The sequence below is a fragment of the Mytilus trossulus genome, chromosome 6, assembly GCF_036588685.1.
Source record: "Mytilus trossulus isolate FHL-02 chromosome 6, PNRI_Mtr1.1.1.hap1, whole genome shotgun sequence".
Classification (NCBI taxonomy): Eukaryota; Metazoa; Mollusca; class Bivalvia; order Mytilida; family Mytilidae; genus Mytilus; species Mytilus trossulus.
Window position 1 is genome coordinate 80,482,610 of NC_086378.1, and position 271,607 is coordinate 80,754,216.

The 271,607-nt window shown below is 31.9% G+C and overlaps 11 protein-coding genes and 1 long non-coding RNA gene across 20 annotated transcripts; 8 read left to right on the plus strand and 4 right to left on the minus strand.

Annotated features, from left to right (window-relative positions):
- The first annotated feature begins 1,213 nt into the window (after positions 1–1,213).
- Positions 1,214–19,105, plus strand: LOC134721977 (MOG interacting and ectopic P-granules protein 1-like). Of its 2 annotated transcripts, none has more exons than XM_063585358.1 (2): positions 1,214–1,340; positions 11,277–19,105. In XM_063585358.1, exon 2 carries the CDS (start codon positions 11,291–11,293, stop codon positions 15,764–15,766), a length of 4,476 nt encoding a protein of 1,491 aa, XP_063441428.1. In that variant the 5' UTR covers positions 1,214–1,340; positions 11,277–11,290; the 3' UTR covers positions 15,767–19,105. The 2 variants fall into 2 exon arrangements, with proteins under 2 accessions (XP_063441428.1, XP_063441427.1); XM_063585357.1 differs by lacking the exon at positions 1,214–1,340 and adding an exon at positions 1,448–1,487.
- Positions 19,106–26,413: 7,308 nt separating this feature from the next.
- LOC134721979 (cilia- and flagella-associated protein 90-like) lies at positions 26,414–32,610 on the minus strand. 2 transcript variants are annotated; one of them, XM_063585363.1, is made up of 4 exons: positions 32,386–32,610; positions 30,243–30,266; positions 27,782–27,901; positions 26,414–27,289 (listed from the first exon to the last, which is right to left on the minus strand). In XM_063585363.1, exons 1-4 carry the CDS (start codon positions 32,524–32,526, stop codon positions 27,146–27,148), a joined length of 429 nt encoding a protein of 142 aa, XP_063441433.1. In that variant the 5' UTR covers positions 32,527–32,610; the 3' UTR covers positions 26,414–27,145. The 2 variants fall into 2 exon arrangements, with proteins under 2 accessions (XP_063441433.1, XP_063441434.1); XM_063585364.1 differs by lacking the exon at positions 30,243–30,266 and having other exon boundaries at positions 32,386–32,607.
- A 343-nt stretch (positions 32,611–32,953) lies between these two features.
- On the plus strand, positions 32,954–79,070 carry LOC134723042 (RING finger and SPRY domain-containing protein 1-like). The gene is made up of 15 exons (XM_063586676.1): positions 32,954–33,003; positions 35,635–35,916; positions 36,226–36,391; positions 36,949–37,078; positions 37,929–37,987; positions 38,636–38,702; positions 39,209–39,349; positions 39,803–39,813; positions 41,412–41,516; positions 42,464–42,607; positions 49,647–49,758; positions 73,220–73,322; positions 73,871–74,026; positions 76,715–76,819; positions 77,206–79,070. The coding sequence occupies exons 2-15, from the start codon at positions 35,723–35,725 to the stop codon at positions 77,345–77,347; spliced, it is 1,635 nt and encodes a 544-aa protein (XP_063442746.1). The 5' UTR covers positions 32,954–33,003; positions 35,635–35,722; the 3' UTR covers positions 77,348–79,070.
- LOC134721978 (uncharacterized) lies at positions 55,775–67,183 on the minus strand. 3 transcript variants are annotated; one of them, XM_063585362.1, is made up of 2 exons: positions 67,042–67,183; positions 55,775–57,913 (listed from the first exon to the last, which is right to left on the minus strand). In XM_063585362.1, the coding sequence occupies exons 1-2, from the start codon at positions 67,082–67,084 to the stop codon at positions 56,364–56,366; spliced, it is 1,593 nt and encodes a 530-aa protein (XP_063441432.1). In that variant the 5' UTR covers positions 67,085–67,183; the 3' UTR covers positions 55,775–56,363. The 3 variants fall into 3 exon arrangements, with proteins under 3 accessions (XP_063441432.1, XP_063441431.1, XP_063441430.1); XM_063585361.1 differs by lacking the exon at positions 67,042–67,183 and adding an exon at positions 63,797–63,886; XM_063585360.1 differs by lacking the exon at positions 67,042–67,183 and adding an exon at positions 58,972–59,227.
- A 13,761-nt stretch (positions 79,071–92,831) lies between the features above and the next one.
- On the plus strand, positions 92,832–120,132 carry LOC134721980 (serine/threonine-protein phosphatase 4 regulatory subunit 1-like). Of its 5 annotated transcripts, none has more exons than XM_063585365.1 (21): positions 92,832–92,900; positions 96,359–96,403; positions 99,797–99,908; positions 100,339–100,445; positions 100,888–101,030; positions 101,535–101,595; positions 101,870–101,955; positions 104,360–104,464; positions 105,036–105,101; positions 106,251–106,409; positions 106,911–107,029; positions 107,761–108,575; positions 109,100–109,236; positions 109,914–110,099; positions 110,722–110,883; positions 115,014–115,114; positions 115,441–115,561; positions 116,044–116,159; positions 116,656–116,816; positions 117,245–117,450; positions 118,173–120,132. In XM_063585365.1, the coding sequence occupies exons 1-20, from the start codon at positions 92,873–92,875 to the stop codon at positions 117,439–117,441; spliced, it is 3,027 nt and encodes a 1,008-aa protein (XP_063441435.1). In that variant the 5' UTR covers positions 92,832–92,872; the 3' UTR covers positions 117,442–117,450; positions 118,173–120,132. The 5 variants fall into 5 exon arrangements, with proteins under 5 accessions (XP_063441435.1, XP_063441437.1, XP_063441436.1 ...); XM_063585367.1 differs by having other exon boundaries at positions 92,833–92,900; positions 109,157–109,236; XM_063585366.1 differs by lacking the exon at positions 92,832–92,900 and adding an exon at positions 96,114–96,271.
- Positions 120,133–126,267: 6,135 nt separating this feature from the next.
- Positions 126,268–143,850, minus strand: LOC134723043 (carboxypeptidase B-like). Its single transcript, XM_063586677.1, has 12 exons — positions 143,754–143,850; positions 139,419–139,495; positions 138,456–138,531; positions 136,525–136,658; positions 135,706–135,805; positions 134,975–135,097; positions 134,214–134,315; positions 133,731–133,862; positions 130,311–130,413; positions 128,488–128,693; positions 127,592–127,676; positions 126,268–126,461 (listed from the first exon to the last, which is right to left on the minus strand). The coding sequence occupies exons 1-12, from the start codon at positions 143,754–143,756 to the stop codon at positions 126,268–126,270; spliced, it is 1,335 nt and encodes a 444-aa protein (XP_063442747.1). The 5' UTR covers positions 143,757–143,850.
- A 4,620-nt stretch (positions 143,851–148,470) lies between these two features.
- On the minus strand, positions 148,471–160,268 carry LOC134721981 (carboxypeptidase B-like). The gene is made up of 12 exons (XM_063585371.1): positions 160,209–160,268; positions 156,882–156,959; positions 155,530–155,605; positions 154,093–154,226; positions 152,995–153,088; positions 152,619–152,741; positions 152,205–152,309; positions 151,520–151,630; positions 151,033–151,126; positions 150,157–150,362; positions 149,124–149,208; positions 148,471–148,709 (listed from the first exon to the last, which is right to left on the minus strand). The coding sequence occupies exons 2-12, from the start codon at positions 156,950–156,952 to the stop codon at positions 148,510–148,512; spliced, it is 1,299 nt and encodes a 432-aa protein (XP_063441441.1). The 5' UTR covers positions 156,953–156,959; positions 160,209–160,268; the 3' UTR covers positions 148,471–148,509.
- A 30,202-nt stretch (positions 160,269–190,470) lies between these two features.
- Positions 190,471–207,069, plus strand: LOC134721982 (dysbindin protein homolog). The gene is made up of 8 exons (XM_063585372.1): positions 190,471–190,568; positions 193,198–193,299; positions 193,935–193,995; positions 194,658–194,790; positions 195,229–195,384; positions 204,706–204,846; positions 205,472–205,603; positions 206,668–207,069. Exons 1-8 carry the CDS (start codon positions 190,540–190,542, stop codon positions 206,973–206,975), a joined length of 1,062 nt encoding a protein of 353 aa, XP_063441442.1. The 5' UTR covers positions 190,471–190,539; the 3' UTR covers positions 206,976–207,069.
- An 8,711-nt stretch (positions 207,070–215,780) lies between these two features.
- LOC134723796 (solute carrier family 23 member 1-like) lies at positions 215,781–236,696 on the plus strand. Its single transcript, XM_063587346.1, has 12 exons — positions 215,781–215,885; positions 224,603–224,764; positions 225,432–225,589; positions 226,522–226,640; positions 227,264–227,337; positions 229,417–229,598; positions 229,937–230,057; positions 230,757–230,913; positions 231,800–232,053; positions 233,583–233,856; positions 234,617–234,712; positions 235,522–236,696. Exons 1-12 carry the CDS (start codon positions 215,787–215,789, stop codon positions 235,743–235,745), a joined length of 1,920 nt encoding a protein of 639 aa, XP_063443416.1. The 5' UTR covers positions 215,781–215,786; the 3' UTR covers positions 235,746–236,696.
- Positions 236,697–245,667: 8,971 nt separating this feature from the next.
- On the plus strand, positions 245,668–257,228 carry LOC134723044 (solute carrier family 23 member 1-like). Its single transcript, XM_063586678.1, has 4 exons — positions 245,668–245,787; positions 255,017–255,217; positions 256,488–256,645; positions 257,225–257,228. The coding sequence occupies exons 1-4, from the start codon at positions 245,686–245,688 to the stop codon at positions 257,226–257,228; spliced, it is 465 nt and encodes a 154-aa protein (XP_063442748.1). The 5' UTR covers positions 245,668–245,685.
- A 145-nt stretch (positions 257,229–257,373) lies between these two features.
- On the plus strand, positions 257,374–259,151 carry LOC134723797 (uncharacterized). Its single transcript, XR_010108180.1, has 3 exons — positions 257,374–257,494; positions 257,911–257,984; positions 258,978–259,151. It is a non-coding gene; the product is annotated as an uncharacterized LOC134723797 (long non-coding RNA).
- Positions 259,152–260,105: 954 nt separating this feature from the next.
- LOC134723045 (solute carrier family 23 member 1-like) lies at positions 260,106–265,111 on the plus strand. The gene is made up of 6 exons (XM_063586679.1): positions 260,106–260,177; positions 261,446–261,602; positions 262,212–262,465; positions 263,100–263,373; positions 263,996–264,091; positions 264,857–265,111. The coding sequence occupies exons 1-6, from the start codon at positions 260,106–260,108 to the stop codon at positions 265,096–265,098; spliced, it is 1,095 nt and encodes a 364-aa protein (XP_063442749.1). The 3' UTR covers positions 265,099–265,111.
- Positions 265,112–271,607: the final 6,496 nt, after the last annotated feature.

Consider the following 271,607-nt stretch of genomic DNA (forward strand, 5'->3'; position numbering starts at 1 on the left):
GGTGAATTAAAAGAACTATCACAAGTGCAGCTTGTTTATACCACATCATAGTCGTCATTTGTCATGGTGATATATCAATAATAGCGGCTGCCCCTTGTATGTCATCATAGCTGACCTTTAATAACAGGACTTTTGGTAATAACGAACTAGGACATTGTTAGCAATTCAAATGTTTAACCACCTAAGTTAAAATACAAAAACATGCAAAAGTTGAAATACCAAAATTATAACACGCTTTCTAACAAAAAAGACATACATCACCTTAATTCCTGGTATATTGTTACGCTGGGAACATTCAATCAATCAAACAAAACAGACTTAGCGAGGTCAAAATGAACACACTGCCTTAATTGATGTTTTCCAGTTCCTTTATAAGCAATGAATCATGAATGCCGGGTTTTGGAGGAATTTAGTATTTTACTTTTTTTGAAACTTTTTTTCGAAACCATATTTTTTTTTATAGAGTTTATAAAGCTCCTCACTGAGTGGGGGTGTCCAAATAATCCCACAATCCGGCACAATCTTATCACATAAACATTAATTAGTGTTTTGAAAAGACAATCAATTAATCAAAAATACAGTCTTAGCTAGATTATTGAATAATCACATAGTCATGAAATATTTTATCTGGTAATCAAATAATCACCCCGGCCAGGGATAATACCGTCAATAAAACGGCGAAGTAATAACATAAACGTCACTCAACAAGGTCCACAAGGAGGCTCATATAATATATGATAGAAATAATATTTATCATCATGACATGCCACATTAATTTAAAACGTATCGAAAATATGCCAAGCTTCTGAGGTAGTACCTCATGTCAAAGCTCTAAGTCAGCAATGCAGTAGTCATGTTCAAACTCAAAATCGTGCTAAATGTAAATAAAAAATAACGAAATGTGTCAGGCTAGAAGAAACAGCTAATAGAGTTCACCTTTCAAAAGTAAAATGACGTTAGGAGATAAAACGAAAATACAATTTATTCAGTCTTTTTTTTCGTTTTACAAACAGTAAAATCCCTTGAGAATGAGGATACCATCAAAAAAAGCAAAAACGTCAACTCTGTTTGACGTCATTTGACCTAATTTGCGCATCACGTGACTTTATTTGACGTCATATAACGATGGATTTATAATGAATGACGTTTCAAATATAAGATAGCTGATTGGTTTCAAGAATAAATTATATACTGCGCATGCTTACGTTGGCAGATCTCAATACATCACGTGACTTGGTTGTCGCCATATTGGAGCACAAGTCGATACCATTGTATGGTGGGAACATACCAGTGCTATATACTTTTAAAATGCGTAAAAAATAAAATTTCATGAAAACATTGTAAGTAACAGGTGGTTCCTTTCAAGCGAACAACGAATTTAATGTTCAATATTTGTACATAAATATTTTGAAGAGGGAAAACGAATTTCCGAACAACATTCATTCATGGGTTGGCGCGGGTTCTGAACAGGAAGATGAACCATAACGGTGGGAACCTGTTAGGATCTTTATTTTTACTTAAAAAGCAATATTGGCATATTATACCCAATGCCCTCTTTCTTAAGCACAGAATGTATAAAATATTATTGCCTACAATTGTTTGGTTCCCAAGAGAACACATGTAAATGCCCAGATGATTACAAAGGGGGATCACTCCGAATTGATTATATTTTTCTTCAAATAATGAATTTCTCGAGCTGATTATGCATATTTGACAAATTATAACGGCAAAGAACAAATATAGAAGAACTTATTTATAAATGCCAAGATCAGAGGGGAGACCTAATTATAAAAGTTGATCAGCTGATTTAGTGCATCAAGAAATTTATTCCAGATTGTCCTTAAATTAATACCAGTTTGGTCTTTCTTTTAACAAACATTTCTATACAAGAAAGAGAAGATATTAATGTGTATAAAATATAAACTTTAATTTCACCGTATGTTCATCCATTCAGCACTGGATATAATGAAGTAGATTGTGTTAAAATGAGTCTGAACCCTCGTTTCAGTAGGTCTTTTCACCACCACATACCACAGAACACCCCAAAAATGATTTTTTTCATCGTTATCAATGTGACCTTAATATAATATTTAAGTTTTGTTCATAAATCATAAGATTAAGAGACTAAATATCTACATCGAACAAAAAAAGGTCTAAATGAACTCTGCAAACCACAATGGACAATATTTTGGATAGCTATAACATGACTAATATCTTCCATTAGTAAGATGTCAAATAATTCTTATACACAATGTGATTCGGAAAAATAGTGATGAATCCAGAGATGTTTTTCTTTATATTGATTATAATAATTTATTTTGATTATCGACTTTTACATAAAAATCTAAAAATTGTGAAATTATATGTGATTTCATTTATTTTATCGCTTTATTGTATGATTTCACTGTTTTTCTTATTAGTTGGTTTTGTTTTGGGGTGCTTTTCAGTGGTGAAAAGACCCACCCTTAGTGTTTTGTGGAGCCAGTTCAGCCTTGGTCGTTTCATCCATGACATGTACCACCTAGGCCATGTAATATTATAATTGTCGTTTCAGTAAAACTTTCATTCTTGATAAAAAAAGATTATTTTGTAGGTATTTATTTACCCTTTATAACTTAAAGTATTTTGAAAGGTGTGAATGTTTATCCAATTCTTGAACCAATGCATGCATAATATCATAGACTTAGTCTTCTGTACACGATTTTATCATTTTTTACGCAAACATATTGTATTATCATAATTTTTTTTCTCTCTCTCTCTTTCTGTTACGACGAGATAATATGACTGCTAATAAATTGCCATGTTTTGAAGCCGTATTTACCCGATTGTCACCTTCCAGTAAACAATCAACAAATAAATGGGATATTGAGGCATGTATAAGGCCACGGTTTTTTTATTTGTTGGTTTACGGATCCGCCGACCCGATTTTGCCGATTTTCAAAATAAAAATAAAATTGACTTTTCACGTTTTTTTATTCCCGCCGACCCTTATAAATGCATTATGTCTGAAAAATAATTAAAATTTTCTTCTATTATGAAATGAAATGCATAAAATCATTAACAAAGTTGATAACACTTTCTGTTGTAAAAAATAAAACTTCCAATACACGTTTCTAAAAATAGACAAATCAATTATAACTGACCTTGAAATGTCTATTGCGCAAATAATTTTGCGGAACGAAACCTGTATTTAAAACCAATTAGGCCAACCTTAAAAATATGTTTGTTTGCAGTTTTCCGACTGTACCTTCAGACTGAAGGGTCGGTAGGTAGGAAAAATATTTTATTTTATCAGCCAAAATACAGTTTAAACAAGCAGTTAAACTAAACCAAGTTTCTTGTGAAGAAAAAAACACATTTTAAAACAACAAACACTGGACATGCTGAAAACCAACATCAAATGAACAGGCATTTTCAGATAAAAAAAACTGTTTAACCAAAACTGAAACTTTAACATAGTGTCATTATCCAATTTATGACATAAAATATGGTATAATTATTAAATACTGGAACACTTATAAACAAGGAATGTCATTATGACTAAAACTGTTTTAAAGAAATATATTCAGACATGTGCATGTATGCTTCTTGACTAGAATGTTTTCACGAGTAGAGTATTTTCATCAGAAAAATGTAGATATTAAAGATTTATAAGACAATGTTTTAAAGAGTGAATTTTTAATAAAAAAAAAATAACCATTGAATCTTCCTCAATTGAAAAAAAGGCAAATTGAAAAAAAAGTATTAAGACATCCAACTGTTTTCATATTTCTAACAATATTTAATTATATGTGATAAGGTTATATTTTTGCCAGGCTTTAATAAAACCAAAGAAATCTAAAGTTTGGGGTGAAATCCATAGCACCCCATTAAAAGTAAATGGTCTGTACTGAAATGTTTTTAATACATACAAAAAATTGGCAGCATAGCTCCTAAGGATGTGTTTTAATTGAATTCACACAGGCCACACAGTTTGGGTATATTTAATATTGTAAGAAAGAGAATAATTGCAATGAGTGGGGCAGCCCCCCTTATCCTAAAGGAGCATACTCATTGCAATGGAAGATAGATTTAATATAGAGAGAGTATATTTATATTTTAAGCTAACCATTCATTTTCTCTACATCTTTGTGTAGATAGGGTTGCTTCTTATATAATCTATATCCATTAACATTTCAAATGAGCCCTTCCTCCGTACAGGCGTGTTTACAGATATCCATGAAGATTTCAGTCACGGAGGTGAAGATTTAAAAGTCACGAATGAGTGGTTTTATCTTTGTCTTCTTCACATCGATTTGTAGAAAATATGCCATACTTCAAGCTGCTGTCATATTATTTAACCACTAAAATTGGTTCCATAAAGTCAGGCTCCACAGATTCTGTACCCGATTTGTTTGAGACAGAATGGTTATCGTGTCAGTTATGAATATCCGCTGCATCATCGTCAATGATATCATCACAAATCATTACATGTGCCTGAATTTGTATAAACAGTTTACTAATAAACTTTTTTGTTTGTTATTTGTTTTAAATTGACAAGAGACGACAGCGTAAAGTACTCCTCCGTGACTTCATGGATACCTGTAAACAATTTTCATGTGCTTTATCATTAAATGGTCACTTGAACGCTTGACGGGAAGCTAAGAAAAACAGAACTTGAAATGCGTAATTGACCCAGACTTTAAATCATTTCCGGAAAGGACCCAAAGTTCCGGATCGCGTCAATAGAAGTATTAAAAAAAATTCTTCAAATTTAAAGCAATAAAATTTTCACAGTCGGAAGGATTTTCAAGGGTCGGTCGGTAAACTGCAAACAAACAATATTTTAATTTAAGCCTTACAAAATAAGTTCGTTTCCCTTATTTGTCATCTGTCCGTAAGATGCATCATCTCAGAGAAATAGACTTGTCCAAATGTGGACAGGTGGAATACCTCAATTAAAGTACTGAATATTAACAAATAATTTGAAATTTTCTTGTTTCATAGATAACAAAAAATATCGATCATTGGGATAAAAACCGGATTGCAGGACAACTGATTAACCCGATATTGTCGTTTTTCAGTGGACGAGTCTATTACGTTTTTCGACACGTGTGTTGAAACTTATTTTTGTATGACGTTTTTAAATTTTTTTTCTTTATCAGTTTTTGTGCTTGAAGTTCATTATTCACCAAGTTTTCTGGAATTGATTGAGAGCTACGCGAATCTGTTTTTCTTGTTTGTGAAATGACGATTTAATTTCGTCTTCGTCCGTGCAACCCCCCTTTTTTACAGGAAATTATTAAACGATGTCATGCGATGTTCATGATCACTGATCAATAATATTTCATCGAACTTAATGTTAAGAAATGATGACAAAACAGCAGATAAGACAAACATTTTGTTAGTAAGGTGAAATATATATTTATTTTGCATATTTTTTCTGTTTTGAAAGATATTTTTTTCTTTTTTTTCCCGACCGACCCGACTTTTTTATGCGAAAAATCTGTAAACCAACAAATTAAAAAAAACGTGGCCTAACATAAACAAGCAGATAAAAGTTTATTTTAAAAACAGATTCATGGAATGCGATCACTGGATTTTTACGAAAAGGGTCACACTAAGGTAACTTGCATATACAAAATATTTTGGGTGAATTGCTTCCTGAAAGCAAGCCAAAAAAAATTTAAACTTCTTCTATATGTGGACAAATTAAATAATTTTCTTCAGAAAAAAGTACATGTGCATAAGTTTTATAATGAAAACTATCTGTTTAGTTATAAAAAACATATGCATAATTTATCTTTAATTTGAGGTTTCATATGACTTTAAAAAAAAACTTTGTTACACTTTTTTTGATGTTTTGTAAAACAATAATGATACTACTTAAATTTTTTTTAATTTAAAAGTTGCACTTCAAGATCACATTTGAATTAAATGTAAAAATATGATTTAGATTACCAATGTGACAACTCTCCATGAAGGACCAAACTACTGTGTTATAGAGGTTAACATCTATAGGTCACTACTGCCATCAACAATGAGCAAAACCAATACCCATAGTTGGCCATAAAAGGCCTTGAAATGTCGACTGTTTTCTTTCCTCAGTCCCTGAAAGTCTAAATCACATATATTTTACTTGCCCTGATGATCCGAATAAATATTGAAGTATTTCTTCTTAGCTGATATATGATTCTTACTAGGCACTGTTGTGCATCACAAAGTAATGAAATCTATTTGTTTATATTTGAAAAAAAATAGGAAAGTAGGAAATTTGTTAACATCAATGGGACAGAAACCTAACAGCAAACCAACCAATGAAATGACATGTTAAGGACAATTTTGCAGAAGTTTTTGAATAAAAATTGTAGCCAGTGGGTACATATACTAAATTTGAGGACAGTGATTGAAGAAATGTTAACTAAATAATAGATAAACTATTGATTTTGTGGTGTTTCTCTCAACTGGCACACTTGTTTTTTGTTGATTATTATTATTGTCGGGATGGGCAATTATAGGGTCCCTTCTATTTTTCACTTTGGCAACAAATAATGTTGACCTTTTATTTATAAATAAAACAAAAACTTAATTTATTTTTTGAATTTCCATAGGTAATCTGATATACACGATGTCTGAAATTCTCACTTCCGTTTTTTTTTTTTTTTAAATACTCATGTGTCCTCCATTTGCATTTAAGGTTTTCTACTAAACTCATGACTCTTTTTGTCTTGCTTGCCCACCTTTTTATTAAGTATTTATCAATCTAATTCTCAATACAAAATTTAAAGAAATGACACTTTCAGTAAATGGTGGATAAAACCTTATCAACGTCAGACGATCCCAGGTCAATGGACAAAGCCAATGCAATATTATTACATTGGTTGCAATGAATTACATTGATTTCCCAGTTAGATAAATCCGATAATTTCACATGTGAAATAAACGTGGTTATTTCACTCTCTGACGTCATACAACAATAGGCGTTGTCAAGACGTCGAAAACGTCGAAACAAAACATGCGTAGGAAAACCATATAGTTCCTTACATTTTCTACATTAATTTCATAAAAAAAAGCAATTTGACAATGTAATAAAAAGTATAACTAATCGCCGTATTTGAATATCAAAAATAAGACAACTTGTGACCGAACGCCGCTATGGATTAAACTCGTGCTGCGCACTCGTTTAATCCATGCGTCGTTCGGTCACGCGTTGTCTTATTTTTGATATTCAAATACGGCGATTAGTTATACTATAATTACACGACTATTGTTGCATACTTATTTTTATTTATTTTGGTAATCGATCTATTTTCGGTATCATGTGTCGTTATGAACAATGATGTTTTTACTTGCTAAACATTGGTTTCTTTTACATGTATTAAACATCTTTATACGTTTTAAAATGAATTTTATGTTTTTGTTTGATTTGAACTTTGTCTTGTACATTTTTTTACTTGTCCACGGGCAACCAAGACAAAAATAATTACTTGCCTGGTTGTTCAAATGTACGAGTCGGGCATCACATTTTCACACACCTCAATCTATTGTTCAAAATTCAGATTTATAGCTGAATATGAAGTCCAGTATATGACCTCATTTACTAATTACTAGCAAGAGCATTACAAAATGTGAATATCTGGACTTTATGGCATGATAACGAAGGAATATGATTTTCTGTCTTCTACTGATCTGACTGTCAGGACACATGATGGGGAGCATTGTCTTAGATATCTCAAGCCACAAGTTTCTCATCTAAAAAAAATTATATAATAATATCTCTCACTGTTTAAGTTTCCTTTAATCACTGTTAGAGTTTCCAGTCCAGAGTATGAAATGGACCCCCCAAAACATTGCAGAAAATATAGCTCTGTAGGTTTCCCCGTTGTTCATTCCATTATATTCTGGCCGTAATATAACAAATCATTCATGAGTTGTATGTCACACTTATATTAAGCTTTGTTGTTTCCAATTTCAACTCTTATTTCTAAAAAAAAAAAAAAATCCAGTTTTCTCGCACTTTCCAATAGTTTTCCAAATCAAAATCTTTTCCGATTTACTGGGGAAATCAGGGTTTCCTTTGTTACTAGGTATCTTTTTAAATTGTTACACTTTTGCTGCCGCCTGACTGTCCTACTAGAAGAAATGGGGTTCAATGTCTGCCCATTGAACGCATTGATGATTATACTTACATGTAGAGTTGGTTGCTGGTTCAAACCTCACTGTTGTTTAAGCTTTTTTTCATCCTTGGGATCATTCTTTTTTTTTTTCTGCCACTTGTCCCATTGCTCTCTAATCCATAGTTGCCAAACCTCTTTAAATTTGATATTAGTTGTCCTATTCCATCCTAGCATTTTCCCTTTATTAAGTCCAGAATACCCTTTTTCTGACAATCCTACAATCATTTCTATACGACCACAAAATTTTTGGTCATATATTGGTACGACTATGGCGTCGTTGTCGTCGTTGTCTCAAGACATTTGGTTTTCGCACTGTAACTTGACTATAAGTAAATAGAAATCTATGAAATTTAAACACAAGGTTTATGACCCTAAAAGGAAGATTGGGATTTATTTTTGGAGTTTTAGTCCCCACAGTTTAGAAGTTTGGGTCCAAAATGGTCCAAAAGTAAATTTTGTTTGATTTCATCAAAAAAAGAATTACTGGTATTGGGGTTCTTTGATATGCCAAATGTAACTGTTTATTTATAATTTAGATTCTTAATTTTTGGTCCTGTTTTCAAATTGTTTTGCATTAACAAGGTTCAAAGGGTTCAAAATTAAACTTAGTTTGATTTTAACAAAAATTGAATACATGTTTTTTTTTAATATGCTGAATCTAACCATGTATTTAGATTTATAATATGTGGGTCTGGTTATCAAATTGGTCCACATTGAGGTATAAAGGGTCTAAAATTAAACATTATTTGAATTCATCATGAATTGAATTCTTGGAGTTCTATGATATGCTGAATCTAACCATGTATTTAGATTTTGGATATTGGACCATAATAGGTAATTGTCCAATTTAAAAATTTTAAGTTTAAGTTCTTAGACCACATTCATTCTGTGTCAGAAACCTATGTTGTGTCGCTTATTTAATCACAATCCAAATTCAGAGCTGTATCAAACTTAAATGTTGTGTCCATACTTGCCCCAACTGTTCAGGGTTCGACCTCTGCAGTCATATAAAGCTGCACCCTGCAGAGCATCTGGTTTACACCTCCGGTGTCCTGTCTTTCCCATGTGGTGCCATTTTGAATTCAGACAACTTATTTGTTTATTTATGTTGGTACAACTTTATTCATGTTGGTAAAACTTTGGTACAACTTAAATGACATATAATCAATCTAATGTCTTGACACTGACAATCAGTAACAACTATTAGTATGTATATTAAAAGTTTACTCTTCTCTAGTACATGTGGATAAAGCATCAGTAAAAACTCAATATTTTTTTTGAAATTTGCCCAACTATGCATAATAACACATCAGACATTTTACGAAAATCAGTTTTGTCCAATAGTGATTTCTCAAAAATTTGAACTGCTTAATAATAAAATAACCATATAGTACTGTTTATCTGAAGGATTGTTTTGCGTCACAATAGTTCTTGAAAAGGGTTACTCGCTACAAATGTTTATGACTTCAAAAGTTATTGAGATCTACCAATTGTTCAAATACAACAAAACTGTTAGATGACATAAGCTTCTTATAGGAATTCATCTCCCCTTCAAAGAAAGTTATAAAAAGAGAAACATAGTGACTTCCTTTCTTGTCATTTCTTTAGCAGAAATTTTAAAATAAAAGATAACTAATTAAATCAAAGTCTCTGAACCATGGCCAAGGCGACAGGGCCTAAAAATTGTTGTCAAACTGAAATATACTAATAGTAAGGTATCTTTATACTAAATATCAATGATCTTTCAAAAGTGGTTCCAATCAAACTAAATCAAGCATTCTTTAAGTATTGCCAATCCTGTAACAGTTAAAAATTCATTGTATTGGAAGTTGGAACAATCTTCCAACAAGATCTATAACTTGTCATGGTGTAAATTAGATAACAAAAATAGTCAATATCTTTAAGCATGACAAAATTAAAGTGTTGAAGACTGAATATAAGTTAAAAAAACAAGTGAAAAACTGGGAAATGAATAGGTAATTTTGACAGTCTGAGATCAGACAACACCATTCTGTTGTTTCATTGAACTGATTCCTCCCATATTAGAGTATGAAAGGTATCTCATCGTTCTCAGATAAATGAAGCAGTTAGGCAGCAACCATTTGATTTTCGGGGGGGGGGGGGGGGGGGGGGGGGGGGGGGGCTATGGATATTTGTGGAAAAAAGTTTGTTTCCAGTTTTTGGAGAAAAAATAATTTGTTTTTGACCCTGAGAGAAAAAAGATTGTCTTACGGCAAAGGCGAAAAAAAAGTTTGTCCAGAAAAAATCCATAGCCCCCCCCCCCCCCCATGAAAATCAAATGGTTACAGCCTTAACCACTTGATTGAAATTGTACAGCTTAAAGTCATAAGAAACCTCAAATCTCAAAAAAAATAATGCATATGTTTTTTATAACTCAATGGATAGTTTTCATTGTAAAACTTATGTACATATACTTTTTCTGAAGAAAATTCTTTAATTTATTCATATTTAGAAGAAGTTTACTTTATTTGAATTGCTTCCTTCCAGCAAGCAATTCCCCCGATATATTTTCTGTACGCAAGGTGACCTCAGTGTGCTCAATTTCCATGCTTTTTTGTTTATTTTTGTTGACAAACAGGTGACAATCGTTAAACTTCGGCTTCAAAACACGAACTTTAAATACCTGCCATATTTTCATAACACTGATCATGACCGATTGAAAAGATTGACGATTATGAGAAAATTACATGAAAAAAATGATAAATTTGAGGACAGAAGACTAAGTTTATGATGTTTGTATGCATTGGTTTAAGAATTGGAAGAACATTATTTTTCACTGGTCACTCGTTTCTTATGACTTTAACACAATAAATTTGAAAATTGAAAAACAATAGCGCCGATATTTGATTTGATAGCGCTGTGGTATGTCCAATACAACAGTGCTGAAATGTAATAGCACTGAATACTGCAGCTCTAAAACAGCCTAAGGAGAACACTGAATTAATTTAGGAAGTAAAAACAGTGTTTTGTCAAGTTAGTTCTTGTTATACTTAAAACTATTATTGAATGCTTGAACTAATAAAATATTATTGAATGCTTGAACTATTAAAATATTATTGAATGCTTGAATTAATTCATACCCATTATTATCTTTTATAGGATGTAAGACCAAGATGGAGGTATCTGAAACTCTGAATGGCAACACAACAGGGGAAACCATCATGAAAGACCCTTCAGCATTAGAGAAAGACAACTTAAATCAAAATGGCTACACAGATGATAAACTGGCAGAGAAAGTCAATGGAAATTCTGACCTGCATAATAAGAACACCTCAAATGACATCAATGCTATGGGTGACATCAATGCTATGGAGACATCAGAAAATGAAACAAATGAACATGACAATGGGCATGATGGGGATGAAAATCTAAACAAAGAAACACTAGAAACTCGACAGAATGAATTGAAAGTAGAAGACAAACTGAAAGTAGAGGAAGAACTGGACAATTCAACTGCTACATCAAATATTTCTGATATTAGTCCATACGAAGATAGTGAACAATCAATGGATGTTGATACAAAAGAAGAACTTGATGATAAAGGGGAAAGCGATCATGATGATGCTGTTAAGGAGAAAGATGATATCCCTACATGTTCTGGTAAAGAAGTTGAAACGGATCAATTTGATGAAATAACAGAGAAATATGATATGTCTACATGTTCTGGTAAAGAAGTTGAAACAAAAAATGGTGAATTTGAAGATGGGTCTGAAAAAGCAAATTTGGATGAAAAGGAAATTAAAAACGCTGAAGAAATAAACAAAGACCAAACAAAATTGCAAGATTCTGAATATCAAGTATCAACCGGTGATGAAAAAATGAAGGACATGAAAGAAGACCATGAAGATTGTGAGAAAGTAGAATCAGAGCAAGAAAGCACAACTCTAGATAAAGATTCGTCTGAAAATGGAGGTCAAGATGAGGATGCAAATAATTCAGCGAACAACTTGCTAACGAAAAAGATAGAAAATGTGTCTGATGAGCTTAAAATGAATGGAGGGGAGAAATCTGGTCAAGAAAATGAAAGTCAGTCTAAATCTATTGAAAAGGTCACTGATATAGATGGATCTGAAATTCTTATAACAATAAATGAAGAAATTGAGGACAGTGAAAGTGAAAATGAAATAAGTGCAAGCACAAGCGATAGTAAGAATAAAGATAAAACTAATGATAAAGCAGAAAAAGAGGAAACAAAACAATTAAAAGATGATTCTAATAAAGACAAAAAAGATTCTAAAGAAATACATGTAGTTGTTATAAATGAGAGTCCAGACAAAAATGAAAAGATGGTAGCTAAAGTTTCAAAACCTGTGATATTGCCACAACCGGCACCCATGTTTAAAAGTAAACAAATTAAACAGCCTCCAATAGTTACTGGAGCATCACAAGTTCGATTTCCTGTTTTACCAGGATCGTCTATTCAGTATTTTGTGCCATCGAGCATTCAGTCAATGCCAAACACACAACAGAAGTATATTAATGTTGGTGGACAGCAGATTTTAATAACTATACCGACATCTAGTATGGGTACAGTTCTGAATTCATCAATAATTGGAAATGCTGGATCATCAGTTTTAGGAATACAATCTAAACCAAGTCCTGCTATGACTATGGGATTTCCACTTCCTAATCATAACAAAAATCCTTTGGATAAAACCATTGATGTTGATATTCCACAAGCTAGTTGGGAACAATTAGAACTGATTAAATATGAAGTGCTCAGTAGAAAACCAGACAATGCATTTTGGGGTGGTTTAGCGAATGTTAGCAAAAAGGCAGATTTAAGTTCAGCATCAAAACTGCTCTTTGATTTAGGAAGTGACCTCGTAAAAGAATTAGCATATGAGCAAATCGTTCAGGTTCAAAGGAAAAAAGATGAGGCAGATTTGTTGAACGCTAGTGAAAAGGAGAGTCTTCTAAGAATGAAGAAAGTAGTTGAGGAGTTGAAAAATAAACTTGAATACCTACATGATATACCAAAGCTAAAATGTAAATGTGGATTTACCACTGAATCTAAGAACGTTATGTATTTGCATAAACAGTATCCACATGTGTCATATAATACACCTGACAAGTCAGCTCTACTAAGCTGCCCTCATTGTAAACAAACTTTCCAAGGAAAAATTGCAGAAGACATGTTCAAAGCTCATATTGAGAAGGAACATAACATTGTTGCAAGATCTAACCACAAATCCAACCTCTGGCCCTGTAATTTATGTTCGTTTGAAGGTGCAAATAGAAACACGATAATGAAACATAAGCTTAAGTGTGAGAAAAACTTTAAAGAGCATATAAATCAGGCACCTCATCATGTCGACATTAATCTTAGCTTGAAAAATATTTTTTACAAATTTCAAGTACATAATAAAAAACTTCAGTTACAACAGCAAGCTCAACAGGCAAGAAAAATTGCTCAAATAGATAGACCAGACACTAGAGGAATACCAATTGCAAAACACCAACCCGCCATAATTAAGCCTAAAACAAACCAATCTCAGGCAAAACCGCCACTTGTAGTTAATCCAAATCGTCCTATTATGACATCTCATTTTCAAGGACCAACTCCTGCATCAACAGCATATGCAATGCAAAGTGCAGGTACAAGATTTGTTACTGCACCAGTACAGAAACAGCCTCAACCTTTGAAACCAGCATCCGCAAATAAACCCACTGTCAACCAGTTACTGCGAACACAACAAAATGTAAATGCAAATACAAATACAAGACCTGGATTTGAGGTATGCGAGATATGTGGGGGTTACGTTAAAGACAGAATGTCACTGAGGATACATTTCTTTTACGCACACAAGATAGAAATGCCAGCTCATGTATTCAGTAAACCATTAGCTCCTCTTTTTTGTAATATTTGTAATGAACGTTTTTGGACATCTCAGGGTTTCACAAAACATAAAACCAGTGCTAAGCATCTTCACACTGTGAAACAAAATGCATCTGCTACCAACCAATGCTGGATTTGTCATCAAAAGCCTGAAAATTTATATTCTCATCTGCATAAATTCCATCGCTTGACAACAGGAGAATGTATGGCATTGAAGCGCTGTATGTTTTGTGGTACATTGTCACAATCTCGTAAAGAATTAGAACTTCATATGGCAGCAACCCATGGTGTTTTAATTAAAGGTGAGGAGAATAAAGCGAGTACCATTGCCCCTGGTAGTTCTGTAATCAAGCCTCAACCACAGTCTAGTGCAGCTACAAAGAATTTATCCACAGTAGTTACTGGAGGATCATCTGGGATGGTCAGAAATAACTTTTGTGTCTTCTGTTCTAGCCAGTTTCAAGACAATACCAAACTGACGTTACATTGTCTAAGTGTACATGCTACCTGTAAGAAATGTGGAATGGTTGTCAATAAAATGGCCGATCTTGCCAGGCATGTTTGTAAAATGGCGAGCAAGACCTGTAATATTTGTGGTCTTAAGAACTTGAAACCAGCTGGTCTGCTCAAGCATCTTGAAAGTCATACCAAACCATGCAGTGTAGCTCTGAAAAGATTGAGTCCATCTCAGATTAATATAGCTACTGGTGGAAAGTTTATGAGACTTGATCCAAGATTGAGAACTAGAAATGCTAGGACAACAGCAAGTATAATCGAAGGAGAAATTAAAATGGAGCAAACAAAGGGTTTGACGGTAGCCATGAATTTTGATAAGCCCAGAAAAGGCAAAGTAATAATTGATTTGTCAGGGAAAACAGATGTCAGAAAGGAAGAAGTTGTTATCGAGAGCGACAATGATTCTGATGTCATCATTCAGGAGGAAGAAAGAACTGAAATTGTCCTAGATAGTGATGATGATGATGATGATGTTAAGTCTGAGAAAAACCAAAGTGAAAGCCAGAAAAATGATTTAGAGAATAAAGATGAAAGAGAGAAAGAAAGAAATATCAAAAAATGTGAAACTACAAAGGATGAAAACCACACTAAAGACCGAGAAAGTGACAACACTGAAATTGGAGGCAAAGGTCATGAAGAAAAAGATGACAAATCTATTGTGAAAGAGGAAAACGATTTAGACAAACCTTCTGTAAATGATGAAAGCGATAAAGACAATCTTAATGTCAAAGAGGAAAACGATGAAGACAAATTTAGTGAAAAAGAGGAAAATGATATAGACAAACCTTCTGTAAAAGAGGAAAACATTGAAGACAAACTTAGTGAAAAAGAGGAAAACATTGAAGACAAACCTAGTGAAAAAGAGGAAAACATTGTAGATCAACCAAAAGAATTAGATGAAAATTATGAAAAATGTGAAAACATGGAAGAAAATAAAACGGACATGACTACAGACAGTAAAATAGGTGATGATTCTGTTGAAATGAATAAAGGAGAACTAACAGAAAAAGAGGAACATAGTAATACTTCAATTGATGATACTAATTCTTCAAAAAATGCATTAGAAAATGAAGACTGTGACTCAGTGCAATCTGAAATTTCAACTGATGAAGCTAAAAATCTTGCAGGTAGCTCGAGAAAGAGATCTCATTCTGACTGTGAGAATAGTGATGACCCTGAGGAGGACTCAAAGAAAAGAAAAACAGATGAAGATTCAGATTCAGATAATAGTTAACGTAGTTTGTGTCATAATACTTAAAACAGTAGTCAGTTTGTATTTAAATGTGTAGCCATATTTTTTAAGATTATCATTTAATGTCAGACCTGTTTGGGTTTTATTTTTTTTGTTATTATTTTTTACAGAATTGTAGAAGAAAGTTTATAAGATATATAGAGTTAATCATGAAATTGGTTCCCTTTTTTTCCTCAGAAAAGTCAAAATTACATATTAACTGATTTTCCTAGGAGTTCATCTTTTGAAAAATTATTTTGAATCTGTTGTCAGGTTTTATTTATTTTCAAGTAATATTTTTGAAAATTTAAGTTTCAAACATTTCGCTCCATTTTTGATAACACTGCATGTCTAATGTAGGCTAAAAATAATTTCATCAAGTATTATATGAACTAACTTTGATAATGTGTGCCGTACATTTTTATTATGAAGTGATTTGACTTTTAAAAAATGCAAAAAAGGTCAATTTGTAAAAATCATAATTTAAGCAAAAAGAATTGTTTAAGCAGTCATGTCAGATTTTCATTAGATGAATAGTTTCGTGTTTGATACAAGCAAAATATTTACACTTTGATATAGAAATTTTTATCATAGTTAAATTGTTCATAAAAATTCCCTGTTACTTTTGATTGACTGAAAACTTGGTAACCAGGCAATTTATTATTCTCAATGGTCAATTATCAGATTTCTTTTTCTCTGATTAGGTTAACTGATAAACTGTGTAATTCTTTAAAAACAAATCTATTGTTGAGTCCTTAGCTGTAAAAAAAAAAAAAGACTGAAATAAAAAGATTGTTAAAACCTTTTTGATTTCCATTTGTAGTCTGCTTTTTGGGGATACATGAAATTAATTTAGATAGCTATAAATTCAAGTTATTTACTTGCGAATAATGTGACAGGTGGAAATCACAATGCTTAGAAGTAGCTTTCTATATTTTATATATTTATCTGAAATCACAATGATTTCTGAATTTACAGTATTGTTTACTTTGAATGGAACAATAAAGGTTCTTGTATACTGCTGTAATTTTATTCAAACAGAACTTTTAATGTTTCATGTAAATGTAATTGTAATTGAATATTTGATTAAAAAAGTTCATTTCATAATGAACAGATTAATTTATGGGTTATATGTATGGAGAATTACAAAATCTAGCTTTTGATATACAATGAAATCCACAAAAATTAGCTTAGTGCAAATAATGAATGCAATTCACTGTTCAAAAAGACGACAGAATAGTTAATAGGAAAATTTTACTTTTGAAAGAAGAATTTAGAATTAGAAAAGTTACCTCCCTTAAATAATGGGAAGTCACAAGGGAGACTACTTTGTTAATAGATTATTTGATAATGGTTTTTCTTTAACAAAAATGTTGTTACATGTAATACTTGTGCTTAAATATCCTGCTGCATTTCCATGTGATCATTATAAATCAAATATGTATGATGCTTTTAATCCTTAGGGCTTTTATATTTGAGAGGGGGAGTACTATTTTCTTAGACATATAGGTGAAGATTTTTTTTATTGATAAAGAATGAAATAAATATATTTTTTTGTTATCAATTTACTTTTCCTTTTCACAAAATTTAATGAAATTTTGAGTGGTAAATTTTTTGGTATTTAAAAGTACAACAATAAAGAATTAGAATTGCACTGAAGGTGTTCTCATACATGATAGTCTTGTAATCATAATATATCTATAAAGAAAATCTAGTTATAGATATTAGGAGAATTCAATTAGATGAATAATTCTCGTTTTAAGTTTTCGAAGGTAATTAAATAATTTTTCAAATTAGGAGCAATTTGCCTGTGTAATCAATCTTAAGAATCTCAAATGTTACATTGTTATCTCATACATGTTTTAAAACATTTGTTATGATGTTGTGGCATGCTTTAGATTGATATATTTTGTCTGGATTTGAGTAATTGTGGTACATATTAAGAATTGGAAACGTCTATTAAATGAGTTTTTATGACTGCATGTTGTCTAGGGCAGTGTCAAGAAAGAAAAAAAACTATTGCTTTAGAAAAGATGAATTATATTAATTTCATATTGCCTGAATTAAATGTTTTCTTAACAACAAAAAGGGATGGATAAAGGAAGATGTGGTGTGAGTGCCAATGAGACAACTCTCCATCCAAACAACAATTCAAAAATTAAACCATTATAGGTAAAAGTACGGCCTTCAACACGGAGCCTTGGCTCACACCGAACAACAAGCTATAAAGGGCCCCAAAATAACTAGTGTAAAACCATTCAAACGGGAAAACCAATTGTATTTCAAGAATTTTCTGAAGTAGAAATTTATAAAACAAAACAATTATTTCCATTTTTTACAAATTAACTCAAACTACTGATAAATATAAATATGATTTTTCTTGCCACAGACTGGTTGACAAATAGCAATTGTAGCATTTGTGTTTTGTTATGGTTATTGTGACATTTTGTGTGAAGATTCTTAATTGTATTGGCACTTTTTTTCTCATTATTATGCCCATGAAGATGCCAATGTATACTTGTGGCCACCATCTGTGCCACTTGCTTTTAAAAATCTCAAATATTTGAACGATTAGCTGTGTAACCTTAAATTCACTGTTGGTGGAAATTTGGGGAACATAACTTTTTAAACCTGGATAGACATCCAGACCCCTTTAGAATATTTTATCATCAATGGATGTCTTGAAAAATATAATTTGCCTTCTAAATAAGCACAATCTAATGGAGAGAAAAAACAATAGTTCCAATTCTGTTTTAAACTTTTTTCTTTTCTTTCTTTCTTACTATCTTTTTCTTTCTTCTTTTTTTGTCACATTTTCAAGAAAGGACCCTGTTTAATGTGTATAATGTTATAAATGTAAATATGAAGGACATTTAGAAATAATTCTTTATAAAATGTATCACAATATTTATTGCATTTTTTCTTATTTACTTTAAGACAAAAGCACCAAAAATATTTTTAGTATATTTTTACACCTTAAGATAATGTTCACATTTAATGATGTCATTATGGTTTGGAAAACTAAAGTCAATTTTTTTGTTATAAAACCTTTTCAAATAATGATGAAGTTTATGAAAACAGTAAGTTATATAATTATTAACAATGTGATTGTTACATGAACAGTAATTATGGTATGAAAAGAATTCATATATAATATAAATTGATGTGTGTATGTGTGCAATTTTCATATTAATGCTTACTCCCTAGTACATTTATACAATGTCTTTGTTGTTGTTAAGAGGTGTGGTGTAAATGTGATAGATAGTGCTCATGTTTGTGTACATATATAAAACTCCTCATTGTAATAAGATAATGGGAGAATAAAATATATATATTATTGAAGTATTGAGTCATTTGTAACTTCTAGAAAGCAAGACATAGGAATACTCGTGTAACAGTGGCATTTCTTTTTATTTCTCTACCGACTAGATTTTAATTCTGTCTGGTATTCTGTGTTTAGATAGAAGAAGATGTGGTACGAGTGCCAATCAGACAACTCTTCATCCATTTCATAATTATACCCCCGCTTTAAAAAAGGGGGGGTATACTGTTTTACCTATGTCTGTCCGTCCGTCAGTCAGTCCGTCCCATGAATATTTTTCGTAGCATTTTTCTCAGGAACTACAATACAAGGATTTATGAAATTTGGTTTCAGGGTTTATCTAAGTCAGCTATACCGTGTGATGCGTTTTTAGATTGATCACTTGAAAACTTCCTGATTACCGAACACTTGTATGATTTTACACATGATAGCCAAGTTGAAAATTCCATCACACTTTTCTCAGGAACTAAAATACTAGGATTTCTGAAATTTGGTTTCAGGATTTATATAAGTCAGCTATACCATGTGATGCGTTTTCAGATTCATCACTCGACAACTTCCTGTTTACCGGCACTTGCATATTTTTACACTTGTGGCGGGGGCATCATCAGTGAGCAGTAGCTTGCAGTTTCACTTGTTTGAAAAGGTAAACCATTATAGATCAAAGTAAGGTCTTCAACATGGAGCCTTGGCTCACACTGACAGCAAGCTGTATGTTTAAGTTTTGTCTGCAATGAAAGTTGCATAATGCGAGACATCAGGATACCTATGCAGTGCAGCATAAGCAATTTTATATTATAAAAGGTTGAAGGCCTGGATGCTTTATACCTAATATGAAAATGCCTAATGTTATAAAGTTTCTGTGTCGTGTCCATTGTCCTTGGCCTTATTTTTTTGTCTCTGCAGGTGCATGAAAACATAAAACATAAAAAAACAATCAGTAGGTCAACTGTATTTGGTATATAAATCTATAATGAAGTTTTCATGTTAGTCTTGCCAGTTTCACTTGACCTCATTTCCCCAGTTAATTGATTTTTTTGGTCTTTAAAATACAAAAGACAATAGATAAACTACATTTGGTGTATGAAAAATAAAATTGGGAATGTATCAAAGCCGACCATAGAGCAGACAACAGCTGAAGGCCACCAATGGGTCTTCAATGTAGCGAGAAACTCCCCGACAATTGTTTGGTGTACATTAAATTGTTAATGCATTGGTCTACAAAAGAGAGTAAAGAGACCTTCTTCAGCGGGTCCCTATACAAAAAGTACTAGTTCAGTGAAAATGGAAGTCCGGAAACTCCGAAACGTGAATAAACCACAATTAAAAACACACAGAGGCTCCTCACATGGGACAGGTGCAACAAGGCAGTGGGGTTTAAATTGTTTTTTGAGACTCTTGCCCTTTAACTCTATTCAATGTAGAATAAAAAAACGCACAGCAATTTGCACAGCTTAACTGGTGTCTTTCTGGCAGAGTTCATTTAAATTTGACATCATTTTCCCAGTTTATATTTCATTGTTAAGTTTTCCCAGTTTAGTCACTTATTAGATATCAAAGCATTTGGGTAAACTATGTTGGATGCATAGAATGATGGTAAGGTCATGTATATTAATGATGGGGAAGGTACATATGGCCTTGACCTCATTTTAATGGTTCATTGTTCAATATTCAGTTTTCATACATGTGTTTATCTGATTCTATAATCAGTAGGTCAGTCTTATTAAGTTGGAATGATTGTAAGTTGTACATATCTATTTGGTTTGGTTTATCTGATTTTGACCTCATTTTTATCTCACCTGGCCCATTTCTTATCACTTTGCGTCCGTCGTCATCCTCCGTCATCATTAACTTTTACAAAAATCTTCTCCTGAAACTACTGGGCCAAATTAAACCAAACTTGGCTACAATCATCATTCAGGTATCTAGTTATAAAAAATGTGTCCAGATGGCCGCCACGGCTAAAAATAGAACATAGGGGTAAAATGCAGTTTTTGGCGTATATCTCAAAAACCAAAGCATTTAGAGAAAATCTGACAAGGGTAAAATTGTTAATCAGGTCAAGATCTATCTGCTAATGAATTTTCAGATGATTCGGACAACCTGATGGTAGGTTGCTGTCCCTGAAATGGTAATTTATTGGAAATTTTGCTGTTTTGAGTTCTTATCTTCAAAATTATTATAGATGGAGATAAACTGTAAACAGCAATAATGTACAGCAAAGTACGACCTAAAAATAAGTCAACATGACCAAAATGGTCAATTGGCCCCCTAAGAAGTTATTGCCCTTTATAGTAAAATTTTAACAATTTTCACAAAATTTGTAAATTTTTACTAACTTTTTTCACTTACACTAACTACCTGGCCAAGTTTATTATAGATAGAGATAATTGTAAGCAGCAAGAATGTCCAGTAAAGTGAGATCTACAAACACATCACCATCACCATAACCCATTTTCATCATGAATCTATCTGTGTCCTTTGTTTAATATTCACACAGACCAAGATGAGCGACACAGGCTCTTTAGAGCCTCTAGTTATGGGTCAATATTAAAAGTTACTGTGATACATGAAGCTAAGCAGGTGAGATTTTACAGTGTGTGCATGTATGGTTGTCATGTAAAATAATTGCTTATGAGTAATGGGAAAATTTTCCTTGTTAATTGGGATAGCAAGTCTATCATGCAGTGTTTACCTGACCTCCATCTTTTTGGATCAGTGGTCAAGTTTTGAGGTCAAATATAAATCTTTAAAGATAAAATTAATTTGTTATACAGAATGATTGTAAGGTGTGCATGTCTGACTGGATTGATTTATCTTAACTTGACATCATTTTCGTGAAGGCTGATAGCTTGACATAAGGATAGTCATTCAACTGGTCAGCACATCAAACTAATGACTCAACAACAGTGGTCTGAAGAACTGGATGCTTCATACTTTGTATATTGATGACTTATGTTATGAAGATTGTGTCTGTAATTTGTCCTTGACCTCATTTTCGTTGTTCAATGACTACTCGAACAAGGTTGAGATTTTTTATAATCTTATTTTTTTTATCATGAGTAAACAGTTAACATATTTAGTATGTGTGCATATTGCCAATAGTTTATATTGCAGTTTGACCTCTTTTCATGGATCAGTGAACAAGGTTATGTTTAATAAGTTCATATATCAGATCCTATAAGCAATGTGTTTTCTATATTTGGTGTAGGTAAGGATTGTAAGGTGTACATGTCCAACTGGCAGGTGTCGTCTGACCTTGGCCTCATTTTCATGGTTCATTGGTCCATAATAAGTCTTAATAGTTAAGTTTGTTTCTTGGATATGATAAGCAATAGGTCAACTATATTTAACTTATAGAATGATTGTTAGGGGTAAATTTCTGTTGGATTATGACCAAATTTTCATGGTTCATTTGTCAAGGTCAGGTTTTCCTGGTAAAATTTTTTCTTAAAAACTATAAACAATTAGTCAACTATATTTGGTTCAAGAAATAATTGAAAAGTGTCCATGTATTTCAGGTTTGATTTATCTGATGTTGATGTCATTTTCTTGCAATATGTTAAGTTTATGTCAAACTTGCAGTAAAGCTTGGTATTTTAGATTATCATCATAAAATCAATGGTCAGTAATTAATATAAAACAGGAATGATTTTTTACATGTCCATTCTTGTCATGGATCTTGATAATGTTAATTTTATTTGATACTTGTAGTAAAGCAGGCAAGACTTTTCAGTGTGTGCACTTATGGTTGGCATGCGTAAAATACTTGCTTATGAGTATAAAGGAGCTACCATTTGATTTTTAGGGGGGGGGGGGGGGGGGGGTCTAGGATGAAAAATTTTGTCCTGCTTTTTGTTTAGTTGTAACCTCTGTCCTGCCTTTTTATTTTTCACTCTATCTGGTCCTGCTTTTTTTTTTTAGTTTATCCTGACTTTTTTTACATAAATTGTCATTCTGACTTTTTTTTTTTGCAAGTGTCTCATCCGGCCTTTTTTTTAAAATAAAAACTCCTGTCCTGCCTATTTTTCAAATTTAATCCTAGCCCCCCCCCCTAAAAATCAAATGGTTGCTCCCTAAATAGGAAAATTTTAATTGGTAGTTCCTTTCAATGTTGGTCTGGCTCATTACTGAAGACCAATGCCTTGATCTAATATCTGGGATCATTTTAGATGACCAATGCCTTACAAGGTTGTTGAGGCTCATTAAGGACTTATGCATTGCAATGTTGGTAGGGCTCATAGTTGGAGACAAATGCCTTACAAGGTTGTTGTGGCTCATCAAGGACTAATGCATTGCAATGTTTGTAGGGCTCATAGTTGGAGACCAATGCCTTACAAGGTTGTTGTGGCTCATTAAGGACTAATGCATTGTAATGTTTGAAGTGTCATAGTTGGAGACCAATGTCTTACAAGGTTGTTGATGCTCATTAAGGACTAATGCATTGCAATGTTGGTAGGGCTCATAGTTGGAGACAAATGCCTTACAAGGTTGTTGTGGCTCATCAAGGACTAATGCATTGCAATGTTTGTAGGGCTCATAGTTGGAGACCAATGCCTTACAAGGTTGTTGTGGCTCATCAAGGACTAATGCATTGCAATGTTAGTAGGGCTCATAGTTGGAGACCAATGCCTTACAAGGTTGTTGTGGCTCATTAAGGACTAATGCATTGTAATGTTTAAAGTGTCATAGTTGGAGACCAATGCCTTAAAAGGTTGTTGATGCTCATTAAGGACAAATGCATTGCATTGTTGGAAGGGCTCATAGATGGAGACCAATGCCTTACCAAGGTTGTTGAGGCTCATTGAGGACTAATGCATTGCAATGTTTGTAGGGCTCATAGTATGAGACCAATGCCTTCCAAGGTTGCTGTGGCTCATAAAGGTCCAATGTATTGCAATGTTTGAAGTGTCATAGTTGGAGACCAATGCCTTACAAGGTTGTTGTGGCTCATTAATGACAAATGTATTGCATTGTTGGAAGGCTCATAGTTGGAGACCAATGCCTTACAAGGTTGTTGATGCTCATTAAGGACTAATGCATTGCAATGTTGGTAGGGCTCATAGTTGGAGATCAATGCCTAACAAGGTTGTTGAGGATCATTAAGGACAAATGCATTGCAATGTTGGAAGGGCTCATAGTTTGAGACCAATGCCTTACAAGGTTGTTGTGGCTCATTAAGGACTAATATTATGCATTGCAATGTTGGAAGGGATCATAGTTGGAGACCAATGCCTTACAAGGTTGTTGTGGCTCCTTAATGACAAATGCATAGCAATGTTGGAAGGGCTCATAGTTGGAGATCAATGCCTTACAAGGTTGTTGAGGATCATTTAGGACAAATGCATTGCAATGTTGGAAGGGCTAATAGTTTGAGACCAATGCCTTACAAGGTTGTTGAGGCTCATCAAGGACCAATGCCTTACAAGGTTGTTGAGGCTCATTAAGGACTTATGCATTGCAATGTTGGTAGGGCTCATAGTTGGAGACAAATGCCTTACAAGGTTGTTGTGGCTCATCAAGGACTAATGCATTGCAATGTTTGTAGGGCTCATAGTTGGAGACCAATGCCTTACAAGGTTGTTGATGCTCATTAAGGACTAATGCATTGCAATGTTGGTAGGGCTCATAGTTGGAGACAAATGCCTTACAAGGTTGTTGTGGCTCATCAAGGACTAATGCATTGCAATGTTTGTAGGGCTCATAGTTGGAGACCAATGCCTTACAAGGTTGTTGTGGCTCATCAAGGACTAATGCATTGCAATGTTAGTAGGGCTCATAGTTGGAGACCAATGCCTTACAAGGTTGTTGTGGCTCATTAAGGACTAATGCATTGTAATGTTTAAAGTGTCATAGTTGGAGACCAATGCCTTAAAAGGTTGTTGATGCTCATTAAGGACAAATGCATTGCATTGTTGGAAGGGCTCATAGATGGAGACCAATGCCTTACCAAGGTTGTTGAGGCTCATTGAGGACCAATGCATTGCAATGTTGGTAGGGCTCATAGTATGAGACCAATGCCTTCCAAGGTTGCTGTGGCTCATAAAGGTCCAATGTATTGCAATGTTTGAAGTGTCATAGTTGGAGACCAATGCCTTACAAGGTTGTTGTGGCTCATTAATGACAAATGTATTGCATTGTTGGAAGGCTCATAGTTGGAGATCAATGCCTTACAAGGTTGTTGATGCTCATTAAGGACAAATGCATTGCATTGTTGGAAGGCTCATAGTTGGAGATCAATGCCTAACAAGGTTGTTGAGGATCATTAAGGACAAATGCATTGCTATGTTGGAAGGGCTAATAGTTTGAGACCAATGCCTTACAAGGTTTTTGTGGCTCATTAAGGACTAATATTATGCATTGCAATGTTGGAAGGGATCATAGTTGGAGACCAATGCCTTACAAGGTTGTTGTGGCTCCTTAATGACAAATGCATAGCAATGTTGGAAGGGCTCATAGTTGGAGATCAATGCCTAACAAGGTTGTTGAGGATCATTTAGGACAAATGCATTGCAATGTTGGAAGGGCTAATAGTTTGAGACCAATGCCTTACAAGGTTGTTGAGGCTCATCAAGGACCAATGCATTGCAATGTTGTTAGGGCTCATAGTTGCAGATCAATGCATTACAAGGTTGTTGTGTTCTATCCCTTATTACAGATTCCATTAGATGTTGGTTTGTCTCAAAGTTGGAAACTGATGCCTTACAAGGATATGTGTTTCAGTATTGAGGATCATTGCCCCATGATGTTGGTATATCACTTAGTTAGAGATAGATGCCGCATGAGGCTGTTATGGATCATTATTTAGGCAAAATTCCTCTAGTTGTATGTCTGGCTCATTGTTGAATGTATATAAACTTTTTTCTCTGTACTTTTGTGTTAAGGCCTGTATTTCAAAAAAGATTAAAAGAAAATTGTAAACTATATACAGTGTATAGAATGATTGTAAAAAGAGTGACACAATACCTAGGGGGTGTATATTTTGAATAAAAGCAGAACCTCATGGCCAAATAGAAAAACAATAAAAAACAACAGACAAGTACACAAAACAGTTCAAGGAATATTAGACTGAGAGACCTGAACACAAATCTTAGCAAACACAAAGTGTGATCTGGTGTAAGATATACATGTCCATATGACAGGGTTCATCTGATCTTCGTCTCATTGGTGTGGTTTGTTAATCATGTAAAGTAAATGTATTAACCATAGCAAGAAACTTCCAATATAAACTTCATTTGACATTTACAGTGTGTAACTATTGATAGACTTGATAACTTCATATGAATATTTTTTTCGTCTTGACTATGTAGTCTATATTGATAAGTTCATTAAACAAAACATATTTGCTTTTATTCACATTAAAACATGTTACATCAACCATCCAACAAACAAATACAGTTGTTTATTTGCATACAATGAAATGTAAATATTAAAATATCACTAAAACAAAGTGGAGGTCTATCACAGTTATTTCTAATCACAGACAGTAATGCTTTTATCGATATTCAGATTATCAGACTGGTGTTTGATAAAAGGTTCTGTCAGTGGGTAAAAGAAGATTTTTTTTAAATTCAAAATTTGTGAAAGAATCTGAAAGTGTATTTTTCAGCAGTTAATCAGGCAAACAACATTCAATTATTTTTTTATAAAAAAAAAAATTATCTCCCCTTATAATAACAAGTAAATAGTCCAGGATATTAATTTGACAATTTCACATTGCTGAAACTTACTATAAAAATTTACAAATAAATACAAAGATTTTTGTTTTTATACACTGGCAGTATCATGATACACATGATTAAACATTCTGTGATAATATAAGACTGAATTTTTCACTTGATTTTTTTTTCAAAAGTGAAAGGTTTCATATAAACAAATTGAATTTCAAAACAATATTTCATACATTCCCTGTGTACACACTAAGTTACATAATATATCAATTCAAAAAGTATATTGATTGCACATTCAACATTGTTCAACAGTCATTCAAATATAACTTCCAATACAGGAAATGCTTTATACTGGGCACAATTTAAAATAAATGTCTAATGTCCCAAAAATCATGAAGTGATTCCGTTTCTCCTGAAGAACTCTGCTTTAACACGAGCTATTCTAACGTGTTTTCTGTCTGGATGGTCAGTAGCCATGTCTATTCTGTGTCCATATTCTGTTGATGAAAGAGTTGGTACATCCTTTGGTTGTTCCTAAAAAGATTAAATTCAATAGTGAGAAGATCACAGATTTCAGCATTTAGTGTGATCTGAACAAAAAAGATCAAAAGGGAATTTAAATATTTTAGTAGTTTACTTTTTTTTTTACACAGATTAAAAAATATCCAGATAAATCATACAATCCTCTATCAAATTTTGTAGATGATGTATACTACTACCTGCTTACTGATTGTGTTACATAACTAGATTTTTTTGGTAAATTGCAGATAGATTCTATTTTATAGCTACATGTATGTCAAATTGTATATTGAAACTCAGATTGTTTTATTAGCTCTATAGATGAGATAAACCCATACTTTTTCTTATATTGTTACACTGCACAGTCTAATTTGTATTATTTGGTAAAACTAAAGCTGAACATGTCATTCCAGATTACTTTTGTGTGTTATTGGGGTTGCTGTATTATTGGTATATAACCTGGATCTCTTTTATTCCTATTATTTTTTAACAATGACATAGCCTTACCTCATCATTCACAACAAGTCCCCTTGACTTTGCATGCTCTCTATCATCTCTGTGAAGTTTGTTATTAAAACCAAATTCTTTTCTGAACAGACGGTCATAGGTACAGTTTGGGTATCTATCCTACAACACATAGTGGAATCAATCAATTGTTAGTAAATTACAGAATATACCAGCACAACACTCAACCACCTGCCTCTGGACATCCTATAACACAAAAGATTAAAAAAACAGACCCTTATATGGTTAAGTTGTTAATTCCATATAATAAACCTCAGAACTCTGTTACAGCAAAAAGTATGAAACATTTTATAAAAGTAAAAAAATAGGTCATCCTCAGACATTATACATGCATAGAAAATTGTCTCATTGGCACTCACACCACATCTTCCTATATCTAAGTATTAAAGAGATACTGAAAAAAATATATGAAATTTATAAAAAAATTATATCACTTAAATTGAAAGTTTCTTTAAAATAAGTTAAAAGAGAGATTTTTAAACATTATTATCTCTGTTTAGTCAGAAAATCTTTATTTTGTATTGATAATATTTAAATATATATAAAAAAAAATTAAAACATTAAAATAAAAAATATATAATCTGAACAATAAATGGGTTTCTCAATATTATGTAAATGAGGGTGCTTGTAAAAAGTAAGTATTTGTGATACATGTATAGCCTTCTATCTAGGGGTGTCCTATACTACCGAAACTCTGTCAAATAAATGTGCTACTGTAACCAGCTTATATAGCACAAGGGTTCTAGTCTATCAAAATATGAACCATGTACATATTATGAAGTTAAACTGCATGTCTTCTGTTGTAAATTCAATATAAACACACTGCAAGAACTGATTAAACTTTTAGTTTAACATACTTGTAAATGACAATTTTGAGAACAAGATCAAGGGCTTTTTTCTCTATTTTTCAATTTATAGTTGGGGAGCAACCATTTAACTTCAAGGGGGTTATGGTTTTTGTCTGAGTAACAATTTTTTTTTGCAAAAAGCATGAACAATTTTTATCCAGTTTTTCAACACTATCAATCAGGTTGTTTTTCCTTCAAAATTTAACACTTAGGTATGTAGAAATAAAAAAAAATGTCATTTGCTTGATCACACTATATTTTCCCCTGAAATTGGAGATCAGAATGTTTTTTTGCCAGTTTATACCAATATGTTAAAAATGATTCAATTATGTTGAGTAACATAAGTAACGCACCATTCCATTCAAGTAATAATTTTATTCCACAGATTTTTTTGTTATGAATATCAGAGTGTTGTGTTATAAAATCCTTTCCATTTTATCTTTTATTCATTATAACATCCATACATGTACATTCTAACTTTTAATATCATTGATAAATCAAATTGGGATGGTGCTGTTGTTTAGTTGCTCATCATATTCTTATAAGATAACTATTTGTTACAGCTGTTGTATATAGGGTCAATAATAAATAATTGGAACTATATAAATATATATCATTCATTAATTTCTTCACTAAAATGGTGTACTATTTTAAGCAAAATAGCATTAGTCAAAAAACAGACTAGTAACTAGCAACAACAATAAAACAACAACGACGCAAAATATGACCAACAAAAATATATCTTAAGGTGGTACCCAACACTTTCACTAAAATTAATTTGGCTCGTTTAATTTTCATAAAATGTTTACCCTTTAACAAAAATATAAAAATTTCAAAAATTTTGAACCAACCATTTTATCAGAAAAATTACACTGGTTATATATAGTAGATTGACAAACACCAATTTTGATCATTGAGAAGCTTAATACTCCCTTAACACCACAAAGTAATTAAAACGTCTAGGTGACTTTACAGAGTTATCTCCCTGTAGTGTTAGGTACCACCTTAATTTGTCCCTTATAGTAGCTTTAATAATAAATATTTTGATTTCACAGTAGAAGACCAGATTATATGACACTGTACTTATTTAATCCAGCTGAAAAGTCTCAATATTTTGATTTATCTTGTACTACATGTAACTACGTTATCTTTTTATTCCTTTTATCAAGTGCGTTTTTTACGCTCTGTCTGCCTCCATCATAATTTTCAAGAGTCTACGCATCTCTTTTACACACTAACAATGATGCTGTTTGGCAGAACATTGTGTCAAAAAGACACTGAATATTAAGATTTTTAGAATAACTGTTTCAGCTGGATTAGATTTTTCATGAATAAATGGTACATTTGTATACATACACAATGTACTGTTAAATTAAATATGTAATTGTATTCCTTTTAAAATGTATATCTTATCATCATCATCAAATTTCCACAAACTCCAAATTTTAGGAAGCTCACAAATTTACAATAGCATTTTTCAAAAAGCACAGGTCTGGTATTAATTAAATTTTGAATTCCATGTTATGCTTGAGCAAATTTATAATAATCATGCACCATGCAAGCAACTGATTCAACACTTGCAATCAAACATTTACCTGATCTTGATGTTCATAATCCATCTGTAAGAAAAACCTAAATAATGACAATTAATCCTCACATATATTAACATGTTGAGTAAGTAATAAGAACCACCTTGTATGTAATACCTTTTGCTAATTACTGAAATTAAAAAGTGATTATACATGTAGTAATGTCCTGTCAAATAGATGATAAAACAGAGATGATAAAAGATGTTTAAGACAGGGACTGACACACTAATCAAATATGTAAAGCAGTATTGGTAACTTATGAATTACTGCTTCTATAATTTAGTATGCATAAAGATGATTAGAATGTCTTATTATTTTTTTTAATTTATATTTGTTTCAATTTTCCATGTCAGATATTTTAGAAATTAAACTTTAAATAATATATTGACTAAGATTCTTCACACAACATAAATTTATATTTCCTGATCATTAAAATTCATTTTAATACCTTGGGTAAATACTAGATGTAATTCCAGTAATAAAGTGTTCTAAAATCATCCTTAAGCAGAGGTTTCAAATAAAGTTCAGACCTTCTTAATTATTAAATGGATATTTCCAGAATGGAGTTCCATAGCAGATACATGTACATGTATATTTAAATTTTAATATATAAGCCTTCAAAAACCCTGTTGAGCATTGCTTTGCCAGATATTCTCTTTTAATGAGTCAAAACTCTAAGGATTTTAAGTCAGTGGTGGCTAGTTATGGCAAAAAAAGTATCGACAAGGTGTATACATGTACATGGTCCTCCTATCGAAAAAACTTGATAATCTCAATGTCCTATGACAACCCCTTCCTACAATACACAGTACACCTTATCACTAAACCCGGCTGACCCGGCCGCTTGAACTTTCCACGCATACAACAATCACTATTCCATTGTAGCGTCAGATATTTTGTTTTATGATGTCAAAATTTTAGGGGATATCCAGTGTGATATCGAGTAACTGTGTGATATCCAGTATCGTCTCGTATTGTGTTTTCGACCGTCTGACGTTTTCGACCTAATTCTACTTTCACTTCCTGTATGCTGTGCATGCCCACATGACGTCATATTCGGCTGCTATACTTAGTAACAATAGCAAATGATACCATGTGTGATAACATTTTTCAAATAAAGTTATTATATTAAGTATTTACGTTTTTTTATTTGATATCACATTTTTGTACCCTTTTCACTAATACTAGTTTAACCTTCCAAAAGTATCGGTCTAACATATACGAATTTTCTAAACTTATGGCAGAGGTCTTTCTGCATGCAAAGTTAACTTCAAGGTCATTAAGTCACATGACTGTCAGGTGGTTAGTTGTAATACTTAAATTTAATTTGAATACCGAAATATGCATGCTCCTTACAGCTTTTTACCGAAAAAATAAAATATTAGTTAAATTTTATTTACAGAAAAAACAGTGTCAGCAGAAATTTCAGACAATACTCACCAACCTCACTTCACAGTGGATTAACCAAAGTATTTAACAAAAACATGAATGTATACAAGACCATACAAATCATACAAGTCTTCCAAAGTGCCTCATTCTGAAATGTGTACAACTTGTCCAAAAAAGACATCAAAATAATATTTTATATCTTATAGTTGTATATTTAACCAAATTTAATTCTTTAAGTCATAAGTTTGATCGCCTCTAAGACTCTAACACTTTGATGTAAACTTTGGTATCAAATTTAAAACCAATTCGGGATATGTACGACATGTTGTTTTCGACTTTTGACCCGTTTTTTTAGATAGGTCGAAAACACAAGACGCTTGTTTTTGTCAACAAAGGTGCCATCGATCTAATAAACTCAAATGAAAAAAAAAATTAAAGATCGAAATATATTTCCGATGCAATTATTTTATGCACAAGTATACTAGCGAATCTCAAATTATTAGGTATGTCTATGTTCAAACATATAACAGGGAATTTCGGAAAAATATGTTAGTAGGTCGAAAATACAATACACGAGGATAATGGCGGAGAAATAGTGATAAGGTGTATAAACACAGGTCAACTGGGGTCAACAAAATGGTGTTATTCTTTACCTGCAAATACATAATATAACAAGTATCAGATACCAATGAGCACATAAACATTAAAAATAAGAGAAAATTATCATGTTACCAATGTAAACAAAGGATGCTCAACTTACATTTTTAGGAGTATTAAAAACTGTTCGTTCTGGTGGTTCATTTCTCTTTGGAGGTACGAATGCAAATGCTGATAACTCACAACTTCTACCCTTCAAGGTAAACTTATCGGTGTCGGTTTTCACTTCAAGTTTTTGTGCCATTTTCTTCTCCTGCAATCTTATCTCAAGAAGTTTAAAAGTGTCAACTTCCGTTACCAGGTGCTCTATGGTAAACCTAAATTATGTATGTTGACTTGTGTGAAAAACGGAATTTACCATCATATTTATATTATGGCCACATATATTAACTATAATCAATAAAAACAATTATGAACTTCTAATATTTGGTCATTGATAAAATAAGTATCACTTGTTATAAAGAAAAACGATCGGATAGTTTACGTTTAATTATTCTCCGGGATGACATATTTATTTTAGGTAATTTTTAATAATTTGCTTGAAAATTACTGATTGTTTCTCCGTAAGGTCAAGAAATTGGATTATTTGATAGATTTTATACACTTCTTGTTCTATACTATACACATGATATATGTAGAGCCCCAAAAGCTGATATTTTGATTATCATTTATTCCACTCCCCCCTTTTTTATTTTGTGTAGGAAAATGGCTGCCAAAAATGGTTTGTTTACAAAATTACACTTCCTCGTGTGTTTAACTCAAATTTAAAACAATGACACGTATGTTGTGTTGAAGCTTTGTATTTCTGGAAAACAGTGAAAAAGGAAATGGTTGATAAAAAGTATTCCAAATTCCTTGAAAAGAATTCTTGAAATGTATCTTTTCTCATGTTTCTTGGACATGGCTTTTTATTCAAATAGTTTGATGTCACTTTAAATTTTATTTTAAGACATGTGCCCGTATTAAGAATTGTATATTTCCATTTAAGATCTGATAAATGTGTGTCAGACTTTTGCAGTAGCAGAGACATATATATGATACATTATTGTATTGTATATCATATATGTCTCTGGCAGTACTTATCTATATGTTCTTGTATTGTAAGGCATTGTCTGTCTGTACCTGCATGCAGGTAATCATAGTCAAATTGCTATTCGTATGCTACCTGTACCCACATCCGGTTTAATAATAAAGTGCTATCAGATTAGGAATGAAACGAGAAATTTAAACAGAAATTATCAATAATATGGTATCAGGTCCGTTCGCGCCCAATATACTTTCGCACCCTACACGTTCGCACCTCGCACATTCACACCCAAAGTCCGTTCGCACTCTACACATTCGCGCCCAATTTTAATTCAAATCAAGTTGAATAATTGGAAAATCATGATTGTTGTTTTTAAATAGTTTCGTGTAAATATACTGAATGTATTTAAAGCTTGGTATGAGTAAAAGATTGAAGATTTTAAATGAAAAACACAAAAGATAATTGTTTTTAACAGCTTGGTCTCTTTGATCTGAAACAATGAAAAAATCAAATAAAGCAAAACACTATTGTAACCAAAACATCAAACATGATAAAACTTATTCAACACACAAACAAAAAACGTAGTGAATTAAACAAAGTTATAGCAATACACTCACCAAAACATGATTAGGAGTTATTCAACACAAAATAAAATGTTGACAGAATCCCACTTTATTAAGAAATACTAATTTTTTTTAACAATACACTGTATAAACATGATTAAGATATTTATTATACACAAAAAAAAATACTGTTTTACTTTATTTTGAGACAATGAAAACAATTATACTTATAAGAATACTACTTGCCAAAACTTGATTACAAAATTATCAAACACGAAACCAATAAAATTGGGCGCGAACACGTAGGGTGCGAACGGACTTTGGGTGCAAACATGTAGGGTGCGAAAGTGAAAGGGGGCGAACATGAGTGGGTGCGAACGTGAATGGGCGCGAACGGACCCAGATTCCAATAATATGGGGATTTCGTGCAGAACGAGTGAAGAGTATGAAAAATAAATATTTTCTAATTGTATTTATTAGATAATAAACATTGCAAATTAAATGCACATTGATGGCAAATGAAACTGTGTAGTCCCTGTTAAAGAAAAACATGGTAAAAATTAATACTAGTAATATATAAATCCTATAAAATATAAATGCAATTTAAAGAATTAAATTTTACTGAATTTGAAAAATACCCATATGAGATTTAAAAATTATCTTTTAGTAAAATGTAAAACAGAAACTGAAACTTAAGTTTCAAGTTTTAAGTAAAAATGACATTCCATTTGGAAAGTACTGAAAGTAGACATATCCTTTAAATCATGAACGGTTTACAATCATGACAATAGAAAAACTAGAAATATAGGACATAAAAAAGACTTGACTAATGAATGAAACGTGGCAAATTCAATTTCAAAATACAAAATAAAACAATTAGCTTGTATTAGGCTTTTTCCTGTTGAATTTGTTTGGAATTTTTTTCCTCTGTGAATAAAGGAACACTTGAGTACAGTTGAACTTTAATTCCGCTTTAATTTTTGTGTTTCCAGTTCTTGTTTTCTCTGCAGCTGCAATAGACCACTTTCGTGTTCATCCGTCACCGGAAAAAAATCGTCAATTATACGCGCCTTTATCACCGTCATTTGTGCGTTTAGGAGCGTCATCACTTCCTTCCATCCAATGTTGAGCGAGTGGTTTGAAAATTATAATTCTATATTGTACGAATTTATTCGGCAAATTGAATTCTCAAAATTGACAATCAACACTGCTGTCATTAGGGAATTGTCAGTAAGTACCTACAGAGCAACCATTATTTCTAGTTTATCCTGCACAAAGACGATCACTAAGACGCTTGATGAACGTAAATAGTGCAGGGATACAGGCGACTCCCTCTATATGGTAAATGCCGTCATAAAGACGTGCATAATTGACGAGTTTTTGACGGTGAAGGATGAACTCGAAAGTGGTCTATTGACTGAGTTTTATTTATACAATTGTATAAAATTAAGCAACTGATAGTTTTGAACAAATTGTTCCAATTCATGATGACTTTGAAATGTCATTTGTTTCACCAGTTCTGATTTGTTTAAGCAATAAAGATCTAATATATGTTCTGATTTTTTTAAGCAATAAAGATCTAATATATATTAGATCTTTATTGCTTAAAAAAATCAGAACTGGTGAAAATTATGCATAAATCTAGGTCCAGAAACTGGGTCTGACAATTATTGCCTTCTCTAAATGAGGTACATTCTAAAGTATCTAAACTGTCTTATGATGTACAGTTATGAATTGATAATTATACTTTCTTATATTTTAGGTTTATACATGTGAATAACTTGAATGATTCAAAATGAGAATGTTTAAAATGGATGCCTCATTAATGTATCACATTACCTCATGATACAATGGGATCTTGTGTATGTAAAGATAAGATAGAAGACAGACATGGGAGTGCACATAGGGTGCCATATAATCGTGGACAACCTTTGCATCAGCGTAATTCTCCCAGTTCCACTTCTCCTGTAAATGAAGCTGCCAACAGTAGAGTACGGCATGCAGTCCTAGAAACTTTACATTTGATAAGGACATTAGTGGATCCGTAAGTAAAATAGAGATCAAGGCCAAGTTGAGAAATTTTAAAAGAAACATCTATGTTCATTGGTCTTCAAATGGACAATTTTCCAATTGACAACCATATCACATGTAATAATTTTAATTTGAAGATTTGAATTTTGGTACATTTTTGTTGAACTCATAATTATAAAAAAAATCTAGAAAATAGCACTTTTTCAGTCTATCTTTGGTGTCGAAGTTAGTTAATCATTTTTTGCAGTAAAGTTATAAAATATATGTAAGATAAGAAAGTTTACAATAACAAATTTCCACTTTTTTTTTACTTTATCATCAGGGAAGGAGAACCTATACAAGCCATGCTGATCTTACAACAGATTGGTGAAACAGAATCTGGCTGGCTAGATGTTGTTATAGGACTTATTGTTCACATACCAATGGATGAACCACTTGGTCCTGCTGTTATAGATCTGCTATTAGATGAATGTCCCTTACCCACAAAGGTTTGTAATTAGATAAATGTCCCTTACCCACAAAGGTTTGTAATAAACAGATTTTTTCAGACAATTACCACAAATGTTTATATGGGTCCTGTTGTGCTGGATGTGACTGTGTGAGGGTTGTTAAATAATCCCATCATCAGTGTGCTGGATCCATCAATAGATTAATAAGCCCTGTAAAAACAAATGTTGTGCTAAATAAAATTTGGTATTCTGTAGTTTAGTCATGGGATAATGCTTTGTGTGTATTTATAAAATGTGTGCCATATTTTTTGGTTTTGACTATACTATAAGAAGAAACATTATGACAGACTTTAGAATTCAAAAACAATGACGCAATGTTTCCATGAATTGCTCAAGAAAATATGTTGCATGTATATGAAATTGAATTATCTTACTAATGCCTGTAATGGAGCTTTTTCAGATCCTTATATAAAGCAAAAGCTTAAGCATTTTCACAGGATTCAGGTATTTTAAAGAATTTTTCAGTTTTATAACAAATTTTAACATCATCAATTTCAATTTTTATGATTTGAATCACTATGATTGGTTAATTCCAGGATGGTATAATGAAATTATACACTAGATTAAAACATGACCCAAGTGGTGGAGACTTCATGAGATTTCATAGTGAATGTCAACAGAGAAATACATGTATCGTACTGGGATGTCTTGCTGCAAAGTTGGCAGGTATGGAAAATTAGTGTTGAGTGTCTTCCAGTATTGTACTACATGTATATATAATTGCTGGTATTTGTTTTGCAGTTTTACCCTTCATGTCCAAAATTCAAAATTATTATAAAGGAGTAGGTCCGGTAAGAACCGATTTTGGCCTCAAATTTCAGGTTCATCTGACGAAAGATTTTGACCACTTTTTAAACAATTAAGCGTCTATTTTATGTCACTTTTCGGAAGGTTTTTGTCAAAAATGAAAGTAGCCGCATCTGTGTTCATCCTCAACCTTTATATATGTTATATATTATCCTAAAATACAACTTACTTTTCAATATCAAGGATGAACATGAATGCGGCCATTTTCGTTTTACACGAAAACCGTCTAAAGTTAACTAAAATGCTAGAATTATGAAGATTTCAGCAATTGAGCATGACTTAGTTGTGCTAGTACCAAATATATGTGCATTGTATCGTCAAAAACAGCCCATATTTATGTAGCAGAAGCATTTTACTATTCAATAAATAACTAAATATTTTCATTTTAACAATTTCGTATATTTTGGGACCAAAAAGGGGTCTTACTGGACCTACTCCTTTTAACAAAAGCAGAGACCCTACAAATTTGAAAATTTTAAACAGCATAAAAATTCTTTTCAATTTCAAATTGACATGAAGTGAAACTAGATTAAAAAAATGTTGTGTGCATATGAAGAAATCATTTTAAAAGATACTAAATGTACTAATGCACCTATATTAAAATCTTTTTTAATTTTGGAAATTATGAGTTAAAAATCCATTAATTTTGTTTTTGGTCAACTACCTTATATAGAATTTGTTGATATCATCTTATTCTTTTTTTTTTCAGGACCTACCAGTGTAGCCATTCTAACTACAGAAGTTCTAAACTATTTGATATCTAGACTGGTAAATATATGATTTCTACAATCAGTATTTTACATTTTGAAAAATACTACTTCATGCAAAGCTACATAAAAAAACCTACAACATCTACAAAATACTTTATAATAAAAAATATTTAAAAAAAAACAAATATATTTATTATTTAAAATTATCACAACTATATTTATTGAAATATGACAAAAAGGAGAATTATCTCCCTTGATACAGGCTTCCAATTTTTTTACAGATCTTTTGGAATACTATTGTATATGCTCAAAAGGAAAATATAAACTTCATTTTTTTAAACTGGATCCTAGAAAGCCTTGAAGTCAATCTGACAGCCATGACATACAATACAATTGATATTGAAGCAAAACAAACATGCAGCTTTTGTTGTCTATGATGTTTTTGCTTAAAAATGAAATGAGGAGCATAAAAGGGAGCGGGTTTTGCAAGGAAGAACACGAAATATAATTGCCATTTCACAATGAACGAAAATTTCTTGTACATTGATCTTATTGCATGAAAAATAACCCTTCACCACCCTCTGAATTTAATCAAAAGAAATGATTTGAATTAGCAGAACTACCCTTTTATGAAAATATTGTTTTGTATAATATGTTGAAATGATATAACTTTTAAATATGCTCATTCAAAATTTTATATTTGTAGTCATTATCCTTTCATCCTGTGATAAATCTTCATGCCTTGATAGCATTGGAAAAGTTTGCACAAACAAGTAAGTTACAGTTGTAAAATGACGTTTCAAAAATAAACATTGTCTCTAGCAAATATTTTAATGTAAATGTAACATATTTTGGAGACAAAAAACTTCCATAGTTTGAAGTGTATAATAAGGTAACTTAATTGTCCATATTCCATCAAACACAACTTACCAGTTCTTGAAAGGAATTCACATACACATCTATTTGAAAGATCATGATATTAATTTTTAAAAATGAAAACAAAGGATTTAATCATTAAAAATGGAAATAAATGTCTAACTCCTTAACAAAGGAATGAAAATGCCCAATTCCTTAAGACCTTAACTAATTCTTTTAGCCCTTTATTTACAACACTTTCAATTTTTTTTTAATAATGTGAATATATTTAGTTCAGATCAATTATTCTTTGAAAACATAAAAAAGTTAAAAGATCTCTGCTTATTTAATTAGGAAGGGAAAATACTAATGTGAAAATAAGTTTGTCAATATCTTGTGTTGATTAGTAAATAACACTTTTTAGGTGAAAACAAAAGAACTATTGAAAATATAATAAAAAGTTTACCTAGAAATCCATTTGAGGTGCTGGAACTGGACACCAAACCAATTACATACCCAAAAATAGAAGTCAGATTCTGTGCTTCATGGTGTCAAGACAATCTATGTAAGTTTTATTCGATGCGTTACATCTGTCAAATCGGAAGTCTGTTATCTTGAAGAATTAAAAAATCAGTGCTGATTTATTTTTATTAAAAGAAATATTGATTTGATGGAAAATAGCAAAGTTCTCTCTCTCATGTCTTAATTCTTGCTAGAATTTTATGAAACTTATATCAGGTTTATATCAGCAATGTCTTTGATACTTTAGAAATTAAGTTCTGATCACATACATATGTAGTTTTGACGAATTATGCCTTTGGAAATGTATATCATAATGCAAATCAAATTGAATTTGCTCTTAAACCTTCATTAAGATGTTTATGCAAAGTTGTAAAAAACAAAAAAAAAGTGCTCCTTTTAGTTATTTACCTTGTACTTTCAATAGATAAAATATGCAGAGGACATTGGAACTTGATAAGATGACAAGATGTTATAATTCTTTTCTTTTATTTTTCAGTTATTCCTGAGGTTTGTATGTTTTAATATATATAATATTAATACAAATCAAATGGTAAATCATAGTAAGTAATAAGTATTTATTCAAAATGGCAGATATATGTCTTTATGCTGGCAGTTAGACAACTCTATTTTTGTCCCATCTAAAATGGTATTATGCCCCATCTACGAAAGTAGAGGGGCATTATGTTTTCTGTTCTGTGCATCTTTTCGTCTGTCCATTGTTTGTTTGTTCATTCGTTCGTATGTTTGTTCGTTCATTCCTCTGTCCATCTGTTTCACTTCAGGTTAAAGTTTTTGGTCAACTTTAAACTTAGTACATGTATATATGTTTCCTATTATATGGTCTTTCAAATTTTAATGCCAAATAAAGAGTTTTTAACCACAATTTCACCGTCCACTGAACATTGAAAATGCTAGTGCTAGTAGGGCATACATGTACTATGGAAACATTCTTCTTTTTTATTGTATTCATTTATAGTTAACTCAATATTATATACCAGCAATGGAATTATTTTGGAAATAGAAGACAAATTTCTTCATTCAAATTTTAGATATCCAGAGATATGTTTTCTTTTATGATAATCAGTAAGTACATCCAGCTGTCAATTTTGTATATCTATATTATATATTAGGAGTATAAATAATAATATGCTTGAATACTTCCTGCCAATGAAAAAAAATCTACTTACCAGAAAAGACTGATACAGATTTAGTTTACTAACTTAAGTTTTGGTCCTTTTTACTGCAATAGTTTTGTTAAAATTGATTGAAACATAAATTTATGTATTAAAGTCCACTTGTTTTAGTTAAAAACAAAAAAAATCAACCAATTACATCATTAATGATGTATTGGCAAAGACATAAACAATTGAATTTTGTTAAAACCTAATTTTTGGCATAATCGTGAATCATGTATGACAGATTGATAAAATAAAAGTGGCACTACCCCTCGTTTTTTTTTTAATGAAATATTTACATACCATATTTTTTGCTTAGCAGTGAAAATTATTAATGGGCGAGGAGTTGTGCCACATAATAAATCTTAAAAAGGTAGAAAAGGTGACATCATTCTAGAAAAAAATAAACGAAAAAGATTTTTTTCCCTATTTAAGTCTTATGGCATATAACTTTATTGCAGATATTCAGCTTTTCTTATGATACAAATGTACTTTCAAAAATGAAAATACACAATTCATTTATGCAAACAATTGAAATGTCAAAAATTTACCTTCACATGGCTATTTCTTAACTCCTTATGGGCAAATGTTTCCCCAGCCCTTTTTAATACATTTAAAAGTTCATTATCAATGTTTACACTTATAAAACTAAATACATATTTTTTTATTTTTTTTTACTTGAAATCACACAAACAAAATGCCCCAATAATGATATGATTGGTAAGTTAGCTATGCTTAGTCATTTTAATGCTTTGCTATACTTAATTAATGTATTGCATGCATCAGAAGCATGAATTCCAATGTGTTAGTCACACTGTAGTTCAGTGTTCTCTTTCTAACAACATATATTTTAAGAACAACTGTCAATATACTTATTGATATATTTTTAAAGAAGAAATAGGTTTAATGCATATTTTGCTTTATTTTCAGGGAAGAAAATTTGCCTATGAGAAAGTGAATCTGAAAAATATAAATGCAATGCTTAACATCAATGATGTGAGTGAATACTTAAAAATATCTGCTGATGGTTTGAGGGTAAGTTATATTGAGTTATCTCCCCTGCTATACTCCCTTCACATGTGTTTTCACTAAGAGTAAGTTATATTGAGTTATGTATTGCTAATTGGGTACCAGCTAGTTGGTTTGAATCGGTTGCATCTATAGAAAGCCAAAAAAAGTGTCTTCTATGGTAAAATGATGAATTGTCTCCCCTTTATTGCATCTACTGCTGATACATAAAAGAAATCATAGTACTAATGATCATCATGAGAAAGAAAAAAAAACCACTTGAATAGTCCATGCACTTTTATTCCTTTAAATTGCATACCCATTTTTTGCACAGTAGAGGTTGCATACCTGCCAACATTTTAAAATGCCCATGGGGAGTTTATTTGAAGATGGCTGTTCTAGTACTACAAACCTTCAAGGGGTACTTCAAATGTTTTTTTCTGCTTCTTCATACTTTTCAAATCATATAGCTGTTGTAAAATACGCTGTTTATTTAAAAATTTTGAAAAAGTGCTCTTTGAAAACTTTGAGCTTTCCTGCAAATAGTGACAGTTAGCAGGTACTGTGGATTCATTATTACTCGTTGGGTACTAATTTTCGTGGGTTTCGTGGGTAAAGGTGAACTACAAATTCAAATGTTCAACGAATATCATATTTTCAAGAGGTTTTGTTTACAAAGATTGGCAAAACCACGAAATCAAATATCCTCGAATATGCAACTTTTTAGGAATCCATGAAAATTGATACCCACGAAAATAAATGAATCCACAGTATGAGCTCAAATTTGTTGTTCATGATTTAAACATAAGTTTTTACTAACAAACATTTTTGGAAACAAAAGAAGATTCTGGCTTTCTGAAAGAATCACTGAAGAGTAGATTTGAAATAATTTTAGTTAATGATAGATTATCAAAAAAGATTTATCTGTGTGTTTATTGCACCAGTAATACCATGCTGTTATATTTATATTATAGTCCAGAAGTGATGCCTCATCATTTGAGAGTGTCCGGTGTACATTCCAAGTTGACTCCGGTGTGTGGTATTATGAGGTTTATATAACTACTGCTGGTGTGATGCAGATTGGATGGGCAACAAAAGACAGCAGTTTTCTTAATCATGTAAGTATATATGTAGGACTTGGAACCGCGATTATACTTGGAACCGCGATTATACTTGGAACCGCTATGGTCATGCTGAAGTGCGTTGGTTTACACACTGAAGTGTAATGGTGACATTGTGACATTAACTTGTTGATAACTACGCTAAAGTGCGATGGTAGTTACCCTGAAGTGAGATGGTCTGCCTGTGACAATGAGTAAAAAACAAAATGTACATGAGCTGTTTAAATAAAATAACATCATTAATATTTTACCAAAGTAGCTTTTAATTTCTGTTTAGTTCAAACCCAAGCATTTGAAATCTTGATTTATTTTAAGCTAGTTTGGAATTTGCAAATACTCTGATTAGTACGCATTTATTTTAGTATGGAGTCAGAAACTTATTCGGTGTGTAGGTCTGAATAAAAGTACTGGTCACATTTTCAACCTTTCAAATTTGCTGATTTGTTGCTGAGGAGAATAAAATAAATTGGGAAGTACACGTACAGACCAGTCATGTTAATTTCGACCTTACATGTTGTAGATAATAAACACTGTTATCTATACTATTAAACGAGAAGACCTCATTTTGGTTGTCACTTCTCTTCCTTCCACAATAAATCAATCATCATGCCTCTGTGTCCTATATGTAACATGCATAGTCGCATTTGTCATCTATTCTTATGATTATTCAGATTGAGTTATTTTGGGAGAAAAACGATAAAAAAGGAGTCTGGATATGATTCCGTCATCAGACTGACTTTTAGTCATAGATAAGACTTCCTGTTTGAAACATGCACAAATACAACCAATCCTATGATAGATAACAAAAATGAAAAAAGATAAGCCTATCAGTGAGAGTGTTCTAGATCTCCATATCATGGTGTTTAGATCGCAAGAACCACAACTATTATAGAGGACAATTATTTTTCGCATTTACCTACATGTAATTTTTAGCGTTTACCTACATGTAAACTACATTTATACTACTTTAATATATAGAGACTCTCTGTATTCTGTCCACTGTTTTTTTTAAATGTTTACTATTTAAGGGGTCATACCAGTTGCATTTATATTAAAAAAAAGTAAAACATGTGACACAAGTACAACCAATCGTAGAGCATTTAGATAGCAAAAATCACAACTATGAAACTTCTTTAGAGAGGACAAAGATTCCTCGCGTTTATCTACATGTAAACTACGATTATACTACTTTAATATATAGAGACTCTGTATTCTGTCAGGGAATTTCTATGTTAGTATAGAAAGTCCCTGATTCTGTTTACTGTTTTCTTTGAAATGGTTACTATTTAAGGGGTCATACCACTTGCAGATATATTAAAATAAATGAAACACTAGAACACACCCGCGAAATCGCAGGCATTCAGAGCGTAGTTTAAAGTATGTAGTGTTGTTTGAAGAATTTTGTAAAATATTGAATGACTGGAGAATTTCAGCAAAAGTATCATAAGTCATAGGTTTTTGGGGACAGGAAAATGCTTTTTTTTCTCTTTTATTTCCAATATTCTAATTTTTTGGTTTTCTATCAATTTCAATATGAACATACATTAAGTATGTTAAGAATTTTCAAGCAAGGAGCCTGTAATTTAGTAGTTGTTGTTTGTTTATGAGTTACATATTTGTTTTTTGTTCATTTTTTTGTACATAAATTAGGGCCGCTATTTTTCTGGTTTGAATTGTTTTACATTGTCAGTTCGGGGCCTTTTAAAGCGGGGTATGCGGTATGGGCTTTGCTCATTGTTAAAGGTCGTACGGTAACCTATAGTTGTTAATATTATTAATTCCTATTATTTAACAAATTTGATTTGTTTAGGCATAGTCACATGTTAAACTATATTTTCAAAGGTAGAGAGAAAACGGCGTATAGCAAAAAGCATATTGACTGGCAAAATGCATATCACACGGTTATTTTTAGAATATCTAAAAACCGATATACTTTGTGACGTCATGTAATGAATTTCAGGATATTGTTTAACGTTTTGAAACACATGATAATTATCTGTGATCAATAATTTCACGGGAAAAATCTTCAAATACATAAGATGTCAAAAAAAAAGTAAATTAAATAACAACTCATATGTTGTTATTGTCAAGGAGACAAATTGATGTAATATTTATAAAATTCCAACAAACCTAAATGACGATTTTGATACAAATATGGTCGGAAATCAATAATATAACAAATATAGCCTTTGTATGGGGTCAATACAGGATATATCGACCCAAAGAAGTATATCGACCTTGGACTTCGTCCTCAGTCAATATACTTCTTTCAGGTCAATATATCCTTGTATCGACCTCATACAAAGGCTATATTTGTATAATATTATTATTTCGTATATTTTAACAAATTTGATTCATTTAGAGATAGTCACATGTTAAACTATATTTTCGGAGGTAGAGAGAAAACGGCGGATAGCAAAAAGCATATTGCACAGAGAAGAATATTTAAAAAAACAATTTACTTTGTGACGTCATGTAATGAATTTCCGGATATCGTTTAAAAACGCTTTGAAACAAATGATCTGTGATCGATTATTTGACGAATAAAATTTCAAACACTTTCAAACAAACAAAAAAATAAAAATAAATTACAACGAATATGTTGTTATTGTCAATGAGGCATTATGATATCTTTCAAATAAATTTAAATGACGATTTTGATTCAAATATGCATAATGGTCTGAAATTTATAATCTAACAAAAATAGCCTTTGTGTGAGGTCAATACAGGATATATCGACCCAAAGAAGTATATCGACTTCAGACTTCGTCCTCAGTCAATATACTTCTTTCAGGTCAATATATCCTTGTATCGACCCAAAGAAGTATATAGACATCGGACTTCGTGCTCAGTCAATATACTTCTTTCAGGTCAATATATCCTTGTATCGACCCAAAGAAGTATATCGACATCGGACTTCGTCCTCAGTCAATATACTTCTTTCAGGTCAATATATCCTTGTATCGACCTCATGCAAAGGCTATATTTGTATAATATCTGTGTCATATTGGTCTCTTGTGGAGAGTTGTCTCAACATGGCAATCATACCACATCTTCTTTTTTTGTAATCAATGAATTTTGTAAAATATTTAATGACTGGAGAATTTCTGAAAAGGTATCAAAAGTACACATGAATATTTTTAGCGCTTATCTGTATATTATGAACATTCATTACTATATAAATATAGTGTATTTACTTTCAATTCTAAGTTTACTAATCGATCAATAGTGGTCATTGATATAGTATACAGACCCTCTCTATTTAATTAACTCTGTGACAGCCGTGAATCGTAAACTTGAAAATGATAGCAGATAGAATTCTGAAATACACTTTATTCTTTGTATACGTATATTCAAAGTATACAGAAAAACGCAAACCGAAAGTCTAATCTGACTTAAAATTTCATCCAATGACGGGACAATATCCGGATGCCTTTTTTCTTGTTTTTCTCCAAAAATAACTCAATCTGAATAATCATATGAATGGATGACAAATGGCACTATGCACTGTACCTATAGGACACAGAGGCGTGTTGATCAATAAATTGTGGAAAGAAGAGAAGCGACACCCAAAATGAGGTCTTCTTGTTTAATAGTATAGATGCTCAACTTCATCTAAAACTACCTCGACCAAAAACCTTTACCTGAAGTGGGAACGACGGACGAGATGGACGGACGACTGAACAAACGAAAACGAACGCAGGGATGCACACACTAGAAAATACCCATAATTGGGGCATACAAATTTATTGTTAGAAGGGAAATTTGTGATTTGGCAAAAATAAAAGGTAGAGATTAGCGGGAGGCAGGACCTTTTTCAGGGTGTCAGGATCAGTGTTTTTAAGCTCGGGATTTGGGGATTGATCCTTACGAGATCTGGGAATATATTTTTCGATTTCAGGATATTGATTTCTTTAAATTCTGCATCTCAGGATTTCATGGTATTAAGCCCGGGATTTCGGGATCAGGAGTCCAGGACCCCTCCGATCGACAACCCCTCAAATTAGCCTTAGTCGGTATTGGTCATTTATATATGATTCAAATCCTACCATTGGCATGTTAATAAGGCTCTCAAAAAAAAAGTACTGATGGATTGACATAGAAGCATACTTTTTAGACTAATAATGGTATATATACAAGCAGTTACATTTAATTCATGTTTTAAACGGTGCAAATTTTAAATTTGATTTGACTTTTACCAAAAGAAGCATTGTTGCAAAAGAGAAGAATTGTGGTCGTAGGCCAGAAACCCGAATATAATTGAATTTAACAGAAAGGAAACAAATATCGGACTTTGGAAAAAGGGAGATACCTTTTTTAGCTCACCTGACCTGAAAGGTCAAGTGAGCTTTTCTCATCACTTGGCGTCCGGCGTCCGTCGTCCGTAAACTTTTACAAAAATCTTCTCCTCTGAAACTACTGGGCCAAATTTAATCAAACTTGGTCACAATCATCCTTGGGGTATCTAGTTAAAAAAATGTGTCTGGTGACCTGGTCATCCAACCAAGATGGCCGCCATGGCTAAAAATAGAACATAGGGGTAAAATACAGTTTTTAGCTTATAACTAAAAAACCAAAGCATTTAGAGCAAATTTGACAGGGTAAAATTGTTGTTCAGGTCAAGATCTATCTGCCCTGAAATTTTCAGATGAATCTGATAACTCGTTGTTAGGTTGCTGCCCCTGAATTGGTTATTTTAAGGAAATTTTGCAGTTTTTGGTTATTATCTTGAATACTTTTATAGATAGAGATAAACTGTAAACAGCAATAATGTACGGCAAAGAAATACCTACAAATATGTCAACATGACCAAAATTGTCAGATTACCCCTTAAGGAGTTATTGCCCTTTATGGTCAATTTTTAACCACTTTTCGTCATTTTTTGTAACTTGTACAAAAATCTTCTTCTCTGAAACTACCTGACCAAATTTAACCAAACTTGGCCACAATTATCATTGTGGTATATAGTTTAAAAAATGTGTCCGATGACCCCGTCTACCAAACAAAATGGCCGACATGGCTAAAATTAGAACATATTGTTAAAATGCAGTTTTTGATTTATTTCTTTGAAACTAAGACATTAAGGGTAAATCTTTCAAGATGTACATGTTCATCAGAATAAGATCTATTCCCTCACAAATTTTCAGATGATTCTGACAACTCATTGTTGGGTTGCTGCCCTTAAATTGGTAATTTTAAGGAAATTTTGCAGTTTTTGGTTATTATCTTGAATACTATTATAGATAGAGATAAACTGTAAACAGCAATAATGTTCATCAAAATAAGATCTACAAATAAGTCAACATGATCAAAATTGTTAGAGACCCCTTAAGGAGTTATTGCCCTTTATAGTCAATATTGAACAACTTTTCGTCATTTTTGTAACTTGTACAAAAAATTCTTTTCTAAAACTATGGGCCATTTTTAACCAAACTTGGCCACAATCATAACTAGGCTATCTATTAATAAAAAGTGTCTAATGACCCAACCTACCAACCAAGGAAACCGACATCAGTAAATACAGTAACAGGTGAGCAACACAGGCTCTTGAGAGCCTCTAGTTTAATTCTCCATACATAATATCTTATACAAAAAATCATCCTACACCAGTTCACAAGCTATATATGCCCGCGATTTTGCGGGTGTGTTCTAGTTACAATATAGTAAGGTTAGAGTTACTTTGTTAATAATCAGGATTTATCAAGTAGGACTAAAATAACATTAAACAAACTTGATATTGCAAAAACATTGCTAATACTAGTAAGTCATTTCATTATTAAATTGTCCACACAAAATCGTATGAAGCTTACTTGAAGAGAAGTCAAAATTAACATTGAGATCAAGACATTTTATTTTTCGTGAAAAGGTTTGGGGCATACTTACGAACACTGGTTAGCTCATCTGGAAACCAAGTTCATCATTTTGCCTCTTTGTTTTCCCATGACTTGCCGCCTGACATAGATTAAAATATTAATGAAAAGCCCATCTGCACTGCTCAAAACTGTTCGGAACTTGAATTGTTTGTTACTTTCTTTTTCCCTTCCTTTCTGAGGCCTCAGTGGCCAAGTGGTTAAAGTAGTTCCACTACTGTAATCACTAGCCAGTCAACACTGATGTTGTGAGTTCGAAACCTGGCTCGTGCAGGTGCACTTGACTCCAATCTTATTTGACTAGGATTGTCAGTTTTTAATTCAAAGGTCTGGTTTTTCCGTGACTCTGGCTTCCTCCACCTATAAAAACTGACTGCCATGAAATAGCCTAAATGCAGCGCTTAAAATTGGCGTTAAAACACAAACAATCAATCAACTAATATTTCCAAATGTCATGCCAAACCATCACACTTCAGCGTCTCCATTGCATTTAGGAGTCCTACATATATATATATATATATATTGTACAAAGAAAGGGGGTCACAGAAGTAGTAAACATAATGATTTATAATTTACCGGTTTTTAGGTAAAAAATTTATATACAAATAATTTTTAGTGAAATTAACAAAGAAGAATCTCACACTACTTTGTATCTTAGGTGAGTAAAAGTCTCTTGAGCTTAAGACTTGCACAAAGATATTGCTGGTTCTTGAAGAAAAATGCATCAGGGAGTATAGCATTCAAGCAACAGTTCAGTTAAAGTAATGCAATGTCAGTCTAGCTTGTAAAACATTATCCCGATTGAGAGCTGATAAGCTTTGATAAATGATGCAAGTGTGACATCAAAGTTATCCTTCCTTTGATACATTTGTCCCAGTTCACAATCATGTAATCTTGCCTTTATATTATCTTTTCTTATCATCCCAAACCTTTTGATTTGTATTTCTAAAGATAGTATATTTATAGGGTGGACTGGTTTGTATTTGTATGCATGGTGTTTTTATAGGACAGACTGATTTATATTTCTATGTATGATATATTTTTAGGTTGGATTTATTTGTATTTGTATGTATGGTATATTTCTAGGAAGGACTGATTTCTATTTGTTTGTGTGGTATATTTATAAGAAGGTCTGTTCCTGTTTCTATATCTATATATATTTCTAGGAAGGACAAGGTATAGGAGATGACGAGTATTCCATGGCATATGATGGCTGTAGACAGTTGATCTGGTTTAAAGCTGAGAGCCGACCAATTCATCAAAAGTGTTGGAGTCCAGGTAAAAATCTCAATTATAGCTTTTGTGAATTCATCTTTTAGCATTATCTTTATATATCCACTCTAACAGATATAATTCCCCTTGTCTGTCTCTACTTCTGTACATCAGTTATTAGAACAAATATTTTTTTCATATTTTCTCCAAACATTTGAATATTTAGTCAGCATCTTGACAATGATGAGTTGTGAAATGTGAGCACTTTACAGATCTGTCACACATACTTCTTATTTTCCAATACACTGAATTTTTTTAAAATGTTGAATTTCAAGAAGCACATTTGGGAACTTAAATTCAAGCAGTTTGTTAGGCCCATAACACTCAAAAATTTGTCAGAGACTTTTGATTTGTTACTTTTAATTCAGAAACTAATACATTTATCTTAACTCATATTTTTCCTGATTAGGTGTAATCATGAAGAAATACTTATGGTAAAACATGGGTTTGATGTTTGGTGTATGTTGTTGCAATAGCAACAATAAATCTTAGTTTAAGATCACTGTATGATGCTGACCCTCCTAATCATACTTTTTTTAATTGGAAATTTAAAACATTATTATAAACAATGCCACAATATCTGCTCCAATCGGAGACAAATATTCTTTATCCTTTATTTCATTAGGAAAAAATAGTGTAATATTTGTTCCAGTGGAAATTATATTATACAAAATTTCATCTTTGGAACTTTTATTATGAAGAAAGTAATGTTTCATGACAGTCAGCCACTTTTGTACTTCAAGAAGTTGAATTATTTCTAATGGTATTTGATAAGGTGAGGTTAGAAGTCCTTTAGAAGTCAAATCTACCACTGGAAACATTATAAGACAATAATAAACTATGGGTTAGTGTGTTAATACATTTTTATTTTTTATTAAAAGATTTGTAGGAAAATAATAATTTATATATGAAATACCAGGAGAAGACAATAAATTCTATATGCTGACAAGGTGATATAGTAAACTGCTTAGTGTGATAAGGAATAGAGTAAACTTCAACAAACCAATGACTTATGTAACATTGATTTGCAAATTATCGAAGTTTTAATATATGCAAGAGGTTTGATATTTTTGTCTAAAACAAATGCCAGACTAATTGAGTGTTAACATTTAGGATCTCATTGGAAACTGTAGAGAACAATGTCAAAGCAAAGTAGAATGAGTATGATAAGTATGTGTAGCTAATTTTATATCAAATTCTAATATGACTTGCTTCTTTTGCTTTGTGAAAAAACCCATGCACTAAATCCAATAAAATTTGTTTGCACATGCGTATATTGACTACTGCAGAATAATGAATTTTAGCAAATTGGTATGCATTTAAAACACTTCCAAACTCCCAAATGATGCATGTTACTAATTCATTTATTGTGACTATAATGTGTTGCTATTAGAAATTGACATATTTGACCTAGATACAACAACTGCTCCATTTGTCTGTCTGTCCAGCTTCAGGTTAAAGTTTTTGGTCAAAGTAGTTTTTGATGAAGCTGAAGTCCAATCAACTTGAAACTTAGTACACATGTTCCCTATGGTATGATCTTTCTAATTTAAATGCCAAACTAGATTTTTTACCCAATTTCACAGTCCATTGAACATGGAAAATGATAGTGCAAGTGGGGTATTGGTGTACTTTGGACACATTCTTGTCCATCCTTTGATATTAAAGATATTTCTGTTTGATTTGATGATTTCAAATAGAAATATGGACAGAATGAAATCATAAATTTATTCTTACTTCTTGGCCATTTGGCTGCCTGTTCCTAAAACATGAAATAAAAGAGATAAGGAGAAAAAATGGGAAGATTTTCTAACATTAAATGACAGACAGTTCAAACAACTAAATCAGCTGTTAGACAATGTACCCACTCCAATGAGTTCCAAATTATGTATTTTATGGACTCATATGAAACAAAAAAGGATTGATTTAAGTTGCTATGCCTTATTCAGATCTGAATTGTTTGAAATAATATACACTTATTCACCTTCTGGTGACCGGTCAATTTATATATGGATTAATGTATCCACCCACTGTAACATTCTGTTAAAACCCACAAACGGATTAACTCCGTTCATACCTTTTAAAGTGCATCTCGACTGATCTAAGAGCTTTGAATATACAGGTGTATTTATCTATCAAAGCTAATTGTAATTACTCCCAAAGATTTAACAATTTAAAAATTGGAAGCTGTTGAAGCGTAAAATTATACAGCTAACCATTAATCCAGTGTAAATCCACCAGTGTAACGAACAATGTTTGATAAAAAAATGTAATAAGATTAATTCTCAAGTATGTCTTTAGGGTTTCAATCTCTCGTTAGGGGATCATTTCTGCAGGAAAACTGTTAACTACATATCAATTGTATAAACTGCATTTAAATGTAAATGATATGATTGTTGATATTAGGTCTTGTACAATTTACCTTGTGGCGCAGATTTACCGAATTTAAAAAAATGAAATAAAATGCAACGACTCAAATGTAACATGATTTGTGTTCTCAAGTATGTTAGAGTTTTTTGTTTTTTTTAATGTTTAAGGATTTTAAAAAATCTAAACTGAATTTCTATTTGTAAACATCAGAAATTAGTTCATCTGTAATATTTTTTCCATTCACTTTAAATAAATAAACTCTCACAGATATCAGGAAGCAAATCAACACATATCACTCTATTTTTATCATTTTTATGCCCCACCTACAATAGTAGAGGCGCATTATGTTTTCTAGTCTGTTCGTCCGTTCGCTCATTCATCTGTCCAGTTTCAGGTTTAAAGGTTTTGGTCGAGGTAGTTTTTGATGAAGTTGAAGTCCAATCAATCTGAAACTTAGTATATATGTTCCTTATGACATGATCTTTCTAATTTTAATGTCAAATTAGAGTTCTGACCCCAATTTCACGGTCCACTGAACATATAAAATGATAGCGCGAGTGGGGCATCCATTCTTGTTGTTTATATCTTTTATAAACCATATATAATCAAAATTGCATGAACTAAATATATTTCTGTCCATCATGGGTTTGAAAGGGACTTTTTGACATGTGGTATAATTAGTCATTCTCATTATCTATCTTTTGTTACTCTTGTAAAACTTTTGAAAAAAATAAATAAATTAAAAGCCGGTAACCAGTTAAAATTATTTGTTTAAAATTTTTTAAAACAATATAGTCCAATGACTTCATACCAATTAAGATATTTAAAATTTTACAGTGATAATTCACGATTATAATGAATTTGGACCTTCCTTATTGTGGTATTGTCAGCTTTTGTTGTTAAGCATTCCAAAGATAGATTTATGGCCAAGTTCCTGAATGCTAAGTAAAACTTGTGAATGATCTTTGTTAGATAATTAATACACACGTTTTGTGTTACCCCCTGTAATGTATGATATAGATATTCATTTATATACTGTATATGAAGTGTGAATGGTGACTAAAATGAATTATGATTAAAACACCATCATACTTGATTTGTCATAATTTATTTCTACAACAGTATAGAAGAATAAGCAAAAGATATTAATACTGTGTACTAGTATACATTATCATTGGTACTAAATTTTGAAAACTGAGGAATGTTCTTTGTTTCAAACTGTCTGGGATTTTTTCATTGTTGAAGGCTTTATGGTTGCCTACTATTGGTAACATCCATTTCATCTTAACTTTGGAGGCTACTTGTCTCATGTTTGCATTGTTTTGATTTTGCATACAAGTCTATAGAATTTTGTATCCCAGGTTGAAATCTTAAATTCCTCCTCCATGAAATCCATGAAAATTAGGAGTGAGAATAGCGACAAGTGAATATAATGTGTAATGCAAATCCTAGTTTTACAGACATTTTTTTTTCAGAAGCGTTTAAATGCATTTCTGTTTTTGTTTTTTTTCGTGTTGATTAAGATTTTTTTTATGCATTACATTGATTCCTGTTATTACAGTAGGAAATGAAGTGGTGTTTTCATTTAAACAGAAATTATGTCATCAATTTTACACGTGAATAGTTCATCTAATTTCCGGCATTCTTTGAAATATAATTTCCTTTCAAATTGTTTCTTATAATTTATATCAAATTAGCCTGTAGAGTTTTGATCATTTTTTTTTTTTCTGTAAGGATTTGTATTTTAAGGAAAACTTGTACTTTTGGATAAAGCAGAAGTTATTTAAAATTTTGTCAAAGACTCATTAGAAAATAAAAATTTTAATAAATGAATTAAATACAAACACAGTATTTCATGAAAGACATACATACATTTCATTTGAAAAAACCGACAAACATTTCATTTGATAAAACAGACAAACATTTCATTTGATAAAACAGATGATAACAACATACAACATACAACCTTTTATTTGATAAAATACATTACATAACTTTCTGAAGAAATGATGAGGAACCCTGGACCTGTTTTTCAATATTTCATTGTATAAAGTTTTATTTTTTGCTTGGAAACAGGTCCAGGAATCCTCGTTGGGACCTCAGGTATTTCATACGATCCGATCCAAATTTATTGGTGTAGAAACCAAGTACCTGGCGATAACTACCAACCTTCTGCAGACAAACTGATAATCCTTGTCAATTAATAAAAGATTAAATAAGTATGAATGACATTTAAATACAGGCTTTGAAACGGAAGTTCAGATTTTTTTTGGTCATGTTGCTAGGTCTTTGATGTCATGATGTTTTAAAGCTTCATATGAAATTAAACAAAATACTACCATTTATCAGTAATATGAATTAAAACGGCTTGTAGTGATAATTTAAAATGCAGAATTAAAAAGGTTTCACAATTTAATGAGAACAGTTACAATTTGTGAAACCTCATTCAATGCAGAAAAGTATTACTGCTGCTTAAAAACTAATTACGAAAATGCAGACATGAAAAACACCTGATTAAATGTTTTAAAACTTGTAGGGTATTAAATGTTCTATGATTTAAATGTTTTTGACCTGGATAATTTTAAAGCACAACCACAAAGTAGAAGGAGCATATACTTTTACCCATGTCTGTCCATCAATCACTACGGTTTATACTTTGTTTTGGAGAAACATTGTCTTAAGTTGTTGTATAGAATTTCAATTATTTTCTCTTGCCACTGGACGTTAAGCAACCAACAATCAATCAAGCAATTATTACTCAGAAACTGAAGGTAGAATACCATACTTTAATTGTTCAACATTTTTGGAACATTTGAGTGACTAAAGTTTTCATTTTTGATGCTTCAAAATGTCTGTGGTTAAGTTACACAAAAAGTCCACATCTTAAGGTACATTGTCATATGTTATTGTTGTATTTTAACACTACAATCGTAGCAGAGATCATTCCTTGTTTCTGGTGAGGTGCTCAATCTTTAGTATTTTTGTGAGTATTTGTGGGGTGTTGTTTGTCATTAAATCTATTTGTTTTTTTCCAATTTATTGTCTGTTTTTCGATTTATGACTGGGGCTTTTCTGTGGCTGGACCTTTTAAGTACTACTGAATCACTAGACTGTGAAATTTGTGAGATTGTGAGCTCTAATCCAGCATGTGGTAGGTGTATTGGAGTAATTGGACTCCAATTTTAATTGACTAACCTAAAAAGGTTAGTGGGTTTCTCCTGACACTCTGTTTCCTCCATCAATAAAAATTGCCCCCCACCCCCTACAAAATATAACCATCTTGCTTGAAGTGGCTTTAAAACACCAATCTAATCATTAGAAAGTAATAGTTGTAAGTATTTCGGGCTCCTGTTTTGTACAATGGTTTTAATAATCCTGACAAGAAATTATTTCATTAGCATGGAAATGTCAATGAAAATCTGCAACTCAATCCTAAATTGCATTAAATTCAATTAATCACAAAACAATTCATTAAAAGTTTCAATGTATGTTTTAATGTAAGTGCTTATAAGAATGAATATGTTGAGTTAATATTTCTTCAGAATAGTTCATTGTTTACCACTTTTAAATATGTTTCAATATTTTATTAAATTGAGCATCTTACCCCGGACTTTAGCATAGTGCATAGAATAAACATTGAACAAAAACACCATTGTATTACAAAATTATTTATGTAGATACATGTTTTTACATCAAATAAATGAATGTGTACATGTATATGAATAAATGGTTTGAGACATTTGAACAATAAAATTTGATTTTGGGGAAACAACTATTTATTTCTTTGATCTCGTCAACACACCACAAAACAGCTATATCAATAGCAATAATCAAAAAAAAAAATATGAAAATTTGGCATTGATTGAAAGTACCTGAACCCATATGTATGATTGATATGACAATGAAATAAATCTGTTTGGATTTAAACCTGATATTTTTCCTTTTTTTTTTTTATTAAAGTACAAAAATGTTAGAAAAATACAACCAGTTGTCCAAACATGATAAGATATTCTTTGAATAACTCTGTTCTCATCTTTCACTCTTAGTCTGTACACAAACGTACAAATGTAAGTCTATTGTTTGTATTTATATAATAAACACTGAATGTTACATGAGTTCCGACTGTTAGAAACATTGAAACTAACCTTAGCACTCACAGCTTTTGTATAATCCAAATTAATGTAAGAATAATAGCACTGAAATTGTTTTACGTTCATTTTAGGAAATTGTATCGAAAACGTTTATGCCATAATTTCTACTCCGTCCATTTGTTCATCCGCCATTTTAGTTTTCTTTTGATCTATTTCAAACTGTTCATATTTTGTTCTGTCTCTTTGCATTTGCTTAACTAATTGTCTCATTTTGAATGTTGGAGTATGTCTGAGTGCCCTATTGGCAGATTTGAGTGGAATATGTTTTTTATCCGAGTTTGTTAAGTCCAGATGTGTCATTTGTTCAATTATAAGTTTACTAGGAGTTTGACAACGTTGAATTTCACCTCTCTGCACTGATGTTTTAATGTACTTCCACAAATCTGAAGGTTTCTTTGGTTCCGTTTTGACGGTATATGGAGATTTACTCCTTTGTGATAAAGAAGACTTTGATCTTTCTGGTTCTGTGATTTTTAATTGATTTACTGTAAGTCTGTCTTTCTCAGATTCCTTCTTCTTATTGGATGAGACAGATTTGGCGAAGATGCTCATTAACATACTTGCCTTTGACATTGGTGGATTAACTTCAGGTTGAAGAATGTCTATTTCATCATCGGATTCAATATCAGATCCATGGGAGTTTAAATGTCCAAAAAAATCATCAATTTTGCGTTGCAGTTGTTGTTGTTGTTTTTTCAAGTCTTCTTCAGTTGGTCTTCTTGATGTATTTGATGACTGAAAGCTTGCTTGTGTTCTAGGTGTATCATAACCATTTTTGACAGGGTTTGGATATTTGTCTCTAAAAATAACTGATCGGAGTTTGTCAATATCTATATACTCCTCCTCGTCATCTTCCTCATATTCATCGCTACTATCCTGCCAAACGGATTGTCTTCGCTGCATTCCAGGATGAAATGTTTTTGCTCTTTGCATTGGTTCGGGAGTTTTAATGTTTAAAGCAAATTTAACTTTTGATTTATCACTTAACGACGGAAGCTTTGTCTTATTGTCTTCAAAATTTAATGATGCCTGTGTTTTCATTGGTGGTGCTGATCTAGAATCTCTTCTTCGCCCCAATAAACTTTTTCTACTTTTAGCAGATGAAACAACAGACGTACCGGGAGTTGATATATCTCCTCTTCGACTTCTTTCTTCTTGCCGACTTTGTACTTGTCGTTGATGATAGATTTGACGAGCTGCTCTGACAACAGCATTAGGATGTAGATCATTGACCGAACGTCCTCTTATAGGAAACTGTTGTCTCTTATCTAAATAGTGTGACTGCGATACAATGCCAAGTCGTTTTGTTTGATTTTTTAACTGCATTTCATCATAACCAAAATCTTTGAAGGGTTCATAACGTTTAGCATTTTCTAGATCAGTTTTCTTCTTATTGATGTCATAGACTTTTGCTTCGTGTCTTAGTTGACTGGCGTTGTTATGAATTTGCTTCAATGTGTGACTGATATCCCTCTGAAGTTTAGAGTTTTTGATTAAGAGATGGTTCTCACACACATTATTTTTTACACTTGTTAATTTTTCTGTCAATGATACTTTTTTGGCATTGTCCATTGCTTCTTCCTTCATGGTCTGAAATGGATTAGACACCAGCTGTTCTGAGTCCATAATGAAGAAGTTACCTGTAAAAAAGAAGAAAAATATATACTAACATTATCTCACCTTTGAATTATTCAAGGATTTTTCATATTTGTTCATAAGTTTTTACATCCAATTGTAGTGTCTTTCAACACAATTCTTAGGCATTTTATAGTTAGTAAAATGTTCACTTTCTTTTACTTTTTTTTTAAACAAACACACATCACTAATACAGTGAGATATTTTTACACACAGCAGTTTTTTACTATCCTGCAACTGTAAACAAGACACAATAATTTAAAGACCATTTCATTAGCTGAAAATCATAAATAGAATACCATAAGCTCAATTTACTGTTAGAAGATTTTAAATTCAGTCATTATTTCATAAACTGTATCTATGTAGTGTATAACAATATTACATAGATTTACATACACCCAATTAGGGAGGGACTAATATTTTGGTTATATTAATTCTTTGTGATAACAAAGGGTTGAATTTTATTATTCTTTTTAAATCTTAAATTTCATTTTATGTTCAGTTGTTGATGTATTAGCTTAGAAAACATAATTGATACCTTTATAGATGGTGTTGATTGTTTACATTTAATTAATATCAGTAAATTAAGTTCTAGACCTGTGAAAAGAAATTCTAATGAAGTAAATGAAGATGAATTTCAGCACTGATTGTCCATATAAAGTGGTTTGGAGATTGCATGTCGATCAAAATATTTTCTTTTACTTGAATATAAAAATTAGATGTGGTATGATTGCCAATATGGACAACTATCCACCAAAGAACAAATGATGAAGTTGTCAGCAACTTTTGGGAATGGTACAGCTTCAAAATTGAGCAAACCACATACCATATATGTGTAGTAAGATTTAAACGGCCTAAACATGAATATAGTAATAAGGAAAAACAAAGATAAAACACAGCAATAAATTTTGAAAAATACAAAAATGGTTTATTGTCATGCTTAAATTAATAGCTCATAATAAATGTGAATAAAAATTTTAGAAAATGAAATCAAAAAGTGTTAATTTCAAATGATATTTGTTTATCAAAGACGGTTTCACATCACAATCAATTTCTGACATACTTGCTTCCTTTTTAGCATCAGAAATTCTCTTTAGATCCTCCTCATCAATCTCTGATGTACCCGTATCCATTTTGATAAATGTCAAATCTGCCATGATTATTTCAAAAATTTAATGTCACTTTAACATGGCAACATATATCTTAGTAAATGACAGATCCCAATAATGACCAGCCAAAGGTTTTGACAGCATGCTATCAGAATATCAAAAATCGTAGCTAGAAACATCCTAGAAAATAAGACCTGAAACACACGGTAGACTTTTAGTTAGATTTGTTTTAATCGGTTTTAATATATTAATGCCTTAAAATTTAGACGACTAAGACTTTTTTTTCAATTTAACAAAGAAACACAATAAGATTAAAAGATTTAACTTGGTTGTTGACGTGAGAATGAATACATTCTGGTTTGTTTTGGTGAGAGAGAGTGTTAAACTCTGTCTGAATAATCATTCGGCTGATATGTGTCATGCTTATTATTTGTGAGATAGTTTTAAGCTTATTTCACATTTGTACATTTATTTTTAGTACTATTTTCTGTGGGACTGGGAAATTTTTGTTAATTTGGGTTTTAGTGGAATGACTACTAGCTTAAGAAATCGTATGACTTACTAACCTAAATATATGGTACTAGACCGTTATGTAAAAAAAGTCTAAACCTTTTGTTGTGGTGTTACTTGTGGAAACAGCTCATAAGTGACCTTGACATTTAGATTTTTGCACAATTTTAATTGGATAGATGCCTTTAAATTCTTAAATAAATGTATAGAGATAAGGGGAGTATATGGAAAGAAGAAGATGTGGTATGATTTCCAATGAGACAACTCTCCACCAGAGACCAAATGATGTAGCAGTAAGCAACTATAGGACAACTTACATCCTTCAGCAATGAGCAAAACCCATTCCACACAGTCAGTTATAAAAAGCATCCAAATAACAAATGTAAAACAAGTCAAAGGAGAAAACTAGCAGTCTGATTTCTGTACAAAACAAATATAATATACAGCAACAAATGACAGCACTGAATTACCTCCTCCTGTGCAATGGACCCTTAAAAATTAATTTAAAGAGATATAGTGTATGCAAGGATCTGGAATTTTTTTTACCTTATTTCGGTCATTTTCATAGGTGCCCCTTTGAAAAAAAATGACCGTTTCCAGACCCTTGATTGTATGGCAATGAATCATTATCCCTTAAAAGAAAAATTAATAGCAGATTTAAAACTTTTTACCTAGTGCATCTAGTTTTGTACAGCAATTGGGTGTGGTTAAGGTCTGATAAAAATGATATTTGACTGAATAGAGAGCCTTATTGATAAAAGTTCTCCAATTTCATTAGAGTTATAGAGCATGGCTAGTTTTTAATTTTATGGGATATAAAATAAATTTATTTTATTAGTAACTTATTATACATTTATTAATGATCTATTTAAACCATGTAAAGTGTAAAAACATTAGAAAAAAGTATATTTGGATTGAGGGGGTAGCACTTTATTTCTTCAAATCATGAAATTATGTATTACTTCAAATGTTTTTGAAGTGGTATCTTCAAAACAAAAGATCAAAAAAGATATATTTCTTACCTATTTGCTTAATATCCAGTTTGTATGAAACTGGTCCACCCATTGTACTTAGATATGCTTTTCCAATGAAACTATATGCTTTTGCCAAGAGTATTTAACCTTAGACTGCAGTGTAAAAATGAGGGTATAATTCTATAACCAGAAAACCCATATAGATAGTTGTAAAACGTTTTACGGGCATTAAGCATACTGAGTTAAGGCATTGGTAACCAGTGACAAAATTATTCTAAATGAGTCAATTTGGAAATGGATATGTTAACTGAAATACAGGTGTTTGCTTGATAGGGTCAAACATGACGATTTAGAAGAAATTGTACCCCTTAATCAAATGTAACCCATCTTTTAAAGATCACAGGTTCTGATTTATATAGAAGTATATCCGTAATTTTAGAGGTAGAAAATGTCTGAATGATACCTGGCACACGATGCCTTAATTGTCATGTTCATGAAAATTAAATTGCTTCTTATAGTAGGATATAAACATGTATGAAACATGACAATTTATATTCTATTGCTTTGATTGTTATCAGTATAAATACCAGATACGAGGGTCTGGATGGAGTTCATAGTAAAGTGAATGAAAGCCTAAATATATTGAAAAATGGTCCGTGAACAGATAATAATAAGGGAAAATATGTCAAATAATTAAGAATACAGAATAATGGGGTGCTTAAGTACAAAGAATAGAGAATAAAAGACAAAACTGAAAATGAAGCTAAAATTTTAAGAATACAGAAACGAAGGACCCCATCCACGCCCTCAGATAGTTATCATGTGATTCTCAATGTAAAGATTTGTATAACTGATAACATAGTTTTAATTTTTCCAAATTAGAGTAATATAATATTCTAAAAATAGACTTAAGATTGCCTTTTATAGAAAACTATGAAATAATGGCTATACATGTATTTACACACTTTTGGAGTTTCAAATATTTCAAATGTACGGAAAAAGATTTCTATTTATTCATGAATATACATGGAAACAAAAATGAAGAAAAGTAGTCAAATAAAATGGGGTAAAAAATCTTTAATGTTTTGAAAATTGAATTAACTGTGTCAATGTTATTGACATTATGATTACAGTGTTTTGGTTACCATGGATACTAACCATCATAATCCATCTCCAGGATTTTATTGGTTTTTAAATCTCCATAAAATGGTGCCTCCATCTGGTTTCTAATTTGATACATTTTGACAGATTAAGTATTGTCTTTACACAAAAATGTCTTTTATTTCCTAAATCTGCAGAAGATGTGCAGGTAGGAGCCCAATGAAATAAATGATTTGTGAATTCTTTGCTCTTTTCAGTCTATAACGATTTTAATTCCAGCTCAATAACTTTTTAAAATTTAAACATCACTAAAATCGTCCCATAGAGATGATGTTTTAATTCGATATTTCATAATTTTCACTAGTCAACCATTTATAAAATCTTTAGTTTTAACATTCTTCCTTTTGAAATCCCAGCAAGTGTCTTTCCTTAATCCAATGTGTCAATTTTTTACGTAAAAATAAGAAGTTTGTGGTATATATTGATCGTTACAACCAGTTATCTAAACAAAATCTTTTAAAACTAAAACTTGTGGACAAAAAGAATTATTTACGTATTTCGTTGTTTGGACAATCATTTAAATTTTCTTCTTAGCATTTACATTAGTTACAAAAATACTTTTACTTTAATGAGTACAAAATAATTAGAAAGTCAAAACTACCGCATTGTTTGTTAAAAATTAGCCTTACAACAATGGATAGCAGTATTTGTTCCAGAGTAAAGTGGAAATTAGCGATAATTAACAGATTAAAAGAACAAAAAGACTGAAATGACACATTTCAATTATATTTATCTTTATGAGTGGAATTTTAATTTTTAGTACCAAAGTACATTAAATCATTTTATGAATAGTTAAATATTCTAGAAAAAAATGTCATAAATGGGTAGCACTTGAGGTTATTTGGAAAAATCTGGAATTTTTTTATAAAAAAAGCAGTGAAGGATTTTTTACAAACAAATTTATATTGCCAGAATTTTTTAGTCAACTCCCTATTGGGGTTATTGCCCTTTATTGATGATTGACTATAATCTTGAAAACTACTGTGGATTCATTATAATTCGTTGGATACCAATTTTCGTGGCTTTTGTTGGTACATGTCAACCACGAAATTAAATGTTCAACGTATTATAAAATTTCTATAGGATTATATGCAGACTTTGGCGAAACCACGAAATTAAATATCCACGAACATGCAAGTTTTTGGTATCCATGAAAATTGGTACCCACGAAAATAAATGAATCCACAGTACTTTTTAGATAGAAATTTAAAAACAAAATATTATCAGCAAAGAATCTTTTATAAGCAAAAATCATCATCAAAAACATTTTATAAAGCAAACTGATCAGCAAAGAAACTTTAAAAAGCAAAACTGAATAACAAAGTAACTTTAGAAATTAGAAATGATCAGCAAGACACCATATGTAAGATGGTCAGCTTAGATGAGATTGTTAGTTGTTTACTTGAAGGAGTTGTTGGCCTTACGTGACGTTTTTTAACCCTTTTAATGTTTTGGGGAAAACTATAGAAGATAGAGAGAAACTGTAAAAAACAAGGGTAAAGCTATGTGGCACTGACAACTTCGTTGCAGGCCATACAAATAATAATCAGCAATGCAAGATTAACAAAAAAGAGATTTTAGTCATGAATTATATTTTAGTTTACAATGTTTGTCAATCTCCATGATTGTAGATGCACATAGAAAGTGAAAAGACACAGGCCCCTAGTTTTCAATGTCTTAACGGGAAATTTTGTGTATGTGTCAGAGTGTACATGTATCTGTTTCATTCATTCAAAACCTGTCAATACATATGTTATTATACCTTGTTTTGTTTGGTTGCTGTCTCTATTATAATTTTGTCAATGAAATAATACGATTGCTTGTCTTTGTATTAAGTCAGATCAAACCTAAGGCAAGGTTTAATGTATTCTTTTATCGCCTTACTAATTAGAAATCACCAAAGTTTAAAAGTGATTGCTCTTTATACAGAAATTTTTCTGACACATTTTGCAAATTTTTCTTTTTTTTAGAAAGAAATATTATTTTCTTTATGAGCATTGAAAAATTGAAATGTAGTCAGAATGGCTTCCCAAATTCTCTAACTATTGTCAACAGTTTTTATTTTGTCTTCCTTTTTTCAAAGGCGGAATAGAAAATTAGAATCTGTTAGAATTCTTAATACATCTGTACTAACCTGACTGCTCTATTGGTGAAATGATTGAGCTTTCAGAAAGCATAAGTTCCGAGTAAGACATTTTGAATAATTTTTTATATCCACAAAATAAAGCAATAAAATTCTATTTCTTTAAACAATCTTTTAAGAGCATTTTCAACAAAAATCCATGTTTCTCGGAGTACATCAAATTGCTTATAGAAAAGTTGTGAATTAGAACGGTAGTTACTCCAGTGCCAGAATTATTGAATGAGTTTTATAAAGAATCACCGTCTAAACTGTTACACAGCAAATTTAATTGTTATGTTGTTAATTAGTATTGTATGAACTGAACTATTTATTACATTAATATGCAAATTAAGTCAATTGTTAACGATGATTTATAAACGATCAGACTATCCGGATGATGATCAATGATAAAGATTGCCACTTTTTAAAATGTTACATGTTGCGTAGCATTTATTAACGTGATGTTATGATATGAAATTGCAGATCTTTAAATACTGTTTGTAATTGGATTGTCGGGGGCATATTTTTGCATGAAATGACACTCTATATTTGTGATAATTTGATAGTTTTCAGAAAGATTGACAAATCCAAACAAGATTTGACAGTTTTAATTCGATACTGTCTATCTTCTTAAACAGGATTTTATTTATTTAGGAATATGATCAGTACATAATTTAGGATGAAAAATTAACACATGTTTCTTTCTTCTTTACCTATATACAAACAAAATAAGTATACCTTGGCACTGTACATGTATAGTACACCTCTTCTAAGTATAGAAAGGAGTATTTTACAACCCCCTGTGGCTGTAATGAGTATTTACAGGAACTTTTTTATTGTGGGTTAAGTCAATAATTTACCTCATTACTTATATAAATTGATATATCATTTATTGTACAAAAAAGTTATTGAAAAACTCAAATTTATATCATGGGGAAATTATCCCTCTTGATTGTACTTTTAATGCTAACTGTTGGATAGAAACTAAGTTTTGTATAAATTGTTTACTTATTTAATAGTTTTCAAACCATGAAATATATTGTCATATAAAGAAACTTTCTCTCCTCACCTAATATTTTCAGTACTTTTCGAGAGGTTGACTTTAGAAAAGTTTTAAGAATATTGATTAGATATGGTCATCAAGTTAAGATTATTTTGTTAGGAATTTATGCTGGTGGGTTGCTGTTTGAACATGATCCAAGCCTGTATTTTGTTTATTGATTGCCACCCTACATTAACAGTAGAGCTTTGATCATTTTGATATACAAAGTCATGTATCTATTGGATCTTAAAGTTAAAGTAAACTTTGAGAACAAACAGCCATACTGTGTTGCTGTTTAAATTTCAGCAGTTGCATTATACTGCTGTAGATTTATTAATATTTGTTGGATACCAATTTTCATAGTTTTCCTGGGTACAAGGGAACCACAAAATTAAATCTTCAACAAATGCCAATTTTCTATAGGCTTGTATGCAGACTTCAGCCAAACAACGAAATTAAATATTCACGAACATGCAAGTTTTTCCTATTCCACGAAATTGATACACACGAAAATAAATGAATCCACAGTATAAAAACTACACTTTAATACCCAAGACATCTTATTTTGGCTACTGTTGATTGGATTTGGGCAAGGTTCTATAAAAGGACTTATGATAAGTCAAAGATATTCATTAATATGTTCATGTGCATCTGAGAAGATTCATTTGACCTTGACCTGCAAAAGGTGTATCTAACAAGATTCATTTGACCTTGACCTTCAAAAGGTGTATCTAACAAGATTCATTTGACCTTGACCTTCAAAAGGTGTATCTAACAAGATTCATTTGACCTTGACTTTTAAAAGGTGTATCTAATAATGAAGCATCAAGAAAATTTTAGTATGTTAGCTCTTGTTTTCACTTGTTTTAAATACTGGTAATTAAATACATGAGATATTATCTATTTCAAAATGGATTAAATATATTTTATTTATTTGGATTTAAAGGTTGTGTAATATTGTCCATTATTTTTTGTGCAAAGCTCATAAGTAGATTATCCTGTCTATAGTTCACTCAACTTTTTAACTTATAAAAGTCTGTTTAAAGTAATAAGTTATAACATTAATATGTTCACTTGCAATTAAGTAAGGGATAATCTTACGTCACATAACTTATTTACTTAAAATAAGTCTTATTAAGTAATAAGCTATAACATTAATTGATCACTCGCAACTAGAACCTTACGTCAAAATCTAGAAAAGCTTAACTATTCCCTACTACAACAATGAAAATAGTTGAACATTCAAGTCACGACAATGTTCAGCACAAGTCATACATTCCTTTTAAAATCTGATAAAGTTAATTAAAAGTGGCAGTAATTAAAATAATGGGATAATTGAGGAGCTAACTGTGAAAATTTCAGGAAGTAAAATAAACATTTTCATTAGTGAAAGGATGAACCAAAAGTGGTCTAAAAAGGGGGCTTTCTATGGGTACATTTGGTGCATGCAAACTTGAATGTTTAATTTTTTTTAAATCAATCAAACAAAATTAGAATTAAAAGTAGTTTGTTTATGATTAATTAGGTTTATAATCATCATTAGTCAATAAGTATTGTTTATAATTAGAATAATAACAATTTGATGTGTTAAAAATGGATTCCATAACTTTAAAACACAAAAGGTGTTTATCACTTAATTGTTCTGTATAGTGGTTAGCAAAATTTGTCAATTTCCATATGGAAATGAAACAAAAGAGAAATGTACATTAATTTTCTTAATTTGTAAATGATTTTTATTCAGTTTTTTATTTCATTTCCCCATTCTGGGAAACATCCAAGGGTACATAAATCTATTTGCTTGCTAATAGGACATGTGAAATATTATTCTAATATTTTCTTCCTCAATTTAGGAAACAATAGTTTTTGAAAAGATATTTATTAAACATCAATATTTTCAAAGTCCAATGTCATGATGACATTTATAACCTTCTGCTAGATTGTTTATCTTTTGTAAGTTATTTTTTGATATCATTATCACTATTATGATAAGTTACCAATTTTGAATCTCTTTTCAAATATTTTATTGAATGTTGCTATTTTAAAATGTAAAATGATACATATTTAAAGAGTTTTGAAACGTTTATTCTGATAACAGAAGTTAAATTTTCTATTTTGAATTCAAAATTGATTTACCTTGCAGATTAATAGATATAAAGAAATCAATCTAAAATTGGCAATTTAATGTAAGGAATAAATTTCAAATAATGGTACTTACCTTTCTGAAGGATTGAAAAGTGTTCTTCCAACATATTATTCATTTTGTTGAACTTATCTATTTGGCCTTCTCGTATACAATTACCAAATATACATCAATTGAACATGATAGCCTTCTCAAACATTGATAGAAAATATTTGACTTTAAAATATAATTTGATATTATGCAACATTAAAAGGGGCTTTTGTATTTACATAAGATTTTCTACCCATTAATTACAACTATTGTTGAAGGAATTACCACCACCCCTCAAAATCCCATATAGAACATGTATTAAAGAATAAAAGAAATCCAAGGTAATTATGGTAATATTCAGTAATACATATTAAATTCTTTTAATTTCAAATTAATTTAAAATTCAAGGATTTAAAATTTTTACCGATTTTTTTTCAGTTTTTATATGGCAAAAGACACTGTTTTTGGTTAAGTTAATTTATTTTTAATTAATTTAGCATATATCTTATATTTCATTGCAATTATTTGAAACATCTTCCTTGAATTAATGTGTAAATAATTTAAATTTTATTATTGAATTTATGCTAATTTGTTACAGGCTCAAACAAATAAGAGAAAGAGTTTTATAGTTTATCAGATTGCTTTAATTTTATTTAAATCCTTTATTTTGTAAATTTGTAAATTATAATTGGTAGAAAACTTTTTTTACATTGATATAAAATTGTTATAGGACATAGCATATTTATACCAACTATTATAGATTGAGCATACAAAGATATGTAACAAAAGATAGGGTCTTCAATCATGAGAGTCCACCAGTCACTCAGTGATTCATAAGTGTAGTTAGTCACACTATATACGTGAAAAGGAAAATAAAAACAAAATACTGAACTCCAAGGAAAATTCAAAAGGAAAGTCCTATATCAAATTACAAAATCAAAAGCTTAAACAAATGAAACAAATGGATAACAAGTGTCATATTTACTGACTTAGTACAAGCATTTCTCTTTGAAGGAATTGATGGATTTATAAACTTGTTTTATAGCTATCTAAACCTTTTACTTTAATGACAATTGCACAAAATTCCATTTTATTGACAACAATATGAACCAGACGAAACAACAAAAAAGTTTAAAATGCCTGAAATAGAGGTACAGCAGTCAAATATATCTAGTGGTTATCATGCATCAACAACAGTAGACAAGTTTTCAAAGTGAAATATAGCTGCCTTTTTAACAGATACAAATGTTAGCTAATGTCATGTTTACAGGGGAGGATCCAGCCATTTTAAAAAGGGGGTTCCTAACCACAGACAAAGGGAGGGTTCCAACTGCATGCCCCATTCAAATGCATTGATCATCCAACCCAAGGACCCGTCACTATGTTTGACATATAATAAAATATATATTCAATGGTGCAAAAAATATATTTAAGGTTGTTCATGGCTTTAACATGGATATGCAGTATTATTCTCATGTTCAACAGCGTCATAAAATTTAAATATTTATTTATATAATTTAAAGGAGTAGGTCTGGTAAGGACTCATTTTGGCCTCAAATTTCAGTTTCATCTGACGAAAGATTTTGACCACTTTTTAAACACTTAAAAGTGTCTATTTCACTTTATTCAATTAGTTTTTGTGAAAGATTTTAACTGATTTAGTCATTAAAAAACGATCCGATTCAAGCCCAAATATGAAAAATCTCTCAAATATGCCAAAAAACGTCACTTTTCAGATGTTTTTTTGTCAAAAATGAAAGTGGCCGCATCCGTGTTCATCCACCTTTATATATGTTATGTATTATTGTAAAATACAACTTACATTTCAATATTAAGGATGAACATGAAAGCGGCCACTTTTGTTTTACACGGAAACTGTCTAAAATTTTACTAAAATGATAGAATTTTGAAGATTTCAGTAATTTAGCATGACTTAATGGTGCTACAACCCGATATATGTGCATTGTATTGTCAAAAACAGCCCATATTTATGTCGCAGAAGCATTTCAACTGTCCAAAAAATAACTATAAGTTTACATTTTAACAATTTTGTAAAACTGTTATATTTTTGGTCCAAAAAGGGCTCTTACCGGACCTACTCCTTTAAATGTCAGTCTACTTGCTGTAGATGCCTATTGTGCATCTCAAATCACTGTATAAACTAGAAAAATCATACATGACGTGCCTATTGTCTTGCATTGATGGAGTCAAAAGCAACACTAAGGTGTGCTGTTTCCGACATATTTCTAGTCTATTGACTAAAAGACAAATTAGGTCAGTTTAAGGAGAATGGCTAATGGTATGATATTTGGTATGTAGTAGTATAAGCATTGGTATATCTCATTTCCATGGAGATTAACTGGTCTATAGACTTGGAAACGTCTGCCTAATTAAAAGTTTTTAATTAGGTCAGTTAAAGTCGAACCATGTATTAGGTATTATAATGGTATTTAGTCTGCATTATCATTGTCATATCATTTATCTCATAAATCATTTTGCCCTATTCATTCAGTAATGGTTCAGTGACTTTGAGTACTCTGGATTCATTTATTTTCGTGGATTGAGGAAAACTTACTTGTTCATGGATATTTGATTTCGTGGATTTGCCGAAGTGTGCATACAAGCCATAGGAATATTTGTCATTCATTGAACATTTAATTTTATGGTTCAACTGTTCCCACGAAATCCATGAAAATTTGTATTCAACGAAAAATAATGAATCCACAGTATATTGCTTTATTTACATGTTAAAGAAAGTATTGCTATTTTAATTTCAATATTTGCATTTTATTATAAAATTATAAATAGAGGACGAGACAGATCACTGTGAGTGACAGTTGTGCCAACAGTTTATTACTTAACTCTGAGAGCACTGTTCAATAAAGGAAATAAAGAAGTATCCATTTTCCAGTAGCACCACAAGGCCACATGGCATAGTGGTGCAAGTTCTTCTTTTACTGTAATTACTAGCCTGTTAACACTAAGGCTGTGAGTTTAAACCTTGCTTGTTGTCAGCTGCATTCTACTTTCATCTTAATTGACTAGGATTGCCATTTTTTCTGCCAAGGGCAATGGTTCTCTACATGCTCTTTGTTTCTTACGGCAATTACACCTGTATGCAAGAAACCTGCAAGTAATGTTAAATACCTACCAACAGTTAATTAATCTTCAAGCACTAACAGAAACTTACTTTGAACATTAGAATAAAAAAGACAGTTGACTTACCAACTTGATAAAGTTTTGTAACTGAAGAATTCTTTCCAAACATCTTGATATTTTTTAGAAAAAAATCCAATTTTCAAAAAAAAGAAATGGCTAATGCTCCTTTCACATATCAATAGAGACCTGAAATGCTGTTAAGAACTTTTGAAACCCCTGACCCCCACTAACAAGTCCTTATGTAGACAGTTTTAATTGAGCCGATTCTTTTGACAAGTTTTAAGTGTATCTATTGTAAACTGTTGATCTGATTTCAAAGCTTCCTAGTTGATCTTTGACAAAATATAAGTTTGATTTTAATTTCTTGTAAGAATTTAAAATCATGAAGTTCATTTAGTGGAAGGGCAGATCTCAGAGTTGATAATGAACAGTAGATCTTTATTCAATAATTGCAGCAATCATTTGTATAGATTTTTTTTAAATGATTTGAAAAAAATTGTCTAAAGGTTACCGGTATATGCATATGGTCATTGTGTCTACATTGAGTTGCTGTAAGTCTTATTTGTATATAATTGAGTTCTTTTTTAAATTAACTGTTTTAGAAGACATTATGGAATAAACTTTACAATCTTTGAACATGTTGTATATATAATACCAGAAAAATAGGCACAAAAGGAATTCAGCAAACTCAGACCTAGTAACAATGAGCTTTAAATTACATGTTGCTCCTCAGGTGCCATGTAAAGACTGTTGAGGCAATCTGTTATAAAAAAAAAATGTTGTGTAATATTTTTGGGAAATAAAGAACTGCTACAAATTTTGAATATTCAAGAACTCAACATTGTATGCTCTAAAAAGAGAAACATTAAAAAAAAATTTCATTAATTGTTAATTTCTGGATCTGTCACTGACTAGAGATATATATAAGAATGGAGCATGTAAAAGATCTATACATCTAAGCTAAGAAAGTGTACTGGTAGTCCCTGGGGAGGCATTTATCATGCTGCTTTAAACATACATAAAATCAAGTAGGATTAAGAGTTAATTTAAGACCCTTTTCATCTTACCAATAAAACATTATGTTAGGGACATATTCACCTCATTAATTTAAAGTCAGGAGTCAGAAATGACAGGTATAACTTGTTACCGAATTCCTCTAGTTCCATTTTATATATTACAACTTTGAAATGTACCCCTCTCAAAATAAAATTAAATGTTTAAATATTGAGATAATGACTTAATTTGTAATGCTTAAAAGTTGAAGGTAAAGTATAACATAAAAATATTTTTACTTGAGAATATAACCCCTATGTAGAAAATGATATGTATGGATTGTAAAAATATTTCTTTGTCCTTTTAAACTTTTCATTTAGCTCCAATGTCAATCTTCAGGGAGGACATTTAAATTTGGATAAGTGATAAGATCTGCAAATTAATCTCAGCCTGAACCTTTCTCTTTGGATGTATAGAAGACGTCAGCCTTCAAATGGTTTAATTTTGGTAATAAAATGTAACGTCTGACTTCTTTATTTTCATTTCCACACCGCATACTTAGCCTATAATGCACAGATCAGGGATGTCTATCTTTTCCAAATGTATTTCCTCACTGCATACTTATGCCCTGCTTGCACAGATCATGGATATCTACCTTTTCCTAACGTTTAATTGGTGAATTAAATTACAGCGTAATTTTAGAAGTGTCACAGTTAGTTATGAGTTAAAGAAGACATGGGGTATATGTCACTGAGTGAACAACCCAAACACACAAAACTCAAAAAGAAATCTCAAAGTCAACATACAGTTTTCATCTCTTTATTAGAATCCAACAATGGACAAGTAGTTACAATGTATTTACATTAGTTAAACATGTTTTGTGAGATCTCAACTCTTCCCATTTACCTCAAGCCAATATGGATTAAACAAACACACAGCAATACATACAGAAATCAGTAGGAGTCTGAGTCGATGTTAGAATAGGTAGTAAATTTAACAAAAGAAGAAAGCAAAATGAAAATGATAAATATAGATTAACAAAGGACTACTAGTTGTTTCTGACATGCCAGCTCCAGACTTCAATTAAACTGATTGAAAGATTATGTCTTCATTATTTTCCTTTATAAATGGAAAAGTTGGTCAATTTGCTGCTTCCGCACTCAAACGTTAATTTGCCACAACCAATTGTTATGTAACTTATACAAATACTTATTACTACCATTTCCATTGAACTATGCGAGCAATCGGGCACCAAATCAATCTCTAACTACAATATATAGATGCAAACACCATTAAGTCTCAAAGAAAAAACAAAAAGTCAATAGGTTGGAAATAGTATATTGATTCTTGCAAGTGAGGGAATCAGTGTCCAATTAACACATTCTTTTGTAAATTATTTAGTTTCCTCTGATACCAAACTTGACCAATTTCAATCAAACATAAATTGAAATTTCTTTAAAGTATACAGTATAATTTTGTGTTTATATTCCTGTCAATCAACCAACATGGCTGCCAAAGCTAAAAATAGAACATAAGGTGAGATGCGTTAACTGTTTCATTGATATCTGAATATTTAAGATATTTAGTGCATGTAATTACAGGATATTTTCAACCTCTTCCTTTTTTTATAAAACTATTTGGATTCTCAAGTGTCACACAGTGGTACATAAACATTTAACTCTAATTATATTTTCTTCTGTATTTTTTTGCTTCTTTTCTTTTCATATAAATAGAAAAAATGAATTTACAACACTGTTACTTGTCATATATAAACATATATTCAAATCTAAAAAAAAAAGTGCATGTAATTAGTTTTATATGGCAAAGTTACAGATAACTTATAAATATCTGTTATGGGGAGATGACATATTTCTTGCCTACTTACAGCTATAAGGCTTTGGACGTTTGATGAAAGTTATCATGCAAGTTCGACATTCTTGTTTTTTAAGATATCACCTCAAAGGCCAATGATGGTTTTAATCAGGGTCTCAGAAAAGGGATTGTGTTAAAACTACAAATAAATTTGGTCATGGTGTTTTAAAAAAGTTATATTGTGTTACATTTTTTTCAGGAGACACATTAGGACTTTTGTTAAATATTGATGAGAAATACCTGACATTTTCTTTGAATGGTGAATGTTTACCGAGTTATGATGACCTTTTCCAGTATTCAAGGTAAGATTGACTTTTTTTTAGTTGAGAAAGGGAGGTGTATGCTGACCATATAAAAACTTATCATCCAAGTTAAATTTGAAAAAGAGGCTGAAAACCAAATGGAGAATCAAAACTCTTAAATGGAGGAGAGACTGAAAAAAGAATGACAAAATGAAAAGAAAAAATGACAAAAAAACAACAACCTACAAAATACTACATAAAAAAACTAAAGATGTGCCACCCGAACTCAGGTTCTACGGAAGGGTAAGCAGATCCTGAATATCTTTTAAATGAGTTAAACATCTTGCTACCTTGAAGTCAGTCAACCAAAAAATATGGACTAATTTTTATATCTATAAGAAATAATCTATACAATTCTGCTGCACCAATTAAGAAAAAAAAAACAGGACAGAAACTTAAAAAAGAAGATACATGATTGCCAATGAGACAACTCTCCACAAGAGACCAAAATGACACAGAAACTATAGGTCACTGTATCGCCTTCAACAATGAGTAAAGCCCATACAGCATAGTAAAAATCTACATTATATTATGATTGTTTGTTGCAGTGGTGGATATTTTGCTGCTGCTAGTTTTATGTCTTACCAACAATGTGAATTTAATTTTGGTGCCAAGCCATTTAAGTATCCTCCTAAAGGAACGTTATTCAAAACATTTAATGATTATGGAACCATGACAGATGAAGAAAAGAAAATTTTACCCAGGTATGGTTTTGTCAAAGCAATTGTTGACAATTTATAAAAAATCCACTTTTATTGTTCCAGTTTTTATACGACCGCAAATTTTGAAAAAATTTTCGTCGTATATTGCTATCACGTTGGCGTCGTCGTCGTCGTCGTCGTCGTCGTCGTCGTCGTCGTCCGAATACTTTTAGTTTTCGCACTCTAACTTTAGTAAAAGTGAATAGAAATCTATGAAATTTTAACACAAGGTTTATGACCATAAAAGGAAGGCTGGTATTGATTTTGGGAGTTTTGGTCTCAATATTTTAGGAATTAGGGGCCAAAAAGGGCCCAAATAAGCATTTTCTTGGTTTTCGCACTATAACTTTAGTTAAAGTAAATAGAAATCAATGAAATTTAAACACAATGTTTATGACCACAAAAGGAAGGTTGGTATTGATTTTGGGAGTTTCGGTCCCAACAGTTTAGGAATTAGGGGCCAAAAAGGGACCCAAATAAGCATTTTCCTTGGTTTTCGCACCATAGCGTTAGTATAAGTAAATAGAAATCTATGAAATTTAAACACAAGGTTTATGACTATAAAAGGAAGGTTGGTATTGATTTTTGGAGTTTTGGTCCCAACAGTTAGGGAAAAAGGGGCCCAAAGGGTCCAAAATTAAACTTTGTTTGATTTCATCAAAATTGAATAATTGGGGTTCTTTAATATGCCGAATCTAACTGTGTATGTAGATTCTTAATTTTTGGTCCCTTTTTCAAATTGGTCTACATTAAGGTCCAAAGGGTCCAAAATTAAACTTAGTTTGATTTTAACCAAAATTGAAACCTTAGGGTTCTTTGATATGCTGAATCTAAAAATGTACTTAGATTTTTGATTTTTGGCCCAGTTTTCAAGTTGGCCCAAATCGAGGTCCAAAATTAAACATTATTTGATTTCATCAAAAATTGAATAAATGGGGTTCTTTGATATGCCAAATCTAACTGTGTATGTAGATTCTTAATTTTTGGTCCAGTTTTAAAATTGGTCTAAATTAAAGTGCAAAGGGTCCAAAATTAAACTAAGTTTGATTTTAACAAAAATTAAATTCTTGGGCCTCTTTGATATGCTGAATCTAAACATGTACTTAGATTTTTGATTATGGGCCCAGTTTTCAAGTTGGTCCAAATCAGGATCTAAAATTATTATATTAAGTATTGTGCAATAGCAAGTCTTTTCAATTGCACAGTATTGTGCAATGGCAAGAAATATCTAATTTCACAATATTGTGAAATAGCAAATTTTTTTTTAATTAAGAGTTATCTTTCTTTGTCCAGTATAGTAAGCAAGAAATATCTGCAAGATTTTTTTTTAATTGGAGTTATCTTTCTTTGTCCAGAATCAACTTAAATCTTTGTTATATACAATATACAATGTATAATCACTTCTTACTACCAACTGATAAATTTAAATAATCTTTACCATTCAGTAATAACAAGCAGTTTTTTTTACATCTTAATATTTTATGATGCATTTAAATGAGTAGTAATTGTTGCAAACTCCATTAGAATATTTTAATTGAAATTAGTTTTGGAATAAGGGAAAGGGGGATGTGATTAAAAAATTGGGTTCAATTTTTCTCATTTGAAATTTCATAAATAAAAAGAAAATTTCTTCAAACATTTTTTTGAGAGGATTAATATTCAACAGCATAGTGAATTGCTCTAAGAGAAAACAAAAATTTGAAGTTCATTTGAATACATTCATTCTGTGTCAGAAACCTATGCTGTGTCAACTATTTAATCACAATCCAAATTTAGAGCGGAATCCAGCTTGAATGTTGTGTCCATACTTGCCCCAACCGTTCAGGGTTCAACCTCTGCGGTCGTATAAAGCTGCGCCCTGCGGAGCATCTGGTTAAACATGATTAGCATGAGATTGTCATGGGAATTTAAAAGTTTTGAGATATGTAAATACAAGTACTTGAACAAAAATGTCCTCCCCATCGATGACTAGGGTTAAAAGTTGGAAACTAAATATAGAAAATGATTGCCAATGAGAGTACTATCCACTATATACAATAAAATACTGTTAATGTATGTTGGAGGAAATGCAAATGCTTTATCATATCAAGTAAGACATAATCGTATGGCATAACAATAATGTTATTGCCATGTTGACTGTCACTTAAAAAAAACCCAACACTTTGAATTGAAATAAATAATTTTGAGTTTGTCAAAATTGAAAGAAATAAACAAACAAAATTGTATTTTTTCCGGTTTCAACATAAAAAATTTGATGTTACAAATTAAATTTGATTGCTTCCTTCGCAAGTACAAAGTCATCCAACATTTTTTTATTAGATTTTGTCTTGTGTGCATCTACCCAAGTAAATTTCTTTTCCAGTATAAAGCAAAACTTATCAGATCTTCAGCAACCACACAAGAAGAATGCTCTTATAATTGTCATTAAAAAATATGCTTCAGAATTAATATATCAGAGAGTTAACACATGTTTCTGTGAAAAAAGTCTTTTACAAAACTATTACCTGCTTCCAACAAGAAAACATGTCATAAATATAGAATAAGAACTAAAGAAGGACTAGAAAAATTTTTTTTGAGTTCTATTGACTAAATGCAAGTTAAAACATTGAGTAATTAGTGGAGAATGTTTTTTTCTTTTTTTGTAATCATTATCTAATACATATATATCTTTACTTCCCTTTCTCTTTTCAGACATATGCGTTTGAACTTGATAAAGAACTTTCAAGTCAATGAAGATTCTTGTACAATCTGCTTTGCTGAAAAAGCTTCACACAAGCTGGTTCCCTGTCAACATGGGTATGTACAATAAAACAGCACTAGATTCATTTGTTCTGCATATGCATGAAATAGTAACCACTGGAAATTAATCAAACAATAATCAATCAATGTAAATTCAGAAATCAGTGTAGTTATCTCCCCTGGCTAGACTGATCTCAAGTGTATTTCTAAATTGCCACAGCTTTTTTTTTTTAAATAGTTAGTCTTGAAAACAAATTGCTTTCACACAATTTTAATTCCAATATTTAGTTGCCTGCATGTAGCTGTTTGAAATCAACAAATACATCAATATTTGAAAAATACTTTCTGTCATAATCTGAATAAAATTGATTTATGATTTTCATGAAAAATGGCTATGAATTAAATGGTTTGTGCTGTTTTACTATATTTGTTTTTTTTTGTAGAGGATTCTGCTTCAAATGTTCATTACAATTGGAAACCTGCCCAATGTGTAGAACACAGATACATGAAAGAGTGCTTTCAGAAATTAGCAGGTCAAGGACAGCATCAGATAGTGCCGAAGACCCAACAAACAAGGACACATAACTGTGATCATGTACAGTGCAGCTATAGCTTTAAATATTTGTTAAGTTAGCCTTTGGAACATTGTTTTAAAACTATACACTATAGAAATGTAATGGCCATAAATATGTTGGTGACCTATGAATAATTTAACTTCACGTTTCCATTAATCATAAGTCATTAAACTTGCATACCTGCCAACTCTCCAAATCTCCAAATGCATATTTTATACATGTCATAAGTTTGTTTTAATCTAATATTCTATGCTTTTGAATAAGTGTATATGTGTTTAATTGTATTTTTAACTTTTTTGAATGCATTTTTATACGACCGCAAAATTTGAAAAATTTTCGTTGTATATTGCTATCAGGTTGGCGTCGTCGTCGTCGTCCGAATACTTTAAGTTTTCGTACTCTAACTTTAGTAAAAATTAATAGAAATCTATGAAACTTAAACACAAGGTTTATGACCACAAAAGGAAGGTTGGGATTGATTTTGGGAGTTTTTATCCCAACTTTTTAGGAATTAGGGGTCAAAAAGGGCCCAAATAAGCATATTCCTTTTTTTCGCACAGTAACTTTAGTTTAAGTAAATAGAAATCTATAAAATTTTGACACAAGATTTATAACCACAAAAGGAAGGTTGGGATTGATTTTGGGAGTTTTGGTTCTAACAGTTTAGGAATTAGGGGCCAAAAAGGTGTCCAAATAAGCATTTGTCTTGGTTTTTAAGTAATTAGAAATCAATTGGAGTTATCTTTCTTTGTATAGAATAGTAGTTGAATCAACTTTTTTGCACCATAACTTTAGTATAAGTGAATGGAAATATATGAAATTTAATCAGAAGGTGTATGACCACAAAAGGAAGATTGGTATTGATTTTGGGAGTTTTGGTCCTTATAGTTTAGGAATTAGGGGCCAAAAAGGGGTCCAAATAAGCATTTTTTTTTTGGTTTTCGCACCATAACTTTAGTAAATAGAAATCTATGAAATTTAACACAAGGTTTATGACCATTAAAGGAAGGTTGGTATTGATTTTGTGAATTTTGGTCCTAACAGTTTAGGAATAAGGGGCCCAAAGGGTCCAAAATTAAACTTTGTTTGATTTCATCAAAAATTGAATAATTGGGGTTCTTTGATATGCCGAATCTAACTGTGTATGTAGATTCTTAATTTTTGGTCTCGTTTTCAAATTGGTCTACATTAAGGTCCAAAGGGTCCAAAATTAAACTTTGTTTGATTTTGACAAAAATTGAATCCTTGGGGTTCTTTGATATGCTGAATCTAAAAATGTACTAAGATTTTTGGTTATTGGCCCAGTTTTCAAGTTGGTCCAAATTAGGGTCTAAAATCAAACTTTGTTTGATTTCATCAAAAATTTAATAAATGGGGTTCTTTGATATGCCAAATCTAACTGTGTATGTAGATTCTTAATTTTTGGTCCGGTTTTCAAATTGGTCTACATTAAAGTCCAAAGGGTCCAAAATTAAACTTAGTTTGATTTTAACAAAAATTGAAATCTTGGGGTTCTTTGATATGCTGAATCCAAACATGTACTAAGATTTTTGATTATGGGCCCAGTTTTCAAGTTGGTCTAAATCAGGATCTAATCTTTACCATTTAGTGATAACAAGCACATTTTTACACTTTAATATTTTATGATGTATTTAAATGAGTAATTATTGTTGCAAACTCCATTAAAATTTTGAACTAAGATCAGTTTTGGAATAAAGGATAGGGGGATGTGAAGAAAAAAATGTGGGGGGGGGGGGTTCAATTTTTCTCATTTGAAATTTCATAAATAAAAAGAAATTTCTACAAAAAAAATTTTGAGAGGATTAATATTCAACAGCAAAGTGAGTTGCTCTAAGGCAAAACAAAAATTTTAAGTTCATTACACCACATTCATTCTGTGTCAGAAACCTACGCTATTTAATCACAATCCAAATTTAGAGCTGTATCCAGCTTGAATGATGTGTCCATACTTGCCCCAACCATTCAGGGTTCAACCTCTGCGGTCGTATAAAGCTGCGCCCTGCAGAGCATCTGGTTTATTTTAAGTTCATTTTATATGCTTCTAGTGGCAGGTCAAAACCTCTCATGAGAAATCCTGCATGAATCATAAAAGATGTTAGGTCTGTTGAAAACTTGCACTTTGTTTGAATTGATTGACATTGTCATTTAAGATCGCTAGAGCAAAGGTTAGGAGTGAGATATCATTTCTTTTTTCTAAACATTTTCTTTCCCTAAAAGTTTTTAAACCAGATTGTTTATTGAATTTTAAAAACTATCTATTGTTAAAACATTGCTAATAACATCAGTATAATGCTGTTATTTAGTCTTCCTCTATTGTAAATGATTTAACTAATGTAATTAAAAAGCAAATCAGCTGAATAAGAGAAATTTTGATAAAGTATTGAAATACTAATTCTGAAGAAAATATTGATGAAAATCATATAAGGGGAGATAATTCTATAATTTACTGTTTCAAATCTGGGTAATATTTTAAAAAGGATACACCAAAACAATGGTTACCAAAGTCCAAAAACATGGTAATTCAAGAATATTGCCATGTTTGACTTAGAAACTGGATAGGTTTATAAGTAACTGATTGAAAGTTGTCAATATCATCATTATGTGCTGATGTTATTTTCTATATTAGAATTTCATTCTTGTACAGTTTTTGTTTTAAATCAAGTTTGAATTTTGGTTGTTGGGAAGATATTCAAAAACATTTGTTATTTTTAAAATAAAATTCAACAGTATAATGTACTGGTCTAACTGTAGTGTATAGTTTTAAAGTTTTGCATTGAAGCAACAGACTGTGATTTCTTTTCTTTTTTATTTGATTATTGTAATGCATGTTTGAATTTAATTTTTGTTTAAAAAATAATGTCTTATGGTAATTAAAAAAAATATAATTTCCAAAAGTGATTTTTACCAGGTGGTTTTTTTGTTGGCTGTCTACATTATTCACAGCAAATTATACAATCAGTAAAAATAAAAATTTAGGTCTTGTGTCTTGTGTAGCATTTAAATTGTTTGAAAGAAATTTGTTATTTTGGAATACAAATTTTAGCAGTTTTGTAAAGAGAATAAGTAACATTTAAATTCCAAATTTACTGTCCAAATATTGACTGATTTATGATTTCTACTTTTTGGTATTGTAAATGCTCCCTAATAAAAACCAGGTTCCTAATATTTTTTTCTACATATAGCGGAGGAATTCATGCATAGTTAAATTTTGACTTTCCAACAGTTATATAATAAACACCTAATAATAAGTTATCTTATATGATAGACCAATCCATTTGGATTTTTTGTATATACCTTGCATTAGCTTTTATGCATACCAGTTTCATGAAGTAGCATGTGAGGCCTCCATTTTAATTCATGCTACCTTAACTTTGGAATTGTTTGTTAGATTTCAAGTTTTGAAATTTATGATAAATTACTAAAAACAACCTAGATAAAGATTCAGTTTAGCAACTTTATAGGTAGGTGTTAAAAACTTACATTCAAAGTGCTAAGACATAAGAAAAAATTAAGTAGATATAGTTGTTCTTTTTTAAGGTTGAAATAATGTAATATGTATAAGAATAAACTATCTGTGATAAAGATACATACTTTGACCATAAAACTAATGTAGATGTAACTATAATTCCAGTTTTTTCCACAATCATGTTTAGTTATATATATTGAGTGTATTGTACAAAATTTCATTGCTATTTATATCTCTGTAAATTGTATATCTGAATCAAATATATATGTCATATGACATATTCTTGTGGTGAAAAGTTACTTTCATTCTAGAAAATAATCATGATGTTTTAAAGCATTGCTGTTTGTTATAAAATAGACTGCTTTCTTAATGAGTTATATTGAATTGTATTTGTATGTTACTATGAAAAATTAAAACTGTCTTTCCTTTTTGGATATTTTTTCATATTTTGAATAGAAACAAGAATAATCTATTGGATCCAAAAACTTTTTATTGAATGTTACACAAATTAAAACAAGACACATTAGTGTTTTATAAAACTATTTTTTTTGCAACAAGTCATTAACACCTTTCCTGAAATATTGCTAAGATGAAAGAGCTTTCTTTTATTTGACTTTACTTAAGATACCTAGCTACAAATCAACAAGTAGGGTTTTAGACGAGTCAGATATCTTTTTGAAACAGCTCCCATTGAAATTTAGCTTTTCAATTGATATACAATTGGTTAATTTAGGTTTTTGGTGAATCATGTTTTCTATTCTATTATTTGAATGTTTTATATTAATATGATTTAAGACAAATATGAAATGTCTGAATTGATTTTAAAAATGGTGAAAAAAAGTTAAATTATTTTTTGAAAGGTAATTTCGAAATATGTCTGAAATTTTTCCAAATCTGTAAAGGATTTGACTGTTCTTAAGTACTATTTATTATTATTATTGGAAATCATTGACCACTGGCAAACACATGTTTTCTAATTAATCTGATTGCAAAAAAATATGAAGGAAAATCGGTATTGAAATTATGAATGATACTGTCTTTGATATTTGTTTATATAGATTAAACTATTAATTTTGCTCACAATGCAGTGTTATAGGGTAGATTGCACAATTTAACTCCACAAAATATGAATTTAACACTTTTTATTGTATACTTTTTGTAAATTGTTTGGCCTTTTTTTTTTTTGGAAGGTGAGGAATATTGAATGATTTGATCAAATATGATTTTTCAACCAAAGAATAATGAAAATTATTGAATATCATTGTATTTAGGAATTGTTATAAATTCTATTTACATATCACTATGAAATTCATTATCAGTTTCCATTGTTTCTAATTTTCTGAGCTGATCAACGAGTTTATTAACTCTAATATCATATGTTTTGCAAGATGTGCAATGACAGGTCTATCGACTATTGATAGAGATTTACTTTAGAGAAATGAGATGTTATCTAACAGAAAGTTACAGCAGCATTTAAAAAGGGATACATGGTGGATGTTAGTTTCACTGTGTTTACTGAGTAGCTGACAGCCTGACATGGACAATTTGAAAAAGTAAATTCAGGGGGGTGATGGTCAGACAACATGTTCAGGGTACCTGGAAGAAATATTTGGGAAACAGGATATCAGATGGATGTAGGTCAGAAAACAATTCTTTGATTTATCCTCATATATTAAAGAAATAGGGACTTATATTGCTGCTTTTAATTCTTAGCATATAACACTTTAAATCATTCTAACGTAACGGTACCCAAATTGCAACAAGTACCCAAATTGCAAAAATAGCAGCGGAAATGTTCACAGTATTTATCAAAAGATGAAGTGCTTACTGAAAAAGCAAAATGTACACAAACACTGCGATGCAACGCCATAAAAACATTATCTTTTTAAAATTAGCAAATACAACTTGGTTCAAGTATCAATTTCTTAAAAAAAGAAGAGTAAGCATGGACAAATATCCAATGGTTCAAAATATTTGAAAAAAATAAACAAAAGCTATGTTATTAGACTTTTGACGATGCCAATTTAAGCATGGATGCAATTTGGGTACTCCTCATAACAGAATCGTTGATGGTTTGGAGGTAAGTTTAGACTAATTTTTCTACGATTCCATATGGATTGAAAATCAAATTGGTGTACCTATATAATAAAGAAGGATACGGCTACAAAATAAGCACACAAAATGTCTTGATCTTACAAAAAACGTCGTTGAAAAAACTGTCAAAATAGATGCAATTTGGGTACCGTCATGTTAGTAGAAACAGAAAATGGCATTACTTTTATAGTTTTTTATGAATTATCTGAAATATCTAGTAGAAACAATGGCAACTTTCACACTTGTGAAATTCATGATTTTTGTATAAAATATTTACTATAAGATATGATAGACTTATAATTGGATTTTAACATAAGAAATACACATTAAGTCAACAATTTTGAACAAAATTTACCAGAAAAGGGCTTTGCTTATTTGGAGAAGGACAGTGGCAGGATGGACTAGCAGAAAAATAACGGATTTTTTTGCCATGAGAAAAATAACTGTAAATTTTGTGGTCAATTTAGAACCTTCAAGGATGTTTGCTTCAGAAATTAATCATTACATTTAATAATGAAATCCAATTTAGTAGATTATAGATATATAGATATAAGGATGTTTGCTAGCTTTTTGAGATACCACTAGAATTTTAAAGCATTTAAAAAAATATTCTATTTATATTAATTATTAAATACTATATTAAATGCAGGAAATAGATGTTTCTAGAATAAGAAATATGAGAAGAAATTCATTACCAGTCAATCAGTGGCATGAACGAAAATATACCATATCAGCATTTTTATCAGGACAATGGAAACAAACTAAAAGACCAGTAAAAAGGATGATTTCGGTATATGTCAATTTGACGTGGATAAAAAGATCATTTTTGACATGAATAAAAAGATCATTTTTGACCTTTGTATGTTTAATTTTGAAGTCAATGGAAAAGTGATTGAGAAAATAATATTTTGATAATATGTTTAGTTCCTTAAGAAAAGTTAACATTCCCAAGTAAACATGCACTATTATTTTAAGCATAGGGTAAAAATGTTAGAAGAGGACTACCTAAATAAAATTCTTTGTTTGATTTGATGCAGTTTGGAAAGTAATTTGCATATTTTACGATAATCATGAGGCATTATTCATCACAAGTGTAGTTTTATATCATTTGCTCCGCTCTCATACTCTTTGGACAATTCTGTATTATAGTTTTTACAGCCTCTAAAAGATAGACCTGAAGTTATCAAGTTTAACTAACATTTATCATTTTTTTCCCCTTGACTACACTTTTGCAAGATGGTCAAACATAGGTTAGTGTTGAATAATAAAATGGTCAACTTAACAATACAGAGAAAGCTGTTCATTAAATTTATGACATAATTGAAGGAAAATCCACAATTAAATTTTGAAAATAAGTAGATAGTATTTTTATTCATCATATATATTAAACCAATCTCAATTGCTAGGCATTATTTGAAATGTTTGTGTTTGCAAAGTCACTACCCCTAATAGCATTTCTAGAAGTCTTTTTGTAACTAAAGAGGAGTAAAAGTATAATAAAAGTATTCAACGTTTTTTTTACAAAAAAACATTACCGAAATTTTTTAATTACCAATCTTAAATGTAAAAAGCAAGATTTATTCAAATAAAGGGAGATAACTCCGTCTTTCTATCTATTTAAATAATCAAAGTAAATGTCTTGCTTTATAAAGAAAAGTCATGATCAAATATCACCTGCTGTTTTGTGATCGATTTTTTGTTTTTATAGCACATGACAAAAGGTATTAAACTTAATAAACAAAATATTAGCTAGTTTTTGTTTTGCTTACAAGTCAATATCGCATCTTAATATATTTAAATGCAGTATTTTTGTTATTATATTGTTATAAGATTTGTTATTTATATCTGTCTCTTTTTAATAAAATATAAAGCCTGTATTTCTTTGTTTACAATGCATTTACTTATTTGTTTACTAGCCGAAAGTCTGTATTTCTTTGTTTCTTCGACATGATATTGGTATTTGATAACTGATGTCAAGGTCGTTTGCTATCTAGGGTCAAGGTCAGACAGTTTCCTTAACCATCCTATGGATAAGATCAGCTGTTATTTTCTAATTAAGCTATTTTGTATGTAACATATTTTTCGCTATATTTCATGTTAAATTTATATAAAACTGACTATGCAAGGGGCTGTCATGAACTTGCAGTGACTTTGAAAAGAAGAACAAAAAAAGAGCTGTTTCTTTCTTTCTAATTTTGTTTTGTGCTTGTAGGATTAATGTGCCCTTAATTTATACACCATATTTCTTCTTTTTATACAACCGCAAAATTTGAACAATTTTTCCGCGTATATTGCTATCACGTTGGCGTCGTTGTCATCGTCGTCGTCCGAATACTTTTAGTTTTCGCACTCTAACTTTAGTAAAAGAGAATAGAAATCTATGAAATTTTAACACAAGGTTTATGACTACAAAAGGAAGGTTGGGATTGATTTTAAAAGTTTTGGTCCAATCATTTTAGGAATTAGGGGCCAAAAAGGGCCCAAATAAGCATTCTCTTGTTTTTCGCACAGTAACTTTAGTTTAAGTGAATAGAAATCTATGATATTTTGACACAAGGTTTATGACCACAAAAGGAAGGTTGGGATTGATTTCGGGAGTTTTGGTTCAAACAGTTTAGGAATTAGGGGCCAAAAAGGGGTCCAAATAAGCATTTTTCTTGGTTTTTGCACCATTACTTTAGTATAAGTAAATAGAAATCTATGAAATTTAAACACCAGGTTTATGACCATAAAAGGAAGGTTGGTATTGATTTTGGGAGTTTTGGTCTTTACAGTTTAGGGTCCAAAATTAAACTTTGTTTGATTTCATCAAAAATTGAAAAATTGGGGTTCTTTGATATGCTGAATCTAACTGTGTATGTAGATTTTATATTTTTGGTCCCGTTTACAAGTTGGTCAAAATCAGGATCTAAAATTATTATATTAAGTATTGTGCAATAGCAAGAAATTTTCAATTGCACAGTATTGCACAATAGCAAGAAATCTTCAATTGTACAGTATTGTGCAATAGCAAGTATTTTCAATTGCACAGTATTGGGCAATAGAAAGAAATATCTAATTGCACAATATTGTGCAATAGCAAGAAATTTATTTTCAATTGGAGTTATCTTTCTTTGTCCAGAATAGGTAGTTGAATCAACTTAAAATCATTGTTTTATACAATATACAATGTATATTCACTTTTACTACCAACTGATAAATTAAAACAATCTTTACCATTCAGTGATAACAAGCACTTTTTTACATTTTAATATTTTATGATGTATTTAAATGAGTAATTATTGTTACAAACTCCATTAGAAATTGGAATTGAGATCAGTTTTGGAATAAAGGATAGGGGATGTGAAATTTTTTTTTTGAGAGGATTAATATTCAACAGCATAGTGAATTGCTCAAAGGCAAAACCAAAAAATTAAGTTCATTAGACCACATTCATTCTGTGTCAGAAACCTATGCTGTGTCAACTATTTAATAACAATCCAAGTTTAGAGCTGAATCCAGCTTGAATGTTGTGTCCATACTTGCCCCAACCGTTCAGGGTTCAACCTGTGCGGTCGTATAAAGCCGCGCCCTGCGGAGCATCTGGTTAAACATGAAAAAAAGTTTGACTTTACTTGCTTTGAGATGACTGTTTAAATATACCATACTAAAGTATGTGTAGATTGAAGGCCTATGTCATTTCCCTTGTCATTTGTTAAACCAGACTGACCACATGCCAAATGTTTGTTAAACCAGACTGACCACATGCCAAATGTTTGTTAAACCAGACTGACCACATGCCAAATGTGCTTTAAAATTACAAAGGTGACACATATTTCAGAGTAAGCAGTTTGATTTGGATATTAACACAAAAAGTAGATGTCTTTACCTGGTAGTATGGTAAATTTTTAAAATTAGTACAAGAAGAATGCTGTACAGTATGTGAGTTGACGATCTTATTGAAACTTGTTATACATGTTCATAAGTGGAACTGTTAAGAATATATAGAGTAAATTAGGGTTTTAACCAGGATTTCATGGTTCACCCAAAAAAATGTGCTGCTGCAAGTGTAACATGGTGTCCTAAGGACATATTCTTGTTATTTATTTAGGGGTACTACGAATATCAAAACTAATTTGATCAAAATGTAGAAAAGATGTAGATCCATAATGTTCTGAATAATTCAATAGGTTGTGTATACAGTTTAAAAGAAGTTGCTATCAAATGATATATATGAGGGTTTCTATAGGGTCAACAGAATACAGAATAATGTCCAGAATAAGTACTGTGGATTTATTCTTCTTATTCCCATGTACACTTGAGTACCAGTCTCCTCAACAATTCTGATGGTCTTCTGCAGGGCATCCACTGGACAATTAAGCTACTTTTTGAGTGGTGTTTCTGAATGTTATATCTCAGCTCTCAGTGCCTCATGCATCTTGCATGACTATAAGAGTAGTGCAGTATCCTGCTCTGCATCTACACACGGATACATTGAAGGTGGAACAACTTTCATGATTTTATTTAAATTTTGGTTGATTAAGTCATTTGTGTAGCAGACTAGATTTCCTTGCTGCTTTGCTAATTTTTCGCCTTGTTCGTCATCCCAAACTGTACAGTGAGGAGGGAACCACTAGTCACAGTACTGTTGTCAGCACTGGTTTGATGGTGTGTAAAGCTTGTTCCAGTTGAGGTAGCTTGTGGTTTGTCAAAGCTTGTAGCACAGAGAGGTTACCAGTCAGGAATACCACTTGTGATGTGTAATCGACGTTGGGAAGTCATGAATAATGTCTAGGGCTTCTGCAGCTTTGAAGTTTGAACAATGAAGGCCTTTTGATATTGCCTCTGATTGTTGACCTCCGTTGCCATTTATGGTACTTAATGTATATATACCAGCTCCTCCTTTTGTTGAGGCTGATCCGTCTGCATATACTCTTACCATAAACTTGTCTTCAAGCATACTCATTCTCAGTGTTTTCTTAACAGTGCCTTAAAAAAAATGTGGAATAATTGCCAATGAGACAACTCTCTACAAGAGACCAACTAACACAGAAATAAACAGCTATAGTTAGTCGATTCATCTTTGCTATGAAGTAGCGGAACTGAGGTCTGAATGATGACATTTCCAAGTTTATCATCTAAAGGGTTGTTAATCATTGTAAAAGCTATGGGTTCAGCATATTTTGGTAGAGCTTTCTGGTATTTTCATTGTAAGTGCCTTGTCTCTATTAATGTATTAATTAGCTGGATCTTTTGAGTCTGCATGAGAAGAGTTTTTTCAGTCTGATATGCATTGGATGGTCTTGTGAACACTGATATTTTGTGGCCTGTATCATGGCTTTGCACTCCCTTCTCTTACTTAATGGTGGTTTGTTTGTTGTGTCTTCAATACTTTTTTGTGTTGATTTCATTGCACCTGTGATGATACGTAGTGCAATTTATCTAAAGTTTGATGTTGAGACTTGGCTTCCATCATCCACGAGCAAGTTCCTTAAGATGTGGGCGTACATTTTCTCTGAAGACAAATTTCAGGAATTTTTCTTTCATACCCAATTTCATTCCTGCAAGTTCCTCACAATGTTTATTTTCTCCTAGCTTAGCTTCAGCTTATTGTATGTTGCTTCCGCGTCATTCTTTTGTCAAATGTTATCCCAAGTTGTCACGGTTTGTTGGTCTTTCGTTTTTTAAAGTGGAGCATCATCAAACTCAGTCTCACAGATTAGGTTTTGGAAGAGAGTGTGAAGAGTGTTCCAGTGGGTTTTTATACGACCGATTTTGTGGGTTATGGTTCCGACAGTTTAGGAATTAGGGGCCAAAAAAGGGGCCCAAATAAGTATTTTTGATAATGACTTTTGTTTAAGTGTACGAATCTCTCTGCAATTATACCACAAGTTCCCATAACATAAAGGGATGGTTAGAATTGACTTTGGCTAGGGGATTATGGCTCAAACTATTAAGAATAAAGGACAAAAAGGGTGAAACACAAGAGTTTCCTGGTAAATGGACAATTAAGATGATGTTAAAGAAGTGTAAGGGGGTAGTCCAATCACATTTAAAGTATAATGTTGTGTATGTTTGAATTAAACTCCCTTACACGACTTGCAAATTATGTTTTTTTTTAGGGGGGAGGGGGTGGAGAGGGAGAGGTTGGAGTCAATACGAAACAGCATAGTGTATTGCACAACAGCAAAAAAAAAACTTTGACTACAGTTATTCTGTGTCCGAATCCTATTATGTGTCAAATACTTAATTACAATTCAAATTCAGACCTGTATCAAACGCGAATATGTCCATTTTTACCCCAACTGTTTAGGGTTTGACATCTTCGGTCGTATCCAGCTGCGCTCAGCGAAGTAATTATTGATTTCTGTCAATGGTAACACACCATTGTTCAACCAATGCCATATCTCAAGCTGTTTGTATGCCGTATTGTGCTGTAGTTGCATACTCCTCGGAGCATCCGAGTTCAAGATTGTCTGCACAATGTGCTGATTTGACGCCTTTTGTTAGCTCTGAAACTAAGTCGTTCCTGAAGAATATGAAAAGAGTTGAGGGTTATACTCCTACTTGTAGGACCCCTTGTTTTAAGAGTACTTTCTGTCCACATTACCCATCTACCATCGTCTTTTCTATTGTACAAACACGATTATGTTCATTTGTACATTCTTTCACTTATATATATGTAGATTCGTTTATTTTACTGGGTATTTTAGTTAATATTTGATTTTTGTGGAATTACAACAATCAGTATACAAACCTAAAGAAATAATTAACTCCGTCAATCGTCATTCGTCAAAGACAAATGACATGAAAATTATTTTTATGCCCCACCTACCATAGTAGAGGGGCATTATGTTTTCTGGTCTGTGTCTCCGTTCGTTCGTTCGTCCGTCAGTCTGTGCGTCCGTTCGTCCCGCTTCAGGTTAAAGTTTTTGGTCGAGGTAGTTTTTGATGAAGTTGAAGTCCAATCAATTTGAAACTTAGTACACATGTTCCCCATGATATGATCTTTCTAATTTTAATGCCAAATTATAGTTTTGACCCCAAACACATGGTCCACTGAACATAGAAAATGATAGTGCGAAGTTCAGGTTAAAGTTTTTGGTCAAGGTAGTTTTTGATGAAGTTAAAGTTAAATCAACTTGAAATTTAGTACACATGTTCCCTATGACATGATTTTTCTAATTCTAATTCCAAATTAAAGTTCTGACCCCAATTTTTACGGCCCACTGAACACAGAAAATGATAGTGCGAGTGGGGCATCCGTGTACTATGGACACATTCTTGTTTTACATAATTTAAAGACCCAAGTGCACAGTTAGTAAGTTACATTTTCAATTGGAATATCAAATTATTAATAATGAATATTTCTAAGGACAGGAAACAACATAAGTTATCTTGTTATTTGAATATCTTTTTACAAGTCTTTGTGTCGCATCATATGTGTCATGTCTACAGCTGCTGTGTACATGTGTCTTAACATTTTCCATATATAATTAATTATTTTAAAGAGTACACTAGTATAAATAAACAAATATGTGTTATGAAGATCATTTAGACAGCTGTCTAACAATACAATGGGGGCAATTGACCTGTAGAGGCAATATATAGAATGAGGACTGAGTTGCATGTATACAATAATATTGTCGAGTTTTAAATTGCCTAGAGGTAAGACTTGTTTGGATTATTTAAGTCCAGATTGAAAAATTATGTAATTTAGCATATTGTTTGAAAACATGACATAGAAATACGTGATAGCAGTTTGCCTTTTAGGAAACTTCCAACATTCAAATGTATGGATTAACGTGAACTATAGATATGCCTTCATCCTTTAATACTTAATCTGTTTATCAATAGTCTTGTGGATATGTGAGATGTGCTATAAGAATCTTTTAGTAGTTGTACTGAAATTCACTTTTCGAGGGATGATGATTTGCATCCTTTCACAGTCATAATTTTCATTTTTCTCTTTTTTCATATAGATTCCGTCAATTTCTTTTATCAACTCGGAAGAACAACTAAGAGACGCATAATGACATTTCAAACCGTAGTAGACAAAGCTTTTATAAACATCTATGATAAGAAACAAAATATACTGCCAAAACACGAGGCTGTGTCTTTGCTTAAATGCTTGATTTTCCCTTTTTTTCTCCAAAATCCGTTGTTTCCCCCTTTAATGGTGTTTTTCTATGTCATACTTACATAACTATACCAGGAACAACAGTTGTTTACGTTTTACTATCAATTGCTAATTTAGTTTATATACTGACAATGTGTATATTTTGGATAATGATATCTAGATATAACAATAATTATTTATAAGCCTCTTCACCAAGCAATATGTTTATTCATTCAATTATAAAATTTGCTTGCTCAACGTCTAACTTTCTAGTGGACATTGAATTATGAAAGCATAATTTTAGCATCGAATTATAATAATATTTGAAACCTATCGTTTAGAAAATGGACTGGTGTTGAAATGGTCCTGTAATACTGTTTAAAATCAAATGCTTAAAAAAAAAGACAATACATATTTTTGGTGCCTCTTTTGTTTATAAGTAGAGAAAAATGTGTAGACATCGTGGTAAACCTGACTGGTAGATGAGGTGGTAAGGGGTGTTCACTGTTTATGCTAATGAAAAATTTGTAGCATCAAAGTTGACAGCTCTTTTTCTTTTTTTAGCTCACATCACCCACTGTGTAAAGTTAACTGTTCTCATCACTTGAGTGTTGTCCAGTCGTCCATTGTTCGTTAACGTTGGCAAAATCATATCCTCTAAAACTACTGGACAGGCAGGGCTAATTGGAACCAGATTAGGTCACACTCATCATATTTGTTGTTGGTAAGACAAAATACATACAAGTATAGTATAATACCTACTGTTTTATTTGTCATTTGTTATGGTGTCTTGGATGCCTGAAATCCAATTTCCAAGTTAGAGTTATTGGCATCATGTCTTTGTTTTGATGTGTTTTTTTTCTCTCTCTCTTTGGTCTGGTGATCCGAGTGCAGGAGTATATGGGTTCGATCCCAGGAGACGCCGGCGGTGAAACCATGGACGTTAAGTAAGTATTTTATGGTTTTCCATAAAGCACACGGCATCCCTATAAGACTTAAAGAGTTACAGTAAAAACTAGTCTCAGTGTCTGAATAATGATAAGTGATCTGAAAATTATACATATCATGTGAATTAGCATTTAAAACTTAACTTAAAGTGCCAATGTAGTACAAAACATGATATCTTTATATCATATCAATGGATCTGCTATTGTCCTGATTAGGTATATAATATGAATTTAGCAGTCACTAATCAATCTGTCATTGTCCGTCATTTTCTTTTTATCATGCAGTTACTAGAACTTATATAAGATATCAGAGACAGCAAGCACAACTCATTAGGGAAAAAGTAGAAGATGAAGGCATTTTTATTAGACTTTTCCCTTCTTGAAATCTGTAGAAAACTATTTATCCTCAGAGTATTTACCATTGATCTGAGTTATAAATATACTTTTATCAAGCTTAAGCTTTCTCCAGTGAAAATATTTTGATGGTTAATTACTAATGAAGATAGTTGTTTTAAGGTTCATGTGGACCCTATGGCTAAAATGGCCGTGTTTTCACCTAAAAAAATTCTCTGAGTACAGGCTAACCTGTGCATCTGGAAAGGTTTTAAGACATAGCGTGCCCTAGATAAATATAATTCAAATGCATTGTATGATTTGGAAAATTCATAAATTAACTGGATTTTGCCGTACACTTTTTTTCGTCTCTGCAGAAGATGATAAAATTAACAAACAGTCGAGTTTTACTGATATGGTCCACTCAGTTAAACAGTTTAAATAACCAATTATTGTCAGGTATCTATTGTCCATCTAATGTCCATGTCAATTAAAAATGTTCACTTTAATTTTTACCTGAGGGGAAGTTCTCAGACCTGTTTCTCAACTTAGTTTATTTTGGCACCATCTGGAGGAATGAAAAAAAGTGCACGGCAAAATTCTGGTAAGTTTTTATTTTTCTTAAACATAAAACATACTTAAAATTCATTAATCTAGGGCATGCTATGCCTGATTTTTTTTACAGATGCGCAGGTTTGTCTGTACTCAGAGTAAATTTTGAGGTGAAAATACGGCCATTTTAGCCATAGGGTCCACATGAACCTTAAAACAAAAAATCGGAATTTATTTTAAAAAAAATCCAGAAATATATATTACAGTACATATTCAGATTAAGTTTTATTATCACAGATTTTAATTTGTAACTAAATATAAATTTCCATTTCAGACAGGGAAAAAAGGACAAAAGCTAAGATAAACAAATAGAGTTATTCCTCTTAGTACCGGCTCTTTCCAATCATGTACATATTTTGATAATCGTGTTTCCATATTTGTTCTTACTCATATTTAATAATTAACAGTCAGTATATGTATCATGTTAGATTGATTGTGTTGTTTGTGTGGAGAATGTATGAAATCTGTGATTTGTGTTGATTTATATGCTCTTGATAGGCCCTTTGTTTAGGAATAAAGATATTTGAATTTGAATATACCATAGCTGGATATCCTCAAAATAAACTATATTAATGCCGATTTTAGATGAGTGATACGACCAAAACTTACTAGGGACTTAAAGGAATGGTCAAATCAACCAGCCTGTGGTATATGAACCTTGGGCTATTGATAATTAATAATAACAAAACAGAGAATTTAAGAAAGGTTTGTTATACATCATGTTGGTACCTGAACACTGAATATTGTCAGAGTTGATTCTCGATGACAAGCTTATCAATACGAAGCGGCATCGACCCAGTGCTAGAAAATAACAACAAAGCTTAAAAAGTATGGTGCGTACGAATTAATTAAGAGCCTTCAACAGGAACGTTCAAGCCAAAAAAGGAATGACAAAGATTTACAAATACTTCAGGAGCTTGCGTTGGTTCATGTCTGTTATAGTTACTTTTCGTAAATTGTTTTGTAATAATTTTGGCACCAAGTATGAAGTATACCAATTTTCATGTTTTTTCATAACGGGGCCTTTTACAGTCGACTCGATCTACGGTATGAGTTTTTCTCATTATTGAAGCCGCACGGTAGACCGTAATGTAATTCCTTACATCCACTTCATTTGAACTTCGATGGATAATATTAGCTGTCTCATTGCCAATCATATCACATCTCCTTTAAATTTGTATACAAGCAAAAGTTATCTAATAAGAATAGCCAAATACATCTTTAATTGGCTGTCGATATAATTAGGAACATATTTTCTTTAAATTTCTAAATTCATTAAGGGAGAATTTAATAAGTATAAAAAAAAGTAGATGATGTTCCCACTCGATACCAACTGACTATACGGGGCTCTGTAAGGCCTTAAACAATGAGCAAAACACATAAAAGGTATGTTATCAATTATGTAGGTATATATGCCGAAGCAATGACGTCTATGTAAGTTAGTATTTTAGTATAGTTTTATTTAAATTTTGCATATACATGTACAAACTTTCAGACCATTAATTGCATGCGCTCTGGTAAGCTCTTCAATCAGCTATCTCATTACGTTGTATGCAAAACAAAATAAAGAGATCTCTGATGAAAGCACGGTAAATGTTTAGCCATTAGACGCTAACGGTCGTGTTTGACAGAATAGAACTGTTACAAAATTCTACAGATCGTTTCATTAACTATTGATAGAACGGTGGAGGATAATATCAAGGATTCAAAACTAACATTTGTACTATACTTCCTCGGTTCCGATGCATATACCGAGCTAATACCGTATTTGGAGTTAACATTATAATAGAAGTTAATGGAGTAGAGGACTATATACGGATTCATTTTTAATTCTTTTGTAGTCATTTGTTATAGACACATCATGCACAACGCATGCAGGAAATCAGATAGACCTCATGATTGAATTTGATCAGTTTATATATTATCTGTACACATTTTATTACTTTGTGCACAGGCACTTGTCTCAGAATTTTCCCCAATATAATGTTATATTAAGGTATAAAGGATCAATCTATCTTATGTTAGTGCTTTGTTCTCGTATTATATCTGAAGATTTGACTATCAGAATTGAATAAATGTAGGGTACGAAAAAGTAAATTAACAAAAATACCGAACTTCCAAGCCTTGGAAAATCAAAACGGGAAGTCCGCAATCATATGGCAAAATCAAAAGCTCAAACTCATTAAAGGAGTGGATAACAGCAGTCATTTTTCCCGGCGATTTTGTACATGCATTTTCTATCGTAAAACATGATGAATTAAAACTGGTTTGTAAGCTAGCTTAACCTCTCACTTGTATGACATTCTTATAAAATTTCATTATATTGACAAGGATTGTTTTCACACTTATACCGCGGAATAAATGTCCAAATCTTATTAAGTTTTTCCGTTGCTGTTCACTTTTGAGCGATACTTTGTTTTAAAGAAACCATGTCCGATCGACCAAATGAAAATGAGGGTGTACATGTGGTGTATATGATATATAATACTTTATATATTTGATGAATGCAACATCTTATGAATATAATAACGGTCATTTGTCTTCACAAAGTTAACTGGATGTATGGATTTGTTGAGTTCCTCATTTAAGTTCGAACAACGAAAATATGACAACAGTTACCGTACTACCTTTTCATGGCAAAAATAATTTTACTCATTAGCTTTACAAAAAAAAAGCAAAACTTATTAAGAATTGATTTATTTAGGGCCGAAACAATATAAAATGTCCCAAGTAAAAGTCCTGCGTCAAAAACAGATACGTGACACCACGACAAAAAAAAGTTAATATCAAGCATAGAATGGTGGGAACCAATCCATCCTTATTGGGGCCCCATATTGCGAAAATTAATGAATTATATAATGTGTTATCAAAATACATTTCAAACGTTTTATTCGAATGGAAATTGTCAAATTTTTGTTGAAATGGACGAAATTATATCTGTCAATTCGTCTTTCAATGCATAAATCAATTGAAGAAAATAAGCCCTAATTTCAAGTGCGGAAGCTTATCGGGCACTGACTGCCTAATCACACACAATGCCAAAGTCCTTTGTTTTCATTTTATTATTCAGATAAACGTTTTAACATATATGTTTCAAACCATTAATTGTAGTTATGAAAGACTCCAAGCACAATTTTCACGATAATCTTTACCCGAAAACGTGCATAATTCCCCCCAAAATGATAATCAAATTGTGAATGTAGTTCGCCATTCATGCACATATATTACCGAACACGTTTACGACAGACATCGGAATCATCCGAACAACAAAAAATTCCCTAACCAATCAATCAGAAGAATTTTACAGTCATCGACCAATCAGCGATAGTTTTACAAAGTAGCGTGCTCCTTTCAACATGGCGGGTGAGTCCACCTCATTTAATAAACCCTGTTCTATTTACGAAATTTAAACTTTTCCGCTTTAACTGAAGTAATAATATTATTTTTCAGATATTGACTTTTATGGTGGAATAGGAGACGATAACGGCGAAGAAGGTAAGTTATGTTTACATCAACATTTTTGTCATTGTTTATCACTGCAGAGCAGCGGAGATGACAAAATGTCCCAAGTTCTGAGATTATGATATCCTTTCGCGTCCACTTTCAGTGTTCAACATTTTGAGGGCTTTATCAGTATGTCCGATGTATGAAATACTATTCCTTACAAAATATATAATGCAAAATTTCATATTACGTATTTGTTTTGATACGACACGTGTAGTTTAATTCGTAAATTCAAACATGACGCCAAGATTTGTAGAATCAATGATGCCATGATTGTGATCACGTGATCTGGGTTTCCCCCTAACCCCATGACCCAAGTTCCCGCGCACGATTCCCATTTGAATTTGGTGGCGTGTTTGTGAAGGCTCCGTAAGTATTTTAATTATTTTAGCTACCTGGAAAACAATTGAGTGCTATATTGCTAATTGAATTTGCTATTAAAGTTAATGGCTTAGTCATGAATGAGTAATGACAATGCAGTGCGTCATTCCTGTTGAATAATGGTAAATAGGTCACGCTTCCAGTGAAATCTGTTGCCAAAATTTATTGTAATGGAGGGTAGCGAGAGCGCGCCAAAATTTTTTGGTTAAATTTTGACCCGATAGTAAGTTTTGTATTTAAAAAAAAATATTTTTTCAAAGTTTAGAAGAACTATATGTCGTACTTAGTTAGTTTCATGAACAAAGAAATTTCCATTGTTGCCATTTTCCAATGTTCAGGAAGCATTTTGTAAAGTCGAAATTTGTGCAAAGCACGCTTGCTAGTTATTTTTGTATGAACGAAATCATTAGTACTCAATGACGAAAAATTATTTACATTTGACACGATGTTGATGTTTCTTGATGGATATTGTTTGTGTTGTGTAAATTGCTTTTGTGTACTAAAATCAATTAACATGGCATGAAATATAATTGGTTGAATTTTAAAAAAAAAAATATTCTGGGTAGTATTGTAATACATGTACCTCAAATATACCAACAGGAACTAAGTCTTTCTTTCTCTTCAAAACTAGATATATTGACAAGCTTTGCAAACATTATAAAGAATATTTTTAGCGGAAATAAGTGTGACCTGAACCTGGGTCGCAATTCTGAATGTTTTGAAATAGGAAAAATCCGTAGCTCTATGGTCCGCAAATAGTAAAAAAATAACAAGGACCTATGAGCTACAGTTCCACAGCTATGTCAACCCTAAACTGGCACATTTTGTATGTGTATGTTCCGAGACAGTAGCCTCTAATTCAGGGGTTGTTTGTTTCTGTACATCAGATTTGTATTTCATGATTTGGTTCATCGTTTTTCTATGTAAATCAGGCTGTAAATTTTCTTGGTTGAACTCTTTTTGTCATTCCAATTTTTGTCAAGCCTGCAACTTTTGTTGCAGAAAGCTCGACATAGGGATAGTGTTACGGCGGCGGCGGTGTTAGCTCACTTCTTAAAAGCTTTATATTTTAGAAGGTAAAAGACCTGGATGCTTCATACTTTGTATATAGATGCTTCATGTTAAGAACTTTCCGTCAGTCACATGTCCAGTGTCCTTGACCTCATTTTCATGGTTCAGTGACTACTTGAAAAAAAAGTTAAGATTTTTTGTAATGTTAAATTCTCTCTTATTATAAGTAATTGGATAACTATATTTGGTATGTGCGTACCTTGCAAGGTCCTGATGCCCGTCAGACAGTTTTCACTTGACCTCGACCTCATTTCATGGATCAGTGAACAAGGTTAAGTTTTGGTGGTCAAGTCCATATCTCAGATACTATAAGCAATAGGTCTAGTATATTTGGTGTATGGAAGGACTGTAAGGTGTACATGTCCAACTGGCAGGTGTCATCTGACCTTGACCTCATTTTCATGGTTCGGTGGTTATACAATGTAGTTAAGTTTTTGTGCTTTGGTCTGTTTTTCTTATACTATATGCAATAGGTCTACTATATTTGGTGTATGGAAGGACTGTAAGGTGTACATGTCCAACTGGCAGGTGTCATCTGACCTTGACCTCATTTTCATGGTTCAGTGGTCAAAGTTAAATTTTTGAGTTTTGGTCTATTTTTCCAATACTTTATGCATTAGGTCAACTATATTTACAGTTTTATTTGACCTTGACCTCATTTTCACAGCTTATTGTTCAGTGTTAAGTTCTTGTGTTTTGGTCTGTTTTTCTGAATTTATAAGCAATATGTCAACTATATTTTTTGTATTGAAAAATTGTTAGCTGTACATTTCAGCCTGGCATGGTTCATCTGACCTTGACCTCATTTTCATGGTTCAATGATCAATGTTTTGTTTTCTTTTTTAATGTTGAGTTTATGTGAGAGTTGTAATAAAGCTTTATATTTGGCCTATCAACATATTTTTATATCTATGATAAGTAAAGAAGGCGAGACATTTCAGCGTGTCCACTCTTGTTAAATTGTAAAGGATTTGTTCATTGTAATTTTAATTCAGGTGCTCCTTGTCATTGAAAGTATAATTTCCTGAAGTGTTTGGAACAAAGATTATTACCTCCCGTTTGCTTGATTCTTCCCATTGATAATTGGTTACTATATTAGTAACTAAACAAGTACTATGCTAGTGAGTTCATTTCTTGGAAGTACAAGTCTGGAATAATGGTGATACCTGATCTTAATTACACTTTATGCAGATGGTCTTGAAATGTATTGCAGTGTTAAATATTAAGCTCACATTTAACAATGATTATAGCACAGCAGCCATACTTGAATTGAAAACTCCTCAGACTACTGGAAAATCTTTGAAATTTAAGTCTGAGAAAAGGAAAGCAACCTTGATGCAACTGCAAATGTTGTAAGAGTGATCGAAAGAAATATACTCAAAAGTGCAATGTACTATATTTGTTGTGGGATAACAGTTTGTATTGGGATCTAGTGCCAAATAATTATGACTTTATGATTTGTATTTATTAATAAAATTCTAACAACATCACTATGGGAGAAAATATAATTTATAATTATGAAATATTATTTTGTTTCTAGAAATGAGAGCCTTGTATCCATAACGCTATTCATATTAAAGGAAAAAAATGTTGTAGCATCACATCAATACGACGCTATAAGGCTAGACTAGTGAACGCTATGGGTTTTTTGGACAAGATATATGAAACCTTTAAATAAACTCGTCATAGATACCAGGACTAAATTTAGTATATAGACCAGATGTGGGTTTCGTCTACTAAAGACTCATCAGTGACGCTCGAATCCCAAAAAGTTCAAAATGCCGAAAAAAGTAGGAAGTTGAAGATCATTGAAAATCAACCCCACTATCCATCCCTCTTTGCCAATTTTTTTCTTGTGACCATTGTGAAAAGAAGAATGAAGACATTGGATATTTAGCCATACCATTTGAAATTTGAAAATCTATTTTACAGGTTTTGGTCTGGATGATGATTTGGATGGGGAAGATAATTACAACACAGATGATAAACTTTCACCTCTACAAAAATTGGAGAAATACATGCAAAGTGACAATGTCTACACAAGGTTAGTCAGTTGTTCTGATTCAAAATAAAAGAGAAAAAAAACTTTTTTTACTCAATTTCTATATAAACCTTAAGAATGCAAATAAAATTGAGAATGGAAATGGGGAATGTGTCAAAGAGACAACAACCTGACCATAGAAAAAAAAACAACAGCAGAAGGTCACCAACAGGTCTTCAATGTAGCGAGAAATTCCCCCACCCGGAGGCGTCCACCTGCACCCTGAGGCGTCCTTCAAATAAAAGTTTATTGTGCTTTATTATCTGAGGGATCTGTATTTTTCTTGTAATCTCATTTAACAAACCTTTCTTTGGAGTGTCCTAAAGTGGGTTCATGGCATGGACAATTATTAGATTTCAATTAAATTGGTTGTATACTGAAATAGCAGGACTGATGTTTACATGTAAAAAAAATAAGCACATTTTTTCTGTAGACAAATGGTTGCACGTGGTATGTTGGATACAATTAGAGCAGTGGAAGATGAGGAAGAAGATTGCACACCCGTTTTAGAAGCCATGGTGAAATTATCGGAAGATTCAGGTATGTTATTTGTAAAATAAAAAAAAATGCAAAATGATCTTATTCTTACATACACTGAATGGAACGTTTAATGTAAAACATGTACATTTCTCTGATGTTTTGACCTTGATTGTTGCTAGAATGTAAAATCCAGTCAATGATGTCCGTCAGAAAATTGTTTAATATCTAAATCAAATAAATGAATAGACTTTAAGATATCTAGTGATTTGAAAAAAATGAATTATAAAAAAAGGGGAGTGTTAGTTCCAACAATTGTTAGATTTTGTTGTTTACTCTTACACCAGATGCTGAAATATTTTGACTTATTTTCCCAGCAAATTCTGCTTTTAAGAAATGGTTCAACTTAAAATTAACATTGCTCTGAAAAACTATGATAGCTTTAAAAAAGTCTACCCAATAAGAAAGATAATATGTATTGTAATACTGTTGCTTTTGTTTGTAGATCCCATTGTAAGGTCTGAGTTAATGGAACAGATACCACATTTAGCGATGTACTGTCAGGAAAATAAGGATTTGTTTCCAAACTCTGTATCTTTGTACATTTTACCAATGGTGGTGCGATACTTGAATGACAGAAACAATCAAGTAAGTTTTTCTCCTTTGTTCATTTGTTAATTCTAAAGTACTTGTAAAAAAGTGTTTAAAGATTGGCTTCTCTTTATACACAAATCCATAAAAATTGAAAAATGTGAGTGCAATTTTCTTTTTTAGTTCCCTAATGGGGAAGGTGAAAGGGACTTTAGGTTTGCAGTCTGGCAAATCAGTTTTGCATACTTTTTACTTCATACTTGAAGATATTGATTTGATTTTGGGTATATTATTTAACATGACGGGTTACAAATCAGTTTCGAATTGTGTTCATGTCTGATAATTTTGTGCAGTGTTATGTCCTAGGACTTTTTTCAGTTTTTCACACTTAAATGCTCATCTTTAAAGGAAATCAGTTATCAATGTGCAAACTAGCAAATGTTGTAAATAATGCCAACATGTTTTACTGGACAATTGAATGAAATGCAAAAAAAAAAACCCATAATTCAGTCAGTTTATTTAGAAATGGTTTAACATTGATTGTTTTTTTCTTTTTTACAGGTCAGAAAAACTAGTCAAGCAGCTTTACTTGTACTTCTTGAACAAGAATTAATAAGTAAAGGTAAGAGCTTTCTAAGAATTTGTATCATGCCATGAAATTGCATTATGTTGTCATATTTAAAATATTTCACTTGGCCTATACCTGACTGTTGGTAAAAGAAAATGTAAATGACTCTTTATAATATAGAAAAATTAGTCTGAATTACTTTGATTTTTTATAAGGACAAAAAATAAACCCCCAAAACATCCATAGCATTACCCAGTTGTAACTTCCTTTATGACTTTTAAATGAAGTTCTTGTCGCAATCTTCAAAAAGATATTTTGTTTATTGTAGCTGACATAGAAGAACAAGTAGTGAGTGTGATATTAGATCTAGCCAGTCCAGACAGTATGGATGATTACAGAACAGAAGCTGTAGCTGTAAGTTACTTTTGAGAAAATACAATTGAATAATACCCATTATATTCATAGTACAGGGTTATATATTTCAACTGACACAGCCTAAGTTGTTACCCTGTGTGAAAGACATGGGTAGTGAGATGTTTCATATAATTCACCTTACTACTCTGTCTTTTGCATAGCAGTGACTCCAGTCATCAAGCCAGTTTTAAAAGCCACTGTGTGTTAGACAGGAACCAGTTAAACTATTGCTTAAAGGAATTTTTTGTTACAACTTCTAGCATCTGAAAGAATGATGTAGATGAAATGTTACAACTTAATTGCTACATGAAAGAAGTATTCCTATCTTGCAATTAATTTTATGTAGAATATGTGCTTGTTACACAGAAGATGCAGCTTAGTTTTCTTAAATAAACTATATACTATATTGATTTTATAGCATGTTTGAGAGTATTTTTCTATGTTTCATGTAATATTCATTATTTTGCTGTATTCAAGAAATGCAAGTATTTGGAAAGGCACAGCCCTAATTGATTTGAATGTTTACTTTTCTTGTAGGTTAAGATTTGTACAGAGCTGATGACTGTCAATGCTGGATGTTATAGCTTTTACCTATCACAGCCAGCTTTGATGAGCCTTCTGATCTGAAATACCTTCTGAAATTAACTAATTAGTTTTTTCTTTACAATAGGCTTGCTGCAAACATTTGTGTGGAAAACCGGAGAAACACAAATATCAGAAGTAGGCTGATTTCACTCTATGTTATTGTGATGGAGGAAAAGTATGCATAGGTACTGGCCAAGATGCTGTGATGCATTGATAATATGTTGTATCACAGCCTGCTTGGATCAGTATTTCTCATACACATTACCTGTACAGGATGTCTTGAAGCTCTAATGTAATTAATTAATTTGACAGGTAGATGATTGTAATTAGGATCCACCTGAATCATGCTCCAAGTCATGTGTCATTAATTATTGTAGGAGTAATACTCATTAAGAAGATTTGCTCAAATTATTGAAAGTGTTTATAATTGCTATAAATATTGAAGTGACTATGGAATTATCATTCATATCTGAGAAATCATGATATATGTACTGAAATAACATTCAGTCCACATATGTTTACTGACAAGAATACCATTGAAAAATAATACATGAATGGAAGACCAAGAAGATCTGTAAAACAGAAGAGGTAATTTGCCACCTTGACCCATCAGAGTGACTGTGAAATGTTGGTTATTTTCATATCACAGCCAGCTTTGATGAGCTCAGTGTGAAAATTCAATCAACACATTATTCAGCTTTGCAATAGTCCCTGTATCCTGTATTCAGAAGAATGGATGAAAACTGTGTTTGTGATTAGTACATGTATATATATGGTTTTGTTGATGCATCCATCCTAAATGTGCATCAAAGTGGTTGTGAAATGTAATAGTTCTCATATCACAGCCAGCTTTGATGAGCTTTTAGTATGAAATTTTTTAAAAAGCAAGAGGTTTATATCTGTTATGTCCTTTAATATACTTAACAATGAAAATAATTGTATACAATGTTTCAATTCAACAATAATTTTATTCATTTCAGATAGAAAATGCATGCAAGAAGTTGTCAAAGTGGCTGTGATGTGTGACATCATTCATATCACAGCCTGCTTTGATGAGCTTTTTAATGCAATAAGCCTCTACTAATCTTTATTTCAGCTTCATTTTTGTTCAAGAAAAACAATACTTTCAAGACCTCAAAGTTGTTGTGATGTGTGACACACTCTTCATATCACAGCCTGCTTTGATGAGCTTTTTAATGCCATAAGTCTCCACAAATCTTTATTTCAGCTTTATTTTTGTTCCAGGAAAAACACTGTTTTCAAGACGTCAAAGTTGTTGTGATGTGTTCCAAACTATCATATCACAGCCAGCTTTGATGAGCTTGAAACAGTGAACGTCTTCCATTTTGAGATGAGTTTAGGTTCACGATTTTGTAAAAAAATCTATTGCAAATATTTCCAATGTTGTATTTCATTTTTAAGAAATATCAAAGGTGCTACATATATTTCTGTCTACAACACGTGATATTAAAGATATTAATTTTGTTGTTTGTGGTTTTTTTTTATTCCAGAAGAGGAATATGATAGAAATAAACAGAAGAGGTTATCTTGATGTCAAAGTGGTTGTGACATGTTGTTAAACTTTCATATCACAGCCAGCTTTGATGACAAGAAATCCTTAACACCAGCCATGATTGGTCTACAGTGGAAATTTGCTAAGTTAAAATGGAATCCTGTATTTGTTCATGTATAAAATTTTGTGAATATGAAATAGAATTAAAGATTTAAATGTATGACATGTTAAATATATAATTATACAATATTATTATTCTTTTGGGGTGAATGCACATTTAAAAATTGGTTATGTATTATATTTTAGTTAATGAGTAAAATGTCCCAGTTGTTAGGAAGAGACATGACAGAAAGATTATTCTTATCCAGATTCTGTGAGATGTGTACAGACCCTTTATTTCATGTTAGAAAGGTAGCATACTTATTCTTTGTTTTTCTGTTGAAGATAATTTTATTTCATGTTTTCCAAGAAAATCTCAAAATAAAGAAGTGCTAGTCGTAAACTATTTCAGTTATCAATACACAGAAATCAGTATTACTGCAGAATGTTCATATTTTAATTGTTTAGATTTTAAGTTATATTCACTAACGGATAAAATATTGGGATGATCAAACTGGTTCACTTTGTGGTTGCCAAGCATTTCATATGAGAGTGCATAGATAATATTTGAATGTACAAGAGGAAAATAAAACATTTGACTTTTTAGTTTTGCAGAGTTGCTCAAAACCACAAATTTTAAAGATGGCACTGAATGCTTATGAATTTGATGATAACTACACAACTAAGTTCTGAGAGATTTACAATGTACAACCCCCATAATAAGAATATTGAATGCACAGCTCAATTTTTCATGGCAAAATTTCAATTTCTCAACTGGTCCTACCTGACTTTTGAAGCAATAATCAATATAAAAAAAATCTACAAAGAAAACCTATACATGTAATTGCAAAAGTTTCACATCGAGTTAATCTTGTTGTTACAGGTGTGTGCTGCTAACTTTGGAGACTTCTGTACTGTAGTAGGACAGGACAATACAGAAAGAGAATTGGTAAGATATGTTTGCAACAGCTTTTGAATGTTACTATTCAAACAAAGCATGGTCTTTGGTCATTTTTAAATCAAAATTCAGAGGCTATGTTTTAAGTGGAAAAAATGCAGCAACTCCACATATACCACAGAAATTTCTTAAGAAAAAGGGGAAACCTTTCAATCATCATAGTTGTAAACGTTTAGTTTATTATTTGCAATATCTTGTTTAACCCTATCTTCGCTAGTCAAGGGTTACGATCCACTCCCGCTCTCTTCACCCTTGGCGGATTGAGCCAACATTTCGGAAACACGAGGTAAGGATTTTTATTGGTTGCAGTCAAAATTCGCTGCATCCAATCAAAAAGCGCCTATAACATGATCACGTGTAATGTAGAAAGTGTTTGTAAACAATTACCACATGTTTATATTGTGCAACAAGTCTTTACACCCCTAAACATACGACTATATTTAATGACAACTTAATGTTTTTAATCAACCAATATAAGTTCTTGTGTATGTTTCATGCACAAATGCATGTTGATGTATGTTTTCATTTCCGGCTTTACCAAGTTTGTAGAATCTAGATGATACTGTGGTTTTTACCTCCAAATTAAAGAGTTAAAATGCTACCATTGGTGAAGAATAATATATTCGGAATGGGCGTGATTTTTATCTTCCGATAGATGGCGCAACATTGTTATCACAAATGTTGACTCAATCCGCCAAGGGTGAAGAGAGCGGGAGTTGATCGTAACCCTTGGCTAGCGAAGATGGTGCAACTGGTGTTCTCACTCTACCAGAATGACACTAAAAATCCTATTGGATAGTTTCTTATATTCAAATCTTGTTGAATTCTACAACTGTCAAATAATTTGCATGTTTGTAATGTTTTTATTGAATTGCAGATTGTAATCTTTTATTGCATGACAAAAATTAAAAAAAAGTATTTGTTTAATTATAATGCATGATTGTGTCAAGCATTTCTTTATATTTTGTCTTAAATAAAATGTTTCATATGATCTAAGGTAGTCCATTCCTGTTGACTGATCCTGCATAAACACTTGAATTATTTAGATTACATTGAGTAATGCCTGGACGAGTAATAATACTCATCTGATCTTATTTTCTTAATGGATAACAATGTTTACCAAATTTAAATGCCTTTCAGTTGCCAAAATTTTATTACTTGTGTGAAGATGGAGTTTGGGGAGTGAGGAAAGCATGTGCAGAATGTTTTATGGCTGTTTCCTGTTCGTGTTCACTTGACGTTCGACGGGGAGAGTTGTCTAACTTGTTTGTTAATCTTTTATGTGATTTATCAAGATGGGTAAGTTCTTTAGAATCGACCAAAGTAGGAGTTATGGTTGATTACATATTGTTTTTAGATGTAGTAAATATACACCATATTAGAGGGAACTATCCCACAAGTTTTTTTTTTAAGATCTGATAGATATTATGTTAAAACGTAAATAAATGTTGATGGTCTTTGAGTGTTGTTTGTTATGTCAGTCTTAAACTTAACTTAGAGCAATTCATTAGAGTGTACTAATTCCCGTTTTGGAATCTTTAATACAGTAGTAAAGAATCTAATGATAAAATAATGTCAACAGCTGCAGTATGTGAACAGGTGAAGCATTAAATGACCCAAAAAATAATTTAAAAAAAAAATTATGACAAGTTACTTTTATGAGATCAGCTTGGAGGAAGCTAATACCACTAAATACTGACAAGATTACAAGTTTGACAGCTCCCAAATCCCCCCCCCCCCCCCCCCCCCCCCAATTAATTTGAGTTCATTGATTAACCAAACCATGTATACTTGTTTTAGGTGAGAATGGCAGCATTTCAACAGCTAGGGCCATTCATTTCAACCTTTGCTGATTCTGAACTCACTGGACTATTTGTAAATGAAGAAGGTGTCCTGATAGTTAAGAATCCAGAAAGTTTGTAAGTTATCATTATTCCAGAGAAAGAAATCTAAACAACTTTCTTAATCAGTGATATTGTTTGCCTTAAATTAGTGCCGAATAAAGGCTTTTTCCCCTGGAAAAAAATCCTAATTTGAAAAAAAATGGCTTAAAATTATTCTCAAAAAGACAACTTTTTTTCCCAAACAGTGCAGTCTTAGTAGTAATTGTGCATAAACACAAACTGAAAAACACTCATTTAAACATTTTTCATGCCTGAAATGACTATATATGCAGATTTGAGGGTCTATTTATGAATAATCACTGACAAAAAGTGGTCTTATTTCAAAGCAAGGGTAGACTCTTCTTGAAAGGGGGTCTGTAAATTGAAGTTTCAGTCAAATTTTTGGTTTATTTTAAATTTCCCAATTTGATGAAAATGACGCATATTTTCCCAATAAAAAAGGGTAGAGGTAGTTTTGAAAAAAGCCAACAATATCACTGTTAATCAGTTAACTGTTGTAATATCAATACCAAAATAAGTATGAAAAGAAAAAAAAATCTCATATAATTCCAAATCTGCAACTATTGATAAATGGTAATTGGTGCAATAGAGATAGAGAGATAACATAAACTAAGAAGTTATGTTTGATTTTGTTTTTTTTATATAAAATTTTACTCACTGTCTTCAGCAAATGCACATATCTGCTGTAGTTACTTTTAATAGACTGCAAAATTAAACAAATTAAACAAAATTAATATGTATTGCAGAGAAATTTTAAGAGATTTAGAAGAAAGAATACGAGAAAAAGAAGAATTTGTTGAAGATGTAAGAATGTTTGAAAGAGAAAAACAAAGAGCTCAAGAAGGCTTTTGTGATTCAAATGATAATTTAGAAACAATGGACATATCAGACAGTAACAATCCTAATGATGTTCTTGTTTCTTCGGATGACAGTCTGTCAGCTGAAGAAAAAAGAGCTCATAACTACGAAACTTCTAGTAACAAAAATACAAATAAAACAGAACAAAGTTCAGATTCTAACAGTTCCATAGCTCAATGTGATAATACAACAGACCAAGAAAATACCTGTGATATAAAAGAGCCTGTCTTAGACTCTGAGCCAGTATGTGCCAGTAGTAGTGATCTATCAAATAACAATATAGAAAGAACTAGTGTAGATAGTGATAGTCAATTAACATGTGATAAACCAGAGGTGCAAGATAGCCCCCCACAAGAGGAAGATTTTAACTCGTTTAATTATTGGAGGGCACCTTTGCCTGAAGTAGACTTGACACTTTCTGAAGAACACAAACCTGACAATCAACTGAGTATGTATGCTAGGGGATACGATACTATCACATTAGAGGATATAGCCTTGAATGATGTGGAAAAGAATAATGTCAAAAATTTAAATTCTGACAATGAAGTGCTTGATGAAGGCCAGCAAATAATGACGGCTAATGTTTGTACTTTGAATGAAGTTTCGGAAACAGTAGACAATATTGGTACCACACATGTCATTGGAGATCAACTGAAGGAATTATCCCTTCAGAATGAAAACAATGTACATGGTTTGTACTACGGTAATTATTCTTTTTTATCCTTTGTTTGCTTTGTCAAAATAACTTTCATCTGCACGTTGTTCGCAATCACTTTAATTAATAACAAAGACTTTATATACTGAATAAAAGAGTTAACAGTGTGTATCTGAATGTAAAATCTTACTAATACTTCAAATTATCAATATATCGAAGGAATATCATACTTTCTCCTTTCAAGAATTTCCATTCAAGTTTTTCAATGAAGAATTCTCTTTTACAAGTTAGATCAAGTAGGTCCCTTACATGAACTTGTGGGGGATTCTTCAATAATAAATCTAAAACTAACATAATGCATGACTTAAAAATGTACCTGTTAAAATTTAAAAAAGAAATGTTTTAAGCTACATTTGATCATTAATTCAAAATTTACACCATTGTGCATGCTCAACTATATTTTGCTTATAGACGTAACATGCAATGTTATTTCAATAATTTTGTCTTGATAATGGGGAATGATTTCACTCCGTGAAAGGCTGTCTCCCTTCAGTTCCTACCTATTCTTCCAGATGATATCCTTGGCTATATTGACAGTGATCTATTGCTGTCTTTAATGCCTCTTGCAGATTTAAGCGGTACCAGTCTGGAGTTCATTGATGCTGAAAGTCCAGAACATATCGATGAGGCTGCATTAGCTCAACAGCAGGTGTGTATGAAAAGTGATTGGAAAATAACTGGAAGTTGAAATTTAAAAAAAACACATTTAAAGCTATAGTTGAAGGTTTACATACAAGCAAAATAAAGATATTTTTGTCTTCCTTTCAAATTATTGAATTGTGAAAAACACCTTTGTGTTTGATAAATTAAAAAGCTGAAAAATATAATTACAATAGTTGAAAATTTTGCTTTCAAACAATAAATCTAAAAAAAAAAATGTATTATTTCTGTTCTTGATTATTGTGCTTTTACAATCACTGGGGTCTACAAAGTGAGTTCCCTTATCATGGAGAAAGTGGGGATACGGTCCAGTGTGGTTTACTTGTAAACCCTTTTAGAAAATCATTTGGAATATTTTTTCAGAAAAATCCAAGATTTGCGAGTTTGATCCTTTCTACCAATAGTTGTAACCTTGATTTGTAAACCAAAAATTTATCAGGCCTATGCAGTATTCAAAGTAAAATAATTTTGGTGTTTTTGCTATCAAACACTTTCTTATCTCAATATGTAGTATTTTTATGCAATGGTCGGGTCCTAATATATGGTATAAGCTTTGACCAAATGAATGTTTGATGCCTTATGAAGGATATATTAGGATTACTTTGTTATTAGTTTGAAGATAAATTAGGTTTGAAGCCTTAAATAATTGATCAATACTAATTGTAGGACATAGTACCTCAGAGTTTATTAGAAAGCTACTTGGGAATGGCTGATCCATCCAGAGCACAGACTGTAGATACAGAAATAACCAGACATTGTGCATACAATCTTCCTGCTGTAGCCTACACCTTAGGAAGGAAAAATTGGAACTGTATTAAACTGTTGTATGAAACATTGGCATCAGATATGCAGGTGAGATAGTCATACTAAATTAACAAAGAGTGAATACATGTCTTTTGTTCTTTCTGCAGGATGAAATTGCTTTAAGAATTAAAGTGACTAGTGTTAGCAGACTCATTAGTTGGCCTCAGCCAAATTCTATGAAAATGTATATGCAAAATGCTTATTACCTCAGAATACAAATAAGTTAGAATTTTACTGGCATTACCAATGTAGAGTTATGCACATTTACAAAGTGTAAAATTGTTAGCTTTAAGTTTTTGGTCTTAACTGTAGTTTGCCTCTACCAAATGTAATGAAACCTTAACAAAATGCTTATTATCACAAAATACAGACCAAGATTGAAATTTGCTGGTCTCGCTATTTCTGTTCTTAGTTTTGCTCTTAAATTGGAAAAAGTTTGCCTCCACCGAAGCTACAGATTTATAAAACTTGTCTTAATATTTTTTTACGCAAAATTTATAATGATTAAAAATTTGGGAAACACCAGTTTTACTGGTCTTCAGTTATGTCCCTTTATATGATATGCAAGCAGGGGCATCGTCTGTGTCCATTCCCCATTTATTTCATGCTTATTTATTGTATGTTCTGCATTTTTTTTACCCAAGGTTAAATTAATCTTTTATTTTTACAGTGGAAAGTAAGGAGAACATTAGCATTTTCTATCCATGAAATGGCGATAATTCTTGGTTCTGAAATTACACATCATGATTTGGTACCAGTATTTGATGGATTTCTCAAAGATTTAGATGAAGTCAGAATAGGAGTTCTAAGACACTTTTCAGATTTTCTAAGGGTATGTATGACATCTTTCTCTTAATTGCTTGAAACTTTTACAAGAATTAAGGCACTTTAATTTAAGTGTGTTTAATAATAATCTTAAGACAGACATAGCCTTAACAATTGAATAAAAACTTAATTAAAATTTGATGCATGACAGGGTTCAAGAAAAATGTTTAGTTTAAACAGTATTTATTAATGAAAAATGTCAAGACAAATATTACAATTTTTATACGACCGCAAATTTTGAAAAAATTTTCGTCGTATATTGCTATCACGTTGGCGTCGTCGTCGTCGTCGTCGTCGTCGTCGTCGTCCGTCGTCGTCGTCGTCGTCCGAATACTTTTAGTTTTCGCACTCTAACTTTAGTAAAAGTGAATAGAAATCTATGAAATTTTAACACAAGGTTTATGACCATAAAAGGAAGGCTGGTATTGATTTTGGGAGTTTTGGTCCCAACATTTTAGGAATAAGGGGCCAAAAAGGGCCCAAATAAGCATTTTCTTGGTTTTCGCACTATAACTTTAGTTTAAGTTAATAGAAATCTATGAAATTTTGACACAAGGTTTATGACCACAAAAGAAAGGTTAGGATTGATTTTGGGAGTTTTGGTTTCAACAGTTTAGGAATAAGGGGCCAAAAAAGGGCCCAAATAAGCATTATTCTTGGTTTTCGCACAATAACTTTAGTTAAAGTAAATAGAAATCAATGAAATTTAAACACAATGTTTATGACCACAAAAGGAAGGTTGGTATTGATTTTGGGAGTTTCGGTCCCAACAGTTTAGGAATTAGGGGCCAAAAAGGGACCCAAATAAGCATTTTTCTTGGTTTTCGCACCATAGCGTTAGTATAAGTCAATAGAAATCTATGAAATTTAAACACAACGTTTATGACTATAAAAGGAAGGTTGGTATTGATTTTGGGAGTTTTGGTCCCAACAGTTAAGGAAAAAGGGGCCCAAAGGGTCCAAAATTAAACTTTGTTTGATTTCATCAAAATTGAATAATTGGGGTTCTTTAATATGCCGAATCTAACTGTGTATGTAGATTCTTAATTTTTGGACCCGTTTTCAAATTGGTCTACATTAAGGTCCAAAGGGTCCAAAATTAAACTTAGTTTGATTTTAACAAAAATTGAAACCTTGGGGTTCTTTGATATGCTGAATCTAAAAATGTACTTAGATTTTTGATTATTGGCCCAGTTTTCAAGTTGGCCCAAATCGAGGTCCAAAATTAAACATTGTTTGATTTCATAAAAAATTGAATAATTGGGGTTCTTTGATATGCCAAATCTAACTGTGTATGTACATTCTTAATTTTTGGTCCAGTTTTAAAATTGGTCTAAATTAAAGTGCAAAGGGTCCAAAATTAAACTAAGTTTGATTTTAACAAAAATTAAATTCTTGGGCCTCTTTGATATGCTGAATCTAAACCTGTACTTAGATTTTTGATTATGGGCCCAGTTTTCAAGTTGGTCCAAATCAGGATCTAAAATTATTATATTAAGTATTGTGCAATAGCAAGTCTTTTCAATTGCACAGTATTGTGCAATGGCAAGAAATATCTAATTTCACAATATTGTGAAATAGCAAATTTTTTTTTAATTAAGAGTTATCTTTCTTTGTCCAATATAGTAAGCAAGAAATATCTGCAAGAATTTTTTTTAATTGGAGTTATCTTTCTTTGTCCAGAATCAACTTAAATCTTTGTTATATACAATATACAATGTATATTCACTTTTTACTACCAACTGATAAATTTAAATAATCTTTACCATTCAGTGATAACAAGCAGTTTTTTTACATCTTAATATTTTATGATGTATTTAAATGAGTAGTAATTGTTGCAAACTCCATTAGAATATTTTAATTGAAATTAGTTTGGGAATAAGGGAAAGGGGGATGTGATTAAAAAATTGGGTTCAATTTTTATACGACCGCAAATTTTGAAAAAATTTTCGTCGTATATTGCTATCACGTTGGCGTCGTCGTCGTCGTCGTCGTCGTCGTCGTCGTCCGAATACTTTTAGTTTTCGCACTCTAACTTTAGTAAAAGTGAATATAAATCTATAAAATTTTATCACAAGGTTAATGACCACAAAAGGAAGGTTGGTATTGATTTTGGGAGTTTTGGTCCCAACATTTTAGGAATTAGGGGCCAAAAAGGGCCCAAATAAGCATTTTCTTGGTTTTCGCACTATAACTTTAGCTTAAGTTAATAGAAATCTATGAAATTTTGACACAAGGTTTATGACCACAAAAGAAAGGTTGGGATTGATTTTGGGAGTTTTGGTTTCAATAGTGTAGGAATTAGGGGCCAAAAAAGGGCCCAAATAAGCATTATTCTTGGTTTTCGCACAATAACTTTAGTTTAAGTAAATAGAAAATAATGAAATTTAAACACAATGTTTATGACCACAAAAGGAAGGTTGGTATTGATTTTGGGAGTTTAGGTCCCAACAGTTTAGGAATTAGGGGCCAAAAAGGGACCCAAATAAGCATTTTTCTTGGTTTTCGCACCATAACTTTAGTATAAGTAAATAGAAATCTATGAAATTTAAACACAAGGTTTATGACCATAAAAGGAAGGTTGGTAATGATTTTGGGAGTTTTGGTCCCAACAGTTTAGGAATAAGGGGCCCAAAGGGTCCAAAATTAAACTTTGTTTGATTTCATCAAGAATTGAATAATTGGGGTTCTTTGATATGCCGAATCTAACTGTGTATGTAGATTTTTAACTTTTGGTCCCGTGTTCAAATTGGTCTACATTAAGGTCCAAAGGGTCCAAAATTAAACTTAGTTTGATTTTGACAAAAAATTAATCGGTTGGGTTCTTTGATATGCTGAATCTAAAATGTACTTAGATTCTTGATTATCGGCCCAGTTTTCAAGTTGGTCCAAATCGGGGTCCAAAATTAAACTTTGTTTGATTTCATCAAAAATTGAATAAATGGGGTTCTTTGATATGCCAAATCTAACTGTGTATGTAGATTCCTCATTTTTGGTCTTGTTTTCAAATTGGTCTACATTAAAGTCCAAAGGGTCCAAAATTAAACTTAGTTTGATTTTAACAAAAATTGAAATCTTAGGGTTCTTTGATATGCTGAATCCAAACATGTACTTAGATTTTTGATTCTGGGCCCAGTTTTCAAGTTGGTCCAAATCAGGATCTAAAATTATTATATTAAGTTTTGTGCAATAGCAAGTCTTTTCAATTGCACAGTATTGCGCAATGGCAAGAAATATCTTATTGCATAATATTGTGAAATAGCAAATTTTTTTTTAATTAGAGTTGTCTTTCTTTGTCCAGAATAGAAAGCAAGAAATATCTTATTGCAAGATTTTTTTTTAATTGGAGTTATCTTTCTTTGTCCATAATCAACTTAAATCTTTGTTATATACAATATACAATGTATATTCACTTTTTACTACCAACTGATAAATTTAAATAATCTTTACCATTCAGTGATAACAATCAGTTTTTTTACACCTTAATATTTTATGATGTATTTAAATGAGTAGTTATTGTTGCAAACTCCATTAAATATATTTTAATTGAGATTAGTTTTGGAATAAGGGAAAGGGGGATGTGATTAAAAAAAATTTCTCATTTGAAATTTCATAAATTAAAAGAAAATTTCTTCAAACATTTTTTTGAGAGGATTAATATTCAACAGCATAGTGAATTGCTCTAAGAGAAAACAAAAATTTTAAGTTCATAAGAACACATTCATTCTGTGTCAGAAACCTATGCTGTGTCAACTATTTAATCACAATCCAAATTTAGAGCTGAATCCAGCTTGAATGTTGTGTCCATACTTGCCCCAACCGTTCAGGGTTCAACCTCTGCGGTCGTATAAAGCTACGCCCTGCGGAGCATCTGGTACATAAAGTTCAAATATGGGATTCGGAAACAAGTTTGGAAAAACTTTTATAAATCCGTCTCCCTAAATGTTTGCCATTTCTGTCTATTTTCTATGAGGAAAATGATTTTTGTTCTCAATAATTTGTAAAAGTAGTTGTCAGATCATGGGCTATTTAAAAGCATGCATATTGACTTGGTATTAGCCCATGCTGTGTAAAATACTAGTCCCTTTTAAATGCATATATATCATGATTATTTATTTCAATGGTGTTTTCTTTCAGCTGCTGACACAAGAAACCAGGAAACAGTATTTGAGTAAAATGGATAGTTTCATGAGCCTCGACAATCATAAAAACTGGAGATTTAGATTTGAATTAGCAGAGTAAGTTCAATTATGCCCATCCAATACAGCATAATACTTTGACTGAACAGATATGTAAATAGAATTACACCTGGAAATGGAATCTGGTGTTGAACACAAACCCAGAAATTACTCTCTCACGTGAACATTAAAAAAAATTAAACCTATATTTGTGACATGTTTCATATTTAAATTACCAGAATGTTTAACACAAGTTTTGATGATCAGCTTACTGTTTTGTCATACTTCATGATTTTTTTTTATCCTGCAACCACTATTTATATACATGTAACAGTTTACTGAATATTTGAGAAGGTAAGAATTTCATTGCTATATTTGTATTGCAGGCAGTTGATATCTATCACAGAATTGTTTAGTGCTACAGAAGTTAGTCAATATGTTCTGCCTTTAGGCTTAGCTTTATGTGAAGACAGGGTTTCTGAAGTTCGCAGAATGGCTTTTAGTTTGGTAGGTTTAAACCTTTATTTTTCAGTACTGTATATTTCTATTGCTTATGTGCCAACCATTACTATTTATGTCTGACCTCTGACGAAGTTCTTTGATAGAGATATACAAGTGTTGCTTTTTTTGGCGGAGACGGCAGAGAATGTCTCAACACTGTCTCAATTACAATTGTCAAGAGTTGTGCGTGCTAAAACAAACAGCTTTAGCAATGTTGCTGTCCATGATATTGTCTCTGAATTTCCTGCCAACTATTTCAGGATTAAAGTGTATTACAAATTTTGTAAATGAAACACTTTCATTCATAATAATGGGGGTTGTTTTTCAATGGCTCATAAACTGCAACCATAAGTTTTTGGGGTAGTAAGGTCAATTGTAGATTGTAGAAATGTGCTATATGTGCTGATTTTTAAATTTAAATTTATTGGTAATAATGTGTAGAATTATAGTTTTGTTCATAATTATCACATTGTTTCTTGTTTTGACAGATGAGTGTTATAATGAGGAAATTGTCAACAGATGATGATGATAAACTTATGGAAGGATTACTAAACCAGTTAGTCAATTTGTTTGCCAAGAGCAATAAATGGTTGGGTAGACAAATGTAAGTGTTTCTAGGTATACTTGGATAAATGCAATCATAAGCCAAATATATACCCAGATATTCAAAATAAGTTACAAAATGATTGTGTATGTGTAAAATGTGATAATTGTCAAGTAAAAGTTGTGCATGATGCTGCATAAAACTACCTTTTCAAAAATAAAAATGACCACTGTTAAAGACCATTTATAAATCACAGATAGAATATAGTCTATAAATGATTAATACAATGCGGTATTAAATATTTATATTTACCATGTTCAAATAGTAAATTATTTGCTACTCTTCAGAGTCTTCATGCATTTGTTAAAGTCATTTTGGAACTCCATTTTTAAGACTATATGGAAGTATGTATATTTTCATGAATTAACCAGAAAAGAATACCTGTAGTGAATAAAAATAAGAAACTTGCGAAATCTATAAATCTGATTTATTTATATTTTTGTAAGTTTGTTGCATAAAACTTCATTGAAATGTTCAAAATCTTGTACTATTTTAGATTCGCTCAGCTGACACAAGCCATCATAGATTATAATGCAGTTCCACTCAATAGACTTGTAACCATAATACTCCCTGGACTGTTCGCATTGAGTACAGATAGTGTGCCAAATGTCCGGATATCTGTTGCCAAAGCTTTGTCACAGTCATTGATGAATAAAGGTTAGTTGTAAAAATAAAATATTATAAAATCTTTTATTAAAAATTTGTTTTTATCTTGCCTTGGACATTTGAAAAAAATAGATGTTTAGGTGATGTCAACATTAAAATTGATAGTTTAGTGATTAAGTCAGATATTTCAGAACTTCTTGTGTACATTGGCACATCTCTTCATTATTTGGCCTTGGTCATTGTTTTATTTTTTAATTCATAACTTTTACTCTGTGAATATAAGAATTATAGGATATACTATATAAAAAAATTTATTAAAATTTATGTTTAAAAAAATGAGCCACAAGGAAATTGATGTTTTAAAAAAAGTGTTTTCCAAGAGAAAGGAGTTGAGTGTAATTTATTCTAAAGTGAACACAAAACAATGTATAGAAATTTAAGGATTTAAAAGGATGTTCATTTGATCATTTCAATTGTAGGTTTCTTTTTTACCGAAAAGAATCCATGTTGTGAAGAATTGAAAAAAGTCATAGAACAATTACAAAATGACCAAGATCGTGATGTTCGATACTTCTCTAGTCCAGTGGCGGAAACCACATATGAGGAGGAAGACCTAGAGGAACAAGAACCTCTGTCGGAGGAAGACAAAGTCAAAAATAAATATATGTCTGTTTAGAAAACAAGGGTAGGTATTCACTGTCTAGATTTGTTAAGATTGAGAAACAATGTCAAGAAAGATGAAGACTACATGACACAAACAAAAGCTTTAGATATAAATTATAAATGGCAGGTTTCTGGTCTTGAGGTTAGTTAAGCAAAGAAGCCATTTTCTCTATCAAATCAAATGTGTTCGAGTTTATTTTTCACATGTCATATTTACTCGATTGTTTTGACTACATTGATGGAACATATTTTATTTGCCACACTAATCATAATATAAGGAAAAAAAATTGGTTTTTTTTTAGAACTACTCTGAGGAAATCTTCTTCAAATAAAAAAATAATGTAAAATTTGGAAAAACTAAAGAAAAGAAAAAAGACTTAAAAATAGAAAAAAAAAAGTTTTACCATGTCACTACTTCCAAAATTAATTTCAATTTCGAACTTAAGTTTGCTATAACTAAATGTTATGAAACTTGTACACAATGCTGAATACCACAAAACACCATTTAAAAAGTAAAATCACAAATATACTGAACTCAGAGGAAAATCAATATGGAAAGTCCATAATAAGTTTGAGTTGTGTCACTTTAGAATGTTATCTGTTTATGGTACAGTCATTTAATTGTTCATTGAATGTGTCTGTTGGTAGTACAGGAAGATTTTTTGTAGGGTTATAAATTTTTTGTCTTTTTGGTGTATATAGTAAATGTTAATTGAAATTATATTGTTTGCTTTTATTTTTCAGTTACCACTGAGACATGGGAAGATTAATTGAAGTGCTCAGGGACTGGAGTTTGTTATGCAATAACCTTTCCATGAAAGGAGCAAATCAAGAGTGATCAAAACTTATTTGTTAAACAAAAATACAGAATCATGAAATGTTTTATAATGACTATTTATTACCAGAGGATTTTATTTATTGAATTGTTTTATTTTTAGGGAGATCTGTTATGAAAGCTGTGATTTTATGATATGGTATTTCTTTTTATATGCAGATTTTTTGTTATGTGATATTTTATCTGCCATAATACTGTGATGATCACAGTTTTCCAATATATTGTTATTTTGAGTAGGATTTCCATCCAATGTGTCATGTTAATGCTGATCATGTATTAATATTAAAGTAAATTTGTACTTGCTGTAAACCAACTGATTTTCATGAATATTTTGAACTTCAACCTTATATATTAATGCATCAATGAAATAAGAACATTGAGCAAATAAAGCCACGAAGTTCAATAGAATGATTGAAGTGAAATATACAGTATCTCGAAGAAAAAAAGTAAGTTGGTTTACAGTATTAAAATAAGGGGGAAATATTTTTTAAAATGAGATGAATTTTTGTAAGTGCTAAGGAAGGAATGTATCTTGCCAAGTTCTGTGATTATTAGATGGTAGACAGTGTAATATTAATATTATAATAGAGATTAATTCAATATTATGTAGTTTGGACATTGTAAAAATTGTTAACCAAAGTTGGGGAAAAGGGAGATAAGTTTAAACAATGTTAAAACAACTTACTGGTTCGGGTAAGGGAGGTGGTTTTAAGTGAAGTTGTTTAATTCTACAATTTATACATATACATAAAGTAAGTTGAGAACGTTTTTGTTCAGTTTTATTGTTTGTGATCCAAAGCTATTAACACTTGTGTGTTGTTTTCTCACATGTTAAAATATGCACTTGTGTACATGCTTGTGTACGATGGATAAAAGAAGAACCAGTTAATCCATGGAAATTTATGAGATTTGTGTTTTGTGTAATAGCTTCCTTTGATTGGTTTTTAATTGCCCCTTTGGTATTTTCTTTCCTTTTTTTATAATGGTCAAAAATGTCTATTCAATTACAATTTTTCTAGAAGATGTCCATTTTAAAATGTTAATCATGCTTTTATATTTATAAGATTTGCATGGCTCAGTTCATCCACAACAATTATGGTAATCCAAACAATTGGTCTGAATAGATTTGAGAATATTTTATAACATTCTTCATCTTGTTTTAATTAATGAATACATCATACATGTAGCTTATTTTTAGTACTCGCTCTCAAACTATTTTCTTCTTGAATGGAGTAGATAAGTATTAAATACTTGTAATTAATTACCTTTTATTTATACATTTCAATTTTAAGGTGGATTTTATTTTAGCATAACAAATATAAATTATACTAAAGGAATAAACCATTCTATTACAGTATGTCTTAGAATAAGATGATTGTGTTATATTTAAGAAGTTCATACATGACAAATAATTTATTGTTTCTTCTTGGTAATCTTCATTTAATAGTTCCTGTCCAACATTTTACATAGAAAGTTGAGTCCAAACTGCAGTTTCCACATGCTACTGTATAACATGAAATCCTCAAAAACTTGGTGCAATTTTTTCATTCTATTTTTTTAATAACTTTCATCAAGTTTTAAGAAATTTCAGCTTTCGTTCTTGAATTCATGTAGTACAATTCCTTGTTTCAAAGCAAGTTTCGATTACTTCTAAAAAACAGTCTTTTTACAGCTAATGATGTGAAGTTAACTGTCTAGTTCCAATGTAACTGAATGGGCAAACAACATTTTGAAGATATTTTTTACTAGGATGCATGAAAAGGCAGGGTAGTAAAACTATTATTTAAATTAGGACCAATTGTTATGCAGTTTGTATTTATATTGAAACAAATTATTTGAAATAAAAAAATAAATGATATTAAATTGAAATTGTATTTGTCATTTTTTGTGTGTTAGGTGGGTTTATTGCATAAGCCTTCATCAAAAGTAAGTTAATTACTGTAAATATATTTGGAAGGGTTGATCCTTTTACAAAACAACCTTGAAAAAGAAGGGAAAAAATCCATTTTTATTTTCTTTATAAACTGAAATATGACTTTCCATTGGTAATAGTAAAATATTATGAAAAATATCCAAATTACAGGTCCTTGAAAAGGAAACAAAGCTATTTGATGTAAAATGACAAAGCCTTTCGAATATATTGGTTTACTTTCTGTTTTATATAGAAAGTTTTAGAAAACTGCATAGGATAAGGCTTTGGATGCAAATGACCTGTTGCCTAATAGATAGAGAGGTCTTGTAAATGGAGCCATTTGTTTGCTTCTCCCCTCAAATAGACATCAAGAGATATGAAACTTAAACACATTAGTCTCTTACTTGTGCAAAACTCCTCAAAACAGGAGAATTCGCATTGATATTTGCATTCAAGTAAAGTGTCTCCTAGCAAGAATAAACAAGAATGTGTCCCAAGTACACAGGTATCCGCACTATCATTTTCTGTTCAGTGGACCGTGAAAATGGGGTAAAAACTCTCAATTTGGCATTAAAATTAGAAAGATCATATCATAAGGAACCTGTTTACTAAGATTTAGGTTGATTGGACTTCCAACTTCATCAAAAACTTGAACCTGAACTGGGACTAATGGAATAACTGACGGACGCACAAACCAGAAAACAAGTATAGGCTATAAAGGGAACAATTGAAAATCGCAACTCGCCAAAATTGCAAGACAAAAATTAGAAATACATTCTCCAAAACCGTACATGGAAAAAAAAGATGAGCATCTTGCAACCATCATCATGATGTCCAAATAAAATGCCGCCGTCTTTAGAGAAATTGAAAAAAAATGTATATTAATATCGTCTTTATGTAGCAGATTTTATACTGGGGAGCTTCAAGGATAACTCTTATAATTTGTTTTGATTCAAAATATTTAAACCTGATATTTATGATTGCAAAATTTGGCATGACGTCTGAAGATGTTTGGTTTCCAGACAATAAAGGGTTGTTTGAGTGCATGGATCTCTACACAGTGTACTCTAATTTGGTTGATGCTTATTCCAACTCATTAGTAATTGAGGGCTAAAACAAGCATTTTTAAAGGCAGTGCTTTAAGGCCTGACTTTTAAGTCATGAGGTACATCTTTTCATACGCGACATCCAAAAAATCTATCTAGGGGGTCTTTTGGCCAGAAATAGATCCGTAAATGTTCAATTTTCTCCTCTACTTTTCATGGTATGATATGGTTTTTGTTTATTTCATTTACATTGGGAAATAAAGAAACGATCGGTGTGTATTGTTCGTTTTAAAAAACGTGTTATAAATGTGTATTTTGCATTATAAGCAGTCAACCTGATTACAAACTATCATTTATATTTGTATTCCGTGTGGAAAGAGGTCGGGTCAATTTCGAGTGTTAACTGGCATCTAAAGATTTTTTAATCAGTTCAGACGTTGATATAACAATAAAAGGTCGATTGAACATGATTAATATTGCATTTTCTATAATTCAAAGCGGAATTGGGGTTATGAACGAGATACATTTTGTACTGTAAGCGTTTTCAATTTCGTTAGTTATGTATGTTGTGTACGTATTATCCTGGTTCCCGCTACTACGTTCCGGGAATTAGCTATTTGATATATGTGTAACATTCCGATCCGGTACCAGTCAATCTACGCGTGTATGTGTGTATGACACAGTACGTTCTAGTTGCTGTTGGGAGAATTTTGATTAAATTCCAAATGCTCATAGAATAAGAAATATAATCTAAACCGAATTATGTACCTCATTCTGAGTAATTTATTGCAATATAAATATAAATCCCTTTTGACAAGAGAAATCTCACTTTTGTCAGAAATATTGTTTTTCACATGTGCATTTTTGGTAATCACGTGTGGCGGCCATATTGGTTTGTTTACAAATTTGTGAAGAAGCCACTAGAACTATGACCTAAACATTGATAGTCTTCCAAAAACGTTAACTTTATGCAATACTATTTTATCAATCATGATTATTTTCATAAATTTAAATTTGATTATTTAAGGAAATAAAATTATAACAATTACGATTTCAGATTAGAGATTCTACATAGACATGCTTTGATCTATTTATAGCCAAATTAGTTTACCTGTGTGAAAATGTAAATAATGGATATTAATTTGTTTACTAAACAAGTAAAGACAAACTATGGATGGCAGATGATAATTCACATAAATATTTCAGGACATTTGATTTATTTTAAAGAATATAGGATTTAAAAACTGCAAGTGCAAACAAATTTAATCATTACATAATCAGCTGATAATTTTTTACGCAAACATGCGTACATCGCAAACATCTTGGTGATGTAACTGATAAAAATCACTCCATCAATCCTCCAGCCCTTTCACATATTAAGCAATAGATGTACTTATTATTGTAGAATATTCAATGAATATAGATTCATCCGGTAATCGGATATTTTTAGCTGAGTATTTTTGGGTACAAGTCAAATCGGCACCCATAGAAAAATCAATGCGGCACTTGGTTAAATCGGCATCTAGTCAATCCGGCATCCACTAATATTTGATATAATATATGGGACTGAGACTATTATGCTAATTTATTGACATAATACTTGTTGTAAAAACATATAATATTTTTGTATGCAATTAAATCATTTAAAGGACTATGTACTATTCTTACACAGATAAATAAACCGTGGTCAGCTAGCTACGTGTTCATCTTTTCTATCGATTTAAATAATAACTAGAATCATGCAAACAGAATTAAGAAAAAGGCATGTAAGTTCATTATACAAATATGACACTTTTTCTAGACAATCCAGATCGTGCAAAATACTTTGCTAAAAATTGTTATGATTAAAATTGTTGTTGGGCACTAAAAAATACACTTGGGAACTTTCAAAAGTTGTTGGGTATCTATGTAACAAGTCTTACCATCTTTATGTCCCATTTATGGGCATTATGTTTTCTGGTCTCTCTGTTCCTTCCTGCTTCAGGTTGAAGTTCATGGTCGAGGTATTTTTTTATGAAGTTGAAATCCAATCAACTCGAAACTCAGTACACATGTGTTCCTTATGATATGATCTTTCTAATTTTACTGCCAAATTAAAGATTTTGCATACTTTTCACAGTCCACTGAACATAGAAAATGATTGTACGGATGGGAAATCCATGACTTATGACACATTCTTGTATTGTAGTCCTGTAATATTATGTTGTCATTTCAATGTTATATTTAACTTTGCCATTAAAGTGCGAGGTTTGGCATGCCATAAAACCAGGTTCAACCCACCACTTTTATTCCCCTTTAAAAGTGTCCTGTACCAAGTCAGGAAGATGGTCATTGTTATATTATTGTTCGTTTCTCTGTGTGTTGCATTTTAACGTTGAGTCGTTTGTGTTTTCTCTTATTTTTGAGATATTGAGATAAGATGTGGCAAGGTACTTGTCTATCCCAAATTCATGTATTTGGTTTTCATGTTATATTTGTTATTCTCGTGGTGTTTTGTCTGATGCTTGGTCCGTTTCTGTGTGTGTTGCGTTTCGGTGTTGTGTCGTTGTTCTTCTCTTATATTTAATGCGTTTCGCTCGGTTTTGGTTTGTTACCCCGATTTTGTTTTTTGTCCATGGATTTATGAGTTTTGAACAGCGGTATACTACTGTTGCCTTTATTTCCACAGGAAGAAATAATACAATAAATGTTCCTAACGGAATAAATAGTATAGAATATTTGTTCCAACAGGTACAGGTATTATGACATTGTTTATAATAAAGTTTCCACTGGAACTTCTGTTAGGTGGAACAAATACACGTTGACACCTCCTCAGAGTAATCAGCTCTTTGATTTGTATATGTTGAGAGTCGTATACTAGATTTTATTTTTATATAAATAAATTTATATTGTGTAATTTAAGAATTTGTATTTTGCCAAAGGATGCATAAATGAAAGTGGTGCAATTCATTGTGCTTTGATATATAGATTTGAATTACAATTGTAAATGATATTGTAATGCATATAAAAATAAGGAGATATATTCATGATATTTAGTGAGTTTATCAAACTTAAGTGCATAAGAAATGGTTTTTTTTACTTAAATAAGGCCGTTAGTTTTCTCGTTTGAATTGTTTTACATTGTCTTATCGGGGCCTTTTATAGCTGACTGTGCGGTATGGGCTTTGCTCATTGTTGAAGGCAGTACGGTGACCTGCAGTTGTTAATGTTTGTGTCATTTTGGTCTTTTGTGGATAGTTGTCTCATTGGCAATCATACCACAGCTTTTTTTTTTTATATATATAAGCAGTTACAGGTACTACTGTACAATCTCCAACAATGAGAAAAACTTATACCGTAAAGAGAATTTCATAGATTTACAAGTAAGTTTTTGTTTGCGTTGCATCATTTTCTTCTTGTCTTCATTGTTCATTTGCTTTGAGTTAAAAAGTATGGTCATAAAAAAAGTTGACATGTTACTATGCATATCTACCATTATGTTAATAGATGTTCTTGCAATACACACAGTACCCCTAACGGGGACTAGTCAGTCTTTGTGAACTACTTTTCATAGGATGGGAGTCATTGAATATGCGTATATAATCAATAATTAAAAGACGTCTATTTATGTTAATAAGAAAAAGTTCTCCTAGGTCTTAAAAATGCATTTCGTGGCGAGGTACAGAAAATATTCTGAAACAGTAGACTATCAATATAGGTGAACTCTTAAATACTTTTAAAATACTTTTAAATACTTCAAACCACTTCTGTACTATGGAAGATAATGATATAACTGGACTAGAAATACACACAACCTGTAATTAACTGCCTTTACAGCGCTTTCACGCTTTGATTATTGTTACTGGACAGTTACTTATGGACAAGTGTATTGATCTATAAAATAGTTGCACAAGGTTTGTGTTTTGATTCAAACAGTCAAAAAATGGGTATGTTTCTAGTCTTAGGACAATGACTTGAATTGTACTACCAAAAAAAGAAGGTTGAATTTTTTTTTTTGATATGACCCTAATTATTTAGGAAAAAAGGGCCACACACACACACACAAAACTTATTCCAATACTTTTTTTTAATTGCTTATTTCTTTATCTCGAGGGATGATTATCTTTGATAGCAGAATTTTAAGACTTGAAAACGTGCATGTGTGCGTGCCTGCAAAACCAGTGATTTTGATGTCGTATATCAGAATCAGGTTGTCAGCCGAAGACATTTGGTTTCCGGACAATAACTTCAGAATAAGTAAAAAGAAATCTATGAAATGTAAACACAAGGTTTATATAAACCACAAAAGAAAGGTGAACAGTTTAGGAATAAGGGGGGAAAAAGCAAAACCAAATAAGCATTGTTCTAGTTTCCAGACAATATCTTGTGGAACCGTGTATGGATGGATCTCTCTGAAATTATACCACAAATGGATGGTTAAGATTGGTTTTAGGATGGTATTTTAAGGATCAAACTATTTAGGTATACGCGAGAAAAACGAGGGTTTCCTCGTAATTGGACAATTACTTAAGTGCAATGCTTTGTTTGGATTGCCTCTCTTACACTGCTTTTAAATTGTGTATAAAGAAATGTTGTGTTGTCTTGAGGTGATACGCTGACCATTTAATTTAAGAAGTTACTATCAAAGGAAAAGGAATATTAATTCAAGCCATGATTGCGTTTTTTATTTTCTATTATAAGACTTTTATGATGTATTTAAATGGGTAATTATGGTTGGAAATTGGAATTGATTTTTTTTTGAAAAAAGGGTGGTGGGCGGGAATTTTTTCTTAAAGAGCAAAGAAATGAATATAAATTCAAATCAGATAACCAATTCATAGTTCTTTGACTATTTTATAGTTATTCTGTGTCAGAAACCTATTATGTGTCAAATATTAGATTACAATCCAAATTCAGACCGGTAGTCAAGCACGAATATTGTGTCCATTTTTTCCCCAAAAACGTTTGACAAAACAAAACTTGTTTTTTTTTCGGAAATGAAATATATAACCTAATGAAAAAAAAACCAATAAGTCTTTATTTTTAAAAAATCTGAATTAAAAAATATCATTTTTTTTCCAACGCTTTGATATAGCTGCCTAACGCCATAATGCCATCCATCGTTTCCTCGCAAGTAGGGGTTATCTGATTTTGTGGTAGGAGGAAACCATACTGGTCTTTATCTCTCAGCTCAACAGTATAACAATATTTTATTCCTGCTTGTCCTTTGGCATAATCCAAAGATATACCTTCAGCAGCATCTGAAAAATATTCCTACAGACCTTTAGAAATCTAAAAAATACACCTGACTTTAGAAATATAAAATAACATAGACTTTGGAAATCTTAAAAAATACACCTGACTTTAGAAATCTAAAAAATACATCTGACTTTAGAAATCTAAAAAAATACACCTGACTTTAGAAATCTAAAAAAATACATCTGACTTTAGAAATCTAAAAAAAATACACCTGACTTTAGAAATCTAAAAAAATACACCTGACTTTAGAAATCTAAAAAAATACATCTCACTTTAGAAATCTAAAAAATACATCTGACTTTAGAAATATAAAAAAAAAACCATAAACTTTGGAAATCTAAAAAAAAAAAACGACATCTAAATGATGATAAACCTAAGAAATATGATTAAACTGGAATACAAAAATCTGAAAAAATACGTAGACAAATACAGTTGACTGTTAACTCTGGTATGAACTATATATTTGATATTCGAGCTTCACAAGAGACCTGTTTGTGATCAGTCTCATAGATATTTATGAAAAATTAGCCTGTGTCATACGATGGAAGAATTTAGTCTATAGGAAATATTGATATATGTTTACTGTTCACTATCTTATGAGACTACTTGACCATACAATATTGTAAAGTAAAATTTAGAATAAAAAGTAAAATAACAGATTCTTAGGCTATCATCTGAATATTCAAGGAAAATCACAAGTCTACTTTAAATAGCAACTTCGTTACATGTATACATTAGATAACACTCAGAATGCACGAAGTTTTACTATTTTTAAGATGAAGTAGAGATTTTTCAATTGCAACTTTTGAAATTGGTGCATGATCGTGAATCTTTCCTGCTACATGTAGCTTTGGAACACACCAAATCCAGTCATTTACATGCACAAATGTAAACATCTATAAGGTAAGAATTTTGGATTCGAGCGTCACTGATGAGTCTTTTGTAGACGAAACGCGCGCCTGGCGTATATACAAAATTTAGTCCTGGTATCTATGATGAGTTTATTTAATTTATTCAATGATACTTTCGATTCATTTTGGTATACATGTTAGCGACACAGCTATAACATGTATTCAAATATACATTGAAAAATTAGAACTATCAGAATATAAATGAAAGCTGTATAACTTACATAGTGCATTATAAACAGAACCCACTGTATAATCTGTGCTGTATTTTTGTCTTAGGGCTTCTATCGCTATACCAGCTCCGATGTCCTAAAACAGAAGATTGACATATATTCCAAAGTTTAAACAGTGAACGTTCACTTGATACATTTACCGGTTATTTGTTTGTAAGAGTTCTTTTTATTAATGTGTCGGTTTTCTTTAAGGAACCTTGTTATTGCGATGATGGTTGAACTTGCTAGGCTTTAAAATATATCTGGAATCTGGGTAATTTAAAGTTTGGCATCTGGTACATACACGTATCTGTGGGTGTTCACCTCAAGATGTCTTTCTAATGGGCTAGTGGACAGGGCCTCCAAATTGTTGTCGAACTTGCATTTGATTTATGTTTTTTTTATTTTGTTTTTGTTGCACTGTTGAATACTTCCCATAACTCTTGTTATCAATACTCTAAAGCAAATTGGTTTGCTACGGATATTTTATCAGTCCCATGCCATATTTTATAGCATTATTTTTGTACGGTATGGCCATATTTGGTTAGTTTGAATGCTTAGACGGCTTTAACTCCATACTACAAAGTTTACAAAAGTCAAAATGAATAAACTACATGTCAGTTTGAAACCTACATTTTTTACTGGCTCATAAACGGGAGTCTGGAGGGGGTCTGTTATTCTGTAAACATTTAATTTTCACCCCTTTTTCCTCTAATCTTTAAGAAATTAACCCCTTCTTTCTCTAATCTTAAAAAAAATAACCACTTTTTTTCTCTAGTCTTCATTTTTTTTGGCCCATTATTCTCTAATCTTCATTTTTTAAGGGCATTATTCTTTAATCATTTAACCCCATCCAAACCCTCATAAACAGAAGGATAATATTAAAACACATATATGAACCAACCTACCAGATATTTAACGTCTTTAGTATACGTCGATGTGTATCCCCAGGGATACATCCAGTATTGTCCATAGGAATGGAAGGATATATACAACAAGAAATCTATATTTCTGCTCTCCAAGACCCTTTTCACAGCTAATGTTTCTGGTTCGGAAAATGGACTGGGCCCAGAATACGTTGCTTTACATTGATCTCCCGTTGATGTACTTTCTCCTAGAAAACAAGTTCTAAACATTTTGTACGATTTTAAAAGTATAAAAACAAGAATATACGAGGTACAACGGTCAATAATGTAACAGCCATACAACTAACAATTATCTTGATGCGGTCTCCAGCGATAGACATACATCGGTATATATGTCTTGCTACAAGCAGCGTGAAGAAAATATTATTAAATTCCCTAACAAGAGGCTGTCACAACGACAGCAAACCGGATTTATTAACATTTATTTGTGTCCTGGCAATATCACAAGAACTATAACTGATGATTGGTGAAAGTGAAAATTGTCAATATCAAATTTGACCTCTATTTTGTCATCAGTATCAACATATTAAAATTTGAAAAGCTTAGATTGAATGGTTCGTGAGTAAATGCAACAACATGAATGGAAACACCATTTTACGATCTTTCAAGAACCATAACTCCCGAACGATAAAAGTCAAAATCGTCATTATTGAACTTTACCTCTATTTTGTCATCAGTAACAACATATTAAAATTTGAAAAAGCTTTGGTTGAATGGTTCATGAGAAAATGCACGGACACGACTGGAAACACCATTTTTCAATCTTTCAAGAACCATAACTCCTGAACGGTAAAAGTCAAAATCGTCATTATTGAACTTGACCTGCATTTAGTCGTCAGTAACAACATATTAAAATTTGGGAAGCTTTGGTAGAATAGTTCATGCGTAAATGCACGGACACGACTGGAAACGCCATTTTTCAATCTTTCAAGAACCATAACTCCTGAACGGTAAAAGTCAAAATCGTCATTATTGAACTTGACCTTCATTTAGTTGTCAGTAACAACATATTAAAATTTTAAAAGCTTTGGTTGAACGGTTCATGAGTTAATTCACGGACAACATTTGATTGCCGCCCGCCGAGCATCTCCAAATCAATAACCGACATTTTTGTCACAAAAATCCGGTTAAAAATTACACTAAACATGGTTTTCATGAGTTTTAAGTTATTGTTGTGTGGTAATAATTACATTAGATGTATGTTTCATTATAATACTTTATTCTGATTGGCTAACTGCACACCACGCGTTATTCCGTAAGCAGTTGCATTGCTCAATACAACTTTTCATTCATGATAACACGTGGTCTAACAATAAAGTGCACAGGTGAATTAAATAAAAAAAAATACATAAAATTCGTGTTTTTATGATCATAGCCAAAAAATTTAATTATAAGTATTGAATGCTTCTTTTTGTAACTTTATTGGGTTGTAAAAGCGTTGAACGTGCGCACATTTTTAGAATGAAGCGCTTCCGCGCTTCATACAAAATGTACTTCGGTCAACGCTTTTACACCCCAATAAATTTACAAAAAGAAGCATTCCATTCTTAATTACAAAACAAATTATTGTGTACTTGGTATTTTTTTAATGTTTTTTTTTTATCAAAAGTATAAGTACTAAATTTATGGAATGGAAAAATAATGGAGCAAAACACATATGATGCAAATCATTCATATCTTGTTAAGTTTTTCTCTCACAATGTGAGATGGTAAGAATATCTTAAGTTTATTTTATCCCGCACTTGCTAAAACTTTTCTCTACAACCTACTTTGAAAATACTTCATCTTTGTCTATGCTTACATACCCCATTTGTAACCAAAGTTTCTATTAAGATCAACTCCATAACAGATGTCAGTCAAATTATTTCCAAACGAAGGCTGTCGTCTGTTCTTCCTCCAAAGTCGATCCTGTTGATTACAGAAAATATTTGGGATTTTGGTTTAAAACACACTTGAAATGAACTTATTTACTTTTTTTTTTAGATGAAAACCCCAAGACTTTTCCATAGAATAGAGGGAAGAGATTAGATCTCACAAATTATGACAATTGGATTCTTACTCGTAAGTTGCATTCATATTTTCACAAAAATTATCTGATCATGGCGGCCATCTTGGATTTTCAAGATGACGTCTATCCATGGGAAAGACATCAAATGTATGAACCCTTTTGGTTGTATTGTATCCAAAATGATATGAGATCGAGTAAACGAACTCAAGATAACATCACTTCCGGTCAAATATAGGTCGCTTACTCACCTCTGGTTTAATAAATATCCCTAATATGACTGTTTTATAACCCGAATAATGTCAGTCGTTATATTCCGCCAATCTCCGACAAATTTCAGAATACTACATTAAGCTCGATTGGTTATAGACTGCTAGACGCCGCAGAATTATTCGAGTTTCTGTGTTGCGTAGATCCATTAATGGTATAGACACACACTTTGTGCACTTCTCTTATAATTGAGGTGATTCACTCGGTTTTAGTTTATAGCCAGTGGATTACTACTGTTGCATTTATTTATTACTCGGATACTATTTGCATTATTGTTCTAGTATTGTATTGTTGATTGCTTTTGTTTATTCATATAATAGTAATTTAGTTTTTGACTGAATGGCGAAAAGAGGTCGCGTATCAGCTTTCTCAGTAGATAGTTGGGAAACTGATCGGACAAAATGGTATTTGTGTCAGGAAGTCACAACAGACCTACTGAAATCGTCAGATGAAAGATATACGCTGTTGGACAAAAATATCGCTGTTTTTCATGAATCAAATGCCCTCCCTATCCCTCTAGATATTCGGCGATTAAACCACGGAGAGGGTTTTGAACGCACAATGAAAAATGAAAATGCCAAGTACCATAATTTGTGCAGCATAATGTTTAACAATACAAAACTTGAGAGGGCCCATAAACGCCATATGTCACCGATGCCATCTAGAAGTTCGAGTGAATTTAAGTCTCCTAAACTTTTTAAGTGTACTTATCGTTTTGAAGACCAACAACCAGACCCAGTGGAAAATGTGAATACATGTTTCATTTTTGAAAAAGAGTCGCCTTTATATATTCTTAGAGAAACAATGACAATGGAACTGAACCAGCGACTAGTGAATTGTGCAACAGTTCGTCAGGATAAACAACTGTTGGCAAAGCTAAGTAGTGGTGATGTTATAGCACAAGAAATGAAGTATCATCCGTCTTGTCTCGCAGCTGTATACAACAGAGAGAGATCAAAGAAGAGACAAACAGGGATCGAAAGAAAGCAGTTGTACACAGGAGAAAAATGTAATGAAAGAAAATGCATTAGCTGAGCTTGTTACATATTGTTATATTTTGCAAAACATGGCAAGCATCTATGAACCTATTAAGAAAAAAAAACAAGTTTCTGTTGTTCAGTCTCCAACCCAGAAAAGTTAATGTGAAACAAAAAGCAAGTTTGGCTTCGCCCGATTGCAATCTGTTTTCAAGCTCTTTACATATCCTGTTAAAGCAGATAATGCGACTGGGAGGAGTTGTTCAGTTAGAAATTTCCTCCTTCTTTGTCTCAAAGTGGAAAAATCAATATTGGCGTTGAGTCACAGTTTATGGAAGTTCTAGAAGCTAAGGGAGATTTACAAAGAGAAGAACATCAGACATAAATGGTAGTTGTTGATGGTGGCGGCTTTGGTCGATTCGAGACCACCGCGTGGAACGTATCATTTTGATGAATACGCAAAAGATGTGATTTTGTCGTACATTATCTATCTTTCTTCAAAACATTCAAGAGTAGACGTTATCTACATTTACATAGAAAACTGTCTAAAAGCACAAAACACGTTACGCGAGGGGTGCTGGAACCAGGCGGAAAAATGTCGGCACCAGTGAGAACACGAAAACGAGTGGACGAAAACAAGACGAAATCGTTTCATTTCCTTGCTGTCAAAATTTGCTTATTTCGATCTGACATAATGATTTTTGTGACAAAATTCGAAAATGTTATGACAAATTCTGATGATGGTCATAATGATCTCAGTCCATGAAATCACAAGGAAGCAAACATAAGGATATTTGTTCATGTCAAAAGTGCAGTTTTAAAAGGGGTGTTTGTCTTTATTGATAATCAGTTCAGACACTGCTGTAGTGGTTTTGTTGGCGTCTCTTTTCAAAACACTACAAGTAGATAAACTTTGGGTTGCATTTGGAAAAGGAAAAGACCTGCGATGTCTTCCGATTCACGACATTAATCATGCTCTTGGTCCTAAATCAGAAGCTTTAACATCTTTCAATGCTTTCACTAGAAGTGACACTGTCTATGCTTTCACTAGAAGTGACACTGTCTCCGCTTTCCATAGAAAGAGAAAAAAATCGGTATGGCAGACGTGGGAAATATTTAATGATATGACCGAGGTGTTTGTGCGATTGAGTAAGAAACCTGTATTGGTCAGTGAAGCTGTTATGGAGTTGAAAGAAGCATTTTTGTGGTGATGTACTACAGAACTACAACAACATTTGCAACAAAGACATTATGACACAATTCCACCCACCAGAGCTGCACTGCTGGGGCATGCCAAAGGAGCTGCATACCAAAATGGCCATGTATGGGCAGTCACACATGAACAACGTCTACCTAATTCTGGTGATTGTGAATGGATCAAGGAAAACGCACATGGGTTTTTGATTCCTCATTGGACACAATTAGCATCAATGGTGGCTGCAAGAAAACTTGTTCTAGTAGATGTTAGTGTTACAAAGCTGGCTTGACCTGTACAACATTGTGTTCCTGTAGCTTTTAAAACAGAATACATCGAAATTATCACATTGATCAATTCTTCAGCATGTTTTAAATAATTCGCGATATATCAAACGGACATTTTTATCGCATATCTTTACCATTATTATTTCACATGAGTGTGTGAACCTTTACGACCCTAACTGAAAGTATTGCTTTATTTTTCCAATTGCTATTTCTTTGACATATTTTTATATCATTTTATTGTATTCCTAATAGTTGTCATGACTTATATCATGAAAATTGATATTGAAAATGGTAAGGATATTATTAAACTCCATTATTCAGCAAAATGATGTCATTTTTCAATGCAAGATGGCCACCGAGAAAAAAATCAAAAACATGTTGGCTACCCCTCTAATATGATAAAGTACACCATAAAGAACGTTTGTGTCAAATCCTATGCTTGTATCACCATTTGCAGGATTTTGTGAAATTTCGGTACTAAGCAGCCCCACTATTAGACTATGATATCTCCCTTTGTTATGGGTGTAAATGTAGCCGTCTGGGTTAAGTACTGGAACAATATACCAATCAAAGTCATCAACCAGTTGTTCAATAGCTGTAGATCTGCTAGGGTTGTAGGCAAGCTATAAATGAAAAAAACGTAAGAATATCAATCTAAGATTTTACATATCTTTAGTATTCACAAACTTTGCATCTGTAAGAACTTGGACGGTAAAGAAAAGAAGACGAAGACTTCGCACACGACCAGAAAGTGTATGATAGATGTTTTATTTCTATTCTAGCAAGACCTACCTTACGGTAAAAACCCCAGTGATAGCTTGGAATTCATGTAAATCTAGGGTTAATTAACATAAATAAATCTGTACATCAATTTCGTAACTGAATTGTTCATGATTCATCCTTGATAAAAATAATTTGAATACAATTGGTTAAAAAAACATGCATAAGGAATTTGCTGTAAACTAAGATGGTACCTGATTGATTACATATAATGCAACTGCTGGGGCAATCCATTCACGGGCATGAATTCCGCTTTCCAAAAATATTGCCTTTTTCGGTGAACCAGGTTTTGATATCTAAAAAAAAAAAATCGGACAGAAAGTTTTCAATACTTTCTTGTGATGGGAAACAGGAAATTTATAAGTGCCTTACCATTAAAAGATTTTGAGCGCGGTAGCACTTTTCTTATGTTTCGTAAGCTGGGGCTTTCCTGTTTTAATTTTGGCAAGTGATTTTTCGAATTCGAATTTTGACCATATATATATATATAAATTCAATTTACAGTTGTGTTTTTTATAATATTGTGAATAATGGATAAGAATGTTGACTATTATAAGTTTGTTTTCATCTTTTCACCTCTATAAATTACAAAAGTATTTTTCAAGTAACAACAAAAAAGTGACAAATTCCGCACAAACTATGAACCCTGCAATATCACATATTTTGAAGCAATCTTGCCAAATTTGCCTCTTGTCTAATGTAAATCATAAGGGAATTCAGATAATAAACCTACCCATATATGGCAATATATTTTTCTCGTTTCTCGTTATTTTTATATAGATTAAACCGTTGGTTTTCCTGTTTGAATGGTCTAACACTGGTCATTTTGGGGCCCTCGGTGTGAGTCAAAGCTCCGTGTTGAGTACTCTGACCTATTGACTTTAAGGCAACGAATGCATTAGTAAAATCGTTAATGTTTTTAAACGATGATTTGAGTATTGAATCCTTATAGTACCTTTATCAGATGAATAGGGTTTTCCTCATATGTTTGACCAATAACTTTATAATCTACCAAGATATCATCTCCTGATGGTCCAGTGAGTGTTGTTCTTGGCAGACTGTGTACGAATGTAGATATCTGAAATGAAATGATCAAGTATGTTCTTGTCAAGATGCGTATGACTGAGCACGCCTAAAATTACATGTTCAAGAAGGTTTTCAAATTTTTACTTTGAATAGAAATAAAGATGTTGTTCTTCGGTGCGAGTCAAGGCTCCGTGTTGAAGGCCGTACTTTGACCTATAATGGTTTACTAGAATTTATATATATATATAAGTTCCAAAAGGAAGAAATATTCTTGAATATTATTTCCACAGGAATAAATATAACAGTAAATATTCTTAACGGAATAAATGGTATAAAATATTTGTTCCAACAGGAATATGTTTTATGACATTGTTTATAACAAAGTTTCCAGTGGAACTTCTGTTAGGTGGAACAAATATACGTTGACAAGAGGACGGTAAAAATATATAAGACTGCCAACAATAAATACTTATGTACACATTCCAAGTTTTATAATTGTGAAACGATTATTGAAAAACATTTTTGGCTTCATTAAATTAAAATGCATATACTACTAAATTGTAAAGCACTACAGATGTAACCACGTTAATTTCAGCCTAAAAGCAGTTATTAAAAAAGAGAGAGCTATCTATGCGCGGTGTTATAACATATCTTCCTCACCTCTTCAAATGTGTTGTATCGTGATAGAGAAAACATTTGTCCAGGATTCTTGAAGTCATTTGCCTTTTCATACTCTTCAATCTGTTGCTCATCTATCAATCTGAAATTCCGTGAATACCTTAAAGCCGACGTTTAATGCGATAATAACAAATCCATGATAAACTTGTTTGGCAAAAAGTTAAAAAAAAAAAAAAAAAGAGTCTACATTTTGAAATGATTATTAACCACAAATTAAAATAGCGATTATGTATTCAATAAGTAATGTATAAGTATATTTTTAACAATTCAAATAAAAAAGCCTGTTAAACTTACATGCCCATTATTGACGATCGTACAGTGCCCAGTGTTTTTTTATTTTTTTTTATTTTTACGTCCTCGTCCGTTTAATCTGTTGTGAATTGTTGTCTAATTGGCAATGATATTATATATACATTCTATAATAGTGTTTCAGTGTACCATTCGTTCTATAATCATGAGTGCTTTAGAACTGGAAGATTTAAGATGATACATTTCGTTTGTAATTTTCAAGATCATAGAATTATGTTATTGTCATATAAATAAGGTAACAAATTCCTATGGCAAATTAAACTTTGACGAGCGTCCCTGAAGAAGATTATTTCAGAAACAATTGTTAGCACTGAAATCACATCGTTGGTATTCTTGAATATGGAAGTTTAAAATTGTGAATGGAAATGGGGAATATGTAAACGAAACAACAACCCGACAAAAGAACATATTACTGCCGAATGCCACCAATGGGTTTTTATCGCAGCGAGAAAAACCCGCAACCAAAAGTGAGCTATTACTTTGTATACATACGACTGGATGTTTTGTATCCATCTAGAATATGGCGTGTTTGTCTCCTGTAACTCTCGAGTAACAACATCTATGGTGTTTGGAGACACCTGTATATCTATAGATCTACCATCTCTTTGTCTCTTCCATATACTTAGCTGGAATATTAAAAGAAAGCGTCCGTGTCATCTTTGAGTATCGTAATTTTTCGTTCGTAAATTGAAGGGAGAAATAACATACTAATATACGAGATAACATTTTAACCTGGGAAACCAGTGACAGACAGGAAAGTCTGGATGACAACAGAATACAAATCAGTGACACCTCGGAGATACATGAGACATTCAGGAGACTGGGATCAAGGTGTACAGAGGCTTGGCAAGCCAAAGAACATCTTCTGTGAAGAATAACCCATTTTTATCTAGCTATGGAATCATATATACAACGACAACCCAAGGCGAGAGCGGGGGAGGATGAGCATCAAAATTTTAAACCCCGGAGAAGATGCAGGACCGAACAAGGACTACGAATATGAACAACATAAATATATGCATCTGTGGGAAAGTTTGCAAGAATCAACGTGGTCTGAAGATACATATGGGAAAGATGGAGTGCAAGCCGAATCAGAGCATAACACAACGCTCAAGTTAGCCTGGTGAAATGGAGGAAGTAGTGGTTCGGGAGACAAACCACAGCGACTAAAGCCTCTATGTGTTATACAATGAGGAGGACAGCATAGTAGAGAGGAATCAACAGGTACAGGAGGATTTAGACAACAACAGACAGCCACAAGAGCCAAAAAGAACATTAGACAAAAGCAAAACAACATAGAGAGAAAGAGAGTAGAATGGTCCAACAATAATAGCAGAAGGGAATGCCGACAGTTTGATGATGATGTGGATGCAATTTCGAACACAACAATAGCAGGTAACAAAGACAAGAAGATAGAAGCGATGACATTATTTATTTATGGACAGATTTGGTGCAGATGAGAAAGAGATGGTGAGCCGAGAGGGTCAAAAGAACAGATGAGAATCCAATAATAGCAAAGATGAGAAAAGACCTTAGGCAACTGAAGAAAAGACCTTAGGCAACTTAAGAAAATATATAATAAGGCATCAGAGGATGAAAAATCAGCATTATCTGAACTCAGAGACACCATAAGAAAGAACCTCAAGATAACAAGAATAGCAGAGAGAACAAAGGAAAGGAGGAAAAAGAGAGGGAAAGCAAGAGCTCCATTCACATCAGATCCTTCACAAATTACATCAAGACTATTGAGGAGAAAGGATCAGGGCAACTGAAAGCTGGTAAAAAGGAAGAAGAAGAATACATAAGTGCACAGTGATCCAAAAAACCAGAGAAAACATAATGGAGAACAACTTGTCCCCCAGAAAGATCCACAGCAGGATTTTAAAGAATCACCACCAAACTTGAAAGAGGTACTAGTAGTAGATATTATCAAGAAAAGACGAGCATCATCAGCACCAAGCCAAAAGTAAAGTATACAAGAACAGCAAGAGAATTATAATACGTTTATGGAAACTGAAAAGGGTTATATAAAAAAGAGGTTGACTGACAGAGAGTTGGCACAAGGCAGAAGGCAATGGAAGAGAAGTCAGAGACACTAAAACAGTTTAGAACAATATCATTGTTAAATGTGGAAGGACTGATAGTCTTGCTTTTCTTGCTAAAAGGATGACAAAGTACATGCTGAGCAAGTACATCTGCATTGCATTACAGAAAGGAGGTGTACCCGGAGTATTAGACTGTATTGAACACACAAGTGTATTATCACACATCATCCGAGAAGCGAAAGATTCAAAGGGACGTATTTTAAAAGCTAAAAAAAAGAAATTACATAATAAAATACAAAAAATTACATAATAAAATACAAGAAATCAAATAAGAAAATATGCTCGTTTATGACAAGATTTGATTTTTTAATTTCTTACGTCGTGTCTTTGAACAATCTGTAGGACTTCTTTCTCATTTTCTAGAGATAGTGGTGTCACCTGCAGTACCTGATAACTATAAATAGCAAAGACATTACAATTAAAAACAAAATAAAGGTATATTAGTAACAAACCTCACATCCCATACATAAAGCAATAGCTAAGTCAGGGCTCTACTTCGAGAAACAAAAGAATATTTGGGATACAAAGTAAAAATAGGAGATGCTCATTGATATTAAAGGTTAAGATTCTGATATAAGTTAAGAATTTCGATAAAGGTGGCAAAGCAGATTAAACGTGTACTATATAGCGTGAATATGACAAAGCAATGCTATGCCAAGGTAAACAAATTCGCTGTTTGAATCATTAACAAAATTCTTAAACAGCTATTTTTGGAGCAGTGACAAAAGTAACGGAATGGACTGTCAACGTTATTGGTATATATGCCATCCGCTTTAATCTAAATTCCAAGTAAAATAAAAACCATATTTCATATTGAAATGGATCCGCAATTTCATTCCTATGGCGCTTTACAACAAAAGCTGTTGTCAAACCTTTCTGAAGCCAACGAAGTTTCATTTTTACATAGATTAAACTCTAGTATTTTCTTCCCTTTTTTAAATTAAAAGTTTACGAGACAAAACCAACTAGTTCGAGAACTTAAATATCGAAAACTATAATTTTTTAGATAATCAATACCATGTATCTCAATATCCGGCGCAGCGTTCACATCCGTCCCCGATTCTTAATTTGCTTTTAAATATGAAAAAGCTGTCACCAAATTAGTGTCCGGGAAGACAATAATTCAATAGCAGTCCATTTCTGAAGTTTTCGTTGAATTACACGTATTTGAATTATAGTAACACTTTTTTTGTTTAATTTGAAATATCAAATAACACAACATCATTGATGATAAAATATTTAACCAATCAATGATTCGAATTTGACAAAGTGAATAAGTACCCATCGTATCTTGTAGTCTGCAGTAACTTCAAAATTGTCAGGGCCAAGAAAACAGAGATAATTCTAGCTGATATTTCCTGCAAATAAAACGAGAATAGTAACTGATTTGTTGGCAACCCTTTCTTTTCTTAAACAACTAAAATGTGAACGATCATATCAACCTGACTGATATTTTCCATCTGTCTTTTTCATCTTGTGTGTTTATTAATGTTTCCATGGTACCTTAGCTACAGATGAACTTATTTTGGACATAGACAACCATTACCAATTATGTATACATTGGATTTCCATTGTATGTACAAACCGGTTAGACGGTTTTAAGTGCCAAACCATTTGATATATGCATAACTTAAAAAAATATTGAATTATTGAATTTTTAGTATCTAAAATTGAATAATGGTTCAAGTAAGATGAAAACATCGATGAAGTCATTCTCATTTTGATATAAAAAAAAATAGATGCATTTATGTCATTTTAACAATAAAAAAACCGATAATACATCCAGTATTTAAAATTAAAAAAAAAATAGATGCATTCGTGTCATTCTCTTACTCTTTTTAAAAATATATATAATGCATATATGAATACATAGATTTTTGTAACAGCTATCAAAAATGATACTTCAAATTTCGGATGAGAAAAAAAATGATATATTTTTTTATAATACAACATTATCTTTCTGTTAGCACATGTTATTGAAATTATCTCTGCAACTGTATAAAAACAACAATTGTTCTCTTTCAAATAATAATAATAAAATCTGTTACTCACCGTTCACGCTAAAAACTTAAATTCACAGATTAGGTACAAAAACCAAAGGTTAGGGACAAAACTACCATAGTCATGTGTTTCATCTGTATACATATATTATATTTATCATAGGCACAACTATAAGATATTTGCATTGTTTAATTTAAATGGATTTTGAAAAATGATATGTGCATGGTTTACGAAAACATAACAATCCATTTGTAAACCCCTAAAACTGAAATAAATTTCTTAAAAATCGACCGAAATTTAACACTCAAATTAAACAATTAAATGATACATCTCATAGATTCATCAACAATTAAACATGTAAAACTGTGAAATTTATCGTCAATTTAAAATATATTGTTTAAATTTTGGGATATTTGCAAGGTAAAAAGATTGATGTGCGTAGATTAAATAGATAGGGCTAATTTCCCTCTGTATTCACTCACAGTGTTTAAATGTAAATGTTGTCAAATCCTTACGGATTATTGTAAAATTAATTTCACATTTTATTTTTCATTCTCTATCCAAACGAATAAATGTCAAGTAAAAGGAAATAGGTAATGCCACATATGTTGTTCAAATATTGCATACAGCTGCGATATCATGCTAAACTTGAACTAAAAATCGAAAAAAATATGCTATTAATGTTTTCTCTCTACCCAATAACAATTAAAGAATTATTCCACAAGATCGTATTAAATTTACGACATCCTTTAACTAAATCCGTTGCTGCGGATGTTTAAGTCTCGGTAAAAGGGATTGATTTATTAATTGTAATTTGCATTGCACTTGTTTTTGGCAATAATGAGAGTCCTCCGAGTTCGATATCTTGTGTCTGTTTGTGAACCATTTTTGCGTGCTACGTGCCGATCTGATAAGTTGAGCCCTTTCAAACCAATTTTTATAGTTTTTCACTATATGTTGCTGTTACTACACTATCTTGCTAGTGGGGAGTAGGGTTGAGGACACACACACATGTTAAACTACACCAAATTCTTTTTGTGCTGGTTCTAAGTATGGAAGCCTGTTATTCATTTTTTGTCGTTCGTTGCTGTCTCATATTGAATTTTCTTTCATTGTTTACACAAATCGGGTCGTTACATTTTCTTCTTTGGGCTGTCTCACATTTTATCATGGCGGGATGTGTTATAGCTGACTTTGTTGTATACGTTCTTATGTTGTCTCGTAGGCATTATCTTTGATTTTATATTTATTTTGAAGCTATTTTATATGGTTTTTTTTCCTTTATATATGAATGACAATTTCACGTTTGTAGTTCTGAATCATGTTTCTATTTTGTGTTTCGATCATTAGTCTGAACTATTTGTAAGTTACATTGCAACAATAGCATCAACATTCTTGTTATGTCGAAAGTAATGTTTGCACATACAATTCGCCAGGTTGGTCCATGCAACTTTTGCCATAGCTGTGTTATAGTCAGATGACTCTTCTTTGGCTCGGGTATCTATCATGTGACTGCCATTTGACTCATGAAATATAATTTAAGGCGGCCTCGTTTTTTTTGTTCATTTGGTTATCTATGGTCGATTATGCGCACTGTTAAATTTGCTACTTTTGAAATTATGAAATTGGTGGGAAGTTTGTTGGTATTTGTGGTTCTGGGTTCTGGGTTCAAAGAGAAGATATAGATAATTTTTATTCCATAAACAAAAGCATACTTTTCTAAAAATTCTAGAGGCGCAATAAAAACAAGCAATTAATGAGAAACCTAGCAACTCCTTGTTGTCTTTTGGTTATGGTATGCATGAATTAGTCGTGTTCATCCATTTAAAGGAGCTTGATCCAGCAATTGTGTAAAATTCGAAAGGAAGCCATAAAATTGCATGTTATATGTCTCGGCTATATTTTTGAGATTGAAACAACAAATTCGGATGTTAATTGTCTAATATTATCATAACTATCAACAAAAGCACGCTATTAGATAAACTCGTCATATAGATAACAGGATTAAAAGTTTGTATGTGCGCAAGACGCGCGTTTTGTCTACTAAAAGACTCAATATGTACGCTCGTATAAGAAAAGTTACAAAGGCCAAATAAACAACGAATTTTTAGAGCACCGAGGACCAAAATTCCTAATAGTGGAATTTCTAGAAGTTCAAAACAGGAACTCAAAACTAACTTTACGGTTCGTGTAAATCTCCAGAGCGGACTACTAGATTTCATTAAAACTTTGACATAATCGTTTTCAAAATTCCAGAATTCCCCGTCTATTTATATATTTATCGAGGTAATTGTGGTTTCACATTAAAGATATCTACATATAATGACACCTTAGACCAAGGACGGTATTTTAATTACTGAATTCAAGCTCTTTTAATGAATATTCAATGACAGTGTGTACTTCCTGTTTTCTGTTTGTTTTCATCCGAATAATTCAGTTTGAAGTTTCGCATTGGAAAACAATCATATCTATCGATGAGGCGGCTGTGGTATTCATTTTAAGCTTCAAGACGCCCCCTTCATTCTTAGTTTTAATTTACGTCCCATTTGATACGTTTTAAATGTAGTCTTTGTTTATTTCTATTTTCTTGTGACTTGTTTTCTGTTTTGCATCTTTTCTTTTATCCGTAACTATACAAAGTTTATTATTTTAAGTTTCTATTTTCATATGGATTTATGAGTTTTGAACAGCGGTATACTACTGTTGCCTTTATTTGACGTACATGAAGTCTATATAAACAATATATATATACATGTAATTCAAATATTTATTTCATATGGATTAGATATTCACATGAAATAACTGCGAATACATATTTCAAAGAAACAAACTTTATAGCTGTTCCCCATTTGAATAGTTGCTGAAAGTTCTCCAATGATACAGTACTCATTTTCATATTCCCTTTATATTTCAATGTCACTGATGAGTCTTGTGTACCCGAAACGCGCGTCTGGTTTATCAAATGATAAGCCTGGTACCTTTGAAAACTACTAGTGTTTACACCATTGGGTCGATGCCACTGCTTGTGGACGTTTAGTCCCCGAGGGTATCACCAGCCCAGTAGTCAGCACTTCGGTATTGACATGAATATCAATAATATGGTCATTTTTATAAATTTTACTGTTTGCAAAAGTATGAATTATCGAAATACTAAGGATTTCCTTCTCCCAGACATAGATCACGTAAGCCGTATTTGGCACAACTTTTTCGAATTTTTGGTCCTCATTGCTTTTCAACTTACTAGTATACTTGTATGGCTTTCTAATTATTTTGATATGAGCGTCACTGATGACCATTGATGAGTCTTATGTAGACAAAACGCGCGTCTGATGTATCAAATTATAAGCATGGTATCTTTGATAACTATTATGTTTATAAAGGTAAATGCACACTAGAAATATAGGAATAAAGAATATAAAAAAAAATAAAAAACTTTCTGCAAATTTTATATACCATTACGGCTATTTGTTAGAGAAAACAATTGATATATATTTTTTTGGGATAAATCATTGTCTTGCAACTAGTATAAGTTTATGAAATTCTCGATACAACTTTATTTGAACAAAAATCATATGCTTTCTTTTAAATAATAATAATAATAAAATAGTAACTTACCATTCATGTGACAAACTTAAATTCACAGGTTTTAAAAGTCTGCAATTGTCTCGTTTTTCTTCTGTATCCCATGCATTGTATTTATAATATGTACAATTATAAGATATTTGTATTATTTGATTTTAATGGATGTTTGATAGATGATCTGTACATGGGTTTGGAAAACATTACAATTCATTTGTAAACTCATAAAAACTGAAATAGATATCTTAAAATCGACCGAAATGTAACCCTCAAAGTAAACAATTAATTTATCATAGATTCATCAACAAATCAAATCTACAGAACTGTGAAATCGATTGTCAATTTAAAATATTTTGTTTGTTGTTTAAATTTTGTGATATTTATTTTAGAATTGAATGCATCTTTTTTTGTAAATTCATTGGGGTGTTAAAGCGTTGAACGCTGTACATTTTGTATGAAGCGCAGAAGCTTCATTCTAAAAATGTGTGCACGGTCAACACTTTTACACACCTGTGAAATTACAAAAAGAAACATTCAATACTTTAATTACATTTTTTAAGCTAGGAGTATGAAAACACGATTTCTATCATGTTTTTCCTTAATTTACCTGTGCACTTTATTGATGAACCTCGTGTCATCATGAATTTTATTTTTCATTGTGTAAAGTACGTTAATTTCAGACGAACGCGAGATTGCTTTTAGCCAATCAAAATAACGTATTATAATGAAACATAAATGTTATATAATTAATTAAATTAAAAAATGATGTGTGAAGACTAAAGATGTTGGGCTAATTTCGTCTGTGTTTGTTTCACTCACAAGATCAATAGCAAAATGTCACGGCATTTCGGGATTATGATAGAAATGAAATAATTCAACATTTTATTTTGCAATGTTTTTCCATCTAAGGATCCCTCTAACCAGAAATAATTAAGATAAAGTGAAAGTAGATGGGCCATGTCACAGACTTTTTTTTCAAATATTACATGCAGCTGTGAAATGCTAAACTCGAACTGGAAATTGAAAATTAAATAATGCAGTTATCTCTTTTATTTCCTGATATATCACCGATCGAATCATTTTGAAATAGGTGATATGTTTTTTGCATTCTCAAGGGTGTGTTTATGACATCCTTACGCTAAATATGTTAGATGTGTTTATACTGATTATACTTTCCTCTGTATTTGTTTCATTAATTTGATAATTGTATGTGGCTTTGTTCTGGCTATTATTAACCATTAGTTCTCCGAGTTCGATATATGTTTCTCTATTTGCGATTCAATTTCTTTTTATACTACTGCCGATGTGATAAGTTGAGCCCTTTTTTTTTTACTTTTCTTGTTCACATTTTGTCACGCTGTGACCTATTATATCTTACTATGTTGCATATAACTTACATCTACGACCTTTGATCTCTAGTGGATAGTTGTCTCATAGGAAATCATACCCTATCTTTTAAATCATGCTTATTATTATACTACTTTTAACATTTATTGTAGCTTTCATATACGAATTTCTACTTGATATTTTCTTTCATTAGTTATGTATCTTTTTCATGTTTCTAAACTGGTCTCAACTCTTTGTCAGTTAACAATAGCCTCAAAAAACGAGTTGTATCGAAAGTAATATATATGAACGCTAAAATAAACAGACGATGATTAATCTAAATGTAGCTTTTGCTGTAGCTTTTGTAGTAGCTATGGCATAATCAAATGACTCTTCTTTGGCTCATTTATCTACCATGTGACTACTATTTGACTACTTTTTGACTCATATGATATGATAACAGATGCCTTCGAATGTTATTCGAATTACATCTAGAAATTGACAATGAAGGTCGGTTGAAAACAAAATTTTACGACAAGAGATGATTTCAGCTTTCCATTTGTAAATTTTCAATTTATAAGTTACAACATTCCAGGAGCACCTGCATACGGTGTATATATCTCCCAATTGATACGATATTCCCGTGCTTGCATTTCCTATCATGATGTTCTTGATAGAGGGTTGCTGCTCACAAGGGAGCTATTAAACCAAAAGTTCCAAAGGGTGAAGTTGAAATCATCCCTTCGTAAATTTTACGGATGCCATCACGAGTTGGTTGACCGTTTCACAAATGATATCGAATATGTTCCTTACGTCGTTACTACTATCTCTTCCCTTTCGTGAATGTGAATTACCAAATAAGACTATTTATCGGATTTGGTATTACATAAGCAACACGACGGGTGCCACATGTGGAGGATCTGCTTACCCTTCCGGATCACCTGAGATCCCCCCTAGTTTTTGGTGGGGTTTGTGTTGTTTATTTTTCAGTTTTCTATATTGTGTCATGTGTTCTATTGTTTGTCTGTTTTTCTTCTTTCATTTTTAGCCATGGCGTAGTCAGTTTTTTAGATTTATGAGTTTGATTGTTCCTTTGGTATCTTTCGTCTCTCTTTTGTTTTCATTTGGTTTGGTAATTTATGGTCCGTTATATGAGCATGGTTATGTATGCTCCTTTTGGTCTTATGAAATTGGTGGGGCGTATATTGGTAATAGTGCTTCTTTGTTCAAAGAGAGAGAGAGAAAATAGGATATACAAGCATTTATTCCATAAATATCTGTCTTCGTTTCTGAAAAGTAAGACGTGCGAATAAGGAATGCAATAAACAAGAAACACTGGGACTCTTCCTGTATTAATTAAATAAAGAGCTTGATTCAGCAATTATTTTTCGAACAATTCAGAGTATAGGGACCCATGCCATCGTATATTTTAGATGACTCGGCTCAGATCTTTTAACATTGTTAACTATCAGCAACAATATTGCTATAAAAACTTCACTCTTATTCAAAAGAGATCAACTCAAAATTAACTGTACAGTACCGTAATAAATTCATTAAAGCTTTCACAGACTCTTTTTCAGAATTCCATTTTGCGCAATCTTTTTAACTTTTTTTTATCGAAATAATTTATTTTGGAGGTTTCTCATAACAGCTTTCTACGCAGGGTGAACGTATCTTAGACCAAGTACTTTAATGAAATTCAGGCAACGTTCTTAATAAGTTCTCAATGGCATTATGGATGATATTTTGTGTTTTCGTCCGAATAATACAATTTGAAGGTTCTCATTGGAAAACACGTTTATATCTATAGATGAAGCGGCTTGGGTTTACATTCTTAGCTTCTAAGCGTTTTTTTTTTAATTTTTTTTCATTCTTATTTTCAATTTCTGTCCACATTTGACGTTTTCAATGTAATCATCGTGTATTTATATCATTTTGATATTCGATTTGTTTATTTATTATGAAGTCAATGTGAAGTGATATTTTATTTTAAGTTTCTATTTGGACATACATAAAGTTCTACAGCGATACACAAAAGAAAACATGAGCAACTTAAAGATGTTTAATATTTCGAAACAGATATTGAACAGAATACTTTCATTCTATAGACATGACACATTTCTTTTACACTCTTAAAAGAAATAAAAACATTAGAAAAGTTTAAAAAATATATTATAAACTGAATAGGCATAATGAAATACAGTTATGAATTGAGTTAATTTCAAACAGCGATGGATATTTTTGGTCATTTCAGAGTGGACCAATTTTCAAATGAAAATAATGCACATAAATATTTCAAATATTTATTACAGTGGTAAAGATTTGGGTTGGGTATACATTAGACAAAAATCTAAGGCAATAAATGGAAATTGACGCAGTACTCATTTTCATATTTCTTTGACAGTGTAAGATGATTATAAGGATAAATATAAGCTAGAGAAAAATACAGGAATAAGGAAAAATAAAACAAATTGCAAAAACTTCCTCGCATATACCATCAAGTCACACCTTATACAACGACAGCACACCTACAGTAGTCGCTTATATAAGCTAACCAATCAAAAAACCAGTAAAGCTATGAACAATCGTCACACGCTAAGTTGTTAGTATTTTGTTCCAACTTTGACTCAGACTAAGCAAAACTACTTCTTTGAGCGCCTCAATAAGGCTTGTGCATCATTTGTATTCATGATTATCGCCGCATTTTCAATTCAGTCAATACATTTTTTTCTCAAATTTTAAATTGATTGTATCTTGGGCAGTGTTTTAATGCTACAAATATATTTTTTATCGATATTCAGACGCAATTAAACCAGTATAAAGCAAACAAAATTCTGAGATATTGTCAATTACGTATACTCTAAAAAAAAAAAAAATCTCCTTTTAAATTTTCTAAAGTCTACTGCAATGTTGTTCCACTGATACCTACACAACAGCTTTCAATTAGTCGATGTTGGTAAAATACTACTACATCTGAAGAAAGATATAAAGACAATGTGTAATGAGACATCAGGTCTGAGACAAATTATAATGAGACATTATGATTCTTATTCAACACACACTTTCAGACCTTCAAAGAAATGTCATAAGAGTGGCTGAGGTTTGCTAAGTGTCTAAGAGTGGCCGAGTGTGAGGGAAATTCTGAGAGAGAGACAGACATTTTGCTTGAAGGAAAGTTCCCGTCAAATTCAAAGAAACTCTTAGGATATATATTTTTACTGGTATTACATTTCCTCACTATACAAGTACATGCCGCCAAAAATGCAGCTTATCATTTAGAAACGCCTCTATAGGTTTCCTATCCTATAAGCATTTAAAGATTTTCAAATACAGTTGTGTTTTGATTTGTTTGGGAAATGTTGTCTGTTTATTTTCCGTTCTGACAGTACTGAAAACATATAACAACAATCTAAATAGAACAAACAAATATGTTGACGACTTTATTTAGCCAACTGTAAACAAGTCATCAGTGCTTTGTCTGAGGTAAGACCTTTAAGTCATTAGCGAAGGCTATAACACCATCCATAGTCTCCTGGCATGTAGGGATGATACTGCTTTCTGGTAGGACAAACCCATATCTTCCTGTATCCCTTAGCTCCAAGGTGTAGGAATATTTGATACCAGCTCCGCCCTTAGCATAATCATCTGATCCACCGGCTGCTGAATCTGTTATACATTAAAAAATGAAAATGAATGCCTCCATCGAAGTACAATTTCATTCTAGCGATGTTTAGTTATTTAAGTATTAGGTGGTCATCGTTAACATTTAAAATAAAAAATGTGTAGCACCACTCATAACTATGATTGTTCTCTTTGAAAAGTTTCGACAAAATTGATGATTACACGGTCGATGTTCGAAAATAATTGTAGCGGGTCATAGTTGAAGAAAAATATAATTTGACATTACACAAACAAACTTTTCTAAATCAAATAGTTCATATTTACAAACTTATTCTTACCTTAATCTCACAGGTCTATGGAAAGGCAAATGCCAATAATAAAGAAACAGTTGAAAATTATAACCAATAGCACGAGACATGACTTTGTTAATCATATTGACTCTTGTAAGTTTATACATACATAGAACATTGGTGGAGGACCCAACAGTATATCTTGTGTTGAATCTGTTTTTAATTGCAAGTCTGGCTGTATTTCCAGCAGCGTCCTAAAAGCAACAAGACACGATTACACATCACTATTAAAATCTGACATGATAAATGTATGTATACACACAATAAATCGGAATCATTTAATAGAATAGAGTATGTTTCAGCTGTATTTGGTAAAATCTTCGAGAAATTTTGCTTCTGAGCGCTCTACAACTTTCAACTATTTTATTCGAGGGTCACTGATGAGTCTTTTGTAGACGAACCCCGCGTCTAAACAGTTTGGCTATACAGTTTCTATACATGATATATCAGATCTGTGCCGTTCAGGAAAGTCCAACCAAATTGCAGATGCGGATTTAGGGGGGTCCCAGTCCCCACTTTTTTAGAAAAAAATGGTTGATTATAAAGGGAATCACTAAAGCGTGACGGGAGCGGGTCCCCTCTTAGGCAGCCAGTGGGCCCCCACTTATGATAGTTTTTAAATCCGCCACTGAATTTAATATATTCATCATATTTAAAGGTAATTAGTTGTGTATTATAGTGTTGTCAAATATAAGACAACTCTAACTCCGGCCCAAACGAGTCTACCTCCCAGTTTATTTAAAACTTGACTGGCCCTTTATATTTTTAGAAGACCGTATTATTAACTCTATAAGTTATCAAACGATAGCTTCATATCGACTTAACTTTTCCATGCAATTAATCCCCAATCTCCTTATTATCTGAGACCATTTTCCCGAACTAGATATCTAACCAAACCGTTGGTTTTCCCGTTTGAATGGTTTTACACTAGTAATTTTGGGGCCCTTTATAGCTTGTTGTTCGGTGTGAGCCAAGACATTTAGGAATTCAACATCGTATTTTAGTTAGCCTTTTAACTTTTTTTATTTCTGCGCCCCTAATGAGTCATTTGTTAACGAAAATAGCGTCTGGGGTACAACATTATAATTCTAATATCTATGATGATTTTTTTGCACGATATGACTTGCGAAAACTATACATACCAAGTCTACATAATCGTTTGGTAAAGCAGATGTATAACCCCATGGATATAACCACATCTGACCGTATGAATGTACAGTGAGGTAGGAAATAAAATCTACATTAGAGGCGGAGGCAAAGTAATCTCTAATAGCCTTGCTCTCTGCTTCACTGAATGCACTAACACCGGAAAAGACATCACTACAAGCGCTTGTGGATCCACCAATTGCTGTAAAATAAGTACGATTTTCCTAAAATCTCATATGAACCCATTTAGTGTCACAATTCTGAATTTTCTGTTACTTTTAAAACTGTAAACATTCATTATGATATTTTAAGAGTTTACATGTATTTGGTGGTAGAAATAACTTGTTCTTCTTTTCAATTTTTAATAGAATCTTGAAGAAATATTGTATGGTAAGAAAGACAATATTTCCTACTCAACTTCGTTGTATATCCATCCTTATATTACGGAAGTGAAGTTAGAAGAATGGATTTGATTCTTTTAATTTTGCATGGTTTGTAAAAGTTTTTTTTTTAAAGAAAATGAAACCCTTCAAAGAATATTGCTCTCTAACAGAGAATTTATTATGGTATGAAGGCTTGCTTGTAGCCAGAACTCTTCGACAACTTGTAAAAGTGTCATGAATTACGCCAACTTGAAGCAATGCTTTTTGAAAGGGGTCTTAAATATCAATACTGTAACTTTTTTTTCCCTTTTTTCCTTTTTTATATCTTCTGTACGGGAAATGCTTCCAATTCTGTATATCATTCAAGTCAATAGAACATTTTACATCATAATATAAGGCATGCAACCGATCAAAATCTATATTTGTTTTTGAATTATTTCAAGATGGCGGGATATCGAACGAAACTGGTGGAATAAACTAAATACATACCCGGATTCCACTGGTAACCGAAGTTTCTATTGAGGTCAACACCATGACAGGTTGAACCAGAATTCGTACGTCTATTCTTTCTCCACAATCTGTCCTATAACATTTGTGAAGCAAGTTGTAAATATGAGAAAATATAATTACCAAATAAGAAAAGACATAACAATTAATCTCAGATTAATAACAAAACAAATGAATAAAAAACATTGATCAATTAAAAAATTATACCCAGGCCAATTCCAATACATCCGCCGAATCTGAAGATGAATGACAATATTGTAAGCATCGTGGAGATGGACAGCAAAGGGTCGTTATCTGTAGTGTGGAAAAGTTGATTTGCCGATAATACAGACATGATCACGGATACACATAACTGTTTGACAACTATCGAAGACTGAAATGACTTTCACAAAGATATTAAACACAGAACCTTTACTTGAAGGTTCATCATCACCAAATATTGAAAGAACAAGTGTTTTATACAACTTACTGATGCGAATGAATAACTGTATCCATCAGGGTTAAGTACAGGTACAATATACCAGTCGTAGGTATCTACAAGGTCTTCTACACTCTGTAACTGATCCGGGTTATACTTCAACTGTCAAAAACACGTGCAAAGATATTACATAGTATCATTCTAAAGTATGTTAAAAATAAGATTCATTGAAAGAATATAAAAAAATGTGATAGTCATATTCTGTTTTCTGTACGTTTGTTTATTCCACTTGCAGAAACAAACCGTTCATACAATTTGTTTTAGTTGGTTTTCCGCAAAGATCTTCCGTTAATAGCATTTATTTTGCAAAAGTTTCATTTCACAAGTGTAAATTTTCTTATTTTGGAGATCGTTCTGTTACCAATACACTCATCTTCGATAAGATTTACTTAAAACATTATATTCTCTTCAATTTGGTTTGATATTGAAATCGGTTTTTTTCTATTTTAGTCGTATATGTTTCCATTATGTTCACATCAGTTATATTTGCATAGATGTATTATATTATTAATGGAACTGTTGAAATATGTAAACTCCTTTTAAATTTTACAGGGGCATATATTGCATTTTCAGCTTAATTACTTGGATTAAAATATAGGTTTCGTGTGTTACTATTTCAGTCATACCTATGTTTGGGGACTGTGTGTGTTACTTGTTTACAATTGTAGGTAATTACCTGATCTATGAGATAAAGAACAAATGCAGGTGATATCCATTCTCGAGCGTGTATGCCACCATCAACAAAGATAGCCTTTTTAGGTTGGCTACTGGGTTTAGATATCTGCAAAATTCATTTGTCATATTATAATGTTTTCTTAAAACGTCAATATTAGTTTTAAATGAAGACTTTCTGGAAATTGAAGTCATTGGAATGTGGAATATCATATAATTCGAGCTGTAAATTACTATTAAAGTACATTAAGTAGGTATACTATTCGAAAGTTTAAAGAAGTAAATCCGTTGTGTTCAATTGCTAGAGTTTTTTTTATGGGCTTCAATTTATTATTCAAAGCCCAAAATATAGTTTCTTTTTATGGAAATTGTGATTTGGTGTTTAATCGTATCTGGATTGGCATGCGCTGTCACCTACCTTTACAAGATGAATTTGTCTATTTTCTTCAGTATAACCAATCACAGCATTACTGGAATAAATTGAATCCCCTGATGGTCCAGTCCCTGTATCCTGGCTCAAGCTTGCTATGTATGCTTCAATCTAATAACGAAATTGGTATATAAAACATTGAATAACGAAAATATCTTAACATTCCTTTTAAACGGCAGTGCTGGAATTTTCCTGTGATTTTGTGTCGCAAATGATAGCTAAAGAGTTTTGCTTGAACTATAGTTTAAACGTAAATGCAGAAATGCAACTGTTGTAAAATAAAATTTTATTCTAACTATTTTTTTTACTTTTGTATTAACAAATATTTGTTCTTTCTTTATTTTTTTAAGTTCATAATACTTACTTGAGCGAACGAATGGTAAACTGTAAACATAAATTGCTGAGTTGCTCTCTTATTAATGTGACTAGTAATGGGAGCGAATTGTTGATCTATCAACCTTTAAAGAAACAAATTGATATTTTATAGAGATATATAACAACTATCAATAAAAGAAAAAGACATGCACGTTATCATTTTTATTTCAACTTTTGAATGAAAAAACTAGGATAATACAGAACTTGGGCCTTAAATTCCGGCCGGCATGAAGAGGATAGGTGAGGTGGTGAGGTGAGAATACAGAACTTGAATAGAGAGAAGAAGAGTTATTTACAGAACATTTATACTTTGACAATAACTGCGAAACTAATAGTATATATCTTCCTGAACATGCACGAAATGTTTGCCACTGGACGCTAAGCAAAATACAATCAATTATTTATAGATTATCGTTGTTCATCTCAACGGTATTGTTTTTTTCGTTTGAGCCGTGACAGCGAAAGCTAAAAAGGCAATCGAGTTGAGATGACCAACGATAATCTGTTAATCGCTATTTTATCTATGACAACGTTGTCAATTTCATGTCAATTTCGTTAGTAAGGCCACGTGCCTGCTTAGTTTCTAGCGATAATTTTCCATCTCAAGCGAGTAGCATGATATGAAAAATTATCACGAAAAAGCTCAAAGGAAAAATGCACAAAATAGCGATAAAATAACTTATATATATGAAGTCGTCAACGCTATATGATACATACATGTATCTTTTCATCGACAAAGAGCAATTCGCGTTATGTCATATAATTGGTGTCTGTTACGGGGACAAGACCACAGTAAAATGTAAATCCCATACTGTATACCAACACATTTTCGCAAATGATTTATTTTTGCAACTCTGCGATAAGAAAAATAACGCGAATATAAATCGAGGCGAATAGGTCTTTCCTTAATTAACTACATCATGCGAATTTGCAAATCGTGAAATTGAAAAGCTGCAAGCCAATGTGTGATATAAAGGGCTAATTGCGAAAATAAGTAGGTTTGCAAATACCTACGGTACACATAGAAATTAAAAAGTCAATCTGAGTAAAAGCAGTTATGTCTCTTATCTTGAAAACACACACTTACGATTGTATATCTTTTATCCATGTAAAAAAAGGTATACGTGTGTTGGTTAGATCTTGTTTCACTGTACTTGATATTGTTGGCCAAATTTTGACATCTAGAGAGCTGTCGTTATGGTGGACATGCCATACATCTAACTGTCAAGAAGAAACACAGACGATAACTCTACGTGGATGATTAAACATTTTTTGCGGGAAAATACGAATGCCTAATCAAATCCATTCTATTAGAAAAAATCGAATTATTACAGAAGAGTGACGTGTCCTACATGCACATGCACTGCACTATTATTAATACAGTAGAATAGAATGATATACAAATGCAGTGATTCATTATGCATGAAAATTATATAGACATGTAACTGTAAAATACAAGTATTAATATAATACTAGGACACACCCGTTATATCGCGGGTCCGTGACTGAATTAAAGTATATAAATATGCGTAAGCCTTATTTTAGTATTGGTATTGTCAACTGATAAAGTCATGGCGATTATAAGATGCACAGTTTTATCTGCTTTCAAAATCTTTCTGTTTGAACCCGTCGACCTGGAACTTATCAATTATTGGTAATATTAATTATTTGGAAAAACAAAAGGGCCTGGAATGGCCTATATTAGTTATAAATACAGTTGAATTCTTGGATTCGCTGGTCACGTCATGCTGGCTAATAAATTGAAAACTATAACGTTAACTAAACGCCTTATTTTAAGTCCAGAACTTTTGTATTCGTATCGAAATCTTAGAAAGTCATACTGATTGAAATACTGCAATATGGAACAATGTGACAATGCTTAAATTTTGTAGTGTCAACCCTGCGACTATGACCCGTGATGGCAAAATATTGGTGGTGCGCCTGTCAGATGCGGAACACACAGATAAAGTAATAGCTAAGTAACAGGTGAATATACTATTGGTATCGAAATCGGATTCGCCCCGGAACTTGTTAAATATTGGCAATATTAATTATGTGTAAAACAAAAGGGTCTGGAGTGGTGTAAATTCTAATCAACACCATTGTCCTATATTAACTTTATACATAAAGGTGAATTCCTAGATTCATCGTTTCTACGTGATGACGGCTGACAAACTGGACCTCGTTATCTTAGTATTATAGATATAACAATAAACCAGAGTATACTGATGTGTATCACTACAATATAATAGCCATTTAAATACAGTGAGGATAAATTCCCTGTCATTAATTTATCATCCACGCACGAACTTTAAGTTTTCAGGTAAAGAGATGTGATTTTTTTTTCTGAGACAATTGCTTGTCGGACCATCCACAAGATTTTGCGATAATCCAATGTTCAGTACTTCAGTACTTTGATTTACATAGTTGCGCTCTTTTGATTAAAACTTCATTCAAATAATACCTTAATTATTATGTTAGGTGTATATTTAAAAGCATTTAAAAAATAATGGTGTATGCATACCCCGTATTTCTGTACCATATTGAGAACATAACTTGCTTCATTCGTTGTTTTTGGAAAGATCTTTAACACTTCGTGACTGAAACAGAAAAAGTATCATGGCTTACTAACCCACCCTAACACTGAAACAACGTTTATTTAAGATGGTATAATGTAAATGAATACCTATGTTCAGTTAAAAATGTACAAATCTTGTCCTAGACAAAATGCTGTGAACTATTTTCGTACAAAAGTGAAAATAAACAAATCCGACATATAGCAACAGATGAAAAATAACAAACAAGTGTCCCTTAGCCACCAAATTTTCCGTCCCATATTTGTGAATTGGTAAACGTGCAAAGTAAAATATATGTTCTACGAGGGACAATATTCCACAATATATATGCAATAACCCTTTTATTGTATAGCAATATAATATTTGAAAGTAAAAAGTTTAAACTAAGATTTTGACGTCATGAATTTTGAAGATTTATTGCACTAGTGCAATATTAGAATTTATTGCACGCTAACTTTTGGTTAATTTCTGTGGGGAATATTATATTGCTATACAATAATATTCGATATATAACTTTGTTCCAGTAAACGTTTAACCATAATGATTGCAAATATGTTTGTTGCACCAAGAAAAAGCGTGAACAAACCTTTTTAAAATATGGTACGCCCGACTTGTCGTAATGTTTTCGCCGACATTGTTATTTCTTCTTTCCGTAAACGCAAGATTTACTAGTCACGAAGCTGTTTGTGGTTTTTGACATATTTGAATTCTCGATTCTTGAAGATTATATAGCTTAACAAGTGTACGTATCGAGAGATCATCCGTCTAGAATGTCAGTGATTCGGTGCTGACATAAATACATGATATAATCTTTATTGTAAGTTGTCTGCTAATATTTTTTTTGTAATTCGACTAAATTTAGGTTGCAACCTAGACAAAGCTGACATAAGAAGTATTTTGCTCTAAATAAAATTGTGGTATCAAGTGTAGATGATGCAGATTGTTCATGATAATCAGTATATGCTTCAATAATGTATAATTTAAAAAAAAAATTACTACTTTAAAATAATAAAAAGTAATAAGTCCTAATAAGGAAAATCTTGGAACATGCCCAAATAATTAAAATAGAGTTAAAACTATAGATATTTTTTTAAATGAAATACTTATATTGCTGTCATTGTCGGCAACTTATAGATATAGGAAGATGTGGTGTGAGTGCCAATGAGACAACTCTCCATCCAAATAACAATTTAAAAATTAAACCTAATTACTATTTCTAAATAACATGCAAACAAATCATGTATTGTAAATACATTCTGCTTCTTTAAAGATTCAAACAATTATAAAAAAAAGTGTTTACCCATCATATCGTGTGTTCTGTGTTGTGACTTGAGATACCAGAAGCAAGGTGGCTATACACAGGAGTTTCATTTTGGTCCTGTAATAGAAAAAAAAAAGATTTTTACACTCAGAAATAAAAGCGGCAAAATTTAATGCAACAATCATGTGCACTCTTAGCTTTTATTTTTAGACCCCAATCACTAAGGGATAACAATTCTTTTTAAGGGAGACGCCTGGTCGATAAAAGTTAAAAGTTTAAGTTGCAAATCTCTACTATATATATGTTAGAATATACTTAGAGCAGATGTAACGTACATGTTAATGAGTCTAAAAACCAAAGACAAAGAAAAGAATAAACCCTAAGAACCCGTATGTACCTATCCTGTATCGCCGCCATTCAGCGGCAGATATTTAGAGATTACAGAGACATCCATGTATATAAATCATAACGGTACCTGCTTATCATGGCACCACCTCAGAGTTAATCACCTCGGAGTTAAGTGATGGCTTGATTACTTAAGCTTGTTGCTGTTCTTTTCTTTCGTTTTTTAAGATGAAACTTTATACCAATGGCTGATTCAGAGAAAGGGAGGGACACAAATATCGAAGCACCCGTTTCTTTGGTTCAAGTTAAATTCGACTGAAAGTTGGTTGGAATTCCATTTATTCAGGTGGACGCCTCCTTTATAATTTCTATATTCGCAGGTTAAGCATATAATTGTGATTATGGAGACATTCTTCCTTGTTTTCATAAATGTACCGGGCATTTGTCACATAGTTTTCAAAGATACCCTAAATACCTCTATCTAATGCTTGAGCGCTCCGGTCGTGTCATCTAATTTGTAACCAAATTCAGGTTCAGCAAAAAAAAAAAACCAAAGCGGCAACAACTTTTAAACATTGATAATTTTACATTTGATCAATGACCCTCGTTCATATTATAAAAAAATATAGCGGTGCTACCTTCTCATCCCAGTTCATTTATCTTTGTTAGCAGTGGCGGTTCCCGGTGGTATTGTAAGGAATTTTGGAAAGCAAATCAATGGTTCATGCTCTCCGATAACCAAATTGGCGCTCAACAAAATAACACACGGTTACAAGAAAATTCTACGTTGAGGATGTCATCATTAGGCCAAAAAATAAATATGTGTGTTTCCTATTACACCCTTGAAAAAAATAAGGTAGGTAGGCAGGATTTATTTTTATTTTACCTTTTTTTACATTGAGTCTACGGAAGGGACATTCTGACTTTATCAGTGCTTATTGAAAAATTACCAGAATTTCAGGGTAGGCTGTGTTTGAGCTTAAAAAAAAGGGTGGGTGCCGTGATAGGAAACACACATCTTTTTTTTTATTTGGCCTTATAGTAGGATGCATCTTGACTGGTGGTGGAGTGTAGTAGCGATAACACATGAAAGAGATGGGATGTTTATTTCAATGGGACAAAAACCAAATGACAAGTAACCCAAACGACGCCTTAATACACAGTGTTATTGCAATATAACAACTTAATCAACTAAGACCGATACAATAGCCGGTTCGTAATAAACATTATGACTAAAGTGAATAAACTCATTAAAGATCCTAGGATCAAAAACGTGTACGAGACGGTAACCAAAATTAAAAGCGCCCTTCCTACGCTTTTGGTTATATCAAGTACCCCATTTCTTTCCTTTTTTCTTTAGCCCATTTGACACAAGCTATAACGTAAACTGCAGGTAGAAGCGTCTCTTTTCACATTAAATCTTAATGTGAAAATACTCAAATAGTCAAACACATTACAGTATAAAATTTTATGTAACTTGTGGTTGATTTTATTTCTCAAGTGATAAATTGATGAGGGGCGTCAAAGTGTGTGGGGGAGGGGTATCTGCACGGAAGAACGAGAAATAAAATTGCCATTTCACGATGAACGAACAAATAAAATTTCGTGCGCGTTGATCTTTTACCGATTTCACGAAACACAGTGATTAACGAACCTTTTCACGGCTGCATGTGAAATAAAAATGGCAAAACACGTTGCACGAAAATAATCCTTTACCACCTTATTGCAATTTGTCCGCCATTTATACTGGATATCACACAGGTTTCCGTAAAATTTTGACGTCATAAAACAAAATATCTGACGCCACAATGGAAAAGTGATTGTTGCTGACGTCAACAGTTCAAGCGGCCGGATCAGCCGGGATTAGCGATAAGGTGTATTGCTATCTCCGTTTTTCTTTCCCTTTGTAATTTTTGAAAACTTAGGGCAACATAATATTCAGTGGCAAAATGGCTTATTTTTTAATATTAATTTAAAAAAACATTGGCCATCTTCTTTTTCTGAAGACAGACCGAATACACTATTCTAGGAATTCATCCGCCATGTGAGGAAAGCGTAGTATTCCTCAATTTGTTCAATGCCACAAAAAAAGATATAGTCAACGCATCGATTTATCATTTTAAAGTGTGTCAAAAGAAGGCATTGTGCCAGTCGAACAAGCGAAATATTTTGCTTCAATATATTAATGAATAAATTTACATTTCAGAAGGTGACTATTTTTTTCAGAAAATCTAAATAAAAAAAAGGATCTACTTTTGCAGGCCGGAAGATATGGTGCGGAAGCGGAAGATATCCTCCAACCTATCGGAAACTTCATAATAGCCAAATTTAATAAATATTGTTAAAGATCGACCAAATTGAGCAAAACAAATATAAGAAAATTATGACCGATGTAAACGATACATTGAAAACCCAGTTAAAAACTAATCAGTGTAAAATTTAAAAAATAGAAGACGCAATCTTACCTTCAAGTTATGTTTACTCTAGGGGATGATGTTTTTCATCTCAATGCATTTAGAATGAAGAAAAAGCGTCATGAGTGATGTCAGATATTTTTTAAGTGACGTCATGACGTTACAATTAAGGACTCACACGTGACTCTTTCTTTTTGTCATTTTACTGCCAAGAAAAAGATTTTTTCCGCCATTGACCTAACAATATCAAGCTGATAACCTTATTCGGTATCAACGGTTTTATTTATTAGATGCCGGTTTTATACCTTTACCTTGACCGTTATCAATGAATATTTGATTTGGACAAGCACATTTATAATGTACATTCCCCAGTTGTGAAAAAATCCGTAACACAAAAAGACAAGCACCAACAGCACATCTTTACAGTGTGAGCATTTCAATAGATACTTCATCACACCAGATATCCGTAAAAGTTAACTGCAAATCAGTCGAGGGCACCGAATCTAATTGCTCTCACCATGGCGTGTAGGTACTATTTCGCCATACCTTAAACAGTAGTTGTGCTATATTTCCCCCTATGTTGATATAAAAGTAGTAGTGTTCTCACCTTGTATCATGCTCCGAATGTACACATAAGGGTGCACTTGATAACCATGCCGTCAATTGTTTTAAATTTATTCGTAGTAAGAGTTCTGATGACAAAAAATATCACCCGTTAGAAAGAATTATTCTCATTCTCCACTAGAGGTTAGACAAACTTGGGTAAAAAAATAATATGCTCAAAATGAAGTTTACTATTTATGCAAATACCATATATATAGTTTTAAAATAAAAAAAATATTGTGGGATTATTTCTGTTTAGATTGTTTACTAATTTGGAACCATTTGAGACAGAATTGGCACATGTTTATTTGTATGTTAGGTTGGATTTTTGTTGTGGAGCGTTTTTATTGTCTGGCGAACTAAAACATAACATTAATGAATTTGCTATAGGCAATATCCAGCCAAATTAAATTGTATAAACATATTCTACATTTATCAGCAGAAAACAAAAGCAACCGAAGACGCTCTTTTCTTTCGGACGATCAATTCATTTGAATGGGGACATTATCATATAGTTTGAACCCCTTTCTCCTGGGTTGGGACTCACCTTTTAAAAATTTCTAGACCCGCCTCTGGGTGTAGAGTTGTTTTTGTATCATTTCACCGAGTCAACACGAGCCTCTATGTGCACCAAGACCATAACTTAGTGGTTTGATTGAGTCCGGCCATTACCAGCCGTTGGTCAATAAAGATGTATAAGACAGTATATTTCTAATTATACCTGTTTAATGTCCCCAATGCATAGTTACCCGTTTTTTTTTTAATAACATATCGAATATTTCCCCTCTTTAAATTGATCAAAACAATTTAATGAAAATTTATTCTTATCAATCGGCTATTTTTATTCGTTAAGGAAATAACTTTAGAGACTAAAATACCTGCTTTTAGAAAAACTACCTAATTTCAGACTTAATTGGAAGACACAAATATCTATAATAACTTCAATGACTTGCCTTTTAGTATGTTCTGCTCATCTTCCAAATACTTAACGAATAATGCTCTTTTAAAATTTGTGCATGAATATCATATTTACAGAAAAAACAATTTGGACATGAAATTAATATTAAAAGACGTAGAAGAATACACTGTGGGAACGATACCCATGTGCAATTATTTGTGTCGCAAGAGTTTAATGAGAAGTTCCGCGACAAGAAATCTGCGACCAATTCATTTGGGAGATATAACTTCAAATTTACAATTAATAGCACGCTACATGGATTGTGATTCGGTAATTTAGAACACTGATATATGTATTTTTAACGACATTTAAATTATTTTAGCCATTCTACCCCCGCAACTATTAATTAAAGTCAATAATTTCATTTCAAGATGTATAATAATATCGTCTGACTATTAGTTAAAGCAATGACATTGAATATTCGTACATGTGTTTTTTTTTCATATTTTAAAAATATTATTTATAACTCAATAAATGATAAACTATTTCGGTTTAAATAAATACCTTTGCATAAAGATTTGTATAAATATGCAGTGTCTGAAATCGTTAACTTGTGCAAGGTTAATTTGAATCGGAGATCTAAAATAATTTCAATTAAATGTCACAGAAGACATGTTAGCTAAAATTAACCTTGATTAAAGATAAGCTAAAAATACTAAGAAGAAAGTAGTTGAAAGGTTGGCACACACGATATATTTATAGAAGTTGTTTCCTTACAAACGAGAAAATAGCACGCAAAATATGCAATATATAGATTTCCTAATGTTTAGTTTTGACGTCTAACTCACAAATGACTTATGTATGTGTAATGCACTTGAAAATATTACAAAAAGGGTAGAAAAGATGACACATAAAAAAAAATGGAACCAGAACTGACCGCGAAGCTGCGCTAATTACCCGGTTCCTTGATTGACGTTTGAGAATGCTTGGAATTAAAATGGGGTGGAATCAAAGTTGATAAAACGTGTTTTCTAGTGTTTAATTTGTGTTGTCTTAGATACATGCACATCCTATATGATATGCATGTTTCCATATAAGGACTAAGTTTCATATAGATTCAAAGAACCGTCTTTTAGGAGTTGCGATGAAAAGGTAGGAGCCGGACAGGGTCAACATTTTCTAAGTACAAAGGGGCATTTCTCTGGAAATATATACAAATATGCACATCTGCATGCGATGTTATTATATGATGGGTGTGTAGTGATGTAAATCTTGAACACCCAGGTCCAAATCAGATCACCAGACAGAGCAATGCGACTAAAAGGAATCGACTTATCCGTATGCTATATCCTTTAATCATATTATTCTAATATACAGTTGATATGTATTATGATTATTCTTGATGATTATGCATAATGACCAGGTATAACATTTTTTAGAATGCAAATGTTACCGTTGAGTAAGGAAACTGAGTGTGAGCTGAATCAAGCCTGAATAGATGACTGACCAACACAATTTCATAAACCTTAAAATTTTGAAATTTCTTAATTCACTCCATTATCCTGGACTTAATCATAAGTAGGAAAAAGACAATGTGGTATGATTGCCAATGAGACAACTTTCAATAAGAGACCAAATGACACAGAAAGAAAAAAACTATTCACCGTACGACCTTCAACCACGAGCAAATGCCATACCGCATATATATATAGTCGGCTATAAAAGTTTTTTTTGTTGTGCATGATATACCACACCTACAAACTGTCGGATAGGGGATGTAAAAATGCAACTAATATTTACTAGAGGTCTTTAGATTACCTTTTCAAGATTCACTTCCTTGATGGCCAATACATGTATGGAGAACTATTGGCTTACATTTAATGTAATTCAGTGGTACTTAGACCTGCTTTATGTCCTGATTGTGTAAGGTTCAATATGTCACGTTTATTCGTGTTATTCAGATTCATTAATTTGGTTTCTCTCCGACGTTTGAACTGTGTTTACAACTCTAATGAAGAAGTTTGGTGCCACTTTAATGTATACAGTTATAGCCAATAACTTTCATTTTGCGACCTCCCAATATTAACCATACCAAATGTATTGTAAAATGACGTATTTGTAATGTTGCATAGATAAGGTTTTGGATTTTCGAATATTTTGGCATCAAGCATCTATGAAGAGATGTTTATTATTCACGTAATAGTAGTATTTGTATATATCAAAATGAAATAGAGTTGACAAAAGTAGACACGGAGGAACTATAACAGAGTTACAATATTCTAAATCGTATTCAAGTACACTGGAATCCGCTTGTATTATGCTTCACCGCTTTACTGTGAACAAAGTGTAGTACTGAAGTCAGCTGAGAACCAGCTACGTACTCAAATGCATAAACAGAGTTAATTAAAAATCGCCCCAAAGATTTATAAATATTCTTGACTGAAATGACTGCTACACTAGTAGGAAGATTTTGGGTTCCTTAAATCCTGGCTCCTGCAAGATTTAACCACCTGATTTCATATACAAAATATATTAACCAATTGAAGAACATTACTATCCTCAATTTCTTGATGAAATTCGTTTTGGATTCTGCATTAATCGTAATAAACAGTGATATGGATATTTATTATTGATAAACATTGCAGTTTAGTGATAACTTATTCCCTACGCATATGATAACATATATATAAGAAGATGTGGTATGATTGCCAATGAGACAACTCTCCATCCAAGTAACAATTTATAAACGTAAACCTTTATAGGTCAAAGTCCGGTCTTCAACACGGAGCCTTGGCTCACGTCGAACAGCGAGCTACAAAGGGTCCTCAAAATTACTAGTGTAAAACCATTTAAACGGAAAACCAACTGTATAATCTATATACAAAACGAGAAACACTTATGAACCACACCAACAAACGACACTTCTAAACATCAGATTCCTCACTTAGGACAGGTGCAAACAATTGCAGCGGTTTTAAACGTTTTAATGAAACCAAACCTTCACCCTTATCTGAAACAATAGTGAAACAACATACACAACATAGAATGACACACTATAAAATATCAATTGAAATTGCTTAACTCAATCAAAAGACATATTAACACAAGTGAACATTCACTGAACGAGTAAATTTGATCTGTGATAAAATGTAAATACAAAATCAATGAAATAAGGGATGACTAATTAAAGTAACAGGATTATACCACTGTGAAATTTTAAGAAAGGAGTAGGTCTGGTAAGGACCGATTTTGGCCTCAAATTCAGGTTCATCTGACGAAAGATTTTGACCACTTTTTAAACATTTAAGTGTCTATTTCATTTGATTCAATTTAGTGTCACGTTTATTCGTGTTCATTCAGATTTTTCAATTTTGTTTCTCTCCGACGTTTGAACTATAATAACTATGTTTACAACTCTAATGAAGAAGTTTGGTGCCACTTGAAAATAATTATACAGTTAAAGCCAATAACTTTCATTTTGCGATCTCCCCTAATAATCATATTAACCATACCAAATGTATTGTAAAATGACGTATCTGTAATGTTGCATAGATAAGGTTTTGGATTTTCGAATATTTTGGCCTCAAGCATCTATGAAGAGATGTTTATTGTTCATGTAATAGTAGTGTTTGTATATATCGAAATGGAATAGAGTTGACAAAAGTAGACACGGAGGAACTATAACAGAGTTACGATATTCTAAATCGTATGCAAGTATTAAAACTGGAATCCTCTTGTATTATGCTTCACAAAGAATTGCAGCGGTTTTAAACGTTTAAATGATACCAAACCTTCACCCTTATCTGAAACAATAGTGTAACAACATGCACAACATAGAATGACACACTATAAAATATCAATTGAAATTGCTTAACTGAATCAAAAGACATATTAACACAAGTGAACATTCACTGAACGAGTAAATTTGATCGATGATAAAATGAAAATACAAAATCAATGAAATAATGGATGAATAATTAAAGTATCAGGATTATACCACTGTGAAATGTTAAGAAATTTAGAAAAAAAAAAAAAAAATAACCTTGAATAAAATCCACTATTTACAATAATATTATAGGTAAATGATAATAATTTTGTTGCAATGTATACACTTGAAATGGAGAAGAAAAAGATGTTCAATCATACTACGAAGAAGTGAAAATTTAAAGTATAGAAAATAGAATGACACATCGTTGAATACATTTAATGTAAATTGTTGTATTATATATCATTGAGAGATGAGACTTAAATAAAATATTGAATTGAATTAAATTGAATATTACGACTTCCGCGTAATACAGCGCTAAGTAAAAAATTGACAGGAATAATCTTAGAAATGCCGAAATAAATAAGTCAAATAATATATGAAAATAAAGATGGTTTCTCAAATTTTCGCATTATGATAGAGAAACAAGTCAATAACAACTATGATTTATATCTATATCATTTGATACATGAATTATTGCTTACCCTCTATTGTAAGCCAAAACCTACAGACACTGCTAACGTACACAGGTCAACAGGAACCTTGGAAAACTGATAAGAAATATTCACGATTATGGTCTTATTTAAACGAAGACATGATTTGGTCTAATGACATAATAGCATAAACAGACCAGTATTTAAAAGCTTCGCGTGATTTGAAGCAATTTGGCCCTGAAGGATAACTACTCTCAGACTGGAGCAACAGAGAAAGAAAAATACAGGTTCAACATGTATGATAAATGTAAACAAAAATCGTATCGATACATGTGAATAACAAATATGTTTACAGTCACTTTTCCTGTTAATAGCAAATCTTTGATTTGAGTTGCAATTTAGATTCATTAGAATTCGCGTAAAGTGTTGAACAAATTAATTTTGTTCGATATTTCTGATATTTATGAGCGTACGAAGGTATACAAGTTTTGATCGATATTATTTTTGGATTAGAAAATTACAAAAATAACAAATTTTAATCTAGAAATTGAATTTATTTGTATGCATGAACTGTAAATTTCATGAAGGATATTATTTTACTTTATTTCATAGAAATATTTTTTTTAAACACAAAATATTTTTGCTTTAATTCAAAATTGCAATTAAAAGTTTAATAAGGGGGAGATAAATTATATCGTTTACTTTTTATTGAACTCACAAATTTTTATTCTGCAATGAGAAAATGAGTATATCTTAATGAAAATGTAAGGAAAATGTTATCTTATAAAAAAAAAAAGAAGATGTGGTATGGTTGCCAATCAGACAACTCTTCACAAGAGACAAAATGACTCAGAAATTAACAACTATAGGTCACCGTACGACCTTCAACAATGAGTAAAGCCCATACCGCATAGTCAGCTATAAAAGCTCTCGAAAAGACAAATTAAAAACAATTCAAACGAGAAAACTAACGTCTTCTTTTAATTTCAATATCCTCTGACTTTCTTACTCGTCGCTCATATAATTGTGTTTTCCCTGAAGAATTTTAAAACACGAGATAAGCACTAAGCATAAACAGAAGATTGGTTGCATAATGTGAACTGCATTTATTAAAGTAAATCAAGATGTCATTGTTGGATTATACTTCATGGTAAACTTTGCGTGCAGCAATCCTAAATCATTTCAACAACACGTCATCTGTACGACGAATTACGGTACATAAAAAGATTCAGACAATTTTTAAGAAACCTTAAAAAATAATCCAGTTGATTTTGGAACTCATGTCTTTGAAATTGTCCTCACATGACCTATTTATTTACCAAATGAGATAATAGTATGCATTTACTTAGTGGTTATATCTTGATAACCGTTATAAAAAGATTGAAATTCTATGAATGTCATATACATATGGGAAAAGCATGCATATAAAATACTGCTCTAGAGTGAAAAAAGTGCTTAATCTAATTCTAATCCTAAAACTGTCAGGCCAATGTGTTTCGTCATTACTTAATGGTAATGTACAGAATAGTTTTGACATATTTTTCGCTACCTTCAGATAGAAGAATACCGAACTTGACATTGACAAAGACAGATTTCAAATACATATTAATGTTTTATTGAACATTAAGGTCTGCTTATTGGAGAAATTTTAAAATGCACCAAAATTGATAACACAATGAAAGACTTCAAACACATAAAGTTTTTGACATTACTAAATGGCAATATTATAAAAAAGGATTTCGAAATAAATGTTTTGCTACCTTCTGCAAGAATAATACTGAGATTATGTATTAGCCCTATCAGAAAATTACTGTTAGTCTAAAATAATTTTTTATTGAAGTTTTGTGTTATGAAATTAATTCATTTAGAAATAAGGAATGTGTCTTATTCGTGCATATCTCTAAATGGTTGACTGGGTTTAACTATACTTTGGGTCTTTTTTGTTACATCTGCGTGAAGTTGTAAAAATTTCAAGATATATGGAATACGAGAATCTCTGAAGAGCCATCAATAGCCGAATTGTGTATAGGAGTATTCTAAAATACATTTGATTTTTCGTCAAATCGAGCCCAAAATTGTACCGTGCTTGAATTTAATTCGAACAGCTCTTTAACCCTACCTTAACCTTAGTGATTGTATAATCGAGAATATTAATATAATTACTTGTGAAACAATGTTATTTTGTACGAGGCAATATTAACACATTTTCATTATCCATATACAAATAAAGAGATTTGGTATGATTGCCAATGAGACAACTATCCACCAAGGTCCAAATGAACTGGATGTTAGCAATGAAAGACCACCTATACCTTAAATGATTCTCTCTGTAAATTTGTTTTTCGTATAATGTTTTGTTATGGTTATGTCGGTTCTGTATCATGTCCTTTAATAGCCGACCATACTGTTTGCATTTTTCTCACTGTTGAAGGCAGCACGCAGAGAGAACCGCCGGACTACAAGTTCCCATGTCGATTATACAAATCCTCCATTATTTCTGTCGATTACTCCTTTCTAAAGTACGAATTCATTACACACACTTTGATTTTACATCATTTATCACTCCATTAAGATAATTCTAGTTAATAATTCTTTGATACACGTGAATATGATATTCGTTGAGGCAACGGTATATAAAATTTAATAGTACAATGTTATGAAAAAACGGAAGCTACTTACTCGAAATCAAAGTACTGAAGTACTGAACATCGGATGACCGCAAGTTCTCGTGGATGGCCAAAGGCAATTGTCACAGAAAAAAAATCACACTTCTATATCTGATTCTGAGGTTAATGTACAGATAATGTTTTTTTCTGAGACAAGTTCGTTTGTGGATGACGATTAAAGGACAGGAAATTCAACCTCACCGTAATAACACAGGCACTTGTCTCAGAAAAAAAATTTCCTTTGCCTTAATATAACACATTTTAGAAAAATGTCAGGCGATGACTAAATTCCGTTATATGCAGCTTTCTAGGCTGTCAACCCCACTAAAACTATAATTACATAGAGTATGTACAGGCAGGAACAAAAGACTATATGTTATCCACGTGCTCCGGCAGCAAGGTTACTCCCTATACAATAGGAAACGGCTTTGTCTTAAAGTCTGTACAAGACAATATTAGATTCAATCTGCCTGAACTGATTGAATGCGATAACATTCCCAATAATTGGAACGAAATTGCTTCACCTGAGGATATATTGCAATATCAACACTTGCACAAGCCTTGAACTACAAAAACATAATCTCCCGATTGATGGAAAATGCAAAATCCTATTGCTCATTGGAAGAGACCTAATAGAGGCACATCACGTCCTTGATCAACGTCTAGGACCAGCAAAGGCTCCATTTGCGCAAAAGTTAAACCTGGGATGGATTATCGTTTGTGAAATACGCTCCGATAAGCAACATATAAAAAAGAAGATGTGGTATGATTGCCAATGAGACAACTATTCACAAAAGACCAAAATGACACAAACATTAACAACTATAGGTCACCGTACGGCCTTCAACAATGAGCAAAGCCCATACCGCATAGTCAGCTATAAAAGGCCCGATGTTCACCTTGAACTCACTACAAAGGAAACAAATCCAAATTGCAGTGTTGTGAAACCACATACAAAGAAATTACCTGAGTGTAATAAAACCAACACCCAGTCAAATGGAATTCAAACTGATTCGTTTAAAAATCATCCCCGTTTACATGGGCAACCAGAAACGAATTCAGCGACTTCGATCGTCAGATTTAAAGAAGCCAAAATGTTCATTTCGGAAGCAACACCATAAAAAGTGAATGCCGACAAAGAAAAGTATATCCGAAAACATTCAATTCCCAAGAAAAGCTTCAATTCGCCTTTAATTGGATACGCAAGGATAAGAGAAAAGTAGAATAGACAATTCCAGCTTAAGTTACAGAGAAAGGGAACATGGTACCGGATGGTCTACTGTATGTCGTAAACGTAAAAGAAAGTGTCCGTTTCGCAAGATGTCCTCGTTGGATGGCATATCTGTGTCGAAAGGAGATTCTTCCATCAGAACTACAGCCATGGAGTTGGATCTTAGATCGCCGCGATCTCGTCGGAAACAACGCCTTGTCTAGGATAGAATCTGTAAATTATCCAGTCCCCCTATTCGATTACTTCCGAGATTATATAAGTGGAACTTTGAACTGTTGTTATATATATATAACATTTTCTTTGTTTTTAATAATGGAATAGTGATGGACCTCAGACGGGGAGTGTTCTGCAACTCATCCATCATTTGTTCTTTATGTGATCATCATTTCATATTGTTTTATTGCGTACATCACTTTATGTACTCCAATTTTAGGACTTTTATACAGGACAGTGTAGGAACCCGTGTTACTTTCCCCTCTCTTCTGAGTGACGAAAACTGCTCAGAAGGCCGTGTGCACAACTGTAAGGAACATTCAGCGGACACGTTATCCAAAGGAACAAGTCATGGCTAACCAAAGCTTTTTAACCATTTGGATTAGTAGTGAAATGAAAGTCGGCTCCTGATTGTTTTATCTTTACATAAACCCAGTCATCTTGGTAAAACTCGCTGGTCCGGCCAGTACAAGTTCAATGATAGCTTATTGACGAGAGACGTCTGCAACATTATATATTGTATATATATATATATCTAACGACAAAACATTTATATATTATAAATTTATGTTCTAAACTCAGATATGTTTATAAGTATTCATTGAAGAGATATATTTATAACAGACGATAAGGTATGATATTTTGCACTCGTTAATATCTGCGTACTTACAGATTGTAGATTGGTTAAAAACACAAAACGAATATTACAAAATGGAAATCTAGGCGAAAGCAATAATCCGGAATGCCCTCCAAGTCATCCGCCGTAAAAGGTATTACCCATAAAAGTAAAAAGACATTACCCAAAATTGTACTTTCTTTTAAAACTTTTGTCCTTCAACTATTTAGTTAATTTGCCTTAGGGATGGTATAATTGATTATATTAATATTATTTATAAAACAATTGTTATTTTATAGATAAAAACTTTACACATGGCCATTATCTTTGTCGATTATATTAACTGATTGATTGGATAATAGTTAACGCCGCTTTCAGCACTATTGTGCTATTTCGAGGCGATCAGTTTTATGCTCATTTAGGGAAGTCCTGGAGTGTCCGAGAGAAGCACCGACATTTTGGTAGTAAAACTGACATTCTTAGTCAAGTTTGATTGGAGACGAGCGCACATGCCACGTATGAGATTCGAACTCACAACCTCGTTTTAATACAAATCCATCAGAATCATATTTACTGATCGTAAACACATCGACTATTTAACTGATGCATATTTTTAGGCTTTGCTTGCATTGAACCCCAATATACTAGAAAAAATACTTTTTTTTAAAAAGATTTTCGAGAAATTGTATCCCATTTATGATCACATGGAGTCGAAATATAAATTACTCACCAAGTGACTTGCTTTTTTCCTATACCGAAAGCAACTGGACAGTGATTACTATTGATAAGTGAGTGACATTTCACCATATATAATTGAGCTTTTGGTTTTGTTACACCTAAAAGAATATTAACTTTAATGTGATCGGGTATTAATATTGTTCCAGTTATAAAAATACTCAATATTCATATGATCTCATATGAGTATGACCTTCCAGACAACGACATTTTTTACATAAACATGTAGGAAATATTCATGTTTATCAATTTCCCAATTCAGCAGTATGTGGACGAAAATATCGATGGAATGACTTCACACAATGACACCTTCTAAGTCCTTATAGACATGACCAATGCAACCACATTTCTGCTACTTAGTCGTCACAGACAATACACGACGGCATGCACATGACATCCCCTTGTAGTAACTAAGTCGTCAAAGACATAACCAAGCCATCACATTGAAATTACGTAGTCGTCAGAGACTTAAACATGACACCCCCTTGAAGTAACTAAGTCGTAAAAGACGTAACCAAGCCATCACTTTTGAGTGGCTTAGTCATAAAAAACATTACACAAGACATCCCCTTGTAAGAAATCCAATCCATCACCTTGACATTACTAATTCGTCAAAGACATTACACATTGTATCCCCTAGTAGTAACTATGTCGCTAAAGACATAACCAAGCCATCACATTGAAATTACTTAGTCGTCAAAGACATTAAAAATTGCACCCCCTTGAAGTAACTAAGTCGTAAAAGACATAACCAAGCCATCACTTTTGAGTGGCTTAGTCATAAAAAAACATTACACATGACATCCCCTTGTAAGACATTCAATCCATCACCTTGACATTACTAATTGGTCAAAGACATCCAATCCATCACCTTGACATTACTAAGTCATCAAAGACATCCAATCCATCACCTTGACATTACTATTTCGTCAAAGACATTACACATGGTATCCCCTAGTAGTAACTACTGTAAACCAACTTATTTTCGCGAGCGATTTATTTTGCAACTTTCGCGAGTAGAAAATTAACGCGAATATAAATCGTCGCGAATATGTAAAACTTAGATCTTTCCTTATTAAACTATATCCAGAAATTAGAAAATCGCGAAATTGAATAGCCGCGAAATAGTTTACAAAGGGTAAAACGCGAAATAAAGTATCCGCGAAAATAAGTTGGTTTACAGTATGTCATCAAAGACATAATCAATCCATCACATTGAAATTACTTAGTCGTCAAAGACACTACATACACATGGCAACCCCTTGTAACTAAGTCGTCAAAGACATAACTTAACCATCATTTTTAAGTGACTTAGTCATCAAAAACATTATTACACATGACATAACCTTGTAACTTAGTCGTCAAAGACATAAAACCATCACCTTGAAACTACTTAGTTGTCAAAGACACTACACATGGCATGCCCTTGTAGAAAGTAAGTCGTCAAAGACATATTTTAACCATCATTGTTAAGTGACTTAGTCATTAAAACATTACATATGGCATCCCCGTATGGTATCTCCCAATGATGTTTTTTTCAGAAAATAGTACGATATGTTCTTTAGTTTAGTTTAAACACATTTATTTAAAGTGGATTGGAAAACGAATATTACAAAATGGAAATCTAGGCGATAGCAATAATCCGGAATGCCCTCCAAGTCATCCGCTGTAAAAGGTATTACCCATAAAAGTAAAAAGACATTACCCAAAATTGTACTTTCTTTTAAAACTTTTGTCCTTCAACTATTTAGTTAATTTGCCTTAGGGATGGTATAATTGATTATATTAATATTATTTATAAAACAATTGTTATTTTATAGATAAAAACTTTACACATGGCCATTATCTTTGTCGATTATATTAACTGATTGATTGGATAATAGTTAACGCCGCTTTCAGCACTATTGTGCTATTTCGAGGCGATCAGTTTTATGCTCATTTAGGGAAGTCCTGGAGTGTCCGAGAGAAGCACCGACATTTTGGTAGTAAAACTGACATTCTTAGTCAAGTTTGATTGGAGACGAGCGCACATGCCACGTATGAGATTCGAACTCACAACCTCGTTTTAATACAAATCCATCAGAATCATATTTACTGATCGTAAACACATCGACTATTTAACTGATGCATATTTTTAGGCTTTGCTTGCATTGAACCCCAATATACTAGAAAAATTACTTTTTTTTAAAAAGATTTTCGAGAAATTGTATCCCATTTATGATCACATGGAGTCGAAATATAAATTACTCACCAAGTGACTTGCTTTTTTCCTATACCGAAAGCAACTGGACAGTGATTACTATTGATAAGTGAGTGACATTTCACCATATATAATTGAGCTTTTGGTTTTGTTACACCTAAAAGAATATTAACTTTAATGTGATCGGGTATTAATATTGTTCCAGTTATAAAAATACTCAATATTCATATGATCTCATATGAGTATGACCTTCCAGACAACGACATTTTTTACATAAACATGTAGGAAATATTCATGTTTATCAATTTCCCAATTCAGCAGTATGTGGACGAAAATATCGATGGAATGACTTCACACAATGACACCTTCTAAGTCCTTATAGACATGACCAATGCAACCACATTGCTGCTACTTAGTCGTCACAGACAATACACGGCGGCATGCACATGACATCCCCTTGTAGTAACTAAGTCGTCAAAGACATAACCAAGCCATCACATTGAAATTACGTAGTCGTCAGAGACTTAAACATGACACCCCCTTGAAGTAACTTAGTCGTAAAAGACGTAACCAAGCCATCACTTTTGAGTGGCTTAGTCATAAAAAACATTACACAAGACATCCCCTTGTAAGAAATCCAATCCATCACCTTGACATTACTAATTCGTCAAAGACATTACACATTGTATCCCCTAGTAGTAACTATGTCGCTAAAGACATAACCAAGCCATCACATTGAAATTACTTAGTCGTCAAAGACATTAAAAATTGCACCCCCTTGAAGTAACTAAGTCGTAAAAGACATAACCAAGCCATCACTTTTGAGTGGCTTAGTCATAAAAAACATTACACAAGACATCCCCTTGTAAGACATTCAATCCATCACCTTGACATTACTAATTGGTCAAAGACATCCAATCCATCACCTTGACATTACTAAGTCATCAAAGACATCCAATCCATCACCTTGACATTACTATTTCGTCAAAGACATTACACATGGTATCCCCTAGTAGTAACTACTGTAAACCAACTTATTTTCGCGAGCGATTTATTTCGCAACTTTCGCGAGTAGAAAATTAACGCGAATATAAATCGTCGCGAATATGTAAAACTTAGATCTTTCCTTATTAAACTATATCCAGAAATTAGAAAATCGCGAAATTGAATAGCCGCGAAATAGTTTACAAAGGGTAAAACGCGAAATAAAGTATCCGCGAAAATAAGTTGATTTACAGTATGTCATCAAAGACATAATCAATCCATCACATTGAAATTACTTAGTCGTCAAAGACACTACATACACATGGCAACCCCTTGTAACTAAGTCGTCAAAGACATAACTTAACCATCATTTTTAAGCGACTTAGTCATCAAAAACATTATTACACATGACATAACCTTGTAACTTAGTCGTCAAAGACATAAAACCATCACCTTGAAACTACTTAGTTGTCAAAGACACTACACATGGCATGCCCTTGTAGAAAGTAAGTCGTCAAAGACATATTTTAACCATCATTGTTAAGTGACTTAGTCATTAAAACATTACATATGGCATCCCCGTGTGGTATCTCCCAATGCTGTTTTTTTTTCAGAAAATAGTACGATATGTTCTTTAGTTTAGTTTAAACACATTTATTCAAAGTGGATTGGGAAACAAGTTTTGCAACTTGTAGCGGCATTAGCCTACTCTTTTTCGAAATCTACAAGTGTGTCTTTAACGTGGAAGAGATATGGCTCTCTCTCTTAACACGGATCAGCCATTTATCGTCCCCTTCCGACGGACTATCATCGTTTACTCAAGACCATACTCGCAAATGGTGTCGAGGGAGAGCCGAAAATTGAGTTCCTGAAATTTTCATCCCAAACGGGAATCGAACCAGGAACCTTTGTGTTAGTAGTCCGATGCACTAACCACTAACCCTTGTTTATCAGCTTACTGCTAAGACACTGGTGATGTTTTATACAGTCTGAGTAGCAGCTGCAAAAGTACAGTATCGAATGACTTAGGAAGCGCCTATCCCTTACGCACGTGATTTAGGTATATTTTAAAATCGTTGGCCAAGTTGTTTGGCAGGAGGGGCCATCGGACACATTTTTTAAACGAAAATTATGGAAAAGTTTGCTTAAATGTGTCTTAGTAGTTTCAGAGAAGAGGATTTTTGTAAAAGATTACATAAATTTTAAGATTTTTTTACAAATTGACTATGGAGGGAAATAACTTCTTAATACAATTTCGGTCATGTTGACTTATTTGTAGAAAAGCTAAACAAAAGACGGTCAAAGTTCCGTTTTATTTCTCATTGTAAAGTAAAGTACATGTTGTAGATAGCTATAACTCTGTAAATTGTAATTAACACGCAATACTACATGTATGTAAAATTATAAAAAGTTTGCCAATGAAATCCCCTGGTTTTATTGGTAATTAACCATACAGATCAGAACCTTAGTGCCATTGTTGAAAAATATTTAAATAGATTTTAATTTCATCAAATCATATTTTTGGGGTATTATTTATATTTTTATGAATTATATTCTTTACACCAGAAATGTTATTTATAAACAAGCGTATGAGTTTAGTAATGACAAGTAAGACAGAGTTGTATATTATACATCTGATAGTCCAAAATGGAAAGTTATAAGTTATCAGCCGTGTACACTGATCAATACCTGCAGAAGTGAAACGATGCTTGAACTTGCAAGTCCGACAGGAAATCGCTTGAATACCTGGAAGTGTCGCCTCACACCCTCTTACAATACCTTTGCAATTAATACCTTTAGCCATGCTTGTGATCAGATGAGGGAAGATCAAAATATATTTGAAAAAAGTTTATTACTTTAAAGAATTATGAACAAATTAGATTTTCGAAAACAATTTTCACGGAACACTTATTTATGATTTCAACTTTGACTTTTCACCTAATTCCAATATCAACAGTTTAAAAACAACAGACCATGGTAATTTAAAAAAAGTAAGAATATTTTCCGTATCAAGTTAGTTAGTCGGATAAAACAACCGTACGATTGACAAGATATCGACACGCAATTACGACTACATCGGTTACTGTAGTTTTGTTTCTTTGTGGTTTATAGACATATCGTTTAGCGTTTTACACCAGTAATTTTGGGGCCCTTTATAGCTTGTTGTTCTGTGTGAGCCATGGCTCCGTGTTGAAGGCCGTAAATTGACCTATATAAATGGTTTACTTTTTAAAATTGTTATTTGGATGGCGAATTGCCTCATTGGCACTCACACACACATCTTCCTATATCTATATAGGTCTAAACCTGGTGAACAGTTTTATACCAGTCAAATTTGCTCTTATGCTTTAGTTTCAGAGATATAAGCCAGAAACTGCATTGAACCCCTATGTTCTATTTTTAGCCATGTCGGCCATGTTTGGTTGGCAGGACATATTTTTAAATACCCTTATGATGATTATGGTCAAGTTTGAACAAATTTGTCTCAGTAGTTTCGGAGAAAAAGATTTTTGTGAAAGATAAAACAAAAATAGATTATTATAATATAAAGAAAAATTGCTAAAAATTGAAAAGGCAATAACTCCTTTAAAAGATGTCAATTAACAATTTTGGTCATGTTGACGTATATTTAGATATTACTTTGCTAAACATTATACCCCACGCAACGAGTTGCGGAGGGTATAATGTTTTTGACCCGTCCGTCGTACCGTCCGTCAGTCCGTCCGTCCGTCAGTCCTGTTTCTTGTCATCGCAACTCCTCTCAAACCGATCAACAGAATTTCACGAAACCTTTTCAGATAATAAGGACATACTATGTAGTTGTGCATATCGACGGGAAATTGCGATTCAATTTGTTTTCTAGGAGTTACGCCTCTTTGAACTTATTTACTTTAGTGTACTACTGCAACAGTTTGTCATCGCAACTCCTCTCAAACCACACAACAGAATTTCACGAAACCTTTTCAGATAATAAGGACATACTATGTAGTTGTGCATATCAACGCCAAATTGCGATTCAATTTTTTTTCCAGGAGTTATACGCCCCTTTGAACTTATTTACTTTAATGTACTACTGCAACAGTTTGTCATCGCAACTCCTCTCAAACGACACAACAGAATTTCACGAAACCTTTTCAGTTAATAAGGACATACTATGTAGTTGTGTATATCGAAGGGAAATTGCGATTCAATTTTTTTTCTAGGAGTTACACCCCTTTGAACTTATTTACTTAAGTGTACTACTGCAACAGTTTGTCATCGCAACTCCTCTGAAACTACTCAACAGAATTTCATGAAACCTTTTCAGATAATAAGGACATACTATGTAGATGTGCATATCGACAGGAAATTACGATTCAATTTTATTTCTAGGAGTTACACCTCTTTGAACTTATTTGCTTTAAGGTACTACTTCAACAGTTTGTCATCTCAACTCCTCTCAAACCACACAACAGAATTTCATGAAACTTTGTAGATAATAAGGACATACTACGCAGATGTGCATTTCGACAAGACATTTTTATTCATTTTTTTTTCTAGGAGTTACGCCCCTTTGAACTTATTTGCTTCAATGTACTTCTGCAACAGTTTGTCATCTCAACTCCTCTGAAACCACACAACAGAATTTCATGAAATTTTGTAGATAATAAGGACATACTATGCATGTAGATGTGCATATTGACAGGAAATTATTATTCAATATTTTTTCTTATACAATTTTGTTCCTTACACTTATTTAATTTCTCCAATGACAATGTGGGGACGTGGGGTATGTGAGCGTGCTCACTTAGGTTCTTTAATTTACTTAGCCTTAGGCCAGGTGGGCTAAAAATTAGGCGAAGGAAGCCGTTTCTTGTGTTTCATTAATTTATAGTTCTGGATGATATATAAAATCGAACCAAATCAGAAAAGTATAGATTGTTAATGGAAAGAACATCATCAATATATCTGAATGTGTAGTGAAATGATCGGGCTTCTTTAATCTCCTTGTTTTTGACTGGTGTCTGAAGGAACTCTGACTTCTATGAAAATAAAAGGAAGTCGACAAATAAAGGTGCACAGTTCGTACCAAAAGGAATGCCGAAAATTTGTTGAAAAAAATCTACCTTTAACTCAACAAATATGAAATCAATAAGTAAGAGAAACTGTAGCGTCATGATCAAGTGTCCCTCTGTGTAGCCTGTTTTACCTTTTTGTTCACTTCTAACAAAATATGCCGAATTGTATCCAAAAACAATAAATTTATAGCGTATGCTACCATTTTTACATTGAAAGCATTGGGATTTATTTCTGTTAATCGATTTTTCATCTTTGAATGAGGGATGTTATACAGATTTAAAAAGAAAGCCAACCCTGAGAGAAATTTCGACCTCTGGTTTCGTAGAAAAACTGGCAGTCCTAGTCAATTAAGATTGGAATCAAACGTTCCTGCATGCCACGAGCGATACTCGGAACACTCCAGTGTGACATACTAGTAATACAGATGTTGGACTATTTTGACCACCGACTCATAGTTGAAGGCTGTTTTTGAATTGTACATGTGACCTATGTTTTTTTAACATCTACGTCATTTGGTCCCATACCACATCTTTTTTACTCTTACATCGAATTCGGACAAATCACACATGTTTCGTTCGGGTTTACTTATTTTCGACAAAATAAACTCCATGAACTATTAAATGTTCCTGAAAGTGATAGTTTTTGTGTTCGTGATTTCATATAACAATTAACATATTACGTGCGAATATCATATTTTGTTGAAATACCTTTTGCAATGACGTGAGTGTGGTTTCTGAACATGGACAAATACTATATTCAACAACTGTTCTACTCCTTCCAGATACTAGGCATACAATTGGTATACAAATGTAATAAAAAGATAATGATCTTTTGAGTTTTTTAATATAACTTCAAATAATGAAATTCTGCTTTGGTAAATTATGCAAACCACACCAACTAAGGTCTTTAATTCAAAAATACACAATATGAAATGAGCGCTTCATACGAATCTTAAAATCCGTTTGAATTTCTAGCTCTTTCAATTTCAATTATTGGGCGTTTCCAATAAGGAAGACTTTTTTGGTAAATAAAAAAAATCTTCCTAATAAAAAAAATTAGTTACGATTGTAATTATAGCTTTTACCCTAAGTTATTTAAAAAAAAGGGTTGTTAATTTCTAAATTGTATCAAAACGACATAACGAATTTTAGAAATAATATAAATAACGAATTCTCTTTATATTATACAGTGTATTACAATTACGATTAAAAAAATCTCTTTAAAGATTTTTCAAACTTGTTTTTGTAAAAATACTAATATGTTTTTCCCTTCAAATTCGTTACAGTAATGATATATTAATTGGTAGAATTCAGAAGTTATGTTTCTAGCAACATCAACAAATATGATAATAAAATTCCGGTCCCAAATTTTCCTCACCTTTACTACCAAACAGGAAATTTGACTACAGACTCGTTTTCAGTTAATTTAACTCAGCAGGAAAGCACAATCTTCATTAGCTACGCAAACGCGTATATATATATATATACTGTAATATCCTTCGAAATATAGCAAAAACATACAGGGTCGTATTAGAAATAGTAATTAAATTATTATTTAGTCAGTCAGTCAGTCATTTGGGATTTTCATTTTAGAAACCGCACCTTTTTTTCTGACAAAAGTAAAGAAAAAATTGACATAAATCACCTACCTTTAATTTTAATAGTTATTCCATGTAAATATTTAATTTAAAAAAAATACCTGTTCCTTCAACCAGATGCTAGCATGGCTTTTCAAGTGTACAGCTGCATATACAGGCCAAGCGATATTCACCAATTGCAGCGGTCACCAATTGGTCATAAATTACATATAATAGTGCATTTACCTCCATGATTAACTTGCATACGATCCTTTAATTTCGTAATTGTTAAAGCTAAAATCGGACCCGAGATGAACATTATACTAAACATTATACATCAGCAACTATCATGACGTCATTTTGCGTTAATTCTAGTTCCAGTGCAAATTTCTAGAATAACAAGTAAAATTAGCGGGTGATAATTGGTTGACCGGATGATTCGAAGTTTAAGCGGGTAATTGGTTCCGGATCTAACCGCGAAACTCAATACATGTTGACGCGCTCACTGATAGGGTTGATTCTACTGATATGACAACGCCACGTTTTGCCAAATAATCCGACAAAGCCAAAATTAATAAAGCTAATTTAAAATCTTTAAGACAGCAATTGGCAACATGAGCAAGCTACTTACAACTAAAAACGAATGAGAAATAATTACCAAATATTGACAATAATACAATTATCTTATAAGTTAGGTAGTTCAAATATCAAACGTATCAAATTGGGTCGTTATTTCAAAGGTAAGTTCTGCAGTTAATCAATGCCGAGTTGAAGAATTTATATATAGAAAACTGAGCCGATTTATGTTTCCAGGATTAAGAGAAATGGATGGATGGATATTTGACAAATGCATTTTCCCTTAACGAAAACATGGTAATGTGATATGAATATAACCCTGCTTTGCTGCTCTTGACTGACAAGCTGAGTCGGGTTTTTAACTTTGCAATTCACAAGATAACAATTTTGGAATTATTCTTCAAATCTTTCTTATGCTTATAGATTCCCCTTCAACTTTCATAACTAATTTACCTTTTTTACAAGTCTTAGTCAAGCCTCTGATTCTGGGCCTTTCACATTTTATATCATTTATATCACCTAAAGCCGGTATTTTATTGCAAATGTATAAATTAACATTCGTAAATGCGTATACAACACATGAATCAGTTACCTTCAATATCTTTGACTATATAAACAAAAGAAGAAAAATAATCCTTCCAATTCCAAGAAAAATCAAAACGGAAAGTTACTTATCACACGGCACATTCAAAAGCTCAAACACATCAAACGGATGGACAACAACTGTCATATTTCTGACTTAATACAACATCTCCTTATGCAGAAAATGATGAACTTAACCGGGATTTTTAGCTATCTAAACATATCACTTGTATGACAGTCGATATCTTTGCTATATAATAGATTTCAGTTTATGTATATATATATCCATCGTCTGTATTTGCTCTCACTGGTATTTCCGAATGGAAATAAATGCTGAATCTGTGCATTTACTACTCTGACTTAAACAATACATACCCAGCAGACAATATCATCAACATGCTGTCTGAACGACAACATATCTGTTGAGTTTGGTTGAAACTTTATAGACACTCCGTGATTCTAAGTATTGTATTAAGTTCAAGTTTCACAATAAGACATGTAAGTGTCATGCAGAATACCTTTTGTCAGCTGCGTTTAAGATCAAGATTTTGATCCACAAAACACATCAGAGCGTACAGACTGAACAAAACAACTAAAACTTTTATAGGTCAATTAATCTAAGTTTAATTAACTGACACAAAGCATCGTTCAATTAAAATGCAATTTATTGTTTCTAAGAATTTGCCTAGAGCAACACGAAATCTGCCTCTATTTGAAGTATTCATCTTTCCGGAGTTCAACTCAATATTCGACAGGGTTTGTGTTGCTCAATCTTTTTTTTTTGGGGGGGGGGGGGGGGGGGGGGTCGTACTTCTTGTGGTCATGGTTTTGTCTTGTGTTTGTTTTGTGCTTCTTATGGTTTTGTCTTCTGTTTGTTTTGCGCTTCTTCTTGTGGACATGGTTGTCTCTTCTATTTGTTTTGCGCTTCTTCTTGTGGTCTTGGTTCTGTTTGAAATTTGTTTGTTTTGTCTCTCTACTTGTGGTTATTTTTTTGTCTTTCGTTTGTTTTGTGCCTCTGTGCTTCTGTCATTTATTCGTTTTGCGCTTCTTTGTGGCCATAGTTTTGTCTTTTGTTAATTTTTTCTTCATGTGGTCAGGGTCACTTCTTTTTTTTTCTTTTTTTTTTGCGCTTCTTTTCGTGGTTATGGTCTTGTCTTTTGTTTGCTTAATGTGTTTCTTTTTGTGGTCATGGTTTTGTCTTTTGTTTGTTTTGTGCTTCTTGTCTTGTTCTAGTCAAGGTTTTGTCTTTTGTTTTGCGCTTCTTCTTAAGGTCATTTTTTTGGCTTTTGTTTGTTTTGCGCTTCTTCTTGTGTTCATGATTAAAGTTTTCTGTTGGTTTTGCGCTTCTTATGTATTCGTTTTGTCTTCTGGGTTTTTTTTGCGCTATTCTTGTGTACATGGTTTTGTCTTCTATTTGTTTTGCACTTCTTCTTGTGGTCATGGTCTTGTCCTTAGATTTGTTTGTTTTGTCTTTCTACTTGTGGTCATGTTTTTATTTTTCGTTTGTTTTGTGATTATTGTGCTCCTGTCTATTGTTCGTTTGGCGCTTCTTCTTGTGGTCGTGGTGTTGTCCTTTGTTTATTTTGAGATTTTTCTTGTGGTCATGGTCACCTCTTTTTTGTTGTTTGTTTTTTGCTCTTTCTTGTGGTTCTGTCTTTTTTTTTTTTTTTTTGCGCTCCTTCTTGTGGTCATGGTTTTGTCTTTTGTTTTGCTTTGTGCGTCTTTTTATAGTTATGATTTTGTCAATTGTTTGTTTTGCGCTTCTTCTTGTGGTCATGGTTTGTCTTTTGTTTATTTTGAACTTTTCTTGTGGTCACGGTCATGTCTTTTGTTCCTTTTGTGATTGTGCGACTTTTGTCGCAGAAAGCTCGACGGCGGCGGCGGCGGTGTTAGCTCACTTCTTAAAAGCTTTATATTTTAGAAGGTGGGAGACCTGGATGCTTCATACTTTGTATATGGATGTCTCATGTTACGAATTTTCCGTCAGTCACATGTCCAATGTCCTTGACCTCATTTTCATGGTTCAGTGACTACTTGAAAAAAAAGTTAAGATTTTTTGTAATGTTAAATTCTCTCTAATTATAAATAATAGGATAACTATATTTGGTATGTGCGTATCTTGCAAGGTCCTCATGCCCATCAGACAGTTTTCACTTGACCTCGACCTCATTTCATGGATCAGTGAATAAGGTTAAGTTTTGTTGGTAAAGTCCATATCTCAGATATTACAAGCAATAGGTCTTGTATATTCGGTGTATGGAAGGACTGTAAGGTGTACATGTCCAACTGGCAGGTGTCAACTGACCTTGACCTCATTTTCATGGTTCAGTGGTTATAGTTAAGTTTTTGTGTTTTGGTCTGTTTTTCTTATACTATATGCAATAGGTCTTCTATATTTTGTGTATGGAATGGTTGTAAGGTGTACAGGTCTACCTGACAGATGTCATATGACCTTGACCTCATTTTCATTGTTCAGTGGTCAAAGTTAAGTTTTCAAGTTTTGGCCTTTTTTTCTAATACTATATACAATAGGTCAACTATATTTGGTGTATGGAAATATTTTATTATCTATATGTCTGTTACGCAGGTTTTATTTGACCTTGACCTCATTTTCACGGTACATTGCTAAGGGTTAAGTGTTTGTGTTTTGGTCTCTTTTTCTTAATTTATAATAGGTCAACTATATTTGTTGTATTGAAAAATTGTTAGCTGTACATGTCTGCCTGGCATAGTTCATCTGACCTTGACCTCATTTTCATGGTTCATTGATCAATGTTTCGTTTTCTTGGTTAATGTTGAATTTATGTTACAGTTGCAATAAAGCTTTATATTTCGGTCTATCAACATAATATCAATGATTAGTAAAGAAGACGAAACATTTCAGTATGTGCACTCTTTTTTTACATTATTTGTTTGCTGTTGATTCTGTACTCTCGGTCTACAATTCTCTCTTCTGTAAACCCCATCCCGACCCTCTTGTGTGACTTAAACATTCCTTACTTTTCTAGGAAACCACTTTATAAGGATTATGTTTCAAATATGCATTGTAATTTGAACAAGTTTAATAATGTACAGCGTTTAACCTATATTTAACAACGTTTAATTTAAACTTCATTGAGCATTCTGGCTGTGGGTGGCATATTCTGAGCTTTTTTTTTCGCCCTTCCTTTTTAATTTGATAACATATTAGTTCTCTTTGAAGCTGCATACAACCTGAGCCTACCATATTTCGCGCCTAAATGATTAAAGTGAAACCATGCACGCTATCCTGTTTTCAAGATGTCAAATTGAAGGTGTTTCAATTCAAAATTAGCACTGCACTGAGTTTCTATGACAATTTCAGCGATCAGTGCATATACATAAGAATATAAAACATAACATGAAAAACTTTATGCAATACAACGTTCTGTCATGCAAACATCAATTATGATATGACCTTGTTACATGCGATATAAACCATATTTTTACACAGAAGTAATGGTAAAAAAATGTCAAATTGACATGATTTAAGTATTTCCTTGTTCCATGTGATTATGTAATCAAGAAAAAAGTGAAAATAGTGCATATTGCTTAATCATTACAAAAATAGAAGTATTGTCAATATTTACTTCCTTTTAGTGTTAGTGGATAAATTTTAAATTAAGGGTGGAGTCGCTTAAAGTATTTTGGCATCTCACTAATCGATTTCGGGTTCAAATATTGTCAATCTAAATAAAATATAGATCTCTGATTTCGTTATACTACGTATACGTTATACTACATAAAGGGAATGATGCATCTGATCCTAATAATTATAGAGGAATAACTATTACTGATGCTTTGGGGAAGCTAATTAATAAAATTCTTGACACCCGTCTTTGCAATTTTTTAGATAAATATCAGATCATTAAAGATAGCAAAATTGTCTTCACAAGAAAAGCACGACCATCTGATCATATGCTCATACTTAAGACCATTATTGATAAGTACTGTCATACTAAAGATATAGAGTGTTTGCCTGTTTTGTTGATTTCCAAAAGGCCTTTGACACGGTCATTCACCCAGGTATAAAACTCAAGTTATCAAACATTGGGCTGGGTACAAATTTTTCGAATATAATTAAGAGTATGTATCCCAAGAGTAAATCGTGTATTCGATTAAAGAATAGATTTACAGACCTTTTTCCAACTAAGGTAGGAGTGAAATAGGGAGATAATTTGAGTCCTAATTTATTAAAATTTTCATAAATGATCTCCCTGATTATCTAGAAAAGTTATCTGATCCAGTCTTGGTTATCTCAAAGCCAGTTCATTGTTTATTATATGCTGACTATATTGTCATTTTTTCATCCTCGGAAAAAGGGCTTCAGTGTAAACTTGATCAATTAAATAATTATTGTAAAGATTGGTGTATAAAAATTAATTTCAAAAAAAATAAGGTGATGGTATTTAACGAAGCAGGCAGGCATATAAACCATATTTTTTATTTTTTATTTTAATGACATGTTGATAGATTGTGTTCAACATTGTAAATATTTAGGTATAACATTTAGTGCTCTTTTTCCTTTGCTCGGAAGGAATTGTACAATAAGGCAATAAGGCATTGAAAGCATACTACAAGCTACGAAAGAACTTCATACAATTAAACCCATTCTTTCGTATGGTTCGGAAATTTGGGGCTTTTTTAATCCCTTCAAAAAAATTATTCTGAGACTTCTTCAGTTGATCAAGCCTATCCTAAACTTCTTTCAGAAAGATTACATATGATTTTTGTTTTAAATTATTACTAGGTGGGGGGAAAAGAGCAACAAACTTTGCCACTCTTTCAGAACTTAGGAGATTTCCTTTACATTTTGATATCACCAAATCTATGACCAGATACTGGCACCGGCTTGAAAATTTGGGTTCATCCTTTCCCTTACTAAAAGATGCATATTTAGAGTAAAAACTATTATTTGAATAGAAAATTCCCTTTTGGTATGGATCTTTAAACTATTTGCGAAAAAAAAAATTAATGGGATAGACAATCTAGCCTTTGCAAGCAACTTTAGATTCAAAATTCAAATTAAAAAGTTTTTGTATCCAAAATACAGTGGAGAAACCAAATGCTCAATTGTGCTGATGGGAAGCTTTGTAGCTATAGCAATTTCAAGACTCATTTTGGTCTTGAAAGATATCTTACTTTATTACAGTCACCTGGGCTGGGGAGAAATTTCCCTCGATTGCGTATTTCTTCTTACAGACTAAGAATTAAACAAGGTCGCTATCAAGGTACTCTCCGACAGGACAGAATATGTCTCGGGTGCACCTCAAATGAAGTTGATGATGAAAAACTTTTTTTATTCTCGTGTACATCATCTCAAGATCAGAGAAATTGTTTAAATTCCACTATTAACTCACTATGCCCATAACTTTAAGCATTTGATTCCTAGCCAAAAACTGATATGGCTTCTTAATGCAGAGAATCTTGATATTTTGATATCTGTCTGTGAGTTAGTTGATGAAGATAAAATATAACTTAAAAGATAAATATTTAAATCAGACTTTCTGCACAAGGCACGAGGTTGGCATTGTGGGGTACAGGACACATCGTATAAGTTATATTACCTTTCTGTTTGTGATATTGTTTTTTTTTTTTTATTAAACTGATAATATTTTTTTATCTTTTTCGTAATATGTGCACTTTGGCATGTCAATTAGCATTGTCCCTTGGCACCTCTTGCAGTTGTGTCACTTGAAATAGTACTGACTTCTCTGCAACTGGCACGAGGATGACATACCAGTTATGTGCAACTTCTTACAACATCTTACCATATCATTAATGTCCCGATACACATTTTAATATGTACCCAACATGCCATATAGTACTGTCCCTTGGTGCCTCTTTGTGTTTGTAACTATGTATACTGTATTGTTTATTATATTTGTAAAAGAATAATATTACAATTATATTATATTATGCTCCTTGTGAGCCCATTTTATGGAAATGTTCTTGTTGTTCTTATTCTTGTTCTTGTTCTCCTTGTTCTTCTTCTGAAGTATAACGTAATATAACGAAATCAAAGATCTATATTTTGATTAGATTGACAATACTGTGTAAACACAGATGTATCAAAAACTATAGTTGTCTCATTGGCAATCATACCATATCTTCTTTTTTATATTTACAATATGAGTGGCTGTTTCTTAAAGATATAGTGAGCGTAGAAACACTGATGATTTAAATTGTTTAACAACACATAGCCAACACAAGATACGAAACCAAAAATGTTTATGGTAAAATAACGAAATCTCAATGACAGTTTTTTGTCAATTCGTTTACTGTCTTTACATGTAAGATTTCGTTTTTCTTCCAGTAAGAAAGTACAAGAATCAAATCAAACAATAAGGTTTATGCATTCAGCTACATACATTAGCATTCAGCTACATACATTAGCATTCAGTTACATCCATATAACAGTGGTGGACCCAGAACTTTTCAAAAGTGAATGTTCACTGTCTCCCTTAGAGGGGACCTGCTCAAGTCATTATTTTTTGATTACCTAAATAATCATAAAAAATTAGAATGGAAATGGGGAATGTGTCAAAGAGACAACAACCCGACCAAATAAAAAAAAACAGCAGAAGGTCACCAACAGGTAACCCACAAAGGGGGCCTGTACCCTAAATCAGCCTCTGCATAATGTATTCGTGATTGCCACAGTTAAGATTTTTGTTTAAAAAAAACAATACTGTTAATTTGCGAATACCTTGAACTTTCGAATGAACATATCAAAAGGTTTTCAAGCATGTACCTTTACAAAGTGTTATTGATGATCATTGTTATCAAAACTTTAATCATAATCACAGAAAAATAGTTTGCCTCCTTTTCTTTTTGTTTATAGTGTGCAAATTATTTAAGGAAATTATTCATATTACATGCATGCTCATGTTATGATTATTGTATATATGTATGCATATTGTGATATAGAGAAAACGTATGATTTACTTAATTGTGTCTCATCCATTTTGCTTAGATTTAGCAAATAAACTAACCAAACTGCTGTGTATTTGTTGACAATAAAAATATATAGGTAAGAAAAATTACCATTAAAAATAATATTTCATCTCTGATTAAATCAATCAACCGAACAAATAATAACCCAAATAACTGATTGATTGATTGTTATTTGTTATAGCAAGAGGTGAATATTAATGCATGTTCAGCACATATATATAGCACAATGTAAATTGTATTAAACAAACTTATCTTTTCTAAACGTATTCACCCTTGAAATTTCTTCCAATAGGAAGCAATTTGTTTTATCTTAACGAGAAACTATTGTTGAAAATTCAATTTAACTTGTGATGTCATAAGATTGTGCTAAAAATATATCTTGTTGGCGAAATGTATTTCATTCATAAAGTATTCCACATTCCTTAAACGTATCATTTGATATATATTTTCCGTGCTTATTCATACTGCAATAATAAGAAATAAGATATGAATTGCTGTTTGATTAATTGTTTAACATCAAAGATCAAACAAATGCAATAATTGCCTTAAAAATAGATATAGTCAATATTTCAAATTAGGAAGCCATTTTTCAAATACGCCTGCCTTATCACAAGCAAATATAAAAACTTGTTTTAATTCATCCTTATTGTTTGTTTTACAAATGCATTGTGTATTCTTATTATAACTACACCTGCACATTTAATTTACACGTAAACGGTATCGACGTGTCCACCTATTGGATTCAATTTGGGTGTTTTTCATGATCCACAAATCCTTATGCCCCTCTTATGAGCCTTTTTTTTTTTCGGTCTGTGCGTACGTTTGTTCGTCCTTTCGTCCGTCTGTCCCGCTTCAGGTTCAAGTTATTGGTCAAGACACCTTTTTATGAAGTTAAAGTTCAATCAACTTGAAGCTTGGTACACATCTCTTTATATATTATGATATGATCTTTCTAATTTTAAAAGAGTTTTGATCCCAATTGTACGGTCCACTAAACAAAGAAAATGATAGTGTTTATTGAGGGGTGATGGGGTCATCCGTGTTTTATAGACAGATTTTTTTCTTTGTTTTAAAACGGAAAGAAGGCAAAGAGTTTTGCTCAATTTTTTTTTAGTTGAGCTTTTCAATATTACTATTTTTTTCTTTCTTTTTTATTTCATTTGCAAATTCTTCTATTAAATTATATCACATTTTTTAACCTAAATTTTGATCAATTATATATATTTCATTTCAATTTACCATGATTTACTTGATTGTTTTACATTTTTTGTACATTTGTAAATAAGTTATTGATATGATTGATTTTGAGTTCTATTTGATTTATTATTTATGACTTAGTTCAAAAATTGAAATAAGCTTAGTTGAACAGTCATTATACACTTCCGTAGACTTTCCAGACATACAACTGATCATCGGAACACAAGTTGAATGTAGTGCCAGTTTTCAAATTGAAGAATTATAATTAATTACAATCTGTGACAGTGAAATACTCATTAAGGTGGCACCCTACAGATATAGCAATTTTTTTTCTAGTTTTATGTTAAAGGGCCGCTGAAAAAACGTGTCAATTTAAAACATGTGCATTGGCGGATCCAGAAAATTCCAAAAAAAAAGGGGGGGGGGGCACTGACTGGGGTCCAATTCCAGGCATGTTTCAGTGATTTCCCAAAAAATCAACAAATTTTTCCCCATAAAAGCCGGGGGCGAGCACCTACCCCTACCCCCTAAACTAATCCGTTTTGATGTATTTCAAGGTTAAAATACAAATGGCCATGGTTATAGTGTTTATAACAATTTCTGCAAATAATTCAGAACACAAAAGCAAATCACCCTATCCATCTTGGCTAGATTATCAATGAGGGGTGGGAGCAATATTACAGGGGGTCCGTTAACATGTTTTAACAACACCTCGTTTTTGGCAAAAAAAAGAGTTAACAACAAATGCAAAAATGCTGAAACTAAGGTTTCAACTCCCTCAGGCAAGTTGGCTGTAGATGAATTTGGCTATTTATTTTAGGTATTTTTGACATACAGCTCTTCAACGGTTTCGGTACTTATACATCTTCGGATTTCAAATGTTTGACTTTGAGCGTTCCTGATGAAGGTAAATCCAGAAAAGCGCTTCGGACGCAAGAAATTAATAACGTGTTGTTTTCAATATATTAAATAACACAGTGGGTTGAAAACAATTAACAGTTTAAATTTATCTCAGATAACAGTTAATAGCACCTTGAAAAAGGACATACCAATTAACATGCAAGGGACACAGGCAATCGTTTCAGAAAAAAATAATCAGCCTATACATACCTTTCATATGTATAAAGGGATCCCCCTCCCCTCATCAATGCTACAAAAGATTACGATTTAATCAAGAAAAGACCCAATAAATCTATATCTATTTATATCACCAATAAAAACTTTAAGTAAATGATATAAGCTTTTCTATTATTGGTCTATTATTTGAGTAAAAACAGAATTCTCGTAGATAAAAAAAATCCGGATCGTCCCGTCTTTAACCGAGTTTAGTTTTTATCACGTGACACACCATGTGACTGTACAAAATGGCAGACGAAAAACATTGAAAGAAAACATCAAAAAAGCAACTATGAGCGTTTTTAAAAGTATAGCAGCAGGGTAGGTATACCTGATATTTACACAAAAAAAAATCCAGTAAGTTTGTTACATTTATCGTGATGTTCCATTCCAATATATTTGTTAAAGTTTGTATTTGACCTGGAAGTTGAAAGATGTGGCACCTCTTCCTTTACATCTTAATTAAACCACCTTCATTGCAAAAAGACCTATAAAACTATTTAAAACACTGATGCAAATACATTGGGCATTGAAAAAAGTAACTCTAATTTAGTAAAAATGCATAATTTTTATCAAGTACAAAAGGTATAAAAAACTTATGGTGTATTAAACTGTGCATTTTAATATATTAAACATACATGTATTTGCATTAATCAACTTTATATTAATAAATGTTTAATATATAATTTTTTCCTTTTTATTTGTTTTCTGCTACTCATCATGGTGATTGTCTGTTTATGTTTTTTGCTCATGCAGTCTATGAAGCAAATTTAAAGAATTAATATTGTAACAAAAGGAGTCATGCAGTGTCCATACCTCCAGGAACATGTTACATATATATATATCTTTATTCTCATAAAGCCAATGCATTACATCGGTACAGAGATAACCAATACAACAATAAATATTTACAATATGTACAAAACAAGCGAGAGAGGTTACAAAAGTTACAAGCCAGGAGTACAAACACTAGTATTTATATTTTTTATAAAAGAACAAAGCTTCTTCAGAACTGGTTTTCTTGTACTTGACATAAGTTCAGAGAATTTAACTGTATTTTGCCGTTTTGTAATATATGCAGTTAAAAACTCTTTTCGTTTTTGATGGAAAAAATTGCATTCAAATATAAAATGATATTCGTCACCTACATGTATTTGTCGATTGTTACATAGACTGCAAAAGCGGTTTTCTCTGATCACGTTTTGCCATCTTCCTGTTTCAATCGGCAACTTAGTATTAGTCGTTCTAAATCGACAAAAAACAATAGCGTCTTTGAAGTCCAAAATATTAAAATATTCTTCAAATTCAAAGTTTCTCTTAAAATTTTTGTAGTTTATACCTTTTGGCGAATTTTGAATGAGGGAATTCCAGTTCTGAATATATTGATCTAGCAATCTCTGCTTTATAACAGTTTTTAACCATTCTTTATTAACAAAATTTTGTGACTCCCATATGTTTGAGAAACCACAATCTTGAAATATTTTTTGTATAAACAGGATCAATTTTATCTGGTTATTATGGTGATCATTCATATGACGAGAAAGTTGATATAATATGAAGGAAAACTTTGCTTGTTTACCGGATATCAAATTTGCCCAGAATAGTACTGTTCGAACTTTAGTGGCTAGTTATGTCTCCATATTTTATCATTGGATACCTGATGAAATAAGACATAAATCAAGTACATAGAACTCAAACTCAATAATTTATTTACAAATGTACAACAATCAAGGTAAACATATACTATGAAATCAAAATGAATAGTATTTCAAAAGTTTAGTCAAAAAATGAAATGTAGTGAAATAGAAGAATTCACAAATGAATAAAAAAAAAGAAAATATTTATTCAATTTAAGAAATTAGAGTTTAGTATATTGTAAACTAACTAACTAACTAATTTTATTCAGTATAAAATCCAGTACAAAAGGATCATCGATGAAACACATAAACACATATAAAAAACAAAAATAAAACATAACAGCCAACAATTTTGACACTTATAAAAAGCAAGAGACAAAACTTACACTTCAATATTATGCAATTATTCCCACTGATGAATGTCTAATCAAAATACATTTGTCTATATATATAAGAAATCTGATGAGAACATCAGTCTCCGAACAGTTCATTAAATATCTAAATTTTATCAAAATTATGTAAATTGCAAAAACATGGTATAATATTAATAATGTCATCATAAAACTTTTCCCTCTCCTTGTGATAGAGGTTGCATTCACATATAAAATGAAACTCATCTTCAATTTTGTTATTATTACAATGTTTACATATTCTTTGATCCAAAGGCGTTTTAGTGAATTGTATCAAAATAATGCCAATGTACATGTAGTTGCTGAAAATAATTTCTAGTGGAGTCAATGGATTCCTGTAGCCTTATTAAAACTGAATTTAGAATGTATTTGATTAGTGAAGTCTGCTTATATATGCATGCTGAGAGTGCATATGTTTTATCTGGAGTAGCTCCTGATCAAGTTTTAGAGAAAAAACCTGAAATATTGAAGAAATGACTGTTAATCAAACATAAACAGTAGCTTTGAATTTGAATACTGTTAAAGTTCAGTTTAATGAATTTTAAAGCAACTTTGTATTCTATATAATAAAGAAGATATGGTATGATTGCCAATGAAACAACTCTTCACATGAACAAAGGACACATACATAAATTAACAGCTATAGGTCTCTGTACTGCCTTCAAAATTGAACAAAGCTCATACCACATATTCAGCTATAAAGTATGTTTAAATTAAAGTGAAACATAGAAATAATTTAGAAAATATGAACCAGGAACATATTAAAGGAGACTCTCCAAGTCACATCCATTACAATATATATGTATGATCATGATTTATTACTTAAATGAACATACACATTTAGTTAATGTGTACATACATTTGTACATTTTAATACTTACATGTTTTGATTTATTTTTACAGATTTAAGTCTATCACATCCAGAGACACTGTCAAACAAGATATACCAATAGGTGTTTCTAAGTCAACAGTCAACTTTGATGCTGGTGCAGAACTTCTTGACAGGTACTGAAATAGTAGTAGTTATACCCTGCTTCAAATGAGGGGTTTACTGGCTAACATCTGTCATTCCTTCTGTCTTTCTTATTGTCGTATTAAAGTTTGGTAGCATTTTCTCAGTATTGGACAATAAATTGAGATTTTCTAAAATATGGTTTCAAACTTCATGTGAGCTTGTTTACTATGTAGTTTGTTTTCACATTCATCTGACACTTCTTGTTTATCCAATGCTGTAAAATCAGAAATTTTTCTCATGTTTTTTTAGTTTTGCAAAAATTCAGAGATTGTTTTTCTAAAATAAAATCTTGCATTTCAAATTTTGATACTTTTTTTTGTTTGCAGCACTTCCTGAAATCACAACTATTAAATTTACATAAACAATGTATTCAAGCAATGGCAACAATAAATAGGCATAATTATTTCTGAAATTATAGTTGTTATTGCAGGGATATCACAAGGAAGCAGTATCACAGTTCAACTTGTTTTTGTGTTTTTTAGTTACTAGAAATGATATGTTAACCTATACATTTACATCTAATCAGTAAAAAACTGTTCATATCACTTTCCAGTCCAAAGGACTTTGTCAGTTTGTTACATATCCTATATATATCTATGTGATATTTTTATATAATTTTTTACAGTTACCAGGAAATTTGGAAGGAACTTCATGAAAATTGTCAACAAAATGCGAGGGGAGCAGAGGTTGGTAAATGATTCATTCTAATGCAACAATGTTTGTAACGGTAATTTTGATTGGATAATGTCATTAGTTTTCATGTCACCAATTGTCAATTGATGTTATGGAAAGTTATAAGCACAAGGGCAGATAATATACATATCACAGATTTAAAATACATGTTTTAACGTTAAATGTTAATGTTAATGTTTTAAACAGTAAACTTAATTTGCGGTCATCAAATCACCAATTGATGCCTTCGGAGCTTAGAATACAATACAGTTTTCTCCTAATTGACATAGTTCCAGTCTTTCCTGAGTATCATTATCCAATACATGAATAAATACAAATGCAATGTCAATTTTTTAAATATTTATTACAAGTGTATTTGTTAGAGGGTAGACTTAAATTATATTGCTAATCACAGATTATTTTTTTTTATTTGTAAAAAAGAAGTTTGTAATTTAAAAAGTTATACTTAAATAGTAGAATCATACATACCCAGTTTAATTCACCACACTCATCAGTGATGCTCAGATCAATCATGTTATGAAGCCAAACAAGTACAAAGTTGAAGAGCATTGAGGACCCAAAATTGAAAAAAGTTGTGCCAAAAAACTTGCTTCACTTTTGAATTATGAAAACATTTTTGTGTTTGCAACCTATCACATTGATATTTATTTTGTAGGATTCTGATAGCCAGATAACAGAACTGTATATAAGATACGACAGACAACAGGAAATGATGTCACAGTTACATGAAAGTCTGGTTTCCTTACCAATACTGGTGTCTCATTTACAACAAGCTACAGATTTACTAGGTGAGATTGAGTAAAAAGGTGATAGGGGATACAATATTGTAATAGTACTGTAAAGTTAGTTTCATTATATCCCCAGTACTCTTTTATCTTGATATTGTCCTTTAACATCTTAAATGCAGATCCAAATCATATTCGAAAAAGATATTGCACCTGATTTTGACAGATAAGGAATTTGTTTAAAGATAAATAAAAAATTCTAAGAAATTTCAATCCATTTAAATTATCATGTTGTTCCATAAAATGTTGACTAAAAACTGTTCTGCATTTTTAGATATACAAGTGCTAAATCCTTTGATGCACACAAAATTAACATTATCTTTTTATCTAGATTGTTATAAAGTTCATTAAGTATTGATTCCCCATTTCTTCCATATTTAAATAACTAACTTTTTTGCTATTTAATGATGATCTTATAAAAATTATATATTTAATTTAAAGCATCCTTAGAAGGAGAATATGAAAAAGTCAATACAGCTTTAATACAACTAGAAGATGTAATAGAAGAGAAAGAACTGATGAATGCACAGTTCATTGACACACAGAAACTGTCAGGATATAACCAGAGAAAACAAGATGAACTAGAAAACTGTAAAGGTAATTGTATACTCAAGTCATGTACATGAAGACTTTATCAGGGTTAACCAGAGAAAACAAGACGAACTAGAAAACTGTAAAGGTAATTGTATACTCAAGTCATGTACATGAAGACTTTATCAGGGTTAACCAAAGAAAACAAGACGAACTAGAAAACTGTAAAGGTAATTGTATACTCAAGTCATGTACATGAAGACTTTATCAGGGTTAACCAGAGAAAACAAGACGAACTAGAAAACTGTAAAGGTAATTGTATACTCAAGTCATGTACATGAAGACTTTATCAGGGTTAACCAGAGAAAACAAGACGAACTAGAAAACTGTAAAGGTAATTGTATACTCAAGTCATGTACATGAAGACTTTATCAGGGTTAACCAGAGAAAACAAGACGAACTAGAAAACTGTAAAGGTAATTGTATACTCAAGTCATGTACATGAAGACTTTATCAGGGTTAACCAGAGAAAACAAGACGAACTAGAAAACTGTAAAGGTAATTGTATACTCAAGTCATGTACATGAAGACTTTATCAGGGTTAACCAGAGAAAACAAGACGAACTAGAAAACTGTAAAGGTAATTGTATACTCAAGTCATGTACATGAAGACTTTATCAGGGTTAACCAGAGAAAACAAGACGAACTAGAAAACTGTAAAGGTAATTGTATACTCAAGTCATGTACATGAAGACTTTATCAGGGTTAACCAGAGAAAACAAGACGAACTAGAAAACTGTAAAGGTAATTGTATACTCAAGTCATGTACATGAAGACTTTATCAGGGTTAACCAGAGAAAACAAGACGAACTAGAAAACTGTAAAGGTAATTGTATACTCAAGTCATGTACATGAAGACTTTATCAGGGTTAACCAGAGAAAACAAGACGAACTAGAAAACTGTAAAGGTAATTGTATACTCAAGTCATGTACATGAAGACTTTATCAGGGTTAACCAGAGAAAACAAGACGAACTAGAAAACTGTAAAGGTAATTGTATACTCAAGTCATGTACATGAAGACTTTATCAGGGTTAACCAGAGAAAACAAGACGAACTAGAAAACTGTAAAGGTAATTGTATACTCAAGTCATGTACATGAAGACTTTATCAGGGTTAACCAGAGAAAACAAGACGAACTAGAAAACTGTAAAGGTAATTGTATACTCAAGTCATGTACATGAAGACTTTATCAGGGTTAACCAGAGAAAACAAGACGAACTAGAAAACTGTAAAGGTAATTGTATACTCAAGTCATGTACATGAAGACTTTATCAGGGTTAACCAGAGAAAACAAGACGAACTAGAAAACTGTAAAGGTAATTGTATACTCAAGTCATGTCCATGAAGACTTTATCAGGGTTAACCAGAGAAAACAAGACGAACTAGAAAACTGTAAAGGTAATTGTATACTCAAGTCATGTACATGAAGACTTTATCAGGGTTAACCAGAGAAAACAAGACGAACTAGAAAACTGTAAAGGTAATTGTATACTCAAGTCATGTACATGAAGACTTTATCAGGGTTAACCAAAGAAAACAAGACGAACTAGAAAACTGTAAAGGTAATTGTATACTCAAGTCATGTACATGAAGACTTTATCAGGGTTAACCAGAGAAAACAAGACGAACTAGAAAACTGTAAAGGTAATTGTATACTCAAGTCATTTACATGAAGACTTTATCAGGGTTAACCAGAGAAAACAAGACTAACTAGAAAACTGTAAAGGTAATTGTATACTCAAGTCATGTACATGAAGACTTTATCAGGGTTAACCAAAGAAAACAAGACGAACTAGAAAACTGTAAAGGTAATTGTATACTCAAGTCATGTACATGAAGACTTTATCAGGGTTAACCAGAGAAAACAAGACGAACTAGAAAACTGTAAAGGTAATTGTATACTCAAATCATGTACATGAAGACTTTATCAGGGTTAACCAGAGAAAACAAGACGAACTAGAAAACTGTAAAGGTAATTGTATACTCAAGTCATGTACATGAAGACTTTATCAGGGTTAACCAGAGAAAACAAGACGAACTAGAAAACTGTAAAGGTAATTGTATACTCAAGTCATGTACATGAAGACTTTATCAGGGTTAACCAGAGAAAACAAGACGAACTAGAAAACTGTAAAGGTAATTGTATACTCAAGTCATGTACATGAAGACTTTATCAGGGTTAACCAGAGAAAACAAGACGAACTAGAAAACTGTAAAGGTAATTGTATACTCAAGTCATGTACATGAAGACTTTATCAGGGTTAACCAGAGAAAACAAGACGAACTAGAAAACTGTAAAGGTAATTGTATACTCAAGTCATGTACATGAAGACTTTATCAGGGTTAACCAGAGAAAACAAGACGAACTTGAAAACTGTAAAGGTAATTGTATACTCAAGTCATGTACATGAAGACTTTATCAGGGTTAACCAGAGAAAACAAGACGAACTAGAAAACTGTAAAGGTAATTGTATACTCAAGTCATGTACATGAAGACTTTATCAGGGTTAACCAGAGAAAACAAGACGAACTAGAAAACTGTAAAGGTAATTGTATACTCAAGTCATGTACATGAATACTTTATCAGGGTTAACCAGAGAAAACAAGACGAACTAGAAAACTGTAAAGGTAATTGTATACTCAAGTCATGTACATGAAGACTTTATCAGGGTTAACCAGAGAAAACAAGACGAACTAGAAAACTGTAAAGGTAATTGTATACTCAAGTCATGTACATGAAGAATTTATCAGGGTTAACCAAAGAAAACAAGACAAACTAGAAAACTGTAAAGGTAATTGTATACTCAAGTCATGTACATGAAGACTTTATCAGGGTTAACCAGAGAAAACAAGACGAACTAGAAAACTGTAAAGGTAATTTTATACTCAAGTCATGTACATGAAGACTTTATCAGGGTTAACCAGAGAAAACAAGACGAACTAGAAAACTGTAAAGGTAATTGTATACTCAAGTCATGTACATGAAGACTTTATCAGGGTTAACCAGAGAAAACAAGACGAACTAGAAAACTGTAAAGGTAATTGTATACTCAAGTCATGTACATGAAGACTTTATCAGGGTTAACCAAAGAAAACAAGACGAACTAGAAAACTGTAAAGGTAATTGTATACTCAAGTCATGTACATGAAGACTTTATCAGGGTTAACCAGAGAAAACAAGACGAACTAGAAAACTGTAAAGGTAATTGTATACTCAAGTCATGTACATGAAGACTTTATCAGGGTTAACCAGAGAAAACAAGACGAACTAGAAAACTGTAAAGGTAATTGTATACTCAAGTCATGTACATGAAGACTTTATCAGGGTTAACCAGAGAAAACAAGACGAACTAGAAAACTGTAAAGGTAATTGTATACTCAAGTCATGTACATGAAGACTTTATCAGGGTTAACCAAAGAAAACAAGACGAACTAGAAAACTGTAAAGGTAATTGTATACTCAAGTCATGTACATGAAGACTTTATCAGGGTTAACCAGAGAAAACAAGACGAACTAGAAAACTGTAAAGGTAATTGTATACTCAAGTCATGTACATGAAGACTTTATCAGGGTTAACCAGAGAAAACAAGACGAACCAGAAAACTGTAAAGGTAATTGTATACTCAAGTCATGTACATGAAGACTTCATCAGGGTTAACCAGAGAAAACAAGACGAACTAGAAAACTGTAAAGGTAATTGTATACTCAAATCATGTACATGAAGACTTCATCAGGGTTAACCAGAGAAAACAAGACGAACTAGAAAACTGTAAAGGTAATTGTATACTCAAGTCATGTACATGAAGACTTTATCAGGGTTAACCAGAGAAAACAAGACGAACTAGAAAACTGTAAAGGTAATTGTATACTCAAGTCATGTACATGAAGACTTTATCAGGGTTAACCAGAGAAAACAAGACGAACTAGAAAACTGTAAAGGTAATTGTATACTCAAGTCATGTACATGAAGACTTTATCAGGGTTAACCAGAGAAAACAAGACGAACTAGAAAACTGTAAAGGTAATTGTATACTCAAGTCATGTACATGAAGACTTTATCAGGGTTAACCAGAGAAAACAAAACGAACTAGAAAACTGTAAAGGTAATTGTATACTCAAGTCATGTACATGAAGACTTTATCAGGGTTAACCAGAGAAAACAAGACGAACTAGAAAACTGTAAAGGTAATTGTATACTCAAGTCATGTACATGAAGACTTTATCAGGGTTAACCAGAGAAAACAAGACGAACTAGAAAACTGTAAAGGTAATTGTATACTCAAGTCATGTACATGAAGACTTTATCAGGGTTAACCAGAGAAAACAAGACGAACTAGAAAACTGTAAAGGTAATTGTATACTCAAGTCATGTACATGAAGACTTTATCAGGGTTAACCAGAGAAAACAAGACGAACTAGAAAACTGTAAAGGTAATTGTATACTCAAGTCATGTACATGAAGACTTTATCAGGGTTAACCAGAGAAAACAAGACGAACTAGAAAACTGTAAAGGTAATTGTATACTCAAGTCATGTACATGAAGACTTTATCAGGGTTAACCAGAGAAAACAAGACGAACTAGAAAACTGTAAAGGTAATTGTATACTCAAGTCATGTCCATGAAGACTTTATCAGGGTTAACCAGAGAAAACAAGACGAACTAGAAAACTGTAAAGGTAATTGTATACTCAAGTCATGTACATGAAGACTTTATCAGGGTTAACCAGAGAAAACAAGACGAACTAGAAAACTGTAAAGGTAATTGTATACTCAAGTCATGTACATGAAGACTTTATCAGGGTTAACCAAAGAAAACAAGACGAACTAGAAAACTGTAAAGGTAATTGTATACTCAAGTCATGTACATGAAGACTTTATCAGGGTTAACCAGAGAAAACAAGACGAACTAGAAAACTGTAAAGGTAATTGTATACTCAAGTCATGTACATGAAGACTTCATCAGGGTTAACCAGAGAAAACAAGACGAACTAGAAAACTGTAAAGGTAATTGTATACTCAAATCATGTACATGAAGACTTCATCAGGGTTAACCAGAGAAAACAAGACGAACTAGAAAACTGTAAAGGTAATTGTATACTCAAGTCATGTACATGAAGACTTTATCAGGGTTAACCAGAGAAAACAAGACGAACTAGAAAACTGTAAAGGTAATTGTATACTCAAGTCATGTACATGAAGACTTTATCAGGGTTAACCAGAGAAAACAAGACGAACTAGAAAACTGTAAAGGTAATTGTATACTCAAGTCATGTACATGAAGACTTTATCAGGGTTAACCAGAGAAAACAAGACGAACTAGAAAACTGTAAAGGTAATTGTATACTCAAGTCATGTACATGAAGACTTTATCAGGGTTAACCAGAGAAAACAAAACGAACTAGAAAACTGTAAAGGTAATTGTATACTCAAGTCATGTACATGAAGACTTTATCAGGGTTAACCAGAGAAAACAAGACGAACTAGAAAACTGTAAAGGTAATTGTATACTCAAGTCATGTACATGAAGACTTTATCAGGGTTAACCAGAGAAAACAAGACGAACTAGAAAACTGTAAAGGTAATTGTATACTCAAGTCATGTACATGAAGACTTTATCAGGGTTAACCAGAGAAAACAAGACGAACTAGAAAACTGTAAAGGTAATTGTATACTCAAGTCATTTACATGAAGACTTTATCAGGGTTAACCAGAGAAAACAAGACGAACTAGAAAACTGTAAAGGTAATTGTATACTCAAGTCATGTGCATGAAGACTTTATCAGGGTTAACCAAAGAAAACAAGACGAACTAGAAAACTGTAAAGGTAATTGTATACTCAAGTCATGTACATGAAGACTTTATCAGGGTTAACCAGAGAAAACAAGACGAACTAGAAAACTGTAAAGGTAATTGTATACTCAAGTCATGTACATGAAGACTTTATCAGGGTTAACCAGAGAAAACAAGACGAACTAGAAAACTGTAAAGGTAATTGTATACTCAAGTCATGTACATGAAGACTTTATCAGGGTTAACCAGAGAAAACAAGACGAACTAGAAAACTGTAAAGGTAATTGTATACTCAAGTCATGTACATGAAGACTTTATCAGGGTTAACCAGAGAAAACAAGACGAACTAGAAAACTGTAAAGGTAATTGTATACTCAAGTCATGTACATGAAGACTTTATCAGGGTTAACCAAAGAAAACAAGACGAACTAGAAAACTGTAAAGGTAATTGTATACTCAAGTCATGTACATGAAGACTTTATCAGGGTTAACCAGAGAAAACAAGACGAACTAGAAAACTGTAAAGGTAATTGTATACTCAAGTCATGTCCATGAAGACTTTATCAGGGTTAACCAAAGAAAACAAGACAAACTAGAAAACTGTAAAGGTAATTGTATACTCAAGTCATGTACATGAAGACTTTATCAGGGTTAACCAGAGAAAACAAGACGAACTAGAAAACTGTAAAGGTAATTGTATACTCAAGTCATGTACATGAAGACTTTATCAGGGTTAACCAAAGAAAACAAGACGAACTAGAAAACTGTAAAGGTAATTGTATACTCAAGTCATGTACATGAAGACTTTATCAGGGTTAACCAAAGAAAACAAGACGAACTAGAAAACTGTAAAGGTAATTGTATACTCAAGTCATGTACATGAAGACTTTATCAGGGTTAACCAGAGAAAACAAGACGAACTAGAAAACTGTAAAGGTAATTGTATACTCAAGTCATGTCCATGAGGACTTTATCAGGGTTAACCAAAGAAAACAAGACAAACTAGAAAACTGTAAAGGTAATTGTATACTCAAGTCATGTACATGAAGACTTTATCAGGGTTAACCAGAGAAAACAAGACGAACTAGAAAACTGTAAAGGTAATTGTATACTCAAGTCATGTACATGAAGACTTTATCAGGGTTAACCAGAGAAAACAAGACGAACTAGAAAACTGTAAAGGTAATTGTATACTCAAGTCATGTACATGAAGACTTTATCAGGGTTAACCAGAGAAAACAAGACGAACTAGAAAACTGTAAAGGTAATTGTATACTCAAGTCATGTACATGAAGACTTTATCAGGGTTAACCAGAGAAAACAAGACGAACTAGAAAACTGTAAAGGTAATTGTATACTCAAGTCATGTACATGAAGACTTTATCAGGGTTAACCAGAGAAAACAAGACGAACTAGAAAACTGTAAAGGTAATTGTATACTCAAGTCATGTACATGAAGACTTCATCAGGGTTAACCAGAGAAAACAAGACGAAGTAGAAAACTGTAAAGGTAATTGTATACTCAAGTCATGTACATGAAGACTTTATCAGGGTTTACCAAAGAAAACAAGACGAACTAGAAAACTGTAAAGGTAATTGTATACTCAAGTCATGTACATGAAGACTTTATCAGGGTTAACCAGAGAAAACAAGACGAACTAGAAAACTGTAAAGGTAATTGTATACTCAAGTCATGTACATGAAGACTTTATCAGGGTTAACCAGAGAAAACAAGATGAACTAGAAAACTGTAAAGGTAATTGTATACTCAAGTCATGTACATGAAGACTTCATCAGGGTTAACCAGAGAAAACAAGACGAACTAGAAAACTGTAAAGGTAATTGTATACTCAAGTCATGTACATGAAGACTTTATCAGGGTTAACCAGAGAAAACAAGACGAACTAGAAAACTGTAAAGGTAATTGTATACTCAAGTCATGTACATGAAGACTTTATCAGGGTTAACCAGAGAAAACAAGACGAACTAGAAAACTGTAAAGGTAATTGTATACTCAAGTCATGTACATGAAGACTTTATCAGGGTTAACCAGAGAAAACAAGACGAACTAGAAAACTGTAAAGGTAATTGTATACTCAAGTCATGTACATGAAGACTTTATCAGGGTTAACCAGAGAAAACAAGACGAACTAGAAAACTGTAAAGGTAATTGTATACTCAAGTCATGTACATGAAGACTTTATCAGGGTTAACCAGAGAAAACAAGACGAACTAGAAAACTGTAAAGGTAATTGTATACTCAAGTCATGTACATGAAGACTTTATCAGGGTTAACCAGAGAAAACAAGACGAACTAGAAAACTGTAAAGGTAATTGTATACTCAAGTCATGTACATGAAGACTTTATCAGGGTTAACCAGAGAAAACAAGATGAACTAGAAAACTGTAAAGGTAATTGTATACTCAAGTCATGTACATGAAGACTTCATCAGGGTTAACCAGAGAAAACAAGACGAACTAGAAAACTGTAAAGGTAATTGTATACTCAAGTCATGTACATGAAGACTTTATCAGGGTTAACCAAAGAAAACAAGACGAACTAGAAAACTGTAAAGGTAATTGTATACTCAAGTCATGTACATGAAGACTTTATCAGGGTTAACCAGAGAAAACAAGACGAACTAGAAAACTGTAAAGGTAATTGTATACTCAAGTCATGTACATGAAGACTTTATCAGGGTTAACCAGAGAAAACAAGACGAACTAGAAAACTGTAAAGGTAATTGTATACTCAAGTCATGTACATGAAGACTTTATCAGGGTTAACCAGAGAAAACAAGACGAACTAGAAAACTGTAAAGGTAATTGTATACTCAAGTCATGTACATGAAGACTTCATCAGGGTTAACCAGAGAAAACAAGACGAACTAGAAAACTGTAAAGGTAATTGTATACTCAAGTCATGTACATGAAGACTTTATCAGGGTTAACCAGAGAAAACAAGACGAACTAGAAAACTGTAAAGGTAATTGTATACTCAAGTCATGTACATGAAGACTTTATCAGGGTTAACCAGAGAAAACAAGACGAACTAGAAAACTGTAAAGGTAATTGTATACTCAAGTCATTTACATGAAGACTTTATCAGGGTAGGATATTAAGGTTGGTGTTAGTAAGTCTCTATTATTGCAACATAAGTAAATTAAAACATTATTCATAAAACTAGTCTTTTTCAAAGTTTTGCTGACAAACATTATTTTTTGTTAAGTTTAAAAATGCTCAAAGAGAAATATGTAAAATTACTTTAAATAGGAACTTTACTTTTTTTTAACTGTTTATTTGAGACAAATCTCTTTTCGCTGATCACTTTTATAGCACAAAGCACTTTTATTTTGAAAAAAATGAATATGATATAGATAAAATGTCTTCACTTTATATACCACATGTATATATGTATGTAAAAAGGAAAGTCATATACTTTCTCATTTGCTATTTTTTTTATGGACTTTTTCAACACTTTCTTTTTTGGTTCGTTTCTTTTATACTATGTAAATATTTGATTACTTCTTTAGTTCAGTTAGCTAGAGACCATGCTAAAAAGATACATGACTATGAGAAAAGGAAGAAAAATATACAGAAAGAAAGAGAAGAAGCTTTCCAGGATGCATTTGAAGATGATCTGGATTATTTCAAAACATATGGACGTTTAGATAGTAAGTTTCCCTTTTTCTTTTGATGTACAAACTATGTGCTCATGAGTCCTTTTCAGTCAATAACACATATATTAAGGGACAGCTAGTACACTGTATTCAACAGACAATTATATGTCCATGGTTATTGATACAATTTATGTACCTGTGTCACCAAAGAGTAGGTACGGGAGGGTCTCAGCCCAGGACTAAAAGGTGTATATGTGTGTGTGTTCCAACTAGAAGTACCTATTTAAATGAATTGATCATCTAAAAAAAAGGGGGGATCCAAATTGAAGTTAACTTCCTTTGAATGTGCCAATGCTTAATGCAATTTAGATGTTTGATTTTTAGCTCCCTGGCATTGCAAATTGAATAGAATCTTTATCCTTCAGTGCTTACAAGCACTTTGGTTATATATCTCTTCTTGAGTCATAACATGTCAGTTAAAAATGTTGCTAAGTAAAATAAAAATAAAACATATTCTCAGATGGAAAATTAACACCGTGGAAACTTAAAAAAATTAGATAATAGATTTTGTAAACAAATACACCCAAGTGATTAACCATTAAAACTATAGAGATATCTGAGAACCCAAAATAGCAAATTTCATATTTGTGAAACTTAAAATATGTTGTCTACATTACAGAAGTTTCTGTGACTAGTTCAGAGGGAAGTAAAAAGGTTGATATAGCTGATGTTTCATTTGAAGAAGAAGACGATGCATTAGATGAATTCCTTGGTTCAACTGAAGTCACACCTGGAAATGAAAACCTAACAGGTATGTACCATGTAGCGGGTTATTTTTGTGGGTGTAAAATTTCATGATTTTCAATGAATAAGGTATACAAAATTATTTCAAAAATTTTGGGGGTTATTATTTTTGCAAATTCAAATCTTTTATCAATACCTTTGCATGAGCACTTTTTGAAAATTGATGGAAATTATTTGATCATTTTAGAAAAGCTAAAATTTACACCCTGCAAAAATAACCCGCTATACAGTATCTTAGAGAAGATGTCTTTATTCATAATCATTCAATGATAAAAAAATGCAAAATATATGAATATGCTAAAAAATAATATTTGGTCTTATGGTGTAAAACTTTCATATATAAAAATCAGCTATTTAGAAAATAAATAACAAACTGTTTACAAATACAATTTTAATTATAATATATTATTCTCAACTTGTCTGTACTTCACAGAAATTTCTTGTTTGACATGACAACCTTTATGTATTTGTTTAATTGAGTTGCTGTCTCATTATAAGACATCTGTTAGTAATTCATATAGAAATTATTAAGGTTTTATGTAGTAATTAAACTTAGTTTTTATGAAACACAATAATATAAGAAATCCACACCATCAAACCTGAATTAGTAGAGTAGCTATGGGTTTAAATATTATAGGGAGTTTTTCGACTACAATGTCGTTGAAAAGTGTTAGCCTTAAGATGAGTTGTAGCGGAGAAACTTCCAAAGATAATCTGTTTATCACTATTTTCCTAGACAACATCAATGATATTGGTTGACATCATTGTTTTCTTACTCTACATGGTTTATAACATGACCAACACAACGGGTGCCTCGTGTGGAGCAGGATCTGCTTACCTTTCCGGGGCACCTGGGATCACTTCTAGTTTTCGTTGGGGTTCATATGGCGTTGTTTTAAGTTTTATAAGTTGTGTCTTGTATACTATTATTTGTCTGTTTGTCTTTTTCTATTTTAACTATGGCATTGTCAGTTTATTTTTGATCTATGAGTTTGAATGTCCATCTGGTATCTTTTGCCCCTCTTTTATGAATAAATAAAAAAAAATAAAATATATTTGAATATTTAACAGAATCATTTGAAGAGACAGAAAATGTGTTTAGTGAAGATGATTATATTCCAAAGTTAGATGAGGAATCAGATTTTATCAAATCTGGGGATACTGCTACAAGTGACAGTGATGTTGAAAATAGACAAGCAAACATAGTGGAACAGCAAAATTCAATACAAACTTGGATAAACAACAGCAGTCCCAAAGAAAAAGGGTCAGGTGAAGGTCAGAACAATACAACAAATATTGGAGTAGAAAAGACAGATCCAGAAAGTGGTGCTCTTGAAAAGACAGAAAAAAATAAAGATGGTTCAGCTGAGGATTCTTAATATTTGTAATTTGATACAATGTACGCATTCCAAAAATGTTGTTATTTTATGAATAGGACTATACTTCTTGAGAAGCATTCTGCAGTTATCATGCAAAGATAAATATACTATTTAATTAGTATACCGTCTTTTGGTATGTATAGTGCACATTTGTGTATAATGCGCACCCCCTTTGTGGTCCAAGAAACAAGAGAAAAAAAGTTTATTGGTCATATAATACTCCTAGACATTTTCTGAAAAGTTACACTCCAAAATCGGCAAACAGAAAGTTTTTTAAATGGACACCAATGTCGGAAAATTCCGTACGGAATACGTAATTAATATGAAATTGAAAGTATTCTAACAAATGAATAAGAATTTTATTAAATTGAGATAAATATTTTAATCAAAATTTATTAAATTGTTTGAGTATCAAGGACAAGATTAAATATCCAAATTAATATTCTGATTCAAACAATAAAATAATTATGAATCAGTCTAATAATTATAATTAATGTCATAAGTGCTGTAATAAATTGTTAAAATCTCTTTATTTTCATTTTTTAATTGATGATTCTAGCTGTTAATCCGGATTATCACACCTCAATCAACAGGTCTAACCGATGTCAAAACAAATCAGTGACAGTGTTTCTAATTAAATTCGTTCAGGTGACAATTATGGGATTATCATATTTTCAATCATTATTTCTTGAACAGTTTTTAAACAGTTGTTTAAAAGTTTAAAAGTTACAAAGTAAAAACGTATTTATAAAAAAATAAACTTCTCATAGAGTAAATCATCACTTTGTATTAAGTCACATGAAAGACCCACATGACTTGCGATCACCTGATACATTAGAAAAAATGGCGGTTTATTTATTTCTAAACGAGCGTGGTTTATTCAATTTTCATAAACTTCTTCAACTCTTTATGATGAACACGTACAAAAACAGTAAGTTATGACAACAAGGAACACAGAGGCTAATGTAACCAACTACAAAAGCTTTATTGTGTCTTTGTAAAGACATGGCAAATTTCCAGATTGCAAAACAGATGGACAAATTTACACGATAAATGTAACAACAAAGATATAAAATGTATTTTATTTGAATAAAACATGACAAATCAAGAACAATACGATACATATTACAATTATAACATGTAAAACATAAAAAACAATCGATGTTTTAACAAAATATTCCGTACTCTTCACTTCACTTTGAAATTTCTTGGTCGGAGTTTGGACCTGAAAAAAGACTAAGAAAATGTTTGTATTCATGTATAACATGCACCCCTCTTACAAGAAACTTGACCAAGGGTATAAATGTGCGTGTTATACATACCAAAAGACGGTACCTTTTTTAACACTTTATTTATTAACAAGGAAAATTATTCTGTAAACAAAAACTTATGTTATAGAATTGAAAAGAAAACTACAAAATTAGTTGACTACTCGCTTGTATTTATCAATAATGAAATATAAATTTAAGTCAATGTTTTTGAAGACTTTATAACACTTAAATTCAAAGCAATGGCAATTTCCATACATAAGGTATTTACTTATAAGTTTCTTTGAAACAAATTAAAGAATGATAATGCAAGAGATTATGTTGAAATATAACACAACAATGGAAATGATTCAACTACTTCTTGCCACTTGTTGGATGTGTTCTGTTTTAGTTGCATATGTAAAAAAAACCTTCCAGTTGCCCAAATCGCATTGCTGTATTGAAGAATATTTTAATATATCAGAAAATTGTGCTTCTCAAGAATAAGTCTTGCACATCATTAGCTATTATCAGTAAATGCTTTATTCATTAAAAAACTGGACGATGAAATAGAACAAGCCTCAAACTACTGTTTGGGAACAATTTTTTGTTGAAGATGAACTCGTCATAGATACCAGGACAAAATATAGTATACGCCAGATGCACGAAGCTTGACCTGTACAACCACTCCATAAAATTTCAATACAAAAGAAATTTGCAGATATGAAATGATTTACTCGAGATGCATTTATTTTGTGGATTTTAATGAATCGGGGTAAAATTTGCATTGTTGTGGATATTTGATTTCTTGGTTTTTTGAAAGTCTGCATATAAAACTAAAAAAAATGAGTACTTGGATGAACATTAAAGTTATGGTTGAATCTCTAAAAGCCACAAAATTTTGGTAATCAACAGTAGTGGATCAACTCATACAGTGTTTATTAATATTGCTTATTTGTTATATATGACCATGTTATTTTTCTTTTTAAAAGCAGGTTTAATGGGAACAATGTTATATTTAGTTTTGTTTAGTTTCATTATGAAATAAAAATATATATACTGCGCTTTTGTTCTGAATATATGTATGAGTGCTTCTTGCAAGAATCTTCATCATAAAGTGGCTAGACAAACAGATTTTGATGAAAAGAGTTATCCCATGCAGAGATTTTAATATATGTAGTAGCACTAGAAATATTTTCTTTCCATGTTTAAGATAGCACACTGCAACTTAGTAGAAGACAAGAAGGACATTATTCAGGCAGCTATGACTAATTGGAAGAGAACTCGTAGTTATTAAACGTTGCAGTACTACAAGAAGTCAATACTAAATAAATTTCACAGATCGATAATAGTATGATACTCATGCAAAAAGTAAAATAACAAAATACCGAACTCAGAGGAAAATTCAAAATGGACAGTCTGTGATAAATCGATGATAAGTCAATCAAAAAACACAAATCCGGGTTACAAACTAAAACTGAGGTAAACAAATCAAATATAAGAGGAGAACAACGACTCAACAGGAAAAACAAATAAAGACAACAGTAGTATACCGCTGTTCTAAACTCATAAATCGATAGAAAAAAAACCAAATCCGGGTTACAAACCAAAACTGAGATAAACGCAGAAATATAAGAGGAGAACAACGACACAACAGAAACACAACATTAAAATACAACACACACAGAAACGAACTAAGCATTAGACGAGATCTGATGAGAATAACAAATATAACATCAAAACTAAATACATGAATTTGAGATAGAAAAGTACCGTGACATGTCTTATAGTAATATGAATTCAGACTCAAGTATAAGAGGAAACAAATGACACAACAGAAACACAACATTAAAATTTAGTATACACAGAAACCACCTATAATATAACAATGGTCATTTTCCTTACTTGGCACAGAACATTTATCAAAGAAAAAAATGGTGGGTAGCACCTGGTTTTGTGGCTAGCCAAACCTCCCGCTTTTATGGTAATGTTAAATACAAGAATATAAACGACACAACAGAAACAAAACATATAAACATTAAAATGACAACACAACATGACAGGACCACAGTACAAATAAATAGGAGAACATATAGGACAGAAACATACGAATAATAGTTAACAAAAGGCACCAGGTTTAAAATTCAATACGCCAGAAGTGCGTCTTGTCCACACTCGACTAACCAGTGACGCTCATATGAAAAAAGTCCGAAATCCAAAAAAAAAAGTACAAAGTTGAACAGCACTGAGGTCAAAAAGTTCAAAAAGTTGTGCCTAATACGGCTAGGGTTCTCCGCCTGGGACATTTCCTTACTTTTATTCTTAGAATAGTTTATATTTTTCCAAACAGTAAATTTGATAAAAAAAATGACTATATAATTTTAGATATACATGATAAAACCGAAGTTTTAACTAACTACAGAAGGAAAACGAATACATGACATAGACCAACATAATCCAGCACAAAAAAATACACACTGAGATAGCCAAAGCCTTAACGCACAAAGTGACGTCGAATTTGAAATTGTAAAAAACACACGAAGTGACGTAACATTTGAAATTCTAAAAAAACACACAAAATGACGTCAAATTTGAATGACTAAAAATATTTCCCAAAATAAGATCGAATTAGAATTGATTTAAGATTAGATTTGTAATACTGATATTTCATAAATAACAATGAAACTAACAATACTTATCAATATCAAACTGCGTTAGCAATCAGATAATAAATTCTATCATATGTTTAGTAGTAAATACAGTAGTTTTGCATATTTGATAAATAGCCTGTTGTTTAATCCATATCGCGCAACTTTGATGAGCACCCTTTATCGCATACCTTTTATCACAACCCTATTTTTATTTTTTTTTACATAGTCTTAATTCAGTTTATTTTCATTTTTTGGCTTAAGAAAAATTTTCCTCAAAAAATGGTCAATTTTTTGAATGACTTCATTGTTTGGTATGTGACGTCACGAGTTTTCATATTGTATGTAACGTCACGAACGTCATGTTTTCATATTTTTTGGCACACTAAATGCAACTATAAAAAGTACAAAACACACCAAAAAAATCAATAATAAACAAAATATTTTCAAAACAACAGCACGCAAATTGTAAGGTAACCCAGGTGCTTCGGATAAGTGATTGAACAGTTCTTTTAAGGCATTTGAAACAAGACAAAAGTAGAACTGAAGGTAACCCAGCGCTATCGATCAGAAAACAGTTCATATAATATAATATCCTAAACTAATAAAAGGCCCTTGGGCTGATATATGTGTCTCGGTATGATACGACATATGATACGGACTTTGCCATGTATTATTCTCTATATATTATATGGCTATGTCGGTGTATCTTCTGGATAAATTTTAATAAAAAATTCGTTGAACCAAACTAAAATCCAATAAGTGTAGGATGTGATCAATTTTCTCTAACATAACACGAATACAACAGAAAAGACGTAAAGACATTATATATAACATTAAAATTACAACATAACATGACAGGACTACAATACATATAAATGGGAGAACATACAGAACAGAGAATCACACATATAATAGCTAACTAAAGCTACCAGGCTTATAATTTAATACGTCAGACAAGGGACAAGTTTGTGTAGCTGTTCTAACGTGAGATTAAGGTCTACAGTGGGGAATTAGCAGGTCCATATTTTACAGGAAAATAATCTCTTTTTTTTGTAATTACAGTTCTGTTAAATTAACTTACCTGTTTGGACTTTTATCACAAAATTTGTGATCAATTTTGAGATAAAGATTGTACAAAGTGTTATCGAATCTCTGCATTTATTGCTTTATTAAGTATATTTCAACCATCCTCTCTAAAATTGTTTTTGTATATTTAAGTACACAGGACATATTCAGTGAAATTCTATTCCCTCAACAAACTAGAACACAGTTTTTAACGACAACAGCTTGTGATCAACTTTTCATAAATCTGTCTTGCATCTTTTTTTACATTTAGAAAATTTCCAATGGGATTGGTTGATAACTAATTTTCTACCTCAGGAATAGATTACCATACCTGAATTTGGCAAAACTTTTAGGAATGTGTGGTCCTCAATGCTCTTTAACTTCGTACTTTATTTGTTTTTTTAACATTTTTTTAATTGAGCGTCACTAATGAATTTTTCGTCTGGCGTAAATGAAACATTTCAAGCCTGGTATCTTATGAGGAATTTACTTAGTTTGACGGACTCACAGTTCTTATACATAAACTAACCTGATGCAAAACGAATCAAAAAGTAAAATAACAAAAATACCGAACTCTGAGGAAAATTCGAAACGGAAAGTCCTTAACAAATGGCAAAATCAAAAGCATAACACTACTGCCAACTTTCCTTTAATGATTAGTACTATGCCATCTTCTCAATTGTGTATGCTGTATACGTCCTATATGTCTTAATATTGTATGTGTTGTTATTGTTATTAATGTCGGCAAAAGGCTACAGAGCTTATGTTTGAAGTACTTCATGTAACCCGAATAAAAATATATTTCTTATCTTGTCTTATCTCTTGTCTATAAAGTTTACGTATCTCAGGTAAAGCCATTCTTCTTAAATATGCTGATTAAAGCACGGAAGTATAAAGAAAGACAACAGTAGTATACCGCTGTTCAAAATTCATAAATCGATTGAGAAAAATAACAAATCTGAGTTCAAAAGTATGATATGTTCAATTCAATACTTCCATCATTAAGCTAACATATGTATGTTTAAACCTAAAACAAACTGAAAAGAAAATACTGTAGCAAGGTTAAATTGTTATCATGAATTGCTTCATTGTTGCAGTGAACCATTTATTATATAAGCTTTTATTAAGCAACATAAGTATACCACTGTTCAAAAGTCGATTGGGAGAAAACAAATTCGAGTTACTTTTTTATTTCTTTATACAAGACGTTATGACAAAGATCACAAAAACCCACTTTCATATTTTATGAGTTGTTATGTTCCTTACTTTAAAAGATTTGGAAATTGTTTGACTCATCCTGTATGCGCTAGACAGCCGTATCATCCTATTTTATTTTCGTTTCTTGCAGCTCCGTTTATTTTGTATTTTTTAAACTTGGAATCTTAATATTAATTATGGTTTATTGACATCGGTATACGACTGTTAACTTTAGTGACCAGCTGAAGCCCGTCATTGTACAGGACAACCATATGTATTTTAAGAGGTTCAATATCATCAGGTTAATTATATAAGGATTTGATTGATGATAGAGAAAATCTGCATTTTTGTGATTCAGATATCCAGAGATTACTAATTCAAAGATTTTTTTTTAATAATACCACAAGCACACTATTCAGCCGCCAAAATAATTCACTTGTTGTATTTTGAGTTCAATTCACCATATAAAACCCCGCCTATACAAAAAAAAAAAGACCAGATTTTCAATTTACGTATAGAAAAGGCATAATGATACCTATCCCACCCATTCCCTTGCCAAAAAATAAAAGACAAAGAAAAAATTAAAACAAATAAATTAAAGATGCTCAATGACATTATATATTGCAACAATTTAAAAAAAAGGTTTTAATAATATTCTGATAAAGGTTTAGACGAATGAACAGAAAAGAAGAGATTTTTCGTTTGATGTGTTTGGACTTTTGATTTTGCCTTTTGATTTTTGATTTTCCTTTTTGAATTTTCCTCGGAGTTCAGTATTTTTTGTGTTTTTACTTTTTACAAACATGTACCTTATTCCATTTCTAAGTAGCAACATTCCAGCAGCACCTGCATACGGGGTATATATCTCCCAATTGATACGATACTCCCGTGCTTGCATTTCCTATCATGATTTTCTTAATAGAGGGTTGCTGCTCACAAGGAAGCTATTAAGGTCAAGGAACAGTAAATGGGCAATGTCGCAGATTTTGCTAAAAAATTGCATACAACCTTAGCTTGTTGATCTACAACTGAATATCGAAAAAATAATACATTTATCTCTTTTATTATCTGAAAAATTGCAGATTGATTTCTTTTAATATGGGTGAATATTTGTATAGAAAGCACATAAAATCGGCGAAAAACCTTCTAAAATTTGTCTTAAAATCGCCAAATCTCTTATTGTACTCCATAGATATTTCTTAAAAAACTATATATTGTTGACGCATAAATATCTGTTTTAATGATATAAAATAATCAGAGGGTCACCGAATCAATATGTTACCTTGTTGGTTGTGAAAAACGTCAAAAACTAACGTTTTACGGCCTGCAACGCGATAACGTTACGATTATTTCGACGTTTTGTTGGATTTTTTCACAAAGAACGCAACTTTGAATGATGTATACCGTAAAAACGAAGTCGGTGACCCTATCTTTATTTTGCATCATTATAACGGAAATTTATGTATCAACAACATATAGTTTTTTAAGAAAAATCTATGGAGTAGAATTAGAGATTTGGCGATTTTAAGACAAGTTTTAGAAGGGTTTTCGCCGATTTTATGTGCTTTCTATACAAATGTTCACCCATTTTGTAAGAATTCAATCAGTAATATTTCAAATGATAATTGAGATAAATGCATTATTATTTCGATTTTCAGTTGAAGTTCATCGAGCCAGAGTTGTATGCCAAATTTTACTGAAATCTAAGACATAGCCCATTTACTGTAACTTGACCTTAAACCAAGAATTCCAAATGGTGAAGTTGAAATAATCCCTTCGTAAATTTTACGGACGCCATCACGAGTTGGTTGACCGTTATGGAATAACCGTTTCACAAATGCTATCACATATGTTCCTTACCTCGTAACTACAATCCCGTTCCCTTTCATGAATGTGACCTACCGAATTAGACTATTTACCGGATTTGTAATCAAGTAAGCAACACGAAGGGTGCCACATGTGGAGCAGGATCTGCTTACCCTTCCGGAGCACCTGAGATCACCCCTAGTTTTTGGTGGGGTTCGTGTTGTTTATTACTTAGTTTTCTATGTTGTGTCATGTGTACAATTGTTATTCTTTCTGTCATTTTCATTTTTAGCCATGGCGTTGTCAGTTTGTTTTAGATTTATGAGTTTGACTGTCCCTTTGGTATCGTTCGTCCCTCTTTTAAAGAGTCGGTGTCATGCTAGAGTATAGAAGAAATTAAATATGATATACAAAAGTTCAAAGGTAAATCTCGCGAGTAAGATTTTCAAAAGTTTCGCAAAATATAATCACATACTCAGCTTCAGGAAAGGAAGCAAATAGAAAATTTAGTCAAAAGAACAGATCAACAGAGAAAACCATATTACTTTTAACCTCCTGCTTCAACATTACAAGCAGGAGAGGGTATAACATGTAATCAATACATCGATAACACATCTAGACAAATTCCAGACGAAAACCACTCATCGTTCAACTGGTAATTGTTTTTCATTAACAAAATACGCATCCATCACTTTTTACATAATAATGCAATCACACTATATATAGCCACTAAGATGTGCATACTGATAATTTTAATACTTATTTGACATTAAAAAAAAGTATATCCTTAAGCCATTTATACTTAAAAATAACCTCTAATCACAAATGTATGTCATCTCGTAAATATGGATGCTTCTATGGAGTGTGTCCGTCGTTTGTCGACTAAAAACGATATTCTTGATAGAATGGATGTTGGAAAGCCTGAAATTGTAAAAGATGACAAAGTAAGAGATAAACGCATTCTGTTTTCATTATAATAAGATCGATATTGTCCGGCGCTAATAAATGTATTTCATTTTGAATTTATATAACATGTGCTTGTGATTTGACTTTGTGCTAGCATAATTTTTTTTAAAACTATCATAATGAAGTTGTCTTGTTCGTGGGATTTTACCATATACTCATTTACATGCAAGGTTTAAAGTATTAATAAACAGGATTAGTTTTATTTTTTTTTGAAATCCAATTTAGAACCTTCAAAAAATATAATGTTGACACGAGGTCAAGAATTTGAAAATCCAATCACGGACTAAAATCATGATCACGAATTGTATAATTCGTTATCACGGACAGAACTTTTTATAACGAATGTGTAGAATTAGTTACCTCATAGTTTTGTAATTCGTTATTCAGACTTTTCAAAATTGTGATAACAGATTAAATTCGCTCTAACACAATTTTGGATAAGTAACAACGAATTCAATTAGAAAATAAATTATGACAAATTACAAGAAAATTTAACGACGAATCTAATCTACAATGACGAATTATAATTTGTTGTAAAGTATTATGCAAGTTGTGATTGATGATTATAATCCGTCATCATGATTTTCAAAATTCTTGATGCTTGTATGTTTATTAGAGAAAACTAAGCCGCAGAAGACTGCGTAACAGGAGCATATTTATATACACAATATTAATTACAACATAGTTCATAATACAAACAGAATACATTTTAAACTATACATCTTCAAAAATAAGTTTGTGTTTATTACAGTTTTAAATTAGACAAGCATCTTTTCTACCTTTTGAATAAAAATTGACAGCTTAGACAGCACATTACTATTACTATATTTAAGCATGCCAAGTACTTTTTTTCATTTGGATATTTTAAATAATATGGAGGTATGAACTTCCCCCTTAAATCCCTAACTTCACAGTTGGTACATTTACATATATAGTGGTATACATCTCCAAGACCAGCTTTACAGAGTGGACAAATCCTCTCATTTCGTGTTACATTTCTCCATTTTCCTGTTTCGATGAGAAACTTTGTATTACATACCCTTAATTTACATATGTTTACTCTATGACCCCGTCTTAATTTTAACAGATATGGTTCCAAGCAAAACTCTTCTTTAAACTGTAGATAAAATCCCCCCCCCAACCCACCCCCCCCCCCCCCTTGATGATTTTTTTTTTAAATCTGAGAACCATTTTTTATTAAACTGGTCCTGGAGACGCTGCCTTACATTAATTTTAATATAATTATAATCAACTTGCTCCGGAAAATTATATAGTTCACAAAAGCCACAATCATTAAACACAGATTTTACATAGCTAAACCACTTAAAATTACAACCTTCATGCTCATGCATGTACCAAAGTAACTTATAAAGTTTACCCGATAGTTTTTTATCATTTGTTGCTAGCTTGTGCCAAAAACATACAATTTTTAACTTGATCTGCAGTTCAAGTGGAAATCTTCCAAGTTCCCCATATACCATAAAATTTGGCGTAGATGATCGCACACCCAAACTGCGCTTACAAAATTGTAGATGTAACTTTTCAGTTTTATTTTTATTTTCAAACCCCCATATTTCCGAGGAGTAGGTCAAAATAGGAACCACCAACGCATCAAATAATTTTAGCTGTAGATCAATCGGAAGTGAGATATTTTGTATCTTCTTGTAAAGAGCATAAAGTGCTTTTTGAGCTTGGTCTACCAATTTTTTACGAGCTTGAAAGAAATTTCCATTGTAATTAAACAGCAGACTAAGATAAACATATGAATTTTTAATTTCAATAATTTCATTACATAGTTTACAAGTAACATTTTTATTATACTTTCTCTTTGAAAAAATTACAATCTTTGTTTTTGTAACATTAACAGTGAGTTTCCACTCAAAACAATATTGCTCAAAAACATCCAGAGCATTTTGTAACCCTTCTGCCGACTCCGCAAAAATAATTGTGTCATCGGCGTACAGAAGAATAAATAACTTGATATACAAATCAAGATTCTCTGTAAATTTTCCATTAATAAATTTTAGACCATCCACAGAGTTTTCATCCAGATATTCCTCCAGGTCATTAAGGTATAAGGCAAAGAGAAAAGGTGACATTTTTTCTCCCTGTCTTACACCTACCTCACACGGGAAAAAATCTGTTTTCAGTTCTCCATTTTTAACACAAGACTTAATATCTGTATACATGCTCAATATAACTTTAAATATTTTCCCACCAATATTATATTTTAATAGTTTTTGCCATAGTCCCACCCTCCACACTGTGTCAAACGCTTTTCTAAAATCTACAAAAGCGCAAAATGATTTCTTTCCCGAACTCAAATATAATGAAATTAAAGCATGCATGATAAACATACTATCTTGGACAGAATACCCCTTACGAAAACCACCCTGGCCATCAGTTATAATCCCGATCTCGTCTGACAGAGCATTAAGTATTGAATTAAGTATAGAGGTGAACACTTTTCCTAAATTCGATGTAAGACAAATAGCTCTGTAATTATCCAAATTATTTGGATCCCCCTTATTTTTAAATAACGGCTTAATGATACCAATAAGCCATGAATTTGGAACGATTCCAGAATCAAACACTAAATTAAATAACTTAGTGTAAATAGGCAAAAATTGATTCACCGTGCTTTTTATAAATTCGTTGACAAACTCATCTTCCCCTGGGGCTTTCCAATTACATAACTTTTTAACAGCTGACAGTATTTCGTCCTCTGTGATTTCCTGATCTATAATTTCAATAAAACCCTGATCTTTTATACTATTAGCTAAATCCTCAAAATCGATATCATCATCTGGAACATCGCTCTTATTTAATGACTTAAAATACTCATATAATTGATCAATAGTAACTTTAATATCTTTATCAGACCCCCCTCTATCAAATCTTTTCAAGATTTTCCAAAATTTACCAGAATCTTTTTTCGAAAGTTTGCGCATGTCAGATTCTAGTGCATGTTGAAAACTCTCAAAACTTTTATTCATTTCGGTTCTATAAACTTTCCCGGACTTTTTCATCTCATCTCGGTTCTCTTTATTCTTATTTAAACTGCAACGGTTTTTCGCTTTATGGAAACCCTTTCGCTTATCTCTGCATTGTTTATTAAACCAAAGTTGGTTAGAAGTACCAGATGGATAGAATCTTCCCTTTGGTTTAAATACACGATTAGCGGTGCTTTTAAAAAGATCACATATTTTATCAACGGCTGTGTTGATTCGTTCTTTTGGATCAGTACTACTGTCCTCCGACAAAAGCAGTGATATCTCGTCAAATTTAGTAACGTCACTAACGAGTGTCTCAATAAACCGGTTTTCCTTGTCTGGGTCCCATCGTGCATGACCACGCTGACTACTACAATTATCATCGGAATGTGTAGTAAAAATGTTCACTGAAGCATGAAATCAAAAACAAAGACCACAATGAACGTCAAAAAAAAGTGGGTTGAGTTCGAGAACATTGAATTCTTTTATCAATGGAAATACACTGGATGACAGTAATAAATATTCAATAAGAGATACACTATTACATGTAGTCAAACCTATCATATGGTCATTACCTGGTAACCTACTGTTACCTATATACAAATTGTTACGTTTCCAAAAATCTATAAGTTTGTACCCATAGTTATTTTGCACACTGCTATCTTCTGAACATCGCTTTAATGATACATTGCTGTCACATAACTTTTGATAATCGTACAAATATGACACAAAACTGTCATCTTCAAAATCATCCAGTATATCAAAAAGACTCATCAGGGATGACAACATCATCTAACAATTTGGTTTTGGCATTCAAATCACCAACAATTAGAGGTTGACCATTATACTTATTAACAAGTTCTATCATTTCAATTTCAACCTCTGTGAACGCCTCATTGATTGTATACTTATTATTTTCAGGTGGAAGATACATACATCCCATTAACAAGTTTTTATCAAAATCAACCAACCCCTTTTCTAATACTACCCACTGTACAAATTCAGAATAATTTTTGGAAATTTCAAAAAAATTTCTAAATTACTCTTAAAACAAATAATTATACCACCCGACTTCTTTTTAAATTTTGTTCTATGCTTAGCAAAATACTTATACCCATCAGGCATCCCTAGAATGTCAAATTCATCAGTCTTTGATTCCAAAAATATAAGTATATCATACATCAGCATCAGTTCCTGAAATTCAGGAGACTTAAGCTTCGATCTCAACCCACATACATTTAGGCAAATACATTTCAGAGTATTATTTGAAAAACAATTATTCTCTGTACTCAAAAGATCACTCCTGCTACGGAGTCCGTCCTAGATACTTTTATGATGTTTACCTTGCTTTTCAGTAGATGAAGGGGTAGTATTTGAACTCAGATTGCGTTTTCGCAGAGCTAGTTAGTGAACGATTGCCTCAACGACATGAGTGTTACCAAAAAATTAGGACAATTCAACAATATATTTATCTACCCCTTTATCACTGATATGTACCCCGCTCGGGTCACTGATGTCATAAAGTGGCCTCACAGCATTACCATTTTGACAAAATATATTGAAAGTGTCAATCAAAGATACAGAACTATCCTTTTTACATAATTTAGCAAGAATTTTTTTTACAGAGTGTGTTGTTTCATTCAATTTTAGTATGCTCTGTCCTTTGCCTTTACGAGGAATGATAGTGCAGAGACCTATTTTTGCACTTGGAAATCTTGATTTTACACAGTTAACAGCACTCGTAGCGTTTACATTCACTTCATCTGGGTCACTTCTATTACGAGTGATATCATTTGTCCCAAGACAAATGACCACCTTTTCGACACTTGCATCTGTGTCATCCATGACGGACAGAGCATGGTTAAGAAGCTCATCTATATTCTCGAAGGAGGCACCAGATACAGACGCATTTATAACATCAGGGCTGAAATTTCCCAACCGTTTACCATTTGATGCTCCAAGTATTAGAGTTTTTGATTTTGGAATCACATAATATGTGTCTTCTATACCTGTGTTACACGGTGCTATGGATTCGTCAAAGTTTTGTTACTGACCACGTCTCCCTTCGATGATTTCATCCGCGTATTCTCCCATTTCTCGCCTTGTCTCGTCATCCTGGTATTTTTCACAGTCCCGCTTTATATGCCCCGCTAACAAACAATAATTGCATACAACCTCCTCCAGACAGTTTTTAGATATATGTCCAGGCTGATGACAATTAAAACATTTACGAAGTTGTTGGGTTGTTTCTCTACATTTGAACGAGGGGTGATCAGTTCCATTACAGAATTTACAGGATATTCTATTATTATCGGCAAATAGTCTGATTTCATGTTTACCAAATGATATCTTATTAGGAAGTATAGGTACACAGTTTTTAAGCTGCAAATATCTAGTACCATTCTCAATACTGGTGTCTTTAATGACACCTCTCCTGATCGAACCTTGGACCACTTGCCCGAATATGATAAAATATGTTTATGATAGTTTTTTTTGTATATCTACTTCATAAGCAATTTTTTTTTATAAAACGTATAAAATTACTTACTGCATTTTACAGCATCAAATATATTTACGGCCTACTAAGGATATCAAAACTATAATTTGAACTACAGATGACGGATTCAAAAATCACGATCACGGATAAAGACCAAATCATCACGAATTTACTAATACATAAAAACAAATTTTAATACATTATTGAGGATTAAGTTCGCGAAACAGAATCTGTCAGAATTAGTTATCACAAATATTTGTTATTCGTGAGCACTGTTAAATTCATAATCACAGATGATTTACAAGTTATGATCATGGATTTGATTCTTTATCATAAATTTCACAATTTAACATGCAACAATTGATAAATGATGGAATCTGTTCAACAATGAACTTGTTTGGCTTTATAAATATTTTGATATGAGCGTCACTGATGAGTCTTATGTAGACGAAACGCGTGTCTGGCGTACAAAATTATAATCCTGGTACCTTTGATAACTATCAGCACGAAATAAAGCACTATGTGATAACGAATTAACATTTTTGAATTACAAAACATCAGTGACAACTAGTTCCTCGGAATCAATATCGCCAGTTTAATTCGATTTGATATCGAATAAAATCATATTTTTGGAGGTCTGCATTAACTAGTCACGTGATTTCGTATGCCTCACCTACTTTCATACGACAAAATAATAGTACATATCCTTGATCGTCAGTGACACATAAATTTCCTTAATGTCAACCACCTATAAAACCTACAAATATATATATATATATATACATGGAAAAAAGTATTGCAACACCTTGATTTTTTAAAATTTGAAAAATCAGCCTCTTTTTTTGGATGAAATATAATAAAATATGTGTATAATATTAATGAAAAATAATTGATGATAACATTGGCATTGAAACGAACAAAAAATGTTTGAAAAAAAATAATTTATAGAACCACAATTTTAATACCAAAATGGAGTGTTTTTTGTACCAAAAAATGCATATTACAACTTTTACTGTAGTCGAACTTTACAATGTCAGACATTTCAAAATTAATCCTTAGATGAATGTTCATATCATGGTTGATTATTATACGCCAAAGAATTAGTACTGTGTGCGCAGCCTCCATTCAAACGGATAACCGCATCTAAATGTCTTCTGATTCCTGCCATAAATCGACCAATTTGTTGCTAAGGTAGCAGCAACCATTTCTGATGAGGGCATTGTTTATTTCATGATGTGTTTGAACTGGGGTGTCCTTTCGCGCAATTTCCGCCCAAAAGTTTCCCAAATATGCTCGATATGGTTGAAATCCGGGCTACGATCGTGCCAAGGAAGATGAACCGAATTTCCATTTGAACATTGAATCTTCCTCCACGATGCTAATTTCCAACTTTGACGAGCTCTGCACTACATTGGATACGGAAAACTGTGTGTCTGTTCGTTAGCAAAGGTCTCCGAAATGGACTTATCGCACGATCACCAGTAGTGATGAGTCGATCTCGAATAGTTCTTGTTAAAAAGCTCCTGTATACCCATTATTCTCTTTTTAGGATTGTCCTGTATGCAATGGGTTTTCTTCTGACCAACCTTCTTTATGCTTGATTTTCCTTAGCAAATGGTAGAGGGGGTCTTCATTATCTCGGAATGTCTTTAACAGCGTTTCTTGCCTGATTTATTCTCAAAACGACTTATAGTAAAATGGTGATGACCAACAATACGTGCAGTTTTTACATCGACATCCCTGCTTCCCTTATGCTGATAATCTGCCATCTGGCTGCAGTTAAGAGTTATCAAGGACCCATTATAAGGTGTCAATCACATAACTTTAAAAATTTGGTTATTTAAAGGGTTGAAAACAAAGAGGATAAAAACAATTGTTTTGCTGTTTACGGGTACAGTAGCTGCATGTGCAGATAAAAATTATCGAGTCGATATTTATTGATTAAACTCAGGTGATACTTAAATAATGTTTAACTAGTTCTATTTTACCAAATTATATCCCACAAAAATGAAAAGTTTTTTTTAATTTCAATTTCAATTTGGTGTTGCACTACTTTTTTCCAACTGTATATATATACTAGTATTTACTAGTAGTACCAAAAGTTAAAAAACTAAACCCCCAATAAGTAAACAAGCGAGTTTTAGTGTGAGGACAATATGAAAATCCGAGTTGAAGATCTTGAAAGTCGCTAAAACGATGAAGAACAATGATTGATAATGGTTTATTTGACAGAATGTTTCTTTTTTTTTGGACACAGACATGAACATTTTTCAAACAGGAAAATTATGTCAAAATTGTCATACTAATAAATCATAAGCTTTAAAGTCATATGAAACTTAAAAAAAAAAAGATGCATATGTTGTTTTTTTCTATAACAAAATAAATAGTTTTCATTATTAAACTTATGTTCATATAAGTTTTTCTGAAGAAAATTCTTTAATTTGTCCACATTTAGAAGAATTTTACTTCTTTTTAATTGCTTGATTTCAGCAAGCAATTCGTCGACATGTTTTCCGTGTTCAATGTGACCTTACTCTTAAAAATCCGGTGATCACAATACACATGGATCTGTCATTGAAATAAATTATTATCTGATTGTACATGTTATACGATATTTTTGCGACAAAGATGAAAAAATCGTGCACATAACTTTATAATATATGCATGCATTGGTTGAAGAACTGGATACACATTATTTTTTACAAGTCGTTCGTTTCATATGGCTTTAAGATCAAATTTGACATGTCCTAAATTCGGTTTATGCAAGTTTTTTTCTTCTCTTTTTTTACTTAAATCATTTCCTATGAAACACTTCATACATTTCGATATTAGATTTTGTCTTCTTAAAGCTTATTCTTATATAATTCATATCAATCAAGTGAAACTAAGGTTTTTGTTCAACATCTTCTGTAGGATTAAAAGAAAAAGTGCGTAACAAAATTTGGTTTAATTTTAATTTTTTTTAAAACATAAAATGTCTTTAAATTTTATAAATCTAGAACATGTATGCTTAAAAAATTGTCAGATGTTCAGGTTTATCTGATCTCAGAGTAGTTTTGAGGTGTAAACGCATCCATTTATGCTAAAGGTTCTACATGATCCTTAAGCAAGCTTCAAAACTATTTTATAGGATAAAACAATACGTCTGCATAAACCACATGATAACTTAAAAACTCGTGGTAAATCTTCGGCTATCGCTTTACAGGACATCTTAGGAAAGAAACCATCTATTGCTGAACAAAAGACACAGAAGCAAAATGTAGGAAATGAAAAGATTGAGATAGAAATAGAAGACAATAGCTGGAAATTGTTATATAAAGTCAGCGATTCTCCACCATTTTATATGACGGTGCTGTTTGCTCTGCAGGTATTTCATTTTGCAATAGAAGATTAAGCTACATTAGAAACTCAAACTAAATAAAATTCAGATAACGAACAAAAGAAAATATCTACATTTATACATCTGTTATAAATTACAATTTGTATTTTAAAATTATCTTAAGCATCCACAATAACTGTAAAAGTAAAAAGAATAACTGTAAAGTTAAAATAATTCTTAAACTATTGAAAAAAAAACCATGTCTATTCGTCGATGGTGGTAGCGACCGTCACAAGTTAAGAAAGCAAATGAAATGGTACCCTTTTTAGAATCTAGTTGAGTGCAATGTCGATATGACGTAATTACTTGGTCGTGAAACGCAGAATTTTATATCAAATATCAGCATTTATTGCCATCTAAAGAAGTGTTTGCATAGAACAAAATTAAAATAACTAAACAAATCCGTATGAAACCAATTGTCGTTAACACCATGACTTTTATCAGGTACACTGGAACCCCAATGTTTAAAAAGCCTAAAATTATAAAAGTTGTTATTTCTAATCACGTTTCATCATTTGCAGAGATTTGTATCAATCTCCGTACTAGAGCTGTTCATTATTTTGGTTCGGTTCTTAAATGTCGCGGATCAGAAAGTTTCCAGTTTCATCGCATCTCGTTTTTGTTTTATGATTTTATTTGTATCACTAAATTTTAGCAAACATTAATGGTTTTACCGTTCTGTGTGATGTCGGCCATTATGGTAGCCCAGTCAGTATGCGCAGAGGATGACAACGATCTCAAAACACAACTCTTATCAACAACAATTTTCTTATCGGCTGTCTGTACATTTCTTCAAACAACATTTGGAGTGAGGTGGGTTTAGTTTTTTGTTTTTTTTAGTTCTTATCGTCTTTATCATATGAAAACTGTACACAAATAAGAATAAATATTGTTCAACGGTTTCAAATATGATATAAAAAGATAAATAAATCAAGATTATAATCTTGTACTTCAGCCTCGCGTTTCGTCTACCAAAGAGTCATCAGTAATACTCGAATCAAATAAGTTAAAATGGCTAAAATAAGAACTAAGATGAGGAGCATTGAAAGTCCCAAATTCTAAAAGGTTTTGCCTATTACAGTTTTGTTAACATTTAATGTGTTATTATGACCATATCAATGATAACTTTTGTCAACAGAAGTGCTGACTACTGATAAAGCATACTATGCATAACACAACAGATAGTGTAAAGTTATAAAAACTTTCTTTATTTTCACCTGCTTTTCTGATAGGTTAAGTCCAAAGCCAATACAATTTGTAGGATTATGCACAAAAGCTAATAAATGTCGATGTAATTCATTTTAAAACTCTTCTAAACTAAAGCAAGAGTTTTTATGTCAAACGTGTCAATGATAATAATCAATCATGTTATATACAAACAATCATAAATACCAGAATTATGTGCAACCAGTTTATATATAAAAAAAAAACATTAGACGTTCAGACATTTTTTACTAGCCTTCAAACATATGAAATTCAAGGCGAACCTTACTTTTTCATTTTTAGCCATGTCGTTGTCAGTTTATTTTCGATCTATGAGTTTGTCTGTCCCTATGGTATCTTTGGCCCCTGTTTTACTGATATTGGATTGTTGAATTTGTACACCAATGAAGGTCTGATTAATGTGAACATTTTCCATATCATCTTCTAGATCAACTAGAACGAAGCTTATTATTTGAAATATTGCCATTTTTTAGGTTATAATTCCAGTAGTATTAGAACTATAATTTTCATTTTAAAAATAGATTACCGGTATATCAAGGTCCTACTCCAGCCTATATTGTGCCACTTTTAGTGATATCAGGGTTACCAGACTGGAAGTGTGAACCAATGTGGAACAAAGTTATCTTCAATGCAACGACAGGTACAGTATCTTATACTACTGTGAGGAACAAAATGTCATGGTGGTAATATCAAGATGCGTTTTATCAAAAAAAAAAAAAAAAAAAAAAACACCCACAAAATAAACCACACAAAAAATAAAAAAAAGATACTTAAATCTAAAATAAACTGTCCATTTTAACTATAATGAAATTGCATCTTTGATTGCAAAGGACGCAAAATAATGTAATAAGGTGTTTTGTTAACTTAGCACATTTTGGTGATAGAATACCATTTATAACAAAAATAATTTTACCAAGATTTCCTCTAATTTCCTGTACAGATATAGAAAATAATGATTAATTATAAAGCACAATTTGCTTTACAGATTCCTTGATTTTAGTTAGTTTTTACTCAGAAATGAACATAAAAGTTACATATTCTGTTACCAAGATATATAAGTTTGTTGACTCTATTGCATATATCACAAATGTATATGTAATATCTGTGTGACAAGATACACGGTGCAACATGTAAACAATTAACTTCAATTAAGATTTTATTTGTATAAAAAAACGATGCATTATGTAAACATTTAACGTCAATTAAAACTTGAATAATGATGATAACAATTATAATGATCAATCGGTGATTATTTCATTTTAGGAGAAAACTTTACCACAGATGAACCCGACATAGTTGGTTATCGTGAGAAAATAGCATTACCGAAGTTACGTGTGGTAAATAAATTAATTTATATATGTTCTGCTTATGTATTTGGTTCTGGTCTCAAATAATATAAGCTTCGTACCAGTTGGACATTTTATTGTCTCAATCGGGAAATGAAAAGTAAAATCACAAAAATACTGATTTCCGAGGAAAATTCAAAATGGAAAGTCTCTAATCAAATTGCAAAATTAAAAGCTGAAACACATCAAATGAAAGGATAACGACTGTTATATTCCTAAAAGATTTACCTGTACCAAGTCATGAATAGGGCAGTTGTTATCAAGTTTGTTTCTATGTATGTTAGTAATTGTTTTTGTTGCACTTCTCCATAGTTTTCATCTTAAAGATGTTTTGTTTTTTCCTTGTTTTTTTATTGTAATCCGGATTTGTTTTCTCTCAAATGATTTATGTCTTTTGAACAGCGGTATACGTCTGTTGCCTTTAAATATACCAACTGTTATAAGTTATTTCATTTTTGTGTCAGTTGGTCTCTTGTGAATAGTTGCATCATTGGCAATCATACCACATCTCCTTCCTTTTTTTTTTATAAAGTCTTTAAATGAACTAACAAATCATTGGCGTTTGTACACTTTACCGATTGTTTTTTTTTGTTATTTCTATTCAAACAGATATATTATTCATTTACTTCTTCCTAAACTGTTTGTATATTTCTTTTTATTAGAAAAGTATGACCAATCCCTCCTATATCAGTAATATACATAGTAGGTATTGAACAGTTAAAAGTGTAAAACGAATTAACCATTATCAAAGATAAAAATATATTTCAAAATATTTCTCTCATCATTTTAAAGTGATTCTTAAAATAAGGAGCTCAACATAACTAGTGGTGTTGTTGAGTGTGTTATGTTTGATTCATGCTGTTCATTGTTTTTGGACTGCATGTATTATAACTTTTTCTCTTTAAAAGTAATAATACTCAAACGGGGGTTTGTGATAAATCCTTTGAAGATTGTAAGAGCTATAAATTCATAACATCATGAGGAATTTCGCCATCTTTTTTTATTGTCTTACTTGCATTTGTTAAAGCATTGCTTCATGCAAAGCGCTTTTCTTGTGTTGGATCTATTGAACAATCTTTTATGTCCCTTTTGTAATTTAAAACTGATTAAATGTATGAAGTATAGATTAAGGAGTGAGTTAGAAAAAGTTCAAATATTACTACTAAATTTATTAAAAAATGTGATTTGGATTTAAAGAAACCGTTTGACAAAATTCGTTCTGTTTTTACTTTGTCGTATGCTTATTCATTAACTGAAAACACCTTTGAGCAGAAAATAAAGGACTTGATATTGACAGACATATTATGTATTAGACGAAAAGTGTGGAAATAGCAAGAGTACAAATTACTGCATTAGATTATGTCTTTATTTACCATCGTTCTGATTTAAACACAAATTGGTTTTAATCAACTCTCCCAATAACTGTGTTTCTCGAACAGGATCACAGAAATCATTACCTGTATACTTATGGTAATAATATGTAGGCCAATATGCATGTTACATTTTCGTTAATGATTTTGGAGCAGCATATCATTTATTTTAATCTAAACTATTTTGATAATGCATGAACTTTCATATCAACTCAAATCATAAACTCTCTAACAAAATTGTGAAAAGTAACCGTTTTATAACAAGAAAATGTCTGTACCAAGTCAGGAATATGACAATTGTTGTCCATTCGGTTGATGTGTTTGTGCTTTTTTTGCCATTTGATTAGGGACTTTCCGTTTTGAATTTTCCTCTAATTTCAGTTTTCATTTTTGGTTTTGGAGAGTACATGACAATGGTTGTTTCTTTTACGCGCTTTCTATACACGTGTTCGTCAATGTCAAAGGAATTCCTTCAATCATTTTTTGTCTATTTTATTCCTAGTTTTGCATGCCATAGTTGTTTAAAAAAATCTGTGACATTACCACTTTACCTTAATTGTGTATACAACGCATTTATCTGCATGAAATACCATTTGTTTAAAGATCACACAGTTAATTAAAAAAAGGCATAAGAGATTAAAATTTTCTTTAAAAATAATTTTTCAAAACTTGGTACATACATACATGTTTATTTAAACAGATGCAAGGAAGCTTGATACTAGCTGGAGGACTACACATGATGATAGGTTTGACTGGTTTAGTTGGTGTGTTGCTAAACGTTGTAGGACCACTTACAGTTGTACCGACACTGGTTCTATTAGGCATAGAATTGAATGGAGTTATGAATACATTTTGTGAACCCCATTGGGGTGTGTCAGCAGGGTAAATATATGCACTTAAAGTCAAGTAGGCACTTCTAAGTGAATTCAAACTGTTGTTTTTCAATTAATTGTCTTTATCTGATTTAATTTCATAATGCATGAGATTTTAGAATAAATATAGATATAAATAGAATTGTAGCTATATTTTCATAGAATATCGACTCAAATCATAAACTCGCTAACGAAATTTTGGAAAATAACCTTTTTAAATTATAAGTAGATTTTGTATTTTATTTTTCAAGGTTTTATACAAGATATTACTATCGTCGGTCTTTTAATTGAATATTAAATATATTTTATATTTTCATACGTCACACAATTATTATTTTGATTTAACAGAACTTGTTTGATTTCCATAATTCTTGCTGTATACCTGAATGGATGGAATATGCCACTGCCAATGTATACAAGAGGACGAGGATTTCACATTATAAGATATCCTCTGCAACAGGTTTTAGCGGTAAGTTTAAAAACCAGCTAGTTAGGTCTTGCTATGAACCATCAGGCTAAGAATACAAATATTGCTTTAAAAGTTTAAAAGCCAAGACTGTAATAAGTAATTGTTGTTGTTTAACACCACTTTCAGCACAATTTACTAAATCGTGACTGTGAGGTTTTATTGTTCAATGAAGTCGTATAGACCAAGGAAAATCACTGACCTTAACTAACATTCCTAAGTCATTTAAGATTGGAGTCGAACGCTCCTGCCACGCCCGGGGTTCTAGCTCACACATTCAGTGATGACATGCTAGTGATACATTAAATAAACTTTTATACCACTTGTCCACCGAGGCCGTTTAACTCGCCAACAAAAGCGGCAGAGAAAGACTAGCCCAATCCAACAATAATGGAACCTTAATTTTTTAATAACTTTTATTTTTAAATGGAGAATTTTAAGAAAAGTATTTTATAAAGCATGCACGAATCGAAATACAGACTCTTGAAAAGGTTTACTAATAATTTTTCATATGTATTTTTTTAACTGTTTCTATGTTCGAAATTAATTCACTTGATGGATTGATCATTGATTCATTATTCAAATCAAACATTGCAATTCAATTGATTTAACTTATCATTTAAGTTATGTATTAAAAAGATTAATTCTAACCTGGAAAGATCAAAAACTCATTTTGAACTCAGATACGAATGACTCTTTCAGATCTTATTTGCAATACTTATTGGTTGGAGTATATGTGGTATATTGACATACGCAGGCGCACTGACCTCTGATCCAAATGACAAGCAGTATAAAACTAGGACTGACTTTGGAGCTGAAACCATAGAAAGGACGCCATGGGCGACTATACCATATCCCGGTAAATAATCAACATTTAGTAAATAGCATATTATAGTTTCATATTTTGATTCTTAAGATATATTTAGTCAATAATATCGACTTACTCCTAGATTTGAAATAACCGAACTGAAACGTAAAAAAAAAAAGTTGAAGATACCAAAGCTATATTAAAACTTCTAAGTCGAAAACAAATTGACAATTCCATGGCAAAAAAAAAAACGACCGGAAGAGAAACAATAGTAAAACAAAACACAACATAAAAAACTTAAAGACTGAGGCAAGACGAGCCCCATTACAAATCTGGTATGATCACAGGTGCTCCGGACGAGTTAGCGAACTTTTTTTCCCTTAGTTGCACCCGTAGTTTTGCTCACGTAAGTACAAACCGGTGATACGAATAATTTAGTAGGTCACATTCGACGAAAACAGGACGGAATTGTGGTTACGAAAAATTGGAATAAGATACAAAGGTACCATTAAAACATTTAAGTTGAAAAGAAGATGAAAACATTACGAAAAAAACCCAGAAAGACGACAAGAAGTAAAGGAAAAGAAGTCTACAAAAATTAAATAAAAGGTATAAAAACAAAAAATATCGAACTCCAAGGAAATTTCAAAACGGAAAGTCCCTTATCAGATGGAAAAACTAAAAGGTTAAACACCTCAAACGAATATATTACAACTGTCATATTCTAAGAACTACTTAAACAAATTAACGATTGATCAACATGAATCCCCACCAAAACATCGGAGTGATTCCAAGTGCTTCGAAGATAGTAATAGTTGTAAAAAGCATAAAAAAAATCTATGTTTGCAGAAGATCTTCTATGAAATTTTGTTTCAGACACTTTCTGAAGTCTTTTGTTCTATATTGGTCAGAAAGGTCCATTAACTATCGATTTCAGGTCAATTTGGAAGTTCAGAATTCAACACTGGAATATTTCTAGCTTTTTTCTTAGCTACATTATTGTCAGTCATTGAATCTATTGCTGATTATTACGCATGTGCGAGATTGTCTCATCTTCCGCCTCCGCCATTATCTGCTATGAACAGAGGAATAATGATGGAGGGGTTCATGTCCATGATAGCAGGATTCTTTGGAGCAGGACATGGCACAACTACATACAGCAACAATATAGGACTCATTGGTATGACTAGGGTACGTACAACTAAAAATTAATTTGTATATTAAAACACACACTTGTATAATTATCTTGTTTTTTTAGGCCCCACCTACGATAATAGAGGGGCATTATATTTTCTTGTCTGTGCATCCGTTCGTCGAATTGTACGTTCGTCCGTGCGTCCGTTTGCCCCACTTAAAGTTTTTGGTCAAGGTAGTTTTTGATGAAGCTGAAGCCCAATCAACTCGAAACTTAGTACACTTGTTGCTTATGATATGATCTTTCTAATTTTAAAGCCAAATTAGACTTTTGACCCCAATTTCACGGTTAACTGAACATAGAAAATAAAAGTTGGAGTTTCAGGTTAAAGTTTTTGGTCAAGGTAGTTTTTGATGAAGCTGAAGTCCAATCAACTTGAAACTTAGTACACTTGTTGCTTATGATATGAGCTTTCTAATTTTAAAGCCAAATTAGACTTTTGACCCCAATTTCACGGTCCACTGAACATATAAAATGAAAGTTGGAGTTTCAGGTCAAAGTTTTTGGTCATGGTAGTTTTTGAAGATGCTGAAGTCCTATCAACTTGAAACTTAGTACACTTGTTGCTTATGATATGATCTTTCTAATTGTAAAGCCAAATTAGACTTTTGACCACAATTTCACGGTCCACTGAACATAGAAAATGAAAGCGGGAGTTTCAGGTTAAAGTTTTTGGTCAAGGTAGTTTTTGATGAAGCTGAAGTCCAATCAATTTGAAACTTAGTACACTTTCTGCTTATGAAATGATCTTTCTAATTGTAAAAGCCAAATTAGACTTTTGACTCCAATTTTACGGTTCACTGAACATAGAAAATGAAAGTGGGAGTTTCAGTTTAAGTTTTTGGTGAAGGTAGTTTTTGATGAAGCTGAAGTCCAATTAACTTGGAACTAAGTACACTTTCTGCTTATGATATGTTCTTTGTAATTGTAAAAGCTAAATTAGACTTTTAATTCCAATTTCATGGTTCACGCAACTTCACTGAACATAGAAAATGAAAGTTGGAGTTTCAGGTTAAAGTTTTTGGTCAAGGTAGTTTTTGATGAAGTTGAAGACCAAACAACTTGATGCTTAGTACACGTGTTTCCTATATGGTATGATCTGTCTAATTTTAATGCAAACTTAGACTTTTTACACAATTTCAAAGTCCATTTAACATGGAAAATGATAGTGCGAGTGGGAAATCCGTGTTCTTCGGACACATTCTTGTTTTGTATTAAATACTCACATTATATCAAACTCCTTCCAACGAACTATAACAATATTCAATACGCCAAAGGGAATCTTAAAAGATAATAATTTCATAATATATCATTTAATACTTAATTATATAACATGACTTGTGAGGTCCATGTCTTTGAAATGTTTGACATGTGCTCCTTGTCTTGCTTTAACTAATTCTTTCGAGGTTCCATTATTATTACTTCAATATCAAAGAATCTGTCTTTCCAATAGAATACTTGTATTTCCGTTTATTTGTTAAAAATGGTCTACATATTTTGTTATTTATTTATGTCCGAATTACAGGTTGCCAGTAGGAGGGTTTTCCAGATGTTAGGCATACAGCTAGTAATGTGTGCTGTCATTGGTAAACTGGGTGCAGTTTTTGTTACCATACCATATCCTGTTTTAGGTGGATCAAGTATCTTAAGTTTTGGACTTTTTATTGGAATTATGTTGTCGTACCTACAGTTTGTAGATATAAACTCAACCAGAAACATGGCTGTCGTTGGTGTATCATTGTTGACCGGTCTCATGGTGCCAAATTGGGTGAAAGAGAATTCAACTACTATAAAGACAGGTAATACTTTTTGTGATTTCTATAACTCGGAATCCTCATAGTTTAAGCTAAAAAAATACATAAAACATGCACTAATTCTTTTTTTTTTATGCTCAAACGCATGTCAAGATTATGATGGCAATGCATATTTATGTTAACTAGTATAGTTCGATAATTTTTCACTTGTATGTGTTATCCCAGTATACATAAAAGAATATGTAAAATTTTTTTTTATAAGGAATTAAGGTTAAATTATACTAATGTATTGACCCGTGTATATAAAGTTTCAAGCAACATGCTGAGTTGAGCCTTGAACGCAATGAAGTCATTTAGTCATTATGTGCAAGGCTAAATTCAGCATGCTTCTTGAAACATTAGACAAAGGATTTTCTTATCCTAGGCAAAGATTATCTTAATTAGACGAAACGCGCGTCTAGCGTACTAAATTATAATCCTTGAACCTTTGATAACTATTTCAATAGATAACCTAAAATATTTTTTTCTGCTGATGGACTGTCAGTTATCAAACTCATACCAGGCTTATTGTGTTCTGGCTTAAGTATGACCAAGTGCAAGACAGGAAGATACTGTATAAGTAGGAGACATGTATATTAGTATTACTGAACACAACTAATGTCCGTGAGATGCAAAGACCATCACAAATTGAAAATGATGCCAAGAATTTTTAGGGTTTTGCTATTAAACGTCTTTGCTGTCATTTTATTAGAGAATTCACCCATGTACACGTGTTTTCGTAATTTAGATGCATTTTTATTTGCAGGCAGTGATGAATTCGACAAACTTCTTATAATGACTCTTACGAACCCCTCATTCTTTGGGGGTTTCGTAGCTTTCATTCTTGACAACACTCTGAAAGGTAAACGAAAAATAAATTTTTGAAACTTTGGAAAAAGAGTGTATCAGCTTTGTTTGACATACACATGAGGAGGGAGAAAACAGTAATCTCCTTTTCATATCTAAAAGTTTAATCATAAAACGGGTGCATAAAAGAACATACAATAAAAACAGTTAGAAAAAACAAACTACTTAGCAACATAATGCAATCGATAATAACAATAAAGGTTCATATTAAAATGCTCGGAATAATAAACCTTACTCCCCGACATTGTGAACCAAACTATTTTAGGTCTATACCGTAGTTTAAAAAATTTAGATACCATTGGCTTCAAAATTTTTGGATTTTAGATTTGCTGATAAAAATAAACACAGTAAAAAGATACAGAAACAGCGGTTGACAAATAATAATTAACCGTTTAATTCTCTTTAACCCAATTTGGTTCCATAAGGCCGGTCAATATTGATACGAATACGACAACCATGTGCCTGGCATGGGTAACCAATACACTGTAAATTATTAACTGTTTAACTGACAGCTTGCTAACGAGACGTTAAAAGAGAGGTAATCTAGGAAGGATGTACAAGACACACACATCTCAAAAAACAAAACACTATAGTAAAAAAAAAACTTATAGGATGGATGTACATTACACACACATCTCAAAATCAAAACATTATACTGAATAAAACAACGGTTTTATTGCAGTCCTGACAATTACAAAGGTTATTATTTTGTTCAACCCATTTCCAGGGACATAAAGTGCGAACGTATTTACCGTATGTTTAATAATCAAAATTAATATCCATGCTTTTTTGTTTGTTTTCTAGGAACTAAACGAGAGCGCGGGTTAGCTGCTTGGGCACTAGGAGAAAGTCAATCAGTTGATACACAGTCTAAGATAGAGGAAGATTTAGATGTTTACGAAATACCAATATTTACAAAATATTTAGATAAAATACCTTGTATGAAATATCTACCGATATTTCCGACATACACACCAGAAAATTATAGATGCAGAAAGCAATTAACTTCAGAAAAAGAAAAGCAATAACATTGAAATGTCTTATCTTATTACATTCTGCAAATGTACTGATTCGGAATTAGATTAATTCATATATATATTTAAAGCATATACATGATGTAACTGCTATGATGTAATCACCTCTTTTTGTCACTTAAGGTTAATCGGGTATATTTCAGGAATCCTCGATCTTCGATTATAAAATAGATAGAAAGTAAATCGGGTTTATTTATAAAGGAATGTGTAGAAAGTTTACCAATTTGTTCAGTATCAAGAAAATGAGTCCCGTAACCCAAATTTTCTGAAGGGGCATTATAAGACCTATATTTTTTTATTTTATCTATTTTTATCTAAAAATATTAACCTTTTTGTTTACGTCTTTTATTGATTTTTTTGTGCATGCTTATTTGATTTATTTAGTCAATTGTATTGTATGTTGAAATAGTTTTCGCTGCTAAATTCAAAAAAGAAAATGTGGCTTGATTGCCTATGAGAACAACTCCCCAGAAAAGACCAAATGACTATTATGTCTATTTGTTTGCTCTACTAATTGTGTCAATCTCAAATGTTAAAGTTCGCTGCTTCGTTTGGATTTATATACTAGATAAAGTATTTAGCATTGTAATAGAAGAACGTTCGAATTTACTTGACCGACACTTCACAAAATGACAGCGTTTTTATATTTTTAACTTCTTTATGTATAATGGAGCTCAAAATACAATCTTTGTGTTTTTACTACAGAATAAGTATGGCGACACTAAAAACGAATTTTATGATAATTTGGTCTTCTTTAACCTCTTATCTTGATATTTGTGTCTTGACCATCAATAAAATACGCTTGTTACGAAAAAGGAACCAATCTTTACTGAATTCACTGTTTATTAGCTTCATGTGTATATTTTGACGTTAAAAAAACGTTATGACGTATTTCGGAAAGGTAATCCTAAACACAATAAGAAAAATGCGGATTTTTTTCGGGGGATTTTCATTAATTATCGCAAAAATGAATGAAAATTATTTATAAGTTAAAGTCATAAGGTCCCTCAAATCTAAAAAAAATAATGCATATGTTTTTTATAACTCAATGGATAGTTTTCATTGTAAAACTTATGTACATATACTTTTTTCTGAAGAAAATTCTTTAATTTATTCATATTTAGAAGAAGTTTACTTTATTTGAATTGCTTCCTTCCAGCAAGCAATTCCCCCGATATATTTTCCATATGCAAGGTGACCTCAGTGTGACCCATCTGAAAAAAATCCGGTGACCACAATACGCATGGGTGTCCTTAAAATAAACTATTATCTGAATTTACATGTTAAACACGTGCTCAATTTCCATGCTTTTTGTTTATTTTTCGTCAATTGTTGACAAACAGGTGACAATCGTTAAACTTCGGCTTCAAAACATGAACTTTAATTGCCTGCCATATTTTCACAACAACACTGACCGATTGAAAAAAAAAAATGGACGATTATACGAAATTTACATGAAAAAAATGATAAATTCGAGCACAGAAGACTAAGTTTATGATGTTTGTATGCATTGGTTTAAGAATTGGAAGAACATTATTTTTCACCGGCCACTCGTTTCTTATGACTTTAAGCAATGCTTATCTGTCAGATACAAATAGATAATTGTTGTGAACAACGGATGTCAGTCAATGCAAAATTAAATATTCAATTATCAACGCGTAGTCCTGAAATACTTTAAATGTTTAAGATGTTACAAAATCGTTAATGTGTCTTATAAGATTCTACAAAATTTAAGTGGATTTCAAATTTGGATCCAGTAAATGAAATAGTTTTACGGAAAAATGACACTTCTCTTTTGTATTGTATTATGGTAAATATATGCTACAGGGAAATTTTTATAATTCATATTCGTTTTACACCTCTTCTATAACAGCATGCAATGCAAACCATTAATTAACTTGCTTGCTATGTTTGTTTGTAAACAACAGGTATATAGTCTGTTTATTATATACTGGAACTTGATTGGACAATAAACATTAAATTCAATTCGTGTTAGTTTTATTGTCTTATCAAATCCCAGTATATATTGAAACTCTCCCTAACAATTGTTTGCAAACATCCAAACAAACAGAGTAAGTAAGTCGATCAAAGTTTTGTTTTGCATGCTTTAATGGAAGAGCTGTAATCCCAATCTTCATATTCATATTACATTCAATGCATGTACAACACTTTCAATTGTTGAAATACTTGGGGTTTGTTCGACAGAACTTCGATCAAAATTTACTATTTTCGGTATTCAGTGTCCAAGTTCCTGCACATATATTTTGATATATTAGAGTTCTGTAAGACTTTAAAAAAATTGCTTGCTTTTTTTTAAATTGAAATGAATACAGTATTCTATTTGTAACTGGTGTATTGTTAAAAGATTATTTTGAAATTAAAAAAAAACTCGAATCATGTTAGACGTTCTTTAAACATCTCCTTACCTTATTATACATACCTACATCAGCAGACACTTTTTAAAATTATGGAGTCAAGGGCCTTTTAAAATAACGTTTTTCCTGTTTATTGACAAATGAACTTTCAACTTTCCAAAGAAGGTTTCCTTCGTTAATAAGTTTAAGATCCAATGAATCACATTGTCACAAATTCAACAAATATGACAGTTATGTAAGTAGACAGCAAAATCAACTATCAATATACATGTACCAATAATAAGATAACTCGAGATGTGAATACGTTTTACATTAAATTATGAATGAAAAGGCATATACAATGAAATGTGATCAAGGAACAGCCCCTAGATTTAAATTTTATATATGCCTTCCCATTGACTAACCGTTAATTAGAATTTGACTGAATTCGTCGATGTTTTGATTTTAAGAAAGACTATACGCTCCTTTGTTTTATAAAGCGAAGGTTTAATAAGACTATACGCTCCTTTGTTTTATAAAGCGAAGGTTTAATTATAAGATGATTTGGTATCTGTCTATTCGTCCCTTCGTTCGATTTTATATTTGGTTCTGCTCCTAAATTGCTAACATGATAAATTTGCAGAATATAACTTACAAAAAGTATCTTTGAACTTTTGTAACTCATATTTTACTTTCTCATTCAAATAAATTTTGCTGTTTACTCTAGCATGGGACTCCAGCACACGCAAAATTAAAACACAGTAAGTTTTGTTAATTCTAAGAAACTCCAAAGGAGACCACACAATTATGTCTTCAACATTTGTTTCAGGTATATATGTATTGGACAAAATTATTATATGGAAAATACACGTATGGTGGTATGCTCGGAGTAAATAAGTATATACTCTTTGGTTTTTAACGAGCTGGAGTATATGTGTTTTAAGACAATAGAGTAAATTTTTGAATAAACTTGAAAAACCGCCTGAAAACAAATTAGTTTAATTTTGGTGTACTTGGTATTTTAGCTTGAGTCAATTAAAAGTTTCTTATCCTGTCAATCTTTTCTCCTGTTAGTGAAACCACATGCAATTGAAAATGATACTTTTGTTTTCTTTTTCCCTTGATTTCGGTCCATCTATCCCGCTTATGAATAAAACTTTTGGTGAAGTTGAAGTCCAATTAACTTGCAACTTTGTACACATTTTTCCTATGATTTTATCTTTCTAATTGTAATGCCAAATTAGAGATTTGACCCCAATTTTATGGTCCACTGAACATAGAAAGTGATAGTGCGGGCGGGCATTCGTGTATTTTGACATTATTGTTTATCATCTTCTAATTTCTACTTATTTTCACCTAGTTGATGTGTTCTTGTTTCTTCTTCGTACTCGTAAACATACAAAAACAGAAGTGTATACGTGCTGTCACACAATATTTTAAAAAAGATCATTTGATTACAATTTTAATCACCAAAAGATACGTGTGTAGTAAAAAAACTGACTGTTAACGGATCATTTAGATATTTCTGGGAGTTGTTTTCCAAAGTCGAAGACGATATATTGTTTGCGTAGGGAAAAATCGATAATAACCACGCAAACATGTGTTTACATTAATTTTCAACTAGTGAGTAAAATGTAATGTAAAAAATAATATAAAACAGATATAGGAAGATGTGGTGTGAGTGCCAATGAGACAACTCTCCATCCAAATAACAATTTAAAAAGTAAACCATTATAGGTTAAAGTCCAAATCTTTCTCAATTTTTAGAATCTCTTAAGTTTTGTATATCTTAAAGGGTATAACTTTATGAAGCTTACAGTAAAGTTACTTTCAAAATACCTACACGTTTTGTTATGACCATACGCATATGATCCGAATACTCATATGGTTTGAATCATGTATACAACATAAGGTTACGTTACAACATCAGAGAGAATATAAGAAACACGATTTCAGAGAAAGAGGCATAACTCCACCCTTTTTTGTTGTGTTTATATCTATTTTAACGTTTAACATGTTTAAAGACCTAGATTACAATATTCACAACCAAAATAGTGTTTTTCTTGTTATTGCTTCCCAACAAATGTATATTGACTAAACATCAACTCAACTTGTTCTTATACATTTATAACTTTTGTTATGAACAATCTTAAACTTGTTGTCATATCAGACGTGTCGGTCCTGTTAATCGTGACTTTAAGACAAAAGTTCTACACAAATACCAAACGTCAAGTTTAATTTAAAACGTAATGTCCCTGTTCAAATGGGAAAATCAAAAGCTCAAACATATCAAACGAGCGAACAAAAAAACTCTCTTTACATGTAAATATGATAAAGTGATTTCTCTTGTTTTTTGGTTTTATATGCATCTTAAAAAAAAATTAGAACAACATAAAGATTTTCAATAAGGAAGTGATTGACGCGGGGATGTTAAATTTGCTAAATAGTAGAAGAAAAAGGCGAAATAAAAAAAATATTCATTAATACACGAGTAACAGGACTACATGATAAAATTTGAGTTATCTTCAGCGAGAGATAAGATTAAGTACGCAATGTTGGACAAAATCATTACAACATACTAGCAATAAGTGTCGACAAAATATAAGTGAAATCACAATAATTGAGGTTAAGTTATAAGTGACATCACAATAATTCATGATACGTTATTAGTGACATCACAATACGTGACGACAAGTTATAAGTGATTTCACAATACGTGACGATAAGTTATAAGTGACTTCACAATACGTGAGGATACGTTATCATTCACATCAAAATACGTGACGATAAGTTATTAGGGACATCACAATAATTGATGATAAGTTATTATTGGCATCATAATAAGTGACGATAAGTTATAAGTGACATCACAGTACGTGACGAAAAGTTATAAGTGACTTCACAATACGTGACGATAAGTAATAAGAGACTTCACAAAACGTGAGGATAAGTTATTAGTGACATCACAATACGTGACGATAAGTTATTAGTGACATCACAAAACGTGACAATAAGTTTTAAGTGACATTACAATAATTGATGATAAGTTATTAGTGACATCACAATACGTGACGATAAGTTATTAGTGACATCACATTACGTGACGATAAGTTATAACTGACATCGCAATACGTGACAATCAGTTATTAGTGACATCACAATACGTGACGATAATTTATTAGTGACATCACAATACGTGACGATAAGTTATAAGTGACTTCACAATGATTTAGGATAAGCTATCATTGACATCAAAATACGTGACGATAAGTTATTAGTGACATCACAATACGTGACGATAAGTTATTAGTGACTTCACAATACGTAACGATAAGTTATAAGTGACATCACAAAACGTGACAATAAGTTATAAGTGACGTTACAATAATTGATGATAAGTTATAAGTGACATCACAATACGTGACGATTAGTTATTAGTGACATCACAATAAGTGATGATAAGTTATTAGTGACATTGCAATACGTGAGGATAAGTTATTAGTGACATCACAATACGTGACGATAAGTTATAAGTGACATCACAATACGTGACGATAAGTTATAAGTGACATCACAAAACGTGAGGATAAGTTATTAGTGACATCACAATACGTGACGATTAGTTATTAGTGACATCACAATAATTGATGATAAGTTATAAGTGACATCACAATACGTGACGATAAGTTATTAGTGACATTACAATAATTGATAATAAGTTATTAGTGACGATAAGTTATTAGTGACTTCACAATACGTGACGATAAGTTATTAGTGACTTCACAATACGTGACGATAAGTTATTAGTGACTTCACAATACGTGACGATAAGTTATTAGTGACATCACAATACGTGACGATAAGTTATAAGTGACTTCACAATGATTTAGGATAAGTTATCATTGACATCACAATAATTGACGATAAGTTATAAGTGACTTCACAATATTTGATGATAATTTATCATTGACATCACAATTACAGTTATCGAAGGTACCAGACTTATAAATTAAGGCAACAGTAGTATACCGCTGTTCGAAATTCATAATTCGATTGAGAAAAAACTAATTTGGGAAACAAGCTCAAATTAAGGGAAACGCTTCAAATACAAGAGGAGAACTGCGACGTAACAGAAACACAGCACTAAAATGTAACATACACAGAAACGAACCATAATATAAAAATGGCAATTCATAATGCCAGATGCGCGTTTCGCCTACATAAGACTCACCAGTGACGCTCAGATCAAAATAGGAATAAAGCCGTAAACAAGTACGAAGTTGAAGAGCATTGAGGACCCAAATTCTGAAGAAGTTGTGCCTAATAAGTAAGAATAAGTTATCAACAAAATCGCAATAAGTGAGGAGGAGTTCTAATGTCAATACAATGTACACTTTACAATTTTAACGTACACCAAATATAGATGACCCTTTGCTTATACATGTTATGATTTCTGATAAACTGAAAAAACTATGCACACTTTTCATTGACCAATGAACTATAAAATGAGGTTAAGTTCATATGAAACCTGATAGACAGACATATCGCATCTAATAATTTGACATTGAAAATGAGGGTCGGTAAAAGAGGTCATTTCGTTCTTTTTGTGGATTTCCATTTTTATGTAGGATGATTACAGCAGCGTCTACATATGGATCCTTCAGTCATTAAGACATTCCAGAGCTTAGCTCTTCTATCATTATTTTCATGATAGAGGGTTGCTGATTACAAGAATGTTATTAAACGAAGACTTTCTAGTTAAAGTTGAAAACATATGTTAGAACGTTTCGCAAGTTGTCGTGATATAATTGGTGTTATTGAATAGTTTGTTGCAACTGATCATGGATATTATCCAAGTGTCGCATCCACAATAACATCTTAACAATAACATTACTGAAGAAGGATTCTGTCCACATGTGTACTTACCATGAGCAAAACTACGGGTGTAATGCATGGAAATATCATCATACACATTTGAAATTAGCTTGGATCAATTCTTATTAGTTGGTGAGGTTTGTGTTGCTCCGTTGTTAGTTTTCTATATACATTTGAAGATTTTTATTTGTCTTTTGTGTTTTTCCTCCTGGTATTGTCAGCTTCCCTTCGAATTATGATTTTAAAACGTCTGTATTATTCAAGGAACAATGCTTGGTAAATATATATATAGAAATCAAATATCTTTTGGGTAGTATGCCAACAAATAATCTACGGGAAATATTAGTAGTCGGTACTATGATATAGTTAGACAAATTTAAAATTATACATTGTCAGAAATCTGATACTATCTAAAAGCTATTAACAACAGCAATATGTTTTATTTTAAAGTAACATCAGTTGTGAGTTATAAAATGTAGGGGTATTTTCTAAGTAACTCCATGTTAAAATGCAGGTTCATTGAATTACTGCAACAGTTTGTATTGCATGGAGGTTGATAGTAGCACTTTGAATAACACCATTTATTGTTATATATAAAACAAGATTAAATCTACCATTTTCTACATTAGAAAATGGCTGTACCGTGGCAGGAATATGACAGTTGTTATCCATTCGTTGATGTGATTTAGCTTTTGATTTTGATATTTTATTAGAGACATTCTGTTTTGAATTTTCCTCGGAATTTGAGTATTTTTGTGATTTTACTTTTTACATAGATTTCAGTTAAAGATTATTTAGGTATTTCTTACAGAAAACAATGTTCATTTTTCTCGTACAAGGTTGATCGTAGACGCGATAATGATAATTTAAACCGGTTTTGGTATACCCTGAGAATTTGCATAGGGTATAACTATTACGATACCAAAAAGTACCTTAGAATTGGTGCTACGTAACATTTATACAAATCATGATACAACACAAGGCCATTGAGATTTTGTTTACGAATTAAAGAAAAAACAATAAAAATCCTAGATCTCTTAGGAATGAGAAGTGATACTTAGATTTATTTTCTCCTTTTCGATTCTGAACCCTACATAACTTCGATATTTTGTTCTACTTGGTCCTGTTTTGGGTTCAAAAACAATTTGAAAATATCATTCAAAATAAACTAAGCAAATACCTATACCTAGTTTGAATGCCTTCTACAGTTTACCACATTATCGTTAGGCTTCCAAATAATTTTTTTTATGCAAAAATTCAAAAAAAAATAAAAAAAATACAACACTTAGGATCCAGTCGCGATATACTTTTCACCATGATTATAATTATTCCAGTTAAGAAAAGATGATACTTGAGATAGTATAAGGAATGATCGTATAACCGCGTGAACGGTTTCAGTACTTATCCATCTTCGGATTTCAATTGTTTGGCTTTGGGCGTTCCTGATGAAGGTATATCCAGAAAAGCGCTTCGAACACAAGAAATTTATAAAACGTGTTGTTTTCATTTTTTTTAAGAACAGTATCGTTCATTGTTTTCTTTTGTTTGGTATTATATCTGTATACCAGAGTTAAGTAGATTCTAAATTATTTTTTGTACCTTTTATATTTTGTCATTACACCAATAGGGAATAAAACAAATAGGAATGCTCATAAAAACCTTTTCGCTATGATATAGATAAGTAAGCTGAAAATTGCGTTAAACATCAACACCTCATCAATGTATCCACTCTTATTTATTAGAAAAAGTACTACGGTATTTTTAATTTTTAATGTTCATTGGTACATGACGATAGAGAGAAATTGATGAACTTCTCACAAAAAGTGTTTAGCAGTGTATATATCCATATACAAGCACTTAAATGTACTTGAACGTCACTTTTCTAGTTTCTTCTTCCATTATTATAACTGACACACGGAGATCAAGTTACAAGATATCTGTCTTTTTCTATAAAGTTGCATGGCGACACTTAAACGTTTTTAATGTAAGCAAGTCTTCTTTGACATTTTACATTAATTGTTTTGCATTGAGCTTCAATGAAGGTACACTATTTGTCAAAATGCTACAGATGCTTACTATAATTCTCCGTTTCATAGCTAATTGTGTGTACTTTGAGGATTTCATAATATTATGACGTATTTCCGAACAAGTATGCTTACAGATTTTTGATATTTCGAAAATAAGTTTATTTTTGGTAAGGATGTCCTTCAAAGCAAAATTTAACAATCATATGTATAGTGTTTGATTATTGTCGAAACTGTATAACAATATTGTGTAACTTTTAATTACATTTAATGTCTGAAAAGTTTTGTGAAGTTTCTTATTCACATCAAATTCTTTTTTTCTTTTTTTTTCCATTTCTAACAGATTTCGATCCAGTGAGTGAAATAGATACATGGAAAACTGACCTCTTTTATATTTTCTATCGTATAATAGATATATGCTGCAGGGGATTTGTTTAAAAATCATATTCACCTTTATCCCAATCTTCATATCTAAAAGTCATTAAATGCACGCATAAAGCTTTAAACTTATGAATAACTACTTCTAGCCACTTTATGTATGCAATTTCTATATCATTAAGTCGACACGCTCCGGTCAACTTTAACGGTCAGTGTTCAAGGTCCCGCATATATAATTAAAAAAATATTGCACTTCATACATGTCAACATTACCTTCAGATTCATCCGACTATAACCCATTTAATGATGGATGCTTCTATGGGATATGTCCGCCGATTGTCAAGTAAAGGTGATATTTTGACGGGATTTGATTTAGCCAATGCGGATATTGTTAAGGACGAGACGGTAGGACAATAAAAAATTTAGTACATGTACAATTAAACAAAAACATATTAATTATTCCTTGATTTTGATAAGAAATGAAGACCTCGTTCGATCTATAAGTTTTGAATTGTTTTATTTGTTATTCTCATCGGATTTTGTCTAATGCTTATTTCGTTTCTGTGTGTGTTACATTTTAATGTTGTGTCGTTGTTCTATTATATTTAATGCTTTTCCCTCAGTTTTAGTTTGTAACCCGTTTTGGTTTTTTTCTATCGATTTATGAGTTTTGAACAGCGGAATACTACTGTTGCCTTTATTTAATGGTGATATACCATTTATATACCAATATGTGACTTCTGCACTTTGAAAAAGAAGTCATATCGATAATATTTGTGAGTACAGCAGATTTTCTAAAAGCCTATTCAGCATTATGGAGAATTTGTGAAATATAGTCGTATACCAGTGAATGTTCTTACTGTTTTACAATTAATAAAACAATGCTATAAATTCACACTTTTAAATGGCTGTTTAGCCAATACGTCTATATCAATAAGAAGTTTTAGTACAAGTTCACTAAGAAAATTAAAAAAAAACTACTTAAAGAAAATAGTCATCTATGTATATGAACAGTGTTCCTGATAATATATAGAAAAGAGATTCGGACACATTGAATTTACAAAGTGTTGTTTTCCGTTTTTAGGGAACATATTTTTTTCAAACTTGCACCAGGGATTTTAAGGAACCTGTTAGAGCGACAAACAAAATAAGCGTGATTATTATAAATCAAGAAATTTAGATTGTTCACTGCTTTATGCTTTACGCTTTACGCTGTGCGCTGCAAAGAGTTTTAGTGGTATGAGTGGCAAATGTTCTAAGCATATTTAGTTTTTAATATCAGAAAGGATGTTTTTCTAATAATCAAACATGTATCCACTAGATCAAAAATCAAGAAAATTTTGATCAAAAACTCATTAATTGGCAAATTTAAAAACATTTTGTGTAAAAATAAATAAATAAACAAACATATAGAACTCTGTGACTCATGAAATCAATTTCATCTATTTGCATTTTTATATGTTACGTTACACAAATTATGTAACCAGGATTTTGTTGTAAATCCCCTGAAATTTTCGGAGTCTTGTAAAATCACAAAACAGATTAGTTATTTTATCAATGAAATAATTAAGAAAATTATTACAGATTCTCTGATTCAATTCAGAGAATAATGAGAATTTATTAAGTAAGTAATTTATATAATGATAATTTTAAAGGAAAGGAATAATCCCACAAAAGAAGTTATATATACAAAAAAAAAAGTCCGAGGAAAATTCAAAACATGAAAGTTCCTTATCAATTGATAATACACATCAAACGCATAAACAACAACGGTCATATTCCTGACTTGGTACAGGCATTTTCAAATAATCGTAGAGAAAGGTGGATTGAACCTGGTTTTATAGCGCTAAATCTCTCACTTGTATGACAAGAGTAACACTGACCATGTTTTGAGGTTATTTTGTCCTATTTGATTATTTCATGTAGACGCTGTATACAACATGCGAACATAAATATCTAGGATAAAGATGGTGTATGAAAACAATCGGGTAATTAACAATAATGGTAGAAGTTTTATCTCCCGATATCAAAAACAGGCAATTAGTTTAGATGTGGTCGTTTACATTTAATAACTGTTCATCAATTTTTTTGAATGATTTAAACAATTTGACTTTTTTCTGTCCCTAGGCATATATAACCGTAGCTAAGCTCTGCAACGTTCGGTATGGGTTCTGTTCATTGCAAACGGTCGTATTGACACCTTACCATATTAAATTCTTATTTTGCTGATTTGACCAAAATTTGCAAATTTGATTTATAACATTCTTAAAGGTATAATCAAATTACTAAAAGTCCAAGTGAAACAAACAACAAAGCCTAGACCTGTTACACTGAATCAGCATTTTGTACGTATTTTAGACAACAAGACATATTTTGTCTAACCCTTAAGATGGCAGCTGAAGACTGTATTTCGGTCTTATTACCCGATATAAACATGAATATACATAAACAAACAAGCACGTGCTTTGGTATTATTACGATTGTCTAGGTTTGTTGGTTTCATGTTATAGATAAAAAATATATATATATGTATATCATTGAATGACGTGCCTAAGAATGATTATTTGTGTAAGCCGAATCATTCAATGAAATGATTATTATGTTTCTCTCTTGTTTTATTGTTAAATGTTGACTTCACAGAAATTGAATAATTAACTTTCAAGCCAAAAATACATTTGCGTACTAAGAGCTAATTACGACGACATTGGACCTAAATTACTGTTAATAGCTTAATTTCATTTTTATACTCCTCTTTTATTATTGATTGAAATCAAAACACAATCTTATTTCGACTTGTTGTCTCAATCGAAGCTAATACCTCTTTATAAGTTTTGAAGTTGCAATCATCACTTCGTTTATATTACGGACACAATCACAAATTGGTTGATCGTTATCGAAAAATCTATTTCACAGATGACAACAGATATGTGCTTTTTGTCATAACTACAATCCCGTCAAGTTTTTCTCCGAATGTGGCCTTCCGAATGAGACTATTTATCAGGTTGTACCAACATGATCAACACTACATGTGCCACATGATGTGTATCATGGAGCAAATTCCGCTTACCCTTCTCGAACATTTCAGATCAACCTTAGTTTTTGGTTGGGTTCGTGTTTCTCAGTCTTTAGTTTTCTATATTGAATGTTTGCACTTTTTTCTTCTGTTTTCTTTTTGTTAAACCTGGCGTTGTCAATTTATTTTCGACTTATGATTTTGAATGTACATTAGATATCTTTCGCCTCTCCATACGATGGATGTATTCTTCGATGATCTGCAAAACATAAGCCGATCACGAACACGTTACATAACGGTATAATGAATTCACGGACGTGATCCAGCTTAACGATACTAATATTAAACGGAAGTCCTAAACTGATTGAATGAATATATATATACTTTGTATATACAGTAGAAAGTACTGAGCATATGTTGGCTAATCTATCCAATGGAGAATAAATATATTTTCGGAAAGAATGGGGTATGTAATAAAAATTTAAAAAAAGAGTAAGAAAATAAATAATAGTTGTAAGAATGTAATGCGTCATCTGAAAAGTCTCTCATTAGTAAAGAAAACAATACACTAGTTATAAATTATCCTTTCTATGTAAATCGAATGAAAAGTAAATGTGTGATTTAATAAACATTTATGCTATCTAGAGGTCCCAAGTACGATATTGATGAACCTTTTATCGTCAACGAGTAAAGCACGTCATGTTAAAAGATTCCTTTATGACCACCGAGTAAATTATTCTCCACGCGATGTCCAACATTCCTCTCTCACTGCCGAATCGAAAATTGTGTACATCACATTTATAAAAGAGAAATCACAAAAATATTGAACTCTGAGAAAATTCAAAAAGAAAAGTCCCTTATCAAATGACAAAATTAAAAACTCGAACACACCAAACGAATGGATAACAACTGTCATATTCCTGAATTTGTTCAGGCATTTTCTTAGGTAGACAATGGTGGATTAAACGTGGTTTTATAGCTAGCTAAATCTTTCTCTTGTATGACAGTCGCATAAAATTCAATTATATTGATAACGATGTGTCAACAAAACAAACAGACATCATAGGTATAAAAGATTGCATCTTCCGACGGTGTCTATTAATGGTTGAGAGTGCGATTTGTACCGATTATTAGGTTCAATGCATATTGATATGGTAAAATATCAACTGCGAGACACAATATTAAGTTTTTTTGGTGAGCGCGAGCGCAACAAACGTGTTCAAAACATCTTTTATTGTGTCGAACTTCCTCGATCCCTCTGTGACAAATGCCCCTATACACAGCATTTGAACTATAATAGATAGTTGTCTCATTGGTAAGCATATAACATCATTACTTTCAAATAGAGAAGCTATAAATTTTAAATAATGATAAACTAGATAAAAGTACACAAATACTAAATTAATTATAGAAGAATTTTAAAGAATATTCGCAATCTTTGAGTGAAAGCTGATATGACATCATTATTAGGCCGTCTTTCACTAAACTGCAGACCTCATTCAGCAATTTATTATAGGAATTAATGAAGTCAAATCTTGAGCAATGCTCTATATATTTAAGCAACTAAGTATACCTTCAAGCGGCGTTTATATCATTTTAAAATAAAGAAAGATCACCCCTTTTGCTTTTTTAAGAAGTAAAATCAGCATGTGCTCGAAACCGAAGACAACTGTATGGTGTTAAAAGAGTTAACTCACATTCCAGCAGCTTAACGTTAACTGATGTTATGTTATTTACAAATATGTGGATGAAGTACAGACAAAGAAAATTTACAAAAGTTCTGAACATCAAGCAAAATTTAAAACCAAAAGTCCCTTAAAAATCTCAACTTTATTCAACAATAGAAAACAACATCAGGTATATTACTGACTTAGTACAGGCATTTTTGTAAGTATAATATGTTGGTTTAAATCTTGTTAAAAAGCTAGCTAAACCTCTCACCTGTATGACAGTTGCATACAATTCCATTATATAGACAACAATGAGTTAGCAAATCAAAGAGACAAAACATGTAAAAATGTCAAAAATAGGGGTACAGCAGTAAACGAAATCTCATTCTTGCGGGGCTTTGTAGATATGATTAATTTCTTTTCTTTTAAATAACTAGACATCTTTATAATTTTATAAATCATATTTTTATTGAGGTCGTAAACTACATTAAAATTAACTATCTTGGAAAATGTGAGCTTTTTATCATATTTAAAGAAATCTTTCGACAATATTCAATTCTAGTTATTCGAATTTATATTGATAAATTGTCGAGAAATACACGAATGTCTGTAATAGAGGCCTCTAATCCGTTTATCTTGAGCGACTGAATTATCGAACCTAGTTTTGACTGATAAATAGCGTATGATACTGATGAATTTATCAAATTACAACCGAACTGCCTGCTAATAGTGAATACATTACAAAAATCCCTTCTTGTAAATATAAGAAATAAACACAATCATGTCAACATCGCGGTTAACCATTGAGCGGCATGTACATATTTATTTACCTATATGTATGATTAACAATCTTCTCAAATAAAATTGTGCTGTTTATTATCCTTGAACTATCTCAAGTACAACACATATATTCATATTTGTCACTTACCTTTTACCTAGATGTGTTAGATATATCAGACAAAAAAATAACGTCTGTGACACTAGTAACAGCGACCTGACGAGATAGTATGAGGATATGTATCTGTTGATAAACATTTTCAATTCGTTACATATCGGGTGATGTAATGTATGATTAGAAAGTATCTTTGTTTGTTCACTTGTTGGCTCATTTGTTATTGTTGCGTAGTATTATTTGTACAACTTTAAAAAAGTAAAACTATTTATTAATACAACTACAGAATCGAAATAATACCAATGTTAAAGGCGATTTCTTGATGGTAAATCTGCAGAATTTAAAAAATACCGAAAATGAAGCGTTCACACATTGCCAGCCCTAGCTTCCGTTAAAGATTTTGTTTAAAAGCGTTACAACACGAAAGTGAAATAGATCGGATTACTATTCTAAGACTCAATTCTATGGAATATCTGCTTATTGTCTGAACGCAGTCGTATTTGTTTTAAAAATTGTTACCTGATATTGCTGCATGACAAAGAGTAAAATTTAACATCAACAATGAACTAAACCGATACCGTTCAGATATTTCAAAAGCCCAACAAAATGTGCAACACTTTAAACAGATTGCATAAAAATAACATATCGGGTTTGGTTATGAACAATTGACAGTTGAGAGAAAGTTCTATATAAATATTTACAACAGAAATATCATGATATATATTTCATTTTTCGACACGATTTTAAAATCTGTTAGTTTTGATTTTGATGTAACTCTCGTGTCATCAAACGTAAACTCGGCAGCTAAGAAATATACAAGCAGTAAAGTAGACCAAATGGTCATTTCATTTATATTTTAATAACATGGCAAATAATATTTGCCACGCATTGACTTATTAAAAACTAAAGCTTTTTTTTTAGTAGTCTTAAAAATTATGTCATTACACTTCAGATAAACGAACTCATTAAATCTCAGAAAAGTTCTATAACCTTTAAAATCATAGCCATATGCTATTTTGTATATTAAAGACAAATGTAAGACAATATCTACCACAAATCCACAAAAAAACATATAGAACTAAACAACATATTGTTGCCGGATTAGACGTTGATATCATCTATCGACCAAGATGATCAACCGATTATCAGCTCTCACCTACCACTGCTGGTATCTGAATTTACTTCCTGGTTAAGTGTTGGTGTACAATACCATTGTTGGATCCATTACTATAAACTCATCAGAGATACCAAATACTATGTCATTGAAAAAGCTCGTTAATGTCACCTCGAGAAACAATGTCATTGTCCTCTGACTGTTGACCATGTTGTTATCAAACTGATGAGATGGATAAACAACCATTACAAATAAAACTAAGAGATATTTCCTAATAACTTGTATTGTAACTAAGATATGTGGTATTCGTAACATTACATGTCATTTTTCATATCGGCCTCGGTTTTCAATCCTTGACCCATTCATATAAATTTCTGATAAAGAGTTTTGGTCTGCTACCAGTGCACAACGTATAAGTACCGTCAAAAACTTTCAAGTAACACTGCAACACTATAGATGTCATCGGTGAGTAAATTTGGCCTACACGTTTTTAAGTGAAACGATACAATTCAGGACAAATGTACGAAAATGGCATGTCATTTTATGTCATTTTATAGCTTGCTATGTAGTATTGGTTTTGCTCCTGTTTGGTGGGCGTACAATGACATAAGTTGCCAACGTTTAGGTTATTTGGTCTATGCAAAGTTTATTGATTGGCATTCGCACTACTTCTAATGTCTTCTAATTAAGTTTATCCTAACATATTAAAAATTCATATTCAGTGCAGCAAAGACAACTCTTTAAATAACGGCATCGGAACATAGTTTTGGAATCGTGATACTTAACCTGAATAAAATATTAATGTTAACGAGTTAGCAATAGTTGGAGCAGATGGTGAAATAACTTGAAATGCCAAAAAATATAAGTAGAGACTATACAGTTGGGAAAATAAATAGTATGCAACAGATTATAACGAAAATAATATGACAGATTATCAATTTCACTTTAGAAGATGAATTATTTTTTTCTGCAACCAAATTTTGGAATTTTTCACATTTGGTCAATATTTAGTAATGTTGAAAAGTTCCATTTCAAAAAATTGAAACACATTAATGAATTCGGTTTTCTGCTCGGTTATTTGATATGTTTTCGGCGTGGCTCGGTATTTACACATCCCGTCATTATGTTATTGTCCTATGACCTTTTTTGTATTCTTCTCTTTTATTTTGGCTAATGTACTCTGAGTGCCTATTTGCCATTTGATTTTTAAAGTGATAAAGATTTTACCACAATGTTAACTTCTAAAACTAAAGTTTTGACAATTTTACCTATAAAGTCTGTTTGATTGCTCATACATTGTTGCCAATAAAATAAAATTATAAGTCTGTTTGTTTGCTCATACATTATTGCTAATATAATGGAATTATATGCGACTGTAGTACAAGTGATAGTTTTGTTTAGCTAGCTATAAACCAAGGTTTAATCCACCATTTTCTACATAAGAAAATGCATGTACAAGGTCAAGAGTATGACAGTTGTTTTCCATTTGTGATATGTGTTTGGGCTTTTGATTTTGACATTTAGAGTAAACATATTTGTCAATTAAATTCAAGTTAAACATTGTACACAATTTGGCATTTGCATGTTAATACAATTGATCAATTAATAGGAGCCGGAAATAAGCTGCATTTAAAACGAGTGACTGGTGAAAAATAGTGTTAATCCATTTCTTGAACCTTAACATGCATATAACATAAACTTAGTCTTATGTGCACGAATTTATCATTTGTTACGCATCTATACCGTTTAAACGCTAAATAATTATTTCACTCGGTAGGCGCTGTTAAGAAAAAATGGCAACTAATAAATGGGCGTGTTTTGAAACCGAAGTTGACCTAGTGTCATCTTTGTTATCAATCCACAAGGAAGCATGGATATTCAGGTAAGCACGTGTATAATATGTACAATAAGATACAGTTTATTTCGATGACGGAGTGATGTTTACGTTTGTTGACACTGTCGGCATTTGGTTTTCCCCTTTTCACATACGTATTGCGAACACCGGATTTTTACGAGAAAGGTTACACTGCGATAACTGCATACGGAAAACGGAAACATACGGCAAATTGTTGGGTCGAACCCAAAAATAGATTTTTTTTAAATCTTCTAAATTTGGACAATCAGTAAAAAGTGAACGAAATAAGTTTTGTAATAAAAAATAGCCACTTAGTTTAAAAAAAACCAACATACGCTTCATTTTTTTTTTTATTTGAAGTCTCTTATGACTTTACCTGATATTAATCCATTTTCTAATTCAAATAAGAACATATAATTAGATTGACATTGGATATTGACTTAACGTTTTGAAAATTACTTAAGGGTCGGTTCACGTGCATTTGGATTTTTGTAGGTCTGTTTAATTTTGTATTAAGGATAAAAAAAAATTTAGAAAAACTAATGTTAATCATTGTGTTTACCTGCATGGGAATGATATTTCTTGGATAAAATCAGTCTATAAAACGATTAACCTTTGTTTTACTCTCAATGTCGACATTCTTTTCCTTTAAAAAATGTCATACGACCAATGCATGCGTTATCCATCTCTAGCTAAGGGGTTGAATTGAAGTTCACATGAATACGGAATCAATGAGGTTGAATTATTCACTTATAGTTGAAACAGTCATCATCTATTGATTTGTTAGCTTGTTTTGACAAAAATTTAACCTTTCTGTTCGCTTAAAGCGATTTAGTATTTCACTTTTGTACTTTCATTAATGATTGGAAAAATAATCATATTTTAGATTTTTAATATATATATCTCGTAGCTATAGCCCTTTTTAGTCATCATCAATTAAAAGTTGGGTTTTGGTATGAAAGCAAAAGGCAAACTATGAGCAAAAAGAGCAATACCAGTGACAGAACTTAGTGAAATAAATTCAAATGAAAAAGAAAAGATAACAATTAGTGGAATTAAGTCAAATTATATTAAATCTTTTTTAATGAAGGGTATCCACATTCGTATAAAAAAGAAGGATGATCCTTTACAAAAGAAAAGTTTCCCGGAATCAGTCAATATACAACAATTATCAAAAGACCATGAAGCTGCTGCTAACAAAGAGGTTGAAACAGAGGAAGATCATTGGAAGCTGTTGTATAGAGTTAGTGATACACCATCGATTTTGATGACAATATTGTTCGCATTCCAGGTATGTCTAAGAAATAAGCAAGTCTATATTTCAACTTTTCGGTCAGGAATTTGACAGTTGTTATCCTTAATTTGATGTGTTTGAGCTTTTGATTTTGCCTGTACCAAGTTAGGAATATAGCAGCTGTTTTGTATTCTTTTGATGTATTTCAGCTCTTGATTTTGCCATTTGATTAGGGACTTTTAGTTTTGAATTACTCACTGAGTTCCTTTTTTTTAAATTTATTTTTCATTGTTTTTTTTTCTTCCAGGATTGAGCGTTTCTTGTTTTACACTTTTGAAATCACAATGTCACATAAGTTCATATATCTATACATGCAATAAGAAAGCAAGAAAAGTAAATCGCACGATGAAAAAGACAACGAAAAGTAAAATAATAACACACAAAACACTACATAGAAAACTAAAGATAAGGCATAAAGAGTCCTATCGAAAGCCGAAAACAATCTAAGATAATTTGATAGCAGAAACAGTATTAACCAGCAGCACCCTTGATGTTGCTTATAAGTGAAATATAGATAGACTATGGATTGCAAAAGGCAGATTTTTTTTTAAAGCGTAGAATATACACAATATTCGCTGTAAAAGAACATATTAGTTTGATTAAATGATGAGATATTTTAATGACAAGGTTCTTTTTCCATATACTTTACTTTAGCTGATTTTTCCCCCAATTTAAATATGTAGATATGAATTAAAGGAGGTGTTTGGTTAACATCAAGGAGACAGCAACAAGAAGATCTTAATTACTAAGAGAGAAATAACGAGGTCATCGTACGACCTTTATTATAATACGTATGCGCGCAAACCACCTCAAATGAATTCCAGCAGATAAACAAAATCTCAACGGACAACAACCTGAATTTGCAACAATTAACGACACACTTTGGAAAAAAGCATATGAACCTGTCGCAAAATAAAACTTACTTCACATAACCATATAAAAGTAAAGACGTTGTATAAATGCCACTCAGAAAATGATCCATCAGAGATAAAAAAAAAAAAAAAAAAATTGATGTATCAATTTGAGTCATCTTTAAGCGATGAACATTTCTAAAGTATACTCTAAAGAATAAAATCAAATGCGAAACAATTCAATAGAAAAATCTTTACCATTTATTTTAAACAATAGAGGATAAACATTTATGACGGACAGCAACAACGCCAAACCACCGAATTAAGGGCTAATGGTTTCAATAATTTGTTTTCATTCAATTTATTTTAAAATGAAATTAAAATGTTGTTTTCATTATCTGATGATGTCTTATAAGCAAACTTTGATGGGTCTGCCATTTTGTGTTATGTCAGCCATAATGGTTGCCCAAGCTGTATGTGGGGACGATGACAACGATCTCAAGACACGGATGCTCTCAACAACTGTTTTCCTGTCTGCCATTACAACTTTTTTACAAGCAACTTTTGGTGTTAGGTGAGTGAATAACTGTTGGCTTTATTTGGAAAAGTGTTTGAATATGAATACTAAGCAAAATAGTTTAAGATCGGTGCGAACTATTTAAACGGAGAAGCAAGTATTAAAAAAACCGCAATGACTTATCTAATGCATCTTAAAATGTTTGCCATTTTCTTGGAAATTTCAAGAACACCGTAAAGGAAACAATGCTATTTCAGAATAAGCTAACTCTTCTTCGATTTATTGAAAACCACAATTATCGAATTCAAAAATTTGCTATTGAAGAACACGTTTAAGTAAGAACAGAGAAGTGTGACACAGAATGACGGATTCTTACAGGACGTTATGTCATGTGCATGATAGCCTTGTTTGAAAACATAAGGTTATATAAAACATTACACATCTCTGCTGACTGTATATTCCTAAAATAGCGATGTATGTATAGGGAAAAGACCAATGTTAAAAAGAACAAAACAAAACAAAACAAAAAAAAACATTGAAGGTAAATTAATTCTGTGATAAAAAAAACAAATGTCTGTGAAATATACCTCAATTTTTAATATCAATTTACTTTTATTAGAATGAATTCTTTAACAGGTGACGAGAACAGATGCTTTTCTTTTTAGTAATTTGTTATATTTAATCGGAAATTGATTTTTAAAAAAACAGCATTTTAATTTTCATCTCTATCAGTTTTAAAGGACAACACAATGTATGTACATTAAGAAATACACATATACCTTTTAAGACTTCCAGTTTACCAAGGACCTACTGTTGCATATATACTTCCATTGTTAGTTTTGTCAGACTTGCCAGAGTGGAAATGTCCAGCAGTGGGTTATAAAGTTATTGTCAATGAAACTTCAGGTACGGATAATTTATTTTATAATGAATATGTTAATTTTGACCGTTGATATTTCGGCATTAAAAAAATTAAAATATTTGTGCTAAATTGTTAATCAGGTCAGACCGATTATTATATTGCATTTAATGTTCAAAAGATTCTGTAGCATACATTTTTCTAAATACTTTACAAAACATGCCGATGTAATGTCTATGTTATATAAACACTTGTATTCCAAACCTGATCTTAACTTGGCGTTAAATAGTTATTTTCATTTGTAAAAATACTGTTCTGATGTATTTAAACGAAAAAATGCGATCTGCTATTGTCGTGCATTATCATCTTTGTTTGCATTTTGGTCAGAATACTGAATAGAAAAAGCCAAAAGTAGTACTCATAGTAGTGGTTAAACTAATGAAAAATATTTCTTTTTTATTAGGATTGAACTTTACAACGAATGAACTGGATGTGGTTGGCTACCGTGAAACTATTATCATGCCAAGACTACGCGCCGTAAGTTTAAGTACCAAAATGGAATTTGTTTTCAGTCTTCTTCTTAAATTTCCAGTGTAAAAATCAGACCCCCTGTAATAGATTCTATGGACCTCGTTGACACGGAATAAGTTAAATGATGGTTCTTAAAAATGTTAACGGTTGTAGGGAAGTGCACAAGTAACACTATGGAAAATAACACTCAAAAATGGAAATGTTCATCAAATTGTTAAACAATAGTTTAAAATGCTTTTTTTTAAACATGAAAGTAATTTATGCTAATATTGAACAACGGTATAATAATGTCGCCTTTATCTATCAAATTACTTCCACTAGAATATATGACATTTGAAAATTTCAACCTTCTAATTGTTAAATTCCCATTTCTCATTAAAAAAATACCATCTTATCCATTGTATGGCGTGTACATATCCCATCAAAAACATAACACGTTTGTGATTGTTCACGATGTACGGCATTTGACGCAAAAACCGCTCCATCAGATCGTCAATGGTGAGTCAATAGTAGAAGCGTCTTGCATATACAGTTTGAATATTGGTACTATTTATAATGAGTTTATTTGTCTCTTCCAAATCGATTTACGAGATTTGAACATCGTCAAACTGATGTCGCCTTAGGTTTTTATTTTCGCTTCTTACTTTACAATAGAGCTTGCTCTTATGTGAGAGTAAACATAACCGTTCATTATAAATTAGATTGTGTGAATTATACTATTTTTTTTGTAATTTAATCAAATGTGTCAATATGATAATATGTTGTTTAAAATCAAACCTAATTTAAAATGGTACGACTACCAACTAGGAAAAAAGTATCACGCATTCCGTAATATTATGTTAGACAACGAAGACAAACAAATAATTCTATACATTTTAAAATTGTGACTGATACAATTAGATAGATAGATTGATAGATTTTGAAATACCAGAATGTTGTCCTATTCCCTGCTTTTCTGGTTTTCATAATTATGCTTTTAAATCCCAATTCATTATGTAGATGCAAGGTTGTTTGATCATTGCTGGAGCAGTACACATGCTAATTGGATTAACTGGTTTTGTTGGTGTTTTATTAAAAGTAGTTGGACCACTTACAGTTGTCCCGACGCTACTTCTAATAGGAATACAATTTGATGGAGTTATGAACACATTTTGTGATCCTAACTGGGGAATATCAGCAGGGTAGATATACAATTTAGTCTATAGAAGAATGTGTTAGACAATTGTTTTTCCTCTTATTATTGATGTGTGTTACCTCGATTTGTTTTCTCTAAATCGATTTATGACTTTTGAATAGCGGTATACTACTGTTGCTAATATTTGTATCTGCTAATAATGTGTGTTTGAAATGTACATGGAAATTTAGAAATATTTGATCTTTTGTTTATTACTAGTATATAATAAGTAATTGTTTCCCTTATGTTTTAATGTAATTTCAAATGTCTATCATAATAATGTAAAAAAACAACTTTTTCATAATTTAAAAATATGTCGAAAAAAGATAAATGGGACTATTTGTAAAGCAAGTAGGATAACACTGTGCACTAGGTTGCACTTCAGTAGATATATACAATGCAGTTTTACAGCAACAAGTTTTCATACATTACTCTTTTTGCAACATTCAAATCATAGGTTTTGGTAGCATATTTTCAACATTTATATGCATAACAGATATTACAGTTTAAATTTGTAAAGTTCCCTTCTCTTTACTCTGAGTCTTCCTAAGTATTCAATTTGCTCGGTATCCAACAGTCATTATACTGTAAAATCCTTCCCACGTTGTAGTCTATATAAGATGAAACAGGGAATTAATATCTAGGATTCAGTAGGTTAACAAAATCAGCTGTATTTATGAAGTGCAATTTTAAGATATCATATATTTTAATTTGAAATACGAAAATAAATATATATACTCTACTCAATGAAGCAAGATTTTCATTAGTGAATACAAAAGATTCGATAAATAAAATTGGTTTCATAAGTAATACATTAAAGAACTTGTTTCCACCTGCACTGCATATTAAATATGATTTGTTGCAACTTTATGAACAAAATTGACAACACATTATTATTTATCAGGACATGTCTGATATCTCTAATTCTTGCTGTTTACCTGAACGGATGGAACATGCCGATCCCCGTAATTACAAAGAGTAGAGGTTTCCATTTTATCAGATACCCTCTTCAACAAGTTCTAGCTGTAAGTTTAGTTGCCAGATACCCTCTTTAACAAGTTGTAGCTGTAAGTTTAGTTATCATATACCCTCTTCAACAAGTTCTAGTTTTAAGTTTAGATACCATATCAACAAGTTCTAACTGAAAGTTTAGTTATCTAATACCATCTTCAACAAGTTTAAGCTGTAAAAAATTAAAATCAACACGTTTAATAATTTCATGCGTCCGAAGCACTTATATGGATTTATCTTCATCAGAAAAGCTCAAAGCCAAACATTTGAAATCCGAGGATGTTTAAGTACCGAAACCGTTGAAGAGCTATATGTCAAAAATACCTAAAATAAATAGCCAAATCCATTTGAAGTTAACTTTGCCTGAGGGAGTTGAAATCTTAGTTTCTTAAATTTCAGAATAAATAAACGGACAATTTAAAAAAGGTTTGTTAAATCATGTCAGTACCGAAGTACTGACTACTGAGCTGATGAAACCCTCGGGGACTGATAGTCAACCCGCACAGTTATCGACGCAGTGATGTGAAAATTGAAAATTAAAAACATCACATTTTATAATTAATGCGTCCGATAAGTAAGTTTAGTTATCAAATACCTCTTAAGATTCTGTCTGTTTAATTCATGCGTCATTGTAAATATAACGGAATTTGATGAGACTGTCGTCAAAGAGAGAGGTTTAGCGCTATAAAACAAGGTTTAATCCACCATTTTTTACATTTGAAAAGGCCTGTAACAAGTCAGGAATATGACAGTTCTTGTCCATTTGTTTTTTATGTGTTTGTTATTTGATTTTGCCATGTGATTATGGACTTTCCGATTAGATTTTCCTCTAAGCTCAGTATTTTTGTAACTTTTTTCTTCAACAAATTCAGATACAACATTATTTCCTAAAATCTGCAAAAAAATGACTAAACAATATAATTTTATGAAGTCATAAATCAAAATTTTGGAGAAACTCACAACACGCAAATTGCTTTAATTAAACACTCTACGAACAAAACTCCATCTTCATACAAACAGGATTTATTGCACTTTTTTTAAAACGATTTCTATATTGTATTATATCTATTTGACTCTAGAAACAGAAAAAAAGATTGCTCAATAAAATTATAAATTGTCATCTTGTTATAACGATTCGCCATTTTTTGTGATACATCTAAATAAAAACTATAAGCGGTTAAATATAAAATATATTTATAATTGGATAATATTCTTTGTGTATTATAACAAATTTTACCATCGCAAAATAAAATACATAGACTATTAATACACCATGTCTTAGGTTCTTTTTGCAATATTTATTGGATGGGGTATATGTGGAATACTGACACATGCAGGCGCTCTGACAACTGATACTCGGTCAAAAGAGTACAAAACTCGAACCGATGCCGGAGCCGACACGATAGAAAGAACACCATGGTTTATTATACCTTATCCGGGTAAGTGATTGCACAAATATGTGTGATATCTCCTACACAATTTTCATAATCATGTTTTTCAAGTTTTCATAGACTTATTTCTCGTGCAATTAAATCAATTAAAGAATTTGTAATTTTCCCTTGCATTCAAAGAATGATTTCGGAAATTAATGATTAACCGAAGAAAGATATGTTTAGTGCTTTATTTCCAAATGTCTATATAGTACTTGAAGTAATCACTTACTTTAATCAACTTTACTTGTTATAGATCTCCAAAAATGATATCGTACTATGTACTATGTATTTCATATAAATTATAGAATTTCTGTTGAAATATTTTTTTGGTTATTTAAAAAAAAAGGAAGTGACAAAAAATCAGAAACAAAACAATTAAAAAACCTAACTCAAACTAAAAGCCAGAGACAGAAAAAAAGGAAGCAAAATCAGCATGTTGAACTCAACCTCTTCAAACTCTCTGTAATTAGTAAAATATATAATTAGGAGTGTTTAACATATGAATGTAAAGAGTAAAGAAAAAAAAAAATACAATATCATAAGTTATAAATACAAAAAATTAATTAATGATTGAAACAAAAAAACTTATTTTATTTTGTTTCTTATAAATTGTAGGACAGTTTGGAACCATTGGATTCAATTCCGGTGTTTTTATAGCCTTTGTGGTAGCTACATTATTATCGGTTGTTGAATCTATTGCGGATTACTACGCATGTGCAAGATTATGCCACGTTCCTCCACCTCCACTGCCTGCTATGAATAGAGGTATCATGGTAGAAGGATTCATGTCGATGATTGCAGGATTCTTTGGAGCAGGACACGCAACAACTACCTACAGCAATAATATTGGATTAATTGGAATAACCAAGGTAGATAAATAAGCAGACGTTTTTTTTAACTTTATTTATCTTAATATTATGAAATACATTAGTACAAATCCAACAGTTAATCAGGTACCTTATGTTTATTAATTACCAATGTATTACCATACTCTATAGATCTGTATGCTTTGTAAATCAAGAGATGAAGGACTGGAAAAAATCATTTAAACATTATTTATTATAATACAGAGTCAAATTGTTCCTGCAGATTTCTTTTAAAAAAGCAATTAAAACCTGAGAGTTATTTACAGTGCTCCGAATGCAATGAAATGTTATCTAGTTATTACATAAGTTTAGGATGAAACTACATCTGAGCTTGAAGTGTAAAACAAATATGAATTATACCTTTTGGTAATATATTTCTGGTTTCTTTAAACGGTGAATAAGGGCAACAGTAGTATACCGCTGTTCAAAAGTCATAAATCGATGAAAAGAAAACAAATCTTGGTTCGAAACAAAAATCGAGAGAGCACTATTACAGGAAAACAACGGAAGAACAGAAACACTGAAGTGCAAAACGTAAATGTAAAAATAATTGATATATACAAGCACAAAAATATGACTAAACTTTCAAAACTGTTGATTGTGTAAATACTATCAAACATTACTATCTACTTTTCAGGTCGCAAGTAGACGTGTTACTCAGGTTCTAGCTATACAGTTAATTGTATGTGCTATAATTGGGAAATTTGGAGCTATATTTGTTACCATACCATATCCTGTGCTAGGTGGATCAGCAATTTTAAGTTTTGGCTTATTTCTAGGAATAGTTATGTCCTATATGCAGTACACAGATATGAATTCTCCAAGAAATCTAGCTGTAGTTGGCGTGTCTATCTTAGTAGGAATAATGGTGCCTAATTGGGTTAAAGTCAATTTTGCAGTTATAAAAACAGGTAAATTGACAATGTCAGATAAAGGTAATTTACGATCCAGTTTGTATGTTAAAAAAAACCCAATTTGAATAAGGGTTATGATTTTTTACTATATTTTTTTTTAAATACGTTGTTCAGAACTCATTAAGTAATGTATCATTTAGCTAAATAAACTCCTCATAGATCCAGTATTAAAATTTTGTGTTTGCATCAGAGGCGCTTTTTGTCTACAAAGACTCATCAGTTACACTTGAATCCAAAAAGTTAAAAGGCCAAATAAGAACGAAGTTGAAGCACATTGAGGACCAAAAATTTATAAGTTTTGCCAAAAATGTAACAGTTAGCATTTTTGATAACTTAAATGTATAGACTGACACTTATTTTGATTGTTTACAGTTAAAACTTATATTTCGTAATCATAGAATGATAGACGAAAACATTTTCTCCAAAGCGGGACAATTCACCTACCTTTAAGGAGACCGTTCTTCTGGAAGAGGTTTTGTTTACTTGGGTAAATACTGGAAACCAACCGGATTGGATGTTTACACTTACAATCCTAGTTTAAGAAGAGTTAATTTTGAATGTAGTCTTTTTGAAACAGGTGTGGATGCGATAAGTTTCACTAAATTTGTTTTTATTACAGGAAGTGACGGGTTTGACGAGTTTTTGATCATGCTACTAACCAATCCTTCATTCACTGGTGGATTCATAGGTTTTGTTTTAGATAACACTGTTAAAGGTATAAGAATGATTAAGAAATGAATGCTTCTATTTGTAAATTTACTGGGGTGTAAAAGTGTGACTCGAAGTACATTCCCACGCTTCATTTAAAAATGTGTGTACAGTCAACCCTTTAAAATAACCGTATAAAATACTAAGAGAAGCACAAAATACATATAATTTCAATTTTGCTAGGATGTTGAAAATACGATTATTATCAAGTTTTTCTTTTGTTTACCTGTGTACTTTATTGTGAACGTTCATGGTATCATGAATGTTTCATTTCATTTTGAAATGAAGGTTATCTTCAGTATGATGCGAACTTGTCGTTAGCCAATCAAAATAACGTTTTATAATGAAACATTTGGAAATGAAAGTTAATTTACAGAATGACACGACATTGATGTTAGCCAATCATAATAACGTATTATAATGAAAAATGCATACACAGTTAATAAATGAAACAGTAGTATATCGCTGTTCAAAAGCAATAAATCGATCGAGAGAAAACAAATCCGTGTGACTCCGTCCAATTTATTGAAGTCTATAAATACTTATAAATGAGACTGTTTGACCAAGCACAGTTTGGTCCCTTGATTTCGAAAATTAAAAGGTCTGATAAATCTTGGAAGTAACAGGATCAAGATTTTCATACGTAATCTCCCTGGCTGACGACAGTATCTATATTTTTAATTGTGTCTTGTATATGTGTATTCAGGACTGAAACGGGATATGTTGATTTGTACTTGAAATTGCTAAATTTGCATAAATATTTTAATTCTAGGCACTATGAAAGAACGAGGAATAGCAGCCTGGGCTTTAGATGAAAGCAAGTCACCGGATTCAGAGTCGCATTATGAAGAAGGCATAGAAATTTATGAGATATCCTTTTTAACTAAACACTTGAATAAAATACCATGGATGAAATATTTACCTGTATTTCCTACATTTACTTCTCACAGTTGTAGAAATAAATCAAATAAAGACAATAAAGATCTAAAAAATTATAACAATACAAACTTGTAAAACATTATTATAATGATAATATGTGTTGATGGAGTGTTGTATGATAGTTATATGTACCATTGAAACAAAATAGTTGTAGTTAATATTTTATAACTGTATCAGTGTATGTATAGGTGTATAACAATTGTTTATGTGATTTTAGGTACTATTGAAACAAACTAGTTGTAGTTGATATTTTATAACTGTATCAGTTTATGTTGACACAAAGTTTAGAAGCATAACAATTGTTTATGTGATTGTTTTGTCTTCTTTTTAGTATCATTTGATTTAATTCTAAAAGTGACATTTATTAAAGAGTAAATTCTTGATAATCATTAGTCTGTTTATCGATAATTCATCAAATGGTATTACTGGATTTATTTCACTTGACTGGGCGGGGTTTAACTGGTTCGCTCAGTCCATCTATAGACAGGTGTTTCGGGATAAATTCATCAATGTAGTGTCAAAATGCATGGATAACACAAACAAGCTCCGTTGGAAATTGGTCATGATACTATTTGCCTTCAATTTTTAGAATACAGTTATAAAGTACTAACACCACACATAACTGTTTTATCCAGGTTTTTATTATAAAAACTTGTAAATTTAGAAAATGTTAGTATTGTCGCCTATGGCAGAATAAATGTTACCGTATTCCTTTAACAGGTTCGCTCATCATATACCAGTCCATCTATAGACAGGTGTTTCGGGATAAAATCGTCAAGGTAGTGTCCAGTTATTATCAATGATTCTGATTGAATGACAGTTAGCGTAAAATTCTCTATCTCCTTGTCTGTAACTAAGGAAGGCGACATTTTGAATTGCTGAATGTATTGACATGTAATTTCTTCAATAATAAGCCCAAAAACTCACATGTTGCACCTAAAAATCTTCTTTTTATCAAACTTACTTACATTCTGAAGCGGCACAGAAGCCAGAAAATGCCCGGTGTTTATGTTTGACGTATGTGAATTCTGAATATCATTATATTAACTCACATCTCACATTCAGTTTTTTTTGTATATTCGTTTGGTTTGGTGACACTGATAGGTGATTACACATCAATGATAATTATAACGGCAATCAACCTTATCATACACATCTTCAAATGCATATTAAAACGTAATCTCTAACCGATCAGTTGAAATAACATTGGTAATACAGATACGACTTGTACAGTTTTTGTTTTGGTTGCACCAAGATAAATTTAAATATTCAATCTCTTACCTCAATTCTCAAGGTAAACATTTAGAAATAACACAGTTAAAATACGAATATTATAAAACAAAGGTTTACAACCTTAACAAATTAAAGATAGAGTTCAGGAATAACAAAGTGAATATATTTCAAATGATCAGCAACACAAGATCAACTTATAATATAAGTATAGTCGAATTCATGGATAGACTTCTTATTACTTATGGTCACTGAATGGCGGTTTTTACCAATTTTGTTTTTTTTTAAATGAACAGCCAGCCAAGATCAACAATTGTCTATGAACTGAAGAATCGCAGGTTGAGTTCTTATTGGAGTTATTGACCTTTAATGATGATTTTACCAAAATATTTTATAAAAAATAAGGAATATGAAAAATTTGATAACAGCAAAAACTATCAGCAAGACACGAATTGCAAAAATATAAACATCAACACTCAGTGACTCCGTATGAAAGTCAATTCTCTGAAATGACGATGATTACCTTTTATATGTGTAGAAGTTAAACAGAAATGTATACAGAAAAATTATCTGCAAGACAAGCTATACAAATAACTCAGCAAAGCCGACATTGTAATTGCAATACATATACAAGTTATTGCCTTTCAAAAACGTTGTTTATCAATTTTTGTATTCTGGAAAAAAAAAGCAATAGTAAATAGAGAATGTCACTACCGAATTATACTTATTCCAGATCCTGTACTTACGTGAGCAACAAGACGCGAAATGTATGTTTTTTGTCTTTGAGACAATAGTCTCTGTTGATGGCTGTTCTGGAAAATAGTCTCTGTTGGTGGCTGCTCTGGACAAAAGTCTCTGTTGATGGCTGTTCTGGACAATAGTCTCTGTTGATGGCTGTGCTGGACAGTAGTCTCTGTTGATGGCTATTCTGGACAAAAGTCTCTGTTTATTACTGTTCTGGACAAAAATCTTTGTTGATGGCTATTCTGAACAATAGTCTCTGTTGATGGCTGTTCTGGACAATAGTCCCTGTTGTTGCCTGCTCTGGACAATAGTCTCTGTTGATGGTTGTTTTGGACAATAGTCTTTGTTGATGGCTGTTCTGGACAATAGTCTCTGTTGATGGCTGTTCTTGACAATAGTCTCTGTTGTTGGCTGCTCTGGACAATAGTCTCTGTTGATTGCTGTTCTGTACAAATGTCTCTGCTAATGACTGTTCTGGACAATAGTCTCTGTTGATGTCTGTTCTGGACAATAGTCTTTGTTGATGGCTGTTCTGGACAATAGTCTCTGTTGATGGCTGTTCTGAACAATAGTCTCTGTTAATGGCTGTTCTGGGCAATAGTCTCTGTTGATGGCTGTTCTGGACAATAGTCTTTGTTGATAGCTGTTCTGGACAACAGTCTCTGTTGATGGCTGTTCTGGACAATAGTCTTTGTTAATGGCTGTTCTGGACAATAGTCTCTGTTGATGTCTGTTCTGGACAATAGTCTCTGTTGATGTCTATTCTGGACAATAGTCTCTGTTGATGGCTGTTCTGGACAATAGTCTTTGTTGATGTCTGTTCTGGACAATAGTCTTTGTTGATGGCTGTTCTGGACAATAGTCTCTGTTGATGGCTGTTCTTGACAATAGTCCCTGTTGTTGGCTGCTCTTGACAAAAGTCTCTGTTGTTGGCTGCTCTGGACAATAGTCTCTGTTGATTGCTGTTCTGGACAAATGTCTCTGCTAATGACTGTTCTGGACAATAGTCTCTTTTGATGTCTGTTCTGGACAATAGTCTTTGTTGATGGCTGTTCTGGACAGTAGTCTCTGTTGATGGCTGTTCTGAACAATAGTCTCTGTTAAAGGCTGTTCTGGGCAATAGCCTCTGTTGATGGCTGTTCTGGACAATAGTCTTTGTTGATAGCTGTTCTGGACAACAGTCTCTGTTGATGGCTGTTCTGGACAATAGTCTTTGTTAATGGCTGTTCTGGACAATAGTCTCTGTTGATGTCTGTTCTGGACAATAGTCTCTGTTGATGTCTATTCTGGACAATAGTCTCTGTTGATTGCTGTTCTGGACAAATGTCTCTGCTAATGACTGTTCTGGACAATAGTCTCTGTTGATGTCTGTTCTGGACAATAGTCTTTGTTGATGGCTGTTCTGGACAATAGTCTCTGTTGATGGCTGTTCTGAACAATAGTCTCTGTTAATGGCTGTTCTGGGCAATAGTCTCTGTTGATGGCTGTTCTGGACAATAGTCTTTGTTGATGGCTGTTCTGGACAACAGTCTCTGTTGATGGCTGTTCTGGACAATAGTCTTTGTTAATGGCTGTTCTGGACAATAGTCTCTGTTGATGTCTGTTCTGGACAATAGTCTCTGTTGATGTCTATTCTGGACAATAGTCTCTGTTGATGGCTGTTCTGGACAATAGTCTCTGTTGTTGGCTGTTCTGGACAAAATTCTCTGTTGATGGTTGTTCTGGACAATAGTCTCTGTTGATCTGTTGATGGATGTTCTGGACAATCTGTTTCACAAATGACAACGGAAATATTCCAATCGTTGTCATCACCAATCCGTCTTCCTTTCCCCGAATATGACCTACCGCATTAGACTCAAAACCTGTTTTTTTATTCATGTGATAAACATCACTAATGCAACATGTGCAATAGGATCTGCTTACACATACGGAACAACTGAGTTGAACCCTGGTTTTCAGCGAGGGTCATGTTGATAGGTCTTTAATTTTCTTTGATGTGCTTTATATGCTGTTGTGTGTCTTTTTTTTCCACTCTTTTTTTGCAATATTTTTATAAAAAATAAAGAATATGAAAACTTTGATAACAGCAAAAACTATCAGCAAGACACGAATTGCAAAAATATAAACATCAACACTCAGTGACTCCGTATGAAAGTCAAAGCTCTAAATGACGATGATTACCTTTTATATGTGTAGAAGTTAAACAGAAATGAATACACAAAAATTATCTGCAAGACAAGCTATACAAATAACTCAGCAAAGCCGACATTGTAATTGCAATACATATACAAGTTATTGCCTTTCGAAAACGATGTTTATCAAATTTTGTATTCTGGAAAAAAAGCAATAGTAAAAAGAGAATGTAACTACCGAATTATACTTATTCCAGATCCTGTACTTACGTGAGCAACAAGACGCAAAATGTATGTTTTTTGTCTTTGATACTATAGTCTCTGTTGATGGCTGCTCTGGACAATAGTCTCTGTTGATGGCTGTTCTGGACAATAGTCTCTGTTGATGGCTGTTCTGGACAGTAGTCTCTCTTGATGGTTGTTCTGGACAATAGTCTCTGTTGATGGCTGGTCTGGACAATAGTCTCTGTTGATGGCTGTTCTGGACAATAGTCTCTGTTGATCTGTTGATGGATGTTCTGGACAAACTGTTTCACAGATGACAACGGAAATATTCCAATCGTTGTCATCACCAATCCGTCTTCCTTTCCCCGAATATGACCTACCGCATTAGACTCAAAACCTGTTTTTTTATTCATGTGATAAACATCACTAATGCAACATGTGCAATAGGATCTGCTTACACATACGGAACAACTGAGTTGAACCCTGGTTTTCAGCGAGGGTCATGTTGATAGGTCTTTAATTTTCTTTGATGTGCTTTATATGCTGTTGTGTGTCTTTTTTTCTACTCTTTTTTTGCAATATTTTTATAAAAAATAAAGAAAATGAAAACTTTGATAACAACAAAAACTATCAGCAAGACACGAATTGCAAAAATATAAACATCAACACTCAGTGACTCCGTATGAAAGTCAAAGCTCTAAATGACGATGATTACCTTTTATATGTGTAAAAGTTAAACAGAAATGAATACAGAAAAATTATCTGCAAGACAAGCTATACAAATAACTCAGCAAAGCCGACATTGTAATTGCAATACATATACAAGTTATTGCCTTTCAAAAACGTTGTTTATCAATTTTTGTATTCTGGAAAAAAAGCAATAGTAAATAGAGAATGTAACTACCGAATTATACTAATTCCAGATCCTGTACTTACGTGAGCAACAAGACGCAAAATGTATGTTTTTTGTCTTTGAGACAATAGTCTCTGTTGATGGCTGCTCTGGACAATAGTCTCTGTTGATGGCTGTTCTGGACAATAATCTCTGTTGATGGCTGTTCTGGACAGTAGTCTCTCTTGATGGTTGTTCTGGACAATAGTCTCTGTTGATGGCTGTTCTGGAAAATAGTCTCTGTTTATGGCTGTTCTGGACAAAAGTCTTTGTTGATGGCTGTTCTGGACAATAGTCTCTGTTGATGGCTGTTCTGGACAATAGTCTCTGTTGTTGGCTGCTCTGGACAATAGTCTCTGTTGATGGCTGTTCTGGACAATAGTCTCTGCTAATGGCTGTTCTGGACAATAGTCTCTGTTGATGACTGTTCTGGACAATAGATTTTGTTGATGGCTGTTCTGGACAATAGTCTCTTTTGATAGCTGCTCTGGACAATAGTCTCTGTTAATGGCTGTTCTGGGCAATAGTCTCTGTTGATGTCTGTTCTAGACAATAGTCTCTGTTGATGGCTGTTCTGAACAAAAGTCTTTGTTGATGGCTACTCTGGACAATAGTCTCTGTTAATGGCTGTTCTGGACAATAGTATCTGTTGATGTCTGTTCTGGACAATATTCTCTGTTGATGTCTGTTATGGACAATAGTCTGTTGATGGCTGTTCTGGACAATAGTCTCTGTTGATGGCTGTTCTGGACAATAGTCTCTGTTGGTGGCTGTTCTGGACAATAGTCTCTGTTGATGGTTGTTCTGGACAATCTTATTCACAGATGACAACGGAAATATTCCAATCGTTGTAATCACCATTCCGTCATCCTATCCCCCGAATGTGACCTACTGCATTAGACTAATTACCTGTTTTTTTTTTATTTATGTGATAAACATCACTGGTGCAACATGTGCAATAGGATCTGCTTACACATACGGAACAACAAGTTGATCCCTGTTTTTCGGTGAAGTTCATGTTGATAGGTCTTTAATTTTCTTTGATGTGCTTTATATGCTGTTGTGTGTCTTTTTTTTTGCAATATTTTTTATCTGTCTATTTTCAATTTTTAAATTTCGATTTTTATTGATTAACGTCCATTTTTGGCAAGTATTTCATGCGTATTCAGGACGAGAACAAATTAACAATAGATAAAATAGGTATGTTCTGTAATAGAGGCGTTAGGGATTTGATGTCGGAGGACTTTACTTTACGTGAGATTGCTTCTATGACCACTGTGAGACTAGAATTTTGGGATAAATTATCTAATTTTATATATTTTAGTATATAAGTGGTCAATATGTTTTTGTGTCACTTAACA

Excerpts from the sequence above, each read along its gene's own strand:
- LOC134721979 (XM_063585363.1), bottom strand. The coding sequence starts at position 32,526 with ATGGCACAAAAACTTGAAGTGAAAACCGACACCGATAAGTTTACCTTG. Across the intron at positions 30,267-32,385 it reads TTTTTAATACTCCTAAAAAT|ATGGATTATGAACATCAAGA; the intron begins GTAAGTTGAGCA and ends TTTTTCTTACAG. Across the intron at positions 27,290-27,781 it reads GACTTGTTGTGAATGATGAG|GAACAACCAAAGGATGTACC; the intron begins GTAAGGCTATGT and ends TAATCTTTTTAG.
- LOC134723042 (XM_063586676.1), top strand. The coding sequence starts at position 35,723 with ATGGGATCTTGTGTATGTAAAGATAAGATAGAAGACAGACATGGGAGT. Across the intron at positions 37,988-38,635 it reads ACTATTTGATATCTAGACTG|TCATTATCCTTTCATCCTGT; the intron begins GTAAATATATGA and ends TTATATTTGTAG. Across the intron at positions 73,323-73,870 it reads GACCTTTTCCAGTATTCAAG|TGGTGGATATTTTGCTGCTG; the intron begins GTAAGATTGACT and ends TGTTTGTTGCAG.
- LOC134721978 (XM_063585360.1), bottom strand. The coding sequence starts at position 59,065 with ATGGCAGATTTGACATTTATCAAAATGGATACGGGTACATCAGAGATT. Across the intron at positions 57,914-58,971 it reads TGATGCTAAAAAGGAAGCAA|GTAACTTCTTCATTATGGAC; the intron begins GTATGTCAGAAA and ends TCTTTTTTACAG.
- LOC134721980 (XM_063585365.1), top strand. The coding sequence starts at position 92,873 with ATGAAAAAAAGTGCACGGCAAAATTCTG. Across the intron at positions 100,446-100,887 it reads GAAATTATCGGAAGATTCAG|ATCCCATTGTAAGGTCTGAG; the intron begins GTATGTTATTTG and ends TTTTGTTTGTAG. Across the intron at positions 105,102-106,250 it reads ACAATACAGAAAGAGAATTG|TTGCCAAAATTTTATTACTT; the intron begins GTAAGATATGTT and ends AATGCCTTTCAG.
- LOC134723043 (XM_063586677.1), bottom strand. Across the intron at positions 135,098-135,705 it reads GATACAACACATTTGAAGAG|ATATCTACATTCGTACACAG; the intron begins GTGAGGAAGATA and ends ATTTCATTTCAG. Across the intron at positions 130,414-133,730 it reads GGAGATATCATAGTCTAATA|GATCGACTTTGGAGGAAGAA; the intron begins GTGGGGCTGCTT and ends TGTAATCAACAG.
- LOC134721981 (XM_063585371.1), bottom strand. The coding sequence starts at position 156,952 with ATGAAACTCCTGTGTATAGCCACCTTGCTTCTGGTATCTCAAGTCACA. Across the intron at positions 155,606-156,881 it reads CAGAACACACGATATGATGG|TCACGAAGTGTTAAAGATCT; the intron begins GTAAACACTTTT and ends TTTCTGTTTCAG. Across the intron at positions 150,363-151,032 it reads CGGTTACCAGTGGAATCCGG|CAATTGGTGGATCCACAAGC; the intron begins GTATGTATTTAG and ends CTTATTTTACAG.
- LOC134721982 (XM_063585372.1), top strand. The coding sequence starts at position 190,540 with ATGAGCGTTTTTAAAAGTATAGCAGCAGG. Across the intron at positions 204,847-205,471 it reads AACATATGGACGTTTAGATA|AAGTTTCTGTGACTAGTTCA; the intron begins GTAAGTTTCCCT and ends TCTACATTACAG. Across the intron at positions 205,604-206,667 it reads TGGAAATGAAAACCTAACAG|AATCATTTGAAGAGACAGAA; the intron begins GTATGTACCATG and ends AATATTTAACAG.
- LOC134723796 (XM_063587346.1), top strand. The coding sequence starts at position 215,787 with ATGGATGCTTCTATGGAGTGTGTCCGTCGTTTGTCGACTAAAAACGAT. Across the intron at positions 229,599-229,936 it reads CATTGGGGTGTGTCAGCAGG|AACTTGTTTGATTTCCATAA; the intron begins GTAAATATATGC and ends TTGATTTAACAG. Across the intron at positions 230,914-231,799 it reads GGCGACTATACCATATCCCG|GTCAATTTGGAAGTTCAGAA; the intron begins GTAAATAATCAA and ends TATCGATTTCAG.
- LOC134723044 (XM_063586678.1), top strand. The coding sequence starts at position 245,686 with ATGATGGATGCTTCTATGGGATATGTCCGCCGATTGTCAAGTAAAGGT. Across the intron at positions 245,788-255,016 it reads ATATTGTTAAGGACGAGACG|GGTATCCACATTCGTATAAA; the intron begins GTAGGACAATAA and ends TTTTTAATGAAG. Across the intron at positions 255,218-256,487 it reads CAATATTGTTCGCATTCCAG|CAAACTTTGATGGGTCTGCC; the intron begins GTATGTCTAAGA and ends ATGTCTTATAAG.
- LOC134723045 (XM_063586679.1), top strand. The coding sequence starts at position 260,106 with ATGCCGATCCCCGTAATTACAAAGAGTAGAGGTTTCCATTTTATCAGA. Across the intron at positions 263,374-263,995 it reads TTTTGCAGTTATAAAAACAG|GAAGTGACGGGTTTGACGAG; the intron begins GTAAATTGACAA and ends TTTTTATTACAG. Across the intron at positions 264,092-264,856 it reads TTTAGATAACACTGTTAAAG|GCACTATGAAAGAACGAGGA; the intron begins GTATAAGAATGA and ends TTTTAATTCTAG.